At 43.5% G+C, this 288,358-nt stretch overlaps 1 protein-coding gene and 1 long non-coding RNA gene across 5 annotated transcripts; one reads left to right on the forward strand and one right to left on the reverse strand.

Moving 5' to 3' along the window:
• Positions 1 to 26,251: 26,251 nt before the first annotated feature.
• LOC122561341 (uncharacterized) lies at positions 26,252 to 95,931 on the reverse strand. 2 transcript variants are annotated; one of them, XR_015760868.1, is made up of 3 exons: positions 95,650 to 95,931; positions 93,013 to 93,067; positions 26,252 to 26,344 (listed from the first exon to the last, which is right to left on the reverse strand). It is a non-coding gene; the product is annotated as an uncharacterized LOC122561341 (long non-coding RNA). The 2 variants fall into 2 exon arrangements; XR_006314994.2 differs by lacking the exon at positions 26,252 to 26,344 and adding an exon at positions 90,935 to 91,682.
• Positions 93,759 to 195,324, forward strand: LOC122561339 (E3 ubiquitin-protein ligase TRIM8). Of its 3 annotated transcripts, none has more exons than XM_043713058.2 (7): positions 93,759 to 93,915; positions 95,760 to 96,425; positions 166,547 to 166,642; positions 174,354 to 174,587; positions 180,153 to 180,184; positions 182,375 to 182,490; positions 192,923 to 195,324. In XM_043713058.2, the coding sequence occupies exons 2-7, from the start codon at positions 95,760 to 95,762 to the stop codon at positions 193,591 to 193,593; spliced, it is 1,815 nt and encodes a 604-aa protein (XP_043568993.1). In that variant the 5' UTR covers positions 93,759 to 93,915; the 3' UTR covers positions 193,594 to 195,324. The 3 variants fall into 3 exon arrangements, with proteins under 3 accessions (XP_043568993.1, XP_043568994.1, XP_043568992.1); XM_043713059.2 differs by lacking the exon at positions 93,759 to 93,915 and adding an exon at positions 94,820 to 95,217; XM_043713057.2 differs by lacking the exon at positions 93,759 to 93,915 and having other exon boundaries at positions 95,292 to 96,425.
• The last annotated feature ends 93,034 nt before the right edge of the window (positions 195,325 to 288,358 follow it).

Genomic DNA, 288,358 nt, shown 5'->3' on the forward strand with positions numbered 1-288,358 from the left:
CATATAACCAGTTCACAGGGAAAAGAGGATGAACCTCAAATCCCACCTTACATCAATCAAGGAGGAACAATAAATACAATCACATACAGACAGTCCAATAAGCCGAACAATAAAACAGTGCACATATCATAGAAAGCCCTGGCAACCCAGCAACCCACTCATCCCTCCCACCTTCTGGCTACTCGAAGGCAGCCCGCCCCCTACACTCCTTCTGGCTTTCAGTCCACCCCTATGCCCCTTCCAGCTCTCTGTCTGCCCTGACATATCTTCTGGCCACCTCTAGGACAGCCCATCCTGTGTCCCCCATCCCCTCCAGGACAACAGCGATCAGGACGGCCTACCCACCTTCCTGTTTTCCTAACTGCCCTCTCACACCTCTAGGACAGCTCACCCTAGTACCTGCCTGGGGTGACAGCTCCGAGGAAGGTCTACCTGCCTTTCAGCTCTGTCTGCTCCTCCGTACCATCTGGTTCTTGCCCACCCCATGCACCATCCGGCCTATGGACTGCCCTGACACAACTTCCAGCCACCTCTAGGACAGCCCGCCCCTTCCCTGGGACGACGGCGCACAGGGCAGCCCACAACCCTTCCGGATCTCAGAATGCCCCTACGCACCTCATGGCTCTCAGCTGCTTTGGAGTTTGCACATTCTCCCCGTGTCTGCATGGGTTTCCTCCGGGTGCTCCGGTTTCCTCCCACAATCCAAAAGTGTGTAGGTTAGGTGAATTGGCCATGCTAAATTACCCGTGGTGTTAGGTGAATGGGTAAGTATAGGGGAATGGGCCCGGGTGGGTTGCGCTTCAGCAGATCGGTGTGGACTTGTTGGGCCAAAGGGCCTGTTTCCACACTGTAAGTAATCTAATCTAATCTAATCTTCCAACCACCTCTAGGATAGTCCACCCCGATTATCCCTTCTCGGGACGACAGCACTTAGAATGGCCTACCCACCTTCTGGCTCCCAGGGCGACAAGCATCAGGGTGGCCTACCCACACTCCGGCTTTCAGGACAGCCTACCAACCTTCAGGTTCACAGGACGGCCTACCATGGCTCTCGGGGTGACAGCTTTCAGAACGACCTATGAGCCTCCCAGCTCACAGTAAGGCCTGCCAGACCCAGGGACACAGAAGACAATGCAGGTGATAAACCCAACAAGACAGAATCAATTACCAACAAATAGAGTCCTTTCTGGTATACAAGGTCCAAAACCACTAGCAGTTCTCTTCAAAATCCAGAGTCCATTCCCAAGAACAGAGTCCACTCCAGTATGCAGAATGCATTGCCAGAGGTAGAGGTGGAGTCCACAACCAAAGACAGAGTCCACTCCTGAAGGCAGGAAATACACACCCCAAAGCACATATACAGGTGTTCAGTCTCCATAGAGGACTGGTTTATACACAGAGAACTAGGCCCACTCACAGGGACACAGTACATTGTGAAGGTGCAGTAACTCACAAGAGTTTGGTCCACTCCCGAACTCCAGGACACAGCAAATGCTCACCTCCCAGCGCACGCGCACACACGTTCAGTCTTTACAGAGGCCTGGTCCACCGACAAAGAGCCAGGCCTACCTACAGAAGCAGCTCATCTGGAAAGGTGCATTTTTCTCACCAGGGCTCAGTCCAAACACAAAAAAGTGAAAACATGTAATAAACAAAAAAAAGAGTGCAAGGGCTAAGCCCTGTCACAAAATCAACATTATCCTTTTCTCTAAGTAAAAGCGAAGAGTTAACACACAGGCTGTACCCAGCCAGTGAGACAACAGTTCCCTAATGAGGGCCGAATTACACCTGAAACACATTGACTGTGTAAATCAGGCAGTTTAGAAATCAGTCCTCAATAGAAAAGGAATATCAGTTAACAACACTGGCTTTGTAAACCAGCCAATTATTTCACATTAGCCCCAAGGTCCTGCACTTCCCGTGGGAGCCTGTGCCCCACAACCTGAGCCGCCTCCGAAATTTTAATTTTGTTTCTTTCAAGGAAGTGAAAAGGAAAGCCCTGTATAGACTGCTGCTGCACACCGTCCACCTCTTCTCCCTCATCCACCGTCCGGACACGCCTTGGCGTGCCCATTTGCCACCGGGCGGTGGGGATCCCCAGTGGAGGGCTCTCTACGTGGGAGTCCTCCCCCTTTCGGGGATCTGGGGTGGAGGGTGCTGCACGCAGCAGTCCCCTGCAACCGCAGATTGCGGTGGTTCACTGACTCCCAGCCCAACTGCTTGTTCTGTGGCGCTGTGGAGTCCGTGGACCATGTATATATTGGGTGTGGGCGTTTGCACTCCCTTTTTGATTTTCTGAAAAACCTTCTCCTCTGTTTTTGGCTGCACTTCAGTCCCACGCTCCTGATCTTTGGGCACCCGGTACAGAGGAAGGAGGGCAGGTCTGAAGACCTCCTCGTGGGTCTGCTCCTGGGCCTGGCCAAACTGGCCATCAACAGGTCCAGGCAGCGGGCCGTGGAGGGGGTCGTTAGGGCCGACTGCCTGCCCCTCTTCCGCGGTTACGTTAGAGCCTGGGTGTCCTTGGAGAAGGAGCACGCGGTTTCCACCAACACCCTGGAGTTGTTCAGGGAGAGGTGGGCGCCGCAGGGAGTGGAGTGCATCATTTCTCCCTCCAACTCTATTTTGATTTAGTCCCTACCCTCCCCTTCACTGTTTTTGATCACACAGCACTGCCCCTTGATGAGAAGGGCAGTGCTTGTCACTGGCCACCCTGGTGTATGCCTATTGTGAGTGCATGTGCAAAGACTCTCCTTGAAGGGGACTATCCCTAGACTAGCTGCCCTACAGAGAGAGGAAGGAAGAAAGATGAAGAAGGAGAAGGAGAAGGAGAAGAAGAGACCAGCACTCCCACTGCTGGTCTCTGGGACCCCGCCCAGACTTGCCTCAGCTGTTGCTGCTTGGGGCCTACCTCACTGCTGCTGCCTGGGACTTGCCTTGGGGCCCCTCACAGGACCTCCACCACTGCCACTGCTGAAGGCCCACCTCAACTGCTGCTGCCTGGGACTTGCCTTGGGGCCTCTCCCAGGACCTCCACCACTGCTGCTGTTACTAGAGGCCCACCTCCACTGCTGCTGCCTGGGACTCAATTTTGGGGCTGCCTGAGATTTGCCTTGGGGATCCTCCCCAACAGGTCTGCCCCCCACCACTGCGATCAAGGGCCTGCCCAGGACTTGCCAGAGGCCTGCCTCCACTGGTGCTGTTGTCTGAGGCCTGCCTCCACCACCGCTGCCTGGGACTCGCCTTGGGCCCCTCCCAGGACCTCCACTGCTGCCTGGGACTCAATTTTGGGGCTGCCTGGGACTTGCCTTGGGGACCCTCCCCAAACAGGTCTGCCCCCTCACCGCTGCGACCAAAGGCCTACCTAGGACTTGCCTGAGGCTTGCCTCCACTGCTGCCGCTGCCTGAGACTCGCCTTGGGCCCCTCTACCACTACTGTCTGGGACTCAATTTCGGGGCTGCCTGGGACCCTTGCCTTGGGGACTCTCCCCAACAGGTCTGCCCCCCCACTGCGACCGAAGGCCTACCGTGGACTGGCCTGAAGCCTACCTCCACCGCTGCTGTTGTCCGAGGCCTGCCTCCACCGTCGCTGCTGCTGCCTGGGGCCTAACATTCAGCAGCAGTGTATGTCAAGCCCGAAGGTCACGGGGCCCAGCCGCACCTACGCCGGGGTAACCGCTGCCTTGGGCTCAGCTGTCCCAACCCTGGCTGCGACGTCAACCCCCTTCAGGCACCTGACCAAACGCCTGGAGGTCAAGGCCTATCCCCACCCTAATATGTCCGAAGCCTGCAGCAAGGCCATGGCTAGTGTGGTCGGCCCACTGGCCATTGTCGCTGTGGCCCGGATGTACGGGAAGGCTGTCTTTTTCCTGAAGACCGAGCAGGCGGTCCACCTGGCCGTGGAGAGGGGGCTCACTGTGGGCGCCTTCTTCCCTACCTCACCACCCTGGGGGAGATCCGGTCAGGGGTCCAACCGCTCCTGCTCGGTCTGAAGGACCCTGCCCTAAGACACATCTACTCCTTCCAACGCCAGGTATTTATTTGCCTGGCCCGGGAGGAAGTCACCGACAGTAATTTACGGTCCTCCACGAGGGCGTGGCCTACCGCGCCTTCTGGACGGCGGACGGCGTGCGGTGCCACCTGTGCCACGAGGTGGGGCACATAAGGAAAAACTGCCCCACCCAGAAGGCTGCCCAGCCCGTGCCAACGGCTGATGGTGGTGCCGCCGCACACACTCCCCCTCCCCCGAAGTCAACACCTCCAGCCCCGGCACCGAAGCCAGAGGCTTCCAATACTTCAGCCTCTGGCAGGGAGGGGGGTGAGCGTCCGGCCGGCCAGAAGGCACAGAAAAAGACGCGGCGCGTCAAGCCTGCCCACGGGGAGACCACCCTATCCCCCTCCCCGACACCTAGCCCACGACCTGCCCTGCCTCGGCACAACAATGCCCCTGCGGCCGTGCCAGTGTTGCCCCGGCGCGGGAACCCTGACCCTCAAACCCCCGAACCCGTACCTGACCCTAACCCCACTGCACCCACACCCACTCCCCACCCCGATAGAGAAACCCCTCGGGATTCAATGCCTGCCCTTGGCACTGCAACGCCTCGCCCGGGGGCACCCGAGCCCTGCCCAACCCAGCCATGCCCTGGCACTAAGCTGGGGAGAACCACCGCTGGCCCACCTCCTGCAGCGACCGTGTCTCCGAGCCCCGGAGAGGGAACCGGATCCCTGCCCCGCCTGCCCTCACCTGATAAACCGGGGGCGGGGCAGGAAGTGACACGGCTGGCCCTCCCCACCCTGGCCACGCCCCCTGTCTTCCCTCAGCCATTCGTATTCCGGGAAAGGCTGGGGTGAGGGACCTCGGGCCCCATGACCACCGAGGCAGGTGGGGAGGAGAAGGCCTATAAATCCCCCCCCGGTGCTGCCCCTCTCCGGGGAACGAACCAACGATGCCCCACGACTGTCCCGCACGTGGCCCGACTCACTGGAACCCCCAGGGGCTACAGCAGGGCCTCCTGCTGCCTCGACCCCTCCGGCCCCTGGGGAGGACCTTAATAACCACGAGGGCTGTGGTGCGGGCGACGACGGAGGACCCTCTGCTGGGTCGTCGAGGGGTGGAGGGGAGGAGGGTGTTATCCTCGCTCCTCCCTCCCAGACTGTTTTTCCGGGGGCCTTGGCCCTGGGGGATGACCTTTTCCCCGAGGAGCCAGGCGTCCCGGTGTCGGGAGAGGAACGCGGCCCCGAGCCTCTGCTGCCCGACGACCCGAACCCGGGAAGGGGTGCGCTGAGGAAGGTACCGCCGGTGACCCTGGGGGTGGGGTCGCCGGGGGTTTGAGGCCGGTTGGCGGTGTCGGACCAGCCCCCATCCTCTCGGTGGGGGAGGGGTCGGTGACCGAGGGCGACCTCCCGGAGGAGGGTTCGGGATCGGTGGCGGACACCGGGGACGACGCGGACTCCGTCTGCAGTGACATTTTTGAGTCCCAGGTGCCCCCCACCGATCTCCCCCTCATCCCCCTCGGGGAACTCCGGGAATTTGTCGAGGAAACTCGGGCTCGCCGGGATAGAGCCCAACTGGTGCTCGACCGCTGGAGCTCCTTCGAAAAAGTTTACTGGTCGACCCTCGCTGCCCGCCAGGCGCCTGGGCTCGACATTAACGAGCGAAAGCGAGTCAGGAACTTCCTGGGGGCACTCCTGGTGAGGGCGAGGGACTTGAGTGCCCCTCCCTCGTCCTCCCTGTAAATATATAAACGGGCTTGTTAATTGTACTGGTGGTGGTTGCACAAAGCTTCAGACATGGAGACGACTGTAGCCAGCCTCAACATCAACGGCAGCAGGGAATCGCAGCGCAGATTCCAGACCCTCTCGGTCCTTCGTGACGGGAGGTATGCGGTGTGCTTCCTGCAAGAAACCCACACTACCCCGGGAGATGAAGCCACCTGGCTCCTGGAGTGGCGAGGGGGGGGGGGGGGTCTACATGAGTCACCTCACCCGCAGATCTGGCGGGGTGGCTATCCTGTTGGCCCCGCATTTTCAGCCGGAGATCTTGGGGGTCAGGGAGCCAGTGCCAGGCCGATTGCTTCACCTGACGGTTGGCTTGGGGGCGCGGTGCTTCACTTGGTGAACGTCTACGCTCCCCTGGCTGGGCCGAGGCAAGCGAGCTTCTTCGAAGAAGTGTCCGCTCATCTCGCTTCCATCGACGAGAACCAGTGCGTCGTCCTCGGGGGAGATTTTAACTGCGTCCTCGAGGGCAGGGACCACGGCGGTGCCCGCACTGGCTGGGCGTTGGGGAAGAGGTTGGGGGACTTGGTCAAGTCCTTCGACCTGGTGGACGTCTGGCGGAATCTCCATCCCGACTCCATCGCCTTCACCTTCGTGAGGCCTGGGGTCGGACCGTCCAGAATCGAGCGCCTGTACGTTTCGCGGGCGTACGCCTCCTGTTTTCCGAAGGCCTCCACGCGGCAGGTGTCGTGCACGGACCATCACCTGGTGTGGGCGGAACTCCTTCCGTTCGGCGCCAGGCTCGGCTCCGCGTACTGGCACTTTAACAACCTGCTGCTGGAGGATGAGCAGTTCCGGGACTCGTTTCGTCGTTTCTGGGCCGGCTGGAAAAGGAAGCGGGGAAGCTTCCCCTCCCTGAGGCTATGGTGGGACGTGGGCAAGGCTCACGTCCGCGTCTTCTGTCAGGAGTACGCGAGGGGGTCGACGAAGAGGCGGAAATCCAGGATCGGGGAGTTGGAGAGGGAGTTGCTCGACCTGGAGTCACGCCTCGGTCAGCCCGACGCGGACCCGGCTCTGCGCGGGGCGTATGAAGAGAAGAAGGCCGCGCTCCGGGACCTGCAGCTCATCGGGGCTCGGGGCGCGTACGTGAGGTCGCGGATCCAGCTCCTCCAGGACCTGGACCGCGGCTCCCCCTTCTACTCACTGGAAAAAAGGCGTGGCACCCGTCAGCAGCTCCTTGTGCTGCTGGTCGACGACGGGTCCCTCGTCTCGGATCTGGAGGGCATCAGGGCCCACGTCCGAAACTATTACACGGCTCTGTTCTCTCCGGATCCGTCCAGCGAGGATGCTCGCAGAGTTCTGTGGGAGGACCTGCCGCAGCTCAGCCCGGAGGACGCCGGAAGGCTCGACGCTCCCGTCACTTTGGAGGAGCTGACCGGCGCCCTCGACCGGCTCTCGAGGGGCAAAACCCCGGGGCTGGACGGGCTGACTGTGGAGTTCTTCAGGGCGTTCTGGGACGTCCTGGGGAGCGACTACGCACAGGTCCTGGGGGAGTGTCTAAATGCCGGACAGCTGCCCCTTTCTTGGCGCAGGGTGGTCATCGTCCTGCTGCCAAAGAAGGGGGACCTTCGTTCGCTAAAGAACTGGCGTCCGGTCTCCCTCCTCAGCACGGATTACAAAATCTTCGCCAGGGTGTTGTCTTCTCGCCTGGCCCCCGTGCTGGCCCACATGATTCACCCGGACCAGTCCTACACGGTACCGGGCCGGCGGATACACGATAACGTCCACCTGGTCCAGGACCTGATCCATTTCTGTCGACGGGCTGGTCTGCCGAGCGCCTTCCTGTCTCTCGACCAGGAGAAGGCGTTCGACAGGGTCGATCACGAGTACCTGCTCGGGACTCTGCGGGCATTCGGGTTCGGGACGCAGTCCGTCGCCCGGATCCGACTTTTGTACGCTGCCCTGGTTAAAGTTAACGGGTCCCTGATTGCGCCCCTTCGCTTCGGGAGAGGAGTGCGTCAAGGCTGCCCCCTGTCCGGCCAGCTGTATTCCCTGTGCGTGGAGCCTTTCCTGCGCCTCTTGCGGAGGAGGTTGTCGGGGCTGGTTCTGCGCGGCGTGGGCACGGGGGTGGTCCTCTCGGCCTACGCCGACGACGTGCTCCTCACTTTCACCGACCCGGCTGACCTGGGGAGGATGCGCGAGTGCCAGGCCGTGTACTCGGCGGCGTCTTCCGCCAGGATCAACTGGGCCAAATGTTCCGGACTACTGGTCGGCCCGTGGCGGGTGGACTCTCTGCCGGAGGGGTTACGAGGGTTCAGCTGGAGTACCACCCATCTCCTCTACCTGGGGGTCTACCTCAGCCCGGCTGAGGAATCCTGGCCGGCCAACTGGCAGGAGCTGGAGGCCAAAGTCTCGGCTCGCCTAGGCCGCTGGACAGGACTGCTCCGAGTGCTATCTTACAGGAGTCGAGTGCTGGTCATAAACCAGCTGGTGGCCGCCATGCTGTGGTACCGGCTGGTCACTTTGGTCCCTCCTCCTGGCTTTGTCGCTGACATCCAGAGAACGTTGGTCGACTTCTTCTGGGACAAAAAGATGCACTGGGTCGCCGCGCAGGTTCTGAATCACCCTATTGAGGAGGGCGGTCAGTCGCTGGTGTGCGTCCGCACCCAGGTCGCCACGTTCCGCCTTCAGACCTTGCGGTGATACCTTTACGTCGCGCCTCCTCCTAGGTGGTGTGCCCTGGCGACGTATTTTTTCCGCCAGGTGCGTAACCTCAACTACGACACGCAGCTCCTGTTCGTCGACCTCAAGACGCTGCCTGTCTTTTACCAGGACCTGATCACTGTCTGGAACATGGCCGAATCGCGTCACACCTACCCTCCGGCTGGAATAGCGACTGTCGTCAGGGAGCCGTTGCTCAGGCATCCGCACCTCCGTACTCGCGGGTTCGAGTGGCTGTCGGAGGGGAGGGCCGTGGCGGCGAGGGTGACCAGGGTCGGGGACGTGCTGGGTGCCGGGGGTCTGGGCTGGACGCTGCCGCAGGACATAGCGAGCAGGGCAGCGGTAGACGTCCAGTACGTGGCCACCGCCATCCGACGCCTTAAAACGGCGGTGCTCGGACCCGACGTAGTGCACCAGTTGGAGGACGCTCAGGTGTGCGGTGGGATCCCGTCCGCGCTCACCCCAGCCCGGACGGAATTTCACATTGGCCCCAAGGTCCCGTACTTCCCGCGGGAGCCTGTGCCCCACAACCTGGGCCGCCTCCGAAATTTTAACTTTGTTTCGTTTAGGGAAATAAAAAGAAGAGCCCTGTACAGACTGCTGCTGCACACCATCCACCTCTTCTCCCTCATCCACCGTCCGGACACGCCTTGGCGTGCCCATTTGCCACCGGGCGGTGGGGATCCCCAGTGGAGGGCTCTCTACGCGGGAGTCCTCCCCCTTTCTCTCGGGGATCTGGGGTGGAGGGTGCTGCACGCAGCAGTCCCCTGCAACCGCAGATTGCGGTGGTTCACGGACTCCCAGTCCAACTGCTTGTTCTGTGGTGCTGTGGAGTCCGTGGACCACGTATATATTGGGTGTGGGCGTTTGCACTCCCTTTTTTTGATTTTCTGAAAAACCTTCTCCTCTGTTTTTGGCTGCACTTCAGTCCCACGCTCCTGATCTTTGGGCACCCGGTACGGAGGAAGGAGGGCAGGTCTGAAGACCTCCTCGTGGGTCTGCTCCTGGGCCTGGCCAAACTGGCCATCAACAGGTCCAGGCAGCGGGCCGTGGAGGGGGTCGTTAGGGCCGACTGCCTGCCCCTCTTCCGCGGTTACATTAGAGCCCGGGTTTCCTTGGAGAAGGAGCACGCGGTGTCGACCAACACCCTGGAGTTGTTCAGGGAGAGGTGGGCGCCGCAGGGAGTGGAGTGCATCATTTCTCCCTCCAACTCTATTTTGATTTAGTCCCTACCCTCCCCTTCACTGTTTTGATCACACAGCACTGCCCCTTGATGTGAAGGGCAGTGTTTGTCACTGGCCACCCGGGTGTTTTCCTATCTTCCTGCTGGTGGAATTTGAATAAAGATTCATGCACTTTGTGTCTTTCACTGTGTCTCACACCTGCACACACCATGGGTGCTGGGGATAAAATAAGCACTACCGCACTTAGAGAAAAAAATAATCCAGCCAATTTAAGACTCAGACTCTCCAAAAAAAAAGCAGAAACTAACAGCAACAGTATACACCGACTGTGGCTCAGCCAGTTCCCTGACACAAATGGACAATTCTTGATGCTGATCCAGCTCCCTCAGAGCTAGCTAATGGAAGTCGATACCAGCACGTCTGTGTCAGTGAACAGAACCTCAGAAATTCCTGTTCTTTTTTGAACTGATCCAGCTCCCTCAGAACCAGCTCTCAGAGTAAACAGGATGTCTGACACTCCTGTTTTTTCCTTTCTTTTCTCTCAAACTTTTCCCCACACTACTGCCTAACAGCGGTAGTGTTTATTTTTCCCCAACACCCACATCATGTGTCTGCAGGTGTCAGACGCAGTAAAGAACAACAAGTGTGTAAATCTTTATCCATGTTCCATCAGGAAGAAAGGAAACACCGAAGTGGCCAGTGACAAGCAGTGCCCTTCTTGACAAAGGGCAACGCTCCTGTTCTTTTTCTTCACTGCCCTGTTTATGGCCAGTTTAACACTGCTGTTCCTTTTTTTCCCCCCCGACCTTTTCTTTAAATTTAACCCCCGCACTACCACCTAAGTGCGGTAGTGCTTATTTTATCCCCAGCACCCATGGTGTGTGTGTGTGCAGGTGTGAGACACAGTGGAAGACAAAGTGCACGAATCTTTATTCAATTTCCACCTCAGGTTGTGGGGCACAGGCTCCCGCGGGAAGTACGGGACCTTGGGGCCAATGTGAAATTCCGTCCGGGCTGGGGTGAGCGCGGACGGGATCCCACCGCACACCTGAGCGTCCTCCAACTGATGCACTACGTCGGGTCCGAGCACCGCCGTTTTAAGGCGTCGGATGGCGGTGGCCACGTACCGGACGTCTACCGCTGCCCTGCCTGCTATGTCCTGCGGCAGCGACCAGCCCAGGCCCCCGGCACCCAGCACGTCCCCGACCCTGGTCATCCTCGCCGCCGCGGCCCTCCCCTCCGACAGCCACTCGAACCCGCGAGTACGGAGGTGCGGATTCCTGAGCAATGGCTCCCTGATGACAGCCGCTACTCCAGCCGGAGGGTGGGCGCGACGCGATTCGACCATGTTCCAGACAGTGATCAGGTCCTGGTAAAAGACAGGCAGCGTCTTGAGGGCGACCTCCAAACCGTCACGGTCGACGAACAGGAGCTGCGTGTCGTAGTTGAGGTTACGCACCTGGCGGAAAAAATACGTCGCCAGGGCGCACCACCTAGGAGGAGGCTCGACGTAAAGGTATCGCCGCAAGGTCTGAAGGCGGAACGTCACGACCTGGGTGCGGACGCACACCAGCGACTGACCGCCCTCAATAGGGAGACTCAGAACCTGCGCGGCGACCCAGTGCATCTTTTTGTCCCAGAAGAAATCGACCAACGTTCTCTGGATGTCAGCGACAAAGCCAGGAGGAGGGACCAAAGTGACCAGCCGGTACCACAGCATGGCGGCCACCAGCTGGTTTATGACCAGCACTCGACTCCTGTAAGATAGCAGTCCTGTCCAGCGGCCTAGGCGAGCCGAGACTTTGGCCTCCAGCTCCTGCCAATTGGCCGGCCAGGATTCCTCAGCCGGGCCGAGGTAGACCCCCAGGTAGAGGAGATGGGTGGTACTCCAGCTGAACCCCCGTAACTCCTCCGGCAGAGAGTCCACCCGCCACGGGCCGACCAGTAGTCCGGAACATTTGGCCCAGTTGATCCTGGCGGAAGATGCCGCCGAGTACACGGCCTGGCACTCGCGCATCCTCCCCAGGTCAGCCGGGTCGGTGAAAGTGAGGAGCACGTCGTTGGCGTAGGCTGAGAGGACCACCCCCGTGCCCGCGCCGTGCAGAACCAGCCCCCACAATCTCCTCCGCAAGAGGCGCAGGAAAGGCTCCACGCACAGGGAATACAGCTGGCCGGACAGGGGGCAGCGTTGACGCACTCCTCTCCCGAAGTGAAGGGGCGCCGTCAGGGACCCGTTAACTTTAACCAGACACTCTGCGGCGGCGTATAAAAGTCGGATCCGGGCGACGAACTGCGTCCCGAACCCGAATGCCCGCAGAGTCCCGAGCAGGTACTCGTGATCGACCCTGTCGAACGCCTTCTCCTGGTCGAGAGACAGGAAGGCGCTCGGCAGACCAGCCCGTCGACAGAAATGGATCAGGTCCCGGACCAGGTGGACGTTATCGTGTATCCTCCGGCCCGGGACCGTGTAGGACTGGTCCGGGTGAATCATGTGGGCCAGCACGGAGGCCAGGCGAGAAGACAACACCCTGGCAAAGATTTTGTAATCCGTGCTGAGGAGGGAGACCGGACGCCAGTTCTTCAAAGAACGAAGGTCCCCCTTCTTTGGCAGCAGGACGATGACTGCCCTGCGCCAAGAAAGGGGCAGCAGTCCGGCATTTAGACGCTCCCCCAGGACCTGTGCGTAGTCGCTCCCCAGGACGTCCCAGAACGCCCTGAAGAACTCCACAGTCAGCCCGTCCAGCCCCGGGGTTTTGCCCCTCGAGAGCCGGTCGAGGGCGCCGGTCAGCTCCTCCAAAGTGACGGGAGCGTTGAGCCTTCCGGCGTCCTCCGGGCTGAGCTGCGGCAGGTCCTCCCACAGAACTCTGCGAGCATCCTCGCTGGACGGATCCGGAGAGAACAGAGCCGTGTAATAGTTCCGGACGTGGGCCCTGACGCCCTCCGGATCCGAGACGAGGGACCCGTCGTCGGCCAGCAGCACAAGGAGTTGCTGACGGGTGCCACGCCTTTTTTCCAGCGAGTAGAAGGGGGAGCCGCGGTCCAGGTCCTGGAGGAGCTGGATCCGCGACCTCACGTACGCGCCCCGAGCCCCGACGAGCTGCAGGTCCCGGAGCGCGGCCTTCTTCTCTTCGTACGCCCTGCGCAGGGCCGGGTCTGCGTCGGGCTGACCGAGGCGTGACTCCAGGTCGAGCAACTCCCTCTCCAACTCCCCGATCCTGGATTTCCGCCTCTTCGTCGACCCCCTCGCGTACTCCTGACAGAAGACGTGGACGTGAGCCTTGCCCACGTCCCTCCATAGCCTCAGGGAGGGGAAGCTTCCCTGCTTCCTTCTCCAACCGGCCCAGAAACGACGAAACGAGTCCCGGAACCGCTCGTCCTCCAGCAGCAGGTTGTTAAAGTGCCAGTACGCGGAGCCGAGCCTGGCGCCGAACGGAAGGAGTTCCGCCCACACCAGGTGATGGTCCGTGCACGACACCTGCCGCGTGGAGGCCTTCGGAAAACAGGAGGCGTACGCCCGCGAAACGTACAGGCGCTCGATTCTGGACGCTCCGACCCCAGGCCTCACGAAGGTGAAGGCGATGGAGTCGGGATGGAGATTCCGCCAGACGTCCACCAGGTCGAAGGACTTGACCAAGTCCCCCAACCTCTTCCCCGACGCGCAGCCAGTGCGGGCACCGCCGTGGTCCCTGCCCTCGAGGACGCAGTTAAAATCTCCCCCGAGGACGACGCACTGGTTCTCGTCGATGGAAGCGAGATGAGCGGACACTTCTTCGAAGAAGCTCGCTTGCCTCGGCCCGGCCAGGGGAGCGTAGACGTTCACCAAGTGAAGCACCGCGCCCCCCAGCCGAACCGTCAGGTGAAGCAAACGGCCTGGCACTGGCTCCCTGACCCCCAAGATCTCCGGCTGAAAATGTGGGGCCAACAGGATAGCCACCCCGCCAGATCTGCGGGTGAGGTGACTCATGTAGACCCCCCCCTCGCCACTCCAGGAGCCAGGTGGCTTCGTCTCCCGGGGTAGTGTGGGTTTCTTGCAGGAAGCACACCGCATACCTCCCGTCCCGAAGGACCGAGAGGGTCTGGAATCTGCACTGTGACTCCCTGCTGCCGTTGATGTTGAGGCTGGCTATAGTCGTCTCCATGTCGGAAGCTTTGTGCAACCACCACCGGTACAATTAACAAGCCCGTTTATATATTTACAGGGAGGACGAGGGAGGGGCACTGAAGTCCCTCGCCCTCACCAGGAGTGCCCCCAGGAAGTTCCTGACTTGGTTTCGCTCGTTAATGTCGAGCCCAGGCGCCTGGCGGGCAGCGAGGGTCGACCAGTAAACTCTTTCAAAGGAGCTCAGCGGTCGAGCGCCAGTTGGGCTCTATCCCGGCGACTCCGAGTTTCCTCGACAAATTCCCGGAGTTCCTCGAGGGGGATGAGGGGGAGATCGGTGGGGGGCACCCGGGATTCAAAAAAGTCACTGCAGACGGAGTCCGCGTCGTCCCCGGTGTCCGCCACCGATCCCGAACCCTCCTCCGGGTGGTCCCCCTCGGTCACCGACCCCTCCCCCACCGAGAGGATGGGGGCTGGTCCGGCGCCGCCAACCGGCCTCAAACCCCCGGCGACCCCACCCCCAGGGTCACCGGCGGTACCTTCCCGGAACGCCCCGAGTTCGGGTCGTCAGGCGGCCGAGGCTGGGGGCCCCGCTCCTCTCCCGACACCGGGACGCCTGGCTCCTCGGGGAAAAGGTCGTCCCCCAGGGCCAAGGCCCCCGGAAAAACAGTCCGGGAGGGAGGAGCGAGGATAACACCCTCCTCCCCTCCACCGCTCGACGACCCAGCAGAGGGTCCTCCGTCGTCGCCCGCACCACGGCCCTCGTGGTCATCGAGGTCCTCCCCAGGGGCCGGAGGAGTCGAGGCAGCAGGAGGCCCTGCTGTAGCCCCCGGGGGTTTGGGCGAGTCGGGCCGCGGTGCGGGACAGTCGAGGGGCACTGTTGGTTCGTCCCCCGGAGAGGGGCAGCACCGCCGGCGCGCTGCAGGAGAGTCCCTCCCCTCCGAGGGCCGGTGCCTCTTCCCCAGAGAGACCGGGGGGGATTTATGGGTCTTCCCCTCCCGCCTCGGTGGTCATGGGGCCCGGGGTCCCTCCCCCCAGCCTTTCCAGGAATACGAACGGCTGGGGGAAGACAGGGGGCGTGGCCAAGGTGGGGAGGGCCAGCCGTGTCACTTCCTGCCCCGCCCTGGGTTTATCAGGCGAGGGCGGGCGGGGCAGGGGTCCGGCTCCCTCTCCGGGGCCCAGCGACACGGTCGCTGCAGGAGGTGGGCCAACGGTGGTTCCCCCCGGGTTAGTGCCAGGGCGTGGCTGGGTTGGGCAGGGCTCGGGCTCAGGGGCCCCCGGGCCAGGTGTTAAAGCCAGAGGGGTTTCTCCATCGGGGTGGGGAGTGGGTGTGGTGTCAGTGGGGTCAGGGTCAGGTACAGGTTCGGGGGTTTGAGGGTCAGGGTTCCCGCGCCGGGGCGACGCTGGCACGGCCGCAGGGGCATTGTCGTGCCGGGGCAGGGCAGGTCGTGGGCTAGGTTCCGGGGAAGGGGATAGGGTGGTCTCCCCGTGGGCAGGCTTAACGCGCCGCGTCTTCTTCTGCGCCTTCTGGCCGGCCGGACGCTCACCCCCCTCCCTGCCAGAGGCTGGAGCATTGCAAGCCCCCGGCGCCGGGGCTGGAGTTGTTGACTTCGGGGGAGGGGGAGTGGGTGCGGCGGCACCACCGTCAGCCGTTGGTGTGGGCTGGGCGGCCTTCTGGGTGGGGCAGTTTTTTCTTATGTGCCCCACCTCGCGGCACAGGTGGCACCGCACGCCGTCCAGAAGGCGCGATATGCCGCGCCCTCATGGAGGAGGGTGAATGAGCCCTCGGTGACCTCCTCCCGGGCCAGGCAAATGAACACCTGGCGCCGGAAGGAGTATACGTGTCGGAGGGCAGGGTCCTTCAGACCGAGCAGGAGCGGCTGGACACCCGACCGGATCTCCCCCAGGGTGGTGAGGTGGGGGAGAAGGAGCTCGCTGGCAATGAAGGGCGGGACGTTAGAGATCACGACCCTCTGGGCCGTAACCTCCAGAGAGTCGACGGGCAAATGTGTCCCGCCCACAGCGAGCCCCCTCTCCACGGCCAGGTGGACCGCCTGCTCGGTCCTCAGGAAAAATACGGCCTTCCCGTACATGCGGGCCGCAGCGACGATGGCCAGTGGGCCGACCACACTAGCCATGGCCTTGCTGCAGGCCTCGATGGTCATGTTGGGATGGGGATAGGCCTTGACCCCCAGGCGTTTGGTCAGGTGCCTGAAGGGGGTCGACGTCGCAGCCGGGGTTGGGACAGCCGAGCCCAAGGCAGCGGCTACCCCGGCGTAGGTGCGGCTGGGCCCCGCGACCTTCGGGCTCGCCATACTCTGCTGCTGGACGTTGGCCGGCCCCAGGCAGCAGCGGCAGCGGTGGGCCTCCGGCAGCAGCAGTGGTGGTGGGGGTTGTAGGGAGAGGCCAAGGCGAGTCCCAGGCAGCAGTGGAGGAGGCAGGCCTCAGGCGATAACAGCAGGCCTCGGGCGAATCCTAGTTTGGCCCTCAGTCACGGCGGTGGGGGCAGACCTGTTGGGGAGGGTCCCAAAGGCAAGTCAAGTCCCAGGCAGCCCCAAGGCGAGTCCCAGGCAGCGGTGGCGGCGGAGGCAAGCCTCAGACGACAGCAGCAGCGGTGGAGGTCCCGCAAGGGGCCCAAGGCAAGTCCCAGGCTGCAGCGAGGCAGGCCCCAAGCAGCAACAGCCAAGGCAGGTCCGGGCAGGGCCCCAGAGACCAGCAGTGACGAGGCCTAGGCTGCAGCTCCAAAGGCAGGAGCCAGACCAAAAAGGCTCCTGCCTCTCCTTCTTCCTTCGTATGTGCGTAAGGCAGTAGCACAGGGGCAGTGCCCCTTAAGGGGGAGAGTCCCAGCACGTAAACTCACTCCCGCCGGCGCGCTGCAGGAGAGTCCCTCCTCTCCAAGGGCCGGTGCCTCTTCCCCAGAGAGACCGGGGGGGATTTATGGGCCTTCCCCTCCCCGCCCGCCTCGGTGGTCATGGGGTCCGGGGTCCCTCCCCCCAGCCTTTCCAGGAATACGAATGGCTGGGGGAAGACAGGGGGCGTGGCCAAGGTGGGGAGGGCCAGCCGTGTCACTTCCTGCCCCACCCTGGGTTTATCAGGTCAGGGCGGGCGGGGCAGGGGCCCGGTTCCCTCTCCGGGGCCCGGAGACACGGCCGTTGCAGGAGGCGGACCAGCGGTGGCCTCCCCCAGGTTAGTGCCAGGGCGTGGCTGGGTTGGGCAGGGCTCGGGCTCAGGGGCCCCCGGGCCAGGTGTCACGGCGCGAAGGTCGGGTGTTAAAGCCCGAGGGGTTTCTCTATCGGGGCGGGTGGTGGATGTGGGGTCAGCTGGGTTAGGATCAGGTAAGGGTTCGGGGGTTTGAGGGTCAGGGGTCCCGCGCCGGGGCGACGCTGGCACGGCCGCAGGGGCATTGTTGTGCCGGGGCGGGTAGGTCGTGGGCTAGGTTCCGGGGAAGGGGATAGGGTGGTCTCCCCGTGGGCGGGCTTGACGCGCCGCGTCTTTTTCTGCGCCTGCTGGACGCTCACCCCCCTCCCTGCCAGAGGCTGGAACAATGCCAGCCCCCGGCTTAGCCTCCGGTGCCGGGGCTGGAGTTGTTGGCTTCGAGGGAGGGGGAGTGGGTGCGGCGGCACCACCATCAGCCAACGGCGCGGGCTGGGCATCCTTCTGGGTGGGGCAGTTTTTCCGTATGTGCCCCACCTCACGGCACAGGTGGCACCGCACGCCGTCCAGAAGGCGCGATAGGCCGCGCCCTCATGGAGAAGGGTGAATGAGCCCTCGGTGACCTCCTGGGCCAGGCAAATGAACACCTGGCGCCGGAAGGAGTATACGTGTCGGAGGGCAGGGTCCTTCAGACCGAGCAGGAGCGGCTGGACACCCGGCCGGATCTCCCCCAGGGTGGTGAGGTGGGGGAGAAGGAGCTCGCTGGCAGTGAAGGGCGGGACGTTAGAGATCACGACTCTCTGGGCCGTAACCTCCAGAGGGTCGACGGGCAGATGTGTCCCGCCCACAGCGAGCCCCCTCTCCACGGCCAGGTGGACCGCCTGCTCGGTCCTCAGGAAAAATACGGCCTTCCCGTACATGCGGGCCGCAGCGACGATGGCCAGTGGGCCGACCACACTAGCCATGGCCTTGCTGCAGGCCTCGATGGTCATGTTGGGGTGGGGATAGGCCTTTACCCCCAGGCGTTTGGTGAGGTGCCTGAAGGGGCTCATGTTAGAGACCGGGGTTGTGGGAGCCGAGCCTAAGGCAGCGGCTACCCGGGCGTAGGTGCGGCTGGGCCCGGCGACTTTGGGGCTCGCCATATTCTGCCGCTTTGTATTTCTGCCCCAGGCAGCGTTGGAGGTGGGCCCCTGGTAGCAGCAGTGGTGGAGACTGTGAGGTGGGGCCCAAGGCGAGTCACCCAAGGCAAGTCCCAGGCAGCGACAGCGGAGACCTGTCTCAGGCAACAGCAATGGTGGAAGCAGACCTCGGGCGAGTCCAAGGTAAGCCCTCGGTCGCAGTGGTGGGGGCAGACCTGTTGGGGAGAGTCCCCGAGGCAAGTCCCAGGCAGCCCCAAAGTCGAGTCCCAGGCAGTAGTGGTGGAGATGGGCCCAAGGCGAGTCCCACGCAGCAGCAGTGGAGGCAGGCCTCTGGCAAGTCCTGGGAAGTTCCCTCCGTTGCAGTGGTGGGGGTCCCCAAGGCAAGTCCCAGGCAGCGGTGGCAGAGGCAGGCCTCAGACAACAGCAGTGGAGGTCCCGCGAGGGGCCCCAAGGCAAGTCCCAGGCTGTATCGAGGCAGGCCCCAAGCAGCAACAGCCGAGGCAGGTCCCCAGAGACCAACAGTGGCGAGGCCTAGGCCGCAGCTCCAAAAAGGCTCCCACCTCCTGCCTCTTCTTCCCTTCCTGCATAAGGCAATAGCAGGTGAGTGAGTGACCAAGACCGGCCGGCGCCTCTTCCCCAGAGATACCGGGGGGATTTATCGGCCTTCCCCTCCCCGCCCGCCTCGGTGGTCATGGGGCCCAGGGTCCCTCCCCCCAGCCTTTCCAGGAATACGAATGGCTGGGGGAAGACAGGGGGCGTGGCCAGGGTGGGGAGGGCCAGCCGTGTCACTTCCTGCCCTGCCCCCAGTTTATCAGGTGAGGGCGGTGAGGGTGGTGAGGGCGGTGGTCCGGTTCCCTCTCCGGGGCCCCGGAGACACGGTCGCTGCAGGAGGTGGGCTAGCAGTGGTTCCCCCCAGGTTAGTGCCAGGGTGTGGCTGGGTTGGGCAGGGGTCAGGCTCAGGCTCAGGCTCAGGGGCCCCTGGGCCATGTGTCACGGCGCCAGGGTCGGGCGTTAAAGCCCGAGGGGTTTCTCCATTGGGGTGGGGAGTGGGTGTGGGGTCAGTGGGGTTAGGGTCAGGTACGGGTTCGGGGGTTTGAGGGTCAGGGTTCCCGTGCCGGGGCGACGCTGGCACGGCCGCAGGGGCATTGTTCTGCCGGGCCAGGGCAGGTCGTGGGCTAGGTGTCGGGGAAGGGGATAGGGTGGTCTCCCCGTGGGCAGGCTTGACGCGCCGCGTCTTATTCTGTGCCTTCTGGCCGGCCGGACGCTCACCCCCCTCCCTGCCAGAGGCTGAAGTATTGGAAGCCTCTGGCTTCGGTGCCGGGGCTGGAGGTGTTGGCCTTGAGGGAGGGGGAGTGTGTGCGGCGGCACCACCACCATCAGCCATTGGCACGGGCTGGGCAGCCTTCTGGGTGGGGCAGTTTTTCCTTATGTGCCCCACCTCGTGGCACAGGTGGCACCGCATGCCGTCCAGAAGGTGCGGTAGGCCACGCCCTCGTGGAGGACGGTAAAATTACCCTCGGTGACGTAAAGGAGTAAATGTGTCTGAGGGCAGGGTCCTTCAGACCGAGCAGGACCGGATTTCCCCCAGGGTGGTGAGGTGGGGAAGAAGGAGCTCACTCGAAATGAAGGGCGGGACATTGGAGATCACGACCCTCTGGGCAAATGTGTCCCGCCCACAGTGAGCCCCCTCTCCACGGCCAGGTGGACCGCCTGCTCGGTCTTCAGGAAAAAGACAGCCTTCCTGTACATCTGGCCGCAGCAACGATGGCCAGTGGGCCGACCACACTAGCCATGGCCTTGCTGCAGGCCTCGATGGTCATGTTGGGGTGGGGATAGGCCTTTACCCCCAGGCGTTTGGTGAGATGCCTGAAAGGGGTTGACGTCGCAGCCGGGGTTGGGACAGCCGAGCCCAAGGCAGCGGCTACCCTGGCGTAGGTGCGGCTGGGCCCCGCGACCTTCGGGCTCGCCATACTCTGCCGCTGGACGTTGGCAGGCCCCAGGCAGCAGCGGCAGAGGTGGGCCTCCGGCAGCAGCAGTGGTGGTGGTTGTAGGGAGGGGCCAAGGCGAGTCCCAGGCGGCAGTGGAGGAGGCAGGCCTCAGGCGACAACAGCAGTGGAGGCAGGCCTCGGGCGAGTCCTAGGTTGGCCCTCAGTCACGGCGGTGGGGCAGACCTGTTGGGGAGGGTCCCCAAGGCAAGTCCCAGGCAGCAGCGGTGGAGGTCCTGGGGAGGGGCCCAAGGCGAGTCCCAGGCAGCGGTGGTGGAGGCAGGCCTTAGACAACAGCAGCAGTGGAGGCAGGCCTCTGGCAGGTCCTGGGCAGGCCCTTGGTCGCAGTGGTGGGGGCAGACCTGTTGGGGAGAGTCCCCGAGGCGAGTCCCAGGCAGCAGCAGTGGAGGTGAGCCTCTAGTAACAGCAGCAGGGGTGGAGGTCCTGGGAGGGGCCCCAAGGCAAGTCCCAGGCAGCAGCAGTGAGGTAGGCCCCAAGCAGCAACAGCTGAGGCAAGTCTGGGCGGGGTCCCAGAGACCAGCAGTGGGAGTGCTGGTCTCTTCTTCTTCTTCACCTTCTCCTTCTCTTTCTTCCTTCCTCTCTGTGTAGGGCAGCTGGTCTAGGGATAGTCACCTTCAAGGAGAGTCCTTGCACACACATACACTCAAATTAGGCAAACACCCGAGTGGCCAGTGACAAACACTGCCCTTCACATCAGAGGGCAGTGCTGTGTGATCAAAACAGTGAAGGGGAGGGTAGGGACTAAATCAAAATAGAGTTGGAGGGAGAAATGATGCACTCCACTCCGTGCGCCACTCCTGTTCATTTTTTTTATTTTCTTTTTTTTTATTTTTTTTTATTTTAACCCCCACACTACCACCTAAGTGTGGTAGTGCTTATTTTATCCCCAGCACCCATGGTGTGTGTGTGCAGGTGTGAGACACAAAGTGCACGAATCTTTATTCAATTTCCACCACCAGGAAGATAGGAAAACACCCGGGTGGCCAGTGACAAACACTGCCCTTCACATCAAAGGGCAGTGCTGTGTGATCAAAACAGTGAAGGGGAGGGTAGGAACTAAATTCCTCCTATTTATTTATTTTTTTTCTTTTTTTTAGGCTGTGTGATCAAAACAGTGAAGGGGAGGGTATTATCTTCTGTTTATTTTTTTTAAAACCCCCACACTACCGCCTAAGTGTGGTAGTGCTTATTTTTCCCCCAGCACCCATGGTGTGTGTGTGCAGGTGTGAGACAGTGAAAGACACAAAGTGCACGAATCTTTATTCATTTTCCACCACCAGGCAGATAGGAAAACACCCGGGTGGCCAGTGACAAACACTGCCCTTCACATTAAGGGACAGTGCTGTGATCAAAACAGTGAAGGGGAGGGTAGGGACTAAATCAAAATAGAGTTGGAGGGAGAAATGATGCACTCCACTCTGTGTGCCACTCCTGTTCTTTCTTTTTATCAAAGGGCAGTGCTGTGTGATCAAGACATTCCCCTTTTTTTTTTCTTTTCTTTTTTCAGTGAAAGACACAAAGTGCTCCCTCCCGTGTATTTTTTTTTTCCGTTTATTTTTTTTTCTTTTTTTCCCCCACACTACCACCTAATTGCGGTAGTGCTTATTTTTGCCCCAGCACCCATGGTGTGTGTGTGCAGGTGTGAGACACAGTGAAAGACACAAAGTGCACCAATCTTTATTCAAATTCCACCACCAGGAAGATAGGAAAACACCCGGGTGGCCAGTGACAAACACTGCCCTTCACATCAAGGGACAGTGCTGTGTGATCAAAACAGTGAGGGGGAGGGTAGGGACTAAATCAAAATAGAGTTGGAGGGAGAAATGATGCACTCCACTCCGTGTGCCACTCCTGTTCTTTTTTTTTCTTTCTCTTTTTTTTTTCTTTCTCTTTTTTCTTTTTTTTTTCTTTTTTAATCCCCACACTACCACCTAACTGCGGTAGTGCTTATTTTATCCCCAGCACCCATGGTGTGTGTGTGCAGGTGTGAGACACAGTGGAAGACACAAAGTGCACGAATCTTTATTCAATTTCCACCACCAGGAAGATAGGAAAACACCCGAGTGGCCAGTGACAAACACTGCCCTTCACATCAAAGGGCAGTGCTGTGTGATCAAAACAGTGAAGGGGAGGGTAGGGACTAAATCAAAATAGAGTTGGAGGGAGAAATGATGCACTCCACTCCGTGTGCCACTCATGTTCTTATCTACCAGCCAAGGCTCCCTGATTGAACCAGATCAACAGCCCCAATCAGGGAACTTTGACATTCAGAATCGAGCCTAACGTGGGAATAGCAAGTGGTCAGGGAGATTCCCCCAGTATCTGCAGTGGCAGCTTTGAGAACAAGCAGCCGAGGTGTCTCAGAGAGCAAGGCAAGCCAAAGAGATTGGGCTCCTTTCATGGCTAAGCACTCAAGCAAGTCTGTTGAACTTTAAACTTACTTCTCTATTCTTCTTGTTACTGTTAAGAAGTAGTTCAAATTTAAATATCTCCGTATTTCTTTATTTTTCTACTTATGCTTTGATGGTCTGTAATGCTTAACTTTAATTTTGTTTGTCTCTTGTTTTTCTCTTTCATTGTGTCGTACCTAAGCCTTTTGTACTGAGGTACCTTAGTACTTTAGATGGTGCTGTGTATGGCATCATTGTACACAGATGGCGTTTTATTCAGATAAATGCAAGGTGCTGCATTTTGGGAAAGCAAATCTTAGCAGGACTTATACACTTAATGGTAAGGTCCTAGGGAGTGTTGCTAAACAAAGAGACCTTGGAGTGCAGGTTCATAGCTCCTTGAAAGTGGAGCTGCAGGTAGATAGGATAGGATAGTGAAGAAGGCATTTGCTTTCCTTTATTGGTCAGAGTATTGAGTACAGAAGTTGGGAGGTCATGTTGCGGCTGTACAGGACATTGGTTAGGCCACTGTTGCTTGCAATTCTGGTCTTTCTATCAGAAAGATGTGAAACTTGAAAGGGTTCCGAAATGATTTACAAGGATGTTGCCAGGGTTGGAGGATTTGAGCTATAGGGAGAGGCTGAACAGGCTAGGGCTGTTTTCCCTGGAGCGACGGAGGCTGAAGGGTGACCTTATAGAGGTTTACAAAATTGAGGGGCTTGGATAGGGTAAATAGGCAAGATCTTTTCCCTGGGGTGGGGGAGACCAGATCTAGAGGGCATAGGTTTAGGGGGAGAGGGGAAAGATTTAAAAGAGACCTATGGGGCATCTTTTTCACACAGAGGGTGGTATGTGTATGGAATGAGCTGCCAGAGGAAGTGGTGGAGGCTGGTATAATTGCAACATTTAAGAGGCATTTGGATGGGTATATAAATAGGAAGGTTTTGGAGGGATATGGGCCAAGTACTGGCAGGTGGGACTAGATTGGGTTGGGATATCTGGTTGGCATGGACGGGTTGGACTGAAGGGTCTGTTTCCATGCTGCACATCTCTGTGACTTTCACTGTACTCCTGCACTTGAGTACACATGATGATAAAATCTAAATCTAAATCATATTCTATAAGGTCCCACTGGCTGACCTCAGTACAATCGCCACCCTCATGTTCCTACTCGCTTTTTAATCTTTAAACTTCATTGGACATTCAAAGTGCCACATCAACTACTGTCAGATCCCATTCACTCCATGTTGTTTCTATTCCATTCATTATGTGCTTATGACCCACAATTTGTAAGCCAATGTCCAAAAGATCTAAAACTGTTCAACGTCTTTACATTGAAATGCATCTTTTATTTTCTAAGGGTGAGCTCCTCCTCACCAATTATTGTCCCCTCCTTAGTTGCCCTTGAACATGCTAATGAGCTGTCTTCCTGAACTGTTAAGTAGGTACAGGATTTTGAATCAGTGACTACGACAGAACGGTAATATATTCCCAAGTGAGGATGGTGTGTGGTTTTGAAGGGGAGTTGATGGGTGATGGAATTTCAATGTTTTTGTTGAAATTTGAGTGATAGTGGTCTCAGGTTTGGAAGACGTGGGATGTAGTCTTGGCATTGTAGATGGCACCCCCCCACCCCCCCCCACCCCCACCCCCGTCACAGTGCTCTGCTTGTGGGGAAGGGGTTGGTGATTGAAGAGTCAATCAAACAGGCTGCTTAGTTTTATATGGTGCCAGGCTTTCTGGGTGTTGTTGGAGCTGCACTCATCCAGATATGTGGAGAACATTCCATCACACTCTTGACTTGCGCCTTGTAAAAGTCATCTACACTTTGCAAGCCTCTCACGTCCTGTGTTTTTACTGCCCTGGCTTTTTTACTGCCTTCAACAAAATGTCACCTCCCACTCTTGAAGTAAGTGAATTCTGCTGAAATGTTGCTCAGTAATGTCAGTAGCTGTTTGGTTCATCATCCGAGTAACTATTATTCATGTGTGGGTTTCTATTATTTCCAGACTTCTCTTGTGACAATGTTTGAAGTTTGTACGGGTAGGGAAGATCAGAGCTTTCTTTCTTCCCCTATGAAAAGCAGATGAACTTCCTTCATTAATGATTAACACGGTCTGGAAAGATCTCTAATGCTAAAATTGATGAGTAGAAACAAATACTTAATTCCGGACATTAAATTTGAATTCAATATCCCCTTCAGCGTAGTAACAGAGGAAGTCGATTAAGATGAGCCTCTCATATCTGAGAGGCTCATATCTTTCAGATAGCTCACGCACTCCCTCTGTCTCTGCCATGTCGCCCACCTCTATCCAAGGTTCACACTCCCCAATTCACTATTGCCTGCAACATCTTCCCTCTCTCGCTGGCACCCACCCCAAACCCCGACACACTAATCCTGCATGCCTTCTGCTATGAACTCACTCACTTCGGACACCTCTGTACCTGCACCAACAGTACCAGATGTGCCACTCACTTCCATCTCCCTTCATTATTCTCTTATCCCAGGAGAAAAACAGCCTAAAAAGGGCAGAAAGTGTCAAGGGGGGGTGGGTGGTGGGCTGCCTTACATTCAGCTCCGTGCCCCTTATGTAGAGAGGACCCTGATTCTGACCACCCTAAGCAGCTGACTGATTGTGTCCAAGCCTCTTGGACTGGTGTCTGTTGTTGACTTGCTATGCCAGGATCTGCTGGGCAAAGGCTATCTCCATTGAATTAACCCGAGGAGTGCTAATGCCAATGATGAGCTTCTTGGCAAAAAAAAAAACCCAAAGACCTGCAGAAGATGAAAATCAGAAACAAAATCAGAAATCGCTGGAGAAACAAAGCAGGTCTGGCAACGTGTGGAGAGAAAGCAGAGTTAATATTTCAGGTCCAGCGACCCTTCTTCAAAACATTGTTTTCTCAGCAATTTCTGTTGTGGCAATGCATGGGTGACATAATGTGAATGACCGCTATGACAGCAGACAACAGGCTGGAGATACGTCCTGGTTCAGGCAGCGAGCTTGGTGCATTTCCCTGAGTGCACAGTGTCCATGCTGAAGCATTACAGTGATGTTTGTTGTTGCAGCCTGAGTTCAGAAGCATGCTGCACTTGATTGGAGAGGTACCAAGAGGGTTCTTAAGGGCTGGCATGAGTTGGATGCCAACATCCATGCATGTGGCCAGTGCTCATGGGGTGTGTCCCTGGATGTTGGTGCCTAGTGTCCAACAGGGAGATCCATTGGAGCAAGCGTTGAGCTGAAATCTCCCGGCTTCTGATCTGGTTTCCATGTTGAGAGTTCACAGCCTCAAGTTTCCTCACTTGGAGGTAGGAGAGGAGACTGCACATGAGTGAGGTGAGAATGTGCCCTTCATGATGTTGTTGACAAGTAATAATCCCCCTCACCAGGTGACTCACTGCTGCCTCCTTGATGTTTGTCAGATCGGTCAGAAAATACCTTGCCTGAGTTCCCATGTGACTCTGCCCCAAATGTCCCCAAAGCCAACATCATTCATGCCCCTTTAAGATTCTACCCATTCTTCCTCATGGTAAAGATACATAAACTATCAAAAAAACTTTCAACTGGATTGAAATACTTCATGTTAAGGCATCAATGGCTGTGATTGTGCAAATCTCATTGTTCACTCACAGTCAAACTGCAACTCTGTTGCCATCATCATGAGGGTCTTGACGGGGCTGAACTGATGTTCAATACGAAAAGAATTTTGGATTGACAGGTGGGTAGAATTTGAAAATTGACATTTCAGGCAAAAGCCCTTCATCAGGAAATTCCTGATGAAGGGCTTTTGCCCGAAACGTCGATTTTCCTGCTCCTCGGATGCTGCCTGACCTGTTGTGCTTTTCCAGCACCACTCTAATCTTGAATCTAATCTCCAGCATTTGCAGTACCCACTTCTGCCTAAGTGGGTGGAATTGGCAATACTGATTATTTTCTCTCTAGAGAAAAAGAGACAAGTTAATGTTTATCATTATATTGAACCTAGATGTCATAAAGATGTGCAGTTGGAGCATGGAAAATTTTTAACTCTTACAGTCTGGAGTTGGTACCATTTCTACCTACAAATGATTTTTTAAATGCTGTACCCATTTAAAATCAGGCAGAAATACCAAGTGGATGATCTGTCACAACCTCCTCACGAGATTCCCAGCATCACAGATACCAGCCTTTAGCCAATTCATTTCATTCCACATGAATTAGAATTTATTTTATTGTCACATGAGCACAGTGAAATATATGCAAGTCGCCACTGATAGTGCCATCTTAGGTACAGATTCTTCAGTACAAATTCTTAGGGAAAAAAAGTTAGAAAAATAAAGAAATAGAAAGTCCAGTGTTACAGATCACAGTAATAAATTACAAAAATAAATAAATATAATGTTAAAAATAACAGTCCTTCCAACCCACGCAGAGCTTTGACTCCAGACAGTGCTGGGCTTTACCTCAAGGCTGGAAGACTGTTCTGGAATAACCTTAAGGTGAGCAGTCCAAGCTGAGGCCACTCCAGGCTGCTGAGAGACTGTGACACCAGGCCAAAAGACTGCAAGACTGTGTCTGTGCAGAGGCAAGGAGTCTGAGTCCATGCTGACACCAGGAAGTCAAGTACATGCTGAGGCTGAGTGTTCAGGACATCGCTGAGAAGAAAGAAGATCAAAAAGCACAGAAGGGAAAAAGAGAAAGTAAAGAAATGGACAGAGTGGACAAGCTCTAGCTGAAAGGTCCTACTCGGCGGCATCTTGGAAGAGCTCTTGAAATGTTGTAACTTTCAAGGCCACGAGCTGGAATGCGAGATGAGTGTAGGGAGGTTGGTGCAAATTCAATGGGCCTTATCTCTGTTGCATGACTCTGTGACTCTATGATAACTTTCTATTATCATGAATTCAGAATTTGCAGAACGGGGTTAGATGAAAGTCTCTACGCAAGGCGCCATACAGCTGTCTGAGTGCCAGATATTCCCTAACACTTCAAACAAGCTGAAGGTGGTGTTGAACTTCAGAGAAACTAAATGGTAGTGGGTTAATTGAAGCCGGAAGTCTAATAATGGGAGGATAGATATTTGTGTGCTGTTTGTTTTAGTGCCTTGTCCCACTAGGGTGGATGCTAGGGAGTCAAATCTGGAACCTCCTTGATCTTTATGGATCAGTTCCATACCTTCACCAAATGAAAGATGTGATGAGTTAAAGAGAAGTCTGAACATTCTCACAAGCAATTCAATTAAATCAGATTTCTTTTTCAAATTTGAAGAGTCCAGAACTAGAGGGCATAGATTTAGGGTGAGAGGGGAAAGATATAAAAAAGACCTAAGGGGCAACTTTTTCATGCAGAGGATTGTGCATGTATAGAATGAGCTGCCAGAGGAAGTAGTGGAGACTGGTACAATTGCAGCATTTATAAGGCATCTGGATGGGTATATGAATAGGAAGGGTTGAGAGGGATATGGGCCATGTGCTAGCAAATGGTACTCGATTAGGTTAGGCTATCTAGTCGGCATGGACGTGTTGGCCCGAACGATCTGTTTCCATGATGTGCATCTCTATGGCTCTAAGAGATGGCTGAAAGTGCTGGATACTACAAAGGCTTCAGCTCCTGACAACACTTCAACAACGTGACTGAGGATCTGTGCTCTAGAACTGGTTGTGTCTGTAGTCAAGCTGATCCAGTACAGCTATAGTACTTGCATTGATTTGGTAGTGTGGAAAATTGACCTCTACACACAAGAGCAGGACAAATTTAGCCTGTCTATTCATACCCCCATCTGCTATTACATTTATAAATTTTACTTATTCAGCAAGAATTCTGCTCAGTGATGCCCAGTTTGGGCTCTGCCAGGGTCACTCAGCTCCTGACCTCAATACAGCCTCAGTTCAAACATGGACAAAAGAGCTGAATTCCAGAGGTGATGTGAGAGTGACAGCCCTTGACATCAGGGCTGCATTTGACCAAGTGTGGCATCAAGGAGCCCTGGCAAAACTGCAATCAATGGGTACAGGGGAGCAAATTCTAGTTGGAGTCATACCTGGCACTTAAGAAGATGGTTATGGTTGTTGGAGGTCAGCCATCTCAGGTCCAGAACATCTTTGCAGGAGTTCCTCAAGGTAGTGTCCTAGGCCCAAGCATCTACAATTACTTCATCAATGACCTTCCCTCCATCATGAGGTCAGAAGTGGGAATGTTCACTGATGATTGCGCAATGTTCAGTACTATTTGCAACTGCTCAGGTACTGAAGCAGTCCATGTTGTTATGTAGCAAGATCCCAAATAATATCAAGTCTTAGGATGGTAAGTGGCAAACATCATTTGCAACCATAAGAGAAAGAATCAAACCATTGCTCCTTGACATTCAATGGCATCACAATCACTGAATCCCCCACTATCAACATCCTGAGAGGCATACAATTGAGGAGGAAATGAATTGGACTCACCACATAAATACCTTGACTATAAGAGTGGAACAGAGGGGAGGAATTCTGAAACATATAATGCACCTCCCAAACTCTAAGGCATTTCCAGTATCTTCGAGGCACAAGTCATGATGAAATATGCCCCACTTGCCTGGATGGGTGCAGCTCGAACAACACACTACCAGGATAAAGCAGCCATCTTGATTAGCACCACATCCACAAACATTCACTTCCTCCACCACCAACACTCAGTAACAGCAGTGTGTACTAGGTACAAGATCCACAGCAGAAATTCATCAAAGAACTTCAGACAGTACCTTCCAAACCCATGACCATTTCCATGTAGAAGGACAAAGGGAGCAGATACATCGGAACACCAGACCTGCAAGTTCCCCTTCAAGCCCCTCCTCTTAGATATGTATTCCTGCTTCACTGTGTTACGACATGAAGTCAGGCAGTTGAATCAAATCGGCCTTCCTACCTCTATATTCACAACATAGTAAAATTAATACCTTCAATGACCCACAAAGTTGACCCTAATGGCTTCTAACCATACTTCTTCAATAACTAATCACAGACTTTGTGAATAATAAATTCTAAACACCGAATTTGTAGCTTAAATAGTTGACTATTTATTAATAATGTTGTAACTTTAGCAGATCAAAATAAAACAACAAAGTAATCTAATTGATGTATATGATTTAGCCTTGGTTTTCAACGCCATTCACACAAAAGATAGGCGAACAAACAGAGGAAGGGATAAATCAAAGTGGCGGCACGGTGGGCACAGTGGTTAGCACTGCTGCCTCACAGCACCAGAGACCCGGGTTCAACTCCTCCCTCAGGCGACTGACTGTGTGGAGTTTGCACATTCTCCCCGTGTCTGCGTGGGTTTGCTCCGGTTTCCTCCCACAGTCCAAAAATGTACAGGTGAGGTGAATTGGCCATGCTAAATTGCCCGTAGTGTTAGATGAAGGGGTAAATGTAGGGGAATGGGTCTGGGTGGATTGTGCTTCGGTGGGTCGGTGTGGACTTGTTGGGCCGAAGGGCCTGTTTCCACACTGTAAAGTAATCTAATCTAACAAAACTGTTTGTTCCACAGGCACGTCTGATTGTTTCCTGGTTCATTGTGAAAAGAAGATTTGCTGCCAGACCTTCTAAGTTTCTCTGGCAATTTCTGTTTTTAGTTCAGATTTCCATCATCTGCAAAACTTTTCAGGTTTTTTTGAGTGCTTAACTCACTGTGACATCCCTTCCAAGTACACCCAGCTGGAAGAAATCCTGCTGAACAGTTGTCAAGGAGGGCTATTGGACTATCAAAGCATTAACTGTGTCTCTGTCTCTGTCTCTCTCTCTCTCGCTCTATAAAGGTGCTGCCAGACCTGCTGAGTTTCACCCAACAGATCCTGTTTTTGTTTGTGACTTTAGGATAATGATTGCTTCCCCCCCCTGTAGCATGTTACAAAGTTTGTGAGAGTTAATTACATTTAATTGGCATTTTCAACTGGTCCAGGCATTTTTCATTATATTAGAAGTTTATTGTTATTTCCAAAATTGAATTAACTCCTAAATCTCTGGATGGATAAAATCAAAATTCTGATTTTATCCATCCAGAGATGGATAAACTATCTGCAGTATGATTCCCATCAGTACTGGGCTGTGAGATGAGAGGTGATCTGCAGAACATTAGATATTATTCTGCTTATTTTGAGAACTTGAGTTCTAAAGTGGAGGAAAATTGATTTTGAAATTTTAGTTCTGTGAAAATGTGACCAGTTTTAAGGTCAGAAAGTCATTTTGAAAATTGAGTTCAATGTAGCTTTTACAAAAAGTCTTGTGATATCAACTAAATGACCAGCAAGTCAGCTAGAGAAATATTTGTGACCGTTTGCTGATTTGAGTTTTGTGATCTCTCTTGCAAGAGAGAGGGAGATGGAGCCAGAAGCAGGCTGGTGTGGGAGAAGAGGCCCACAGTGGTAGAGATGCTTTTAGTAGCAGTCTCCACACAGTCAGGGATGGGGAGAAGACCCAAGCTCCTTAGAGTACAGTGAGGAGAAAGCTCCAGAAGCAGAATGTCAGGAGGGTGTCAGTGAGGAAAGCATCCGACAAATCATTTGAAGATGTGCATATATCTAACCCCACTTACATCATAGTGAATTAATTGCTTGTTTTAAGTCTCTCAGGGAAGGATATTAACTGACAAAAATAGCATCTGGTGAATGCACAGAAATTTGCTTGAGGGAAATTGGTTATCGCTTGTCAGCAGAGTGAGAAAGTCTGGCACAGTGTTATGGGTGACTCGTCGCTGAGGGTTAAATGTCTGCAGGAGTACTGTCAGGGTAAAAGGAATAACTCTTTTTGATGTTTGCACAAAGGTTTTTAAAAATATATATAATCCTGTATGGGATGTGGACATCACTAGCACGGCCAGTATTTGTTGCCCATTCCTGGTTGGCTTCGAACTCTAGACCATTTCAGAGGGCAGTTAAGAGTCAACTGTATTGTTGTGGTGTGAAGTCACGTATAGGCCAGACCAGGTAAGGGTAGCAGATTCTTTTCCCTAAGAGGCATTAATGAACCTGATGGGGTTTTCAACAACTGACATTGACCTAACCCAAAGTACACCTGTGGTGGGCCTCCAAATCCTACCCTCCTTAATTGTGAGGTCATCCAATAACTCTTGCTTGTTTTCATACCAAGTCCTGTTTATCCATCAATATTGTCAGCCCCTTATAAACAAATCTTCAATCTTAAAATTCTCAATTCAGTTTCAAATTCCTTGCCACTCCACTCCCAATCGCTGACCTTACATGAAGTTTGGAATTCACTCCTTAACTCTCTTCCTGTCTTGCTGGCACTCTTAAGAAATTGATTTTGGTCATCTGCCATTACATCTCCTTTTGTTGCGTGGTGACAAATTATGGTTGATCATATTTTTGTGACGAATCTTCAAATATTTCAATAGACTAGGATATGTGACCAGTGGTGCGCCGCAAGGATTGGTGCTGGGTCCACTGCTATTCATTATTTATACAAACAATTCAGATAACTATATAGAAGGCATAGTTAGTAAGGTTGTGGATGACACCTAAATTGGTGATATCGTGTACAGTGAAGAAGGTTATCTAAGAGTACAGTGGGATCTTGATGAACTGGGCCAGTGGGCTTAGGAATGGCAGGTGGAGTTTAATTCAGATAAATTAGAGGTGTGCACTTTGGTAATACTTACACCTTTCCTGATGAAGGGCTCTGGCCCGAAACATCGATTTTCCTGCTCCTTGGATGCTGCTTGACCCTCTGTGCTTTTCCAGCAACATTCTCTCAACTCTGATCTCCAGCAACTGCAGACCTCACTGTCTCCTAATACTTACACAGTTAATGGTAGGGCCCTAAGGAGCATTGTCAAACAGAGAAACCTAGGGGTACAGGTAAATAGTTCCTTGAAAGTGGCATCACAGGTAGATAGGGTGGTGAAGAAAGTATTTGATACACCTGCCTTCATTGGTCAGAGCATTGAGTACAAGACTCAGGATGTCATATTACAGCTGTAATCAACATTGGTAAGGCCACATTTAGAGTATGGAGTACAATTCTGGGCACCCTGCTATAGAAAGGATGTAATTAAACTGGAAAGGGTGCAAAAACGATTTACCAGGATGCTACCAAAGCTGGATGGTTTGAGTTATAAGGATAGGCTGGGAACATTCCTTTCCTAGAGCAAAGGAGATTGATGGGTGACTTTATAGAGGGGCATAGATAAGGTAAACAGGCAAGGTCTCTCCCCAAGGTAGAGGAGTCCAAAACTGTAGGACATAGGTTTAAGGTGAGAGGAGGAAAATTTAAAAGGGTTCTCAAGGGCAACTTTTTCACACAGAGAGGGGTGCATATATGGAACAAGCTGCCAGAGGAAGTGGTCGAGGTGAGTATAATTACAACATTTAAAAGACATCTGGACAGGTACAGGTATAGGAAATGCTTAGAGGGATTAAGAACCAAATGCAGGGAAATGGGACTAGTTTTGTTCAGGAAACTTGGTCAGTATGGATGACTTGAGCCGAAGGGTCTATTGACTCTATATCTGCAATGTAAATGTATTTTATTGATATTATCATTGGATTCTTGTGTTTTATGAGAATTGGGGAGGCTTGACTCTCCAACTTGATTGCAGTGATGGCAGGAAGTGGGTTCAAATAGGGTTCAGTGGTATAGAGGTCAGATTTCTCTTAGTGTTGTTTCTCTGAGACCTCTTCTGACAACATAAACTGTTTTTGTGGCATGTAGCAAATTGTTTTCACACAGCAACTTGGAATCGTAAGGCCTGGCTGTTGTAGAAATTTCTATATTTATACATGGTAATCCTTTCCTATAAAACACTCTTGGTCTCTGATATAATGTGCAGTATTCTGGCTTCCTGTTTATTAAAGAATGTACACAAAGTCTTAATTTAGCTGTCTTTCCTTGAAAGTTGGTTTCAAGGTAAGTCCTGAATGAAATATTGGAATGAAGGGTTGTGGGTTTCGGTTTTAAACACACTTTTAAAAAATGGACTTCACTGATATTTGGAATCGTACAATCCCTACAGTGTGGAAACAAGCCTTTCGGCCCAACAAGTCCATACCAACCCTCTGAAGAGTAACCCACCCAGACTCATTCCCCTACCCTATTACTCTATATTTCCCCTAACTAATGCGCCTAACCTACATTCCTGAACACTATGGGCAATTTAGCTTGGCCAACCAACCTAACCTGCACATCTTTGGACTTGTGGGAGGAAACCAGAGCACCCAGAGGAAATCCACACAGATACAGGGAGGATGTGCAAACTCTACACACGGTCACCCGAGGCTGGAATTGAACCCAGGTCCCTGGTGCTATGAGGCAGCAGTGCTAACCACTGAGCCACCGTGTTGTCCCATTCACTTCCATGGAATCCTTGTCTTCTTAATTTAAAAAAGATACTACATTGCATGCAATTAGCCAAAACACATGTTGGCTTTTATCAAGTTCGCAAAAGGAGTGTGTTCCATGCTCGAAGGGATTTACAAGAGGAGAATTTGGTTTCTATTGCAAATGGAGATCTGTTTCACTACTTTCTGACTGCACCCTACACCCTTTGTCACTTCCTGTGTAGCATTTTGGAACGTTACCATTGGTGAGGAGGGTGAATCCATTCCTGTCTTCATTCCTCATTTGGCTGAAACGATATTGTGTTCTTTCTAGCACAAGGCTGTTTCTCTTGCTAATTAAAATGGAGTTACCTAATTTCCATTGTACCGCTAAGGACCAAAAGGTTTTCCATGAAAAAACAACTTTGTTCTTGGGATTTATAGATAGTAAATAATAAAGATGCAATGTCAAACTTACTCATACACAGATATTAAGTTAAAAAGGGGTAGTGTACAGAACAAAAATAATCATGAAAAGAGCATAGAGTTTAAGGTACTTAGGGTGCTTTTGTGGTGTAAGTTTTTAATGGGAGAGTACAGTTAGTTATTGGGGCCTGGAATCATGAGCAATGGTCTGATGTTTCTTATTCATCCCTGTTTTAACTGGGTATTTTTTCTTCTCGAGAGACAGAGAGTCTTGTCTAGCTGGTTTAAGTTCTGCAGGCAAAAGCCTTCTCACTCTCTCCCAAATGCAGCTGTTTGAAATATAAATAAAAACAGAAAGTGCTTGAGGTCTGATAGCATCTGTGGAGAGAGAAACATTTTGAGTCCAATATGACTTTTCTTCTGGATTTCTTGAAATGCAAGCTGGTCTGTGCGTTTCTGTGCTGGAGGTCAGTGTTTTCATCTCCAATGTGCAGGCATTCACATAAGGTGTAACATAAAAACAAGAGTTAAGTCTTTTCATGTCCCTGTCATTCACTCAGAGGAGTTGACTGGATTCTTTGTTTCGAATAAAATGTTCATTTCAATTCAGCTGTTATCTCCTCCACGTTGAAACTTGGCCAGTTGTGGTCAAGTGACATCTGTGACAATTTTAGGCCAGTTTTTTGGTTTCCTTTATAAAACTATTTCAGCTCATGAAAGTCCCGCTAATTAAATTGAATAATGAATTCAAAATTCAATTGTCTGCATTTTTACGTGATCAGGATAAGGAGGAGGAGGAAAGCTACAAGGCGGCAAATATTCTGTGCGCTCTGGAAGGTTTCCTTTAGAAAGGTTCGGCCTGACCAGTTGATCCGACACCAGGATTCCGAATTTACGGAACATTTGAGCAAGTGATGAGTTCATTCGTAGTCACACCCTTAAGATCTGGCTTTCTGTTGTAGCTGGGTCCTGAAGCATGGCTAAAGGGTCATTCAGCAAGTGAAGCGTTTTGGAGTACCTTTTAGGTACGACACAGTGTCAGGGGCTCGGAGGGTACAGTGGTAGTGTCCCTGCCTTTGTGCCAGGAGGTCTGCATTCAATGCTCCAGAGGTCTGTAGTAACATCCCTGAACAGGGTAATTTGAAGATAACTTTATAGGTCTGTAACAGACTTTGGGTTCCATGCTTTTGAGGATTTTTTTGCCAGTTTCTAAACACAATCCAGGAAGAGCTTTCGCTGAGACTGAGAATCAGCTGGACAGCATTGTTAGAGTTATTGATGTTTTCTGCCTCATTGCTGTTCAGCTTTTCAATGTTAACATGCCTTGACCAGGTTTCCCTGACTGTTAGAAAACCTAGGAGTTTTACTGAGGTGAGGACTTGGTCAATCCAGGAAAGGTGTGCCTTTGTGTTGTAAAGACTGTATTTTTTAATATACTTTTGATTGTGGACTGAATTTGGAAATGGGACTGAAATGTTTTCAACACCAATGATTGTTGAAGGATTTCCACCTTTTTAAAAACAAGTTACCTTCTGACACTCAATGTAATTGCTGTTTGCTCAGTGGTTTGTTCAAAGACTATGGTTTGGGTGTGGGGGGAGGGGGTCTAATTACAGGTGGACTGGAGCCAAGGATGTTTACGAAGGGAGTTTCACCTGGCAACAAGTAGCTGATTGGTCTGTGATATGGTGATCAGCTGTTAGTGACAAAGGCCTTTTGCCCACAGGCAGCTGACGAGGGAGAGGCAGTTTTTATGTGCAAGCAACCCAGAACCCCAAGTTCTGGAGACAAAGGTTCAAATCCCACCATTACAGATGACAAAATTTGAATTCAATAAAAATAAAGCTACCCTAATGCCAACTGTGTAACCAGGGACCATTGAACAGCCTTCCCAATCTTTCCCTCCACCCAGAACACACCTTTTTTTGTCTCTGGTTGTCAATTGTCATAAAAATCCATCTACTTCACTAATGTCCTTCAGAGAAGGAAATCTGCCATCCTAATCTGGTTTGTGTCTCCAGACCCACAGCAAAGTGGTTGATTTTTATCTACTCTCTGGATAATAATTGTAAGCCAAGCTAACAGTGCTTATATTCTGTGAATGATTTGCTTTTTTCGAAAAACGCATCTTGTGGACATGAATGTTTGAGGGAGAAGCCATCAGACCCCTAAAGGGAAGGAGCCGTCCCTTTTCTCCCCGGTAAAATCCACCTCAAGCCTGAAGAAAGCCAGTTTATTCTTCCCTCACCCGTTACTGAAAGCTGTGGTTCTTAACCAATAAGTCAGAAACATTAACAGTTGTGAACCAGTTACATCTGTCTCCTGCAAACAAGTGCAAGGACCTGAAAAAGGAGATTGAGGAGCAGCAAGTCGTGACAAGCTAAAACGATCATGGGACAGGAACCATTGAACAGCCTTCTGAGTCTTTCCCTCCGCCCAGAACACCCCCTTTTTTGTCTCTGTCTGTACGTATATCTGTGTGGGCGGTTTAGAAGGGAGTTAGAGTTATAACCAATAAGAGTTATCTGTCAACAGTTCATAATTATTTATCTGAGCTAGAATCTATTTGTTTTAAGTGAACAGAAATGCTTGTTAAATCCAGAAACTGGGCCTAATTCTCTAATATTCTGATAAAGAGTCATCTGGACTCGAAATATTTGCTTGCTGTCTCTCTCTCTCGCTCTCTCCTCATAGGTGCTGCCTGACCCACTATGATTTCCAGCATTTTTTTGTTTTCAGTTCAGATTCCAGCATCTGCAGTAATTCACTCTTTCTCTGATTAATGATCTGTGCTGACGTGCAGATAATCTCACAGAAGAACTAAATAGGGCTAGAATTGTTATTGGAGGTTTAGATGAAGCATGGTCAAACCATTTTCTTTCAAGAAGTGACATAAAATAACAAAGGTATTTCAACCAACCAGACAAGCCGAGGTCAGGAAGTAAGATTAACCGGTGATTCAGAGTGACAAAAACAGCCAACACAGTGAAGTATGTTATGTTTAAAAGGAGAGAGGTTGCTGTGAAAAAGGAGGGGGAGGGCATCAATTGCCCAAGCCTAACTATAATTATTGCAGGGATAATCCAGACATGATGTTTAAAAAATTATTCATTAACAGGATGTGGCCATTGCCAGCTAGGTCAATATTTCCCTCATTGCCTTGCTCAGTCATTGCAGAGGGCAGTTCAGAACCTTCTACATCACAGTTACTCTGCCAAAGAGGCTGAATGTCACTTTTAGAGATGAAGATTCTTTCCAAGCTATGTCAACATGAGGTTTCGAAATAATAAGGTCACAAGAGAAGCCCTAAAAAGATGCAAGATCCATGAAATCCATTCCCATATCAATGATGTGGGAATGTCTTTCTTTGACAAGACCAAGAAACCAAGTGAAAATTATGTAAGTTTAGATACACTGGTAGAAGGAAACAAAAGACATACTTTTACTTGGATAAAAATGCATCAGTTTTGGCTCTTTTCAATACTGAACTGTAGTCCAAAAAGAGTTCTCTTCAGCCATAATACATAAAACCACATAGGTCAAGAGGTATACAATTTAAGGTCATGGTCTGACTTCTATAGCTTCAGCAAGATGGCCTAGTCAATACTTTGGAGAATGGGTCCTGGATTGGGTCTCATCTGCAGTTTGCCATTTGTGACAACCCAGTAGAATTGAAACAGTGCCTCCAATGGCCCCTCTTTGAGGAAGATACAGGGAAATGCAGGGCTTGTTTTGCCCAATGCTGTGATTATTCAGATAGGATGTGAATACAAAATTCACATAATTCCCACGTGAATCTGAACAGATGTGGTCCGCTGTCAAATTCCTAGTCCTGAGTCTTCCATGCATTTTTAAAAAGGTATTCTTTAGTTCCTTGAATGCTTGTTTAGGGCAATTTATAGCATAGCACCTTACATGGTTTTTACAGAGTGTCAGTTCATTACGTGGGGAGCTAGTGATTTCAACAAGATAATACAATGGGAAGGAAGGAATAGAGATCCATTACACCACTCCCATGATGTATCTGGGAGTCTATGTGAAGGGCCTGAAAAGGGGTAAATGGTCTAGACAGGGGGGTGGTAAACTAAAAAAAAATCAACCTGAGCATTAGGGCAAAATAAATTTACAGAATGCAAATGCAATGACATCATGCTTCTGTGGCTTGACGTCAGCTAGATTATTATGCTGTCTGGCCACATGGGAGGTGCCTGAGGCTAGACGACAGTTAAAATGGTTCCATTTTTCCAGAAGGGTGGTTGAGATAACCGAGGGAATTATGGAGCAAAGAATCTCACATCACTGGTAGGAAAGTATTGGAGAAAATTCTGAAGGAGATAATTAATCTCCATTTGGAGAGACAAGGATTGATCAGGGACAGTCAGCATAGCTTTGTCAGAAGGACATGCTGGACAAATTTGATTGATGTTTTTGAGGGGTGACTTAAGTGTGTAGAGACAGCTGGTGGTGAGTTTATCCCAAGGGTCACCATGTCTCAGGTGTGGGGCAAGGTTGAAAGGCAGGATCTTCCTGGTGACTTCAGCTGGAGTGGGAATTGTAAATCTGATTCACTGATGCCATTTAGGGAAGGAAATCTGCCAGCCTTACTTGGTCTGGCCTACATGTGACTCCAAATCCATAGCAATTTGCTTTTGGGTGAGGCCACTTTTTGGAATACCTTGTTCAGTTCAGGTCTCTCTGCTATAGAAAAGGTGTTATTCAACTTGAAATGGTTCAGAAAGATTTATAAAGATGTTGCCAGGGTTGGAGGGTTTGAGCTATAGGGAGAGGCTGAATTGGCTGGGGCTATGTTCCCTGGAGCATCAGAGGCTGAGAGGTTTAGAAAATCATGAGGGGCAAGGATAGAGTAAATAGACAAGGCCAGGCGTCCTTTCAATATAAAGGAGAGAGCAACACAGAGACCGTTGCGGGACCGCGCAAGCTCAAGGTCCTCAAGGAAATTGAAAATTTCCAACCCAGTAACCGCAGCAGCGGCGAAGGGGAAATCGACCCAATGACCGCCATCCAAGACATCATGCCTGCACTCCAGGAGGCGAACGCGGGGCGACCAAAGCTACCCAATAGGTATGCTGGCTGGAGGGAATGGGAATTCGAAAAATGGCAAAAGCTGGAATGCCAAGGGGCAGGCATCCAGTACTTTAGAGATGACAAGATCTCTAATTCTTGGACAAAAGCTGGAGTACAACAAAAATCCTCTCGATTCATAAACAGCATGCTCTTGCGGTGTAACCTGTACCTGACAAGAACCACATTATCTAGAGGAAGGCCAAATCGAAACAAACTATGCCGAAGGTGTGAGATGGCAAACGAGACCTTATCACACATCTCAGGAAGCTGCCCATTCGTGAAAAATGCTCGCATAAAACGCCATATCGCTGACCAGTTGCAGAAACAAGTCAGTAAGTATGGCTGGACGTCGTATGTGGAGCCCAGGCTGTTTGCCAAAGACAGTTCTCTATGGAAGCCCGATCTCATATTTAGAAAAGACCAGAAGATCGCAGTTGTAGATGTCACAGTGCGATACAAAAATGATAGTAAAGCACTGAGAGGAGAAAGATTTAAAAGGGACCGAAGGGGCAACATTTTCATGCAAAGAGTGGTACGAGTATGGAATGAGCTGCCAGAGGAAGTGGTGGAGGCTGGTACAATTATAACATTTAAAAGACGTCTGGATGGGTATATGAAGAGGAAGGGTTTAGAGGGATATGGGCCAAGTGCTAGCAAATGGGACTAGATTAATTTAGGATATCTGGTCAGCAAGGACGAGTTGGACCGAAGGGTCTGTTTCTGTGCTGTACATCTTCATGACCCTATAATTAGGGACAGGCAATAAATGCTTGTCCAGATCTCATGAATTAATAGAAATAACTGCTACTTTGGTGTCAGGTTCAAGGTCTTTTGTAATGAAACACCTTGTTCCTCAGATAGTCAAAGGTTCTGACACTGTAGACTTTGTTGAATTTCATTTTGATTTCTGCCTTCCTTGACAGGAAATTCCGCAGCTAAGGGAAATGATTCACATTGTCCTGTGGTTCACTGTGAATCTCGATGTTCCACAGACAGCATTGTACATAGGGAGCAGATTGGTAAAGGACCTTTGTCTTTCAGCTGTTTAGTTGAAGGCCCATTCTCCTACATGTCTCTGTAAGTGTTTTGGAGATTGTCTTCTGTGCACAGACACTGTCATCTGCGCATGGCAGCTCAGACCACAGAGGGGTTGGAATAATCTTGGTTAATCGGTGGCCATTGGACAAAGACTTTGCTCCTTCAGGACCATGTTGTTGTGTAACAGCCACCCCACCTTGAAAGAGTCACACAAGCATCAAGATGACATTTGGTACCTGGAACATCAGGACTCTCATGGAGAACCCCAGCAATGAGAGGCCTGAACGTTGAGCCTCTCCCATAACCTGGAAATTCCGGCAGGACATCATTGCCATTATTGCCCTGAGTGAGATGCGACAGCAGGAGAAATTTGTTCAGTTTCAGTGAACGAGGTGGTGGCTACACCTTCTTCTGGAAGAGCACATCGGAGGAAGAATGCCAACTCCATGAGGCTGGGTTCACCAGAAATAATAAACTCAGTGACCATCTCAGTGGAGTATGTCACTCATACCAAGTATCAGGACTGTATGGTGATGACAGAAGTGGGGGAATCTGAGGCCAATCAAGTTTTCATCCTCACCAGAATGGGGTAGAACATTGTGCATCTTTCAACTGAGACAGAGAAAGATTTATTTTTTAAAAATAGCCACAAAATTACATTAAAACTGACCTCACTGCAAAGTATACTCTGTTGTCTGAATTGTGCTTCAGGACATCTTATGTTTATGAATGGTGTTATAACAATGTCAAAGCCAAGAAGGTAATGCCTTTGAGCTTGTATTAATGGCTTTCAAAATCTGAGGGTAGATTATAAAGTTAATATGTGATAATTAATTGACAGGAATAACCTATGAAAATACATTGTGCATTCTCTCTCTCACAGATTTTCACAGAATGTGGCCAGGCCACCTAACAACAGCTAACCAGTTCATTTACAGTCATCTGTAACTGAGCTGAGAGAGGGTTCAACAGGGGAGTTTGGGGAAGAACTGGAGAAGCAGGAATCAGGAACTTGCCCCACACTTTTTCTTTCTCTTTCTGTATTTTCTTTCTACATCATTGAAGTGTTTGGCTCTTTCTTAATGTTTTCCTTGCTTCCTGGTCAGGGTCAGGAATTGTCAGTTTGGAAACATATTGTCATTGACCAGTACCTTGCCAATCTGTGGGCCCAGAGTGAGGGTAGATCAATAACTCTCAATAACTTTTCTCACTCATGCAATTTGCTAAACCCTGCAGCATTGTCATCACATTGCAACAAGGGAGTGCCACATAAAGTATTCGGACTATTTTGAGCTGCTACATGTTGGCAGTGACTGGCTCAGCCACCCGTGCATTTATTAACTATCTCTCATGAATAAAAATAACTGGGTGAGGCCTTGGTAGAGGGCAAATTTCTCTTTGAGTTAATTTTTGTCCAAGCTCTTAAAATTGTTCCAAGCAGCAAAGAAGTATAACAGTTTCACACCAACAACTCGTATTTACACAGCACCTTTGGTGCAGTAAAAACAGCCCAGAGCACTTCACAGCAGGGGTAATGAGAAAGCAAGAAGCAGCAAGCCAAACAGACAGTGGCCGGATGTTCGTTCAAATAGCTTCTGGGTGGAGTCTTAAAAGCAGGTGAGAGAGGCAGAGGGTTGAGGAGAGAGTTTCAGAACTGACTTGACAGAATTATGGAGGGGATGAGGGATTTGAAGACATAGCTCTGTCCTCAAAGGTGGCTTTGCTTATTAAGGAGCTGTGAAAGACCTTGTATCTATAAAGCTACAATTTGGTGTTAAACAGAAAAGTTGCATAAAGAGCATAGCATCAAGAGTTGCTGCTAAAATAATCTAAGAAATGGGGGTGAGGGAGTGGAGAGCGCAATTAACATTAATTCAATAACCAAGATAAACGTGTGGGTTATCGGGAGGTAAACAGAAAGATCATAAAGCAGCACAAACCTACAGAAAACCCAGAAATGTTCAATTGCTGTATATGAACAATATCTCATGTGGAAACCTAAGACATGGGCTACCATTGATGTTAGAACCATTACTTATGTTGATATAATGTACTAAATTGGCATATGGAAAGGCAGAATAGAAATAAACTGTGTGACAAAGTTAATGTTGGATCCAATATTCCTCTATTCCTGATGAAGGGCTTTTGCCCGAAACGTCGATTTTCCTGCTCCTCGGATGCTGCCTGAACTGCTGTGTTTTTCCAGCACCACTCTAATCTAGACTCCGGTTTCCAGCATCTGCAGTCCTTGTTTTTACCTAGTTGGATCCAATAGTTGAGTACAGAGGTTTGGTAGAATATGGCTATGTTCACAGATTGAGAATTTGAATTTACTGATTTATTTCCAGATCGCCAAAGCTAAACATGACTGTAAAGATATTGGATTGTTGTAATTGGTTCATGAATGTCCTTAATGAGAGGATACCTGCAGCCTTCACCTGGTCTAGCCCACATGTGACTCCGGTCTCACATCAATATTGTTAACTGTGAAATGACTTGCAAAGATACTTAAATAAAACAAAGAACTGCAAATGCTGGAGATTGAAAACAAACAAAACTGCCGGAGGTGGAGGCAGATTCCATGAGAGATTTCAAAAGAGAACTTAGTACACATTTGAAAGGGCTATGGAGAGAGGGCTGGAGGATGGGACCAGTTGGGTTGCTCTTTCAGGAGCTGGTACAGACATAATGGGTTGAATGGCCTCCTTCAGTACTGTAAATTCTATGTATCTAAGATTGTTGAAATTAATGGAGCAACTTAGCAGGTCTGGCAGCATCTGTGGAGAGAAATTTGCCAAAGATCCTTAGACAGCACCTTCCAAACCCATGACCACTTCTATTTGGAATGACAGTGTAGTAGATACATGGGAACACTATCCCATGTAGATTCCACTCCAAGACACACACTATCCCAACTTGGAAATATATCTTCATTCCTTCACTGTTGCTGGGTCAAAATCCTGGAATTCCCTCCCTAGCAGCACTGAGAGTCTAAATACAGCACATGGACTGTACTGGTTCAAGGCAGCTCACTACAACTTCTTAAAGGCATGGTTTGGAGGTGCCGTTGTTGGACTGGACTGGATAAAGTTAAAAATCACACAACACCAGGTTATAGTCCAACAGGTTTATTTGCAGGCACTAGCTTTCAAAGCGCTGATGTCCAACCACCTGATGAAGAAGCAGTGGTTCAAAAGCTACTGCCTTCAAATAAACCTGTTAGACTATAACCTGGTGTTGTGTGATTTTTAACTTCTTAAGGGCAACTAGAGACATACAATAAATATTGGTCCAATCTGTGACACCTATGTCCCACATGTGAATAAAAAATACAGCGTTAATATTTCGAGTTCAGAATCATGAAGGGTCATTGGACCCATGTTGTTCACTCTGTTTCTCTCTCCACAGATCCTGTCAGACCTGCGGAGTTTCTCAGCAATCCCTGGTTGTGTTTATTATGAAGCCAATTATTTGCCCTATAAGGTGCCAAGGTTAGGGAGCCTTGGCACCTTATAGGACACATTAGGGAGATTTAAACAATCCTTGGATAAGCACATGGATGATGATGGGATAGTGTAGGGGGATGAGCTGAGAATAGTTCACAGGTCGACACAACATTGAGGGCTGAAGGGCCTGTTCTGTGCTGTATTGTTCTATGTTCTAAGGTAATTATGGATGGGCAGCAAATGCCAGATATGCTCAAGATAGAAAAATGTCTGTAAGTAGTCTCAGGTTTATGACATCAGTTGGCATTCTGCCTGTTGGCATATCACAACTGAATGTCACTTTTCTGAATAATACATTCATAAAATAATATATTCAAAGGTATTAGCCATTGTATCATATAAAACTGACTCACTTTCAACCAAGCCCTAAGTTCAGATGCACTTGAATTCTTTCACTTTTTCATTAAACTATCACGTAATTATTCAAAGGTGTGCCCCTTGGTTTTATTTAATTACATTTCCTGTGAGTATGTATCATTTTGTAGTAACAGGTCCCTTCTGTTGAGGCATGTTCTTTGATTTCATTATCATGGTTTAGTAAAATTTTAGAACTGTTTTATGAATCAATGTGCAAATATTTGGTGGATGATAATATCCAGATGGTAGGTGTCTTAGTGTGGGTTTGTTCATTCAGGTAAGGCCAGATCTCAACATGTTTCTTCAGTCTGTATTAACACTATATGCATGAGGACCTTACAGTTCACATCTCTATTTTAAGATCCTCTAGTTCCAGTCTCCCAGTAGAGTCTCTTGCAGGAATCATCAAGGCATATCTCACAGGCGCATGCAAACATAGAACATTACAGCGCAGTACAGGCCCTTCAGCCCTCAATGTTGTGCCAACCTGTGGAACCAATCTGAAGTTCATCTATCCGACAGTATTCCATTTTCATCTATATGTATGTCCAATGACCGTTTAAATGCCCATAAAGTTGGCGAATCTACTACTGTTGCAGGCATTGTGTTCCATGCCCCTACTACTCTCTGAGTAAAGAAACTACCTCTGACATCTGTCCTATGTCTATCACTCCTCAGTTTAAAGCTATGTCCCCTCGTGATAGCCATCACCATCCAAGGTAAAAGGCTCTCACTGTCCACCCTATCTAACCCTCTGATTATCCTGTATGTCTCAATTAAGTCACCTCTCAATCTTCCTCTCTCTAACAAAAACAGCCTCAAGTCCCTCAACCTTTCCTCATAAAATCTTCCCTCCATACCAGGCAGCATCCTAGTAAATCTCCTCTGAACCCTCTCCAAAGCTTCCACATCTTTCCTATAATGTGGTGACGAGAACTGTACACAATACTCCAAGTGCTGTTGCACCAGAACTTTGTACAGCCGCAGCATGACCTCATGGCTCTGAAACTCAGTCCCTCTACCAATAAAAGCCAACATACTGTATGCTTTCTTAACAACCTTATCAACCTGGGTGGCAACTTTCAGGAATCTATGTACATGGACACTGAGATCTCTCTATTCATCCACATTACCAAGAATCTAACTCTGTATTCCTGTTGTTCCTTCCAAAGTGAATCAGCTCACCCTTTTCGGCATTAAACACCATTTGCCACCTCTCAGCCCAGCTCTGCAGTTTATCTATGTCCCTCTGTAACCTGCAACATCTTTCTGCACTATCCACAACTCCACCGACCTTAGCGTCATCTGCAAATTTACTAACCCACCCTTCTACACCCTCATCCAGGTCAATTATAAAAATGACAAACTGCAGTGGCCCCAAAACAGATCCTTGCGGTACACCATTATTAACTGAACTCCAGGATGAACATTTCCAATCAACCACCACCCTCTGTCTTTTCTCAGCTAGCCAATTTCTGACCCAAACTAATAAATCACCCACAATCCCATGCCTCCGTATTTTGTGCAATAGCCTACTGTGGGGAACCTTATCAAATGCCTTACTGAAATCCATATACACCACATCAACTGCTTTACCCTCATCCACTGTTTGGTCACCAGCTCAAAGAACTCACTAAGGTTTGTGAAGCACAACCTACCGTTCACAAAACCATGTTGACTATTCCTAATCAGCTTATTCCTCTCCTGATGATTATACATCCTATCTCTTATAACCCTTTCCAACACTTTACCCACAACCGTCGGTATCTTAGTAACAAGAATATGGCCATTTGGCACTTGAACATGTTCCGTGATTCAATAATGTCATAACTGACAGAACCCCTGATAAGCAAGAGGCTGAAAGGTTATCAAGAATCTATCTACCTTTGCTTTAAAAATATTCAAAGACTCCAAGGCCCTATTCTCTCTCTAGTTACCCTTTTGTCCTTAATATATTTGTAAAAACCCTTTGGATTCTCCTTAATTCTATTTGCCAAAGCTATCTCATGTCCCCTTTTTGCCCTACTGATTTCCCTCTTAAATACACTCCTACTTCCTTTATACTCTTTTAAGGATTCACTCGATCTATCCTGTCTATACCTGACATATGCTTCCTTCTTTTTCTTAACCAAACCCTCAATTTCTTTAGTCATCCAGCATTCCCTATACCTACCAGCCTTCCCTTTCACCCTGACAGGAATATACTTTCTCTGGATTCTTGTTAACTCATTTCTGAAGGCTTCCCATTTTCCAGCTGTCCCTTTACCTGCGAACATCTGCCCCCAGTCAGCTTTCAAAAGTTCTTGCCTAATACCGTCAAAATTGGCCTTTCTCCAATTTAGAACTTCAACTTTTAGATCTGGTCTATCCTTTTCCATCACTATTTTAAAACGAATAGAATTATGGTCGCTGGCCCCAAAGTGCTCCCCCACTGACATCAGTCACCTTCCCTGCCTTATTTTCCAAGAGTAGGTCAAGTGTTGCACCTTCTCTAGTAGGTACATTCACATACTGAATCAGAAAATTGTCTTGTGCGCACTTAAGAAATTCCTCTCCATCTAAACCTTTAACACTATGGCAGTCCCAGTTGATGTTTGGAAAGTTAAAATCCCCTACCATAACTACCCTATTATTCTTACAGATAGCTGAGATCTCCTTTCAAGTTTGTTTCTCAATTTTCCTCTGACTATTAGGGGGTCTATAATACAATCCCAATAAGGTGATCATCCCTTTCTTATTTCTCAGTTCCACCTAAATAACTTCCCTGGATGTAATTCCGTGAATATCCACCCTCAGCCGACAAGGCTCCCCATGGGAGACTGATTAGCAAGGTTAAATCTCATGGAATACAGGGAGAACTAGCCATTTGGATACAGAACTTGCTCAAAGGTAGAAGATGGAGGGTGGTGGTGGAGGGTTGTTTTTCAGACTGGAAGCCTGTGACCAGTGGAGTTCCACAAGGATCGGTGCTGGGTCCTCTAATTTTTGTCATTTACATAAATGGTTTGGATGCAAGCATAAGAGGTACAGTTAGTAAGTTTGCAGATGGCACCAAAATTGGAGGTGTAGTGGACAGCGAAGAGGGTTACTTAAGATTACAACAGGACCTGGACCAGATGGGCCAATGGGCTGAGAAGTTGCAGATGGAGTTTAATTCAGATAAATGCAAGGTGCTGCATTTTGGGAAAGCAAATCTTAGCAGGACTTATACACTTAATGGTAAGGTCCTAGGGAGTGTTGCTGAACAAAAAGACCCTGGAGTGCTCCTTGAAAGTGGAGTCGCAGGTAGATAGGACAGTGAAGGCGGCGTTCGGTATGCTTTCCTTTATTGGCCAGAGTATTGAGTACAGGAGTTGGGAGGCAATGTTGCAGCTGTACAGGACATTGATTAGGCCACTGTTAGAATATTGCATGCAATTCTGGTCTCCTTCCTATCAGAAAGATGTTGTGAAACTTGAAAGGGTTCAGAAAAGATTTACAAGGATGTTGCCAGGGTTGGAGAATTTGAGCTATAGGGAGAGGCTGAACAGGCTGGGGCTGTTTTCCCTGGAGCATCAGAGGCTGAGGGGTGACCTTGTAGAGGTTTACAAAATTATGAGAGGCATGGATAGGGTAAATAGACAAAGTCTTTTCCCTGGGAGTCCAGAACTAGAGTGCATAGGTTTAGGGTGAGAGGGGAAAGATATAAAAGAGACCTAAGGGGCAACGTTTTCATGCAGAGGGTAGTACGTGTATGGAATGAGCTGCCAGAGGATGTGGTGGAGGCTGGTACAATTACAAAATTTAATAGGCATTAGGATGGATATATGAATAGGAAGGGTTTGGAGGGATATGGGCCGGGTGCTGCCAAGTGGAACTAGATTGGGTTGGGTTATCTGGTCGGCGTGGACAGGTTGGACTGAAACGTCTGTTTCCATGCTGTACATCTCTATGACTCAATGACTCTGCTTCCAGTTTGACTAATTGAATAGCTCTTTCAGAGTCAGCACAGACCTCATAGAGACTCCTGTGACTGTAACTAAAGGTGCCTTTAGCACTCACTCATTCAATATTGGTATTAAGTATTGGGTGGCACAATGGCTCAGTGGTTAGCATTGCTGCCTCACAGCACCAGAGACCTGGGTTCAATTCCCACCTCAGGCAACTGTCTGTGTGGTGTTTGCACATTATCCCTGTGTTTCCGTGGGTTTCCTCCAGATGCTCCAGTTTCATCCCACAGTTCAAAAATGTGCAGGTTAGGTGAATTGGCCATGTTAAATTGCCCGTAGTGTTAGATGGAGGGGTAAATGTGGGGGAATGGGTCTGGGTGGGTTGCTCTTCGGTGAGTCGGTGTGGACTTGTTGGGCCGAAGGGCCTGTTTCCACACTGTCAGTAATCTAATCTAAACTCATCCTCTCAGTGCATTTTAAGCAGGAAATTTTATTTTTCCCATCATTCCTCCTAGCACCTCAGATCAACAAATTGCCTTGGTTATTTTTCTCTTTTGACAATCTACAAACTTCTGAGGTACACATCAGTCTCATTTGATCCCTGTCTTTTGATTCACTTTGTGTTTCCTCCTTAAAGGCCTTAGCTTTGCAGATTTCTCAATAAGGTAAGCACAAATTTAAAATGTATCAAAAGTTATTTTAATTTGTACTTTTAATGTTATCAGTGTTCTGCGATAGAATATAGTTTGATTTTGTGTTTATGGTAGGAATAAGGAGGACAGTGATGTTTTTAAATCATTTTTCTGCAGTGATGAGATTTGAGCCAGTGTTGCTTGGTAGACAGAGTCTAGGGGGCATTGACAGGACAGTTTGATTTATCATGAGAATCTATCACCTCTATGTGCAGAAGCACTCCCTTCTCTTCACCACTGATGCAGCTGAGGTTATGAACATGCCATTTTATTTTCCTTTACTGTATGCACTATTTTTATCCATCCATTAACATAAATCCTCTCTGTACTACTTTAATATTGTTAACCCATTTAAATGTTATAAGAATACCTGTGTACACACGAACAGGCTCAGTAGGAGTACAGAGATGGGAATTGGCCACTTACCTTCTCGAGTTTTACTGCTAATTAAAGTTCACCAAGCCTTTTACCTTTAGTGCAAAGACAATGTGCTAAAGGTGCTCTTAGTCCCAATTTTTCACACAAGATAGTAAAAAGAGTTACGTTCTATAGAATATACATCAGAGAAACAGGCTATTAAACCTGAATAGTCTGTTCCAGTGTTTATACTTCACTCAAGCCTCATCCTTCATCAACAACTTCTATTTATAAATTATATTAGCATCATTAACGTGAGAAATCACCCCCAGCATTTCACAAGAGCATTGTAATGAGATTAGCCAGCTGGACCTTAAAGAATATGAGTTCCCTGATTTAGGCTGTTAAGCTAGTCCAATTAGGGAGCCCTGGTTGGCATATAAAAAGGGGAGTGTAAGACAGACTGACACTCTGGTGTCACAATACTAAAGTCACAAACTGTTCATGTGTAAATAAAGGATGACAATGATAGATAATGAGCCTCTATGGAGTTATTTCACACTCATCCAGACAAGTGGGGAGTATTCCATCACACTACTGGTTTGTGCCTTGTAGATAGTGGACAGGATTTGGGGAGTCAGGAGTTGATTATTCATTCTGGCCTCTGGCCTGGACTTGTAGCCATAGTTCTCATACAACTTGTTGGAGGTAGTCATTGATTAATGTGTATGGTACAAATGTAACTTGCTGCTGTTCAGCTTCAGGTTCTTCCTACTGTGTGTGTGTGTGTGTGTGTATTTGTTTGTGTGGGCATGTGGTGTTTGTGTGTCCAATTGCCAGCCAGGCCTATTTGGGATCCCAAATGATTTTCTACCTGTCCTATTGATACATCATAGTATTGGTAAAGTAAAGTAAAATAAAGCTCTCATGAATTTAATGGACATTAGGCCTTTGCCTGAAATCAATGTTCCACTATCTTTGCACCTATTTGGGTCGAAGTTGATTTTCTCAGCCTTGGGTTTTTAGCATTGTGCTTTTGTTTTGGATTTCTTGATGGTGTTATTTCGAGAATGTACAAAAGTCTGCAGCAAATTCAGGGAGGATGGAACTGACTTTTGATTGAAGAAATGTATCAATATATCTGTGCAAAAAGTCATCCTGGAGCCTGAGGCAGAGATTTCAAAGTACCATTCATTTCAATAGAATTTGACTGTGTTTTGCCAAATCCAATTGGAATAGTTGCAGCTTGACGTGAAGCCCACAGGAAAACGTCAAAGACATTAAGCAAACCTGACTCATTTCCTGTACACAACCTGTCTTACTTTCTGAACTTGAACTATCACAGAACTAGAAATGAAGCAAAGCAGAAGAAAAGACACAAATAATCCTTTGTCCTCCTTAGATATAAAATAGCCCAAAATTCATTTAAACAAAAGTGATCAGATCAACTGATACAAAGAAATACTTGAATAAACTGAGGACTTCAGCTCAGAAAGGACATAAAAGATTTCGCTAAGATCCTTCTGATACATGACAATAATTTTTCAACCACAAAGGGGTGAGATTTATCATTCCAGGGAACAGGCAGTAGCTCAGTTGGATTATCCAGTTTATGTTGAATTCATATGGACAAACAATTCATATGGAGTACAGCATATAGGCAGGCGATTCACCTCAATGTGTCTGTATTGCCAGTTAGTCCTGTTCACTCTTTCTTTCCATGTAACCCTGTTGCTTTTTTCTATTCCAAATATTATTCAATTCCTTGTCAAAAGCTATAATTGAGTCTGTTTCTGCCACCCCATCAGGCAGTGCATTCCAAATTCTAACCACTTTATGTGCAATAAAAATTGACCTCATGTTCCCTCAGGTTAATTTTTCAAGTACCTTTAATCTGTGGCCTCTGATTCTTGACTCTTCAACCATCATAAATAATTTCTTGTTATTTACTCTATCCAAATCCATCTTGACTTCAAACCTCTTTAATCCTCTTTGTCCTTTCTGCACTAAATACATCAAATCCCATATTCTCCGGTCAATTTATGGGCTCTCAGAATATATCGTACAAACTGAGATGGTTTCTGCTTAATTTCTAGATGAGCACTTAATTAACTCATCACCAAAGGCCACAGGAGTATCCAGTTAGGGACTGGGATGAGGGGAGAAAAATCATTGTTCTCACTAAGGTTTTTTAAGAAATCATTCATGAGATGTGGGCATCGCTGGGTGGGCCATCATGTATTGTTCATCCCTAGTTGACCTTGAGAAGGTGGAACTGCCTTCTTGAACAGCTGAAGTCCAGGTGGTTTAGGGACACCCATAATACTGACAGGGAGGGAGTTCCAAGATTTTGACTCAGTGACAGTAAAAAAAAAGTAATGTATGCCCAAGTCAGGATGGTGCATGGCTTGGAGAGGAACTTGCAATTGCTCAGCTTGATTGGCTGGTTTGCAATACAGAATGATGCTAACAGTGTGGGTTCAATTCCTGCACCGGCTGAGGTTAGCATGAAGGAATCTCCTTCCCAACTTCTTCCCTTACCTGAGATATGGCAACCTATTGCTTAAACCACCACCAGCCATCTCTCTCTCTTTAATGAGGGAGCAGCCCAGATCTACTTGCTTTATTTAATTCTTGTCCAGTAAAGCTTCCTGGTCAAAATGTGAAATCCTGTTGCATAATTTTTGAAATTGATAACTCGTATTTTGATTTTCTTTTCAAAAGTTACTGATCTCTACCAAGATCATAACAGTATCTAACCGCAATGTAGTGATGTTTGGGGCTCCCAACAATTGTAAGATATTCCATTGTCCTTTACTTACATCAAACACCTGGATGAACACTAAAGTGGTTTAAAGATTAAAGGAAATATTAGAATATAAAACTAGAATTAATTTTAAAACGTAAGTCACACAATTTGTTATTTATTTTGTGTTAAAAGCCCCTCATTTTAATAGCAACTTTCTCCAATACTCAAAGTTGAGTTACTTAACTTCCTCCATCATTTTGTTTTTGTGGGACAGAATATTGAAGCTTATCTGAAGCAATTCACTCAGCAAGTCATGAAAGAAAACCTAGAAACAGTTGCAATAGTGGAAAAAGGTGTGAGACCAAAGACAGATAAAGTTATATTGTTATAATAGTCATTGTAATGATCAGCAACCAAAAATTGGCAAGCACCAGGGCTGGAAACTTAAGCTTCTTTTCCTTTTGGTACTCCATGATGATCCAGCAGCACATCCAACATTTTTCTCCAAAACTGGAAAATTGTAGCTGTGATTTGCCACACAATGAATTTCCGGTCTCAACTGTGCTGCAATATTGAGAAATTAAATGAAGCTAATCTTTTTCTCAATAAATGAAAACATTCCTGCTATTATATAGTGACCTTGGGATGTCCCAAAGGGCTTTGCAGTCAATTAAGTACTTTAGTATAGTCACTTTAGAGTCATCTCGCACGAAAACAGACCCTTCCATCCAGCCTGTCTATGCTGACCATAATCCCAAACTAAACTAATCCCACTTGCCTGTGTTTGGCACATATCCCTCCAAACCTTTTTTATTCCTGTATTTATCCAAACACTTTTTAAACATTAATTGTAGCTGAAAATGTGTTGCTGGAACAGCGCAGCAGGTCAGGCAGCATCCAGGGAACAGGAGAATCGACGTTTCGGGCATAAGCCCTTCTTCAGGAATGAGGAAAGTGTGTCCAGCAGGCTAAGATAAAAGGTAGGGAGGAGGGACTTGGGGAAGGGGTGTTGGAAATGCGATAGGTGGAAAGAGGTCAAGGTGAGGGTGATAGGTCAGAGTGGGGTGGGGGCGGAGAGGTCAGGAAGAAGATTGCAGGTTAGGAAGGCGGTGCTGAGTTCGAGGGATTTGACTGAGACAAGGTGGGGGGAGGGGAAATGAGGAAACTGGTGAAATCCAAGTTCATCCCTTGTGGTTGGAGGGTTCCTAGGCGGAAGATGAGGCGCTCTTCCTCCAACCATCGTGTTGTTGTGGTCTGGCGATGGAGGAGTCCAAAGACCTGCATATCCTTGGTGGAGTGGGAGGGGGAGTTGAAGTGTTGAGCCACAGGATGGTTGGGTTGGTTGGTTGGTCCGGGTGTCCCAGAGGTGTTCTCTGAAACACTCCGCCAGCTCGCAGATACCTCCTCCTACTGCCCCCTTGACCATGATCCCACCCCCCACCACCAAACCATCATCTCCCAGACCATCCATAACCTCATCACCTCAGGGGATCTCCCATCCACCGCCTCCAACCTCATAGTCCCACAACCCCGCACCGCCCGCTTCTACCTCCTGCCCAAAATCCACAAACCTGACTGCCCCGGCCGACCCATTGTCTCAGCCTGCTCCTGCCCCACCGAACTCATCTCTGCATACCTCGACACGGTCCTGTCCCCCTTAGTCCAAGAACTCCCCACCTATGTTCAGGACACCACCCATGCCCTCCACCTCCTCCATGATTTTCGCTTCCCCGGTCCCCAACGCTTTATCTTCACCATGGACATCCAGTCCCTGTACACCTCCATCCCCCATCACGAAGGACTCAAAACCCTCCGCTTCTTCCTTTCCCGCCGTACCAACCAGTACCCTTCCACTGACACCCTCCTTCGACTGACTGAACTGGTCCTCACCCTGAACAACTTCTCTTTCCAATCCTCCCACTTCCTCCAAATGAAAGGAGTAGCCATGGACACCCGCATGGACCACAGCTATGCCTGCCTCTTCGTAGGATATGTGGAACAGTCCATCCTCAGCAACTACACTGGCCCCACCCCCCACCTTTTCCTCCGCTACATCGATGACTGTATCGGCGCTGCCCCCCGACCTCAAATTCACCTGGACAGTCTCAGATTCCTCCCTCCCCTTCCTCGACCTTTCTATTTCTATCTCAGGCGACCGAATCAACACGGACATCTACTACAAACCGACCGACTCCCACAGCTACCTGGACTACACCTCCTCCCATCCTGCCCCCTGTAAAAACGCCATCCTATTCTCCCAATTCCTTCGTCTCCGCCGCATCTGCTCCCAGGAGGACCAGTTCCAAAAACGTACAACCCAGAAGGCCTCCTTCTTCAAGGACCGCAATTTCCCCCCCGACGTGGTCGACTATGCCCTCCACCGCATCTCTTCCACTTCCTGCTCCTCCGCCCTTGAGCCCCGCCCCTCCAACCGCCACCAGGACAGAACCCCACTGGTCCTCACCTACCACCCCACCAATCTCCATGTACAGCGTATCATCCGCCGTCATTTCCGCCACCTCCAAACGTACCCCACCACCAAGGATATATTTCCCTCCCCTCCACTATCAGCGTTTTGTAAAGACCACTCCCTCCGTGACTCCCTCATCAGATCCACACACCCCACCAACCCAACCTCCACTCCCGGCACCTTCCCCTGCAACCGCAGGAGGTGCAAGACTTGCGCCCACACCTCCCCCCTCACTTTTCTCCAAGGCCCCAAAGGAAACTTCCATATCCGCCACAAATTCACCTGCACCTCCACACACATCATCTATTGCATCCGCTGCACCCGATATGGCCTCCTCTATATTGGGGAGACAGGCCGCCTACTTGCGGAGCGTTTCAGAGAACACCTCTGGGACACCCGGACCAACCAACCCAACCACCCTGTGGCTCAACACTTCAACTCCCCTTCCCACTCCACCAAGGATATGCAGGTCTTTGGACTCCTCCATCGCCAGACTACAACAACACGACGGTTGGAGGAAGAGCGCCTCATCTTCCGGCTAGGAACCCTCCAACCACAAGGGATGAACTTGGATTTCACCAGTTTCCTCATTTCCCCTCCCCCCACCTTGTCTCAGTCAAATCCCTCGAACTCAGCACCGCCTTCCTAACCTGCAATCTTCTTCCTGACCTCTCCGCCCCCACCCCACTCTGACCTATCACCCTCACCTTGACCTCTTTCCACCTATCGCATTTCCAACGCCCCTCCCCCAAGTCCCTCCTCCCTACCTTTTATCTTAGCCTGCTGGACACACTTTCCTCATTCCTGAAGAAGGGTTTATGCCCGAAACGTCGATTCTCCTGTTCCCTGGATGCTGCCTCACCTGCTGCGCTGTTCCAGCAACACATTTTCAGCTCTGATCTCCAGCACCTGCAGACTTCACTTTCTCCTCAAACATTAATTGTACCCACATCCATGACTGCCTTTGGAAGTTCATTCTACACGTGAACCACTCTCTGTGTAAAAATTTCCTTTCTAAATCTTTCTCCACTTACTTTAAAAATATGCCCCCCATCTTGAAATCCGCCATCCTAGGAAAAAGACACCTGCTATTCATCTTACCTATATCCCTCTTGATTTTATAAACCCTTATAAGGTCATCCCTCAAACTCATAAGGTCCAACGAAAAAGATCCCAGCCTCTCCTTATAACTCAAACACTCCATTTCCGGCAACATCCTGGTAAATCTTTTCTGAACCCTCTCCAGCTAAATATTATCCTTCCTACATCAGGGCAACAAGAACTGAACACAGTAGTCCAGAAAAGGCCTCACCAACATCTTGCACAACCTCAATATGTACTGAAAGGTCTGAGCAATGAAGTTGTATGTGGAATCCTTGGTTTAATGCTCAATCTGAAAAGTGACAATACCAACAGTACAGTAGTTCTGCTGAGTCAGAAGTGAGACTACTAGTCTGGACTGTGTGGTCAAAACTCTGGAATGGGGTTTGAACCCTATGCCCTTCTTCCTCAAGAATCAGGAGTGGTTTAACAAAACCTAGACTAACTCCTTAAAATAATTGGAATATAAAGGACAGCTGATTAATACATCGCAAAGCATTAAGATATTCAGCAGCATTAATTTTAGACCTATGGCAGGTCTCTCGTTATCTATTCAGCCACAGAAACTACATTATGCAAAGCAAAATGGGTCAAAGACTTGCTTGCAACCCTCAGAACAGTATGGCCAACATTAAATGCGTTTGTGCTATTGGACATCATTTATTTAATAATCCAGACTGTACCAAGTAGTACATTGGAAACCTATTTAAGACTTGCAATGTAACACATTTGTGTATGTTAACAGCTTCATGTTTTAATATATAAGACACTCTTTTACAAAGATAAAAATAATTTATATATACCATTACACCTTCTTCATTGAGAAAACTGGGGTCATAGAATCTGCCAATCTCTGCTGTATTCCCATGACAATAACCTGACCAATCAGATTCATCTTTCCTTTTCTGAGAACTAAGATTAACAGTTAACTATTCTTGCTGCACCTCCTTGCCAACAATGGCCTAACCAATCAGCACTGTCTTCTCATGCTGTATAAATTAGTGTTCCTTTTCTCAAGACTGTTTCTTACATCTTAATTCTGATGAGTGCACGATGTAATACTTTCAACTCCTATCTTCGTTTAACAAAGTTTAATGATGAATTATCTTCCCTCACAATTTAACCTTAAATACTGGGCCTGAAGCATTGCAGCTGGCTGTGGCAGGTAAGATCTATTGATCATGTATAAAATTATGGTAAAATTGTTTGTTTTTCATAGCACTCAATAGATGATAATAAATCCACAGCCTGTTTTACATCCTGCTTGATTTTCGAAAGGAAACTGGCTCTATGATGAAGAAATTATGCATATCAAGAATTATTGAGGCCACTATTTTTTATTCATTCATGGGATAATGGCATAGAAGGCTAGGCCAGCATTTATTGCCCATCCCTAATTTCTCCATGATCTGAGTGGCTTTCTAGGACCATTTCAGAGGGCAATTAAATCAACAACATTTCCTGTTAATCTGGAATAACAGACATTCGTGAACCAGATGGATTTTTATGACAACTAACCGAGCTTTTGTACTATTAGGCTTGCTTTCAATTCCAAATTTTTATTGAATTCAAATTTCACCATTTGCTGTGATATGATTCGAACTCACGTCCTCAGAGCATTAGCCTGGGGTTTTGGATTACTGGTCTAGTGGCAATACCACTATGCCACTGGCACACATGACTACTGCTCTAGATGACAATATCTAATCCAGAACAAGCTTTCAGTAGGACATGTGACCTTTCTGTACAGGTTTGTGGACTACAATGACTCATTAAGTTGAATGGAGGGAGTCTAGCTGTATAACAATCTGCTAACTACATCTTGAGTCGTAAGCAAGGTGACCAGAGTAGGTAGCTTCTCTCATTTAAGGAAATAGCAAGCCATGTTCTGCATTAAGGTCAAAAGGGGAATTGTTCTTAGATGATTATCTGCACTGGTCATCTTACAGCTCATAATCGCTCATACAGTATTTTCAGGAATCATGTTTTTCCCATCCTGTCTTTCAGGAAGGGAAAAAATAACGAGTTAGTTCATGCATGTCCATGTCCAATAGTTTAACAAGTCACGACTTACCCGGAAAGTTCACTGAGTAATTGTGGCTGCTTCCACAAACTTTAAATTCAAATTCATTTCAATTAGCATTGTATAAGAATGAATCAGGCCAGCAGTATGAAGTAAACCATTCCATAATATATCTGAGCAGAATAAGGACATTCAGCCCATCAAGGCTGCTACGCTTCAGTATCATTGAGGAGAAAGTGAGGTCTGCAGATGCTGAAGATCAGAGATGGAAATGTGTTGCTGGAAAAGCGCAGCAGGTCAGGCAGCATCTAGGGAACAGGAGAATCGACGTTTCGGGCATTAGCCCTTCCTGAAGAAGGGCTAATGCCCGAAACGTCGATTCTCCTGTTCCCTAGATGCTGCCTGACCTGCTGCGCTTTTCCAGCAACACATTTCCATCTCACGCTTCAGTATCATGGCTGATATATTTCTCAATACCATTTTCCCGCCTTCTCCCTGTAACCCTTGATCCCCTTACCAATCAAAAACCTATCTATCTCTGTCTTACAGATACTCAGTGATTTGGCTTTGATAGCTCTCTGCGACAATGAGTTCCACAGATTCACCACATTTTGGCTGTGGAAATTCCTTCTCTTTCAGTTCTAAAGGGTTGTTGCTTCACTCTGAGGGCTGTGCTATTAGCAGAAACATCTTCTCCACATCCACTCTGTCCAGGCCTCTCAATATTCTGTAAATGTCAATCAGATTCCCTCACATCCCTCTAAACTCTGATTACAGACCCAGAGTCCTCAATCACTCCTCAAATGACAAGCCCTTCATCCTCAAGATAATTTTTGTCAACCTCCTCTGGACTCAGTCCAATGCCAACACATCCTTTCTTAGGTACAGGGCCCAAAACTACTCTCAATGTTCCAACTGCGGTCTGACCAGAGCTTTATACATACTCAGCAGTTCATCTCTGCTTTTGGATTCCAGCCCTTTCAAATGAATGCTAACATTACATTTGCCTTCCTAACTGCCAACTGAACCTGCATATTAACCTTATGAGAATCCTAAATGAAGATTCCTAACTCTTGTTGAGCTTCAGATTTTCAAAGCCTTTCCCATTTAGAAAATTGTCTAAGCCTCCTATTCTTCTAACCTCACACGTTCCCACTTTGTTCCATCTGCTGCGCTTTCTCTGAGCATGTCCAAATCCTTCTGCAGCCTCCCTATTTCCTCAATACTATCTGTCTTCCACCTAATTTTGTGTCATCTGCAAACTTAGCAATAAAGCCCTCAGTTCTTTTGTCCAGATGGTTAATATGAATAGTTGGGGTCCCACCACTGACACCTGAAAACTGCACTAATCACTGCCCTGTGCCAGCCGGACAATTTTCTACCCATGCCTAGTACCTTTCCTCTACCACCATGGGCTGTTATCTTATTTAGCAGCCTCCTGTACAGCAACTTATCAAAGGCTTTCTGGAAATCCAAATAAATGACATTCACCTCCTCAAAGAATTCAAACAGATTTGTCTGACAAGACCTCCCCTTGATAAAGCCATGGTGACTCAGCCTTATTTTACCATGCACTTCCAAATACTCTGCAATTTCATTCTTAATAATGAACCTAAAATCTTACCAATGACCTAGGTCAGGCTAACTAGCCTATAGCTTCCTGTCTTCTGCCTCCCTCCGTTCTTAAATAACCATTTTCAAGTTCTCTAAGACCCTCCCTGACTCCAATGATTCCTAAAAGACCACCACCATTGCTTCCACTATTTCTTCAGCTGTCTCTTTGGGGGTAGTCCATCTGGTCCAGGTGAATTATTTACCTCCTCCTTAGTGATAGTCATTACACTCACCTCTGTCCTCTGACTCTCTTGAAGTTCTGGGAGAGGTGATGGCCAATTATCGCTGCACTGTTAATCCAGAGACCCAGTTAATGTTCTGGGGACCTGGGTTTGACTCCTGCCACGGCAGATGGTGGAATTTGAGTTCAGCAAAATCTGGAATTAAGGGTCTAATGATGACGATGAATCCATTGTCAATTGTTGGAAAAACACATCTGTGTTACTAATGTTCTTTAGGGAAGGAAACTGCCATCCTTACCTGGTCTGGCCATCATGTGACTCCAGTTCCACAGCAAAGTGGTTGACTCATAACTGCCCTCTGGGCAATTAGGGATGGGCAATAAATGCTGGCCTAGCCAGCGACATCCTCATCCCATGAATGAATTTTTTAAAATGTTGCTGGTGTACCCGTTGATGCAAAGTACCATTTATTTATTCCCATTACTACTTCTCTAGCCTCATTTTCCAAAGGTCTAAGCTTTTGCCTCTCTCTACCTTTTATTTATCTAAAAAAACTTTTTTAATTTTTTAAATATTTCTTGATAGCTTATACTCATATTTCATCTTCTCCCTCCTCATTGCTTTTTTAGTTGTCCTCTGCTGGTTTTTAAACCCTTACCAATCTTCTGGCTTCCCAATAATGTTCATCACATTGTATGTCCTTTCTTTTGCTTTTATGCTGTCCCTGACCTCCCTTGTCACCCACAGTTTCCTCATCCTCCCCTTAATATGTTTGTTCTGCCCTGGGATGAATTTCTATTCTGCCTCCCAAATTAGCCCGAGAAGCTTCTGCCATTGCTGCTCCACCATCTTCCCTGCTAGGCTACCCTTCCAATCAATTCTGACCAGCTCCTCCCTCACGTCTTTGTAGTCAGCTTTACTCAATTGTATTACCATTACATCTGATTCCAGCTTGTCCCTCTCAAACTAAAGGGTGAATTCTATTATATTGTGGTTACTGACTCCGAGGAGTTCCTTTAACTTAAGCTCCCTCACAAAATCTGCTTCATTACACATCACCAAATCTAGAAATGCACGTTGCCAAGTGGGCTCTACCACAAGCTACCTCAAAAAGCAACCTTGTAGACGTTACACAAAATCCTTTTCTTTGGACCCTCTACCAACCTGATTTTCCCAGGCCAGTCTGCATATTATAATAGTACCTTTCCTACGTGCCTTTTCTACCTCCTGATTTATTTTCTGCCCCACATCCCGGTTACTGCCAGGAGACCTGTACATAACTCCCATCAGGATCTTTTTCTCCTTTGTGCTTCCCCAACTCCACCCACACAGATTGTACACTGATTCTATTTCACTTCTTGCTATAATTTCATTTCACTACTTACTAACAGGAAACTCTGCCCGCATGGTCCATCTGCCCGTTTTTTTGATAGGATGTGAGTTCTTTGATATTTGTGGGGCGGCACAGTGGTTAGCACTGCTGCCTCATAGCGCCAGGGACCTGGGTTCAATTCCCACCTTAGGTGGGTGACTGTGTGGAGTTTGCACAGTGTCTGCATGGGTTTCCTCCAGGTGTTCCAGTTTCCTCCCACAGTCCAAAGATGTGCAGGCCAGGTGAATTGGCCGTGCTAAATTGCCCATAATGTTAGGTGCATTAGTCAGAGGGAGATGGGTCTAGGTGGGTTACTCTTCAGAGGGTCGGTGTGGATTTGTTGGGCTGAAGGGTCTGTTTCCACACTGTAGGGAATCTAATCTAATTTAGTTCTCAACATTGATCCTCTTGCACAAAAAAATGCAAAGATAGAATGGAAGGCATTTTTGCTTTGAATAAAATTTGATGGTAAGTCAGACAACACAACTGAAAAATATCACACTGAGGTGGATACATTTTCAACATTATTTCTAAAACACGTAATTTAGAGAATACACATTTTAAACCTGCGAAACCCATAGTCAAGAACAGAATCCGTTTGCAACCTTTCCCAAAGCATTTGATTAGACTGTTGGTACATGAAGTTGATACGGCACTGGGACTAGGATGCATCCAAGGATTTTGGAGAAAATGAGAGCGGTAATTGCAGTGACACACACCACAATTGTCCAATCTCCTTTGGACCCAGGGGACATGCCAGAAGACTGGAAAATTGCAAACATTACAGCCTTGTTCAAGAGATGTTAAGGATAGGGTGGCACAGTGGTTAGGATTGCCATTGTTCCATGCTATTCTGCGTTAATTTATGATTAGATGATAGGATTAGGGTGGCACAGTAGGGAGCACTGATGCCTTACAGTGCCAGAGACCTGGGTTTGACTTCAGCCTTGAGTGACAGTCTGTGTGGAGTCTGTATGTTCACCATGCATCCCCATGGGTTTCTGCCAAGTGTTCTAGTTTCCTCCCACTATCCAAAGATGTACAGGTTAGGTGAATTGGCTATGGTAAATTACCTAGTAGTGTGCAGGGATGTGCAAATTAGGTGATTTAGCCATGGTAAATATGGGTTTTCAAGGAAGGGGGTGGGTCTGGGTGGGATGTTCTTTGCAGGGTTAATGTAAAGCAAGCATATACTGTGGTGAAGGGCAGTGGGAAATTAGATGATTGGGAAGCCTACAAAGACCGACAGAGGACAACAAAGAAAGAAATAAGGAGGGAGAAGATTAAATATGAGGGTAAGCTAGCTGGTAATATTAGGAAAGATTGTAAGAGTTTCTTTAGATATATAAAGGGCAAAAGAGAGGCGAAAGTGGACATTGGGCTGGTGGAAAGTCTTGTTGGAGAAGTAGTAATGAAGAACAAAGAAATGGCTGAGGAACCGAATAAATACTTTGCATCAGTCTTCACAGTGGAAGACATGAGTAATATCCCAAACATTTAAGAGAGTCGGGGTGGGGGCAGAGATGAGTATGGTGGCCATCATCTGAAAGTGGATAAATTACCTGGACCAGATGGACTACACCATAGAGGTCTGAAAAACATACCTGAAGAGATAGTGAGGGCTTTGGTAGTGATCATTCAGATATCGCTGGAGTCAGGGAGGGTCCCAGTGGATTGGAAAATAACTAATGTAGTCCCCCTGTTTAAGAAGGGAGCAAGGCAAAAGTCAGGAAATTACAGGCTGATTAGCCTAACCTCAGTCATTGGAAAGATTTTGGAGTCTGTTATGAAGGATGAGATTTCTGAATACTTGGAAGTGCATGGTAAAATAGGGCAAAGTCAGCATGGTTTGATCAAGGGGGGTCATGCCTGACAAATCTGTTAGAATTCTTTGAAGAGGTAACAAGCAGGTTAGACCAAGGAGAGCCAATGGATGTTATCTATCTGGACTTCCAAAAGGCCTTTGATAAGGTGCTGCACAGGAGGCTGCTGAGTAAGATAAGGGCCCACGGTATTAGAGGCAAGGTACTAGCATGGATAGAAGCTGGGCTGTCTGGCAGAAAGCAGAGTGGGGACAAAAGGGTCCTTCTCAGGATGCTCCGTCCAACACCGCCCACGCCCACCTCCATCCAACATCGCCCCCCCCTCGCCCCCATCCAACACGGCCCCCCCCCTCGCCCCCATCCAACACCACCCACCTGCCCCCTGCCCAGTCCAACACCGCCCCCCACCCGCACCCCCAAACCTGTTCAACACCATCTGCCCTGTCCAACACTGCCCGTCCTGCCTAACACCACCCGCCTGCCCCCTGCCCCGTCCAACACCACCCCCCACCCACCCCTCCAAACCCATACAACACCGCCTGCTCCCCCACTCCATCCAACACCAACCCTGCCTGCACCCCGCCACTGTCCAACACTGACCCCCCACCCTGCCCAACACTGCCCCCCCCCACCTCCATCCAACACCCCCAGCCAACTCCGCTTCCCACCCGCCCCCCGGCCCCATCCAACCCAGTGTACACCCCTATCCACCCCCGCCCCCTCTCCAGGGCAGCTGGACTGGACAACAATAAGTCTGCTGCTGCTACTGCAGCTGCCTTTGTGGGGTAAGTCCTCGCGTGAGCGCGCGCGCGTGCGCACACACACACACACACACACACACACACACACACACACACACACACACACACACACACACACACACACACACACACACACACACCTTCTTACTGTAACTTTTTGACAGGTTCCACTTTTGCCCTGTACAGGACCATGTTGGATAGATTATCTGGGGTGGGGGGGGTGGTTTAGGGTACACCCCTCTGTAGAACTCCAGGGAAAAAGTGTGGGGAGAGAGAAAGGGTGGGAAGTCAGTGATTTGCAGACAATTCCTGTTTAATCACTCTAAACAAAAGACACGATCTCTGTTGGAAACAGTGTTTTGATGCAATGTTTCTAACGGGACCTCAAGATCTCCTTCGGATAATCCGACTTTTGGATAATTGATATTCAGATAATCGAGGTTCCTCTGTATTGGACCTGGAGTAGGTCCAGAGAAGTTGATAAGAATAATCCCAGGAATTAAAGGTTTAAAATAAGAGGAACGTTTGAGGATTCTGGAACTATACTCGATGGAGTTTAGAAGGATGAGGTGGTATCTTATGAAACTTTCAGGAAACTGAACAGCCTGGACAGAGTGGATGTTGAGAAGATGTTTCCAGTGACGGGAGAGACGAAGACCCGAGGTCTAACGGACTAAAGGAAGATAAGGAGAAACTTCTTTAGCCAGAGATTAGTGAATCTGTGGAATTCAGAAGGCTGTGGAGGTCATGTCATTGAGCATATTTAAACCAGAGATAGAGAAGTTCTTGATTGCCAAGGGGATCCAGGATTATGGGGAGAAAAATGGGTTTGGAAAATCTATCAGCTATGATTAAATAGTGTAGCAGACTTAAAGGGCTGATTGGCCTAATTTCTGCTCCTATGTCTTATGGTCTTAAAGACTTGATGGGCTGAAAGGCCTCTATCTGCACCATAGGAGTTCTGTGATGAGCCCAGCAATTGCAGACCAGTCAATTTAACTTCAATGTGAGGAAGCTTCTATAGTGAATTATTTGAGGTAGAATTAGTAATTACATTGAAAAGGGTGCGTCGATTAGGAAGACTCAGCATGCATTTCTGAAGGGGAAATCGTGTGTGTCTAACCTGCTGTAATTTTTCAAGAGGTAACAAAAGCTTGATGAAGCTAACACTGTCGATGCAGTGTATATGGACATTCAGAAGGTGTTAAGATACAGTGCCACTCAACAGACGTCTGAGGAAGGTTTCAGCTCATGGAATAAAAGGATAAGTTGCAACATGGATGCAAAATTGATTGAGTGATAGTAAGGAGAAAATGAGGACTGCAGATGCTGGAGATCAGAGTCATAAAGTGTAGTGCTGGAAAAGCACAGGCAGTCAGGCAGCATCCGAGAAGCAGGAGAGTTGACGTTTCGCGCACAAGTCCTTCATCAGGAATGTGGGGGAGGCCCAAGGGAGATGAGAGTTAAAGGGGGGGGGGGAGGAATTTGGCTGGGAATGCAATAGGTAGATGGAGGTGGGGCGTGATGGTGATAGGTCAGAGCGGAGGGTGGAGCAGATAGGTGAGAAAGAAGATGGACAGGTAGGACAGATCAAGAGGTCAATACCAAGTTGGAGGGTTGGATCTGGGATAAGGTGGGGGAAGGGGAGATGAGGAAACTGGTGAAATTAACATTGACCCCATGTGGTTGGAGGGTCCCAAGGCAGAAGATGAGGTGTTTTTCCTCCATGTGTCTGATGGATAATAAATAGACATTAATGCTGAATGGATATTTTCAAACTGGAGGAAGAATTGTAGCAGAGTTCTCCAGGGGTCAGCACTGAGACTTTGCTTTTTCTGACATTTATTAATGATCTGGATCTTGGCGTTTAGGATGCAATTTCAAAGTGTGCAAATGACAAAAAATTTAGAAGAATTGTAAACGGAGTATAGTGTAGCACTGTAGAAGGACAGACAGGTGGCAGATGAGTTACAATACAGACAAATGTTGGGTGATGAATTTTGACAAGAGGAACATTGAAAGACAATATAAAATAGAGGCTACAATTCTGGGGGTGGGGGGGCTGCTTATAGGAGCAGAGAGATATATATGTGCACAGGAAATGGCAGTACAAGTGGAGTGAGCAGTCAGTAAAGCTTACTGTATCCTCAGCTTTATTAATTGGGTCATGGAATACAAGAGCCATGAGGTAATGTTGAACTCATATCAAACACTTGTTAGACCTCAGCTGGAGTATAGTGTACTGTTCTGGAGAGAACATTAGATCTTTGACCTAAGCAGCTGAAGGCAATGTTGACAACAGTGGAATAATAAAATTAGGGATACTCAAGAAACAACAATCAGAAATGCACGTATGATTCAAAAGATTGAGGAGCTTGAAGAGATTAGAGACTTGGAAGAGGCCAAGGTCAGTGAGAAATTCAAAAACAAGAAAAAGAATTTTACAACAGGGGAGTTGCTTAACTAGGAGCCAAATAGATCCCCCGCACAGAGTGATGGATGAACAGGAATTGAGACAAGTTAGGATATGAGCAGCACGGTTTTGGATAAATTGAAGTCTATAGAATGTAGAATGTTGGAGGCCACACAGGATTGCAGTGAAAATAGTCGAATCTTGAGGTAACAAATGCATAGATGAGGGTTTCAGCAGATGAGTTAGGCAGCATGCTAATTTGTACGAGGCCAAATGACCACCATTGTGGTTCTTAGTCGGGAACGTATGCTGGCTGCTCCAAAGGTCAAAAGCATTTTTGCTGTAAATATTTTGGAGGGTAGAAGGAGCATTCCATAAAAGTATTGCGTCCTGCTTTTGTTCTGCTCTCATTGCCTGACACAACACTTGGTTTGTTGCTGAGGGAATATGGCCAAGCCAAAATCTGCCAATCAGCTCAGCCTGAAAGTGGGCTAACTTTTCCAGTCTCCCAGCGAGTTACAGTAGAGTCAACTACATTCAATTGATGCCTGTAAATGGTTTTGGACCTCCTGACACTGCTTTTGGTTGGGAATCATGACTGTTCTGCAATTTCAGGCTCTTTTATGGGTTGAAGTCAAGAATGTGCTCTGACCAGTTTTATAACACATCTCTAAATAGTCGATAGCCTAAACTCCACCTGCACAATCCATAATTACTGATTTTTTTTTAATGTGAGGCTTTTCCAAAATCTGTAACTCAAAGATTTTTAAATTATGTGTTGATTTGTTCCAAGGTACAAGATAGAAACAACTTCTAAAAAGATTAACTTTGCTTACTTTAATCGATGAGTCTCCTCGTCAGCTAATAGGAAGGAAACTTTATATTTCTGCCCACAAGCACCATTAGGTAGGTAGTATTAAACCATTCTACTTACAGTAGCAGGAAGTTTAAATCATGCAAAAATGAACTGTGCCCTTTTAAGGTTTCCTCTGGCAGATGCTTGTTTCATTTCCCCTTACGACTGACTATTAAAAGGCTTCCATTACCCAGGAGTTGATAGTACTCTGCTACATCATGCAGAGTAAAGGTATTTATCAAGTTAAATCTAACCTGCCAACCCGTAGTATAAGTGTAAGCATTGACATGAGCAATGGCCTAACCTAATCATAGCCAGGAATTTTTAAAACTCATAGAACTGTATCGGAATCACTAGCAAGGCCAGCAATTATTGCACCTCCCTATTTACCCATGTGTTGGTGATGCTGAGTTGCCTTCTTGAATACAACTGAACAGTTTGCAATGCCATTTCAGAGGAGAGTAGACCAGACCGGGTAAGGGCTGGTCTTTCCTTCCCTAAACAACATTAGTAAATGTTGCTTCATGGACACCAGCATTGATGTTAGATTTTTATTCCAGATAATATGGGACCTTTTGTGCTGTATGATCCAGCTATACATTGACCCAACATTTCATGAGGAGCCTTGCATTGATGAATCATGAGCTGTTTAGATTAGAGTGGTGCTGGAAAAGCACAGCAGGTCAGGCAGTATCCGAGGAGCAGGAAAATCGACATTTCGGCCAAAAGCCCTTCATCGGAGCTGTGTCTGTCAATATCCAATATCCACTAAAATTTTGAAGGCTCCTCGATCGTAAATCTATGGGAGGGTTGATTGCTTCTTTTCTTTTTAAAAACCATAGAGTTGAGGTGCCCCAAGATCAGAGTGCATTTTCTTAAGAAGCTAACTCTGACTCCAAATTGCAGCAACTGTAAGGAGGACCACATGGAACGTCCCAGTTTCAAGTTCTGACCTGTGCTGAGTCAGCTACTCCTAACTTGAATACAGATAACTGCTACAGTTGGCCCAAATTGGCACAACTAGGTTAGGAAGAAAAACAAAACTGCCAGAGTTTCTGCTCTTTATTTGTTTTGCAGTGAGTCCTGCAGAAGAGGAGGTATGTAGGAATGGTGGTGAATATGGATCAACATGTACCATTCTAGGTTTATGCATGGAGTGGCCTCATTGGTGCCACAGTGGATCATGTGTGGTTACAATGCATCCCAGAAACAACGGCACTATATTTGAGGGAAAGCATTTTTTAACATATTAATTGGGTTTGGTGCAGTGACAGGATAGTTATGTTATTGTGCTCGTAATCCAAAGGCATAGTCCATAGAGTCAGTGTCCATGAGTTCAATTACCACCACAGCAGCTGGGAATTTTAACTTTGGATTTCAAAATTCACTGTCAGCTCACTTCTCTAAGGCAGAATTGTCTAAAAATGAGAGCCAGAACTTTGAATGAAATTATGAAACGTCCACAAACAAAAAAGAATGGTAGATGTTTAGAATTCTCTTCTGCAAACAACAATTGATACTAGATCAGTTATTAGAGTTAAAGCACATCAGTAGATTGCAACCCAAATGTGTTAAAGGATATGTGGCAATGTTGGGTAAATGGAGTTCAATTGCAGATCAGTTATGATCTCATGAATGGCACAACATGTTTAAGTGGATAAATGAGCCACCCCCCCCTTCCTATGCATTGGATTATATGCTTTGGCACAATTAACAAGAATGTCTATTCAGTACAAAGGTATTGTTTGAACTCTTGCATCAATAAAGATGGGATTTTTAAACTTATCACTGGATCCACTGAGTGGTTACAATTGCACATGTTGCCTGGCCCTATCACTGCTTCAGGGAAAATCTGATATAGACAAACACAAAAAGGACCAGGTAGCACCTGTCAATTTAGTGTGCCTAACTTTTAAACCCTCTCTTGAGAAGACATAGCACAAGACATCGGAGAAAGATTTGAGTCCTGCTTTGGAGGAAAGCTCAAAAGAAATGATCTGCCTCATGGAAAGAAATGTCAATTGTGTAGAATACCAACTGTTTCATTCCCCACAGATCAAATGCCACAAGAAATTGAATGACCTGACAAGGCTGTGCCCTCTGGGATACATCTACCCCATTAATACATTGGAGCATCTTCAGAGCGAATCAAGTGCAGCAACATTAGCTGGAAATTTGTGTCTAGTTTCAGTAAATTTATTTTGCCACCCTGAGCACACTGGAGACAAGTAAACTATTCACCCCTTTAGAACTAACACAGAGGAAGGTTGGTAATCAGAGATCACAGATTTAAGGTAATTGGCAAAGTAACCAGAGGGGAAATTGGGATTGCTTTTACATGTAGTGCATTATGAGACAATAGTGGATGCTATATCAGAGGTAAGTGTCAAAAGAAATTGGATATATACTTGAAAGGGGAAAAGAAATACAGAGCTATGCAGAAAAAGGTGATAGCTCTTTTCCAGAACTGCCATAGGCACGATAGGCTGGATGGCATCCTTTTGTATTTTAAAGTTCTATGTTTTTATTATTCCTGAAAGAGCTATTTACCATGGTTACATATGCTGTCACTTCCACTCACCCTCAATTCATCTAGTTCATCAGATATATCTATTATTTAGGTTGCTGATATGGTTGAAGAAAAAAAAGTACTTGTATTTGTATGGAATGGTTTCATGTTTCCAGAAACATCTAAAAGTGTTCCACATACAATGAAGTGCAGTTATTGTTGAGTGCTGCTTGCTAATGCTAAATATATTTCATACACATTAGTCATATCTTGCTTTCAAAAATGAAGTTTCAGTAGGCCTCTGCTCACCATTAGTAAGGGTCTGGCTTCCATCCATTTTTTTTAAGCTTCCTGTATATCATTGCCTGTATTGTCAGTCTTGGCTCAGTGACAGAATCTTTTGCCTGAGTCAAGAATTTGTATGTTCAAGCCTCACACCAGAAAATGGAGTAGATCACTTAGGCCGGGAATGTCAGTTTATGTGGTTAGCTTGCTCCAACATCCTGATATTTAATCTCTAGGGGCCATGTCAAGCAAGTCTTATTTAGACACAATGGGGGAGGTATTAGTATGCAATTCGCTCATTTTCTTTGGCTGTAGCAGTCACAGTCTGTACCAATTTGTGTCTAATCTGTGCTAGCTGGTGGCAAGACTGTTGCTATTTTAGTCTTCATGTTTATAATGGTCCCTCATCCTTGCAATCAGCTTGGAATCAAATTGATCATGTAAGTAGGGTCCTATTTTTATTTCTATATCCTTCTACTAATTGCATGAAATTCTAAGACATAGCATTTGCTTGTAAGCTCCAACTAGTTATTCCAGTTCTACAGCTTAAGGATGCTGAAAAAAAATGATAGGGGAAGTTTTTAAAACAAAAAATCCCCTTCCTACTTACCAAACTGCCATTAAGCCTATTTTCTAATTCCTGGAAGTCCCTTGTAATAATTTCCCAGAAACAAGGAGAAGTGATTGATCAATGTTTTCATTCACCTAGCACTGTCACACTGGCTTGAGAGGAAACACAAGTTCTTTAGGTCGATGAAGCTTATGGAGAGGGAATGTTGGACACTGATGGCCTCCATTTGCACTTGGTCCACCCTGAAAAACTGTTTATTCTGGTCTCCACTGGCATTGAGAATTACTGCTCCTGACTTGGTGTTTGCTCTACGTTCTGGAAAATTTTTTTTTACTTCAGTAGATGTGTAATGTATCAGTAGAATTTAAAGTGGTTATAATTGTGCACAATGTAGATACTTTTAATCATCTTATTCAGACACATTTTTACACAACTTTGAAGCAGGTGGGACAACAGCCCTCACACTACATGCTGCGAAAAGTCTATTATTTTGCCATGATCTCTCTGCTTTATCTCCTCTCTTATGATGCTTCTTGGAGCTTCCTTCTTCAAATAAATTAGTGGTCACCTATCCTATTAACTCTCAATGTGACTCATTGTCAGCATTCATTTGAAAATTGTCCTGTTAAAAATATTGGAACGCTTTACTTCAATAAAAGTGCCAAATAAATGCATGTGTTTATATGAATGATTCTCTCCAAAAATAAAGATCAAACCAGTACTGCAGAGCTTTCAAAAATGAGGGTTGGATTCTGACTTCAAATGATTATGTAAAGTGAGTAATAGCACAATCAACAAGCAGTTTTACATCTCGTCCAATATTATTTATATGGACCTCCCAAACGTCAAGATCAAGAGATATATGAAAATGGCCTCTGTTTCTGTTTTGTTTGTCAGAATCAGGGACTATCATCCCTATTATGTAATTTATTGATCTGCTATCACCTATTTCACACTATCACACTGTCAGAATCTACCAAAATGAACTTACCCCCAAGGCTTTTTTTCTATCAACTCTCAATGATCTACAATTTCTTTCATCTAATTTCTACAAACCAGAGTTGTTTTATGGACTTGTTCATTACATAAGAATCACAAACTAACTTCAAATGAGGCAGACCATTTGATTCGTATTATTTCAACTATCTGCGAAAGATCTTAATGTTCTCCTTCCTACTTTTTAAGCTATTACTTGCTTCTTAAATGAGTCCAGTACTTTGTCTGGATGTCAACTCCACAAATTGATTTTTTTTTTCCCTCATTATTCACAGAATATGGGCATTGTTGTCAAGGCCACCATTTACTACCCATTACTAACTGTCCTTGAGAAGATGATGGTTTACCGTTTTCTTGACGACTGAGTGACTTGCTAGGTATTTCAAAGAGTAGTCAAAGGCAATTTTAAAACAAATCCATCTCTAGATACAGCCTTCATTTCCTGCAAGGAATGAATCAAAACATTGTATTCATTTGGGTAAAAAAAAATGTTTGCAAGCTTCAGTTTTTCTCTTGAATTGACATGGTGTCTGGAATTATATACAAGTCAGACTGGGAAGGATGGCAGGTTTGGTTTTTAAAAAGGACATTAGTAAATCAGATGGGGGTTTACAAAGAACTTCAACTGGTCAGCATTACTGATACTGTTTTTATGTGAATGCAAGATTAATTTAAACAATTGAATTTAAATCGGCTGCTACCAGTTGGATTTGAATTAATACTTCCAGTTGATTTGTTCAAGCCTCCGGAATGACAGTCCAGGAAGTAAAGGCCTGGAATTCTGAGGTAAAAAAGTCAGCAATATTCCTCCAGAATGGACAGCAACATCTGCAGTACACACATGTGGAAATTGTGAAGTTGCTGTCAGTTCTTCAAGCAGTCACCCAAATGTGTGGTACTGAGCATCTCAAAACGATAAATTAGAATTTTTGAAGAACTCACTCCAATTTCCTTAGAGCCCCTGTTAAATCCCTTAAAAATGTTATGCTTTATTGAATAAGATATAATTGGGTTTTAACAGCATACGAAGTTCTTACTTCTAAGAAGGGACAGGCTCTGAAAGAATAATTTCATATATGTTGTCCATCAAATGTCTTTCTGATTTAAAATTCCACATATTTTAAAATTGGATTCCATTTCTGATATTTTGCTTTTGCCTTAATCCCATGTATATTCCCCTAGAATTTATTTGGTGTTTGTAAAATTCAAAACTAAGCAAATAGCTCCAGTGAATTTTTTATTTTGATTTGCTGTCTGGGTGAATGTGATTAGTTGTTTACCTGTTTGAAGACATTGCACTTACTAGACACCTAGGAGGTACCCTCAATGGCACCAGAATCAAGCTGACATTGGAAAAAGGAAATTTACACCAGAGAGCAGTAGACCACTGTAGGTAGTTTCAAAGTCAGTGGTGACTTGTACCATTGCTGAATTGCACATTACTCTGCCAGTGAATACAGAATCTAGCCTGGAATTCTGAGGTAAAAAAGTCAGCAATATTCCTCCAGAATGGACAGCAACATCTGCAGTACACACATGTGGAAATTGTGAAGTTGCTGTCAGTAGCATTCTCAGCAGTGCTCACGATATCTCTATTCCAATCCTACTTGATATTCTCTAATAAGTCCTTATTTATCTGTATTCAGATGTATATCTAGATCCACCATAACTTGGAGACAAATCTGTCATACAAGAAAAATCAATTAATATTTATATGTCTTTCCAAACCATTTGCAGTAGATTATTTTCAAACCTAGACTATTTTCTGGACACCAAATTCATATGAAAAGGTCTGCTTCTGCTCTCAGCTGTCTGCCATGTTCCCTCCTTTAGAGTAAATAGATAGAAAACTATGGAATGGCATGTTCAGAAGCAGAAATGTTTATCTTATCTATTAAGTATATATTTGAAAATGGAAGTTCTTTACATTGTTCCCCAATGCACCAATAACGTAAAGTGGTTCTCTAATACTCACATTGAGCAGAAGAGTTTCACAATTTTCTCTTTCATTCCCATCTCATGATGGGAATCAAGAATGGCAAAAATTTTAACCAATACTTTGAGGCAAGAACCTTATCAACTACAAGATGTTCTGTATCATAATGTAGCAATTCTTTCCCACACTCTCCCATAACTCAGCCATAACTTCACATAGCTCAGCCACTACATTCTGCAAAGGCTTCTTTTTCACTCCACCCTCCACTGCCTCCAGCACATCCAAATGCATTGTTTTCACCCCTCTTCTGAAACCACTGATTAATTTTGGGTATAGTTATGTGAACAGCAATTTATATAGTTTTGTCAACAACAATTACTTCAGCACGTGATGCCATATCTTTGGGCAAGTTTATATCTATTCATGTCTTGGCATGTGTGTGTTTACCTTGTACCATTCAGAAATGAAATGCTGTATTTGGGGCCAAAGAAATCCTGATCCTTTGCTTTTGATAGAATCCTGGAGAGGTACAGGTCTTTGTGGTTTATATTCAAATATCTTGTCACTTGGAACTTTTCTTAAAGTGGGTGTTGTGGGAGCTCCTTTTACACAAACGTTTTACAGCTCTTCAGTTCTATGGAAATTTTGCAATATTTCAATTACTGGTCACTTCTGAGAAGTAGAAGATAATATGTGTTGGACTATTCTAGATTCCACATACACGATCAACTGTTCGAAGTCAAAAATTTTTTTAAAAAAAGCCATAAAGTTGACAAAATAAAGTTGTATAGCACCGAGAGAAGCCATTTGGCCCTTTGCTAGCTCTTTGAAAAAGCTAATTAGTTCACTTCATTGCTCTTTCCAATTACCCTGTAAATTTTTCTTTTTTCAATTATTTAGTTAATTCCCTTTGAAAGGTATATTTGAATCTGCTTGCACTACCTTTTCAGAAATGTATTCTAAGTTTTAACAATTCCTTTCATTAAAAAAAATCATTCCCTTCTGGTCCTTTTACCAATTATCTTAAAATCTCTGACTTCTGTTACAACCTAGGTGCGAGGAGAGTATTGACTTAGAACATAGAACAATACAGCGCAGAACAGGGCCTTCAACCCTCGATGTTGCGCCAACCTGTGAACTATTCTCAGCTCGTCCCCCTACACTATCCCATCATCATCCACGTGCTTATCTAAGGATTGTTTAAGTCTCCCTAATGTGGCTGAGTTGACTACATTGGCAGCTAGAGCATTCCACACCCTTACCACTCTGAGTAAAGAACCTGCCTCTGATATCTGTCTTAAATCTATCACCCCTGGTTCCACTAATCCCTGCTCAGAACAGACATTTTAATAAAAAAAGAGGAGGTTTTGCCTAGTTATGGATATGGTCAATTATATATATTTATCTATCAATTTCCCAAGAAAAAAATCTGACAATCAAGTTCTTTGCACTATTTATTATTATGAAATTATTCAATAAAGATTCAAAGTTCAATAAGAATTTGGAATAAGACAGTATAAATGCATACTTTAAATAACCTAAGGTGCACACACGCACATACACACTAGACGAAGTAAAATTAAGAAACTTCACTCTGCAGAGATCAGCTATACAAAAGAAATAGGCTAAATAATTTCAGTCTGGGCTTTTGGCACACAGACCAGTGCTATTAAACACATGCAGTTGTTTCTAGGATCGGAACAAACTGAAAAGAAGTTGAGAGGTGGTCCTGTTGAAGCTCCTCAGGAGGTAACTGTATAGTTTTCAGCTTGTGCATTGGAACCTCAGAAGTTTCATCAAGGTGGTTGGAAGAGATGAGTTACATCATTTCTCAGCAGTCAGCCATAAACTCAGACATATGATTTCCAATAAGCCTTTTAGAATTGTCCTCTTAAAGATCTTTTTAAAATAAGTTCATACCTTTCAAAATAATTTTCACAACCCTTTAAATGTGAGACCTCAAAAAAGTATTAATAATGGAAATGTCTTTTCAACACTTCTGGTTACTGACCTTCTCGTCTAGAAATAGGTTCTCCTTAACACTCTTATCAAACAATTTTGAACACTTATTAAAACTCAAATTAATATTCACTGTTCCAAAAAAAAAGACGAATCCCAGTTTGTCTAACCTTTCCACATAAACTTCTCAACCCAATCAGAATTCTATAAAATATGGTAGAAGCAAGCAAGGAGTCAAGCAGCATATGTGGAAAAATATACAAAATTTCAATTTCTTTTAAGAGCAGAAGAAATGTTATGCACATAACAGATTTTGAACATGTATGTGTACAGAGAAGGGGGATGGGGGAAGGAAGCCAAGAAGAAAAAGGGAAAGTCTGTAAGAGAATGGAAAGCAACAACTTTTATTTTTGAATCATAGAATCTCTGCAGTGTGGAAACAGGCCATTCGGCCCAACATGTCCACAGCGACCTTCCGAAGAGTGTCGCATCAATTCCCTTTTACTCTACATTTACCCCTGACTAATACATCTAACGTACACATCCTAAACACTATGGACAATTTAGCATGGCCAATTCACCTAACCTGCACATCTTTGGATTGTGGGAGGAAACCGGAGCATCCAGAGGAAACCCGCACAGACACTGGGAGAATTCAGAATTCTCCACACAGACAGTCGCCAGAGGCTGGACTCGAACCTGGGTCTCTGCACTGTGAGGCAGCAGTGCTAACTACTGAGCCACCGTGCCGCCCCATGTATCGCACTTTTAATAATATAAAACAAATTTTAAAGGAACACTTTAAAATAATGTCTGACTGTGAGCCATGTAAGGTGATACTCAATCATATGGCCAGAAGCTAGGCCAAGGAAGTAGGCTTTACACAGCATCTTAAAAAGGATAGAGAGAAAGTAGATTGGGAATTCCAGAAAAACATAGAAACAGAAGATAGGAGCAAGAGAAAAACATTCAACCTCTCGAGCCTTCTCCACCATTCAATACCTCAATCCCATCCTCTCCCCTGCCATATCCATTAATCCCTTTAGCCAGAAGAGCTAATCATAGAATTATATCAGATTATCCACCACCTTCTTGAAACTATATAATGTTTTGACCTTAACCAATTTCCGTGGAAGTGAATTCCACTGGCTTACCTTTAGATGTAGAAATTTCTCCTCCTTGAGCTAGTGAGGGTAGAAAGTGGTGGATAGAGCAGATGAACGCATGGCTGAGGAATGGCACATGGGAGAAAGATTCACATTTTTGGATCATTGGAATCTCTTCTGGGGTAGAAGTGACCTGTACAAGAAGGACGGATTGCATCTGAATTGGAAAGGGATTAATATACTGGCAGGGAGATTTGCTAGAGCTCGTAGGGTGCGTGGGCAGGACCAAGGGAGATAGTGAGGAAAGAGATCAATCTGAGACTGGTACAATTAAGAAGTGAATCGAACAGTCAGGGCAGGCAGGGACAACGCAGAGAGCAAGGTGGGACTGATAAACTGTAATTATTTCAAGGCAAGAGGCCTAACAGGGAAGGCAGAAGAACTCAGGGCATGGTTAGGAACATGGGACTGGGATATCACAGCAATTATAGAAACGTGGCTCAGGGATGGACAGGACTGGCAGCTTCATGTTCCAGGATACAAATGTTACAGGAAGGACAGAAAGGGAGGCAAGAAAGGAGGGGGAGTGGCATTTTTGATAAGGGATAGCATTCCAGCTGTACTGAGAGAGGATATTCCCGGAAATACATCCAGGGAAGTTATTTGGGTAGAACTGAGAAATAAAAAAGGGATGATCACCTTATTGGGATTGTATTATAGACCCCCCCAATAGTCAGAGGGAAATTGAGAAACAAACTTGTAAGGAGATCACAGATCTGTAAGAATAATAGGGTAGTTATGGTATGGGACTTCAATTTTCCAAACATAGACTGAGACTGTCATAGTGTTAAGGGTATAGACGGAGAGGAATTTGTTAAGTGTGTACAAGTGTGGATGTGCCTACTCGAGGAGGTGCAAAACTTGACCTACTCTTGGGAAATAAGGCAGGATAGGTTACTGAGGTGGCCAGCAATCATAATTTATTAGTTTTAACATAGTGATGGAAATGGATAGACCAGATCTAAAAGATGAAGTTCAAAATTGGAGGAAGGCTAATTTTGATGGTATTAGGCAAGAACTTTCAAAACCGGATTAGGGGTAGATGTTCACAGGTAAAGGGACGGCGAGAAAATGGGAAGCCTTCAGGAATAAGATAACGAGAGTCCAGAGACAATAATTCCTGTCAGGGTGAAAGGGAAGGCTGGTAGGTGTAGGGAATGCTGGATGCCTAGAGAAATTGAGGGTTTGGTTAAGAAAAAGAAGGAAGCATATGTTAGGTATAGACAGGATAGACTGACCATCTCTGACACCTCCCTCCCCTTCCTGGACCTCTCTATCTCCATCAACGATAACGGACTCAACATTGACATTTTTTACAAACCCACGGACTTCCACAGTTACCTGGATTACACCTCCTCTCACCCTACCTCCTGCAAAAATGCTATCCCGTATTCCCAATTCCTCCGCCTCTACCGTATCTGCTCCCAGGAGGACCAGTTCCACCACAGACCGTAACTTCCCCTCCCAAATGGTTGAAGATACCCTCCAATACATCTCATCCATGTCCTGCACCTCCACCCTCGAACCCCACCCCTCCAACAGCAACAAGGACAGAACCCTCCTAGTCCTCACCTTCCACCCACCAACCTCTGCATAATTCACATCATCCGCTGATATTTCTGCCATCTCCAAAAGGACCCTACCACGAGGGATATATTTCCCTCCCCACCCCATCCACTTTTTCAAAGACCCGTCCCTTCATGACTACCTAGTTGAGTACATGTGCCCCAACAACCCACCCTCCCTCCCCTCTTGGCACCTTCTGCTGCCACCACAGGAATTACAAAACCTGCACCCACACCTCCCCCCTCACCTCTGTCCAAGGCCCCAAAGGAGCCTTCCACATCCATCAAGGTTTCACCTGCACTTCCACACGTCATTTACTGTATCCGTTGCTCCCGATACAGTTTCCTCTACATTGGAGAGACCGGACGCCTTCTCACAGAGCGCTTCAGAGAACATCTCCGGGACACCTGCACCAATCAACCCCACCGCCCTGTGGCCAAACATTTCAATTCCTCCTCCCACTCTGGCAAGGACATGCAGGTCCTTGGCCTCCTCCACCACCACCCGACGCCTGGAGGAAGAATACCTCATCTTCCGCCTCAGGACCCTTCAACCCCAGAACATCTATGTGGACTTCACCAGTTTCCTCATTTCCCCTCCCCCCACCTTACCCCAGTTCCAACCTGCCAGCTCAGCACCATCCTCCTGACCTGTCCCACCTGTCAATCTTCCTTCCCACTTATCCACTCCACCCTATCACCTTCACCCCAAAACCATCCACCTATTCCACTCTCAGCTACTTTCTCCCCAGTCCCACCACCACCCCCACTTCCCATTTATATCTCCACCTCCGAGGCTTCCAGCCTCATTCCTGATGAAGGGCTTTGCCTGAAATGTCAATTTTTCCTGTTCCTCGGATGCTGCCTGACCTGCTGTGCTTTTCTATCACCACTCTAATCTAGACTCTGAACTCCAGCATCTGCAGTACCCACTTCCATCTATAGACAGGATAAATCAAGTGAATCCTTAGAAGAGTATAAAGGTTTGCAGCAGAGAGCGGCGGGAGCTGGGCAGAAGTGAAGGCAGAGCGCAAAGCTGGTCGGGAAGGTAAGTGATTGTTATTTGAGTGGGGGTGTTCTAGACCCTACAAAGTAGGGCCTCCCTCCCACCCTCCTCCTCTAACCTAAATTAAAAGTCCACAGACTTGCCCCAAAGAGAGAGTCCAAGGAAGTTCCTGTGGATTGAAGGGTAAGGCTTTAGCTCAGCAGTCTTTGACAAGGAGATTGAGTGAAGTGATTACGCCACAGTTGAAGAGGGTGAAGACAGGACTGCCAAGCTGGTTCAGTGCTACGTGCTTGATGTGGGAGGTCAACAACTCTGGTGTGTCTGGCTCATAGAAGTGTGGAAAGTGTGTGCACGTTCAGCTACTGACAGAGCATATTGCAGCACTGATTAAAGAACTCGAGGACCTTAGGCTCATCCAAGAGAACGAGATCTTTCTGTACAGCGAGGTTATTACACCAACCATACCAGAAGAGAGCAAACGATGAGGAAGGCAGAGAGGAGACAGGTGCAGGAGACACCGGGGGGAAAGTACCTGTCAGGAACAAGTTGAATCTTTTGGAAACAGGAGAGACAGATGACACTGCCAGTCCGTGAGGCGGCCACGTCGGTCAATCAAAAGCTGCAATTGGCCTGTCACAAAGATGTTACTACAGTTGTTATGGGGGATTTCAACATGCAGGTAAACTGGGAGAATCAGGATGGTATTGGACCTCAAGAAAGAGACTTTGTGGAGTGCCTCAGAGATGGATTCTTAGAACAGCTGGTGCTGGATCCTACCAGGGAGAAGGCAATTCTGGATCTGGTATTGTGCAATGAACCAGAATTAATCAGGGACCTCGAAGTGAAGGAGCCATTGGAAAGTAGTGACCATAATACAATAAGCTTCAATCCGCAATTTGAGAGGGAGAGGGTACAATCAGAAGTGACAATATTTCTGTTGAATAAAGGGAACTATGGAGCTATGAGGGAGGAGCTGGCCAAAGTTCAATGGTGCAATACCTTAGCAGGGATGACAGTGGAGGAACAAAGGCGGATATTTCCGTGTATAATGCAGAAGATGCAGGATCAGTTCATTCCAAAAAGGAAGATCAATCCTAGGAGGAGGCATGGGTGGCTGTGACTGACAAGGGAAGTTAAGAAACATATAAAGTTAAAAGAGAAAAAGTATAACATAGCAAAGATAAGTGGGAAAACGGAGGGCTGGGAAGCTTTTAAAGAACAACAGAGGATTACTAAGAAGGAAATATGTAGAGAAAAAATGAGGTACGAAGGTAAACTGGCCAAAAATATAAAGGAAGATAGTAAAATCTTTTATAGGTATGTGACAGGCAAAAAAATGGTGAAGACTAAAATTGGGCCCTTGAAGGCAGAAACAGGAGAATATATTACCGGGAACAAGGAAATGGCAGAAGAATAGAATTGTTACTTCAGATCTGTGTTCACTGGGGAAGACACAAGCAATCTCCCTGAGGTAACAGCAGCTGAAGGACCTGAACTTAAGGGAATTTATATTTGCCAGGAATTGGTGTTGGAGAGACTGTTAGGTCTGAAGGTTGATAAGACCCGGGGGCCTGATGGTCGACATCCCAGGTGAAGGAGGTGGCTCGAGAAATCGTGGATGCGTTGGTGATTATTTTCCAGAGTTCGATATATTCGGGATCAGTTCCTGTGGATTGGAGGGTGGCTAATGTTATACCACTTTTTAAGAAAGATGGGAGAGAGAAAGCAGGAAATTATAGATCAGTTAGTCGGACCTCAGTGGTGGGAAAGATGCTGGAGTCTATTATAAAGGATGAAATTACGACACATCTAGATAGTAGTAACAGGATAGGTCAGAGTCAGCATGGATTTATGAAGGGGAAATCATGCTTGACTAATCTTCTGGAATCTTTTGAGGATGTAACTCTGAAGATGGACAAGGGAGATCCAGTAGATGTAGTGTACCTGGACTTTCAGAAAGCTTTTGATAAAGTCCCACATAGGAGGTTAGTGTGCAAAATTAGGGCACATGGTATTGGGGGCAAAGTACTAACTTGGATTGAAAGTTGGTTGGCTGATAGGAAACAAAGAGTAGTGATAAATGGCTCATTTCGGAATGGCAGGCAGTGACCTGGGGGTGTACCGCAGGGATCAGTGCTGGGACCGCAGCTTTTTACAATATAATGTTAATGATATAGAAGATGGTATTAGTAATAACATTGGCAAATTTGCTGATGATACTAAGCTGGGTGGCAAGGTGAAATGTGAGGAGGATGTTAGGAAATTACAGGGTGACCTGGACAGGTTAGGGGAGTGGTCAGATGCAGTTTAATGTGGATAAATGTATGGTTATCCACTTTGGTGGCAAGAACAGGAAGGCAGATTTCTACCTAAATGGAATCAATTTAGGTAAAGGGGTAGTACAAAGAGATCTGGGTGTTCTTGTACACCAGTCAATGAAGGTAAGCATGCAGGTACAGCAGGTAATGAAGAAGGCTAATAGCATGCTAGCCTTCATAACAAGAGGGATTGAGTATAGAAGCAAAGAGATTCTTCTGTAGCTGTACAGGGCCCTGGTGAGACCACACCTGGAGTACTCTGTGCAGTTCTGATCTCCAAATTTGAGGAAAGACATTCTGGCTATTGAGGGAGTGCAGCGTAGGTTCACGATGTCAATTCCTGAAATGGCGGTACTACCTTACGCTGAAAGACTGGAGCGACTGGGCTTGTATACCCTTGAGTTTAGAAGACTGAGAGGGGATCTGATGGAGACACAAGATTATTAAAGGATTGGACACTCTGGTAGCAGGAAACACGTTTCCGCTGATGGGTGAGTGCCGAACCAGAGGACAGCTTACAAATACGGGGTAGACCATTTAGGACAGAGATGAGGAGAAACCTCTTCACCCAGAGAGTGGTGGCTGTGTGGAATGCTCTGCCCCAGAGGGCAGTGGAGGCCCACTCTCTGGATTCATTTAAGAAAGAGTTGGATAGAGCTCTCAAGGATAGTGGAATCAAGGGTTATGGAGATAAGGGAGGAACAGGATACTGATTAAGGATGATCAGCCATGATCATATTGAATGGTGGTGCAGGCTGGAAGGGCAGAATGGCCTACTCCTGCACCTATTGTCTATACTTAAGAGGGAAATCAGGAGGGCAAAAAGGGGACATGAGATAGCTTTGGCAAATAGGGTTAACGAGAATCCAAAGGGATTTTACAAATACATTAAGAACAAAAGGGCAATTGGGAAATAATAGGGCCCCTACACAAAGTATTCTTTGTGTGGAGCCACAGGAGTTGGGGGAGATACTAAATGAGTATTTTGCATTAGTGTTTACTGTGGAGAAGGACATGGAAGATAGAGTGTAGGGAAATAGATGGTGACATCTTGAAAAATGCCCAATTACAGAGGAGGAAGTGCTGGAGGTCTTGAGATGCATAAACATGGATAAATCCCCAGACCTGATCAGGTGTACCCTAGAACTCTGTGGGAAGCTAGGGAAGTGGTTGCTGGGCCCCTTGCTGAGATATTGGTGTCATTCATAGTCATGGGAGAGGTGTCAGAAGACTGGAAGTTGGCTAACGTGGTGCCACTATTTAACAAAGGTGGTAAGGACAAGCCAGGAAACTATAGACCGGTGAGCCTGACATCGGTGGTGGGCTGGAGGATAGGATGTACATATATTTGGGAATGCAAGGATTGATTAGGGATAGTCAACATGGCTTTGTGCATGGGAAATCATGTCTCACAAACCTGATTGAGTTTTTTGAAGAAGTAACAAAGAGGTTTGATGAGGGCAGAGCGGTAGATGTAATCTATATGGACTTCATCAAGGTATTCGACATGGATCCTCATGGGACACTGGTTAGCAAGGTTAGATCTCATGGAATACAGGGAGAACTCGCCATTTGGATACAGAACTGGCTCAAAGTTAGAAGACAGAGGGTGGTGGATGGTTGTTTTTCAGTCAGGAGGCCTGTGACCAGTGGAGTGCCACAAGGATTGGTGCTGGGTCCACTACTTTTCATCATGTATATGAATGATTTGGATGGGAGCACGAGGTATAGTTAGCAAGTTTGCAGATGATACCAAAATTGCGGGTGTCGTGAACAGCAAAGAAGATTACCTCAGATTACAATGGGATCTCGTTCAGATGGGCCAATGGGCTGAGGAGTGGCAGATGGAGTTTAATTTAGATAAATGTGAAGTGCTGCATTTTGGGAAAACAAATCTTAGCAGGACTTATACACTTAATGGTAAGGTCAGAGGGAGTGTATAAAGAGCAAAGAGACCTTGGAGTGGAGGTTCAGAGCTCCTTGAAAGTAGAGTCACAGATAGATAGGATAGTGAAGGCAGCATTTGGTATTCTTTCCTTTATTGGTCAGATTATTGAGTAGCGAAGTTAGGATTTCCTGTTGCTGCTGCACAGGACATGGTTAAGCACTTTTGGAATATTGCATGCAATTCTGGTCTCCTTCTGAAAGGGTTCAGAAAACATTTACAAGTATGTTGCCAGGATTGGAGGATTTTAGCTATAGGGAGAGGCTGAACAGGCTGGGGCTGTTTTCATGGACCGTTGGAGGCTGAGGGCTGACCTTATAAAGGTTAATAAAATCATGAGGGGCAATGGATCGGATAAATAAACAAAGTCTTTTCCCTGGGTGGGGGGAGTTCAGAACTAGACAGCATAGGGTGAGAGGGGAAAGATATAAAAGAGACCTAAGGGGCAACTTTTTCATGCAGAGGATGGTACGTGTATGGAATGAGCTGCCACAGGAAGTGGTGGAAGCTAGTACAATTGTAACATTTAAAAGGCATCTGGATGGGTATATAAATAGAAAGGGTTTGGAGGGATATGAGGCGGGTGCTGGCAGGTGGAACTAGATTAGGTTGGGATAACCCCCATCCCCTCTCCGGCCTATCACCCTCACCTTAACCTCCTTCCACCTATCACATTCCCAATGCCCCTCCCTCAAGCCCCTCCTCCCTACCTTTTATCTTAGCCTGCATGGCACACCTTCCTCACTCTTGAAGGGCTTATGCCCGAAACATCGATTCTCCTGCTCCTTGGATGCTGCCTGACCTGCTATGCTTTTCCAGCAACACATTTTTCAGCTCTGATCTCCAGCATCTGCAGTCCTCACTTTCTCCAACATTTATAGACTCCCTAATTGCCTTTGTGAAGGTGGTGGCAAGAGGTCTTCTTGAACCACTGCAGTCTACCTTATATTTGAACACTCAAAATGTGGTTAGGAAGCTCTTAGATTTTCATTCAGTGACAATGATAGAGTGGCAACTTGGATCCAAATCAGAATGTGTGGTTTGAAGGAGAACATGCAGGTGGTAGTGTTCCCAGGAAGCTTTGTCCTTCTATGTAGTAATGATCATGGAATTGGAAGATATTTTCAAAGGGCCTTGGTGAATTTCTGTAGGTGACACACACTGCTGCATCTATGGGGGGGGGGGGGGGGGAAAACAAATGTTAAAAAGGTGTTAGATGGGATGCCAAATAAAAGAGTCAACTTGTCAAGCTAGAGTTTTGTTTGCGATGTATTGATTCAGGCAAGGACTCTTTACTTATATGCGGTCGATGCTGGATAAGCTTTGATAAGTCAGAAGGTGATTTACTTGCTGCAGAATTCTCAGCCTCTGTCCTGTTCTTGTAGCCAAAATATTTACATGGCTGGTTATGGTCAAAGGTAACTCCCAAAACATTGATAGTGGGGGATTCAGCAATTGCAATCCCATTGAATGTCAAAAGAACAATGGTTAGATTCTCTCTTGTTGCCAGATGATTGTTGCCAAGCACTAATATAGTATGAATGTTACTTGATATATTTCAGTTCAAGTCAGAATGTTTTGCTGCATTTTGGCACGGACTGCTACAGTATCTGAAGAGAGACAAGTGGGACTGAATGTTGTGCAATCATTGACAAAAATCCCATTTCTGTCCTTCAGATGGAGTGATGTTCGTTGATGAAGCAGCTGAAGATGGTTGGACCTTGGTCACTGCCCTTAGGAACACTTACAATGATGCCTATTAGCTGAGAGGTTGACAACTTCAATCTTTTCCCTTTGTGCTAGGGAGGACCCCAACCAGTGGACACTTTTCCTCCCGATTCCTATCCAATTTTGCAGCATTGGGTCAAATATTGCTTTGAAGTCTGAGGTAGTCAATCTCATTTCCCCTCTTTTGTCAACATTTGGCCCAAGGTTGTAATGAGGTCAGGAGCTGAGTGGCCTGGTAGTACACGAACAGAGTGTCAGTAAACAAGTTATTATTGAATAAGTGCTGCTTGATAAAACTGTTGATCACTGTTTCCATCACTTTGCTAACAGTAGAGAGTTGACTTATGGGAATTAACAAAGTTGTCCTGCTTTTAGAGGACAAAAAAAGAGAAAGTGAGGACTACAGATGCTGGAGATCAGAGCTGAAAAATGTGTTGCTGGAAAAGTGCAGGTCAGGCAGCATCCAAGGAGCAGGAGAATCGATGTTTCAGGCATAAGCCCTTCCTCAGGATTGAGGAGGGTGTGCCAAGCAGGCTAAGATAAAAGGTAGGGAGGAGGGACTTGGGAGAGGGGCGTTGGGAATGCGATAGGTGGGAGGAGGTTAAGGTGAGGGCGATAGGCCGGAGAGGGGGTGGGGGCGGAGAGGTCGGGAAGAAGATTGCAGATCAAGAAGGCGGTGCTGAGTCCGATGGTTGGGACGGAGATAAGGTGGGCGGAGGGGAAATGAGAAAGCTGGAGAAATCTGCATTCATCCCTTGTGGTTGGAGGGTTCCGAGGCGGAAGAGGAGGCGCTCTTCCTCCAGGCGTTGTGTTGCCATGGTCTGGCGATGGTTGAGGCCAAGGACCTGCATGTCCTTGGCAGAGTGGGAGGGGGAGTTAAAGTGTTCCACCACGGGGCGGTTAGGTTGGTTGGTGCGGGTGTCCCAGAGGTGTTCTCTGAAATGTTCCGCAAGTAGGTGGCCTGTCTCCCCAATGTAGAGGAGGCCACATCGGGTGGTGGGGTCCTTTTGGAGGTGGCGGAAATCTTCCGCAGCTACACTGGCACCACCCCCCACCTTTTCCTCCACTACATCGATGATTGTATTGGCGCTGCCTCGTGCTCCCACGAGGAGGTTGAACAGTTCATCCACTTTACTAACACCTTCCACCCTGACCTCAAAATTTACCTGGACCGTCTCAGACTCCTCCCTCCCCTTCCTAGACCTCTCCATTTCTATCTCGGGTGACCAAATCAACAGACATTTACTATAAACCGACAGACTCCCACAGCTACCTAGACTACACCTCCTCCCACCCTGCCCCCTGTAAAAACACCATCCCATATTCCCAATTCCTTCGTCTCCGCCGCATCTGCTCCCAGGAGGACCAATTCCAATACCAACAACCCAGATGGCCTCCTTCTTCAAAGACCGCAATTTCCCCCCAGACGTGATCGACGATGCTCTCCACCGCATCTCCTCCACTTCCCGCTCCTCTGCCCTTGAGCCCCACCCCTCCAATCGCCACCAGGACAGAACCCCACTGGTCCTCACTTACTACCCCACCAACCTCATATACATCATATCATCCGTCGTCATTTCCGCCACCTCCAAACGGACCCCACCACCAGGGATATATTTCCCTCCCCTCCCCTTTCAGCGTTCCAAAAAAAAAAAAAACACTCCCTCTGTGACTCCCTTGTCAGGTCCACACCCCTCACCAACCCAACCTCCCCTCCCGGCACCTTCCCCTGCAACCACAAGAAATGCAAAACTTGCGCCAACACCTCCCCCCTTCCCTCCAAGTACCCAAGGGTTCCTTCCATATCTGCCACAAATTCACCTGCACCTCCACACACATCATTTACTGCATCCGCTGCACCCAATGTGGCCTCCTCTATATTGGGGAGACAGGCCGCCTACTTGCGGAACGTTTCAGAGATCACCTCTGGGACACCCGAACCAAACAACCCAACCGCCCTGTGGCTCAACACTTCAACTCCCCCTCCACCAAGGACATGCAGGTCCTTGGACTCCTCCCTCGCCAGACCATAGCAACACGACGGCTGGAAGAAGAGTGCCTCATCTTCAGCCTAGGAACCCTCCAACCACAAGGGATGAACTCAGATTTCTCCAGTTTCCTCATTTCCCCTCCCCCCCACCTTGTCTCAGTCCCAACCCTCGAACTCAGCACCACCTTCCTAACCTGCAATCTTCTTCCTGACCTCTCTGCCCCCACTCCCACTCTGACCTACCACCCTCACCTTAACCTCCTGCCACCTATCGCATTTCCAACACCCCTCCCCCAAGTCCCTCCTCCCTACCTTTTATCTTAGCCTGCTTGGCACACTCTCCTCATTCCTGAAGAAGGGTTCATGCCCGAAATGTCGATTCTCCTGCTCCTTGGATATTGCCTGACTTGCTGCGCTTTTCCAGCAACACATTTTCAGCCATGTTTTGTACCTTCAACAGGTTGATACATTATCTCATTTTTCCTAGGTTTTCTGCTTATCCTGGAATACCCTCTTGCACCATTAATTGATTCCATGGCAAGGTGGTAATAGAGTAATGGGAGAATATGCCAGGCTGTGAGGTTACAGATTATGTTAGAATACAATGCTACTGTTGTTGATGGTCCACTGTACCTCATGGATCTCCAGTGTTGAGATGCTAGATCTGCTCAAAATCAATCCCATTCAGCATATTAACAGTGCCACACAACACAATGAAAGGTATTCTAATACAAAGGCAGTACTTTGTCTCCACAAGGATTATGCGATTATCAAGCTTACTGATACTGTCATAGACAGATGCATCTGCTGCAGTTAAATTGGTGAGATAAAGTTAGTCTTTTTCCTTCTCAATGATTCCTTTACTGCCTGAGAATGTCCTATCTCGCAGCAATGTACTTTAGACTTCAACCAGATCAGTCTGTAGTGGTGCTGCCCAACTATTCTTGTTGAAATACAATGAAATTGTAAAGTCTTCCATGTGGGTTTCAAATGATGTGATTAAAAAGGGGCAGAGTTGGTAGTTATCAGCAGGAGGTTTCCTTGCCTAATGTTTGACTTGGCACCATGACATTTCATGGTACCCTGAGTCAATGCCAAAGACTCCTAGGGAAACTCCCTGTATACCACTGCCTTCATCTCTGATGGACATACCAAGGGTTGGGGATTGTGATGTCTAAGACATTGTTTGGTATGTCAGACTGTTACTTGATTCCTCTGTAGAGCAGCAACCCAATTTGACTTAGATGTTACCAAAAGAGAAAATCTCAGCAGGTCTGGCAGCATCTGTAAGGAGAGCAAAGAGCTGATATTTCGAGTCTAACTGACCCTTTGTCAAAGCTCTTTTGGTTTCAGATTCCAGCATCCGCAGTAATTTGCTTTTATCCTTGACTTAGATGTTAGTGGGTTGACGAGTTGTGTGGCATTTCTATTTCTGGTGCTTTGGTTAAGGTTGGTGGTCCATCTATTTTAATGCCTTTCCATCAGACTTGTAGTGGGTTCCAACTCTTTAGGCCATTTCAAAGAGGATTTGAGAGCTAAGATGTGAATGTATCACACATAAGCAAGATCAGGTGAGGATGACAAAGTTTCCTTCTTTAAAAAGGGCATTATTGAATCAGATTGTCAATTGTCAAATAGCCTATGCCAGCACTATTTGCAACTTTTTGGTTCCAGATTTATGAATTTAATTCAAATTTTCAACATCTCCATTCTGGGTTCCCAGATGTTTAGAGTTGGTGTCCAGATTACTCATCCGGTGACAATACCGCCATCTCCTCCAGATAAGCTATGGGTCTTGTGGAGGTTGCAGAGATTGGTGTGTGGGGGAGGGTTAGGGGATGGAAAGTCTATGGAGGGATTTGAAAATATTGATATAAGTGTTTAAAAATTAAATGGTGACTTCAACAGGAGCCTATGTTGGTGAGTGAGCATTGGGATGATAATGGGATGGGATTGTTGCAAGTTAAGACATAGGCAGTAGCTTTGTAAAAACAATGACTGCAGATGCTGGAAACCAGATTCTGGATTAGTGGTGCTGGAAAAGCACAGCAATCCAGGCAGCATCCGAGGAGCTGTAAAATCGACGTTTCGGGCAAAAGCCCTTCATCAGGAATACAGACAGAGTGCCTGAAGGGTGGAAAGATAAATGAGAGGAGGGTGGGGGTGGGGAGAAAATAGCATAGAGTACAATAGGTGAGTGGGGGAGGGGATGAAGGTGATAGGTCAGGGACAGGGGGGAGTGGATAGGTGGAAAAGGAGTTAGGCAGGTAGGACAAGTCATGGGGACAGTGCTGAGCTGGAAGTTTGGAACTGGGGTGAGGTGAGGGAAGGGGAAATGAGGAAACTGTTGAAGTCCACATTGATGCCCTGAGGTTGAAGTGTTCCGAAGCGGATGATGAGGCGTTCTTCCTCCAGGCGTCGGGTGGTGAGGGAGCGGCGGTGAAGGAGGCCCAGGACCTCCATGTCCTCGGCAGAGTGGGAGGGGGAGTTGAAATATTGGGCCACAGGGCAGTGTGGTTTATTGGTGCGGGTGTTCAAGAGATGTTCCCTAAAGCGCTCTGCTAGGAGGCGTCCAGTCGCCCCAATATAGCGGAGACTGCATCGGGAGCAACGGATACAATAAATGACATTGGTGGATGTGCAGGTAAAACTTTGATGGATGTGGAAGGCTCCTTTGGGGCGTTGGATGGAGGCGAGGGCGCAGATTTTGCAATTCCCCTGCAGTGGCAGGGGAAGGTGCCAGGACGGGAGAGTGGGTTGTAGGGGGGGCGTGGACCTGACCAGGTAGTCATGGAGGGAACGGTCTTTGTGGAAGGTGAAAAGGGGTGGGGAGGGAAATATATCCCTGGTGGTGTGGTCCGTTTGGAGGTGGCAGAAATGTCAGCGGATGATTTGGTTTATGCGAAGGTTGGTAGGGTGGAAGGTGAGCACCAGGGGCATTCTGTCCTTGTTACGGTTGGAGGGGTGGGGTCTGAGGGCGGAGGTGCGGATGTGGACAAGATGCGTTGGAGGGCATCTTTAACTACATGGGACGGGAAATTGCGGTCTCTAAAAGGTGGAGGCCATCTGGTGTGTTCTGTGGTGGAACTGGTCCTCCTGGGAGCAGATATGGCGGAGGCAGAGGAATTGGGAATACGGGATGGCATTTTTGCAAGAGGTAGGGTGGGAAGTGGTGTAATTCAGGTAGCTGTGGGAGTCGGTGGGTTTGTAAAAAATGTCGGTGTCAAGTCGGTCGTCATTAATGAAGATGGAGAGGTCCAAGAAGGGGAGGGAATTGTCAGAGATGGTCCAGGTAAATTTAAAGGTCAGGGTGGAATGTGTTGGTGAAGTTGATGAATTGCTCAACCACCTCGTGGGAGCACGAGGTGGCACCAATGCAGTCATCAATGTAGCGGAGGAAGAGATGGGGAGTGGTGCCGGTGCAACTATGGAAGATGGACTGTTCTACGAAGCCAAAGAGACAGGCAACTGTCCACCCTCCCAACCTTCGCATACATCCCGCACCTCTGCCCTCAGACTCCAACCCTCCAACTGAATCAAGGACAGAATACCCCTGGTGCTCACCTTCCACCCTCCCTTCGCATATTCCACCCTGACCTTGCTTTGGATAGTCTCAGGTTTAGGGAGGGAACAACATGTGAGACTAGCTGAGAATGATTAAAACTATTTTTCTAATCAACGTGTTCAGAAATGTTATTACACACCTCTGGGAGCAGGTGAGACTTGATCACAGGCCTCCCAGGCAGAGACATTACAACAGTGCCACAAAGGACCCTCATGGATGAGTAAGTGACCCAAAATTATTAATGGCATCTGTTTTTGGAAAATAAAAGAGAGCGGTGCTGATGCTCTGAAAAGTTTGAACTCTAGCTGAAGTGTAGATAGCTGTAAAGTGTCTGACTGAAAGAGTGAGGCATTTTTCAGCAAGCTATATAGAAATTGTGTAAGATACCAAGAAGAAAGCATTACATTTATATTGTAACTTGCACAGTTTCAGATTATCTCAAAGCACTTTACAACAGTGACTACACTTCTAAGCTGTGGCATAAAAGCTACAGCCACCAATTTGTGCACAAATACTCAAACAGCAATGCAGTATTGACCAGATCATCTGTTTCTAGTGACTGAGTTATTAAATATTGGTCAGGACACCAGGGTATAATTTCCCTTTTCTTTGGAGGGAAGACATTAACAGAGAGCAGACAGGGCCAGCCAGAAGTTTGGCATCTTTAACAGTGCAGCACTCCCCTCATTTTGGCCTGGAATATCAGCCCAAATTTTTGTGCTTAGGTTTGAATGGAACTTGAATCCACAATTTTCTGATTCAAAGATAAATGACTAGCTTTCAGAGTGCTGCTCCTTCAGCAGGTTGTTGTGGAGAATAAGATTGTAAGACACAGAATTTATAGCAAACGTTTACCATGTGATGTAACTGAAGTTATACTGTATATTTAAAAAGACCATGATTGTTTGTTAAGTCTCTCATCTGTTAGAATGACCATGTTGGTTTTACTTCTTTCATATGTAAATCGCAAAACTTTTATTTGGGTTACATTCTCAATTGAATTTTAACAAATGGTGTCTGTCAGTCCAGATAATGTATTGAAGGTGTGGGTTCCCCTGTGTGATACAGTCTGTGCTACAATGTTTAGACGGATTCTAATCTAAAAAAAAATAAATTTAGAAAATCTTATATTGATTCATGCAGTTTGAGTGAAATGTAAATCTGCAAGTACAAATTCACCCCACAAACTTATAGATGTGTGCGCGCATGTGGGACTATAACCTGGTGTTGTGTGATTTTTAACTTTGTACACCCCAGTCTAACACTGGCATCTCTAAAATCAAAGATAAAGGATCCTACCAATTAAGCCATTGTGGACAGATAGGGAGTGGAACAGCGAACAAAATGACAAGCAACCAAAAGCTCAGTCAGCTTTCGAGACTGAGCAAAAGTCACCAATGATCAATTGGTTTATTAAAATTTAGAAGAGACTGCATCATGAGCAGCGACTATACTAAATACTAATTTGAATCATTGTTTCATTTGAACAGAGTTTGGAACCTCGGATGTTGAGAAGGGAGGAAGAAAAACAGGTTTTTCTCTCATCTATTCACAAGATGTGGCTATTGTTGGCATTTATTGCCCATCTCCAACCATCCTCAGAAAAGATAGCAGTCAGTTGCCTTCTCAAACTGCTGCAATCCACATTTAAGCACACCCACCATGCTGGTGAAGGAGCGAGTTTCAGGATTTTGAACTAGAGAAAGTGAAGAAACAGTACCTCTCAGAATTAACAGGATAGAAGAGTACAAGCACAGGAACACGCCCTTTAGCCCACCACATCTGTGACAACTCAAACCATTCTAAACTAATCCCATTTGCCTGCACATGATTTGTTCTCTCTATTCCCTGCCTGTTCATGTGTCTATCTAAATACCTCTTAAACATCATATATGTTTCTCCCTCCCCTGGCAACACATTCCAGACAACTACCACCTTGAGTATAAAATCTGCCTCATTTCTATAAAAAAAAAACTTTCCCTTCTCGCCTTAAACCTTTGGCCCCAAGTCTTTTTCTTTCTCAGTTTAAACCTATGCGCCTACTATTTGACATTTGCACACTGGGAATGTTACAAAGTACTTTACAATGCACTGACTATTGCAATACAGGCAGCCATTGGGCTCAGTAAGTTCTCTTAAAGTAATGTGAGAAGAAACAAAAAAAAGTGTTTGTCATGCCAGTTTAGGTATAAATATTGACCAAGACACCATGACATCTTCCTCATTCATTGAAGATCTTATGGCACTATTATATCCACCAAAAGAGGGAAAGGTAGGACCTCAGCTTCATTTTTGAAAGACATCATCCAACAATGGAACACTTTCTGTACTGTACTAAAATGTCAGCCTTGATTGAGTGTTTAAATTCTGGAATCAGACTTGAACCCACAATTTTTTGATAAAGCCTCAGATTACCACAACAGCCTCACCAATTAATCTTGCACTTGTGTATGAACCCCAGGTCTGTTTGTGCACTCCCATTAAACATCAACACTAAAACAGAACATTAAAATGCTTCACCCTTTTTACTGTGCATTTGGTGTATACCTACAAGTACAATTGGAGGTGAAATGAGTAACCAACGTGTACCACCTTAGATAGGAAAACAAAAGCACCCTGATACATTTGTATGTTTTATTCCAATTAAACTTCTGAAATTAGGTGGAAGCCACCTTATGCCAACTAGAATATTGCACACAGACAAAACCAGTACAGACCTGATTGTAAATATATGTGTATAACTCTTTGTTGCATAACACCCTATTCCACTCTAAACCATGGTGACCCAGGAAAAACCCTACAGAAACACGACTGGTAGAAATCAGATGACACTTTTGGGCACCCCCCCCCCTACCCCTCCCCCTCCGCAAACACACACCATTTACCAGCTGTGCTGAGAAGCTTCCCCTCAAAAGATCCCAAAACCCCATTCAAACCTCTGTGCTCCTCCTAAAATTCCAACTAAAACTCTTCCACTACTGGTCTAAAATCAATTCAATTGTATAAAAACAAGTAACTGCACAGACCTGAAACAAAAAGATCATATTTTCTTCAGCAATTTATGTAGATTCAATGGAGCATCTTAAGGGAGAAAAGCAAAAGAGAGAGAGAAGTATAAGAAAAACATCTTAAGACCCAAACCATTGGGGGCATAACAGCAAACTATCAATGGGGGGTGGGCAAGACGTCAGAATTCGAGGCACAAATATCTACAAAGAGTGGCGTGTAAGAAGGAAGATATAGAAAGAAAGAGAGGAGTAAAGCCATGGAGTGATTTTAAATTAAGAATTTTGAAAATCACATTACTTGACTAGAAATCAGGAATTAACTCTGGGGATGTGCCTGATGAATTCAAAAAGTCGAGTTGTGAAGACAGTAGGAACCCAAGACGGAGAATTAAAAAAACGACAATGCAGGGAAGTGATGTCGATTTATAGGAAAAAGGTGACCAAATGTTTCCGATAAGAAATGAGAGCAGCGGTGTGTCACTGACTATTTTAACAGCATAGTCCGCCTGGAATTGCACAGTAGGCTGGATGAAATTTTGCAACAAACTTCAGTGAGCTTTGGGTTCGATAGAGTTAGATTTAAAAAAAGTTCACTTATTCTGACAAATCTTTTGAAAATTGCCAAGGAGAGGAAAAAACAGATGAGAACTTCATGATCCTCCCAATAAAACTTGTCAGGCGAAAACTGGCGTTTCTGAACAGGAAATGAGTCACAATCTTTTTCTCTGTGTGTGCGTTTGCTAATATCCGCCTCGTCATTTTCACGAGCGATTGGAAGCAGCCGGTCCCCTCAGCCCGAAATAGAGAAATGATCAATTCTGTATATAGCAAGGAGAGATTGCCTAATTTCTCACTGACTTAAAAGTATTTTCTTTTACAGTTACGTACTCTGCAATTTGATCGCACGGCTGTTTCTGAAGGGTCAGTGAATTGCGTCCATTATTTCGTATCAGTCTTAATGTAACTGCTACAAATGTTAAGTGGAGGGCTTTTAGTGGACGAACACTGAGCCTTATGTCCATCTCAATAACCACGACCTAGATAAAACAAGAGCAGCTTAAACTGCCATACATAAGGACATGTCAGTTACCAATTTAATGTCGGGGGATGGGTCAAATAAATCTGCGAACAGCGGAGAATGATAATTTTTTTTAAAAATGGGGAAAATGAGATTGGGATTTTGAATCATAGGGGCAGTAATAGGGAATGGCGAGATGCCCATCATACTGGATGTGATGGGTCCCTTAAATATCAGTCTTTGCGGCAGACTCGTTAAATACATTTACACTTTTAAGATTATAGCTCCATTTTATTTTGAAAAGATCTTTATTTTTTAAAATGGTTAGCAACTAGTGAATATTTTTAAATTCGATTTTAAAATTTCCTGGGTTTCCTAGTGCCAAATTTATGACAAAATGTAAGCAGCATGTAAATTTTAAGTTTTCATTCTCGTGGGGACCACTAAAATGTGCAAAAATAAATGCACACTAGTTGTAGTAAGGTGCAATAATAAAAAGGAATAGTTTGATTTTGGGGAATAAATAATTATAAAACGCAATTTATACATTTCATTAGACATTTAAATTGAATGTTATTAGATAATTTTATTTATAATTGACTTACTTCAAATTTGGTTTGAGAAATGTAATTTTAAAAACAACTTTAGGCAGGCATTTCCTATTTAATTATATATGGCTCTTCCTACTATATAAAAAAAGTGAATTATCACATGATGAACAGAACAGGGGGGGGAGCTAAACTCGATTTGGGCAGTACGTTGTATATTTATTCTAATGATAAGGCCAGACCATTTTTTCCATATCCTCCTCCTTTTTAGCTCCCCCTCCCTACACCTTTGCCTGCGTATGTTTGAGGAAGCTTGTGGTCCATTACTGAAGGATCAATGCCATATTTCTGATTGTGCATGTTTTTAAAAAGAATTAGATATGTACATATAAGGAAACCTTTAACATAAATGCACACTTTTCAAAATACGAAGGTGGAGAGGAAAAAAAAGACGAAGAAAGCAAGATGGCTGCAAACTGATTTGTGTGTGTTAGATTTGGATTTAATGGTGATGAAAGCGAGCAGCAGATTGGATTTTCGCCTCTTCTAAGCCTTTTTAGATTTATCTAAAGATTTGGGGAGGAGTGTCGAATCGTTTGGAGTTGACAGAAGAGGGTGGTGTTCGGCTGCGGGAAAAAAAAGCTGAAGAGGAAGAAGGTGGGGGAAGAGAAGAAAAAAAATGTGCCATAAATATAAATGATTTAAAATTCTTGGAGGAGGAGGAGGAGGAGGAGGGGAGAAGGGGAAAAATAAAACAAGCACCTAGTTTAAACGAGACTCACTGAAGATGGCTGTAAATGAGCGGCTTTGAAACCCCAAAGAGCATTTTTTTTGAAGTTCTGCTTCTTCGCAACCAACCCTTAAAAGCATTTTGCAATCAAAGGATGCCAAGACAACGGGAATTTCCCTTTTAAATCTCTTTTGGAAGAGAGCGAGAGAGAAAGAAGCGAGAGGCTTTTTTTGAGCTGGATGGCAGTGAGGAAGTCAGACAGTTGAGGCTGTGAAGAAGAAAGGGACAGAGAGGGGAAGGGTCGATTGGTTAAAGCTTTTTTTTGGAGGATTTAGTCTTTCAAATGGGGGAAATCTTACCTGATATTTGTTGAAAAGGGTGGAAGAAGCTGGGAGTTTGGCCGTTGGCGGCGGCGGTCGGGGTCTTTTTTTTTGAATTTTTGAAAATAACGACTTTTTTCCAATCCAAGATGGCTGAAAACTGGAAGAGCTGCTTCGAGGAGGAACTTCTGTGCCCCATCTGCCTGCAGGTCTTCGTGGAGCCGGTGCAGCTGCCGTGCAAGCACAACTTCTGCCGGGCTTGCATCGGCGAGGCCTGGGGCAAGGAGTCGGTGAGCCGTTGCCCCGAGTGTAACAACGTCTACCCGCAGAAACCGGCGCTGGAGAAGAACCTCAAGCTCAGCAACATCGTGGAAAAATTCAACTCCTTCACGGCCGATGCCGCCGCCGTGGCCGCTGCCGCTTCGTCCTCCGGCGGCGGCGGCGGCAGCAGCAGCGGCAGCAACAACAACGTCGCCACCACCACCGCCACCAACCCAGCGGCCTCGTCCGCCGCCTACAGCCCGCTCTGCTGCCGCTATTGCCGCAACTCGCCCGCTCAGAAGGTCTGCCTCCGCTGCGACACCGGCTGCTGCCAGGCCCATGTCGGCGCGCACCTGCAGGCCGCCTCGGTCAGCGGCAGCCACTTGCTAATCGAGGCCGGGGATGCGCGGGCCTGGAGCTGCGCTCAGCACGACGCCTACCGGCTGCTCCACTGCGAGACGGACCAGGTGGCCGTGTGCCGCTACTGTTACTACATGGGCAGCCACCATGGCCACAGCATCTGCGACCTGGAGGTCAGGAGGAATGAGATTCGGGTAAGACCCCCATCGCGATAGGACGTGTTCATCTTTATTTGCTTATGTCTTTTAATGTTAGCCCACCCCCCCTCATTTCCCCCACTATCCGCCCCCAACACCCTCCCATTACTTCAAACACCTTCCCCACAACCATCACCCCCAATTCCCCCACCTCTGACCCCAATTTGCCATTTCCTATCCCAATCTCCCCCTCTTCCACTCTCACCCCACCACGCCCTTTTCTTCCCTTACCACGACTCCTCACTACATCACCATTTCATACCCATCGCTAACTATCTTCCTCTCCTCTCCCATCCCCTCCTTCCTCACAGCACTTTGCCGTCTCACTCACCCTCCATTCTCCCACCCCCTCTTCAACCTACACCCCTTCTCTCCATTCCCCACATCCTTCTCCTGCCCACGCCCCTTCCTCTCCACTCCCCCCCCCCCTTTTCCATCCCTCTCCTCAGCTTCCTCCCACAACCTGCATAACACCCCTTTCTCGTCAACCCCCTTCTTCCTGCTCCCATTAACTCCCAACACAAACTTCAGTTGTTCTGAAGAATACACATTCCTTCAAATTTCAAAATTTTCCTTTTCCCAGAAAAGGGTATAGAAGCTAAGATATGTACACTTTTATGTCCAATATTTCTAATTGGATTTGATGTACAGATCTCCCATTGATTCTAATTGAACATTCCCCATCATTCCATGTTTCTGTCTTAAATGCTAGTTGACTTATATAGTTTCAGAATTTTCTTCCCTCTTGATAGCTTTAAATTATAATTTTCTCCATATTTGTATTTGCACATCTAATTTATTTAATGATTTTCTATTTTTTAACTCAAAAAAAACATAGTTTTTCAGGATATAAAGTTGATTTATACACAAGATATGCTATTTGTAAAACGAACTTCAGTACCTTTGCAGGAAAGTGAGTTTGGGGTCTTAAAACTAGATTAATACAATGGTAGATTCTTGGCTTCTTTATTGGTTCTTTCCTCTGTTATAAAATTGAGGTCTAAAGCTAAGATGGGCTATAGTGTGAGGGAATAGGTGATGCATTTGGCTATAAAGCTGAAAAATGTTGAGTTGTCATCAGCAGATGTATTCTTCAGACTTTGCCTCAACTCAAGTTCCATGGATTAGGATTTAGGGGCTACATCTCCCATAAGAACAGCTGACCTTTTCCCTTGCAAATACCGTATCTTTGGTTGGACAAAGGGAATGGTAATATAAGCTTTTGTTACAGCAGAGTTAAATTTGGGCATGTCCGAGGATGTCTGGCATTAATTGAGGATTCCCACATCTGGAATGAGCCAGGTTTGTGTTTTTCTGTAGGGTGGGGGGGCATTAGTGAAGGAGATTGCTGGTTATCCACATGGGTACACCATTTGTGTGTTTTCTCTACAGTATCTTCATTCCTGACACTCTTTTCTTACAAAATAGGACATTAAGAGCACTTTACAGTGGACTTTTTTTCTATAGATGAATTATATATCCATTTTATTAGTGGTCAGATTGTAAGTAAAATATTAGCATGATTGTGAAAACTATCTTTCGGCAGCTGTGTGTCTGACTGACCAACACCCAAATATACTGAGACTTTTTTATTTCAGGCACTGGAATGTTTTAAAGGCAGATTCAGTATGAACAAGATATGTTTCTTGTGGTATGTATATGCTTTGACAGGAAAGCCTTGGTTAGCTGAACTTTTTTTGTAACTAAGGTTTTTTTTCTATATGACTTTGAATTACTGGATTAAGTATAATTACAAACCGCTTAAGTGGGATTCTTACTTTTTATTTTAGTTTTGTCACTAAATTCAACATTTTCATTATTTTTGTAAATATTCATTCTTCCTGCCTTCACTGCCTACAATAAATATTCTCAAAAGTTTGACAATTGATTCTGGAGAAGTGAGTTTCAAATCCAGAAGCTCAAAATGAGTATTGTTTTGCCTGTGGTTTCATCTGCCATGCCTGTCTGTTGTAATCTCAGCAACTGTTTGAGAGCCAGCTTTTCCTGCAAGCATTAAAGTGAAGTTAGGAATGACATTTAAGGTTTTGGGGCCTGTACTTATGTTCATCAGTATTAATTTGTTAGACAGCTTAGTTTGGAGGTCACAAAATGTGCTACAAAAGCAAATGTTTCCAATTTTCAAAATGAGCTACTTACCATTGCCTGAATTTTGGGCAGATAGAGTGCAGGTGTAGAAGGGAGGAGAGGTCAAGTTAAGTTCACATGCAGAATTACTCTGCAGATTTCATGAATTTAAGCCAGCAACACATCAAAAGCTTACTGGTGGAAGTCATGAGAATAGTTTGAGAAGTGACTTTATTCTCATTCAACTTGTGCTTTGTGGGATTACATAACTAGTTAAATACTTTTAAGGGGACAGGGTCTTTTGAACTTGATTGCGAGTTCCTTTTTTTAAAATTTGCAATTGGAAATGCTTTTATATTTAAATAATATAGTTACTTTGCAATAATCATGAATTTATTTTCAATTGCTTTAAAGGGCCCACCCTTGAGATCTGTAGGTGGTGAGGGTTTGGGAGGTATGTCTTCTGTTTGTCCTTATGCTGTGGAGGCTCTTTGCAGGCATTTCACAATTGTGATGGATTGAATTTCCATGATTTCTCTAACTGTAAATAAGGTCAGGTGGCCATTTTGAAGACAAACTGAGTTTGTTGCTCCAAGGAGCCACAAAGAGTACAATGATCAAATTAAGAAGCCTACATGCAAACAAGCTTAAGTTATTGAATGAAGACTTTATTCTGTAGCCAACTTCTATTAGAAGCAAATGTAAGATGGCCATAGCTACATTGTTGATCTCATGATTTCCTATGTTTCCTCAAATTGTTCTGTCAGGAACCAGTGTAACTTGTTTATTTTTAGGCACATCAATTATGTGTGTCCCTGGACCAAACAATTTAAGGAAACTAGGCTGAATTACCTATCCCAATCTTGAGTCAGACTGGTTCTACATCCAAACTGGAATTTATAAAATGTCACAAGGATGATAAAAATATTGACTGCTGACAGATTGTGTGCTTTTTGAACAAAATAGAATGCAAATCTGCAAATGCATATTCGCCCCATAGACATATATGTATGTGTGTGTGTGTGTGTGTGTGTGTGGGCACACATAGAGTCATAGAGATGTACGGCATGGAAACAGACCCTTCGGTCCAACCTGTCCATGCCGACCAGATATCCCAACCCAACCCAATCCTAAAAGTTTGTTGACCTAAATTTCCAATATCTTGGATAGGAAGGCCAAGAGAGAAAGTGATAGGAAATTTATTCACCAAATAGCAATTTTTTTAGTACTTTTCATAAGTGGCTTTAAGCATTCCTAGCTTTACACAAGCTGGGTTAGTCATTGCCTTAAATTCTTTTAATCATTTGTCAAATTTGAAGTGACTGGAATACAAATGATTAATCTTAGACCTCGTCACTGTAGCCTATGATTCTCTCGGCATGGTTTGATGTGATCATTCAGCTCCTATGCTGCAGAGTAGCAGAGCCTTTGTTGCTATAATGAATATCATTCTTTTTGAGCAAGATGGGCTGCCAGAATTCAAACTGTCTAGAGCTGCAGCTTGGCTGGGCTTGGCTTTGCAAGATGTGTTGTTAACCAGGTAACTGCTACCAAGGCCTGTGCAGACATGCTTCTGTAAATGGCTCTAGTTTTTATCTGGCTTTTGTCTTGAATTGACACTGGAATCCACCTGTATCTCTTGGCCAAGTGAGATTTGGTGAAGTGCATAAAATAGAAATAAGAGGCAACTTGTTCACTTGTGGAAACTTCTAACAAAGTAAATCTTTCGTTTTGGGTTTCTTTCATTCACCTCCAGTCTGACAGCCTGAGGTCCTTGCCACACCCATGTGATTAAAGGAATGCCTCACTGTGAAGGTTATTCTTTGGACTGTATCAACTTTGTTATCTCAACAAATAAAACATGGATCAGGCCTGCAGAGTCAAATATTTCAGAAATAAATTCAGAACTGTGCATCCAGTTTTTAGGGAAGAGGTCCATGTTTCATTTTATTGGTGCTGACAGCTCTAAACAACTAGCACAATCTATTCACACTGAATAGGGGTTCATGACCAAGGCCAAGTTAATCTTCTCTTCGCAATCATACTTTTCACTGAAGCTTACGGAATATCAAAGGGAACAGGTATTTTGACTTCTTTCCTCTTATTGCAGCTGAGGTTGCTTGGTGATTCCCACTATCCCTCTGTAAAGGCCAGGATTTTAAATCAAGATTTTGATCTTTTTGCTTCATTCAAGATCTGTGGGACTTTGCTGGCTAAGCCAGTATTTATAACCCATCTTTAATCAAGAAGATGATGGTAGTGAGTTGCTTTCTTGAACTGCTGGAACCTTTTTTGTTTATGTACATGAACTGCAGTGAGCATTCCAGGGTTTACAATGAAAGAAATATATTGGTGTTCCAATTCAGGATGGTCAGTGCCTTGGATAGGTACTTGCAGTTGGTGGTGTTTCCATGTTTCTACAGCTCATGTGTTCCTTCACTGCATTTCTGCTACAGTCCATTCTGTTAAGCTCTAATTTCTCTGTTTTGGAGAGAGAAGGGCCAGGGTTGGAGAAATGGAACTCAGAACTTGTTTTCAAAAGCATTATTTTTCTATTTTATTGTATCTCCAAGTGAGTTTCCGGAAAGGACTTGTTTAATTATCTCTGCTCTGCAGCATGTAGTTATGACTGATCTCTCCTGGATTAGACAGCATCCCACTAAAACATCAGTCCCGGGTGCCTTGGCTGCTTTGAACTGCTTTCATTTGAATAAATATAAAGGCTATCGGAAGTGGTATAGCAGCTGATGATTAGAGTGCTTTGCTATCTGAATTCGACTGCAGTGCCAACAAAAATGCATCAAAAATGAAGGATGACTACTTGCACCCATCTGACTAATGGATTAAGGTTGCTTGGCTAGAAGATCAAGAGAAGTGTAAGCCAACCCGCAATATTGTCCATATTTTGTTTAATTGGTTAGTGGAAAGGAGCCAGCCTGAAACTGCTTGCAGTGCCAAAGTCAATACTTCCCAATCCAATTAGTTACCAATGGGAGGGTCTCGAAGTTTGCCATCTGTGACCACGGCAGTGATTTTCAGCTGTGCTCATGCATCTCTGTTATTCTTTATGACTGTGATATATTGCTTAACCAGGTAAAAGAAAGTCCGAGCTTGTAGTGCTGTTTTCTCTTGAAGGTATAGGGTTTATCCATGATTACATGGAAAGTTGGATATTTGGGAGAGAAATTGTATCTTTTACTCCCACAATCCTGTTTTTATTTTTCTTTCCAGTTCCTTTTAATTTTGTCCACAAGAGGTGGGCATCACTGGCAAGGCCAACATTCATTACCATTTCTAATTACCCTTTGGGTATGTGGTGGTAGCTACTGATTTGAAGATACATGTACAATGCTGTTGGTTTTGGAGTTTGAGGATATTGTATCAGAGATAAAGAAAGAGTAATTTATGTTTGAAAATGAAGATAGTGTGTCATTTCCAGGTGAATGTTTTGCCATACTTGTTCTTCCAGTGGTGGTAGAGTTTGTAGGTTTGAAAGGTTGCTGCTGTGCATTTTGCTCCCACTGTCCCTTTGTATTGCATGGAATGAATGATAAGATGGTGGATGGGGTGCTGATGAAATGGCTACTTTTTGTCCTGGATGATGTCAGACCTTGACTCTTGTCAAAGCTGCACTTGTTCAGGTAAGTGGAGCATGACCTTGCACTATTGATGTATCTTGTGGATGGCAGATTAGTTTTGGGGAGTCTGGAGGTCACTTGCTACAGAGTACCAAATCTCTGACCTGCTCAGTGGTTAGCACTGCTGCCTCACAGGACCAGGGAACAGTGTTCGATTCCACCCTCGGGTGACTATCTGTGTGGAGTTAGCATATTCTCCCTGTGACTCAGTGGGTTTCCTCCAGGTGCTCTGGTTTCCTTCCACAGTCCAAACATGTGCAGTTATGTGGATTGGGCTATGCTAAATTGCCCCATAGTGCAGAGATGTATAGGTGGATCAGCCATGGCAAATGCAGAGTTACAGGGATAGTGTGGTGGAGGAAGAGTGTCTGGGTTTGGGTGGGATCCTCGTCAGAGAGTGGGTGTGGACTTGATGGGCTGAATGGCCTGCTTTCACACTTTGGGATTCTTTGTAAAGCTGCTCCAGTTAATAAATAAAGCAAAAAACTGAATGTTGGAGATCTGAAACAGCAGAAATTACTGAGAAACTCAGCAGGTCTGGCAGTATCTGGGAAGAAAACAGAATTAATGTTTTCAGTCTGGTAACTCATCAGGTTCAGTTAAGTCCCTAAGCCATTGGTAGAAGATTCAATGATAGTAATACCATTATTTGAATGGCAAGGTAGTAAGATTCTCTTAGTGGTGATCGTGGATTTGAGCTTTTCTGTAGAACCTAGCTTATACAGCAATTTACCATTTTCTCACTCACCTTTTCTCATTTGCATTAATTGAGAGTTTCCATCTCAAGATGGGGTAAGATGGATTGCAACAGCACTTATAAACATTTCTGGTGCACTTAAACATTGAGTATGTTATTTTCTGCACTCTTAGCAATATCTCACTATTTGTCTGTTTGTGGGCTCCCAGGAATAGAAGGCTAATGTTCCCTCCTGTCTCGATGGTTTGTTTATGATTTATTCTAACTATTTGTTGATGGAAGAAATAGCAAGCTAACATGTTAAAACACATAGCTATGTTGAATTAAGAGTTTGCTTTATATTTATCTGGTAATATTGCAAGGAAACAGAAATTCGTTTTAACTTTCTGTTCTGTATGTTCCTCTGGGACAAATTCTAGGTGTTCCCATTCACCTTGTTTGGGACTAAAGCAGACAATGTCACTGAATCTGTTTTGAAGAAGGAGAATGGCCTTGTTGCTATTTTGCTTTGCTGTGTAAATATTAGTTTCTCATTTCTTGGTTATCTCTTCTTTTTTATCTGAGTTTACACCTAAGAGAAAACTGGTTTAAAATCAGGAATTTCCAGCTTTGATTACAAGCCTTTGTCTACGTTGCACATTTCCCTCCCTGCATTCTTTATCATTAGGTAAAGGTTGAGGAAGGGAGAAAAGTTTGTTTTTTTTAAATCAAAACTGGATTAGTGCTAGGCCATGTTGTGGGTTTTGTGATAGTGCTGTGGGCAGCCCTCAACTTTACAGGTTATGTGTGTGCCTTGTACTTGTGCAAACACCCTACCCAGTTGATTGTTTCCATTGTGTAAATTTTACTTTCAGCATTGTTGTTGCTAGAATGATATATTAGGAATCATTGCTTTTAATTCCTTCCCACTGCCTCCTGATTCTGAATATTTGATTAGTTTATTAACAGACAAGACCTTTTAACTGATCAATTACAATGTAAAGAAAGACCTGCATTTACATAGTGCATTTGGTAATTGCTAAATATCATCTTGGGAAGCTTTTTAGCCTTTTGTTTTACTTTGAGTATTTCATTGTAGGCAACCAATTTTCACATAAGTTCCCTTAAATAACCATATGACAATGACCAAAAGAATCTGTTTTTGTGATGTTGATTGGAAGGCCGATATTGGCCCGGACAATGGGATAATTCTGGTCAAATTGGAGCACCATGGGATCTTTTTCTTACATTTGAGAAGGCAGGCCGGGCCTTGCTTTAATTTTTCAGTCAGAAGACAGCACCTCCAATATTGCAGTGCTCTGTTCCACACTGGAGTGCCTTTTATGTTCCAGCCTTTGGCATGACTTGGAGTGATCTTGGACACCTCACTGAGCCATGTGATGGTTGTCATTCAACCTTTGTTTTCGAAAATAATTTGAGTGAGTTGATTTTAAAGTTCTGATTTTTGTCGATTGGAAAGAAATTTGTATATTTTTGTGAAATCTACTCTATCCCTCATTTTCTGTGAGTTTGACAGCTTAATTTCTATTTCCCACATGATAGCAGTTTTCCTGTTTTTTGATCAATGACATTGACAAAAACTGCATCTTCCTTGTGCTTGCTCTCTTTCTTTGTCATGATTTGGAGATGTCGGTGATGGACTGGTGTGGACAAAATTAAAAATCACACAACACCAGGTTATAGTCAAACAGGTTTATTTGGAAGCACTAGCTTTCAGAGCGCTGCTCCTTCATCAGCTTGTGAACCAGCTGATGAAGGAGCAGCACTCCAAAAGCTAGTGTTTCCAAATAAACCTGTTAGACTATAACCTGGTGTTGTGATTTTTTTTAAACTCTTTGTTTGTCGTTCCTATATCGAGAATACATTGTCTTGGATGAAATGAATCATCTGGTCAAGATACTGAAGTACAAAATAAACTGTCTCCTTAAAAATGTTGACAGATTCAAGTTTATAAACTTGGAGATTAATTAAATTTTTGGACTAAAAATACTAAAGAAAATCTGAAAATCGAACCCATTCATGTATTCCCCCAGCAGAGGATGTTAGTTTATAGCAAAATAGTGATAGAGATGGCTAGGGGCCATACTGACCTGTATAGCTGGGAACAGTATCCAATTATAATTCTGAACAGCAATGGCCTAATCAAATCACATACCACAAGAGTGAAAAGCTAAAGCTGCTTATCTGGACATTGGATGTCCAAAATTGAATTGTAGCCTTATAATTCTCTCCTGGCACATATAGTTTCCTCAATGTTTGCAATAAGTTTAAATTAAAATGAAGTGCTCTCTGATCTTTTGTGGCAGGTTTCTTCCAGCTAGTTTTACCAGTGGTGTCAAAGGTCATAGTGCCTAGTGACACGAGTGCAAGGATTCCACAAAATGTAGGGGTATTTTCCCTCTGGGATAATCCTGATCACGTGGAAGGTGCTGCAGTCTAAGTCACTTTTTTTAACAGCAGTTTACTGCTTTATTTCTCTGCACTATGTATTGAACGATAATGTTTAAGACTGGTGATTGTTGCACCACTAGTAAATGAATGGCTATTTACTTGTGATTAGGTATTGATGATTGATATCTAATAGTTTGTCACAAAAATGTAATAGTGCGATTTTGAAGTTCTTAACGAGAGGAATAAAGTGATTAAAGGTTGAGTGTTGGAACCTCACTCAACTTACCCCCTTCCAAAACTATTTCAAAAAGTAGGACTTTGGCATCCAATATTCCTAACTTCCATGTCAATCCAGTCAGAAATAATTTTCTACCCTCTTGCTTGTGGGAAGTGATTGCTGGGCCCCTTGCTGAGATTCTTTATTGTATCATCAATAGTCACAGGTGAGGTGCCGAAAGACTGGAGGTTGGCTTATGTGGTGCCACTATTTAAGAAAGGTGGTAAGGACAAGCCAGGAATTATAGACTGGTGAGCCTGATGTTGGCGGTGGGCAAGCTGTTGGAGGGAATCCTGAGGGACAGGATGTACATGTATTTGGAAAGGCAAGGACTGATTAGTTATAGTCAACATGGCTTTGTGCGTGGGAAATCATGTCTCTCAAACTTGATTGAGTATTTTGAAGTAACAAGAAGGATTGATGAGGGCAGAGCGGTAGACTTGATCTATATGGACTTCAATAAGGCATGTGACAAGGTTTCCCCACAGGAGATTGGTTAGCAAGGTTAGATCTCATGGAATACAGGGAGTACTAGCCATTTGGATACAGAACTGGCTCAAAGATGGGTGACAGAGGGTGGTGGTGGGGGGTTGTTTTTCAGACTGGAGGCCTGTGACCAGTGGAGTGCCACAAGGATTGGTGCTGGGTCCACTGCTTTTCATCATTTATATAAATGGTTTGGATGTGAGCATAATAGGTAGACTTAGTAAGTTTGCAGATGACACCAAAATTGGAGGTGTAGTGGACAGTGAAGAAAGTTACCTCAGATTACAACAGGATCTTGATCAGATGGGCCAATGGGCTGAGAAGTGGCAGATGGAGATAGCGTAGATAATGTGGGGTGTTGAATTTTGGGAAAGCAAATCTTAGCAAGACTTATACACTTAATGGTCAGGCTTAATGGGAGTGCTGCTGAACAAAGAGACCTTGGAGTGCAGGTTCATAGCTCCTTTGAAAGTAGAGTCACAGGTAGATAGGATAGGGAAGAAGGCATTTGGTATGCTTTCCTTTATTGGTCAGAGTATTGAGTATCGGAGTTGGGAGGTCATGTTGCGACTGTACAAGACATTGGTGAGGCCACTTTTGGAATATTGCATGCAATTCTAGTCTCCTTCTTATCAGAAGGATGTTGTGAAACTTGAAAGGGCTCAGAAACTATTTACAAATATATTGCCAGGGTTGGAGGATTTGAGCAATAGGGAGAGGTTGAATAGGCTAGGGTTTTTTCCCTGGAGTGTCGGAGGCTAAGGGGTGACTTTATAGAGGTTTATAAAATCATGAGGTGCACGGATAGGATAAATAGACCAAGTATTTTAGTTGTGTGGGGGAAAGTCCAGAATTAGAGGGCATAGGTTTAGGGTGAGAGGGGGAAAATATAAGAGACCTAAGGGGCAACTTATTCATGCAGAGTGGTGCATGTATGGAATGAGCTGCCAGAGAAAGTGGTGGAGGCTGGTACAGTTACAACATTTAAAAGGCATCTGGATGGGTATATGAATCGGAAGGGTTTGGAGAGATGTGGGACTAGATTAGGTTAGGATATCTGGTCAGCATGGACGGGTTTGACCGAAGGGTCTGTTTCCATGCCGTACATCTCTCTGACTCTTAAGGACCTTGGGTACATGAGGCAAAATTAAAAACAGGAAATACTGGGAGCCTTCAGTGAGTCTGATGAACAGTCATCAATCTGAAACATTAACACTGTTTCCCTCTCCTCAGATGCAGTGTGACCTGCGAAATATTTCCATTATTTTCTTCTTTTACCACAGACCAAAACATTGGTGTATAGATTTTTTTCTTTTCTTTCTTCGTGTATTCTCACCACTGTACAGAGGATTATATTCTAACAATTATTCCAGGAATAATTAGGCCTGTGGTCCATGATGGCTATCAAATTTAATTTTTATTTTGTAGAATTAGTTCTGAATTGAATTTTGAAAATTGGTGATTTCTATCTTTTTTTGAGAGAAACACAATTCACTGGCTTTGACTAAAGTGTGATGCTTTGATTTTTTTAAAATGCAAATTGAGTTCTGCTTTGCATCTTATTTGCACATTGAAAACTACAATGCAGGTAGCCGAATAGTCTTATAAATATACCAGAATGTTCATTCAATTAAAACTGTCAAGCTCTTGAGTGGAAGGGAACAGCAAACACTGGGAATACACAACTGATTGGCTTGTATCAGTAAAGAGAAAAATCTAGTTTTTAGGCTGAAGGTATGAATTTAAAAAAAAAACATGGCGAGAACCAGTGAATGCAGCAATTATAATGATTAGATCAGATTAGATTCCCTACAGTGTGGAAACAGGCCCTTCAGCCCAACAAGTCCACAGTGACCCTCCTGGATAATGGAATTTATCCATTGCAATTTATTCTTTCCCTCTGTAGTGATTGGAGTAAGGGCCAGATGGATCTCATGGATATGATGCAGTTGCTGTTTGAAATAACTTTCAAACTTCTTAAAGAGAGGAAAACAGACTTCTAAGAAAAAAATGAAAAATTTCAGATGTTTAGAGAATAGGTAAATAGTGGCGGGGAAGGATAATATGTAATATAAATATAAAGAAAGAAACCAGAAAGTAGAAATGCTGGTAATGCAGTAATGAAAGTAAAACAGAAAACGTAAAATTCACCCTGATGAAAGGAACATATCACAACCTCTTTAAGTCTCTTTAACTGATGCTGACCAATCAGGTGTAGGCAGATCTCAACCAGATCTGAATCTTAACCAAGGATTCTTGGCCCAAAAATGATGCAGTTTTCCCTTCCCTGGGCATCAAACTAACCTTCTCCACATCCTCGCACTCTTTTGCTATAAAGCATGTTATGAATTCCAGTGGCTCTGGCTAACCATTTATGTGATCAGCTAAGGCTAATCTTTGCAAGGAGAAAGTGAGGACTGCCGATGCTGAGTTCAGAGTTGAGAGTGTGGTGCTAGAAAAGCACAGTAGGTCAGGCAGGCAGCATCCGAGGAGCAGGAGAATCAACGTTGAGCATAAGCTCTTCATCGGGAATTCCAGCACCTCACTCCTGACGCTTATCTTTGAAAGTCAGCTATTCCTAATAAGGTGTGTATTTAATGCTTTTAAATCAGCTAGAGTTGTTTGTTTTAGTGCAAAAACACTCCTCAAACAATCATGTTGCTGATTTCATGAAAATAGTGATTTTTGCATATAAAGTAAATTAGTTCATTTACTAAAAGATTTAATCAAATTTTATTAGCTTTTTCAATAAGTCAGAAATGCAGCTGCAAAGAACTTCGTGCTTTTTAACCTGCCCGCCCATCTCTTAGAAAGAAGCCAGTTGTGATGTAGCATTGTGGGAGTTACTGGCACTCAAATGCTGTTTGTTTTATTTTCATCCTAAAACTTTTTTAAACAAGTAAAATGATGAGCACTGTACTTTCCGAGTGTCAAAAGAAGTTTTGGTCCTTATGATACAATGGTTAAGTTAATCCTTGGTTCTTAGGTGCTTTGGACCCTCAGTTTGCATTCTGTCTCCAACATGATTGTTTCATGCTTTCCAGTACATGAAATAAATGCTGCTTTGATTCTTACTATTTCATCTGTAGGTTCTGTGGTTCATCTATGACTAGTTATTCAATGGTCGAGAGGTTTTACTCCATCTGATATAGAATAATTATTCTATTCTCTTTCATGGATTATTGGTAACCCTGGAAGAAGATTGTAGATTGGAGATATAATAGTTTTGAAATTGTTTCCCAGCAATGAATAGAGATTAGTTGATATTGAACATTCATAATCAAAACTGAAATATCATATGCTTGCCTTTTTATAAACACTCAATGTCTCATCACAATTTGTTCCATTTGGGACAATCAAGAATATAAAAGTGGTGCTACAAGTGCATTTGTATAAGTGTGCATGCCATGATCATCAGTTAGGATTACAGTAATCAGTTACTTCATCTATAAGGTCAAGGGCTTTTTAATTCTTCAATTTCAATCTTGCAACATGCATGTTACACACAGTATTTTGAACTTGTACTTGGCACCATGGATTTCCTAGCTAAGATTCCTAAATAGAAAATAATGTACGTGTTGGCTCAATGTGTTCCATGACTAATGCAGTGTGTTGCAGAAAAGAGAAAATCTAATTGAGGATTAAACTAAACTTGACTATTCATGAACACTACATCCCAACAAATATTTGGAGATTAGCAAGGACTTGTGAATGGGTTGTCTGTTTTTATCATAAGGGTGGAAAGAGAGTTAACATATTATGAGAATAAGATCACTTCTTAATCTTAAAATCTGTATAGTGTGGAAAGCGGCCATTTGGCACATCAAGTCTGCACTGACCCTCCAAAGACCATCCCAAACTGACCCAGCCCTTCACCCTATCCCTGTAACCCTGCATTTACCATGGCTAACCCATTTAGCCTGCACCTCACTTAACAGTGCGGGGCAATTTAGCGTGGCCTATCACCCTAACCTGAGCATCTTTGGATGGAGGGGGGGAAACTAGATCACTCAGCAGAAATGGGAAGAACACGCAAACTCCAGACAGTTACCCAAGGCTGGAATGGAACCTGAGTCCCTGGCACTATGAGGCAGCAGCGCTGACCACTGAGCCACCGTACTGCCCCCAGTAGCTGGTGACATTGTAGCCCATTATTTTCCTTGCAGTGTTAATGTAGCCACAAAATATATGTAAGTATTGCAACCTCCTTATTTTTAGTAGAACTAATATTTTAAATTACTAGGTGCTAGCCTGGCTTTATCACAATCCACATAAGGAATTGGAGTTGCGACACCTGGTTGGAGGAACCATTTTCCATCCAGCTGTGGATTTATTGCAGTTTATGCGGGCGGCACGGTGGTTCAGTGGTTAGCATTGCTGCCTCACAGCAACAGGGTCCCAGGTTCAATTCCAGCCTTGGGTGACTGTGTGGAGTTTGCATATTCTCCCCGTGTCTGTGTGGGTTTCCTCTGTGTGCTCCGGTTTTCTCCCACAGACCAAAGATGTGCAGGGCAAGTGAATTGGCCATGTTAAATTGCCCAAGGTGTTAGGTGCATTAGTCAGAGAGGGGTGGGTTGCTCTTTGGAGGGTCGGTGTGAACTTGATGGGCTGAAGGCCCTCTTTCCACACTAGGGAATCTAATCTTGAATTGTTGAGACGGTAGAATTTTAATAAACTGTTACGTTGTTATAGACTTCAAGTGTACTCGAAGTGAATACTGGAATTTACTTTCAATATGTGGTTAATTTTGTGGAATTCATGCTAACACAACTTAAAAGTGTAACTACTGAAACTTGAAGCATTGTCTCTTAATTGAAACAGGCTAATTATTTCAGCTACAAGTTTTTCAGATGTATGGTCAAACTTAAACCCCAAAACTTGCCTCACATTGAAGCCTGTAGTGACCTGTGTTAGAGTAGCCAGCGTAAGCTTCTATTGGAAGATCTAGTTAAGGAAAAAGCACTCTGATAGACGTCCTAGCAGTAAATTCCTTCAGTGTAGGCTGCTTTTTTTTTTAAAATGGCTTTTGTTTTGCTCGACTGTATAGACTGGAATAAGTATCAACCTCATGTCTTATGCACTGTATTTCTTTCTGCTACTTTAGAACCAGCTGCTGTGCTGAGAGCATTTTGTGATTCAGTTTTTGTTTTTGTTTGTTTGTCCTTGATGTTCCTTCAGGAGAGAACCTGACCCCTGCTCTGTGCCCTTAGAAGTGCAGAGCTGAAGTTGGAAAACAGACTACTTGAGTAACTGTGGCCTCAAACTTTGTGCTTGGCACAGTGCAAAATTCAAATAAGTAGCGCTGTGAAGGGTTTGTTTAAACATTTAGTCATGTTAGGTACGTTTGTACATTTCTATCTTTTAGGAAAGAGTATAAGATAAGATAAGTCAAAGTTGTCACAGGATGATGCCAATCTTTAGTATTAAAAGACTCCAGAGATTGTAAGGAAGAGTGAAATCTGTGGGAGATAAGGAGCTGTGCTCTGTTCTGATATCGTGGGAAAGGACAAGAAACAGAGGAGGCCATCAATCAGGCTTGATTTCAGCATTGGAAATGTAGGGAGGAGAACGGACATGTTGGACAGTGTATTTATGTATAGTTGGAAGAAGATAGGAAAATAAGGTGTTTAGCACTGGCTTTAAAAGAAAGAATTACAGAAAGCGGTTTTGAGAGAGAACTTGCTTTCTGGAAGTGTGTCACTAATTCAGCATCCAGTAGCATTTATGTGTAATCAGATTTTGGCCAGAACAGCACTGAAGTCATGGCTGTTTGTGTATTAATTTATATTTAAATTGATGCAGGTGAAGGGCTTTAATTGGATTTTCACTTGAGCACATTTAAAGACAATGGTATGATTGAGTTAGGTAGTGTAGATTTATAATGCTTCAATCTAAATAAATATAATGCTGGCTTCGGTTTCATCTTTTACCCGCTGGCTTTCTGGATTAGAAGAATGGACAGAATTTTTGAGATTTGAGAGGAGAATAGGGTACATTGGTCATGAGAAAGGAAATTGAACACTTTTTTTTGAGGCAGTTTATCTGACAGGAATTATGCATTGGCCAGAAGGAGATGGAGGCCATGGAATCTTTTTCAGTTTAAAAATGGCAAGAGGTGGATGTAATGGAAGTCAGAGGTGGTAATTTTGATTAAAACTAACTTCAAAATACAGGAGCAAACTTCAGATTTCAGATTTGGAAAAGAGCTGGATAGATACTTGAGGAATTTATGGGGTTATGGATTTTTTAAAAATGGAGAGTACGGGCAAAGCATTTTGAAAGAGTACGCTCTTTTAAAAGGTAATTGCAGAAGCAAATGGCTACCTGTGCTGTACACACAAAGCTCGCACCAGGGTGCAGCAGATGGAATGTTGGTCTTTATTTCAAAGGAGTTGGATCGTAAGAGTAAGGAAGTCCTACTGCAACTGATCAAGGTGCTGGTGAGACCACGTGGAGTACTGTGAGCAGTTCTGGTCCCTTATTTAATGAAAGATATGGCTAACTCTTTAACTTTGTTTCTGTCTCTTACTAATTTGTATCTAAGTACCTTTGCACTTCAGATGGCGCTGTGTGTGGTGACATTGCATGCTTTTCACTGTACTTCTGTATTCCTGTACTTGAATACACGGAATAGTAAAATCTGAAGCTAAAATTCATTGGAGACAGTTCAGAGAAGGTTCAGTAAGATGATCCCCAGTTCAGAAGAATTATCTTAAGAGTAAAGATTAAACAGGTTGGGACTCACTGGAGTTTAGAGGAATGAGAGGTGATCTCATTGAGTCATAAAGAATTTTTCAGGGGCTTAACAGGATAAATATTGAGAGGATGTTTCCCCTCATTGGATGACAGGGTACAGTCTCAGAATGTAAGTCTGATCATTTCTTCTCTGAAGGTTGAGAGTCTTTGGAACTCCTTGTCACAGAAAGCTGTGAGGGCAGAATCCTTGTGTCTATTTAAGGCTAAGACTGACTTTCAATCAGTAGGAGAATCAGAGGTTCTGAGGAAAGGGCAGGAAAGTGAATGTGAGGAACATGCGATCAGCCATGGTCCAATTGAATGGTGAAATAGGCTCGAGGAGCTGAAGGGCCTATGGTAATGGAAAGTATACTTCAATTGCACTGTATAAAACCAGAGGGTCAGTGTGGTGAGCAAATGGGATCTTGGATATAGAATCGAAATATCAGCAAAACAATGAATATAGAGTTATGATGGGTGAAGGTTTAAATGTGAAACAGAAACCAACACTATGGAGGTGGTTGGGGGTGGCGGGGGGAGGGTTGGAGGGGGAGAGTGTTTGGTTAATAGACAAGTCAGAGTATGAATTATTTAAATAAAGGGCAGCACTTTGCAAAATCAGGTATATTTAATCAGAGCTTTGTTGTAGGTACTTTAACAAATACCAGATTTTGTCTAAGGACTTAGATGTCTAGGGAAGTGAGACCAAATGATTGTAAATTTATTGCTTCCAAGTGCATGGTACCAGATTCTGTCAAAGGCATTGATTATCTCTCAAGATAAAACTTGATTAACAGTGGTAAGTGGTTTGTCTATATTATAGTCAGCAAGACTTCAAACTGAGCCAAAGTGTCAGGTGTGAAGGTAAAAATATTTAAAAGCTGGTAGAATGCAACCATCATTGAACTGAGCTGTAGTGCCAGATCTGACACTGACAGCTGATTTAACATGACCTGTGCCACTGAAGTAATCAAACAGTACAAAAGAATGAAATCAATAGTTGAACCCAATAATAAAATCCAGATTTTGATTGCTTCATTTTGCTGACTTCAAACCAAGCAAGTTCTCACAATTACTGGAGGCTGCTATGAGGTGATTTTTGTTAAAACAAAAAGGAGACAGGTACAGGATTCAGTTGCTGCAAAATAATACTATATTCAGGCAGTCAAGCCTTTTAATTGTTTTCTGTTTATCCCCTACCTGACTGCAGTCCTTCATTTTCAAGCAGACTGTTATGAGAATAATCCCAAGACAATTCTTAGTGAGCAGTCTGGGAATGTACAGATGTTTATTCTAGCAGTGGCATGATATATTGAACCCAAACAGAAATGTTTCTGTAATATCACAGAACCTCCCTTACTTTCCTCCTTTACTTTCCCTCCATTCCTTCATCTCCATCTACTTTTATTGATTTCCACTCTCTCCCTTCTCCTTTGCTTCCTGCCTGTCCAACACCTCCTCTTCCCTCTCTTCCATTCCCTCTGAAAGAGTGCTGCACTGTTTTGTAAGATACAACCTTAAATTGAACCCTTGTTAACACAGGATAGTGAAGAAGGCATTTGGTATGCTTACCTTTGTTGTTCAGTGTGTTGAGTGCAGGAATTGGGATGTCATGTTGTGGCTGTACAGGACATTGGGGATAGGCCACTTTTGAAATACTGATTTCAGTTCTGGTCTCCCTGCTTTAGGAAAGATCTTGTTAAACTTGTAATTCTTTTCTGGACCCTTTCAAGGATGTTACCGGGTTTGGAGGGTTTGAGCTATAGGGGGAGTCATAGAAATGTACAGCATGGAAACACACCCTTTGGTCCAACTCGTCCATATCAACCACATATCCCAAATTAATCTAGCCCCACTTGTCAGCATTTGATCCATATCCCTCTAAACCCTTCCTATTCATATACAATTACAACATTTAAAAGGCATTTGGATGGGTATCAGCCTCCACCACTTCCTCTGGCAGCTCATTCCATGCACGTACCACCCTCTGCGTGAAAAAGTTGCCCCTTAGGTTCCTTTTAAATCTTTCCCCTCTCACCTTAAACCTATGCCCTCTAGTTCTGTATTCCACCAGCTCAGGGAAAAGACCTTGTCTGTTTACCCTATCCAGCCCCTCCTGAGTTTATAAACCTCTATAAGGTCACCCCTCAGCTTACAGTTCTCGAGGGAAAACAACCCCAGCATATTCAGCCTTTCCCTATAGCTCAAATCATCCAACCCTGGCAACATCCTTGTAAATTTTTTCTGAATCCTTTAAAGTTTTACAACATCCTCCCTATAGGAGGGAGACCAGAATTGCGCACAGTATTCCAAAAGTGGCCTAATCAATATCATATACAGCCACAACATTACCTCCCAACTCTTATATTCAGTGCTCTGACCAATAAAGGAAAGCATACTAAACAGGAGGGGAAAGATTTAAGAGACCTGAGGGGCAACCTTTTCACGCAGAAGATGGTGCATGTACGGAAGAAACTGACAGAGCAAATGGTGAAAGCTGGTACAGTTACAACATTTAAAAGGCATCTGGATGGCTCCATGAATGGGAAGGGTTTAGAAGGATATGAGCCAAGTGCTGGCAAATATGACTAGATTAATTCAGAATAGCTGGTCGACATGGACGTGTTGGACGAAAGGGCCTGTTTCATTGCTGTACAACTCCTGTGACTATAAAATCATACCACTCAGCTTCATGTTTTGTCCTCCCCAACATTCCCTAAATATAACAGAATGGCATCAAATATATTTAGGTAGTTTCTTAGAACAGAATGCTCTGAAACTGACCAGTGAGTAGGCGATACTAGACCTGGTATTGTGCAATACGATGAGATAAATTACTGATCTCCTAATGAAGGTGCTCCTGGGTAGCAGCAACAATAATATGATAAAATTTTACTTTTGAGGAATAGGGAAGTAGACCTGAAATTATTCATAAAGTATTAAACAAGGACTATTGTGAGGTCATGAAAATAACTGGCTAAAGTGAATTGGCAAATTAGATTGAAGGATAGGTCAATAGAGATGTAGAAGGAGACATTTTAAATTATTCCAGAAAATGTACAAGATATATTCTAATGAGTGGGAAAAAAAAGTTGCAAGGCATACTACCTGGTCAACCAGAAATGTGAGATAGGAAAAGCATTTGATTGTGTAAAGACAGGTGGTAGGTCAGAGATTGGACGGAACGTAGAACATACCCGCACAGTAAATGTCCTTTTGGTGCTTGATGTTGTGCTGACCTTTTATCCTACCCCAAGATCAAACTAACCTACATACCCTTCATTTTACTACATGTATAAAAAAAACCAAAGTATGATGAAAAATTTAATGATGAGAGAAAAATTAAGGCAAAAGAGATGGCTAGCCAAAACAATTTCTTTCTATAAATATTTTAAAACTAAAAGTGTTAATGTGAGAATTAGTCCTATGGAAAGTAAATTTGCGGAATGAATTTCCATACAAAAAATGGCAGGTGACTTGAACAGGTATTTATTATGGAGGATAGAAGTACCCTCCCAAAAACAGCAATAAATTGGGAAATGAAAGGAAGGGAGAAAGGAACTCTGGAGAAATTGGAAACACCAGAGAAGTGGTGTTGAGAAAAATGTTGGAACAATGGGCTGCCAAGTTCCCAGATAATGGATTTCACCATATGGTCTTAAAAAGCATACTAATGAGATTGTTGATTCATTGGTTTTAATTTACCAAAGTTGCCTAGAATTGGGGATATCTTTGAGGAGAAAGTGAGGTCTGCAGATGCTGGAGATCAGAGCTGGAAATGTGTTGCTGGAAAAGCGCAGCAGGTCAGGCAGCATCCAGGGAACAGGAGAATCGACGTTTCGGGCATAAGCCCTTCTTCAGGAAGAAGGGCTTACGCCTGAAACGTCGATTCTCCTGTTCCCTGGATGCTGCCTGACCTGCTGCGCTTTTCCAGCAACACATTTCCAGCTAGAATTAGGGATAGTTTGGTTAAATTGGAAGGTAGCGAATTTAACTCCTTTATTCAAATGGAAATGAGATGGGAAAATCAGACACTACAGGCCAGCTAGCCCAACATCTGTCATAGGAAATATTTGGAAACTATTCTTCAAGTAATGGGGCCACTTATCTAATCAGGCAACATCACGATTTGGTGAAAGGGAAATCCTGTTTAACCAATCTGTCGGAGTTTTTAAGGAAATAATATGGACTATGGGTAAAGGGGAATATACTGTACTTTTATCTCCAGAAAGCATTCAATGATTGTTGAGGAAAATAAGGATTTATGATGTGGAATGACTTATTGGGCTGGCTAGAAGATTGGCTGGCTAAAAGGAAGTATAGACGTATGTATATCTTTTTCAGATTAGCAAGAAGTAATGAGGGATGAGCCATAAGGACGAGTGCTGGGACCTCAACGGTTTCATATTATAGAGATGACATGGATGTAGGGAACAGAAGATTTGATTGCCAAATTTGGCAATGAGTAGGAAAGTAAGTTGTGAAGATAACCTAAGGAACTTGCAAAAATATTTAGACAATTTAAGTGAATGTATGAATATCTGGCTAATGGATTATAACGTGAGAAGTTGGTAATTTTGGTATGAAGAATAAGAAAGGACCACTGTATAAATTCGAAATCTGAGATGTAGAGGCTTATAGGTTCCCTAAGCAGGACTAACAGGTACAATATTGATTAGGAAAACCAGTAGAATGTTAACACTCATTAAAACTTGTAATACATTCATGTTTTACTTCAAATCGTAGAGATGTATAACACAGAAACCGACTCTTTGGTCCATCTCGTCCATGCCAATCCTAAAGTAATCCAGTCCCATTTGCCAGCACTTGGCCCATATCCCTCTAAACCCTTCCCATTCATATACCTATCCAGATGCCTTTTAAATATTGTAATTGTACCAGCCTCCACCACTTCCTCTGGCAGCTCATTCCAAACAAACATCACTCCCTGCGTGAAAAAGTTGCCCCTTAAGTCCCTTTTAAATTTTTTCCCTCTCACCCTAAACCTATGCCCTCTAGTTCTGGGCTTCCCCACCCCAGGGAAAAGACTTTGTCTATTTATCCTATCCATGCTCCTCATGATTTTATAAACCTCTGTAAGGTCACCCCTCAACCTCCGACGCTCAAGGAAAACAGCCCCAGCCAATTCAGCCTGTCTCTTTGGTTCCAACCCTGGCAACATCCCTGAAAATCAGTAAGACCACATCTGGAGTGCAATGTGTAGTATTGGTCATCTTATCATAGGGGTGATGTAAATGCATTGGATCGAATATGGAGAAGTCTTACCAGTCTAATATAGTAGGTTCTGCTGTAACGTGGTAGGTTCGTTCTTGTGAAACCTCGTTATAAGAAAATTGCATAAACAAACACCATTCAAACTAATGGGCCAGAATTGCGTTATAACAAATACATACTTTAAAAGTTTGTGCTATTAAAACTGGTCCCCTATTCATCAGTCATGCTATAGCAAATTCCCATTAACGAAACGCGTGTTATAGCAGAACGTCTTGCCCCTGTAATGGGCAGGTTGCTTCTAAGGAAAGGTGGGATAGGCTAGGCCTTTATCTGTTGGAGCTTAGAAGAGAAAGGGGCAACTTGATTGAAACAAAAGTCCTCAGTAGAGAGGATGTTTCCACTTGTGGAAGATTCAAGAACCTTTGTTTTTAAAAAAAATCCGAGTCACCCATTTAGAATAGAGATGAGGCAAAAATCTTTGAGGGTCATGAGACTTTGGAACTCTGCTTTCTTTTCAGGAAGAGGGTGTAGAGCAGACATGGATTAGCAAAGGGCTGAAAAGTCATCAGAGAAGCAGAAAGGAATGAATATTTGAGGTAACAGTCAGATCAGCTAGAGTCTTATTGAATGACAGAGTAAGTTCGAGAGGATGAATGGCCTATTCCTGTTTTATGTCCTTATGTAGATTTTTCTTGTTTGATTTTGTAATAGTTTGTATTTTTTACTCTGTGTTGTGATTAAAGTACTCTGATTAAGCTCGAGCATTATTATTAAAATGTGTATAAGCAGTGTATGTGAAATTTGAAATGATCTAGCTAAAAGTAGGCAAGATAAGCCTGAAGAATGGGATCTTTGTAAACCGGTAAGAATTTTTATAGATCTTTATGATCTTAACTTTAGCTGTTTCAAATTGTTGACATTTAAAGGGTAATTATGTCAATCAAATTTGGCATTTGATTTGAAATTCTCCCTGGCTTTTTCTTAAATTCTTGTTATTTTACAAAATATATAGTTCTGTTTAAATGAGGTTTGGTGGTGAGAGGCTCATCAGAAGCTTAAACTCCAGCGTTGATCAGTTGGGCCAGAAGGCCAGTTTCTACACTGTAATCTTTTTTTAAAAAGTCTCTAAAGTAGAAGTGAAATTCTGCTTGGGGAATCAAATGCACTGCCTTGTATTTTCACATTATATTTGAAAAACTGATCAGATTTGATGGGATTGGAAGGTAGATGAAGAGATGCTTCACTGGTTCAGTGATTTAAAAGTCAAAGACATTTAATGTTGCTTAAAATCCATTTCTGCTTTTACCCCATTGTATTTGTGCTGTGGTTATTTTTCCGGTTCTTTTGTTTGGTGCTTGACTTTCAGCTCTTTCTCTATTTTGCAATTTCTTTTTAATCTGTAGTTTGGTTTGGAAATTTTCCTCATTACAGTTAATGGTTATAAATTAGGCTTTAATAATTCTTAACTTCATTAACAATCCTGATGTGCATTTACTTTAAAAGAAACCAGTTTCAAAAATAACTTTTCTGTAAAGTTTTTAACTCTTCAACCAGGTGTTGAAGAATAGAAGGTGCAGATTCAAAGGGAAACCTCTCCGCTTGTAAATTAATAGGATACCCGTATTCTGTTCAATAGCAAACTAAAGTTACTGAAATAATTTTCTAAAATGCTGGGGTGAAGAGTAATTTTATTAGCTTGGTTAGTGGATTGGCTAACCAGCAGAAGCAGAGAGGTGGGATAAATTGATATTTTTCTTATGGGCAAGCTGTAACTCGTGGAGGCTGTTGGGTGACCATATAAGAGGTTTATAAAATCATGAGTGGCATGGCTAGGATAAATAGACAAGGTCTTTTCCCTGGGTTGGGAGAGTCCAGAACTAGAGGGCACAGGTTTAGGGTGAGAGGGGAAAGATTTAAAATGAAAATACTTGGCAACGTTTTCATGCAAAAGGTGGTGCATGTATGAAATGAGCTACCAGAGGAAATGGTGGAGACTGGTACAACTACAACATTTAAAAGGCAGCTGGATTGGTACATGAACAGGAAGGGTTTAGAGGGACGTGGGCCAAATGCTGGCAAATGGGACTAGATTACTTTAGGATATCTGGTCGACATGGACAAATTGGCCCAAAGAGTCTGTTTCCATGCTGTACATCACTATGACTCTGACTCGGGGCCCAAACTATTTGCAATCTATATTAATGACTTTGCAGGAATAGAAAGTACTATAATCCAGTGTGCAGGTAGCACCACGATAGGTGGGAAAGTAAGTTCAAATAAAGCAATTTACAAATGGATAAGTGAAGAGAATAGGCTGAAATTTGGCAGATGGAGTTTAATATGGGTAAGTGTGAGATTATCTGTTTTGGTCAGAAGAATAAAAAGACAACTTATTATCGAAATGGAGAGAAAATTCAAAGTGCTTCAATGCAGAGGGATCTAGGTGTCCTCATGCATTAGTTGTAGCAAGTTGGTATGCAGGTGCAGCAGGTAATAGGAGGCATATTGAATTTTGGCACTTATTGTGAAAGAAATGGAGTATAAAAGCAGAAAAGTGTTTGATGCATTTATACAAGACAGTGGGGAAACTGCACTGGAGTACTGCTTACAGTTCTCGTCCCCTTGAAGGATATTGTGCATTGGAGGCAGTTTAGTGAAGGTTCATTAGGTTATTTCCAGAAATGAGAGGCTTAAGAGGAGAGTTTGAGCAGTATAGGCTTACACTCACTAGGTTTTAGAAGGATGATAAGAGATCAAAATACTAAAGGGGATTGATGAAGCAGCTATAGAGCAGATGTTTCCTTTGTAAGGCAACCTAGAATTAGAAGTCACATTTTTAGGGCAAGGGGGGCAGATTTCAAATCAAGAGAAGGAGGAATCACTGTGCTGGTGAATTTATGGAGTCCACTCCCACATTGTGGTTGATACTGGGAGACTGCATTTTAAGGAGATGGACAGATTTTGAGGTTACTGAGGTTGACGTTTAGGTTTTCCACTTAATATTTTGTGTACTTTGTTTTTCCTTTAATTGCCTTCCTCATTAGACTGCTAAGCTACATTTTTTTTCTTAGTAATCATATGCTATGTAGAATATTTCTTAGGATTTGTTTCATTCATTTTTTGTACTTTTTAAACATCTGTTAAAATGTAGTCAGTGAATGCTAATGCTAGTGACCAGAAATGAGTTTCCAATAGTTTTTTAGTCTCCTGGAAGAACTGAGTGTAAAAACGTCATTGGAACATGATGCATGGTACAATGAGACATACCAACACCCAGTTGAATTGCTTTCATTCTGTGCTGCTGACTGCCAAGAGAAATTTTCAGATGTTTGGCCCAGCTTTTCAGATGTGCAAGACAGCCCAAGTGGGAGATTCAGTAAAATGTAGAGAGAGAGATAAATGTAAAATCCAGCCTTTGTTTTATTGTGACATTCTATATCCTTGCATTAATAAATTCTTGCATTCATATTGCTGACTTTTATTTACAGCCATATTTTATATTGCTATAGTGTCACTGGCTCCAGTCATGCCAGTAATCCTAACATAAGCATGTTGGATTTTGCTGCAGCCAGAAAGACCCAGTTTTATTTAAAAATAACACACGCAAAAACTGCATGTCAGTGGATTAAATGTCAAAGCAGCTTCTGGGGATGGTTTAGTTTTGTTCAATGATAAAGCAAAGATCCCTGGCTGGCATACACGAGATTATTTTGTGTGGCCCACATAACTGCCATAAAGAAGGCAAAGTGACTTTCACTTAAAGCTGAAGTGACTTCATTTGTAGTGTTTTGTTTTTCCACTGCAGTGTTTTTGACAATAAAATCTTGGTGAGATCTCCCACTCCCGCCTACCAATATTTGATCTATAGCTAAGATACCAAACACTGTGACGATAGATGACCTATTCCCAGGCCTTTGACGATGTCTTTCTTGCACCAGATGCTAGGAGGTGAGTGAGAGCATTCTGGGTGACTTGCTAGCTTTTGTCCTTCTATCATGACAGCATGGGAACTAGTGACTGAGACTCCATCTCCATGGCCAAGAGCCACCCACCAACCTTTTTGTTTTGTTGTTTTAAAGTCAGCAGTCCATTCAAAACTGGAATGACCTTAAAACTATCTGTAGCCCACCTTTCAAACATTTCCTTTCAACTGTGCAGTTGAGCATGGGGAGAATGCAAGAATGACAGTAGATCTATTTCTGATTAAATGTCCACATTTGTGCATGGTTTAGTCCTTTTTTATGTGCTCCTGTTTAGAGTTCCAAATCTACATTGCAAGAATTACTTATCACTTCTGGTTTTTGCTTCAAGCTGCTCCAATTACCCTTGAGTGGAGGGGGAGGGGTGGAGCAACAGGCCACAGATGTCTGTGACCACCATCAGTGTTGCTTTGTGATATGCGTGCAAAGCTGGAATGAGAAACAGCAATACCAAGCCGAAAGCACACTCTTTCTTTCTCTTGATATCTAAAAAGAAATACATTTTTACAGCTAACAGCTAACCTCCATAACTTTGGGATTATGTGAAAAACTAATAATTTTTGTCAAAACTGGGCGAATAAAATTGCAAGTGCATTTTTTAATTTTACAGGGTTATAGTCTGGCACCTCCAAAGCGCTTTTTTTATTTTCCGTATGACATATATTGGGTTAATTAGAAATCAGTCACCTCATAACAATAGTGATTAGACTTCTGTCAAATCATGACAGGCACATTTTCAGTAACCATGCTACTGTGCCTTGCTTACTGTTGTAGGCCTATTAAATGAAGCCAAGTTATCGCCTTCTTGGAGTTCATGATCCCTACAAATGGTTCTGCCAGTTAATACAGGAAATTGAAGAGTTTTTATCGTCTTGACCGGTCACACCTGCCCATCTTTATTCCAATCTGCTCTACCTTCCCCACCTACTTATCACAATTAATGCCCACCTGCATCCACCTATTGCCTTCCCAGCTACCTTTCCCCCCCCCTCCCCTCCCAGTTCTCTCTCACCCCCCATTCCGACTCCTGATGAAAGGCTTATGTCTGAAACGTCGACTCTCCTGCTCGGATGTTGCCTGACCTGCTGTGCTTTTTCCAGCGCCATCCTTTTCGACTTCTTTTTCATTGTAGTTAGCCTCAGCCTGTATTTCTGGGTAGTTGCTTGCACAATGGTGTTGTAAAGCTCTTGTACTTCAGCCTGCAGTAATGCTGTTCCACAATATTTAAGCTCCTGACATGTGGAACGCTGAGAATTCGGTTATGTATAATTCCATTTGATTAATTGATTAGATTCTCTACAGTGTGGAAACAGGCCCTTTGGCTCAACAAGTCCACACTGACCCTCAGAAGAGTAACCCAACCAGACCCATTTCCCTCTGACTAATGACAGTTTAGCATGGCCAATTCGCTTGACCTGCACATGTTTGGACTGTGGAAGGAAACCAGAGGAAACCCATGCAGACACATGGAAAATGTGCAAACTCCACACAGTCGGCCGAGGCTGGAATCGAACCTGGAACCCTGGTACTTAGGCGGCAGTGCTAACCACTGAGCCACTGTGCCGCCCTATTAATTTGGGGAATGTGATTATGATATTCAGTGTTGCATATTTAACACCCTATGCTTCTGTGTATAATATGGAAATACAGAATGTAGAGTGGGCAACTGTTTTTTACATTTGAATGCTTTACTTCCGTGGTTACTGAAATGTGGTGGATGTTGAATAACTACACACACTTGCAATACATTTAGCTACATTATGTTAAGTACAGTCATTTGCACTAAAAGTCTCAGTACAGTGTTCCCATAGACATATAAAGCTGGCTAGTCAGCATTATCTCTTTATGGCACAATGCTAAGCCTGTCTATATGCCAGTTATGGAGTTGATACTGGCAACAAAAGGTATCAACTTACAGGTAACATTTGCTGATTCTGATTCTGAACCTGTTGTGGCCTATAAAATGTTGAAGATGAAACACGGTTCATTCATGTCTCTGTTCTTTCTGTCTTATTGTTTTTAAACAATTCTCTTACGTAGGTAATACTTATTGATCCAATGCTTTTGCTTTACATTTTTAATCTATTTAATTTAAATCTGAACCCTCTGACTCCAAATTAAATCTAGTTTGAATTGAATATCTGCAGTTACATCATTCTCCCCTCAATTTAGGTAATACTGTTTTAGGTACTAATATGATAGATGGCAGATTGGTCAAATATGATCTGTGTGGTGAAGCATTTTATTTTGCAGTTTACTTGCAAAATATTGCCTTAAGACTACAAGTTGAGGCTTGTGGTTCTACTTTGCAGCTGAAAAGCCATTTAGTTTGGAAACTGGCCAGCAACCCTCATGACTTCACTGGCAAATCTGATGTTGAATATTTTTAAACGTGGAAGTACTATATTTGGTCCTGAGTTTGTGTTGAGTTACCAGATTTTTCACCAGGGTGGTGAGCATATAGAATCCAAATTTGCTCCAGTTGTGATGCACCTGATGGAGGAACTAGTGTCTCTGTCTTGAGGAACAAATGTTCATCTTGGTATCAAGACCATCATGATTATTGATTAAACTATAGCTGTGACCTTTACTGGAACATGGTTTGTTTTCTCAGCTTACTTTAGATGACTGTTTGCCATTAAACATTTTCAGCCTGCCTTTCTTTCATTCTTTTTGACATGAAGTCAAACCTGCACCCTGATTAGTTGTTTCCCAGTGATTTCTTGATAATGGGTTAACTGCCAAAAAAAAAACTAATCGAGCTATTACTGCTAAGAATAGTTTTGCAATGTGGCAGCTTGATGCTTTGCGAACATTGACTCATGTATAGAGAGACAAGCCAGTTCAAAAATGATGATTGTAATGGTCAGGCTGAGTTTTAGGACAGATTCTGTTGAATTGTGGATGTTGGCATGATTTGAAAGGTGCATTACAATTGCTGCAGTATAATCTTTATCCATAACACCTTTTTCAAAAAGTAACTCTCCTGTATGAAATGATAGGAAAATGAAAAGGTTATATATAGTTTGCAAACTCCATATAACTGCTACAGTGAAACAGGCTTCGCCCAATGTTCACTTTATTGGGTAATGAATGAAAAAAAAAACTAGCTATTGGATGACAGGGACTTCTACTTCTTTTTGGCAGCAAAGTTCTTCTCAGAAGCCGGTCATTATTTATCTCTCAAACAACATAATTAAAACATTATCTGGTCATTATCACATTGTGGGACACGTACTGTGCAAGTTTGCTACTCTTTTTCCTATGCTGCAAAATACTGTATTTGCTGTAAAGCGCCTCAGGACTTCCTCAGCTCATGAAATACGGAAGAGAGATGCAAGCCTGCCGTATGCCTCGATGGCCAGTCAGCAATTAACCCCAGAGTGATTTTTTTTCATTGTGTTCGCCCTCCTTTTTGACCTTTATTTTTATCCTACTTCTCCCCACTTACCCCCTTCACCCCCACCCAAGTCAAAAAGATGCGCAACTGACCCCTTAAAGGTGTTTAGTGTTTGAATTACATTTCTATCGATTTTAATTTTTTAAAATTTTATGTCCATCCACAAATAATGAGAGTACTTCTCAATGTTTTTAAGAAAATTCTATAAAGGGTTTGGAAAATCATGTCAATCATTAGTTTTGTTCAGTATTTCATGCTCATAGGTTTATGCACAAGAAAAGTTATAACGTGCGCATTTGCGACAAAAGCAAAATGGAGCATTTGTTTTGAGTGTTGCGCAGTGTTTGCTGGGAGAGGTAACATGAATTAAAAGATATTTCAAAGAATGCCATAATAGCAGAAAACACAGGGTTTTATTTGGATTATTTTGCTTTGTATAATTGCAGGACTCTTGCAATGTACATTTAAATGTTGAATAATCTCTCAATTGCATATTTATACTGTCATTTCCCTTAAAGGTACACATGCAAGCTTTAGTGAACTACTTTAATCTTGTATTTTAAATGGTTGACATTTTAAAATATTTCCATTCTTTGCATTTCTTTATTCAAATGATGTATGAGAGTGTCAAGGTGGATTGAGGGAAAAACACAGGTTTAACTCTTAACTCCTCTGGAGTACTGTGTCCAGTTCTGGCCTCCCGTTATAGGAAGGACATTGTTAAACTTTGTAGAAGAGATTTATCAGGATGTTGCTGGAAATGGAGAGTTTGAATTATAAGGGCAAGCTGGATAGGTTGGGACTTTTTTTCAATAGAACGTCAGAGGTTTGTAAAATCATGAGGGATATAGATAAAGTGAGTGGCAGATGTCTTTTCCCCAGGGTGGGGGATTTTAAGGCTAGGAAGCATATTTATGAGGTGAGAGGAGAAAGATTTAAAAAAGACATGAGGATCAATTTCTTATTACACAGTGATTCATGTGTGGAGCTTCCAGAGGAGATGGTGGATATGTTTACAGTGACAACGTTTAAAAGATGTTTAGGTAAGTACAGGAATGAGAAATGTTTGAAAGGATATGGGTCAAGCGCAGGCAGGTGGAACTAGTTTAGTGTGGGATTGTGGTCAGTATAAACTGTTGGACTGAAGGGTCTGTTTCTGTGCTGTATGACTCCGACAACATTACATTTTTGTAGTAGCTATTTTTAAATGCCTAGATGATAAAATATATTTTCTTTTAAAGGCATAGTTTTTGTAATTTTTGCAGGACTCCCATCTACAGTTTTTCTTCTCCAATTGTACTTGGACGACTAAAGGCCATTGATCTGGATCAATGTAACTTGACCTCTATCTGTGGCACTTGCTGAAGGAGGCATACGGTTTCATCCTGGATAGTTAATTGTAAGGAGAAGTGACTTAATGCTACTGTTATGCCTGAAAAGTTAAACAGGTTCTATAATTTGAGATGCAGTAATATGGAGAGTTGTAGGTGGAGTATTTTGTATTATATAATTTTCCACACACCTTCTTCCCCCCCCCCCGCCCCCCCACTACACCATCTTCACTGACACCTTGTACCTACTCTGATTGTTTTGTCTTATATAATTGCAGATCCTTGAAATGTATGTATGAATCTTGAATAATCTCATCTTATTTGCTTACTTATATTGGCAGTTCCCTTAAAGGTACACAGGCAAGCTTTCTTCTCACTTATTTTGCTGACTTGGCAGTTTCCCCTTGACAAGTCTCCTTATTAGATCTGTAACAGCAGTCTTTCCTCTGAGTCACTTTGCTGTGTAATTGGGAAGGTGTTGGCCTAATGTTATTATCACTAAACTATTCATCCAGAGACCCAGGTAATGTTCTTGGGGCTAGTTTTGCATCCTATCATTGCAGGTGATGGAATTCCAGAAAAAAAATGATGACCATGAAACAGATTGAACTAGATGGGCTTTTCCAACACTCATGTCCTTTAGGGATGGAAACTGCTGTCTTTACCTGGTCTGGTTTAGGTGTAACTCTCAATCCACAGCAATGTGGTTAACTGCCTTCTGGGAAATTAGAGATAGGTAATTGCCACCCAATTCTTGAGTGAATAAATAAAAAAAGTGATTTTCTTTTACCTTTTTTGTTTTTGAAAAATAATGCCCTGCATTTCAGAAATTAATTTTCGCTTTACATTTTCTATTTTAAACTGGAGTTCTTGCCATTCAATACTCCAAGTATTTTTAAAACATATATATTCTTTTCAAATTTGATCTGTTGCAATCCACTTCAGAGGTTTGCTTTGGCACAGTGGTTTCAGAGTCAGGTTCTGGGGCTACTCAACAAGTTCACCTGTTCCACCTAAGGTTTGCCAACTTTTAATGGGACTCACTATGTGGAAATTGTGCCAAGGCGAAAGGAGAATGACTGACTGCATATGCAGTAGACTGAAGAACCAAGTAATAAAAGCCACATGATGATTGAAGCTGCTTCACTTTCCCCTGAAGCTGAGTGTATGGACAGAGACAGGAGAAAATTTGCATGACAGGGAAGTTTTTGAATGTAAATTTTAAAACACAAAGGCTATTTTTTTTTCAGTAAGACCAGTGTATTGGGAAATGCAAGCCCTCTTGTGGAAAGCCCAGCATGGAGCATCTGCAGACCCCTGGCTAAAGAAGGACTGTAATGCTGAACTTTTAACTTATTTATTTTTCTACTTTGTACCTAAGCTAGCCTCTGAGTATCTGAGATGGCACTGTGAATGCTGACTTTGTACATTTTTCACTGTAATCCTGGTTTCCTGTATTTGAGTACACATGTTGATAAAACCTTATTCTAATTTGTATAAAACAGCTTTTTTTTTATACTCAGTAACCAGGGAAATTATACTTGAGGGTTAGTATTTAGAAAGAGGCATTTAAAATGTAAAGTTGAGCATGCACAATTCTTAGATCTTCACTTTTTCAAATTTAAATGGAAAATAAAGCGGTTTTCTTTTTTTTAGAAAAGGTACCAAATGGACTCTCACCCAGTATACTGCCAGTTGATGAATTGGAAATCCAGCCATTTTTATTCACTGATTAATATACTTAGATGTATTATCTCTCTCTTATCCACAGAACTATAATAGGTGATTTTTTTCACCAGGCCGCTTCTAGTTAGACATTACAATATTTGTGTCTGATTTGTATCCAAACTTGTTGCTTCAATGGCTTAATGATTTGTAGAATTTTTCATCAGATTTAATAAACGATTCTCTTACCAGACTTTGGTTCTTCTGAAATTGGTGAATGAGGAAAGGGGGTGCTTGGGAAGTATCCATCTGTGAACATGAGCTGGAAGTCTCATTATATTGCACAGTTGCTAAATGATTTCCTTTGATCAAGCCCTGGGATTTCTAAAGAAATGCTAGTCCTTCTCTGTTTTTCTTAGTAACATTAGGAATTTCCAAAATAGTGCCGTACATTTCTTAAATCGTATGACAACTTTTATTTCATGTCTTTGTCATGTTTCTCATGTTTTTGTCCATTGCACTCTTTTCGGTCCACGTGTTTTTTATTTCCTCAGCCTCCTGATTAAAGCAAACCTTGTCACCCGAGGGCTTTGCTTTCTTAAGGGGTTGGTGCTTTGAGCAGTTAAACACTGCTTCCCCTTTGTGACCCAGGCAACTTAGTGCCATCTCTTTGTCTTGTTATGGGAAGCCTATCGGGCAAGCTCAGTCCTGCAATATATATCTGCATAAACACAGTTTTTTTCAAAATAGAATTTGCTTGACATTGATCAGAAACACAAATTCAGCCAGCCGACACTCCCTTAATCTAGAGCACAGCTAACAAAAGCATTCAGGCTGAGTTCAGAATTTTCTGCTTGCTTCTCCATTTTTTTAAATGGCTCAGCTCAGCTACAGCCTTCAGTTTCACTTATTTGGTTTTGCACTTTTATAGAATGTGAGGGTTGATAATAGTTTTGCAATATGTACTGTTTTAAGGTAAAAGTACCTTGCTATCTGCCACTTTGATTCTAGCACTAGCTTAGAATCCTAAAACATGTATCTGCATGTCCATGAATCCAACTGGTGTACCAGTGATATTTAACTAGAGATATAATTCCGAAGTAGACAAGCAAGATGCTGGAAGAACACAGCAAGCCAGGCAGCATCAGGAGGTTTAGAAGTTATGTTTCGGATTTAACCCTTCTTCAGGACTGTAGGTGGGTGTAGGGGAAGCTGCAGATAAAGGGGGTATCAAGGACAGGGTGGTGAAGTGGGGATAGGTGAAGACAGGTAGAGGGTACAACCTGGTTGGTCAATGGGAGGAATGAATCTGGTTGATGGGAAGGAGTAGTGGAAGGGAGGGGCTGGGAAGGGTCAGTGGATGGAAGGGAAGGTTATTTGAAATTGGAGAACTCATTGTTGAATCCTACGGGCTGTAGGCTGCCTAGGTGGAAGATGAGGTGTTATTCCTCCAATTTGCAGTTTGGTTCATTGTAGCAATGGAGAAGGCCAAGCATGGTCATGCTGGAAAGGGAGTGGGAAGGGGAACTAAAATGATTGGACTGGGAGGTCCAGTTGGCCACACCAGGCCCAGCTGAGATGCTCGGTGAACTGTTTCCATTTGGTCTCCCTGATGTAGAGAAGACCACATCAGGAGCATCTGATGCAGTAAACTACATTGGAAGAGAGGCAGGTGAACTTTTCTGTCTCACCTGGAAGGACTGTTTGGTGCCCTTGTGGTGCAGTGGCAGACTCTCTCCCTTTGAACCATAAGACCTGGGTTCAGGTCTCAGTATCTCCAGAGGTGTCTAATAACATCTCTGAGCAGGTTGATTAAGAGAGATAATTCCTAAAACAGCCAACAGGAAAGGTGTGTGTTTTTGTTTTTAAACAACATTTATATGTCAGGATGTAAGCTGCATCTGCTCTTGCTCCAAAAAGCAACAAGCTTGCTTACATCACCACCACATTTTCAGGTTACTAAATTGCAATTTCAGCTGTTCTTATTGGAATAAAATCACCAATTTTCAGGAATGCGTTCAAGGTTCTAATGCTCATGGTGTTGACATCATTAGAACTCTGATGCTGGGACCTTGTAACACAATGGTTCTTGCATCTATGTGATATACACTTCCTGCTTTTGAGTGTTTTCCAACACCACATCAGTTGGCCTTTTTTAATTTTTCCACTTGTCTTCTGTATTGGATAATGTTATACAGTCAGCAAAATCCATCACTTCTAATAACTTCACAAAAAATTGGATCATAAAAACTCGTGGAACATTTTGCATTTTAAATACGGTGTAGAATAAAATTTATTGTTTACAAGTATATTGTAGAATTCAGTGGGCACGGTGGCTCAGTGGCGAGTATTGTTGCCTCACAGCGCCAGGGATCCAGGTTTGATTCCTGCCTCGGCGACTGTCTGTGTGGAGTTTGCACATTCTCCCAGTGTCTGCGTGGGTTTCCTCCAGGTGCTCCGGTTTCCTCCCACAGTCCAAAGATGTGCTGGTCAGGTGAATTGGCCATGCTAAATTGCCCGTAGTGTTAGATGCATTAGTCAGGGGTAAATATAGGGTAGAGGAATGGGCCTGGGTGGGTTACTCTTCTGAGGGTCGGTGTGGACTTGTTGGGTTGAAGGGTCTGTTTCTGTACTGTAGGGAATCTAGTATTAAAAAAAATTGTATAAAGTGAATATTATTTTTGAAACTGACGCTGTCACTACAATTTTAAACGTAGTTCTTCTTCCCTTGCCCAAGAATTTTACACACGTGAAAGTTGCCTGTGGACTTACTTTCTTTCTTGACTGCACAAATGCTTTTTAGTTGGGAGGCTTTGGTGGATTTGTAGTTGAGACTTCAAACCTTGCTCAAATCCTTGCCCAGGTTTGACTGTGCCTCTTGAGAAGTTTATCTGTATATGAAAATGCAGTAGCTGGGTGGTGCATATTTGTGGGATGTGAACAGTGCTTATGCTTGCTCTTGATAGTACTGGATGAGCCACACTTTGGACTGTGTAGCAGAGTTTCTTCCTATGGAAGACAATAATGGGCTGGATGGGTTTTTTCCAACAGCCTGGTAGTTTTGTGGTAGCAATGACTGATATTAGCACGTTTTTGAAATTCCATTTTTATATAAATTAATTTAAATTCCACAGACTATCATGATGTGATTTGAACTCCATTCTCTGGATGTTTGGTCCAGACCTCTGGATTGATAGACCAGGACTGTAGCTAACCACTACATTATTGTACCTCAAATTGGTGCTTTCGCAAAGCAATGATATCATGTAAATTAAATAAATGTGAAATCTTCTATAGAGTAAAAAGTTAGCTTAGTCTTCAAAGAGTGAACATATCCTGGTGTTCCTGTTTCTGAAATGGGCTTTGCTGGCTACATGAATGCAGGAAGTTAAAGAAAGCATTTCTAAATTTTGTTATTACAATCCTGACTCAGACAATTGCATGTGTTCCTAGGTTACCTTCCAAGTTTGCTCCGTTTGAGCACCAAATGCATCCCCAATTCAGATTGTTAATGGGTGCTGGATAAGATAAGAAGCAAAGTTGGAGTGTTCAATGTACTTTAAAACACTCAAACTTTCCCTGTGAAAGGGTTACCACTTGAATAATCTTGCACTAGGCAGCCTGAAACCTTTCTTAAAAGCATGTAGATTGGATTTTTGAGATGGTTTTAAAATAGGTTCTGCCACCTACTTCATTGGCTTACAGAATGTATACCTTTTAAAGTTTTTCTTAGCTATAAAGATTAGTTTTTTTTTGCCAATCTGAACACTAGAAATATGAAACCATACTGCTTTGCATTAGGATGTGATTTATTTGATGTTTGGAATCAAGCATAAAGACCCATCACCTTTTATTATGAGTTTTACATTTGATGGAGATAGGAATTTTACTATTGTGATCAAAGTTGGGTTATCCCTGTGCTTGAGGTCAAATATCCAGTTCAGTGATGTTTAACTTTTGAATTGTAAATGCACCAAGCCTAGGTTTACTGGAGAGAAGAAAGGGAACATATGGGTCCTTACAGTTAATGGAGTCATTGTGGCATAGAATGAGGTCATTTAGTCCATCAAGTCCTTGGCAGCTCTTTGGGAACAATCCAGTTAGTCCCATTTGCTAGAGCTGTGCTACAGCTCTCAGTTGGAATTTGAGTTGTGTTGAATACTCACTTCACAAAGTTGATGCGGAATGTGGGTGGCTCAGTGGTTAGCACTGCTGCCTCACAGTGCCAGAGCTCCGGGTTCAATTCCCACCTCAGGCGACTGACTGTGTGGAGTTTGCACATTCTCCCCGTGTCTGCGTGGGTTTCCTCCGGGTGCTCCGATTTCCTCCCACTGTCCAAAAAAAATGTGCAGGTTAGGTGAATTGGCCATGCTAAATTGCCCGTAATGTTAGGTGAAGGGGTAAATGTAGGGGAATGGGTCTGGGTGGGTTGCGCTTCGGTGGGTCGGTGTGGACTTGTTGGGCTGAAGGGCCTGTTTCAACACTAAGTAATCTAAAAAAAAATGTGGGCTTCTTGAGAAGTGCAAGAATTTCCAAAAGCTGAATTTACTTCTGCTAGTGATATTTCACAATTACGTTGCTGCAGGGCTGTCTGTAGTAGCATACTGAGAATCTGAGAAATCTGTCCTTTTTTTAAATTAGTGATGGGATGTTGGGAAGCAAGCAGTCCAATAATGAATAGAAGTCTAGATATTGAATCATAATGGCACATAGTGTTTTAAACGTGGTGCATTTTTAATATACTGCTTCATGAAATGGTCCTTATTGAATGGTATATGCAAGTCTTTGTGAAATTGTTAAAGGTAAGCTGAAAATCTAAAAATTGCTTTTTGGCTGCACAACAGTAGTGTGGACAAAATAAAATCACTGCTTCCTTCTTTAAAAAAGGTAGATTCACTAAATCTTGTCATTTTTCAGCTGTTGGATTTTATGCATTATTTAATTAACCATATTATCCAGAAGTTTAAATTAATGTACAATAAATTATTGTTTTATATTTGACATCTAAATTGGAATTTCACTGAAAACATTTAAGTCCAGATATATTTGTTTTCTTCTTGAATATTTCAGGTTTTCATCCATTCTTGCTGAAGCCATTTGGCATTCCTCAAACTTAAAAGGATGAGTCTTCCAGTGCATTGCTTGCAGTAGGATGCCATGCCATTTTATAATGGCAGTTATGGGGAGAAGAATTGGAAGTGACTATGATACAGGCAGGAAGTGAGCTTACATGCAACATTATAAAATGAATCTTTCATCTGGCTTAGACTTCCTTTGAATGCCACACTACTATAATCATCTGTTGGTCTTGACCTTTATTTTTTGTCTGTGGGAATCACTGGCCACTTATTGGCTGTCCCTATGCAACTTGAAAAGGTGGTAATTATAACTAAGTGGTTTACCACGTCATTTCTGAGGGTGGTTTTGCCAAGTTTTTATGAGACTGGTGTTGCACATGCATTAGGTAAGGAAAATTGTATCTTAGATGTGTTTGGTGTTTTATTCATAAAGTTGGCAAAACATCTAGTTTCTGGAAGAAGAATACATGGAATATATGCTGTGGGATTTGCCCACCAGTTCAGCTTTTATTTTGGTGAAAGCTTGCATGTATACTTGCCTCTCAATTTATAGTCGTCTTAAATATTTTTATGGGTCACTTTGAGCAATATCCATTTGATAACATTTCTTGTAGATGATTGATATCACATTCTTATCAAAACCACATTTGCGACTGTTTTGCAATCTGTGGAACCTTTTTTGAGAAGAGCAAAACTGTGAAAACCTGCGAAACATTTTTTTTGCATTTCTATCTCAACACCTTTTAAAGTTTTGTGTTAAATTGAGTTAGTGGTTTATGCAAATTCAAAAATTTATCACACCGTACATTCCATGACCCATACAATTTTGTGGCTATGTTTTAATGTTACTTTATCCTTTTTGTGTATACCTGTCCTCTTCTTGCTGGAGGAAGACTGCCTTTTGTACAAAAAATGGCAAATTAATTTTTTGGGAGCTTGTAGATTTAAGGTTTGTTCTTTGAAACTGCTTATTTATGAGCAATTCAATTCTAAAAGCTCCATCATTCAGATTTTTACCCATTTAAACAATGCAACTCGGTTTCATTTTGCTTAAGTCCCAATTGTTGAAGGTTCATTCCCAATTAATAGTTCTAAAAATAGAAGTAGGAACTTTATTCATGTGTGGCTTCCTTCAAGCTCAGGTGACCTTTGTCTCATTCCCTCAGAGTGGAATAGATCATTATTTTCTTTTTTGACATGAAGCACACTGTCGCACAAATTTCTCATTTCTAATCTTCAATTTAGTCAATTCAGTACATCCTTCACATTGACAGACTGCAAATCTACTTGAGTAGACAACACTGCTAGAGTATCCTATAATCTTGCTTTTGAAAATTTAAAAAACAAGGATAGTAAGTTTTTTTTCAAATTGTTTCTCCATTCGTATGCTGAATTGCGCCAGGTTTGTCAATTAATCAAGAAAAGTCATCTTGCATTTATGTGCTGCTTTTCATTTACTCAGAACAACTCAAAGTGCTTCAGCATCAATAATTTGTGTTAAAATGCTATATAAACAATAAGTTCAAAGGCTCTTAGAGTTATAAAACAAAATTTAGCACCAAGTTACATCAAGCAATATTGGGGTAGATGGACAGTGTGGTATTAAGAGGAGATATTAAGGAAGAAAAATCTAAAGGAGCAACTTAGGTGTTGGATTTGGAATGTATGGCCCAGGCAACTCAATGCACAGCTATGGTGGAGCCATTAAGATTAGATGCTCGAGTTCAGAGTCAGAAGGCTGCAGATATCTCTGAGGGTTGTGCAGCTTGAGGAGATTTGAGACAGCAAATAAGTTACTCTTTGAAGTCTAGCCACTGTTGCTTGCTAATGTACCTACATAACAAATTTCTATTGAAAGTGAGAGCATTTTCCATTCTCCTGTTTTACATTAACTGAGGGCATATGTTAGCCAAGATGCTGGCAAACACTGCCTGTTTTTGTTGATGGCATCCCCTGTATATCTCTTGTCTTTGCCCCTTGCAGAAGTAGCTGTTGGTCATGGGGAAAGCTCTGCCATGCATCCCCAGTGGAAAAATACACAAAAATAATTTGTGAAATTGGAAGGAACATCATTGATTTTTGGCTTGTATAAGTATTGTTGCCAGAGTTAAATTAGCATAAGCACTGTTGCACATTTCCTTAACGGAGAGTTCCTGTAGTTCACTATTGCTTGGGTTGCTGTGGAAGCAGCTTTAGTGGATTAGACAAGATTATTGTAAAAGTGATTTATATTTGCAGTTCTTTGTGACTTGGAACAGGCTGTTTTGTGTGAAATGGGCGGAGGCTTCAGTTTTGCGTGCTTACGTATTAATATCAAAAGTATTGTGAGATTCTAGTGCCTCAGCTACCAAACCTTAAGAACTGGCAAAAAAAGCCTCCTTTCTGCATCTTTTTCAAAACATTTCTTTGAGAGATCATTTTAGCTGATCTGTTGGTATTATTTCCTACTTTTCTCCTGATGACCTAACAGATGGGAATTATGTATACACTCAATGTTGTCTTTTAGCCATCAAATCCTTTTCAGTGGAGCTAATTTTATGTTATCCAATTTTTTTTTTGTTCAGCATAACATAAATTTCATTGAAAAGGAGATAATTTGACATGTTGCTGAAGTCTTTATTTTGTGGTTTTCTAGTTTATAATGGCTATATTCGGTTTTAACGAGATCAAGGAAAGAAGATCAAGTAATTGATTTTAAGAGCCCCTTTAAAGATTTAATCCAAAAGGGTAAGTAATGGCAGGAGAGCTCAAAGTCTTGTTTGCTTCTCCTGCCTGGGGCCAGCATGTTTGCAAGGAAGTGTCTCCAGCTGCAGTTCTTGGAATCTCCTGAGTTTTGGAGCTGGAGCAATGACTAGGAACACTGTGGAGCATCTGCGAAGCTGAGTGTATCATGGATAGTACATACCAAAGAAGTGGTTATGCTGCAGGCTAAGGTTTCATAGGCAGAAAGGCAATGGGTGACCATCAGGCAGAGTAGGAGGACTAGGAAGGCAGTGTAGGAAGCCCCTGTGGCTATTCTGCTAACAGATATGCTAGTTTGAATACTGTTAAGGGGGGAATGACCTCTCCAGAAACCACTAACAGCTAGGTTCGTTGCACCACTGTTGGCTGTGCTGCGTGATGGAAGAGGAGAACATGTGGGAATGAAGTAGTTATAGGGGATTCTGTGGAAAGGGGAGATAGATGTTTCTGTGGCTGCAAATGTGAATGGTATGTTGCCTCTCTGCTGCTAGAATCAAGGATGTTTCAGAGCAGCTACAGGACATTCTGGAGGGGGAGATGAACAGTCAATGGCTGTTGTACACATTGGTACCAATGACACAGGTTTTTGAAAACCAAGGTCCTAAAAGCTGAGTTGGGAGTTAGGAAGTAAAAAGTAGAGTCTCAAAGGTAATGATCTCAGGGTTACTCCAACTCCACACTTGATCAACTCTTGACTTGCCAGCATCTGCAGTCCTCACTATCTCCATCCTCCCCAAATGTTACATCCAGCGCAATTTTGTGTCCCCCATAATTTGCAGCCATCCAAAATATCTTGCAAACCTCCCCTTTAATCATATCCTAAATTTTGCACCTCCCCAAACGTCCTCCCCACAGATTTGGCACTCATCACCCCCCTCCAAATGTTTGACTTTCCTCCCAACTTCCTCGCTATTCCCCCAAACAAGTTTCCGTGCCAATATATGTGCCCATTCCCAATTAATACCCACCCCACGTTGTGTGCTGCTACTCTCTCCATTGCATACCCTCTCATTTTTGTCCTATTCTAATCACACACCATCCCCCGCAAATTACACACCTCAAGTTTGCACCCAATTTTTAAATGACCCAAACCCTTCAGTTAGATTCCAGTCTTTAACTTACTCCAGATTATCTGTTGTTCCACATTAAAAACCACCTCAATAAGATTCCAATCCGTAACCCGCTCCTGTGTACCTGTGATTCTGTACAGAAACCACGCTGAGCTCTTCAATTAGATTCCAGCCTTTAACTCACTACTGGGTATCTGTTATTCCATATAACAACTATCCTGAACCTCTTGATTGGTTTCTAGCTCTATAGCTCACTCATGTTTCGGTTGTTTATTAATCACCCTGAATCCCTCAATTAGATTTCAGTCCGTTTATCACTCCTGTGTATCTGGTATTCTATGACTCTACTACCGGTGCCACATGTTGGTCAGAGTAGAAATAGAAGGATCTATCTATTGAATATGTATCTGGAAAGGAAAGGGTTTCATATTTACAGAATACAAGGACTGGTTCTCAGGGTGGTGGGTCCAGTTCAAACTGGAAGCAAGACATCTGGGCACGGCCAGGATTGATGTCCTAGGGCAAGAATTTGCTCGTGCGGCTGCGGTGGGTTTAAAGTAGAATGCCAGAGGATGAGAACTTAAGCAGGGTGACTAGGGAATGAGAAACAAGGACAGTAATAAAAGAAAGAACAGTAAAATACAAAAAGGTAGTCAGAGGAATCAAGAGCAAGAGGCAAGTACGACTACAGTACAAGGAAAAAGTTAGGATAATTTAAAATGGTAAGAAGGCAAGCCTAAAGCCTTTGTACCTCAGTGCATGAAGCGTTTGGAATAAGGTAGGTGAACTGAGGGTGCAACTTGAGATAAATGGGTATGGTCTTGTATTCAGTGCAGAGACATGGTTGCAGGGAAATCAGAACAGCAAACTTAACATAGAGAGATAATTGACTTTTCACAAATACAGGAGGAAAGGTAAAGGTGGGGGAGAGCACTGTTAATAAGAGATAAAATAGGGACAGTTGAGAAATGACCTCTGCTCAGATGATAGAGTCCATTTGGTTGGAAGTAAATTCCAGCAAGGGAAAAAAGACACTGGTAGGAGTAGGGTGTCCACCTCCAGACAGTTGCCACACTGTAGGAAAGGGTATAAATCAACAAGTAATAGGAGCTTGAAAAAAAGGATAGAGCAATAATTGAGCTTGAAGATTAATCAAGTTGGAAAGGGTAGCTAAAACAATGAATTAATAGAGTGCATGAGGGACAGTTTTCTAGAGCAGTATGTCATGGAGTCCACCAGGGAAAGCTATCCTGGATCTGGTAATGGGTAATGAGGTAGGTTTAATAAATGACCTCAGAGTAAAACATCCCCTCGGAAGTAATGACCTTAACATGATAGAGTTTAATATTCAGTTTGTGTGAGAAACTTGTGTCAGAAACAACTGTATTTAACTTAAAGGGAATTGCAATGAAATAAGGATAGAGTTAGCTAAAGAGGACTAGGCAGATAGATTGCAAGAAAGACAGTAAGCAGTCCGTGATGAATGTTTGAAGAAGGTAATTCATGACTCTCAGCAAAAATATGTCTCCGTAAGGAGGGAAGATTGAGAGGAATAAATCAACTATTGTGCACCAGGGAAGTTTAAAGAGAGTGATAGAAGTTGAAAGCAAAACCATGCATGGATTCTAAGTCTGTGATAGCCCCAACTACTAGGATAAGTTCAGAATCAACAAAGGAGGACGAGAAAGATAATAAAGAGAGGAAAAAAAAACAAACTGCAAGGGCAAACTACCAAAAAACAAAAAAGTGGCCCACAGAGTTTCTTTAAATAAATAAATAAATAAAAGGAAGGTGAGAGGTCACAGTGAATATAGGCCCCTTTAAAAAATGAAACTGGGGAAATAATTATGGAAAACAAGATAGCAGAGGAGGTAAACAGAAATCTTTTGCATCAATCTCTTGACAATGGAAGTTAGAGTGACCATCCCATTAATACGAAAGTACATGAAGGGGGAATTAAGGACCACCATCACTAGAGAAGTAACAGTAAACCAACTAATGGAACCAAAGGCAGCAAAGTACCTTGGCCCTGATGGCTTGCATCCCAAAAGAAATAGCTGCAGTGTAAATGGATGCATTGTTCATTATTTTCCAAACATTCTTGAATTCTGAAGTAGAACTGGAGAATTGGAAAGGGAGGGAGGAAAGTAAACAGCAGGTTACTATAGACCAATTAGTCCAAACACTTTTGGTGGAAAAATGTTCGAATCTATCGTTAAGGAAGTCCTAGCAAGTTTGGAAAATCTAAATCTAATCAAGCAGTCAGCATAGCTTCATGAAAGAGAAATTGACTAAATTAGAGTTTTTCGAGGGCCTTAACCAAAGTCGAATCAGTAGATGTGTTGTATTTAGACTTCAAGAAGATGTTCATCAAGGTAATATATAAAAGGCCAAGTAATAAGCTAAGAATCCATGGTGTTAGAAGTAGTACATTGGCATGGATAGAGAATTAGCTCATTGGTAGGGGGGAAACAGTGAGTAGGGATAAGAAGTTCTTTTTCAGGCTGGTAATTCATGACTAGTGGGGTTCCACAGGGATTAGAGCTGGGACTGCAACTGTTTACAATATATATTAATCACTTGGAGGAAGGAAGTGACTGTATTGCAGCCAAATTTTCAGGCGACTTTAAATAGGTGGCAAGGCAGATTGTGAGAGGGATGTAAACAGTTTACAGAGTTTATTAATAGGTTCAATAAGTGGGCAAGAAGTTGGCAAATAGAGTATAATGTGGGAAAATGTGAACTTGTTCCTTTTCTAAAGGGCATTTATTGAATCAGATGGATTTTTAAGACAGTGCATGATAGACTTGTGGCCTAGATTTCAACACTAGATTTTTTTAAAACTGAATCTAAATTCTATCAGTTGTCATGATGGAATTTTTAACCCCTTGTCCACAGAACATTAATATGGGGTTCTGGACATCATCTCCCCCTTGTTTTAAATTTTGGTTTCTGCTTCATTAGACTTGTAAAGTAAAATATTCCATATTTTATAACCCTCTGGGTCACAGAAAATTATTCTTCAGATATCCTTCTATGTTAATCAGAATCTGTGACATCTTGATGTTGGCAACCAATAGAAATGGCTTTAACTAATTATTTTTAAATTAATCATTTTAAGATCTCTCTTGCATCCTCCTTTTAATCTACATGCCATCTTAAAGCTCCAATGTTTGAGCCTTTTTTTGTAGTTAGGGCCTGTTGTTCCTCACATCAAATGATTATCACTTTTCCAGAAATATATCCTAGTGAAGACTTCAATTTTCAGGAAGGAAGTGGAGAAAGCCTCAAAATAGAGTGTTTGGTTGCAGACTGATCCATTGAGTTCAATTTGACAATCTGAAGTGAACAATTAAAAAGAACTTTCAGATTAGGCAGGAACTAGAGATTCTGCAAGACCAATACTTCCACAAAACACTTGGCTGCAATTATCCCAAAACAAAACTGGGGGAAATGGACAGGAGGTACATTTGTCTGAGCAGACTGGAATCTGTGATGGAATTTAACTTGATTGTAAAAGGTGATGCAACTACAAGCATCCCTACCTCTGTGGGTTTCAAAATTGCTGTAGAATACCAGCTTAAAAACATTCACTGCCAGTTAGTAAATATAGCCATTGTCTTAAAATAAATGATTGGCAAGGAGCTTTATACAGCTATTGTTAAACACCAACCTCTACCACCAACTGAAGACCTTTGCAATCTGTAATTCACCACGGAGTTGCAAACTTCAAAGATCACATTGTCATAGCAGTTCCAGAAAATTTCTGTAAAAATTAATGCCTTACAAATGTACAATGCAACTAAATGCTGACGTTTGCTTAAGGGTCAGTAATTTTTTGGTAATGATTCACGGATTCTCGTTATGAGCATTCACTTCTATTGAAAGTCTCAGGGTATCTGGAGAATGTTTTAAGATCTGAACAAAAGAGCCATTGGTTTATTCTGATGTAAATACAATCACTAATCTCCGTGCTTTGAGAAAATGTGCAAAAGAGAAAAGAATATTGCCATCTTACATACATGTCTTAAAAACATATATGATTCAGCCTAAATGCCCTGTTAAAGAGCACCCTTTTGGACAAAGTACAGCTGCAGAAGGCAAGTGGGCAGAACATTTCAGTGGGGAGTGGGTGAACAAAAGAATGACTGATTTGTCATTTTTGGTCCAAAATTACATAGCAGCGAACAATAGCTATACATTTTTAATTAAAGTAATCAAATTGATGTCTGATTTCAGTTTGATATTTGGCATGCTGTTATGAAATTTCATTGCTGAAACAGTTCCCATAATTGCAAACATGGATTTTCTAAAACTTCGATCATATGAACATGTGCTTAAATAGCTGTATCAAATCTGTTGCGAGCATAAGGACCTCAGCTGGTACGTCTTGCATCTATATGCACAGCACAGTCTCCATTTTGGTCTTGAGTTGTGCATTAATTATGTATGTTCTAGTTAATGATTCTTTTGGTCGAAATTTGTTTGAGGATTTGTGCAAAATTCTACTAAATGGCAGTAATTTTATATACCAAAGGTTAGCAGGAAAGAGTGTTCTGCTGATAATAGTTGCAAGCTTTCAAGCAAATAGAATCTGCATCAGAAATGGATTAGAGACACTTGGACTAAACAGCTGTTGTGCTTACAATATACATGCTGTCAGTAGATAACATGTTTGGAACATGAAGTAAAAGGTGCAGTCCAAGTTGTTGCATTGCAGTCAATATTAAGACTTCTGCAGGGCCATTGTAAGCTAATTACTCATCGTGCTGTGGGTGCTGTTATTGTGGGCGGGCTGATTCTGCTATGTTATAGCATGCAGTCTATCATGCTTTTATGCAGTAAGACTAACAAAATTGCTTTGTTTTGGGGAAATTCCAAAATTTGCCATGATTTGACGCACAAATTTGACTTGTTAATTCATCAAATCTTTATATTCTGGGCAGTAGAAAAGTGCATGTATATTTTTATGCAAAATTTCACAAATAGTGGAGATGCAGAATGTTCTGTAAATGTGTGTAGTACAGGAGATGGTGTCAAACGCGCGATGGTTCTGAAAGTCATCCTTGCATAATGATGAGCAAGCCAGATACTGAAAACTCAGAATCCCATTTTTAGCAACATTCTGCGGATGGCAAGAATATTGAAATAATGTATTCCTCTTTGAGTACTGAATCTATTCAAGAACAGTAAAATGAAAATCAGCCTCTTTCTCTCTTCCATTTGGATAGGAGTCTCTGTGCAAGACTGTTAGAAATTTTGGCACCCACAACAGTGCATTTGGAGATGTCATACTGCTGCAGTAGAATATGTTTGAGGTGACCAGAATGATTTATTAGGATACGTCAGTACTGTGAAGGCAGTTTATCTTTCATTAATCCAAATTTAGTTTCTGGCTTAGAAGTAATAGATATTAGCATAAATATGTGAAAATGAACCCTTTCCATATTTCCACTAATGATTATAAACATCCACTGTAACATTTGGAAAACAAAACTGTGGGGAGAAAGATACTATAATTGAAACAAAATATGACTACAAATAGTTAGGACAACATGCCAATTTAAGGTCAAAAGGCAGGTTTTAACACATTTAGCAGCAGTAGCCTGGTATATAGAAAGTTAGACATTTTAAAAGCACTGACTGCAAGGTACAACTCTTTACCATTGTTTATCTTTTTTTTAATATAGTAACTCACTGTAGATTATTTAACTGAAACCAGTTCCCTACAGAAACCGTGGTGGCTTGTGCACTCCTTTTTCCAAAACCTCACATTTCAACACTGCCTGGATTGTACTAGGCGATGCAAAAACAGCTACAAAATATTAAGATTGGATTGCACAATGCTATTTAAAGAGGAACCTTGTTTCTTTTTGGACAAGGGTATTTCTGTGCTCTACTCCCATAGGTTCTATGTCAAGTGTAAGCTTATCTAGATATGATGATGTCCATTAGGGTTTTTTTAAATACTTGTCAAGAGAGCTGCCATTAACTATTAACTTCTTTATGCAGTTTTTTTTTCATGTCAGGTAGCTGCACAGTAAAGCTTTTTTTCGGATGAAGCATGTGTTCAGCAAGGCAATTTATTGCCTGGGCTGAGAATAGAGCAATTTTCCTATGTAACACCTACTCCCACCCTGGAGCAGAATAGATTGCAGAGCAAAGCTTCATGTGTTCTGTTCTGGTAGTTGGTCGATTCTCATGTTGTATTCTGGGACTTTTCTGCATCCTTTTTTTGTTTCTTTCTCATGTACATTCCCATGCCATTATTGCTTTTGAATTATTTGAATGCTTGGGCACCATTAAACCAATGTTCCTTCAGAACTTAGGTGGACTTGAACAAATCTTATTGCATCTAACAGAGGGGACATATACACTTCTGATCTCAATGCCCAGAAATTGTTTTTCTTTTGAGTCTGAGAAATGCTCTTCATCTGTTTCTTCCTCCTTCAATTAGTTGTTTTGTTAGCATGAGTAAAAGCATACTTTCCTGGTCTAGTTTTTCAGTTGACAGCATTGTCAGTAGGAAATCCACAAGTCTCTTGCTATTCTGTGTTGGAAATGTGTTGCTGGAGAAGCGCAGCAGGTCAGGCAGCATCTAGGGAACAGGAGAATCGATGTTTCGGGCATTAGCCCTTCTTCAGGAATGAGGAAAGTTTGTCCAGCAGGCTAAGATAAAAGATAGGGAGGAGGGACTTGGGGGAGGAGTGTCGGAAATGTGATAGGTGGAAAAAGGTCAAGGTGAGGGTGATAGGACAGATTGGGGTGGGGGCGGAGAGGTCGGGAAGAAGATTGCAGGTTAGGGAGGCGGTGCTGAATTTGATGGATTTGACTGAAACAGGCTGGGGGGAGGGGAAATGAGGAAACTGGTGAAATCCGAGTTCATCCCTTGTGGTTGGAGGGTTCCTAGCCGGAAGATGAGGCGTTCTTCCTCCAACCGTCGTTTCGCTGTGGTCTGACGATGGAGGAGTCCAAAGACCTGCATATCCTTGGTGGAGTGGGAGGGGGAATTGAAATGTTGAGCTACAGGGTGGTTGGGTTGGTTGGTCCGGGTGTCCCAGAGGTGTTCTCTGAAACGCTCCGCAAGTAGGCGGCCTGTCTCCCCAATATAGAGGAGGCCACATCGGGTACAGAGGATGCAATAGATGATATGTGTGGAGGTACAGGTGAATCTGTGGCGGATATGGAAGTTTCCTTTGGGGCCTTGGAGGGAGGTGAGAGGGGAGGTGTGGGCGCAAGTCTTGCACCACCTGCGGTTGCAGGGGAAGGTGCCGGGAGTGGAGGTTGGGTTGGTGGGGGGTGTGGATCTGACGAGGGAGTCACGGAGGGAGTGGTCTTTACGGAATGCTGATAGGGGAGGGGAGGGAAATATATCCTTGGTGGTGGGGTCCGTTTGGAGGTGGCGGAAATGACGGCGGATGATGCGCTGTACATGGAGGTTAGTGGGGTGGTAGGTGAGGACCAGTGGGGTTCTGTCCTGGTGGAGGTGCAAGACTTGCGCCCTCACCTCCCCTCTCACCTCCCTCCAAGGCCCCAAAGGACAGGAGGTGCAAGACTTGCGCCCACACCTCCCCTCTCACCTCCCTCCAAGGCCCCAAAGGACCCCCACCAACCCAACCTCCACTCCCAGCACCTTCCCCTGCAACCGCAGGAGGTGCAAGACTTGCGCCCACACCTCCCCTCTCACCTCCCTCCAAGGCCCCAAAGGACCCCCACCAACCCAACCTCCACTCCCGGCACCTTCCCCTGCAACCGCAGGAGGTGCAAGACTTGCGCCCACACCTCCCCTCTCACCTCCCTCCAAGGCCCCAAAGGACCACCAGGACAGAACCCCACTGGTCCTCACCTACCACCCCACTAACCTCCATGTACAGCGCATCATCCGCTGTCATTTCCGCCACCTCCTGTTCCCTAGATGCTGCCTGACCTGCTGCGCTTCTCCAGCAACACATTTCCATCTCTGATCTCCAGCATCTGCAGACCTCATTTTCTCTTGCTATTCTGTGTTCTGTAAATAAGTTGCAGAGAGTGACAGTTCTTGTAGTGCGCTGCATTTGCAGTGAAATTTGGAAACATCTGTTATATTGGTGATTTAAAGGATATTGGAAAGGATACTTGCAAGTTGGCAAAATAGGTGCCATGGTTGGGTGTAGCAGTATCTTAGGCATGCACTCTGCTTTGCCCCAAAGAATACCCAGCCATATCTCCAACTATAGTGTCGCTCTCTCTCCGGTCTCTTGGATAAACCATGGGTGGATTTCTTCTGGTCATCCTAGTTTTATAAGGTTAAGTGTAGGTACATGTATTGCTTTGTGTAACTAGTAAATCTGTATGTCGGTGTGAATCCTTCTATTATTAATGAGGTTGACCGCTCCATTGTTTTTGAGTGAATGTGTGCATTTTCACCTGTGCCTGGGAGGAAGATGGGCCAGCATGCTGTCATTCAGCAGGAACCCAGCTTTCTGGCAAATTGATAAATATTTGAAAACTGCTTATCCTCTAAGATGCATTACTTCTATGAATTGAATTACAAATATTAAACAGAAATAGTATGAAGAGAGTCTTCTAAATTTTGATGTTCAGTGGTTTAATTTTGACCATGAAGAGAGAGAGGTTTGCATTCTAGCTTTCTGTAGCTTATGCAAAAATATTTTAAAGAAGTTTAAAATGTTTGTTAAAGTCTCTGCTAGTTGGAACTTTTTTTTGAAATGTAGTATCCTGACAAGTCTTAAAAAGATTACATACATAGTTAGCCTTTTTTTACATCTCCATGTTGATTCGAATCTCCATTTCATATATCACGTATGATTTTTTTTAAGATTAACTTATCAAGCTTTCAACTTGATCAAAAATCCGAATAGAGAGGCCCAATGCCTGTCTCAAGTTTTTTTTTGTTTTAACAATAGTTTTCTGAATCCTATATTGGTTAGTGAGGGTCAGGCACCTAGCAATGAGGTCTAGATTTCCTAGAAGACCTTTACATTAGGAAGATACTATGCCACAGATTACCAAATGCATTCAACTGACTCAAACCCGCTTTTCAACAACCTAGGGTTGTTTTTTTGATTTTTAGAAAAATTTATATCTTAGAAAATCTTTTGCTTCTCATTATCAAAATTAGTATTAAGTAAAAGCAGTTCCAATTATCTCTATCATTGGAGAGTTGCAGGAGGTAAACTTTCATCAGACATGAGCTAAACTCATAAATGTTCTTTAATGTCTTTTTATCTCTTGCCCCCTCCTGCCAAAAAATAGTTTGAGTTGTAAATGCACCTTGTGCTGGAGTCAAATTTAGTTCAGAGTTAAACGCTCTAAATTCGTCCTGGAATAATCCATAAACTGGAATCTTTGAGCTGTTTAATAAAATGAGAGCCTGATTTATTCCTGATCTGAATTAAGTACGTGACTAATACTGTTTTACATTGCAGTGTTGTTTCCTGAGCCAGCATTTCAATACAAACATCAGTGTTTGTGAGAGTCCCGAAGCACAGAGCACCATCTTGTGAAGCAGTTGAGCTTTTTGTCTTCAGAGGTGAAACGGAAGCCAGTAGTTTAAGTAATTGGTTTGGTGTTGGTTGCTGCAGCTGCCATTTTATTGTAGCCTCTGCAGACTGAGCTGTTAGCTAGTCAATGCATGTAGTTTTCACACTACTGGTCTACTTAACCTTCAAAATATTTATAGATTGTCTACATCTGGAAATATTACACACTTGCTTTGATTCCATCCTCAGCCATCAAATTGTTTGATCAAATTCAGGAACTGCTTTCATAATAAAAATGGAATATCAGCTGCCATTTAGTATTGGCATCTGGGTTAGAATCTAGTATTTCATCTTTAGTTCTCAATATAAAATCATTTTTTGCTTAATAGATCAACCTTTCCATCTATACATCCATTCTTCTCATTTGGAGATGCTGCAGAAGATCCACATTGTATAATGACTGTTTGCTTCATAAATGGACTAAACAAAATTAAATCCATTGAGATGAATTAAGTATTGGTTAATGGAAAGAAAACAGTGGGAATAAATGGTTAATTCTCAGGTTGGCAGATTGTGTTGGGACACCACAACAATTAGAGCTTGGGGCCCAGCTATTTCACAATATATACCAATGGCTTGGTTGTGGTGACCAAATGATATAGTTACAGTATTAGAAATAAGAAGGTGCTAAACACTTGATTTCTCACTGAACTCATGGAAGACCCTAAGGATCCTTGGTCCGGTAAAGTGTGCCCAGTTTACTTCAGGTTGCTGCTATTGTAGTAGCAACATAAGCGGTCTTGGTGACTAACAGGATGCCACTATCGAGCAAAAAAGATGTTATGACTATCATACAAAGTAGTAATATGGCATAGGAATTTTAATATTGGTGTGATAACAGCACATCCCTTTGGCTGTTTGCAAATAAACAAGGTAGTGACCAGCAAAGGACTCCGCTTTATACTCTTACATCCCCACCTCAATGAATTCCGGGCTTGACATGATGCTGAGCTCTTCTTCCGTCGCCTTCGCCTTCATGCTCACTTCTTTGGGCAAGAGTCCTTCCCCCCCACTCCACATCCCTCCAACATTCCACCTCTAATTGGACACCCCCGCCAGGACAATTTCCTGCCCTCGATCTTTTCTGGATGCCTCCCCCCAGCTTGCAACCTCAGTCTCCCAATCCCGGACAGTCCATTTCTACCTACTCCCCAAAATCCACAAGAAGGACTGTCCCGGCAGGCCCTTTGTGTCAGCATGCTCCTGCCCCACTGAACTTATTTCTTCCTACCTTGACTCCATCCTTACTCCTCTGGTTCACTCCCTCCCCACCTACATCTGGGATTCCTCTAATGCCCTGCGACACACTGACAGCTTTCAATTCGCAGGCCCTAACCACCTTCTATTCACCATGGATGTGCAATCTCTTTACACCTCCATCCCACTCCAAGAAGGCTTGAAAGCTCTTCGCTTCTTTCTCAAAACGAGGCCCAACTAATCTCCATCCACCACCACTCTCCTCCGCCTGGCTGAACTTGTTCTCTCTCTCAACAACTTCTCCTTCAACTCATCCCATTTTCTCCAAATCAAAGGTGTAGCAATGGGTACCAGCATGGGTCCTAGCTATGCCTGCCTTTTCATGGGGTATGTGGAACATTTCTTGTTCCAGGCCTACCCCGGTCCCCTCCCACAACTGCTTTATCGGTACATCAATGACTATTTCGGTGCGGTTTCATGCTCTCGTCCTGACCTGGAAAAATTCATAAACTTCACTTCCAGTTTCCATCCCTCCATCACCTTCACCTGGTCCATCTCCGACACTTGCCTTCCTTTCCTTGACCTTTCTGTCTCCATTTCCGGCAATAGTCTATACACTAATATATCATCACAAGTCCACTGACTCCCACAGCTATCTGGACTACAGCTGACCTCACTCTATCCCTTTCTCTCAGCTCCTTCCCCTCCTCCGTATTTGTTCCGATGAGGCCACTTTCCAAAGTGGTGCTCTTAATACGTGCTCCTTCTTCTCCAACCGTGGCTTCCCGCCTACAGTTGTTGACAGGACTCTCGACAGCGTGCGGTTCATCTCCCGCGCCACAACGCTCACTCCCTCCCTCCCCTTCCAGAACAAGGATAGGGTCCCTCTTGTTCTCACCTTTCACCCCACCAGCCTTCACATGCAAAGAATAATCCTCCGCCATTTTCGCCAACTCCAACACAACGCCACCACTAAACACATCTTCCCTTCCCTCCTCCTGTCTGCATTCCGCAGAGATCGTTCCCTCCGGGACAACCTAGTCCACTCCTCCATCACACCTAACACCTCTCCCATCACACATGGCACCTTCCCATCACACCTAACACCTCTCCCATCACACATGGCACCTTCCCATCACACCTAACACCTCTCCCATCACACACAGCACCTTCCCATGCAATTGCAGAAGCTGCAACGCCTGCCCCTTTACCTCTTCCATGCTCACCATCCAAGGCCCCAGACACTCATTTCAGATTAAACAGCATTTCACTTGTACCTTTTTCAATTTGGTCTATTGCACTCGTTGCTCCCAATGTGGTCTCCTCTATATCGGAGAGACAAAATGCCGACTGGGTGATCGCTTTACTGAGCGTCTTCGGTCTGTACGCAGTCATGTCCCAGACCTTCCCGTGGCTTGCCACTTCAACACACAATCCTGCTCCCATACCCACATGTCTGTCCTTGGCCTGCTGCAATGTTCCAGTGAAGCTCAACGCAAACTGGAGGAACAGCATCTCATCTTCCAACTGGGCACGTTACAGCCGGTCGGTCTCAACATTGAATTCAACAACTTCAGATGATTATCCCATCTCGACCCCTGTGTTTTCATTCTGCTCTGTAATTTTATTTCATTTATTTTATTTACCTTTTTTAATTTTTTTTCACTGTTCTGTACCTCATATTTCTTGATTGTCTCTCTTTCTCTCCCTCCCCACTCCCATCACCTTTTTCCTCTCCTCTTCCCCCTTTGCTACCCTTCTCCCCTGTTTTCTATTTTGTCTCTGCTTCACCCATCCCCACCATCCCCCACATATTTTGTCACATAGCACTGGCTTCAGCCTTGGTCATTCACAGCTCCTAATCTTCCTATAATCTCTATGCACTGTCACTATCACCTCTTTATTGCTACCTTTGCTTCTGGAGCCATGACTCACCTTCTCTCAGCCTCGTATAAATACCTCCCTATTTCTCCCTTTTTTTTTAGCTTTGACAAAGGGTCAGTTAGACTTGAAACGTCAGCTCTTTTCTCTCCTTACAGTTACTGCCAGACCTGCTGAGATTTTCCAGCATTTTCTCTTGGTTTCAGATTCCAGCATCTGCAGTAATTTGCTTTTATAAGGTAGTGACCATGCCCAACAAGTTGTTGTTTGTAAAATCTCAATACAGTATCTAACATTTAGTTATGGTTCTGCTTTTGGATAACGTTTTGCTGGATAATCCTGAAATTGTAAAGAATTGTGCTGACAACCAATTTACAATCAATTCAGGTTCACGGTGGAATTTGTAGGCAATTAAGTATTGAAGTGTAGTCAGTTTGTTTTGATGAAGGAAACAAACAGAACAAACCTGTGTAGATGGTGCCTTTCACATCTTGACCAAATGCCCCAAAACATTCAATGGTCGATTGTTTTGCAGTAATAAGATAAACGACACCACAGCTGCTTCAGTGGCATTGGTCAAAACTAACAAAAGCCTGCAATACAAAAAAGTGACAAAAACAAAGTGCTGGGGAAACTCAGCAGATCAGGGAGCATCTGCAGTGACAAAAAACAAGTTAACGCTTTGACTCCACACTGGACTCAAAACATCAACTCTTTTTTCCCACCTCATAAATGCCATCAGACTTGCTGAGTTTCTCCAACACTTTGTTTCAGATCTCAAGCATTCACAGTTCTTGGTTTTATTTTAATAAAATATGTACGTACCAACCCCAAATATTGGAATATTGTATCATGAATGGCACTAAGCAATGTCTGTTTTTGAAAGTAGCTTAATGGATATGGCAGTTACTCAGAAAAAAATATATTTGAAATGACCAGGCAAAGTCACTTTGGGGAAACAAGTGAGTTCAGTCAGTAGCACATAAAGCAGTCAGATTGTACTCAATGGCTTCTGTCTTCCTAATTTTCCTAAGCTTCTCTCGCATATCGTAGTCTCAAGGTTCAGAACTCTTGGAACCAGTGAGAAAGCACTAGAGAAAACAGATTCATTATTCCACTCACTGAAATGGAATATTTTACATCCCTCTAAATAGATATGCACCTGACAGCTTAAGAATTCATCTAAAAGCAGCAGCATCGACAATTCAGCATTCTCTTAGTACCATATTGAAGGCAGATATAGATTTTAATAATTCCTTGTTTTCCAAGCTGAGTATGGAAAGTATAATTGATTACCTGAATGAGAGAAAGGTTTCAATGATGTGGAAGTCCTCCAAACAATGAACGCTCTACAGCACAAATGCTGACTACAGAATGGGACATAGGTCAAATACAGATTCTCACTTTCATAGCCCAAGTAGATGACAGCCAAATATTTCACAAGTAAACAGAGTTTCTGAATAATTCAACAGAGCGAGATGATCAAAAGAAATAGTTACCGAGATACACTTAAATTTCTACATGCCTCAGGCAATGTTTAAAAAACCAAGATATTTCACTTCTCTTTTTCCACAGAATGCACAGATTCTGGAGTGTCATTGTTTTTCAATTCCAAAGTTTTGTTTGTACTTAGTGGCCCACTTTCATGGATAATTAAATATCAAGTTTTAAAGCAAGGCAGTGGACCCCTCTTGGAGTTTAGAAGAATGAGAGGTGCTCGTGGAAGCATACAAAATTCTTACATAACTGGACAGGACAGTTGCAAGAATGAGATTTCCCAGAACAACAATTCCAGAACCAAGGAGGACAGTCTCATAATAAGAGGTATGCCTATTAGGGCTGAGATAAGGATAGATATCTTCACTCTTCACAATTCTCTACCCAGAGTAATGTAGAAGTTCAGTCATTAAAAGATTGATTGATAGATTTCTAGATATTAAGGATACCAAGAACTATGGAGATGATGGGAAATTACATTGCATTACACTCCACCCGACGCCTGGAGGAAGAACGCCTCATCTTCCGCTCTGAACACTTCAAACCCCAGGGCATCAATATGAACTTCACCAGTTTCCTCATTTCCCCTCTCCCCACCTTACCCCAGTTCCAACCTTCCAGCTCTGCACCATCCTAATGACCTGTCCCACTTGCCAATCTTCCTTCCCACCTATCCGCTCCACCCTCTCTCTGACCTATTTCCTTCATCCCCACCCCCATTCACCTATTGTACTCTTTGCTACCTTCTCCCCAGCCCCACCTTTCGCCTCTCCTCTTCCCCCACCCCCACCAAATTTATCTGTCTGCCCTGGAGGCTCCCTGCCTCCACTCCTGATGAAGGGCTTTTGCCCAAAATGTTGATTTTCCTGCTCCTCGGATGCTGCCTGACCTGCTGTGCTTTTCCAGCACCACTCTAAACAGAAACTCAACTGGACTCTCCATAAAAATACAGTACTACAAGAGCAGGTCAGAGGCTAGGTAATAGTCAGGCAGGTAACTGACTTCCTGACTCTCCAAAGCCTGTCCACCATTTACAAGGCACTAGTCAAAAGTGTGATGGAATACATGGCATTTGCCTGGATGACTGTAGCTTCAATAACACTTCGAGAAGTGTGACACCATTCAGGACAAAGCAGCCCATTTGATTTGCACCATTTCCACAAGTATCCACTCCCTTAACCACCAATGCTCAATAGCAACAGTGGATACTATCTACAGGATGCACTGCAGAAATTCAACTGTCCTTATAAGCACCTAACAAGCCCTTGACCACTTTCATCTCGAAGGATAAGGGCAGCAGATACATGGGAAACCACCACCTCCAAGCTACTCACCATTCTGCCTTGGAGATATATCTCAGTTTCTTCAGTGTCATTGGGTCAGAATCCTGGAATTCCCTCACTAACAGCATTGTGGGTCAACCTGCAGCAGTTCAAGGCGACCGTTCACTATCACCTTTTTGAGGGAAAGTAGAGCGTGGAGAATAAATGCTGGCCAGTCAGCGACATCCTCATACCACAAGCAAAGGATGGTTAGAATCTGTCTTGTTGAAAGTTTTCATTGTATGACATGCATGTGTGGCTATCCATCTTGAAGATCAGCTGCTCTCTGAGAGTATTAAATATTGGCAAGATGGAAAATACTTTAACTTCAATTGGCAGCTTGTGAGAACTGAACTGACCACCATTGACGTTTTTGTTCTACAGTTTATGGGTAACTGCAGCGTGCCTTGCCACTCTGCACTGTATTTGTAAGCCATTCTCTCAGTCTCTTCAATTTTGCTTACATGAAATTTAGCCTGTCCTTGAATGTTCACAGAAAAATGCACATATCAGGCAAATATGCCACCCCCCAAAGAAAACCCTGGTATACTTTTGAACACTTTCCATACCTTGAAGCCGCCTCGCTCTCAAAAGGATCGCAAAGAAATCCAACACCAGATCAGCTGTGTCAGTTCAACCTTGTACAAAATATATCAGTACATGTTTGGTAAAAGTCTTTGTGTATGTAGAGCGGTTGTTGTCACCAAACCTGGACTATTTTCAGTGACCCAAAAAAGCATTAGAGAAATTCATCAACACTGCCTTCACCACATCCTCTGTATTCAGTAGGAGGACTGTTGAATGCTGGTGTTCTTCCTGAAGCTGAGCAAAATACCTACAAAATCAACTTAAGTGAACTGCAAGTTATGTCAAGATGGCTAAAAACTGCCTCCTCTACAAGATCCTGTTTTCTCAACTTCCTAATGGTCATTGTTCCAGGAGGACAAAAAAAATCCAAAGGCATTCTATCTTTCCTCAGTGTGTCAACCTTGGCATTTAATGGTGATTAGGAGCTTGCTACCATTTGTTCAAAATGGCGACAACTTGTTCATCATGCTGTATCGTGCTTTGAGTCACAATATCTTAATGATGATGTAGAGCAGTGGCAGACAGAGGAAGGAAACAAAACAGATTCTGTACTCTGAAGACTACTACTTTGTGGGAAATCCTGCCACATTTGCCCAAAGAAATGTGGTTGAAAATCAGCCTATTCAGTCACTTAGAAACCCCAAACTGAAATATACACCCCCAGGCTCTTAAGGTACAAACTTGATCATGCACTCATCAGCAGACATCCCCATTTTTGACCTTTTCATCAATGACTTGTTTTCCAACATAAAGTAGACTCTACGCTTAGGTCGAGGCCTGAGGAAATCCTGCAGTCTCTTTGTGGAAGAGGTACTTAGCCTTTACATGATCACAATCATCATCCTTTTGAATGAAGCATGGCTCCAACCATTTAGTGTTCCTGGTATAAACTTAAATGGAAACTAAAATAACTTCCTTAATGCCAAATATACCTCAAAGCTTGTGATTTTCTCTGTGCCAAATGCTACTTTTCTCTGAACTTTTCACCTCCCACAGGCTAAATCAGTCAGTACATAAATATTATTCCAATTACCGGTGATGGCCTAGTGGTATTATTAATAGATTATTAATCCAGCAACTCAGGTAATATCTGAGGAACCCTGGTTCAAATTCTGCAGATGGTTGAATTTGAATTCATTAATAATTTGGAGTTAAGAATCTAATGTTGATCATGAATTGTTGGGGAAGCCCATATGAATCACTTTTTTTTTAGGGAAGGTTCAGCCTACATGTGACTCCAGATCCACAGTAATGTGGTTGACTGTTACATTAACAAATGGCCAACAAATTCTGGGTAATCCAAGATGGAGGATGGGAAAAATTTCTGGCTGTAAGAGGTGCTCCTTTTTTTTTTGAGGTATTTTAGGTGTTGAGGTGTTTTCCTCGAATTCCAGGAGCAGCAATTACTGTTTTATATGCTGTTGCATTGTTTTGGAACTTTGGAAAGTAAAAGTCAAAACAACAGCAGTTTAAAAGGGAGAAGAGCAGACAAAGGAAGCACATGGTGAGGACAGTGCAGGAGAGAGAGAGAGAACCTGCACAGTTACTGCCTTTGCTGATTGAATTCATGTATCGCTGGACATCGGAGTGCAGCTGGGAAAATTAACAAACAGTGAAATTCACAACTAATCTTGGAGGAACTGTTGGGTGAAGTTCACAGCACAGAATCAGATAAGTTAATTGTTGTTTTAAGTCTGAAAAGAGAAAGACTGCAGTAGTGAGTATAGTGGATTCTTTCTTGATTATATGTTTTTGGAGATAAGTCTCTTGACTAAACTAGTCCACATTGATGCCCTGGGGTTGAAGTGTTCCGAGGCGGAAGATGAGACGTTCTTCCTCCAGGCGTCTGGTGGTGAGGGAGCGGTGGTGAAGGAGGCCCAGGACCTCTATGTCCTTGGCAGAGTGGGAGGGGGGGTTGAAATGTTGGGCCACAGGGCGGTGTGGTTGATTGGTGCACGTGTCCTGGAAATGTTCCCTAAAGCGCTCTACTAGGAGGCGTCCAGTCTCCCCAATGTAGAGGAGACCGCATCGGGAGCAACGGATACAATAAATGATATTGGTGGGTGTGCAGGTAAAACTTTGATGGATGTGGAAGGCTCCTTTAGGGCGTTGGATGGAGGTGAGGGAGGAGGTGTGGGCGCAGGTTTTGCAATTCCTGCGGTGGCAGGGGAAGGTGCCAGGATGGGAGGGTGGGTTGTAGGGGGGCGTGGACCTGACCAGTTAGTCACGGAGGGGACGGTCTTTGCGGAAGGCGGAAAGCGGTGGGGAGGGAAATATATCCCTCGTGATGGGGTCTTTTTGGAGGTGGTGGAAATGTCGGCGGATGATTTGGTTTATGCGAAGGTTGGTAGGGTGGAAGGTGAGCACCAGGGGCGTTCTGTCCTTGTTACGATTGGAGGTGTGGGGTCTCAGGCCGGAGGTGCGGGATGTGGATGAGATGCATTGAAGGGCATCTTCAACCACGTGGGAAGGGAAATTGCGGTCTCTAAAGAAGGAGGCCATCTGGTGTGTTCTGTGGTGGAACTGGTCCCCCTGGGAGCAGATATGGCGGAGGCGGAGGAATTGGGAATACGGGATGGCATTTTTGCAAGAGGTAGGGTGGGAAGAGGTGTAATCCAGGTAGTTGTGGGAGTCGGTGGGTTTGTAAAAAATGTCAGTGTCAAGTCGGTCGTCATTAATGGAGATGGAGAGGTCCAGGAAAGGGAGGGAGGTGTCAGAGATGGTCTAGGTAAATTTAAGGTCAGTGTGGGATGTGTTGGTGAAGTTGATGAATTGCTCAACCTCCTCGCAGGAGCACAAGGTGGCACCAATGTAGCGGAGGAAGAGGTGGGAAGTGGTGCCGGTGTAATTACGGAAGATCGACTGTTCTACGTAGCCAACAAAGAGACAGGCAAAGCTGGGGCCCATACGTGTGCCCATGGCTACCCCTTTGGTCTGTAGGAAGTGGGAGGATTCGAAGGAGAAATTGTTAACGGTGAGGACCAGTTCGGCCAAACGAATGAGAATGTCGGTGGAAGGGTACTGTTGGGATGTCGGGAGAAGAAAAAACGGAGGGCTTGGAGGCCCTGGTACTGTTGGGGACGTCGGGAGAGGAAAAAAACGGAGGGCTTGGAGGCCCTGGTACTGTTGGGGATGTCGGGAGAGGAAACAACGGAGGGCTTGGAGGCCCTGGTATTGTTGGGGAGTTAGGCAGAAATTTTAAAAGAAGGTCCTCAAGGGTAGTAATTTCTGGATTACTCCCAGTGCTACGAGCTAGTGAGGGCAGGAATAGGAGGATAGAGCAGATGAATGCATGGCTGAGGAGCTGGTGTATGGGAGTAGGATTATAGAACATAGAACAATACAGCACAGAACAGGCCCTTCGGCCCACGATGTTGTGCCGAACATTTGTCCTAGCTTAAGCACCCATCCATGTACCTATCCAATTGCCATTTAAAGTTTGCCAATGATTCTGACTCTGCCACTCCCACAGGCAGTGCATTCCATGCCCCCACCACTCTCTGGGTAAAGAACCTACCCCTGACATCTCCCCTATACCTTCCACCCTTCACCTTAAATTTATGTCCCCTTGTAACACTGTTGTACCCGGGGAAAAAGTTTCTGATTGTCTACTCTATCTATTCCCCTGATCATCTTATACACCTCTATCAAGTCACCCCTCATCCTTCTCCGTTCCAATGAGAAAAGGCCTAGCACGCTCAACCTATCCTCGTACGACCTATTCTCCATTCCAGGCAACATCCTGGTAAATCTTCTCCGCACCCTCTCCAAAGCTTCCACATCTTTCCTAAAGTGAGGCGACCAGAACTGCACACAGTACTCCAAATGTGGCCTTACCAAGGTCCTGTACAGCTGTAACATCACTTCACGACTCTTGAATTCAATCCCTCTGCTAATGACCGCTAATACACCATAGGCCTTCTTACAAGCTCTATCCACCTGAGTGGCAACTTTCAAAGATCTATGAACATAGACCCCAAGATCCCTCTGCTCCTCCACCTCACTAAGAACCCTACCGTTAACCCTGTATTCCGCATTCTTGGATTCACATTTTTGGATCATTGGAATCTCTTTTGGGATAGAAGTGACCTGTACAAGAAGGACGGATTGCACATAAATTGGAAGGGGACTAATATACTGGCAGGGAAATCTGCTAGAACTGCTTGGGAGGATTTAAACTGGTAAGGTGGGGGGGAGGACCCAGGGAGATAGTGAGGAAAGAGATCGATCTGAGACGGGTACAGCTGAGAACAGAAGTGAGTCAAACAGGCAGGGACAAGGTAGGACTAATAAATTAAACTGCATTTATTTCAATGCAAGGGGCCTAACAGGGAAGGCAGATGAACTCAGGGCATGGTTAGGGACATGGGACTGGGATATTATAGCAATTACAGAAACATGGCTCAGGGATGGGCAGGACTGGCAACTTAATGTTCCAACATACAAATGCTACAGGAAGGATAGAAAGGGAGGCAAGAGAGGAGGGGGGGTGGGAAATTTGATAAGGGATAGCATTACAGCTGTGCTGAGGGAGGATATTCCCAGGAATACATCAGGGAAGTTATTTGGGTAGAACTGAGAAATAAGAAGGGGACGATCACCTTATTAAGATTGTATTATAGACCCCCCCCCAATAATCAGAGGGAATTTGAGAAACAAACTTGTAAGGAGATCTCAGCTATCTGTAAGAATAATAGGGTAGTTATGGTAGGGGATTGTAACTTTCCAAACATCGACTGGGACTGCCATAGCGTTAAAGGTTTAGATGGAGAGAAATTTCTTAAGTGTGTACAAGACAATTTTCTGATTCAGTGTGTGGGTATACCTACTCTTGGGAAATAAGGCAGGGCAAGTGACTGAGGTGTCAGTGGGGGAGCACTTTGGGGCCAGCGACCATAATTCTATTCGTTTTAAAATAGTGATGGAAAAGGATAGACCAGATCTAAAAGTTGAAGTTCTAAATTGGAGAAAGGCCAATTTTGACGGTATTGGGCAAGACCTTTCGAAAGCTGATTGTAATCAAATGTTCGCAGGTAAAGGGACGGCTGGAAAATGGGAAGCCTTCAGAAATGAGGTAACAAGAATCCAGAGAAAGTATATTCCTGTCAGGGTGAAAGGAAAGGCTGGTAGGTATGGGGAATGCTGGATGACTAAAGAAATTGAGCATTTGATTAAGAAAAAGAAGGAAGCATATGTCAGGTATAGAAGGATAGATCAAGTGAATCCTTAGAGTATAAAGAAAGTAGGAGTATACTGAAGAGGGAAATCAGGAGGCCAAAACAGGGACATGAAATAGCTTTGGCAAATAAAATTAAGGAGAATCCAAATATATTAAGGATAAAAGGATAACTAGGGAGAGAAAAGGCCCCTCAAAGATCAGCAAGGCGGCCTTTGTGTGGAGCCACAGAAAATGAGGAACATGCTAAATAAATATTTTGCATCATTATTTACTGTGGAAAAGGATATGGAAGATATAGACTGTAGGGAAATAGATGGTGACATCTTGCAAAATGTCCAGATTTCGGAGGAGGAAGTGCTGGATGTCTTGAAACACATAAAGGTGGATAAATCCCCAGGACCTGCTCAGGTGTACCCAAGAACTCTGTGGGAATCTAGAGAAGTGATTGTTGGGCCTCTTGCTGAGATATTTGTATCATCGATAGTCACAGGTGAGGTGCCGGAAGACTGGAGGTTGCAAACGTGGTGCCACTGTTTAAGAAGGGCGGTAAAGACAAGCCAGGGAACTATAGACCGGTGAGCCTGACCTCGGTGGTTGGCAAGTTGTTGGAGGGAATCCTGAGGGACAGGATGTACATGTATTTGGAAAGGCAAGGACTAATTCGGGATAGTCAACATGGCTTTGTGCGTGGGAAATCATGTCTCACAAACTTGATTGAGTTTTTTTAAGAAGTAACAAAGAAGATTGATGAGGGCAGAGCAGTAGATGTGATCTATATGGACTTCAATAAGGTGTTCGACAAGGTTACCCATGGGAGACTGACTAGCAAGGTTAGATCTCACGGAATACAGGGAGAACTAGCCATTTGGATGCAGAACTGGCTCAAAGGTAGAAGACAGAGGGTGGTGTGGAGAGTTGTTTTTCAAACTGGAGGCCTGTGACCGGTGGAGTGCCCAAGGATCGGTGCTGGGTCCTCTACTTTTTGTCATTTACATAAATGGTTTGGATGCGAGCATAAGAGGTACAGTTAGTAAGTTTGCAGATGGCACCAAAATTGGAGGTGTAGTGGACAGCGATGAGGGTTACCTCAGATTACAACAGGATTTTGACCAGATGGGCCAATGGGCTGTGAAGTGGCAGATGGAGTTTAATTCAGATAAATGCGAGGTGCTGCATTTTGGGAAAGCAAATCTTCGCAGGACTTATACACTTAATGGTAAGGTCCTAGGAAGTGTTGCTGAACAAAGAGACCTTGGAGTGCAGGTTCATAGCTTCTTGAAAGTGGAGTCGCAGGTAGATAGGATAGTGAAGAAGGTGTTTGGTATGCTTTCCTTTATTGGTCAGAGTATTGAGTACAGGAGTTGGGAAGTCATGTTGCGGCTGTACAGGACATTGGTTAGGCCACTGTTGGAATATTGCATGCAATTCTGGTCTCCTTCCTATCAAAAAGATGTTGTGAAACTTGAAAGGGTTCAGCAAAGATTTACAAGGATGTTGGCAGGGTTGGAGGATCTGAGCTATAGGGAGAAGCTGAACAGGCTGGGGCTGTTTTCCCTGGAGCGTCGGAGCCTGAGGGGTGACCTTCTAGAGATTTACAAAATTATGAGAGGCATGGATGGGATAAATAGACAAAGTCTTTTCCCTGGGCCATGGTGTCCAGAACTAGAGTGCATAGGTTTAGGGTGAGAGGGGAAAGATATAAAAGAGGCCTAAGGGGCAACGTTTTCACACAGAGGGTGGTATGTGTGTGGAATGAGCTGCCAGAGGATGTGGTGGAGGCTGGTACAATTGCAACATTTAAGAGGCATTTGGATGGGTATATGAATAGGAAGGGTTTGGGGGGATATGGGCCGGGTGCTGGCAGGGGGACTAGATTGGGTTGGGATATCTGGCCGGCATGGACGGGTTAGACCGAAGGGTCTGTTTCCATGCTGTACATCTCTATGACTCTAAATGCTGGCATGTTTTTCATCAATACACAAAGATCATTGCCTCCACTTCAATTCCAGTTTCCAGTGCGCTTTTCCTTTTTTTATTGCTTTTATCAATGCAACTGTTGTTACTATTCCTCCTGAAATCCAAATTCTCTCATGTTCTTTTCTGTTTATCACTTCTTCTGTTCTCCCCCAGCCTCGTCTCATTTGGTGTGGAGTTGGAACCTCCTGTTTAAAACTGTAAACATTTATAACTCATTGCTTTCTTCTGTTCCTTGCTCTGATAATCTTCAGATTTGAAAATTTCCTTCATGATAAAAAGACTTTTTGCTTCTTAATTAATTATGCTTTACTTAATGCTTTGTGATGTTTTGAACCATTAAGAACGTTGTTGTAGGTTTTCTGCAGAACATTATTTGCTACATTTCTGGATGTATCTGTAAAATTGAGTAATGGAGGTGATGAGTTAATCCAAGGTATAATTATAATGATCATCTAAATCTCAATATTGGGATCTTTTCTAGTATGTGATAACTTAAAAAGTCTGCAATATAGATAATGTACTGATCCTGACCTAATGAGCCATTAATTGTGCCCAATACATGATGAATCGTTCTGTGTACACTATTATGAAATTTCATTGGCTGTGCTGACTTTGTGTATCACTGTTTTATCTCTTGGATATGGATTTGAAATCAGCACGACTACCACTCAATGTTTCTATAGATTAAGGCGAAGAGAGTCTAGTTTGTGTATGTGTATTCACAGCATAAAACTGCCTGTATTGGCCTTAGTGTTACAATGTAACTAGAGGAATGCACTGATAATTGAGTCAAACACTTCACTGTTTGCACCATTCATATTAATGTGTAGATTCAAATACCAAAATGGTCAATTTTTTTTTATTAGAACTACTATCCAGAATTAAGCATGCATTCACCAGGATCTTTCATTAATTCAAAATAAAATGTTTATTGGAACACAAATCTTATTCCTAAAAGCAAATTCAAACAGCTGATTAACATTTAAGATATAATCAGGAAATAAAACGGTATCCATTTAATCCCAAACAGACACACTTGCACAACAGACAAGGATGGCAAAATGATTCTTTTCTTTAAAAAACGGGAATACAAGCCTAATGACAGAGAATCTGGAAACAAAAGTTAGTATGTGGTGATTCCTCATCCACTGGTTTCCTGTTGACAAAATCAAATTGCTGACAACTGTTGAGTGATGGAAGATGTTCAGTTCTGATTGCAATCATCTGGATTAGAGTATTTGGAAATTGGTCACAGCCCAACTTTCCAGATTTTGAAAGAAAGATTTTTTAAAAAGACATAAGTGGCATTTTTTTTCTTACACAGAGTGGTTTGTGTGTGGAATGAATTTTCAGAGGAAGTGGTCGAGGCGGGTATAGTTATAATGTTTAAAAGATACTTAGATAAATACATGAACAAGAAATGTTTGGAGGAATTTGGGCCAAGTTTAGGCAAGTGGAACTAGTTTAGGTTGGAATTATGGTCAGCATAGACTAGTTGTACCAAAGGATCTGTTTCTGTGCTGTATGATTTTGCAAGGTAGTTAGAAATACTGACATTTGGAAACTTTATCAATTTCCTAGGAGCTTCTCAGAAGTTAATTTCAGGAGAGAGACTTTCAGAACCTGGGATATCTTCGTTGCTGGCTCTTGGGTTTGCAAGAACAGAAAACAAAGACAAGAAATGGGTGTTAACCAACAATTAACACGCTCTTCTTTTCCCAAAAATCGGGTCTTCCAGTAGTTTACAGCCATAAATCTCTTATTCATTTGAAAGTCTCTGACTGTCCTGTTGTAGCATGCATTAAGCTGTTGACTTCATTCCTTGCTTTAAAAAAGTCAGGGTTCTGGTAAAATTAACATTTAGGTTCAGTTGGCTGTTAAGAAGGCAAATGCAATGTTAGCAATCATTTTCAATAGATCTAGAATTCAAGAGCAGGGGTGTATTGCTGAGGTTGTGTAAATGCTCTGATCAGTCCACATTTGGAATATTGTAAGCTGTTTTGGATCCCATATCTAGGGAAGGATTTGCCAGCCTTGGAGGGATTCCAAAGGAGGTTTACCAAAATGATCCCAGGGATTCTGGGTCTGTACTCTAGAGTTTAGAAGAATGGGGTGGTGGGGAATCTCATTGAACCTTATGCAGTACTGAGAGGCCTGGATAGAGTGAATGTGGAGAAGATACTTCCACTAGTAGGAGAGACTACGACCTGAGGACACTGTCTTAGTGAAGAGGTAGGTCCTTGTAACTGAGATGAGGCATTTCTTCACCTAGAGTGTGATGAATCTGTGGAATTCATTACCAACGAGGACTGTGGAGGCCAAGTCATTGAGTGTATTTAAGACAGAGATAGGTTTTTGATTAGTAAGGGGATCAAGAGTTATGGGGAGAAGGCAGGAGAATGGAGTTGAAACATATTAGTCATGATTGAATGGCAGAGCAGACTTGATGGGCCGAATGGCCTGATTCTGCTGTTATATCTTATGCCCTTATCTCTATAATTTGGTATCTTTTACATTTGTTTATATTCTTTGGTCTAACAGAAAGCACCCTTCTCTCCTTGTATTGCTTTATTTGGAGGGTTCAAATGTACCCACGCTTATAGTTCAAAGTTTGTCTGCTTCATCTACATTCTTTACGCATGCAAGATATTTTGTGAATAAGTCAAGGTAGTTGTTTTTTAATGTGAAATTCAATTTTTAGTTCTGCCTTTTCAAGTGCCTAGCAAAACCAGGACTTAAAAATGTGCATACAGGCAAAAAGTAAAATCTGGACCAAATTACAATTCCCTGCAGTTGCAAATATAAATTGACGTGTGCTATCTGTTGATCAATTGCCTTGTAATTACACTTCTATATTAGAAAAAAAGGACCTTTTGGTCTCTCAACTTAAAGCCCCAGCACACATTATGTGAAGTCATTGCATGGTGTTTATAAAAGGAGAGCATTCGTACAACCACGTTACTTAGAAAGTATGCAACATGGGCCAGAGTCGATATTGTTTATTTCGGCCTTGGTTTCTGGGGATCTGTAAGAGTTCTGTGGCCAGGTCTATTATTGACATGCCCTTCATGGTCAGTGGATAAGTTACAGTGCAAAGTAAACCATTATCAACAGTTCTCAGCTTAAGTAGTAATGTGGAGACTGACCATTTCTTGGTGTGATTGGGTTTGCTGCAAACTTCCAGCAATGCTGCAAAAATTAAATTTGGATATATTGGCATTCAATATCGATGCTAATCGCAAAATGTAGAAAACATTGACCTAATTTGTTCTATGCCATTCATAAACGTAATCAGAAAATATATTTCTCATAATGGCACATATTTTTCGAGTTAGAGCATGTTGCAAGGTTCTGATAAATGCTGCATCTCACTAAAGTCAATACAACAGAGTTTGTTTTCAGCATTTGCAGAAGTATTACGCTCTAGTTTATTTTATATTGGGACTTTCTCAGAAAATGTTTTTCTGGCTGAATACATGCTCCAAATTGAAGCTTGAGTTGTTTGTACAAAAGGCTTGTCACACATCCACAGGCCTTATCTCCTACTAAAGGTTTTCCAGTGCCATTACTTCTCCTGTGCTGGGTTCCTCACCCATGACTCTGACTCCATTCTTTGGTGTACTGCATTCCAGACACATTTTGTTGACCTGCCTTTTTGTTAAGAAAAGCCAGCCTGAATTTGGAGCCCTGAGAAGAGATTATTCTTTGGTACATCCAAAAACAGTAAGGAATTCTTACCAAATTAAAGGGTCATCAGTTTTCAGAGAGATGTATTCTGTTTAATTTGCATAGACTCGAGAAGAATTTGTCCATGCCCTAAATCTTGTATTTTTCCCCAAAGCCTCTTAACTTTTTTCCTGTAATCTGTTTGTTACATTCAGTTACTTGTGATCAAACAACTAGAAATTGAAGATTCCATACTTGTTCAGTTTACTTGTTGTCTCCTCTGGTTACCTCTGGATTTTGTTTACAGCATTACGCTAAGGGTGGGATTTGTCCTCACCATCAACCTCACTCCGTTGTAAAGAGAAACCTTTATTGTAGTGATCATTGCAAATCTACCATAAGTCTGGCACTACGGTTCTTCAGTTTGCTTTCAAGAGTTTTTCTTTTTCTGTGTTTTCTGTATTGAATAGTGATTTGTATTTCATATCTGTGAAGGTTCAACTAAGGTCCGGATAAAATCTACGCCTAGTGAGATTTGCTGGCTAACATGGATGTAAACATGTAGGCTCAGAGAGGCATGGTTCCACTCCAAATAAGAGCTACGTATTTGAAAATGTCCATTATTGGTGAATTTAGTCACTATTAAGGCATCTGGATGGTCAAGAAATAATTCTGGTCATGTGCAGAGACCTGTGGTGAATTTTGAGGTATTGCTGTTTGTAGATTCATAATCTAAAAATAATGTTCTGTTATGGAAGTACAGCTGGTGCATTCGCCTGCCTTGGGAAGTTTGAAAGGCCATTTCCTGTGAAGAAATATATCTTACTTCCTCCATCAGATTGTCTCTCTGTGTTCATTGTCCTGGTCTTTTTGGCTGTTTTCTGATTTTTTTTTTTAACAAATTCACAAGCATATGAACAAACTTTAGAGGAAAAAGGTCAACTTGGACTGAGGACTGCAAAGTAACTTGAGGACAGTGAGAGAGAAATAGAGAAAATAAATCAAACCGAGATTGAATTGTTTGTCCATTGAATGTTTGTTTTTTTTCTAAATTCCCAATGCTGTGTACCATTCATGACCAAGTTTAGTTATTGTAGTTGCCAGCTTCAGCCACTCTTGAACTTGATATGTTGTGCCACCAATTTCTATTTTTTTGTTCTCTCATACCAGAGATCAGGCGCTCTGCTGGTGAGGATTTGGGAACTTCAATCTGAAACTAATATTGAGAAATCCAGTGAAAGGTCAAAGCCTTTCATGTTAGGCACCTTCTCCAAAGAGAGAATCTAACTATTGTCACTTGTCATTCAATGACATGATCGTTACTGAATCCCCACTAAAAATATCCTGAGGGTTACCATTAATCAGAAACTCAGCTGGATTCACCATATAAATATAGTAGCTACAAGATCTGTTCAGAGGCTAGGAATGCTGCCGTGAGTAACTTACCTCCTGACTCCTCAAAGCCTGAACACTATCTACAAGGCACAGTAGGAGGAATGTGTCGGAATACTCCCCACTTTATTGGATGAGAGTAAATCTAACAATTAAGAAACTTGATACTATTTGGGACATATGGTGTGTGTACCATATACAGAAAACACTAAAAAAAAATTCAGTAAGGCTCCTTAGACAGCACTTTCCAAATGGGCAACTGCTAATATCTCAAATAACAAGGACAGCAGATAATTGGGAACACACCATCTGCAAGTTCCCTCCAAGCCACTCACCATCCTGACTTGGAAATATATCATTGTTCCTTCAATATCACAGTCAAATTCTTGGCACTCCCTTCCTTACACTATTGTGGGCTTACTTATACCATATGGATTGCAGTTCAAGGAGGGCAACCCGTCACCATCTTCTCAAGGGCAAGTAGGCATAGGCAGCAAATGCTGGCCCAATCAGTGATGCCCATATCCAATAAATAAATTTTTAAAATGACAAGCAGATTTTAGTCAGATTAGGGGTATGGAAATCAAATAGTGACTTGGAAATATCAGGTTGCTGATGTCAGGTCGAAAAGGTGATAAATATTTCTCTAGTTATGATGTACACTTAACATTTGCAAAATTACTCCTACTGGTCCATTCAAACCTGTAGGTCATTTTTGTATTGGATAATGTGCATTTGGCTCCCAATGTGAAAACTAGCAGTGATCCTTGTCCACTTGCTAGGCTATTGAAGCTAGTGGAGAAAACTGATTTTTGTTTAAAACAGGATCTTCCGCGTAGCTAGAATTAGTAAATGCACAAGTTTCTTTGAGGTTGCAGCTGTAGTATGAGATTGCTACGATTCATGTTGTAGTGTTGTTGTGGTTCTTGTGCAATATGGAGTGGCTAGTAAAATTCTTGATGTGGCGTGAAACAAATTTGCTGTTAGAAGCAATTTATTTTTCTGTTATGATGTGTTTTCTTTGAATTTAGTGAGCATTTTTAACAGTAATTCTTTTTCTTTTAAAGCAAATCTTGATGAAACAACAAGAGAGACTGTCAGAAAGAGAACAGGATATTGAAGAACAAATCTACAAACTGAAAACTGATAAAAGTGTAATTGAGGTGAGTAGAATCAATGTTTCAACCTGAGTCGTGTGACTCAATTCCTTTGTGGTCGCATCAATATTAAATGGAGACAGTTTAATGTAGTTTGTTGAAACCTTGACATTTACTCTTGGACTTAATTTGGAGGATTGTTGTCATCAAGCTGATGAATGATGCCATTAAGGAAGCAGGTCGTTGTTTGCCATTATCAGTTAGGTATAATGTTGGAATTCTCCTGTTTTAAATTCACCTCTACACCTCCAGATTCTATTGCCTGTCAAATTCTGTACACACTTTGTATCCTAATGTAACCAGTGGTACCACAAGGATCTCTTAGGTCCTCAGTTAGTCACATGATTATTAACAGCTTGGATAATAGAACGGTAAATTGTAATCCATTGTATGGGCATTGTAGATGATAGCATAAAATTACAAAGGGATTTTGATAGACTCAGTGAATAGGCAAAAAGTGTGGCAGTTGGAGTACAAGTAAGTATGACATTATCCATTTTGGACTGAGAAAGAATAGATCAGGTTACTTTCTAGATAGTTAAATACAATGGATGCCCAAAGGAACTGGGTGGGAGTTCAGGGGCATTGATCTTTAAAATATCTCAAATGGATTCAGAAGATAAGAAATACAAGGATGCAGAAATTATGCTGTAGTTTTACAAAACCTTGGTTAGACCCCACTTGGAATACCGTGAACAGATCTGTGAACCACACCATAGGAATATATATTGGCCTTTGAGATAGGTTAGCTAGGATGTTACCTGGACTTCAGGAATTAAATTATGAGGAGAGATTAAAAAATTATGCATATTTTCTTTAGTGTTGAGATGGTTAAGGGCTAATCTGACAAAAAGTTTCAAGATATCAACAGGAAAAGACAGGAGGTAAATTAGTTTCACTGGATGGGGATTCTACCTGTTGTGATTCTGTTCGCCGAGCTGGGAATTTGTGTTGCAGACATTTCGTCCCCTGTCTAGGTGACATCCTCAGTGCTTGGGAGCCTCCTGTGAAGCGCTTCGGTGATCTTTCCTCCGGCATTTGTAGTGGTTTGAATCTGTCGCTTCCGGTTGTCAGTTCCAGCTGACCACTTCAAACCACTACAAATGCTGGAGGAAAGATCACCGAAGCGCTTCACAGGAGGCTCCCAAGCACTGAGGATGTCACCTAGACAGGGGACGAAACGTCTGCAACACAAATTCCCAGCTCGGCGAACAGAACCACAACAACGGACACCCGAGCTACAAATCTTCTCACGAACTTTGGGCATTCTACCACTAGGGGGCGTGTGCAAGAAGCCGTACAAAAATTCAGCGAGGCTCCTTAGTGCTTCCAAATACACAACCACTAACATCTCGAAGAATAAAGGCAGCAAATACATGGGAGTACCACCACCTGCAAGTTCCCTTCAAGCTGCTCACCATCCTGACTTGGAAATATATCGCTGTTCCTTTAGTGTCACTGAAAATTGGGTCCAGACCATTCAGGAAAGATGTTAGGAGCATTTCTGCACACAAAGGGTGGTAGAGGTTTGGAACTCTTCCGCAAACAGAATGGATGCATGATCAGTTGTTAATTTTAAATCTGAGATAGATAAATGTTTATTAAGGGATATGGACCAAAGGCAGGTGCATGCAGTTAGGCCACAGATCAGCCATGATTTCACTGAATGACAGAACAGGCTTGAGCGGCTGAATAGCCTGCTCCTGTTCCTGTGTTCCTAATTTACTGATTTTTGGGAGGGGGTGTCAAACTGGGTGCTACCTTTCCCTCAACTACTATTTAAATCAAATTATTGATTCATGCTCCATTTCGATATTTAACATCAGTACTGCACAAATGTCAGAGTAGATGAAGGAGTGCTTTAATCTTGGGTATATCCATTTGGATAAGACATAAAACCAAGCTGTGAGCATAAAAGGTCACAATAGTACAAAAATTTGTGAGGATACTCTGGTACTTAAAACAAACTTCCCCTAACTCAACATCACTAAAACTGATTGACCAATGTTTGTTTTGGTACATTGCGTGAAATAAGTAAATAAGAGGAAACAGGCGGAGAAAAGTAGGCAGAAAGTTTGATATGGGGATGGTTGGGAAATGAGGGAAGGCGCAACTACGTGTGGACCTGCATGATGAGATGATGATGGAGGAATATAGGATACCAGAGAGGGTGTGTGCTTTCTCATAGTAATTCAGCTTTTAGTAGGTACTTAAGTTCTGTACGTTCCACTATTTGTGACTGTTGATGTTCAGTCATGTCCTCCTGTCGGAAGTATGTCTGTTATCTAATGTGGAAGAGATGTTAGTAATGTTACAATTGATAGATATTCAGTCTATTTACCTCCTTCAGCAAAGAATAGCAAACTGAAGTGCATATCTGTAATTGTTAGCTGTGACCACCTTGTAGCAAATCATACGTACAAATTATTACAGTGTTCTGTTGGTAACCTTAATGCATTATTGTGAAACTAAATTTTCAATTTATTATCTGGGGAGTGTGGATAGGAGAGAGAGGGGGTAGAAATTGTATAATTATGGATGAGGAAGGTCATATAGTCAATTTGACCTTCTTCCAGGTTGTGAAGTCTTCAGCCTATATAACCTTCCCTTGCAATTCATTCTCTGACTGAGAATTAGCCCTGAAGTTGTTAGTTGTCCTGCCTCCAGTGCTTGAAATACTTAGAATCTCTCTCTTGTGCAGTCTGAATACAATGTGATAAGGTGTAGGTTTGATATCCAGATGTTTCATTACCTGGCTAGGTAACATAATCAGTGGCAACCTCCAAGTGAAGCGAAGCGAAGCTGTTGTCTCCTGCTTTCTATTTATATGTTTGCCCTGGATGGGGTACCTGGGGTTTGTGGTGATGTCATTTCCTATTCGTTTTCTGAGGGGTTGATAGATGGTATCTAGATCTATGTGTTTGTTTATGGCATTGTGGTTGGAGTGCCAGGCCTCTAGGAATTCTCTGGCATGTCTTTGCTTAGCCTGTCCCAGGATAGATGTGTTGTCCCAGTCGAAATGGTGGTTTTTTTCCTCCGTGTGTGGGGCTACGAGGGAGAGAGGGTCGTGTCTTTTTGTGGCTAGCTGGTGTTCATGTATCATGGTGGCTAACTTTCATCCTGTTTGTCCTACGTAGTGTTTGTGGCAGTCCTTGCATGGAATTTTGTAGACGATGTTGGTTTTGTCCATGGGTTGTACTAGGTCTTTTAAATTTTAGTTTTTGTTTGAGAGTGTTGGTGGGTTTGTGTGCTACTAGGATTCCAAGGGGTCTTAGTAGTCTGGCTGTCATTTCTGAAACTTCTTTGGTGTATGGTAAGGTGTTTAGGGTTTCTGGCTGTGTTTGGTCTGCTTGTCGTGGTTTGTTCTTGCGGAATCTGCGGACTGTATTTTTTGAGTATCCGTTCTTCTTGAGGACGTTTTAATAGGTGGTTCTCCTCTGTTTTCCGAAGTTCGTCTGTGCTGCAGTGTGAGGTGGCTCGTTGGAATAGTGTTCTGATACAGCTTTGTTTGTGTGTGTAGGGATTGTTGCTGGTGTAGTTAAGTATTTGCCTGTGAGGGTGTTGTTGATGATGTTAAATGTTTCAAAAATTACTCAAAAAATACAGTCCGCAGATTCCGCAAGAACAAACCACGACAAGCAGACCAGACACAGCCAGAAACCCTAACCACCTTACCATACATAAGTTTCAGAAATGACAGCCAGACTACTACGACCCCTTGGAATCCTAGTAGCACACAAACCCACCAACACTCTCAAACAAAAACTAACAAACTTAAAAGACCCAGTACAACCCATGGACAAAACCAACGTCATCTGCAAAATTCCATGCAAAGACTGCCACAAACACTACGTAGGACAAACAGGAAGAAAGTTAGCCACCAGGATACACGAACACCAGCTAGCCACAAAAAGACACGACCCTCTCTCCCTCGTAGCCCTATACACGGAGGGAAAAATCCACCATTTCGACTGGGACAGGCTAAGCAAAGACATGCCAGAGAATTCCTAGAGACCTGGCACTCCAACAACAATGCCATAAACAAACACACAGATCTAGATACCATCTATCAACCCCTCAGAAAACGAACAGGAAATGACATCACCACAAATCCCAGGAACCCCATCCAGGACAAAGATATAAATCGAAAGCAGGAGACAACAGCTTTGCTTCGCTTGGAGGTTGCCACTGTTGATGTTACCTAGCCAGGTAATGAAATGTCTGGATATCAAACCTACAGCTCAGCGAGCAAACCTACACACTAAACCTCAACCTGAGCTACAAACCTTGCACAATGTGATAAGTTTTCAGCATTGCTTCTGATTTACAATACAATATTTAACAAGACAGTTGTGGTATAACTTTTTTTGTACATTGTATTTAACAGAATCTTCAAAGACTCTTGGTCGTGTTTGGAATTATCCCTAGTTTCCTTTCTTAAAAAAAGCTATTACAATGCCTTTGGGAGTGCATGGGGCATCTTTTATTTCCTGTGCATTCTTGATGCCCTCAGAAATGGTGTCTGTCAGATTTCTAAAAGTTTAAAAGAATGTTCCAATGTTTCTTTAATTGCTTATATTCTTTTGTTTATACCCACGGGAAGTTTTCCCATTGTAAATATTATGAATTGACTTGACTAAAGTTCAGTGGCCTTCAAGTATTGATAAATGCACTTACATTAGGACTTCAAAACCTGACATTAGGAAGGGAAAACATCTGATATTGGCTGCTGTTTAAACATTTATAAGAAGTGCTTTGTACACAATAATTCATAACAATCCAACAATGCTATGTCCAAGGTGGCTGCAGTCATGGTTACACATCAAGCAAAGGCAAAAACATATAGCTGGGCCCAAATGTAAGTTTGGTCAATGAGAAATGTGTAGTGCACACATTGCTGAGACCAAGAATATTGTAAAGATTCGTGTTCGCTCTTTCCGATGAAAGAAGGAAACTATTTGACATGTTGTGGGTCTTCAATTTTTTTCAATTCTGTCTGCATTTAGTGAATTGGGACATCCAGTAGATTGACAGAAGGCTAAGGTGTGGTATTTCCATATTAAAAAGAAAAGGTTCTGAACTGCCCTCCTATGACATAGGTAGGAGGAGGGCTGAGGATGTTAGGCAGGTTTTCAGGGAGCTCGGTTGGAAGCTCAGAGTTAGAACAAGCAGAGTTGTTGTCTCTGGTTTGTTACCAGTGCCACGTGATAGAGAGTCGAGGAATAGGGAGAGAGAACAGTTAAATGCGTGGCTACATGGCTGGTGCAGGAGGGAGGGATTCCGGTATCTGGATAACTGGGGTTCTTTCTGGGGAAGGTGGGACCTCTATAAACAGGATGGTCTACACCTGAACCTGAGGGGCACCAGTATCCTTGGGGGAAGGTTTGCCTAGTGCTCTTGGGGGGGCGGTGGGTTTAAACTAACTCTGCAGGGGCATGGGAACCTAGACTGTAGCTTTAGGGTGCAGGACCTGGAGTGTAGGGAGGTTAGGAACATGGCATCAATCTCAAAGGAGGGTGCCTGTAAATAGGAAAGTGGCTTGAAGTGTGTATACTTCAATGCAAGAAGTATACGAAATAAGGTAGGTGAACTTGCAGCGTGGGTTGGTAGCTGGGATTTCGATGTTGTGGCTATTATGGAGACATGGGTAGAACAGGGACAGGAATGGCTGTTGCAGGTTCCAGGGTTTAAATGTTTTAGTAGGGTCAGAGGTGGGGGTAAAAGAGGGGGAGGTGTGGCATTGCTTGTCAAAGATAGTATTACAGTGGTGGAAAGGACGATGGATGAAGACTCGCCATCTGAGGTAGTTTGGGCTGAGGTTAGCAATAGGAAAGGTGAGCTCACCCTGTTGGGGGTCTTCTACAGGCCTCCTAATAGTCCTAGAGACGTAGAAGAAAGGTTTGCGAGGATGATTCAGGAGAAGAGTGAAAGTAATAGGATGGTTGTTATGGGGGACTTTAACTTTCCTGATATTGACTGGGAAAGCTATAGCTCGAGTTCGTTAGATGGGTCGGTGTTTGTCCAATGTGTGCAGGAGGGTTTCCTGACACAATATGTAGACAGGCCAACAAGAGGTGAGGCTACTGCAAAAAATACGGAGGTATGGCATTGAGGGTGAGTTGGAGGTTTGGATTAGGAATTGGCTGGCTGGAAGAAGACAGAGGGTAGTAGTTGATGGTAAAGGTCCATCTTGGAGTGCAGTTACTAGCGGTGTTCCGCAAGGATCTGTTTTGGGACCATTGCTGTTTGTCATTTTTATAAATGACCTGGAGGAGGGGCTAGAAGGTTGGGTGAGCAAGTTTGCGGATGATACGAAAGTCGGTGGAGTTGTTGACAGTGAGGAAGGATGTGTCAGGTTACAGCGGGATATAGATAAGTTGCAGAGCTGGGCAGAAAGGTGGCAAATGGAGTTCAATGTAGGTAAGTGTGAGGTGATTCACTTTGGTAAGAGTAACAAAAAGACGGGGTACTGGGCTAATGGTCGGATACTTGGTAGTGTGGATGAGCAGAGGGATCTTGGTGTCCATGTACACAGATCTCTGAAAGTTGCCACCTAGGTAAATAGTGCGGTGAAGAAGGCATATGGCGTACTGGCTTTTATTGGTAGAGGATTTGAGTTCCGGAGCCCTGAGGTCATGTTGCAGTTGTATAAGACTCTGGTGCGGCCGCATCTGGAGTATTGTGTGCAGTTTTGGTCGCCATACTATAGGAAGGATGTGGAGGCACTGGAACGGGTGCAGAGGAGGTTTACCAGGATGTTGCCTGGTATGGTAGGAAAATCGTATGAGGAAAGGCTGAGGCTCTTGGGGTTGTTTTCATTGGAGAAAAGAAGGTTTAGGGGTGACTTGATAGAGGTGTACAAGATGATTAGGGGTTTAGATAGGGTCAACAGTGAGAATCTTTTTCCACGTATGGAGTCAGCTATTACGAGGGAACATAGCTTTAAATTAAGGGGTGGTAGGTATAGGACAGATGTTAGGGGTAGATTCTTTACTCAGCGAGTCGTGAGTTCATGGAATGCCCTGTCAGTAGCAGTGGTGGGCTCTCCCTCTTTATGGGCATTTAAGCGGGCATTGGATAGGTATATGGAGAATAGTGGGCTAATGTAGGTTAGGTGGGCTTGGATCGGCGCAACATCGAGGGCCAAAGGGCCTGTACTGCGCTGTATTTTTCTATATTCTATACTGGCAATGACATGAGAGTGTGTGCGAACTGCAAGACTTAACACAATTTCTAGGATAGCTATATTTATAGGTAAGACTAAATGGCATTGGTTTCAGACAGTGAGGCCTGCTGAGAGAGAAGTTGGGCTAGATTTAATTTAGGCTTTTATGATTTTTCTTTCTAATCATTTTCCTAGAATAATCTCTAAATTCTCTCCTCCACTTCTCCTGCTTTCACCCCCTTTCCCCTCCACTCTCCGTCTCCAATAGCTAATTGCTGTTCTCCAGCTGGATAATTTTCTGCCACTGCCTCAGGCAACTGACTGTGTGGAGTTTGCATGTTCTCCCCGTGTCTGCGTGGGTTTCCTCCCACAGTCCAAAGGTGTGCAGGTCAGGTGAATTGGCCATGCTAAATTGCCCGTAGTGTTAGGTAAGGGGTAAATGTAGGGTATGGGTGGGTTGCGCTTCAGCGGGTTGGTGTGAACTTGTTGGGCCGAAGGGCCTGTTTCCACTCTGTAATGTAATCTAATCTAATCTAATTGCCTTCTTTTTAGGAAAAAGTCCAGCAATTAAAAGAGGAAGTACGCCTGCAGTATGAGAAAATGCGTCAGATCTTGGAAGAGGATCTGGGGAAGACTTTGGAACTCATTGATAAAACACGAACAAAATTCTGTGACGAAAATGCATCACAAGTACATCAGCTAAATGAGCGACTAGAGGAGGCTAAAAAATTACTCAACTCTGTCCAAAAAATGTGGGACAGAACAGAGGATATTTCCTTTATGAAGGTAAGTTTTAAATGTTAATGTTCAGTGATGTTGTCAATTAAACTCTAGATCAGCTATTAAAATGAAGTGCAGTTAGAGAGTGGTAGATTATTGGACTAGGGCATACAGGCATAATTTAATATCCATGTTGAAATCCTGCAGTCAGTCTTTTATTTTAATAGCACTTTGATTTAAATAACTTTATAATTAAATAACAAAAATGTTTTGGCAAGTTTTGAAGCAAGAAACTTTTCCCTGCAACATAGGCTAAAGAGTTGTGGGACAAGCCAAGCTGAGGAGCTGTAATAGCACTTCCTGTGGGATGTGTTCGTTATTCTGTGACTCATTTACAATGATGTTTTCCAATATAAATATGGACATAGAAGTTCATAATGGTAAGAGCTAGCGAGATGGTTTTAAATATTACATTGCACATCTTTCCACTTGACAGTGTTTGAAGGTGTTTATCTAGGCAAGACCATATCAATCTGTGGCTGAAACAAACATTGAGAAGTATGCCACAGTGGATGTGCATATGTCTTCCCCTCCCTTTGCTTTATTTCTGCCAGGCCACTGGGCTGATATCAATGAGTTGACTATATGAACACATCCCTTGGTGTCTTTGGGTATACCAAATGTATAAGATGATGCCAGTGTCATGCTACATCCAAAGCTGTCACCTTTGAATATAATTGGTGTCTTTATTGAAACTATTTTAGCGAACACACTTTCTGCTTTAAAAGGAGAATTGCGGGTTACTGAAAGATATAATAGCAAAGATATGTGTGCACCCTATAATATATTGTATAAGCTGTTAGGCTGTTTGAGAGCTCTGGAGAACAGATGTGTGAAATGAAAAGGAAGATTTAAACAAGTATGTTTACTCATAAATTCATTCTATGCTAATAGTTCCTTTTTTCAAAATGCTGTTCAGCCAAACAACACATTGATTTGTAACTCTGTATCTTTAACTGAAAGAGTACCTAAAATGAGCATTGGTCATCCAGAAAGAAAGTCTGGAAAATTAATGGTAAATGAAGAAACAGTCCATGTGTGTGCACTGTAAAGACAGATAACTTGCAAAGATAATGGTACATCAAGAGGTAAAAAGGAAGAAGTAGGGAAAAGTTACTGAAAGTATTATTAAATCTAAATGCTCATAAGTCCCCTGGTCCTGATAGACTTAATTCTAGGGTCTTGAAAGAAGTGGTTGTTAAAACAGCAGATGCATTAGTTTTAATTTTCTAAAATGATTTGGCTTCTGGAAAGGTCCCATCAGATTGGAAAATAGTGAACATGCAATTTGAGAAAGGAGGAACTAGACAGCCGAACATCTGTCATAAGGAAAATCTATTAGAATCTATTAACATGGATGCTACAGCAGGCAGTTAGAAAATCTTAATGCAGTTGGGCAAAGTCAGTGTGGTTTTGGGATGGGGAAATAGTGTTTACCTAATTTATTACAGTTCTTTGAGGAGGGGATGTTTCTATCAGAAGGGTGTTGTGAAGCTTGGAGAGGTTCAGAAAAAATTTACAAGGATGTTGCCAGGGTTGAAGGAGTTGAGCTATAGGGCGAGGTCGAATAGGTTGGGGCTGTTTTCCCTGGAGCAGCAAAGGAGGCTGAGGGATGATCTTTTATCAGAAGTTTATAAAATCATGAGGCGTGGTTAGGATAAATAGACAAGGTCTTTTCCCTGGAGTGGGGGAGTCCAGAACTAGAGGGAATAGGTTTAGGGTGAGAGGGGAAAGATATAAAAGAGACCCAATGGGCAACTTTTTCATGCAGAGGGTGGTGCATGAGTGAAATGAGCTGCCAGAGGAAGTGGTGGAGGCTGGTACAATTGCAACATTTGAAAGGTACCTGGATAGGTACATGAATAGGAAGGGTTTGGAGGGATATGGGCTGGGTGCTGGCAGTTGGGACTAGATTGGTTTGGGATATCTGGTCGGTATGGTCGAGTTAGACCAAAGGGTCTGTTTCCATGCTGTACATCTCTATGACTGTAAAACCTTTCAGCCAGAAGTGCACAGTAGATGTTTTGTCTCTGCCTGTTTCAGAATTCCCAGCATCACTGATGCCTGTCTTCTGCCAATTTAATTTTTTCCACATCATATCAAGCAACTCCTGAAAGCACTGGATACTCCAAAGGCAATACTCCACTGGATACTCCTGACCAGACTTGAGCTTCAAAACTTGCTGCACTCCTCACCAAGCTATTTCCAGGCAGCTTCATCTCTCCAAAAATGTAGGTCCTCTTTATGCAAAGCAGGACAAATCTGGCCCATTAAGTGCCTTCACATCAGTCTGGTCTCGATCATCAACACTACTATCAAGCAGCACTTACTTTGCATTCACCTGCTCAATGACGCTCTGTTTGGGTTCTGCTAGGGCCACTTGGCTCCTGTCTTCATTTAAAGCCTTGATGCAAACATGGACAAACCAATGAATTTCACAGGGGAGGTGAGAAAACCTGCCCTTGGCTTCAAGGCTGCATTTGACCAAGTATAGCATCAACGAGCTCCACATCATCTCTCCAGAAGTTCCTCAGGGTGGTATCCTTAGCCCAACCATCTTCAGCTGCTTCGTCAATGGCCTTGTGTCCGTCATGTAGTCAAGGAGCGAGAATGTGCAATCATCATCAAACAATTAGAGTGTTCAGCATCTTTTGTGGCACCTCCGTGTCCAAATCTACCAAGAAGTCAACAATATCTGTCTTGGGGTGACTAGTGGAAAGTAATACTTGTGCTGGCAATGACTATCTCCAACAAATGAGGGTCTAACCATTGCCCTTTGATATTCAATGGCATTACCAATACTGAATCCTTTGCAGTCAACATTTTAGGTGTTGCTGTTGACCTGAAATTGAACTGGGCTAGCCATATAAATACTGTTTTAATTATGAGCCAGTCAGAGGCTAAGAATCTTGTGGTAAATAATCCACCTCCTGTCTCCCCAACCTGCCTCCTGACTGCTCCCGTAGCCTGTCTGCCACCTACAAGGCACAATTCAAGAGTGTGATGGAATTCACCCCACTTAGTTGGACGAGTGCAGCTCCAACAAAACATAAGCTTGTTACTATCCAAGACAAAGCAGCCGACTTGGTTGTCATTACATTCTCAACGATTCACTCCCTCCACCACTGGTGCAAGTAGCCAGCAGTGTGCATTATTTACAAATTGCACTGCAGACGTTCAATGAGATTCCTTAGACAGCACCTTTTGAAATGCACAAGCACCACCATCTACATGGACAAAGGCAACAGATACGTGGGAACGCTACTTGCTGCCAGTTCCCCTCCAGGCCATTTACCATCCTGACATGGAAATATTTCACCCTTCTTTCACTGTCACTCAAAATCCTGGAACTCCCTCTCTAACAGCACTTTGAGTGCACCTACACCGAATGGACTTCAGTAGTTCAAGAAGGCAGCTCACCACCATTTTCTCAAGGGCATTCAGTGATTGGCATCAAATGCTGGCCACATGGTAAAAGGAGACCTGTAGATGTAGTTTAATTGATTTTAAAAGGCATTTGACCAGGTGTTGCTACAGTTTTTATTTGCATAGTAATAGGTTATAGTGTCATAGCAACATATAGTCATTAAGTGAGTGGGCAAAAAAATTGCAAGTGGAATAGAATGTAGGAAAATGTTAACTTGTCCCCTTGGCAAGAAGAATAGTAAAACAGCATAGGTGAAGAGAGCTTGTAGAATGCTGCATTACAGATGGATCTTTTTTTTTAGATTAGATTACATTACAGTGTGGAAACAGGCCCTTCGGCCCAACAAGTCCACATCGACCCGCCGAAGCGCAACCCACCCATACCCCTACATTTACCCCTTACCTAACACTACGGGCAATTTAGCATGGCCAATTCACCTGACCTGCACATCTTTGGACTGTGGGAGGAAACCGGAGCACCTGGAGGAAACCCACGCAGACACGGGGAGAATGTGCAAACTCCACACAGTCAGTCGCCTGAGGCGGGAATTGAACCCGGGTCTCTGGCGCTGTGAGGCAGCAGTGCTAACCACTGTGCCACCGTGCCACCCACTTTGATTCCTGATACATGGATCACAAAAAGTTAGGATGTAGATAGAGCAAGGGATCAGGAAGGGAAATCAATTGTTGTGTATTGCAAGAGTTGGAATGGAACTCATCTCCATTTTTCCAGTTGTGCACTTTTTATCCAAGGTCAGTTGTCATGTGAATTGTTATTGTTTGATGGGATTTCATTCCAATAGAAGGGTCGTTCTTGTCTGCATCAGTGGTGTTGAGGTGGAGGTGGTTGAGAGCTTCAAGGTCCTGGGAGTGATGATCACCACTCATCTGTTCCGGTTTACCCAAGTTGGCGCAACAGTCAAGAAAGTACAACATAAAGACACTTACCAATTTTTACAGATGCACCATAGAAAGCATCCTATTTAGATGCATGGCAATATGGTTTGGCAACTGCTCTTCCCAAGAAACTATAGTGAGTTGTGACTCCATCTATACTTCCCACTGCCTCAGGAAATAAATAACATAATCAAAGACCCCTCTCACCCTGATTATACTCTCTTCCAACCATTTTCATCGGGCAGAACATAAAGTTTGAATATGCATACAATTAGATTCAAGAACAGCTTCTTCCCCACTGTTATCAGACTTTTGTACGGATCTCTCAAATGTTAATGTTGATTGCTTTCATTCTCCCCATCTGTATTCTCGTATTCTGCACTGTGTTCTGTGATCCTGATATGGTGGTATGATCTGTCTATATAGCTCGCAAAACAACACTTTTCACTATCTTGGTACATGTGATAACAAAACAAACTCTAAAACTCAAGATTAAAATTATGCATTTTTCAATTTGTGACTTTCAAATGGTAATGCTTTGACTGCTTCTGAAACACTTAATTTAGATGTTTCTATTCCCAGTTTCACATATGCAGTAGCAATTGCTGAGCTCTCTTCCCTGGTAACAATAATCCATTATCATAATTATCTGAGGATACTTGCAACATCTTAAAGCAGGAGTTGAACCTGCAAAATGGATAATCTATTTGAAAGGACTGAAAAAAAATCAACGACAATGACTTCAGACCACTCTATCACAATTAGTTCTGGATAATGAATTAGTTGACCGAAAAAACCCAATATGTGCTCTGTTCTGAAAATTGCAGATAATGCATTACTCAGTTGTGATTACTGTCATGTGATTCCTGTGAAAAGTGCCCATGTTGAAATGTTGGCCAAGGGCATGAGAGACTCGATTTGAGCTTCATTTGCAAAGTTTTCTCCTCATCTGTCTAAGTTTTTGCATTATTTAATGGCATCTTGTATACATTACCAGAAAACTGTTAGTAAACTATCAAGACTGAGCATGTAGAATTATTTGAGAAGAATCTATTGATCACAGAACTTTCAGTTATATTCATTCAATTTTAACTGTGGTGTGTTAATATTTTTAAGATTTTACCAGTAAATATTCAAATTCTCACCTTGCTTCTCTCATTTTAAACATAATTGTTTAATGTGAAAAATGACTAAAAAGACTACTTAATGTGTCGTTTAATTATAACTTTACATTTTGTTTTTCCCCAGAATACCAAATCTGTAAAGATTTTACTGGAAAGGTAAGCATCAATATTTTGCTAGATTTTCTGGTCATCTACATGTGAAATAAAATGTTGAAAGCAGCCCTAATGTGTCTTTTTGTGGGATGCTATACATGCTGGAACTAGTTGAACTGTGAATCCACTTGGATTATTACTGATAGCAGCAGTAAATCTATGAATTGATTTGGATTACAAGTTGTATTGCAGTATAGGCTTGCCCTACAAGTCAGACCATCTGTCTTAGCACCAAATTTTGATTATATAAATAAAGCCACTACAGATTCTGTAGTTTCTGCATGGTCTGTTCAGACTTCATATGTTGGCCCTGTAAAATACTGTCATCATCTTCCATTGTGTTACACACAGGAAGTGACCAAGACCAAGTCTTCAGGTGAGATTGGAGGCAGGGAATAATTGGAGTTGACTACCATAGAATATGGTGGGTGATGGGGCACAATAAATTTGAGGAGTAGACAGACAGATTTTTAATTGGTAATGGTTGAAGGTGATGGAGAGCGGGCAAGAAATTGGAGTTGAGGCTGGGATGAAATTAGCCATGATCATATCAAATGACGGAGCAGGCTCGAGGGGTTCACCTTCTCCACCTAGTTTTTACATTGTTAAGTCAGTATTTTAAAATATTGTTGTTGGTTTTATATTACTTGAAAAATCTGTCAAATCGCAAATTTTCGAATATTTTGGGAGGTAGAGATGTTTAGTTGCTCAGCAAAGCTCCTGTAAACTATCGATGATGAACTGGGAGCCTTGTAAAATAGTTGTGCTACATTGCTAGTGGGAGGATGCAATTACACTGTGGATTGTCATTAGTGTGAAGGCAATAAATGCAAAAGTGTGACACTGACTGGAGGTAGTAAGATTCTACACTATCTATTGTTTAGTAGAAAGTGTGTATTTGCACAGAATTTTTAATGGTATGCATAAGTTCTGATTTTGACCAACCTCCCATTCATTGCTTCACATCCATCATAAAGGAATTGAAACTATATAAAAGACCAGATAAAAGGCTGTGACAACTATCTAGTGACAATGAATTTTCCCAAACTATATGGGGAACTAAACATTCTGTCTTCCATTCTTGTGATAAAACAAGCTAATTCCATTTAACAACAAAGTACTCAGCAGTCAGCCAGCACCTGTAACAAAAGAAAATGAGTTGGTATTTCAGGTTGATGACCTTTCACCGGAGCCTTAAATTTTATTTATGTAAAAGAAAATCTTGCAAGTGCCAGCCTCATTTAAAAATGCTCATTTGTGTGAAGTGTTGATTCTGCTATGAACATTCCAGGAGAATTGGGCTGATTTTAAAGTACTGTAATTTTGTTTCCTGTAGTTTTTGCATTGTGTTGTAGCTACTGCCTTGATTATCTCTAATCTGTTTCTTTACATGGCAATCCTACAGTTTATGTCCATGGTACTAGATCATTGATTATAACTGCAGCAAATGAGTGATTACATGTGTGTGGAGACCACCCAATAACTATTTGTTGTCTCTGATCATCTTGGAGCTGTGAGTTTTAGCTGGTTGATTCCATTTTGCACCATTTGAGTTTAAAATTAGATTGTTCTAAATAGTATTTTGTGCTCGTTATGTCTGATTTGACAAGCTGAACATATTTCCTCTACAATATTGTAAATATTCTTCATTCTCAATCACAATAGCTAATTCTGAGATTTGAGAGAGAGGAAAGTATATAGTACCAGATCAGAGAATTCTGACTTTTAGAATTAATTACTTGTGTAGTATTCACTGTAGTCGAGAATGCAAATGCCACAATCTTAAAACCGACTTCTACGAATGCTTTTTTTTTTGCAAAGAATCTCCATATAATTGAAACTTGCTTTTCAGTAGCAATATGATTGTGTTTAACAGTTTGCAGCTTTTTGGGTGGTAAGCAAACATTTCTGCAGGTAATCATTGTATTAATTTTCAGTATGTTCTTCATAAGATTTTTTTAAACCTAATTGGTGAAAATATTACTAGAGTTAAACTAACAATTTACTTGCAGGAATATTTTTGTCTTTTTACATTGTAGTACAATGCTGGGTTATGACATTATCATTGCAATTGTGTATAATGCACGTATTGCCTATAAGCTGTACGATGCATAGGAGATTGCCACAAAATTATGTCATAAAACTGGATTTGCATATTACAAACTGGAAAATGTTTTATTTCTTTTTATTAAGGACTCAAGCTTGTACTGGAAATGGATTGCCACCTCCCAAGTTTGGTCACCTCCAGCCAAAACCTTTCTTGAGTGAGATTGGGAAAAAGGAAAAACACATCAGAAAGTTGCTTGAAGGTAAAGCATCCATTTTGTTTTAAAAAGTACTCTCACGGACACAAAAGCTAGCATCTTCTTCAGTTGAAGTGGAGTTAGAGGGTGCAGTATAATGAAATCTAAAATAACTAGTCTTGTAGCTATATATTAATCTTAGTTTTAGAATATCTAGAATTTGTACTAATTTTTGTACTGAGTGGAAACTGGGGGAGTTTTGGAGCAGCAGAGTTGGATGGAGGGTAGGAATTTCTCTGCAGGCACAGGCTGGAGAATTGGAAGCTGCATAAATGCTGTAAGGACAGAATGGTACATTTGCAGTGGGTTTGTTTATTACTGGCATTGTAATTTATTATGGGAAAGGATGACAGGAATTGTGTGTATATGTCTCCAGATTTTAATGTCTCTCTCTCCCTCTCTCTGTGTGTCTCTCTTTCTCTCTCTCTCTCTCTCTCCCCTCCTTATATACGTCTACCCAAAACTGTGTGTCACCATATAATCAGTGTATGTCTCCATCTGTACTTGAAGCAGGACTATACCATTCATCTCTCAGCTCAGTTATGCTTCAGAGGTTATTCAGTGAGATGAATACAGAACTGTATCCTGACTCCATATCTGTTAATCTCCCAGCATAGAGCTATTAATCAAGCTAGCATTTAGGGAAGGTCCTGGGTGCAATGGACAAATCAGACAGGGAGTTCCACACATCTCACCGTTCTGTTTGTGTGAAGAAGTGTTTCCTACCACTTTCTCCTGAGTTGGGCAGCTCTGATTTTAAGAATATATTCTGTTCTTTTACACTTTATTTCATAAGTGGGAAGAAGACTTCCCAGCCCATTCCAAATCCTGAAACTTCAAACAACTTGCCCATTCACCTTGTAAGATTTAAAATCTCCCCAAAACCTAACTCTTGCAATTCTGATAATATTGCATTTCTCTCAAGACTCAAATAATAATTCACATTGTTGTCAAGTTAAATCTGGAACAAAGCTCCTTCCCCTCTTTATGTTCTGCCTCTCTTTTTGATTATCTTTTGAGCCTGTCCTCTATATTTAAGTGGTTGTGTAAGTGGACCCTTTAAACTGTTCCTAGCTTTCCATTGTCTTAAAAATAATACAACCCTTTTCTTTTTGATCCAGAAAGAATGACTTCGACCTTAACCTTTACTGAAATCTATCTGCTGCTATTTTGCTTTTATTTAAATTATTGATATCTCTTATACTTTGACACTCCCAGCTACACTTCTCACCAACATCGATTTTTTTTGTGTCCTTGGTAAATCTGGAAATATTTTCTATTGCGTTACTTAAGTGACGGATAAAGATTAGTGAATATTTGAAGCTGCACATATCCTTGTGGGGACAGTCGTGTTTTCCTTCCAAATTGAGTATACGCCTCTTCATCCCCCCCCCCACACACACACACACTTCTCATCTTTCCCATCTTCCTCCGCCCCATCTTCCTCCGCCCCCATTTCACTCTCTCCATTTATATATATTTGTGTGTTATATAGATTTTTAAAATACAGGTCAATAATCTGTCTGCATGTCGTGAGCTTTAATTTTAACTAACAACCTCTTCTGTGGAACCTGATCAGAATACTTCTAAAAGTCCATTTGAACCATATCTGTAGGCATTTTTTTGTCTGCTCCTTTTAGTTATTTTCCCTCAAAATTGAATTAATTTTGTTTAAAATGAGGCTCCCTTTATCATTCCATCTGGACACTCTAATGGTCTCAATTTTTTTCTAAATGCTTTATTATGGATTCCAATAACTTCGCCAAATCAAATGTTAGATTAGCAGGTTTATAATTTCCTGCTTTCTTTATGAACATTTCCAAAGAACAGAGAGATTTTTGCAATTTTGTCGCCTAAAGGAAAGGGGCTCTTGTGGTGCAAAAGATCTGGCTTCAAGTTCCACCTGCCCTGAGGTGCATTACAATGTGGCCAATCTAAAGGGAACGTTGGATGAATTAGTGTTTAGCTTTGTAAAACTGTGCTAAAACTTCTGCAATTTCCTCACGCACTTACATAATTTTAATCAGGTTCTGAGTATTTATCCGACATTGGTGTCATTTTCTTTTCTAATATTGGCTTCATGACTTTGTTCGTTTCAGAGGTTGCCGATCTTTGATTTGCTTAGTTTATCGGGAGTATTAGACATATTTGTAGACAAAGGCTCTTTTATTATTTGGTTGTAGCCTTTTCCCCTGAATCAACCTTTTGAGCTATTATTACATGCATGGGTCTTGAATCTGGATCTCTTGGATAGAGATAGGGACACTTACACTGTGCCACAAGAGACCCTATATTGTTTTTTTAATAGATATTTTTATTAGAAATTTAACATTTTTACAAGTTTACAAAAATAAACAAAACTCTCAGATATAAACATTGATATACAATTAGCTCAAATATACAATAGCCAAAATTTAACAAAAAAAACACAAAAGAAAACCGAAAAAAGAAAAAAAAAACCAAACAAAACTCAACTGTCTACTAATCTAACCTACAACTAACCAGAGTGTATATTTAAGTCTCTTACATGCTCGGAATGTGTTAACATCAGATGTAATAAAACCCGTATTCGTGCGGGATTCCTCCCCGAGGGGCCCCGGACCAGCCAGGTCTGTAGTCTCAATTAAATAAAAGCCCTTGTTAGGATAGCCGAAATATCTGTATTTATGTAATTCAAGAAGGGCTGCCATATTTTATAAAATAATTCGGTCTTTCGGTGCACCATATTTGTAAGGAAGTCAAGGGGAATACATTCCATAATTAGTCTGTGCCAATTTGAAAGGGGGGCCCTCAGCCACCCAGTTCACCAAAATATTTTTCCTTGCACAGAAAGAAAGAATAGAAAATAGTCCCTCTTCCTGTACGTGTCCAGGGAGGGAAAGTTCGAAAAGCCCAAGAGGAGAGATACAGGGTCCACTTTAATTTCCGTTCCTAAAATTTCTGTCAGGGTACTTGCTACTTTAGTCCAATATCTACGGATCTTATGACAGGTCCATAAGCAATGTAAAAGAGTGCCCACCTCTATTTTGCATTTAGGACACATTGGAAATGCTCCTGCCTTAAATTTTGCCAATCGAACCGGTGCTATATGGGCCCTATGAAGTATCTTCAGCTGGATAGCCTGGGTTCTGTTACAGATAGTAATTCTTCTAGCATTTTCCCAAATATCATTCCACGTTACTATAGAGATTTCTAGTCCCAAATCCTGATCCCATGTTTTAAGCAGATTATCCATATCTCCCGATACTTCATCATGTAGTAAATGATAAATAGTACTGACGGAAGATACCCCCACTGGTCGTAGGACACTACATTCTCTATCGGATTTATAAAGACTATCTAATAACGTAGTCTTCTTCTGTATATAATCACGAATTTGGAAGTATCGAAAGAGGTCTCCATTGGGTAATCCGAATTTCTGACGCAGCTGTTCAAAAGACATCAGGACCCCGTCTTTAAATAGATCCCCTAACCATGAGATACCCCCGGATCTCCAGAGTTTAAAAGTGGCATCTGTTAACCCTGGTTGGAATCCCCATGCTCCCACTATCGGTGCATAGGGGGATGTTTTATGTGAATTGCCCTCATTTTGCCACATTATATTCCAAGCCTTGATTGTATTTAGTATTATAGGGTTTCTACAGTGATCTGTAATGATTTTCCTCTTGTCTGAGAATAAAAGGTTAATAAGTGGGTATTTTACTTGAAAGGCGGGAGACAGCCCTGACTATATGCATAGTTATACATGTCCATAAGTGGACCAGCCAGTATTTCTGTAAATTCTTTATAGAATTCAGCTTGAAAACCATCTGGGCCCGGCGCCTTACCATTCTGAAGTTGCCTAATTGCATCAAGTATTTCTTGGAGTGTAAGAGGAGCATTTAGGACCGATACTTGTTCCGGAGTTAGGCCTGGAAAAGTCAAATTTTTAAAAAATGACTGCATCCTCTTCGTCCTATCTTCACAATCCTGTGATTTATATAACTCAGAATAAAATTCTCTAAAGATCGCATTAATCTTTTTGTGATCATGAGTCAAAATACCCGTACTTTCCTTGATAGATGTAATAGTCTGAGGGGCCTTTTTTTTTCTTTGCAAGAAATGCTAAGTATCTACCCGGTTTGTTGCCATATTCATATAACCTTTCCTTTGCAAATAATAGCCGTTTGAGTAAGCGTAGTGTTTAGAGCTGTCCTAAGAGCTGTAATCCTTTGCAATTTAATAATAGAAGGTCTATCAGTGTTTGCTGTTTCAGCCGCTTTTAAGCGGGCTTCAAGCAGATGCTGTTGTTCTCCCTTTAATTTCTTCTGGGTCGCTGAGTAGGAGATGATCAAGCCTTGCGTGTAAGCTTTGATGGTCTCCCACATCATTGACGGGTTGCTAGCTGTACCTGAATTAATTTCTAAAAAAGTTTTAAATTCTTGAGAGAAGTACTTTACAAATTTACTATCTTTCATTAGGAAGGGGTCCATACGCCAATGCCGAGGGGATGTCCCATTGTTCCTCGCCTTAGTTTCCATATATACAGCAGCGTGGTCGGAAATTGCTATACTACCTATTTTACAGGATGATATGGAATTTTAAAAAATCAAGGGGGCAAAAAACATATCAATTCTGGTATGACATTTATGTGGATTAGAGTAGAAAGAAAAATCTCTGCCCTGTGGATGAAGACATCTCCATACATCTACTAATCCTAATTCTTTGTTCAGATCCATCAATTGTCTAGATCTGGGAGATGCTCCTGCAGTACTCTTGGGAATCCTATCTATTTCCGGATCCATAATACAATTAAAGTCTCCCCCTATAATTATATGACGGGCATCAAAAGCCATCAATTTTGAAAAGGCTTCCATTATAAATTTAAGGGGGTGTGCCGGGGGGCAGTACAAATTTAAAATCCCATATTCCTCTCCATTTATGAGGGCTTTAATCAAGATATATCGTCCAGATTCGTCTTTTATCTGCCTTAGGATTTTGAAAGGGAAATTCTTCCGAACAAGAATAACAACTCCCCTGCTTTTTGAGCTAAAAGAAGAAAAAAAGGCCTGATCAAATCCGCCCTGTCGTAATTTCAAGTGTTCTTTATCTGACAGGTGTGTCTCCTGTAGGAGAGCTATATCAACTCTTTCCTTAAGATTTGATAATATTTTCTTCCTCTTGACTGGCGAATTACTCCCCTTGACATTCCAGGTGCACCACTTGACCGACTGATTAACCATAATCCTCTGGGCCAATCCGAGACCCCTCGGGAGGGGGAACCCTATCCAGAACATCCCGAGCGTAGAACATATAAAATTTACAAAAATAAAACCTCTTTAATACACCCACAACAATACAATAAAAAACTATTTCTAAATAAAAAAAATATAAAACGTATCTAAGTGGAGATTTTCCCCCTTGTTCCCAGGGGGTGTCACTTCCTCTCCAAAAGTCCATCCTATCCTCTCCCAACCAATGCCCCACCCTTGACCCAGGCACTCCTCAATAAAATGAGGAGAATTCAAATATAATACAAAGCTAGAGTTAACAGTGAGCACCCTACCCCCACCCATACCAACACGTGGGTATATTTGGTAATGTTAATACCATATATAAACATATAACTATAAAATTATCACCTCAACAAATAATAATTAAATATAATAATACAAAATAACAAGGGGAAAACAACCCCGCTCCTAGAGACAGAGATAAAATTGAATAAGGTAACCACCTCCCCCCACCAACATTAACCAAACCCCCCAGCTTTTATATATATATACACACACATATATATACATCCCTCATAAATACATAAAATAATAACAGAAAACAACCCCAAGGGGGAGGAGAAAATCAAATCGCTCTCCCCACCCCCCATGATAATATTAAACAGTAAGGTAAGAGAAAAAAAAAGGTGGGGGGATATAAACCAAAGCGGGGGGGAAAGGCAGACCAACATCCATTATCTCTTACAGTTTATCTAAGAGAGTCCAAGAATTCCTTAGCCTTTTCTGGTGATCCAAAATTATATACGGATCCTTCATGGTTAAAGCGTAACATCGCTGGGTAGCGTAAGGAGTACTGAATATTTAAGTCCCTTAAACGCTTCTTCGCCTGGTCGAATGCCTTCCTCTTTCGAACCAGAGCTGGGGAAAAGTCCTGAAATAGCATGATCTTGGATCCTTTATAGATCATAGCTTGGGGGTCTTTTCCGAGATTTCTAGAGGCTTCTAGAAGTATCTGCCTCTCCTTGTAGCTCTGCAGCCGAAACAGGACCAGGCGGGCACGCTGGTTCGAGCCGGGCCCGCGTATTGCGACCCGGTAGGCCCATTCCACCCTTACCTGGCCTGATCCAGCTTGCAGATTTAAAAGCTGTGGCAGCCACTGCTCCAGGAATGCTGTAAGCTGGCCTTCCTCTTCCCGTTCGGGAAGGCCCAGCAAACGAATATTTTTTCGACGACCTCGATTATCGGAGGTCGCGGCCTTTAACTCCGCCCCTCCGACTCGGCGTTTAATTTCTTGGATTTCTCGGTCATGCTTCTGCAGCGCGGCCGAGAGCGAGTCCCAACGATTTCTGGATTCTGCAATAAAGGAATCGATCTTCGAATCCAGCTTGGAAATCATTTCTGCAAGGCTTGTCACTGTAGATAAGTCCCCCGGGGCGGCTGTGGACGCCTCTGCTGCAGCTGGAGAGGGTGGAGGAGGGGTTCCTGCTTGCTGAGAGCTGCGGGCTCCCTTCCCTTTAGTCATTTTTACTTAGGATTAAATTGTTTAAATGTAATATTACACAACTAATTAAATTACACAACTATTATAAATGATTTGGTGAGCGTGGTAGGGAGTGGGTGACCCACTGTACTCAAGTCTTGGGAGGAGCACTATAGACTCAGTGCTGGGTCGCCGCCATCTTGGATCCCCCCCCCGACCCTATATTGTTAATCAACGTGCTTTGTTATAACACATTCGAGGTGGGTCTTGAATCTGGGTCTTTCGGCTCCAGAGCTGCACCATCTCTTTAAAGATGCCCTGAATGGTATACACTACTACTAAACTACATTCTCTTTTGAACACTCACTGTTCATATGTAGTTTCCATAGACCATAGAACAATTCGGCGCAGAACAGGCCCTTCAGCCCTCGACGTTGCACCGAACTGTGAACTAATCTAAGCCCATCCCCCTACAATATTCCATCATCCATATTCTTATCCAAGGACTGTTTAAATGCCCCTAATGTGGCTGAGTTAACTACATGAGCAGGCAGAGCATTCCATTCCCTTGCCACTTTGAGTAAAGAACCTGCCTCTGACACTTGTCTTAAATCTATCACCCCTCAATTTGCAACTATGCTCCCTCATACAAACCGACATCATCATCCTAGGAAAAAGACTCTCACTGTCCCGCCTATGTAATCCTCTGATCGTCTTGTATGTCGCAATTAAATCCCCTGATAGCCGCCTTCTCTCCAATGAGAGCAGACCCAAGTCCCTCAGCCTTTCCTCCAGACCAGGCAACATCCTGGCAAATCTCCTCTGCACCTTTTCCAATGCTTCCACATCCTTCCTGTAATGGGGTGACCAGAACTGTACACAATATTCCAAGTGAGGCCGCACTAGTGTTTTGTACAGTTGCAGCATGACATCACGGCTCCGGAACTCCATCCCTCTACCGATAAAACCTAAAATAATGTATTGCCTTCTTAACAGCACTATCAACCTGGGTGGCAACTTTCAGGGATCTATGTACATGGACACCAAGATCTCTCTGCACATCCACACTACCAAGAACCTTTTCATTGACCCAGTATTTTGTTTTCCTGTTATTCTTCCCAAAGTGAATCACCTCACATTTATCTGCATTGAACTCCATTTGCCACCTCTCAGCCCAATTCTGCAGTTTATCCAAGGCAACCTGCAACATTCTTCCACACTGTCCACTACTCCATCGACTTTAGATTAGATTACTTACAGTGTGGAAACAGGCCCTTCAGCCCAACAAGTCCACACCGACCCGCCAAAGCGCAACCCACCCAGACCCATTCCCCTTCACCTAACACTACGGGCAATTTAGCATGGCCTAACCTGCACGTTTTTGGACTGTGGGAGGAAACCGGAGCACCCGGAGGAAACCCACGCAGACACGGGGGAGAATGTGCAAACTCCACACAGTCAGTCGCCTGAGGTGGGAATTGAACCCGGGTCTCTGCGCAGTGAGGTGGCAGTGCTAACCACTGTGCCACCGTGCCCCCCACAAATGTCATCTGCAAACTCACTAACCCATCCACCTATGCCTGCGTCGAAGTCATTTATAAAACTGGCAAACAGCTGTGATCCCAAAACAGATCCTTGTGGCACACCACTAGTAACCGGACTTTAGGCTGAATCTTTTCCATCAACCACCACTCGCTGCCTTCTTACAGAAAGCCAGTTTCTAATCCAAACTGCTAAATCACCCTCAATCCATGCCTCCACATCTTCTCCAAAGGCCTACCATGTAGAGCCTTATCAAAGGCTTTACTGAAGTCCATGTACACCAGGTCAACTGCCCTATGCTCATGCTCATGCACATGCTTGGGTCACCTTCTCAAAAAACTCAACGAGGTTTGTGAAACACGACCTGCCCTTGATGAAACCATGTTGACTATCTCCAATCAAATTCTTGCTTGCTAGATGATTACAAATCCTATCTCTTATAATCCTTTCCGAAACTTTTCCTACAACAGACATAAGGCTGACTGGTCTATAATTACCTGGGTCATCTCTGCTGCCCTTTCCTCCAAGAAGGGTTTTGACCCAGTTTACTACATTGATTTTGGTCATGTTATGGCCACTATTCAATTATTAACCAACAGTAAGGGAACATTTATCCAAGTTTGGCTCATTGAAAGAAGAAAGCAAGCCAAATTGAGTTTAGTAGAGTATAGGGCCTCAAAAAAAAAGTCTTAAGTACACTCATGAAATTCATTAGTTTTCTGATTTGAGTTTCTCAGCTCTTGCTAATTGTGAATATTGTTACTGAAGAGAAGATACAATATTATAATCCTATATTTAAATACTAACGATCTGCCAAAATTAGCATTGTCACTACCCAATTATATTGAACCAGCATTGACCAAATGCTCTAGTTAAAGAGAACCTTCATGAAAGGACGGTTCCTTTTCTACGGTCCCTCTTCTACAGTCTTTGAAAGGAAGGTGAAGTATAAAAGGGACAATCACCAGGGTATTTTTCAATCCCATTCAAGTGCAAAAGCAGCAACTTTGTGATCATTGTTAAAGGTAGCTATTTTGCGCTGGTATGTATATTAATATCCTTTGGGCTTGTATTTTTTTATTAGCCTTTTTAATGTTTTCACTTGTATCCCATTGTTATCAATATGATGTAGTTAACATAATAATGGGCTAACAACCTACTGGGGTGTGAGTTCAGGTCTCCCCATGACAAATTGTATCATTTGATTTTCATGTTAATTTCTGATATCATACCAGGAAACCTGAGCATAAAAGTTGTTAGACTGTAAAATTTAAAATCCAGCTGATTCACTAATGTTTTTCAACTTCCTTGTCTGACCCACATGCTGACCCAGCCCTAATTACGCATATTAGGGCAAGTAGGGATAAGTATTCAATGATAAGTTGTTCGTATTGTGACAGGGAACAAACAAACACAAAAAAAAAGCTGTAAAATGTGTCATAAAGGGTGTTAGTTTGTCATATGGTTTTCTTCCCGTGAAATCAATGTGGTATTATGGTGAGTGCTGCATGTAAAGATTTTATTAACAGTGAAATGCTCATCTGACTGAAATGCAAGATGAGTTTTTGGTAGACTCATACTTTAGTAACTGCCTGTGCCTTGATTCTGATCCTAGAGACTTCCTCATTCAGTTTCTTTACTTGCTGAACTTTTTAAAAGCGTCATTCCTCTGACACCATCTCCACATGCTGAATGGTGATCCTACGGTTTGCATGTGCTCATTGCACACACCTGCCCCATTTAAAATTGAAATCAAATCCAAATGTAGTTGAGTCAGGCAAGTGCTTATTGTAAGCCCGGCTGGTCACTGCTATCTTGCTTCATTTTCAGCCAGAGCTTAAATATTAATGGAAGTGCTGGCAAGTGAAGAAACTGGAAAGTTCCAATGAGCAGTAACATTAGATGTTCAATAGGTTTCAGTAAATGTAGAGCTTGATAGAATAAGGTCCCAACATGCCTGCAAAGTCCAAACTCTTGTCCTGCAAAATTTCTGCGATTGTAAATTTATGTGAGCAAGAGCTTGTATAATTTGGACAAAAAACTGTGACTCGCTTTGAAAGGGTTTTGAAGGGAAAGTGCAGGTTTAAACAAACAGTGTTACAATGTTGTAAAACCAGCCACTGAATAACGAGCAACATTACTTGTATGCATGTTTTTGCAGTCATTGTAGTAACCATTTTTTCTTTGTGCTGTACTTCAACAGGGACAATAAGCACTCCTGTTCCGTTTCTGCAGAGCGTTCCTGCTTACACCTGCAACGTTTCCAATGCTGCTGGAGAAAAACGCAAGCACTCCACTGCTTTCCCTATGCCCACAACATCTGCTGTGGATAATGGTTTCCTGGAAGTAACGGCTGGGAATGTTTCCAGCCAGTTCATGAGCCAAAGCGGGTCTGTCGTGGAGGGCCAGTCAGCACAGTCCCTTGTGCCCTGCAGCTCTTCCCCACACATTGTGGGACTGACGAGCGGTCCACAGCCCGTCCACACAGGTCCAGTCTTCAATACAACTCACTATCCCAATGGCACACCACCTCAGCAGTCTGTACTTTCCCAGTCAGTTGGTTATGGTGGGCGCAAAATCCTCGTCTGCTCGGTGGATAACTGTTACTGTTCTGGTGTGCCTTCTGTTTCGAACCACAATGGACACCAGCCGTACAGCAGATCAGGCACTTTCCCATGGTCTGTGACATCGCAGGAATACGCACATGCTCTTCCACCTGCTCCCTCGGTACCTCAGTCCCTCATATCGTATGGAATGGGGTCGGCATCTCACAACAATACTGCAGGCAAGATAACTGCAGGCTATATGGCCAATCCTTCACTGAACACTACACCGCAAACTAATCTTCTAAATTCTGTCTACCATACATTTTGAACAGTGTGTGCATTTTCTCATGTTTTATTTTTAATTTTTCTTCTTTCTGTAAATGTTAATTTCAAATCATTTGCTTAAAAAGAAGTTAGAAAATACATTCCGCACATGATGTAACCTTTTTGTGCAATTGAATTCCAGTGCTGGTTTAGTAATCCATTCACAGATGGAGTCATGTCTGTATTAAATGACTTCCTTTGGTTGTTTCTGCCATGAGTGCCACAACCATAACAGAATTTTTATATGAAAACTCTTAGCACTTTTTGCAGAGGCATTTAATATTAGTTAATCATAATAGTGCTCTGGTATAATAATAACAGCAATAAACAGAGGTACCATTTGACAGTGAAGCACAAATTACGCTGATGTGCGTTGACACTATTTGTCTGACCTGTTAAATAGGCGGACCTGAGAGGGGAAATGATACCCTAACACTGGAAGTTGTCACAAGGTAATGCAACGCTGAATGGAAGATTGTCTCTGGCAAGTTGTCAGGCAGGACATTCAATCATTGATTGTCATTGTTACCCAATGGTCCTTTACAATAAACCCTTTGAGTATGGACTCCCTTGTGGAACAAAGAATCCAAGAAGAAAATCAATTTGTTTTTGTTTTAAACATTCAAGGTGGGACTCTGGCTTCCTGGAGATGGAAACTGCACCCTAATTGAGCATGGCAGATTTGGCCTGTCACTTTAATCATGTAATTTTTTAAAAAAATAAATCACAGTGGGACTACTATGATGCAAAGTGGAAAAACTGGTCAGGCTGGGTTCCTGGCTAGCTAGAAGAAAGACAGATTATTTTAGGTTTGGCAAATGCTGTCCTGTAAACTATATATTGATAAATAATTGGGAATATGCTTAATGCATAAGATGAACATTTCTTAATCAGTATTCTGTAGAAAAACTGGAGTATTTGGGAATTCTGTTTTTATTTGGTGGGGGGGGGGGGCATCATGTTACAATAATGCTCAAAGGGTTGAAGATCTGTTTGTCGAACAAACATCTTTTCAGGCCTATTGTGATAAATGGGCTATTACAGTGGAACCTCATTATTACTAACCCGTGGTGGTTTTGTCAGTGGGGTGGGGTGGGGTGGGGGCTTCACCTTGCCAAGGTTTGAGCTCTTCAGTTCTGACTTAATTCCTTCACCACCAACTGCTGGAAAAAATGCTTCACCAATTTATTTTCTTTTGTTTTCAGTTCTGCATCCGAGCAATGAGTGTGGCACTAGGATATTCTCTGAATGGTAAAAGCAATTACCACAGTGCAGTTTGTTAACACTGGGCAAAAGAATGAAAGATAATTCATTACAAATGGTGCCGATGGATCTGCTGGTCTGCATGTTATAACAAAGTTTGTTTCATCAAGGAATTGAATTCCTTGGACTTTTATTTTAAATTAAAACTGAAATGGAGCTTCAGTTGGGGACCTGGGGAAAGATTGATGTAACAGAAGGTTGTTGTAACAAGGTTTGGCTGTATTTTAACTGTGTGGTGACGGTCCATAGGCATTTGACCACAGGAGCTCTGTTTTGCTTTGTCCCTGCAGAAAAGGGTGAATGTCAGTGTTTGGAAAAACTATTGTAATCAGTAAAATCAAGAACTGTTGGTATTTTGTCTTTCTCAAATACTTATAGTTACCAGGTTATGCAGGGTTTATCTTAACCTCCTATTTCATGTCACTTTATCAATATCTTCTTTTAAGACATTGAATAAACATGTATACATGCAGTATTGAGGATTGTCTTTTTTTGTATAAAAGGACTAATTTAATTTATGGTACTTAAGTCACATGATAAGATCGAACTGTGATTTAGAGGCACACAGCATGGCAACAGACTATTGGGCCCATATTCCTCTAAACCCTTCCTACTCCTGTATCTATCCAGATGTTTTTTTAAATATTGTAATCGTTCCTGCCTCCATTACTTCCTCTGGTGGCTCGTTCCATAGATGCACCACTCTCTGTGAAAAAGTTACCCCGAGGATCTTTTTTTAAATATTACCCTTCTCAACTTAAACCTATGCTGTCTAGTTTTGGACTCTCCCACTCTAGGAAAAGGACCTTGGCTATTCACCCTATCAATGTCCCAATCCAACCTACTCAGCCTCTCCAATCTCACACTGTAGAAAATTGCTATACCTGTTCAGTAAAAGATTTGCATTATCCAAACAGCATTCGCAATTCGTCAATTGTGTTATAGCCAATGCACATTATACCTGAACGACCTGTAAATCAAACCCTCCAGTCCGAGAAACATCCTTTGTAAATCTTTTCTGCACCCTCTCAAGTTTAACAACACCCTTCCAAAGGTGGGTGCTAGCATTGTACACAGTATTCTAAAAAGTGATCTTTCCAATATCCTGTGTAACCACAACATAACATCTCAATTCCTATGCAGATATTTCTGGTATAACATGTTTTGACAATGCAAATTGGCTATAACATGATTGATAACTAGTGGGAGCTATAGGGATAGCACAAACTTTCTACTGCACAGGTAATAGTGATCTTCTACAGTGTGATTTTCTATAGCATGAGGTTGCACAGGAATGCAACCAGAAATGCCTGTACTCACTCCTGACCAATGAAGGCAAGTATACTAATCTCCTTCCTCACCACCTTGTCTATCTGCAACTCCACTTTCAAAGAACTGTGCCCATGCACCCCTAGTTCTCTTTGGCAACTTTCCTCAGGACCCTACAATTAACTTGATTTGCATTTCTAAAATGCAACACCTAGTATTTATCTAAATTAAACTCTATCTAATCAAGGCCCCGTTATACTGTGAGGTAACCTTCTTCACTGTCCACTACACCACCTATTTTGACGTCCTTTACAAACTTACTAAGCATGCCTCCTATATATAAATGACAAAAAGCAGGGAACCCAACACTGATCCTGTGGCACAACACTGGTCACAGGCTTCCAGTCTGAAAACAATCTTATGCTACCACCCTCTGTCTCCTATCTTCAAGCCAATTTTGTATCCAATTGGTTAACTCCCCATGGATCCCATGTGATCTAACTTACTAACCAGTCTATGATATGGAAAGTTATTGAATGCTTTAAAGTCCATTGGACAATGTCTACTGCTCTGTCGTCTTTAATCGTCTTTGTCGCCTCTTCAAAAAAGCTCAATGAGACACTATTTCCTATGCTCAAAGCCATTTTGACTATCTCTGATCAGTCCTTACCTTATCAAATGCACGTTAATCCTGTCCCTCAGAATCCCTCCAACAACATCCACCATTGATGTCAGGCTCATCAGTGTATGATTTTCTGGCTTTTCCTTACAGCATTTCTTAAATAATGGCACCATATTAGCCCCAACCCTCCAGTCTTCCAGCATTTCACCTTTGGATTTCAATGATGCAAATATCTCAGCAATGGGTCCAGCAATTTCTTCCTTAGCCTCTCACAAAGTTCTGGGAAACATACGATCAAGTCCTGAGGATTTATCTATCTTTGTATTTTGAGACCTCCAGCACCAACTCTTCTGTAACATGAACTCTTTTCAAGACATCATTGTTTATTTCCCCACGTTTCCTAGCTTCCATGACTTCTCCATACTAAATACTGACATGTAATATTTGTTTAGTATTTCACCCATCTCCTGTGGTTCCACACATAGAGTCCCTTAAAAATCAACATGACTGTCTATTCTCTTCCTAGTTACTGTTTAATGTACTTATTAAGAGAATCTTTGGATTCTCCTCTAACGCTATTTGCCAAAACTTTTTGATGACCTGATTTCACTGTTAAATTTGCTCCTACTGCCCTTGTTCTTTAAGGATTGACTCAATCCAGCTGTCTATACCTGACACTTTTTTAAGCTTTGACCAGAGCCTCAATTTTTGTAGGCATCCAGCATCCCCCTACACCTACCAGCCTTGCCCTTCACACTAACAGGAACATTCTGTCTTTGAATCCTGTTAGCAGCAAGCTGCGTTTACATGATTAAGTCACTCTGGTACAGCGATTGAAGGAAGAGGAGAGTAAAATCAGAAGTCTATTTCTGCCTGCTGTCCATTAATGTCTGCACAATTGTGTGACCACGAGTTCAAACAAGGATCAGATTCGACAGGAAGCCTCACTTAGTCAAATAGCTGGACAAAGTTCACATCCTAGGTTGGTATATGACTAAATGAAGAATTGAGTAGGATTCTTTTATGCTGTCAAGCCTGGCATAAGTCATTTTTACAGGAGAGGGGGAAAAGTGTGTGAAGCAAGTGACGGACAAAAGAGGATTGGTGAAATCTGCTGTACAGTCCTTGCACAACAGAAGCAGAAATTTGAATCAAAGATGACAATGTGAAATTCAATCCAAGAGTTTTGTAATTTCTGCTTTTAGAAGCTTTGATCCAGTTTTTCAAGATTTTGACGACGGCACGATTAGCCACTAACTAGCATATGCTCATAATGTGATTTTCACAAATGTAATTCCTGTTGGTGCAGACAGTTTTTTTCCTACATATTTGAGGCTTAAGATATGTGGGTATTTCTGAAAGTTTTACCTATAAACATAATCTTTGCTACACCTGGTATGGAAGTGCTTGATGCTTTCTTCAATCATCTAGATGATCTTGAAATCAGTCATCTGGAGTGCAAATGTTATTTTTAATAGTAGTCACCTGTTTGTGATGTTCATAATGATTGTCTAATTTTGGCTTACACTGGTCGAGTCGAATTTCCATGTGAACAGGTAGCATACCACAGAGCAAAATATAGAAGCTCTTTCTCACAAATGAATTATTGACCAGGTTTGATTACTTACCATAAAATGGCATTTTCTTAGAAAAAATGCTCAGAAATTATGTTGTAGAGTGTGAACATGCAACATTGATTTCTGGGACTCTGTGGCTATGGAAGTGTTGTGAATAACTTTTAGGGCTACTGAATTATATTCCCAACGGAGATAAGTTTGATTTTCTTATTTTGGTTTCCTCCATTTTTGTCCCTCCACTCCTCTGCATTTAAAAAACTCTGTGGCCATGAGGGCTGGAGAAACTGTCCATATAACTTTATAACCTCTGTCCAAAATATTATGCAAAGTACAATTTATTTGGTAAATGCTTAATTATTTAGAAAACCTGACTAAAAGCTGGACAGCATCATGCAAGGAAAGAAAGGTGAGGTTTGTTTCTTAAATGAGAATCCATGTTAAAATTGTGAGTGTCATGCGACCAGGTAGTGTTTTTTTAAAGGCATCTATGCCTGGGATGAGAGCATTGCTGCCAAAGCTCATATTTGTTGTCAGTCTTCAATGCCTTACTCAATCGCTCGTGAGCCCCATTCGGAGGACAAGTGAGAGTCAGTCTGTCGGGGGTCTAAGGTTGCTTTTAGACTAGACCAGGTAAGCCCAACAGAATTCTTTCCTGCAGATGTATTAGTGAACCAGATGGGTTGTTCATGACAATCAGGTAGTTACACCGCCATCATTAACTGATTATTAGTATTTTAAATTCAAGATTTATTTATTAACTGAATTTAAATTTCCCACTGGCCACAGTGGGATTTGAACCAATATCACTGGACTAGATCTGTCCTCTAATAATTACAATGTTACCATTCCTTTAAATGGAATCTGATGTATCTGTGCTTTTTCTTTTTCAAACATTTTCAGCAGCTTGTTATTTTGTTAGTATTTTTAAAACACACTGGTATCAATCATTTCTTAAGGAATCAAAGATTATACTTGCAATATTTAATAATTTTCATTTGGATAGGGATAGTGAACTTGTGATTAGTGATGTAATGAAGTCATATTTCAGCTTCTCCTAGTCTATACTTTGCAGTTATGTTGAATAGCTTATCTTCCCTCCAATGCCCAGTCCACAAAATGTTTAACCATACATCACACTAGCACTGCCAATCTGACCAATGAAGTGTAGGGTTGATCTATGGACTGTGAAAGGTCAAGAAAGCTTGCCTATAACAGTTATGAAGGAGTCTGATTTGTCCCTGTATCCATCACCCCCAGACAAGGGAGAAAATTAAATTGCAGATCTCATTCCTGATACTGATTCAGGGATTTTTGTTTGAAGTAGGTATATAATCCATATAGTATAGGGGTTACTGTGGCACCTCATGGTGATGTTGTTACTGATTTTGCTATTCTGATTCCTTCCAGTGATGTTTTTTTTTAAACTAGTACCTCTGCATTAGTCAACATATTTAAAACACAAAATTAGAAGGGAGAGCGAAGGGGGTTTCATTAAACCAGGTTCCTACATCTGGAAGCCATGTAAATGAAGGAACATGGGACTCATCCAAGTGGACTCTCTGGTTTGGGGAATTTCCAATCTCTTCCCTTCACCAGAATTGTAAGTGGTTTGCTTGAGCTCAATTATGTCAACATCAAATGGTCTTGTAAATTATTCCATGTGTATTATTTATGAGAGAGGAAACTAAAGGCTCGTCTTATAGTTGGATTTGGATGAGTCAGCACTTAGACAGTACTGTTCACTGAAGAGGTTTTTGATGTGTTTGTGATATCACTTGAGGGTGCAGAAAAATTTGCAGTTGATTCTGAAAATGCAGGTCTTTGATCCAGGCATCTAAAAGATTGCAAAGCCAAATTTTCAGAATCTGAAGAAAATCGTTCGGGAAAAACATTTTACCTCTAGATGCCTAATGTGCTTTATACATTCTGAACAACTCTGAACGTAGCTAATTGTAGAAAAACGGACACGATCCAGAATTTTAGTTCATGTTCATTGAATGGGCATAGACTTTAAAAGTAAATCTTGATCCACCCTAGGCAGCTTACAAAGTTATACAGCCTGAACCATAAGCGGTCACTGGACTCCGATTTAATCCTTGAATATCCCAAGTACATAAAAGCAGCTTTTAAAAGATGGCATCCATTCAGTGCAGAAAAAATTAAGTGAGAAACGCTGACTAAATCCATTGAACTGTGTGACTTTTTTGTTATTTAAAGCAGAATAGTTTCTAAAATTGTTAAAACAGTGCTTAGTAGATTCAAGAACTTTTTACAGTATCCTTTTGATGCACTTATAAGTTTAGTTCTGATTTATATCTCCAAACTTTTTTCTCAAAAAGATTGAAAGGCTGGTGTGGAAGTATTTTCATAGCTTTAATTTAATGTTCTTGTTCATGAAATCATCATGTGTCTTTGGAATCTTATTGGCATTCCCTTTTTTGGTTGGAATGATGTGCTCTCTTCATGCACCATTCCCATTCTTGAAACTAGAATCACAGTTTCCCATTTAATGAGACTAATAATATGAAATTTAAACCAAATCATGGAATGTTTAAGTGTCTTCTTTCAGAATCTTACACCCACCCCCAAAGAAACGCTGGCACACGTGCACACACACGCAATGTGCGCTCACCCAACCTTTCCTTCCACTGTGCATTATAGTGCTTTAAAAGGAATGACAGCAATTCCTAGCATTTGCCTGAGTCCATTCATGATGTGGTTGGATGTAATGGCTTTTGCAGGAATGTGAGCAATATCTTACACTGTTCCTATGCCTCCAAACACATGGCTTCTTTCAGAACATACCATGAGAGACATTCAATGGCATCAACTCAAATGTTTTGATTCAGTAAGTGTATTATTAGTTATTTGGTACTGTGAGATTTGAGTACTGCTGAAAAACACATTTTGTTGAAGCTTTTCATTTTGCACTCACCAGGATGTTCGTAAGAATACCAGTATAAGCAGAAAACCTTTTTTACTATACAAAACCAGTGCTGACTCATTGACAAGTGGATTCCTATTGGTCGAGGTGTTGTCATGCAGAATATACAAGTTAGATGACTGCCAAGTTTTGTGTTTTAATACCAACACGAGTTGCAAACCTGTGAGGTATTCCATGACAATTCAACAAAACATCTTTCCTTTTCTCTAAAGGCACTTATTGAACACTTGGAAATGAAATCATGACAATTGTTGACAGATTCTGATAAATAGTATACAAATAACAGAAATAACTCAAAGGAAAATGATGCAGTTACAAGCTTGTTAAGTCCTATAATTAAATGGACAATATTTGTCTTTTCCCAGTTTGAAATTGTCTTAGACATTTGGTTTTCTTTATAACTGCAAGAACTGGTTCTTGTGATACAATGGGTAGCATACCTACCTCTCAGCTATAAGCTTCAGGCTGGAGTCCCACCTCCGATTTTGATGGCCATGTGTTGATAAGACTGTTAAACAGATTGAGTATCAACATCGTATATCCTTCAATTAAATGCTAATGGTAGGCAGTGGAGTGGGAGTGATCTTTGTTCAGTCACACAAGAGAAAGAAAGTTGGAGCTATCACCATCACTGCTCATATCGTGAGAAGTATATAAAAATGCATGTTGCTACAGTAATGACATGCCACATTATAGCTGTGTGTTGGTTGTCTCTTAATGCACTAGCCATCACTGTTGAATAGTGCTCCAATTATCTAATTGGGACTAGGCAGCTGAAGTGCAACCTGGAAAGGACGGGATTGAAAACTAAGTGGATTTGGTTGATTCATTAATATATTTTGAACATTTCACCTGCAGTGCCATAGTTTGAGATGCATTGTTCATCAAATCAGCTATCTCATTTATATCATAAACAATAATGAGGTCATCCCTCCTAAACATTAAAGGAGGAACATTGGCTCTGTGAACTTGTGGTTATTAAGGCTGGAGAATGTGTCTGTTCCCATTTTTAGAGCTAGTATCCAGTAATGCCAAATTCCTTAATAAAATTCCTTCACTCTGGCCCAAACAATGTGCCTCAGTCCTAAGCTCCAGAAGGGCTCTCCTGCCTGTACTTGTGGATTTTTTAAAAATTAAAAATCAGTGACCAGATAGGGATATTTTTGATACTACTTATCCATCTTATTCACCCTGAAAGGATAATGGGCCATTTTCAACTGCTGCATTCTATGTTTCATAGATATTGTTGTAATGTAATTAGGTTATCCCTATCAAGGATCTTAACAAAGCAACAATGCAGGAATGCTGATAGATGCCCAAGTGAACCTGCTACAAGATCGGATTGAAACTTTGGAGAGAATGGTGTTCCCATGCACCTCCTGTCTTTTCATTCTTCTGGATGACAGTAGTTGGGGCCTTTGATTCATCATCCATTAAGCCTCTGCTTTGTCCTGGATTTCACTTTCTTGAACATTTTTGGCAAGTAGAGAATATTCCATCAACTTCCTGACTTGGACCTTGGAGGTGGGAAACAAATGCTTTGAGGCATATGGTGGTGAGTCTCCCATTGTAGAATACATGGAATGGTGCAGCACAGGAACAGAATCTTCAGTTGACCATATCGGTGATGCCATTCTGAACTAATCCCATCTGTGTGCATATGGTCTGTATCCCTCTATCTCCTGCCTGTTCATATCTGTCTAAATGCTTCTTAAACATTGCTGTCGTATCTGCTTCTGTCACCTCCCCGGCAGCATGTTCCAGGCACCTATCACCCTTTGTGTTTTTACAAAAAGGCTTGCTTCACATTAAGTTCGATGGGGTCATAGAGATATACAGTATGGAAACAGATCCTTTGGTTCAACTTGTCCATGCTGACCAGATATTCTAAGCTAATCTAAGTCATTTGCCAACATTGGGGCCACATGCCTCCAAACACCACCTATTCAACTTTTAAACGCTGTAATTGTACCAGCCTCCACCACTTCCTCTGGCAGTTCATTTCACACACTCATCACCCTCTGTATGAAAAATTGCCCCTTAGGTCCCTTTTAAGCCTTTCCCCTCTCACCTTAAATCTATACGCTCTAGTTTTGGACTCCCCCAACCTGGGGAAAAGACCTTGTCTTTTTATCCTTTTCAAGTCCCTCTTATTTTGTAAACCTCTATAAGGTCACCCCTCAGTCTCCAACACTCCCGGGAAAATAGCCCCAACCTATTCAGCTTCTCCCTATAGCTCAAACCCTCCAACCCTGGCAACGTACTTGTCAATCTTTTCTGAACCCTTTCACGTTTCACAAAATGTTTCCTATAGAAGGGAGATCAGAATTGCATGCAGTTTTCCAAAAGTGCTCTAAACAATGTCCTCTACAGTTGCAACTCCCATACCTCCCAAATACTATACTCAATGCACTGACCAATAAAGGCAAGCTTACCAAATGTTCCTTTAAACTTTCCCCCTCTCACCTTCAACCTATGCCCTCTAGTTGTTGACATTTTCATCCTGAGAAGAAGACTCTCTATCCTCCCTATTCATGTCCAAATTATAATTTTATGTACTTCTCTCAGGTCGTCCCTCAGTCTCCGATGTTTTAGCAAAACAAACCAAATTTGTCCAACCTCACCCTATAGCTAATACACTCCAATTCAGGCAACACCCTAATAAACTTCTTTTGTACCATCTCCAAATCCTCCACATTGGTTCCTATAGTGCAGCAATCTGAACTGCGCACAATACTCCAAATGTGACTGAACTGAAGTCCTATACAGCTGCAACATGACTTGCTAACTTTTATACTCAGTGCCCTGACTGAAGGCAAGCATGCCGTATGCCTTCTTTACCACTTTATCCACTTGTGTTGCCACTTTCAGGGAGCTATAGACTTGCACCCCCCTCTGCTTATCAATGCTCCAAAGGGTCTTGCCATTTACTGTATACTTTTGCATTTGATCTACTACAAATCCATCACCTCACATTGTCCAGATTAAACTCTATCTGCCATTTCACCACCCAACTTTCCAACTGATTGATATCCTGCTGTATCTTTTGACAACCTTCCTCACTATCCACAACTCCACAAATTTTCATACTACCTGCAAACTTACTAATCAGACCACCTAGGTTCTCATCCAAATACTTTATTGTTTGTAATATATATATAGAGGTCCCAGCCCTGATCCTTGCAGAACACCACTGGGCACAGACCTCCAGTCAGAAAAACTCCCTTCCACATCTGCTCTCTATCTTCTACCACCAAGCTAATTTTGCATTCAACTTACCAACTCACCATGGATTCCACATGACTTAATCTTCTGGACCAGTCTATTATAAGGGAGTGTGTCAAATGCTTTACATGTCAAATGCTTTACTAAAAGTCCACTGCCCTACTCTCATCAATCAGCTTTGTCACTTCCTCAAAGTATTCAATCAAATTTGTGAGATAAGACCTCTCCTGCATATTGATAATCCCACATAAACCTATTGTTTTCCAAAGGTGTCCCTGAGGACATTCTCCAATAATTTCCCTACTATTGATGTAAGGCTCGCCAGCTTATAATTTCCTGGATTATCTCTGTTGCCCTTCTTAGACATAGGAACAACATTTAACAATTATCCCAATTTAGCACTTCCACCTGAAGACTAGTCTTATCCTTATCCATACTGATCTTAAAAATGTAATGAAATTAAGATCACTTTTTCCAAATGGCTCTGGTCATTTCTGTTTGTCTTTTATAAATGAAATGGATGAGAATATGGAAGGCATGGTTAGTAGGTTTGCGGATGACACCAAAATTGGTGGCATAGTAGACAGAGAAGAAGGTTTTCTAAGATTGCAAAGGAATCTTGATGAAATGGGTTAATGGGGTGAGAACTGACAGATGGAGTTCAATCTGGACAAATGTGAGGCATTGTATTTTGGTACAACAAACAATGGAAGGGCTTTTACAATTAATGGTAGGGCCTTGGGTAGTGTGTAGAACGGAGGGACCCAAGGGTTCAGGCACATAATTCTTTGAAGTTTGTGTCACAGATAAAAAGGGGTTTGACACATTTCTCTTCATTGCTTAGTCCTTTGAGTTTCGGAGTTGGAATGCCATGTTGAGGTTGTACAGGACGTTGGTGAGATCCTTTCTGGAGTACTGTGTCCAGTTCTGGTCACCCAGTTACAGGAAGGATATTATTAAGCTGGAGAGGGTTCAAGTGAGATTTTCCAGGATGTTGCCAGATATGTTGAGTTATAAATAAAGGCTGGGACTTAGGTGACCTTATAGAAATTTATAAAATAATGAGGGCTATTGATAGAGTTAATGGTAGTTGCCATTTCCCTAGGATGGAGGATTTCGAGAGTAGGAGGCACATTTTTAAGGGGAGAGGAGAAAGGTTTTAAAAAGACATGAGGAGCAAATGTTTTAACACAGAGTGGTTCATGTGTGGAATGAACTTCTAGAGGAAGTGATGAATGCGAGCACAATTACAACATTTAAAAAGACGTCTGAATAAGTACATGAATAGGAAAGGTTTGGAGTGACATGGGCCAGGAGCAGGCATGGATTAGAAACTAGTATAATTTGGGATTGTGGTCGGCATGGACTGGTTGGACCGAAGGGTCTGTTTCTGTGCTGTATGACTCTGTTCCCCCACTGAAACTTTATCTTTAAGTTGTTATTATGGCCAAAGCATTTATTCCTTCGGGTGAGCGCTAAATTCCAGGGTCAGGGATAGGGAACTTGTCAATTGTAGTGTTGTTAAATACTAAAATGGGGTGTTTGAGCGATCTATCAAGGTGATCATTACCATACACTTATATGACATGAGTGTTACTTATTGCAAGTCAACGTAAGCCCCTTAAGGGTGCTAAATGTGGGAGTAGACTGCTTCATTATCTGAGGAATTGCAGAGGGAGCTAAAGATTGCAGTTAACAGGGAATAGCCCCACTTTTGACTCTGTGATGTGAAAACTAATATAACTTTATAAGATGTAGGTGCAGAAATAAGCCATTTGGCCAGTCAAATCTATTCATGATTTTGTGACATCATGGCTGCTCTGATAGTCCTGAATTCCACTTCCCTGCCTTTACTCCATAACACTTCATTCCCTTATTCAGTAAAAATCTGTCTGTCTCAGCCTTGAATATACTTTATGATCCAGCCTCTGCAGTAAAAGAATTCCACAGACTCTACCCTCAGAAAAACATTTTAGTCATTCGTGTCTTATTTACTATATGGCTAGTCTAGATCAGTTCCTGGTCAATGGTAACCCTGAAGGATGTTGCTAGTGTGGGATTCAGTGATGGTGGTGCTTTAAATGGATGACTCCTTATTCTGAGACAATTCCATCAGTTCTTCACCCATTGACAAAGGGAAAGCGACTGTTCCACATCTACCCTGACAAGCCCTCTCAGAATCTTACATTTCAATAAAGTAGCCTCTCACTCTTCTAATCTCCAAAAGGTACAGGCACATTCTACTGAATCATTCCTCACAAGAAATCATTCCATACCCAGGTTCAATCAAGTGAACCTTCTTTGGACTTGCCCCAATGCCATTACATCTTTCTTGAAATAAGGGGAACAAAATGCTTCAGCATATTCCTGGTGAGTATTGAAACAAGGTAAAAACAATGACTGCAGATGCTGGAAACCAGATTCTGGATCAGTGGTGCTGGAAGAGCACAGCAATTCAGGCAGCATCCGAAAAGCTTTTGCCCGAAACGTCGATTTTGAAGCTTTTCGGATGCTGCCTGAATTGCTGTGCTCTTCCAGCACCACTGATCCAGAGTATTGAAACAGTCCATTTCAAAATGAAGCAAGATGTGGAAATTTTCCAGGTTTGGACTGATGAGGGAGAGGCAAGTAACATTGATGCTGGACAAATGCCAGGCAATGACCATTTCCAACAAAAAATAATCTAACTATTGCCCATTGACACTCACTGGCATCATCATTACTGAATTCCTCCACTATCAACATCCTTGGGGGTTAACTGAGCTAGCCATATAATGGCTACAAGAGCAGATTAAAGGCTAGGAATCTTGCGGCATATTATTTCCTGACCCTTCAAAGCCTGTTTGCCTGGATGGATGCAGCTCCACCAAGATTCTAGAAGCTTGATGCCATCCAGGACAAAGCAATCCATATGATTGGTGGCACATTCGCAAATAACCATAACTGATCCTCTGTAGTTGGAATGTGTACCATCTGCAAGATGCACTACAGAACTTCACCAAGGCTCCTAAGACAGCAGCGTCCAAACCCATGACTACTTCCATCTAGGATGTTCAAGACACTTGAAATACCACTGCCTGCAAGTTCCCTTCCAATCTACATTCTGTCCTGACGTGAAAATATATTACTGTTGGAAGCATTGGGGGTCTACCTATACCAAATGGACTGTGGCAGTTCAAAAAGACACCTTCCCACCATCTACTCAAGAACAATAAATACGGGTCCAACTAGAGATGCCAATATCCCATGAATAAATAAAACAAAGATGTGGTTTAACCAGTGCCTTGTATGGTTTTAGCAAGAATTCTCTATACTTAATTCCTTTCGAAATAAGATCCAATATTGTTTTCCCTAATGCCTGCTCAATTTGGATGTTAGTTTTTGTGATTTATGCATAAGGACTCCACAACCTTGTGTGCTGCTGCTTTCTGCAGTCATTTTCCATTTAAGTAATATTCCATTCCTCTATTCTTCCTGTAAAAGTGTATCACCTCACTTCAATTACAGCACCAAATGTAATTCCTGTGGCATTCCATGAGTTACAGATTGCCATTCTGAAAATGCGCCTTCACAACTCTGTCATCTTTTAGTGAGCCAATCTTCTATCCATGCTAAATCACTATCCCCAACACTACCCTACTATGGGTTCTTATTAAGTAGTCTCATGTATGGTACCTTAATTAATGCCTTTTAGAAATCCAAATATATTACATCTACCAGTTCTTTATCAATCCTGCTTGTTACCACCTCAAAGAATTCTAATAAACTTACTGGACATGATGTATGCTTCATGCATCCATACTGACTCTGTTAATATTATGTACTTTTAATGCACTGCTTTTTCATCCTTTATAGTAGAAACTGTAACATTTAAGGATTCTTGGAAGATTACTAACAGTGCATTCACTATCTCAGCAACTTTAGTATCCTCGGATCCAGAGGCCTTTTGGATTTTAGTCCCATTCATTTTCTCTGTAGTTCTTCTCTAGTGATAATTGTGTTTGTTCCTTCTCTCTCCCACTTACCCCTTGATTATTTAGTAATTTTGGAATGCTGTCAGTGTCTCCCATCTATGATGCGAAATATTTTGTCAACTCATCTGGCATTTCATGGCTCCCCATTATTATTTCCTCAGTTTCATTTTGAAAGTGGCTTATGTCAATTTACCCCTTCCTAAAATTTTTCTTTCTCAGAAGCATGAACTGCCTTGCAGACTCCTCTTCCATTTTTGCCAAATCAGGATTTCATCCAAAAAAACAAAACTATACTTCTAACTAACCCATATAGACCTGACACAGAGAAGAGGGTGCTTAGTGCTAAGAACACACTCTCTGTCGGCACCCTTTATCACCTGTTGGGAGGAGGCCCCTCAGATGAGACCGAGCAGCTTTGTAAAGTCTGGGAGAGAGAGCTGCGAGTTGAGATCTCTTCTCGGACATGGGAGGATGTTCGGGAAAACGCAAGAAAAGTTTTGTATTGTAACAGGACCCATGCTCTACAGCTAAAGATTCTCCACAGGGTGCATTTGGCCCCAGATTGCCTTTCAAAATTCAAAGTGGGGAGCGTCCTCAACATGTCCCAAATGCAAAATGAGTATGGGTACTCTCACTTATTGCCTTTGGCCCTGCCACGGACTCCAGACGTACTGGAGCACTGTGGTGGGTGAAATAGAGAGGATCTTGGGAACAGACTTGGAGCTGGACGTGGTCTCTCTTCTCCTAGGTCTGCCCAGTGTACTTTCTTTTAGATGCGCATAGGAAAAAACGTTTCAATATCCTTATTTTCTGCGCAAGGAAAATCATTTTGCTATGTTGGGTGTCTGAAACCACTCCCCCCGGGTTTGTCAGGTTGGCGTTTGTTAGTCATGGAGCATATTCCTCTGGATTTTCTTACAAGTATGGTCCACCGAAAAACTGAGAACTTTATATAAGACACGACAGCCCTTTTTGGATTACCTGGACACAGACTCATCAACCAGACTAATATATAGCCATGACGGTCAGGTTTAATGAATCTATAACCCTGAGAGGAAGAATTACGAACAGATAAATATGGGCAAGTTAACACTTTTGATGATCAAGTTATTGTTTTGTCACACTGAGCCATATTATTTATTTATGTGTACATGAGTGTAGTTTTTTTGGTATTGTTTTGATTTGTATTGTCTTTGGTTTAATGTAATTCTAAAATTTCCTTTCTCAATATAAATATCTTTAAAAAAAATTCTTCTTTCTGGATGAAGATTTGTTCGCTGAGCTGGAAGGTTCGTTTTCAGACATTTCATTACCATACTAGGTAACATCATCAGTGAGCCTCCAGATAGCACTGGTGGCATGGCCCACTTTCTGTTTATGTGTTTAGGTTTCCTTGGGTTGGTGATGTAATTTCCTGTGGTAACATCATTTCCAGTGGTGATGCCATTTCCTGTTCTTTTTCTCAGGGGGTGGTAAATGGGATTCGAGTCAATATGTTTGTTGATAGAGTTCCAGTTGGAATGCCATGCTTCTAGGAATTCTCATGCGTGTCTCTGTTTGACGTGTCCTAGGATGGATGTGGTTGTCCCAGTCGAAGTGGTGTCCTTCCTCATCTATATGTAAGGATACTAATGAGGGTGGGTCACATCTTTTTGTGGCTACTTGATATTCATGTATCCTGGTGGCTAGTTTTCTGCCTGTTTGTCCAATGTAGTGTTTGTTACAGTTCTTGCAAGGTATTTTTTAAATGACATTAGTTTTGCTTGTTGTCTGTATAAGGTCTTTCAAGTTTATTAGCTGCTGCTTTAGTGTGTTGGTAAGTTTGTTGGCTACCATGATGCCAAGATTGAACCAAACCCACCAACACACTAAAACAGCAGCTGATAAACTTGAAAAACCCAATGCAGACAACAAGCAAAACTAATGTCATTTACAAAATACCTTGCAAGAACTGCAACAAAAACTACATTGGACAGTCAGAAAACTAGCCACCAGGATACATGAACGTCAACTAGCACCCACCCCCCCCCCTCCTCAAAAAAACCCCTCTCTTAATAGTATCCTTACATACAGATAAGGAAGGACACCACTTCGACTGGGACAACACATCCATCCTAGGACAAGCCAAACAGAGACACGCATGAGAATTCCTAGAAGCATGGCATTCCAACTGGAACTCTATCAACAAACATATTGACTTGAATCCCATTTACCACCTCCTGAGAAAAAGAACAGGAAATGGCATCACCACAGGAAATGACATCACCAATCCAAGGAAACCTAACCACGCACATAGAAAGTGGGCCATGCTGTCAGTGCTTCATCCGGAGGCTCACTGATGATGTTACCTAGTATGGTGATGAAACTTCTGAAAACAAATTTTCCAGCTCAGCGAGCAAACCTACATTCCTCAATCTGAGCTACAAATCTTCTCAAAATTCTTCTTTCTCACTAGGATATATGTTTGTTCTAAGTCATGTGCTACTTTCTTCATTGTCTATCTTTGTTCCTCATCTGGCTTTTCTGTCAAACCCCTTTCCCTGGCCACTCAAGCCACCTTTGCTCTTGTTCCTTTGCAATTGCTGTTGTTTAAGTTTTGCACTGTCATTTCCAACCCAGGTTTCTCACACTCAAACAGAGTGCTAAATTCTACCATGCTAGTGTCACTGTTTACCGGGAAGCTTTTACTCTAAGGTCATCCTACCCAGACACATTCTTGTAACCAGGTCCCTGTGCTGAGAACATTGGTCTCTGACAACAATAACCATTGTCTTTTGTGCTGGGTTTAACTCCAACAATTCTCCCTGATTCTGGTAGGGTTCCTTCATGCTGCACTTGGACAAATACTGCCCTAATGTCAAGATGCCATTTTCACCTCACCTCTGGTCTTCAGCTCCAGTGCCTTTACTGAGCAAAGGCTCAGTAACTTCATGGTCTTCAAACTGAGCATCATGAGCAGTTCATTATATTTGACTGTGACTCAATCACTTTGATTATTGGGAGCAGGCCGATTTACCAGGTTGGATTTATCCTGCTTTTCCCAGACAGGATGGCTTTTGGTAACTTTCCACATTATCAAGTTAGATACCAGTACTGCAGCTGTACTGAACTAATTCGATAGTGAGGGTACGGGAGTCAAGATTTTCATCTTGAAAAATATGTAAAAGACTTATCCAACAAAGTGACACAAAGCAGTCCAAGTGCTCAGCACACAAAATGACTTTGCATGCAGGATCCACCTCAGAAGAGAAATGTTTCCTTGAACCATAAGATTATTTTAACTAAAAGTGAATGGTAAAAGGAGTGAACCTTCAGTTAAATTAATCCAAAAGCAATTTGATACACAAACCATAATTTGCCAGTTTTACTGGTTTTGTTCCTTTCAGCTGAATGGTGGGAATACCAATGATAATTTCTGCCTCATGGTTATGAGGTAAAATGTTGTCAAGGTACAGTTTGTGTTTAATGTATCCTGGGCTCTGAGATTACGGTCAGTAATCTGTGCACTAAGGTTCGCTGTGATGGTAGCAGCCTGTTTTATTTCCCCGAGTGTTTTGACAGCTTTTCTGCCAATTGTGTTGTTTTCTGGCAACTCCTTCCAAGTATATAATGTTTCCATTTGTCTCACCTCCTCCACTAGGCAAAAGTTCATTGGTTAGGATTGTAGTCGGTGCCTGAGAGATTTTTGTTGTTATGCATATCAGAAAGGGACAGCATATTGACCACACCCCTATTAATTACTATCAGCTGTGTAATTCCATCCAATTTTAGTTAAAAGCAGTTTGTTTGAATTGAAACAACAAAAAAAAAAGGTGGATTTTAAAGCTTGGCTCATAACCACATCAAATAAAGAATTCTGGGAATTTCTATTAATATTCAGTGAAGGCAAATGTCCAAATAGTCCCCATTGCTATACGTTAGTTTGAGCACAGAGAAGTGACTTTACTACATGGCCAATATCACCACATTTGTAATAGAAAGAGGGGCCATAACACAAGTCAGATTGCCACGTCCAAAAGCATAGAATGAGTTTCTTTTTCATAAACACAGTCTCTGAGCGACAGAGGGATTTGTTTACTGAATAAATCTGGAATGTGTCCATTATTTCTTTCTCGTTTGAAATCCTTTCAAAAGCAAAATCCTTTATAGTGTCTCTCAAGCTGTAAGGAAAGTTATTCATGTTTGTTTTAATAGTGACAACTTTTAAAAGTACTGTTGAAAACCTATTAATGCCTTAGTGAATTTTTCTGGATTGCTCATTGTTTTATGTGGGCAGTGTTGGTTTTCCAACAGCTGTTTTCAAATAGAGAAGGACATGGTACCAGTATTTCAATATTAATTTCAGATGGTGATAGGCTTGAGGTTCCACTTTTGTAATTAATTAACTCTGTAAGTAGTGTGACAAAACTCCCCATCCTCCTACTTCCCTCCCGCCAGCAACAGAGTGAACAGAGAAGCACCCTAACATGCTGGATTTCTTTATAGATGTAGCTGCTTGTACAGGTTCTGTCCCAGGAAAGACTAGTTTCCTTGAGCTGATGTAAGTGGCATTGCCACTCAATTCTAGCAAATGGACAATGCTCAAAGTCAGGACTCCATAGGGTAGAGCCAAACTTTAGCACAGTGGATGCTGGAAATCTGGACTGCAAAAAGCAAATGCTCTATAGATATAACAGCATCTGATGAGGGAGAAACTGAGTTTAACAATTTAGCTTGATGAGATGTTAGAACTGGAAAATGTTAGGTGTAACAGGTTTTCAGTCAGTGTAGACACAAGGTGGTGGAGTAAGAAAGATAGATTATAATGTGTCTCTCTTTCACAGCTTTGTCATCCCATGAGAGAAGTGAAGCACACTGAGTTAAGGTATTGCAAGTGTCAGGATAGGAGAAAACACACCGGGGCATGGAATAGGATAGAGGGGTACACATCACCAGAAAGAAAATTGGGACAAGTTTGGAAGCTAGGTTGGAACTAGGTTATGTGGAGCATGTGTCAAATGCTGGACTTTATGTACATAAGATGCTGTGTTCTAGAGCATATGTTGAACTGTGACTTCTGGTGTCTGTGTTAGAATACACATATCTATGTTAATATCCTACATCTCTGCACTAGACCCTTCTGCATGCTATTGTTAATACAACTTAATATGTAGTTAACAATGTGTAATTACTAAAGTAAAACAAACAACTGAAAATGCTGACAATTTGAAACAAAAGCAGACATTGTTGGAGAAATTCAGCAGATCTGGCAGTATCTGTGGAGAGAAAACAGAGTTAACATTTCAAGTCCAGTGACCAATTCTGAAGAACTTTAACTCTGTTTTCTCTCCACAGATGCTGCCAGATCTGTCAAGTTTCTCCAGCAATTTCTGTTTTTCCTTAAATGTGCTTGTAGTTCATTTGAGAAGGTTTGGGTTTGTGATTTGAAAAGCTTTAGATATGTCCATGATATGATCTGCTTCCATTTCACACAGATGAGGTCCTTCCACTGTCTCAAGGTGCAGCCACCATCATTCCCATGTCAGAGAAATGTTGGACCACAGCTTAACAGTCTGCTTATTCCTCCAGGAGCCTTTCAACACACAGCCTTAATTGATGATTACCAGAATGCCTAAGTGACGTAAATTGCCTGTAATTTCTAACCATTAATTCCTCACATTGTGCAATTAAATCTGTCCAGTAAGCCACTTGGTAATTTTTAAGTAGTTCATTGGCTCTGAAATGTCAGTCCTTTTCTATAAACAAAAGTTGGAGCACCCTCACTGACTGTGATTCTGATGCAACTCTCAGTCTTCCAAGCACATTTGTGACATTATTTCAGAAACAGAAACAGAAATTGTTGGAAAAGCTCAGCGGGTCTGGCAGCATCTGGGAAGAGAAATCAGAATCTGGTGACCCTTCTGAAATTCTGAGGAAGGTCACTGGACCCGACACATTAACTGTGATTTCTCTTCACAAATGCTGCCAGACCTGCTGAGCTTTTCCAGCAATTTCTGTTCTTGTTTCTTATTTACAGCAATCGCAGTTCTTTCTGTTTCTAATGTGACATTTAATTGTTTTGATTTCAGGTTTTTTGTTTCTAAATCACTAGTAATTCAACCAATGGACAGACTTTATAACTTGTAATTGTGTGCATTGTCACATCAATCTTGTATACACACATCCTTAATGAGCCAGGGGCTAGCTACGATTGTAGTCACGATATGCTTTAGCCTAAGGCTGCTGTGCTCCAGTGATAATATCCCTAACTCTAGGCCAGAAGGTTTGGGTTCACTTGGTCCCCGTTGTCCTAACATGTCTGAATAGGGTGATTAAAAGTATCTCTACTTCAGGCTGTCTAACCCTTGCAACACAAAGGCTAAAAAGTCTGGTCATTGAGGAACTGGTTTGTATCAACCCAAGAAATGTTGATGTCAAAGGACAGCTTTGAAAACATGCTGCCTAAATCCCCCCAAGGCAACAAGAAAGGGAGATGTTCAAGAAAGAAAGAAGAATCTGCTTATACCTGTATTAAGTGATGAACCAGCTTCTCCCTGATGTCTCCAATACTACAACACCATGAGCATCACGTCTTGCTCTCACAATCTCTCTGTTCAAGAGCTTCGCATTTCTGATATTTTTCTCTTTGCCCCGTTTCCCCAGGAATGTGTCAGTTTCTGAGTCAAAGAGTGTGGTGCTAGAAAAGCACAGTCAGTCAGGCAGCATCTGAGGAGAAGGAGAGTCGACGTTTCATATATCAGCTTATGTTCGAAATGTCGACTCTCCTTCTCCTCGGATGCTGCCTGACCGACTGTGCTTTTCCAGTACCACACACATCGACTCTGATCTCCAGCATCTGCAGTCCTCATTTTCTCCTATGTCAGTTCCTGAGCTATCCCCGCTGCCATGTGCTTGTAGTTGCTTAGACAGCTTAGCAAGCATGAAACACAGTGACCCAGTGCAGCAGTTCCAAGTGAAGTTCCCCAATGTACTGAAAAAGCACAAACAATGACTATAAAACATTGACCAGTAATTGCCTCAATTTTCTGAAGGGTTAGAGTCATAGAGATGTATAGAATGGAAACAGTCGCTTTCGTCCAACTCGTCCATGCCGACCAGATATCCTAAATTAATCCAGTCTCATTTGCCAGCACTTGGCCCATATCACTCTAAACTCTCCCTATTCATATACCCATCATTATCCTTTTAAATGCTGTAATTGTACCAGCCACCACCACTGCCTCTACAGCTCATGCTACACACACACACACACACCACCCTCTGCGTAACCATTGCCCCTTAGGTCCTTCTTAAATCTTTCGCCTCTCGCCCTAAACCTAAGCCTTCTCATTCTGGACTCCCCCAACCCTGGGAAAAGACCTTGTCTATTTACCCTATCCATGCCCCTCATGATTTTATAAACCTCTTTAAGGTCACCCCTAAGCCTATTAAGATGGTGAATGTGGGCAAATTACTTTCCCAAGGGTTGAAAGAATCACTTATCTTGATGTTCCTTTTCACCTTTCAGGTCAAAGGTTTTTATTAGATTACTTACAGTGTGGAAACAGGCCCTTCGGCCCAACAAGTCCACACCGACCCGCCAAAGCGCAACCCACCCATACCCCTACATTTACCCCTTTTAACGTAACACTACGGGCAATTTAGCATGGCCAAATCACCTGACCTGCACATCTTTGTGACTGTGGGAGGAAACCGGAGCACCCGGAGGAAACCCACGCACACACGGGGAGAATGTGCAAACTCCACACAGTCAGTCGCCTGAGTCGGGAATTGAACCCGGGTCGCTGGCGCTGTGAGGCAGCAGTGCTAACCACTGGGCCACCATGCCGCCCAGTATGTTAAATGTTTAGATCTAGATTTCAAAATAGAGGTAGATGGACAGCCAACAATCTGTGAAAGTAATTAATTTAAACAGATCAGAGAGTCATTTGTACAGTACCAAGCGTATCAATTCCAAAAAAAAGGTCATAGAATCATAGAGTCATAGAGATGTACAGCACGGAAACAGACCCTTCAGTCCAACCTGTCCATGCCGACCTGATTGCAATTGGGACCCAGGAGACTCCTGTTGTGTTAATAGGTAAAATATTTATATTGTTGGATTTGTGACAGGCACAGTAAAAATATTGAGACAATTAGTTTTACCTTCCAAAGTCAAAACTAAAGTATTTCAAGTCAGTTCAGGGGAACCAGTCACCTCGGAGAAATTGATTTCTAGTCTGTGGATCTTCAAGCCAAGAGACGTAGGATAGAAATATTCCAAGTTATTAGAACTGAGGAAGCTGAGGCTATCAGAACTTAGTGTGGACATAAAATCAAGAAATCTGTATGGGGTCCCAGCAGATCTCCATAGACTTTCCCCATTGAGATTTGAGAGCGTTTACAGCCATGCTGAATAATTTAAACTTCCTTTGGGTCCCCATCCTATTAGTTAATAGTATGGATTTATAGGCCTCTACCAAGTGAGAAATCTGGATTAACATCAACAATGTTCTTTTACCAGTGTGTGTTCTACATAAGTCCATGTTCATAATACAGACATAAGATCAACAATTTCCACACAATCTCCACACAGCCTCTTCAGCATCTTATTTGCCCCTGGGGTTCCTGTACTTTAGTTAAGAATGTCTCAACCTGAGTTTTTTCTAAATTGTCTGTTACAGCTGCTGAAAGCAGGAAATGTGCTTATAAAATCATGGAATGTTGGAGCACAGAAGGAGGCCATTCAAGCTTTGGTATAGCTGTTCAATTAATCCCATGCACAGTTCCTTTCTCTGAAGCACTGTAATCCTTTCCTCGTGTAACCATTTATCAATTCCCCACTGTTGTAATGTCAGGTCCCTGTGCTGCCAATGCATGTGGTAGATTCTCTATCACCAATCCTCTTTATTAGGATCACTCGAGCTACTCATACTATAGAGAGAAGAATCTTCACACTGTATTAATCAGAAAATGGCTCATCCTGATTAAATAGTGAAAGTTTATTACATTTTACTTAGTAGCTAGTTGCATATCATCTAAGATACACAGTTGTCTCTTGTCAGACATCAGGCTCAAATTTAAGAATAAATACACATTTCTACTTAGCTACGCACTGTTTAATATTAAGCAATCACTAAAACACTGACTACACAACCTTCATGACTATGTACCACACTGGTTAGCTCTTCCCAGGAATAATCCTTGTTATCCTGGTGGGTGGAGTTTATCTTGCAATGTCCATTAACCCTTTCATGTACTAATTGACTTTTACAACATGCACCAATAATTGAAGTGGGATTTATGAAAGAAGTCGCATCTCAGAAACCTTCCCCATTCATATGATCTTTTGAACTTGCGCTTTACAATTCTTGTATTTTCACCCAGGCCAAATTTGACCATAAGATCAAGAAATGGGAACAGGAGTAAGCCATTTAGTTCCTTGAGCCTGTTCTGCCATTCAAGAAGATCGTCACTGATTCCACCTCTTCACATCCACTTTCCTGACCTTTCCCTGTAGCCCTTGGCTCCCCCACTCATCAAGAATCTATTTCAGCCTTAAATATACACAAGGACTCTGCCCCCACAGCTCTCTCTCTATGGCAAGGAGTTCCAAAGACACTCAACTCTATGAGAGAAGAAATTCCTCCTCATCTCAGTCTTAAATTGGTGTCCCTTTATTCTGAGACTCTGCCACCTGGTCCTAGACCCTCCCATGAGGGGAAACCATCTTCTCAGTATTTACCCTGTCAAGCCCCTATATGTTTCAAAGAGATCACCTCTCACTCTTTGAAAGTCCAGTGTGTAAAGTCCAAACCTGTTTAAGCTTTGCTTTTAACACAAACCCTCCATACCAAGGATCATTCTAGTGAACCTTCTCTGAAATGCATGCTATGAAATAATACCTTTCTTTAAATAAGGGACCAAGATGTGCTCACAGTCCTCCAGATGTGATCTCACCAGCATCTTGTACTGTTGCATTTAGACCTTCCTACTCTGATACTCCAATTTCTTTGAAATAAAGACCACCATTAGCCTTCCTGATTACTTGTCGCACCTGTGTGCTAGCTTTCTGAGTTTTGTGTATAAGTCCCTTTGCGTTGAAGCTTTCTGCAGTTTCTCCCATGTAAATAATACTGTTTATTTTATGTTCCCTTCCAAAGTGATCAACTTCATATCTTTCGCATTATATTCATATTTAATTTTCTGTTCACTTACGTAACTCCTCATTATCTCTCAAACTGTACGTATCCACTTTGACACGTCCTCTCCATGTATTTTGGTGTCATCTGCAAATTAGGCTGCAGTACATTCACTTCCTTCCTCCAGGTCATTTAATATATATTGTAAGCAGTTGCAGTCCCAGCTCTAATCCCTGTGGAGCCCCACTGGTCACGAGTTAACCAATTTGAAAAAGAACTTCTCACAGTCTCATTCACTGTTTCCTGTCCATGAGCCAATTCTCTATCCATGCCAATGTACTACGTCAAACACCATGGGTTCTTATTAACCTTTCACGAGGCACGGTGTTGAATGCCTTCTGGAAGTCTAAATACAATACATCTACTGTTTCCCCTTTATCCAGTCTGGTTGAGACTTCCTCAAAAGACTCTAACATTAGTCAGACAATTTCATGAAGTCATGCTGACTGTTTGATTGAATTGTGATTATGACTTCCTTAGTGTGAAGGAGCCGGTGTTGGACTGGAAGGGGGAACAAAGGTCACACAACACCAGGTTATAGTCCAACAGTTTATTTGAAATCAGAGCAGTGCTCCAAAAGCTTGTGATTTCAACCACACCCATTGGACTATAACCTGGTGTTGTGTGACTTCTGACCATGATAATTGATCCCAATTAATAATTGATTCCAATACTTATCTAACAAATTTGACTTTGGAGTTACTGCCGTAAACTTCATTATGGTGTTATTTTTATCTCTTAGGAAAATTCTTAGCAAAACTGGAATGACTGAAAAAAGCCAAGGTAGGGACCAGATAGTTTGAGAAGGATGAAGGGCTGCCCGATAATGGAGATAGGGTCTCTTTAATATTCCATCGTTATAGGATCAGTGCAACTCTGTTTTCAGAGTCCCTTTTTTTAAAGCCTTGTCTGATGATTCAGTCTCTCTGGCCAGGCACCTGTCTCTCAGCTGTTCTTGCTGCTGAACTATACTTTAATTGCCTTCTCTCTACCACTTCCATCAAAGCACAGGATCACAGCTCTGTACTTGCTTGTAGCTCTCTGTCAATTAATGCCTTCTTTCTCTGTTACTCGTGCATTCTCTGCCCCTCATTTTACCGGCTCTCCAAACACATTCCCACTCCGCCCTCCAATACCAGCCTCTTTCAGTCACTCACTCTCTGTCCCCTTTTCAATCCGTCCCCTCCCCCACCCCGTTTTATTTGTGCTCTCTTCAGTCCACTGCATTCTTGAAGTCATTAGATATTCTTTCTCTCCACTCACAAACTGATCGTAGTTTCTCTAGTTCCGCTATTTGCAATGCAGCTGCTTCCATTTGATGCTATTAATTCTGAAGCTGCTTTTCCACATCCTTCGGAGATCCTCGGTTCTCTGGCCCAGTTTGAAAACTGCGTGCTGGGGAAAATCAGAATGCTTTAGATACAGTGAGGCTTGGTGACTGTTGTTTGTCGACACAGATGACAGCTATTTCACGCACAGTAAGTTTCCCCGCAGCACAATGGGATGAAAGTACGTTCAGTCTGTGCTTTTGCAGCTGCTGGGACAACTCTGTGCTATCCTTCTAAATAACGCCAGGAGATTTTCAACATCCACTCCATCAACTAGCCTCAGCCTTGGTTTAATGTTTCACCAAATGCATCTCTAGCAACACAGCATAGCCACCTGACTCAGAAGGATGTTGTGAAACTTGAAAGGGTTCAGAAAAGATTTACAAGGATGGTGCCAGGGTTGGAGGGTTTGAGTTATAGGGAGAAGCTGAAAAGGCTGGAGCTGTTTTCCCTGGAGCGTCGGAGGCTGAGGGGTGACCTTATAGAGGTTTACAAAATTATGAGGGGCATGGATAGGATAAATAGACAAAGTCTTTTCCCTGGGGTGGGGAAGTCCAGAACTAGAGGGCATAGGTTATGGGTGAGAGGGGAAAGATATAAAAGAGACCTAAGGGGCAACAGTTTCACACAGAAAGTGGTGTGTGTATGGAATGAGCTGCCAGAGGAAGTGGTGGAGGCTGGTACAATTCCAACATTTAAAAGGCACCTGGAAGGGTTTATGAATAGGAAGGGTTTGGAGGGATATGGGCCGGGTGCTGGCAGGTGGGACTAGATTGGGTTGGGATAGCTGGTCGGCATGGATGGGTTGGACAGAAGAGTCTGTTTCTGTGCTGTACATTTCTATGACTCTGAGTGACTTTGGGTTAGCCTCAGATCACCAACTTCTGTGCTCAGCTCAAATTCATCGCTGAGTGGGTTTGTACTCTCCATATCCTACAGCCCCACTCCCCCTCAAATCATCTTATTAGGACTGTTGATCTGCTTTACAGAATCTCCAAAGGATGAAAGGATAGCATTTAAGTAGCACCTTCCATAAGCCACCCACCACAGCACAGTGCTTAATCACCAATGAAAGACTTTCACAGTGTAGTCACTGATATAACGCAGAAAAAGCGTCAGCCAATTTGGCTATTGTACGTTTCCCAAAAAAACAAATGTGCTAATAACCTTCAAGCAGGTGATGTTGATTATTGGTCCGATGCCAGGGAGTTTTGAAGAAGGGTCACCGGACCTGAAATGTTAGCTCTGATTTCTTAAATTAGATTAGATTACAGTGTGGAAACAGGCCCTTCGGCCCAACAAGTCCACACCACCCCACCAAAGCGCAACCCACCCATACCCCTGCATTTACCCCTTACCTAACACTACAGGCAATTTAGCATGGCCAATTCACCTGACCCTGCACATCTTTGGACTGTGGGAGGAAACCGGAGCACCCGGAGGAAACCCACGCAGACACGGGGAGAATGTGCAAACTCCACACAGTCAGTTGCCTGAGGCAGGAATTGAACCCGGGTCTCTGGTGCTGTGAGGCAGCAGTGCTAACCACTGTGCCACCATGCCGCCCACATTTCTCTCCACAGATGCTGCCACATCTGCTGATCTTTTCCAGCAATTTCAGTTTTTGTGTCACTGAGACCTTTCCTGTTCCTCAAAACATTGCTGTAACATTGGAGAAGCACGTTCACCTGAGGGGACAGACAGGTCCTCAGTTTGCATGTTTCATCCAAAAGATGGCACCTCTGACAGTGCAGCTCTCTCTCGGTACCTCCTTGGATTCTAGCACGGGCCCCTCGACTGGATTTATCCCCGGACTTGGGAGCAACTGACTCCACTTTCAGAGAACTCTGCATTTCCTATTCCTACATTCCAGTCCCTCTCTGAGCTCTCTCTCGAGTCTGGGTGGTGGACCACAAAGGATTTCCCACCTCCCCCACACCTCCCTCTTTCCCTTTCTGCAATGATCCCTCTGACACAGGCTGGTTAACCTACTAACTGTGCGGAATTAAATAGCAATCTGCCAGCACAATATTTTTTCAATCCTTAACTTGTGAATTCATTCAACTTTAAATTCTAACTAATCTGCGCATTTTTTTTTGCTGATGAAGGTGTTTGAAGGATTCAGCTTGATTGGTTGGGGCTGTTTTCGCATTGATAGAATATAATGTATGGAGGGAGGAATTCTTGGAAGATAGCAATTAACCTTTTTAAACTTGATCTAAACACAACTTATAATGACATATGATTGATACACAGGACAACTTGTTCCTGAACTCCATAATAGCTGTGCAGGATTAATTTTCTGCCTTTATTTAATTCTTATTGCAGCACTGTGTGTGAGAGGAGGTTAAGAAAGAAAAAGCCTAAAGCTGATTTTGCCTTGATCATAGTTAAACCTGAGGTGATGACAGTGTAGACACTTGTCAAAGCGCATGCATATTTAATATTGTGGCAGAGCTATCAACAAACTGATCAGAGTGTAAAATTGCAAAGAGTTTCAAACAGAGACATGTCAGTAAGTGAGGTGTGTGTGTGTTTTTGAGGTTTGTACAGCTGGCTGACTGTGGCTAGCATTTTATAATTCTGCACTGTTGAATTCTTCCACCTCCTGTGAAGCACAGGTCGTTGCCTGCAAGAATAATTTGCCTGGGAGCCTTTCACATCTCAGAATTTCCCAAAGTCTTTTGAGAAAGTGAAAGTTGAGTGGATGGTAAGCAGGTAGCGATTTAGGAGGGGGGAGTGCCATTGAACAGAGGGTGAGGCTTTGGCAAGAAAGAACTTGTATTTACTCCGTGTCTCAAAGCATTTATGGACGTCGTGAAACTTGAAAGGGTTCAGAAAAGATTTACAAGGATGTTGCCAGGGTGGAGGATCTGAGCTATAGGGAGAGGCTGAACAGGCTGGGGCTGTTTTCCTTGGAGCGTCAGAGGCTGAGGAGTGACCTTATAGAGGTTTATAAAATTATGAGGGACATGGATAGGATAAATAGACAAAGTCTTTTCCTTGGGGTCGGGGAGTCCAGAACTAGAGGGCATTAGATTAGATTAGATTAGATTAGATTACTTACAGTGTGGAAACAGGCCCTTCGGCCCAACAAGTCCACACCGCCCTGCCGAAGCGCAACCCACCCATACCCCTACATTTACCTCTTACCTAACACTACGGGCAATTTAGCATGGCCAATTCACCTGACCTGCACATCTTTGGCATAAGTAGGGTGAGAGGGGAAAGATATAAAAGAGACCTAAGGGGCAACTTTTTCATGCAGAGGGCGGTGCGCGTATGGAATGAGCAGTCAGAGGATGCGGTGGAGGCAATTGCAACATTTAAGAGACAGTTGGATGGGTATATGAATAGGAAGGGTTTGGAGGGATATGGGCCGGGTGCTGGCAGGTGGGACTAGATTAGGTTGGGATATCTGGTCGGCGTGGAAGGGTTGGACCGAAGGGTATATTTCAATGCTGCACATCTCTATGACTCTATGAGGGGCATGAATAGGGTGAATAGACAAGGTCTTTTCCCTGGGATGGGGAAGTCCAGATCTAGAGGTTTAGAGTGAGAGGGAAAAGATATAAAAGGGACCTAAGGGGCAATGTTTTCACTCGGAGGGTGGTGCGTGTATGGAATGAGCTGCCAGAGGAAGTGGTGGAGGCTGGTACAATTTCAGCATTTAAAAGGCATCTGGTTGGTTACATGAATAGGGAGGCTTTAGAGGGATATGAGCCTAGTACTGGCAAATGGGATTAGATTAGGTTCGGATATGTGTTCGGCATGGACGAGTTGGACCAAATGGTCTGTTTCCGTGCTGTACATCTCTATGACTCCAATAATAGGAAAAGACTTGCATCTAAACAGCATTTTCCTAATGAAGTATAGCCACTGTTGTAAATGATATAACATGGCAGCCAATTTGCACACGACAATTTGCCATAAACAGCAATGTAACATTGGCCCAATTAATCTGTTTGTGTGGTGTTGAATAGATTATGATATCTTGAAAATTGTCCATATTAAAGAGGAAGAGGAGGTGCTGGACATCTTAAGGTGAATAGAGGTGGATAAATCCCCAGGATCTGATCAGGTGTACCCTAGAATTTTGTGAGAAGCTAGGGAAGTGATTACTGGGCCCCTTGAGATATTTGGATCATTGGTAGTCACAGGTGAGGTGCCGGAAGACTGGAAGTTGGCTAACGTGGTGCCACTGTTTAAGAAAGATGGTAAGGACAAGCCAGGGAACTATAGACCAGTGAGCCTGATGTCGGTGGTGGAGGGAATCCTGAGGGATAGGATTTACATGCATTTAGAAAGGCAAGGATTAATTAGTTATAGTCAACATGGCTTTGTGCATGGGAAATCATGTCTCACTAACTTGATTGAGTTTTTTGAAGAAATAACAAAGAGGATTGATGAGGGCAGAACGGGGGACGTGATCTAAATGGATTTCAGTAAGGCTTTCGACAAGGTTCCTCATGGAATACAGGGAGAAATAGCCATTTGGATACAGAACTAGCTTGAAGGTAGAAGACAAAGGGTGGTGGTGGAGGCCTGTGACCAGTGGAGTGCCACAAGGATCGGTACTGGGTCCATTACATTTTTTCATTTATATAAATGATTTGGGTATGAACATAGGAGGTATAGTTAGTAAGTTTGCAAATGACATCAAAATTGGAGGTGTAGTGGACAGCGGAGAAGGTTACCTCAGATTACAAGGGGATCTTGATCAGATGGGCCAATGGGCTGAGGAGTGGCGGATGGAGTTTAATGTGAAGTGCTGCATTTTGGAAAAGCAAATCAGGGCAGGACTTATACATTTAATGGGCTGATGGTTGAATATTGTCCAATTCACCAAGAATAAAATCCCTCTACTCTTCCTTAACATGGTCTCGGGGTTCTTTTTACATCCACCTTATGGGTTTACATCTCACCTAATACATAGTGTCTCTGACACTGTCGTACTCCCTCAGCGCTACGCTGGAGCAGCTGGCAAAATGTTAGTGCTCAAGCCTGGGAGTGGGGACTGAACTCTCAACCTTGTGACTTAGTTTGTTTCCTGATCAACCTGTTTAGAGATTGTATTACACGACCCCTTGGAGCAGGTGGGACTTGAACCCCAGAGGGGTTCTTCTCCAGAGGTAGGGACACTGCCACTATGCCCCAAGTGTCTAAGTATGCCCATGTTCCAGGCACAGTCAGCACCCTCACTGTCACCGAAATACACGACCCACTGCCACATCAATGCCTTATTGGCAGCAGTGAACTCTCGCTTGCTCCTGGCATTCACACCAAGACCATGTTTATCATAAGTTAGGGTCTCCCAGTGAACACCACATATGTTTCCAACCCTTCGAGTCAAGAACCTGGGCCTGGGATCAGAGTGATAATCAGACTCTCCTCTCCGGCCCTTCCTGTCGCCATCTATCCAATTGTTGGGGAAATCTGTCCCGGGGAAAGAGGAAAGCTTTCATCCTCCGGGCTCTTGCACCCCACCCTGTGGATTGTCAAAACACTCAAACACTTTCGACAAAGGAAAGTATAGTCTCAATTTTAAACAGGATGAAGCCTGCTCATGATAAGTGTTCATATTCTCTAGCTGGTGAGAAGCAAAACTGGGTAAAATGAAAGCCTTTTGTGAAATGCATATTTCAATGCCGATGGCTTTGCGCAGACAGTGGGAAAGATCGCCAAATACTTCTGATTGATGGTGCAAGTCCTGGCAGGTAGTGACAAGTCTAGATGCAAGCACAGTTTTCCCCAAAGCCTGTCCAATTTGCACTCGCACTTGACTCATTTGTATGCAAGTTACATTTCTGCGGATTCAGGCTGTGCACAAATCAGCTTTGCTCTTGTATAACCACCAGTGAAAACCTGTTATGTAATCCTTTTAAAATTTTACCCACCAGCAAATGTAAAGCATCCCACGCTCCCACTGCTCAAAGAGGAAGGTCACTTTGTTATTCTGAGACTCTGTATCTGACTGGCTTCAATCATAAGAGATAAAGAACAGGCACAACTGCAGCAGAGAGGCTGCAGTAACAAATTTCAGATTTAGGGCACATTTTTAATTCATTCAATGGATGTGAGCTCCTCCAGAAAACCCTGTATTTATTATCCAGTATTTGTTGTCCAGTATTTGTTGTCCAGTATTTATTACCCAGTATTTAATACCCTGTATTTATTATCCAGTATTTTTTATTCAGTATTTAATACCATTATTTATTATCCAGTATTTATACCCAGTATTTATTGTCTAGTATTTATTACCATGTATTTATTATCCAGTATTTGCTATCCAGTATTTATTGCCCAGTATTTATTATCCAGTATTTGTTATCCAGTAATTATTAGGCAGTATTTATTGAGGTGAAAGTGAGGACTGCAGATGCTGGAGATCAGAGCTGAAAATGTATTCCTGAATACATTTTCAGGATTCCTGAAGAAGGGCTCATGCCCGAAACGTCGATTCTCCTGCTCCTTGGATGCTACTCAGTATTTTTTGCCTAATTGCTCTTTAGACTGGGGGAGTCCATTGGTATAGCAGCTGAGTAGATAACTAGATTATTTCAGATGGTTTAATAGCCAGCCACATTGCTGTGTGTCAGGAGTCACATCTAGACCAGACAGGGTAAGGATAACCGATTCCCTCTTCAAAGGACAGTCTTGAACCAGATGGGAATTTTACTAGAAGCTAATGGCTGTGCCTTTTAGTTCAGATTTCCATTTTTATTCAATTTACTAAGTTTGGATTTGTTCACTGCCACAAGGTGTGTGCAGTTAGATTAGAATCCTACAGTGTGGAAACAGGCCATTCGACCCATCAGGTCCACACTGACTGTGCCCCTATGCTAGTCCTTTAAACCTGCATTTCCCATGGAAAATCCACCCAACCTATACATCCCTGGACACAATAGGCAATTTTCCATTGCCAATCTAACTAACCTGCATATCTTTGCACTGTGGGAGGAAACCGGAGCACTCGGAGGAAACCCACGCAGACACAGGTAAATGTGCAAACTTCACACAGTCTGAGGGTAAAATCGAACCCAGATCCCTAGAGCTGTGAGGCAGCAGTGCTAACCACTGAGTCCCAGTGCTCAGAAAACTTGTCTGTTCAGCAATAGGCAGGTCCCAGGTTGATGCAATATTAATTCTGAAAGGTGTCAGGCAACGCAATCTGTACAGACTAACAAAACAAGGAATTATTCATTGAATGGTAGAACCCCAGGGAGTACAGGGGATCACTGGGACCTGGATGTGCCTAGCCATTATGTTGCTATGTAGACATATAGGATACTTGATTTTTGATTCCTAAAGAAGGGTTTATGCCTGAAACGTCGATTCTCCTTCTCCTTTGATGCTGCCTGACCTGCTGCGCTTTTCCAGCAACACATTTTTAAGTACTTGATTTTATTACTCAGGGCATTCAGTACGAGAGTGGGAAGGTTATGCTGAAACTGTATATAATTCTAGTTGGGCCACAGCCAGAGAACTATGTGCAGTTCTGGTCCCCACACGTGATTACACCAGAGGGGGTGCTAAGGAGATTCACCAGGATGGAGTGATTCAGCAATGATGAGAGACAGGATAGGTTAGGGTTAGCTCCTTAGAGCAGGAAAGGCTGAGGGAAGATCTGATTGAGGTGTACAAACCAATGAGGGGCGTAGATAGGGAGAAAGCTATCCCCTTCGAGGTATCAATAACCCCTGTTTTGAGTTAAGGAGCAGGATGGTTTGGGGGCAATTTGAGGTTAAAAAATCTTTCACCAAGGAGTGTTGGATCTGGAACTCACTGCCTGAAAGGGTGCTAGAGGGATGACCCCTTGCGACATTTAGGAACTATTTTGGTGAGCGCTTGAAATGCTGTAACACACAAGACTATGGGCCAAGTGCTGGAAAATGGGATTAGATTAGATGGATGTTTGGTGGCCGGTATGGACATGATGGGTTGAAGGGCCTCTTTGAGTGCTGCAGAAACTCTCTGACTGTATCTAGAGGCACTATTCGGTTAATAAACCCATGATGTAGGAGTGTGGAGGTGAAATCTGTCAGTCCTCCCTTTCCCAAAAACTATCTAGTGATCCATGTAAAGACCAGATCAGTTTCCGATGTGAGGTCCAACCTGCCCCTCCACACTCCAAGCCACAACTACATCAATCAATGTGCCCTGCCAAGGGAATCTTGAATAGCTGTTTTTCGGAGAGTCCACTGGGATGGTGCAACTCCTAGTACACTGCAAGCATGAAACATCTAATTGTCAGCATCAAAGGCTGTGTGGTTATATTCTCTGGTCAGACTCAAATGGTCATCATGCCCCACATTCTGACCAGAAATGGTTGTAAACATGTGGTATAAATTGAAGTGACCGCTGAGTGCAGCAAAAAAAACAGCTTTGGCATTGATTACCCATTTCTAACTTTCAAGCAACCTTCCTTGTATGAACTGGCTTATTCCGGTTTGTTTTTCCCACAGTCCACTAGTACTTCGCCCGAGCAGTTATTATATGTTCAGGACCAGTGATTATTGGCAGGGTCTTCTGATGGCCATGCTCACTCCAGGTTTTGAGCATTATATTCACTGAAACACTTCAGTGCAGTGCTGCAGGGCGACTGCACTGTCACAGGCATCTTTTAAGGGATGGGCTATCAGAACCAATTTCTCATCGACCCTCTCAGCTAAAGTAAAAAAAATCCCAAGGCTGTGTTTGAGGACATTTTAAATGCAAGTCCCTTCCCCTCTGCATACCAGTCCAATCTTTGCCTTCGAATGTGAGCAAAGTCTCTCTTGAGTGCTTGAGTTGGCTTTTAGCCTAGTTTAGTTCAAGCAATAAAATCAGAACAGACCAGAGAGTAAATGGGCACTCCCATTTGCCCAGCACCAAATTTAACCATCAAACAGCCAACAAACAAACTATTTATTACTCATTAATAAAACTAACTCATCTATCGAGATCAGAATTAAGGACCTTCAGCTCAAAATCGTCGGGTTTGTGTGTCAGACGAGTTCGTTGAAGCACCACTTCTGTAATGCTAATTAAAAAGTCTTTGCTTCCAAACCAAGGACTGAAATGTCATAAATTTGAATGTCAAAAGTATTCCGACAGAAGCCTTATTCCCTTTGAGGATTGCACTTCTCTCTGCTTCCATTTCCATCTGATGTTCCACTCACAATACCCGCCCTTCTTCAAGAATGAAGATCCAACACCAATTATTCTTTTGAAATTTTCTTTTAAGTTGGGCGTTTGATGAGAGAACCCACCGCAGAACTTAAAGGAACTGAACATAGCAGACAAATAGCCCAGTGGATTAGGTACTGACCATTTAGATTCATGGGATGAACATTCTCATTGTAATATGTTAAAATAGTTTGAACCATCTTAATACACTTCCTGTAGGCACAAACCCACAATACAAAATCAAGGCCAAGAATGACTCAAGTGGAAAATTGTCACAATGACACAGAATGGTGTGGTTCATGAGACTCGAGGTGAAAGCACAGTGCTGGGGCAGAAAAGAGGAAGATTTACTTTGCATTTAACTGTGCTAACCTAACGTGGGAGTGTTTGATGCTGACAAGAGGAGCTCAACACAGAAAGTGTTCCATTTTGCTGTGACTTGCATACAGATTTCTCACAAAGGGATAAGACTGCAGTCTTGTTCTGAGCAAAACAAAACCTTGGATGCAACACTTTGCAAGCAAGCCCTCACCCACGCTACTAATCGCACATGGTAAGGAGACAGAGAAAAGGTGACAGGGAACTCCGAATGAAGGTCAATTGTCTAGCTACACACTGTCCCAAATCCTCTTTCTATGCACATCTATAGAGTCATAGAGATGTACAGCACAAAAAAAGATCCTGTCCAACCCGTCCATGCCGACCAGATACCCTAAATTAATCTAGTTCCATTTGCCAGCATTTAGCCCATATCTCTCTCAACCCTTCCTACACAAATACCCATCCGGAATTCTTTTAAATGTTGTAATTGTACCAGCCTCCACCACTTCCTCTGGCAGTTCATTCCATACACGCACCACCCTCTACGTGAAAATGTTTCCTCTTATGTCCCTTTTAAATCTATAGCAGTTAAATGGTTGAACAGTTCTCAGTATCCAATACACCAAAGCCTAATCAGTGGACAAGGAATGGAACTCAGCAAAGGATTTGCCACTTTTCCGGAGAACAGGGCAGTTCAAAACAACTGCTGCTTGAATGTAAGAATTAGCAGAGATCAAAGGAACTGTCTGGGAATAGTTGGGAATAGTTGCTGGCTATGTTCAAAAGGAGACAAGCAGGAGGCTGGAAGGACACAGCAAGCCAGGCAGCATCAGGAGGTGGTGAAGTCAATGTTTCAGGTGTAACCCTTCTTCAGGACTGTTTAAAAGGAGTCAGGTCCACGTGATAGCAGATGACATGGAATGGGAGCCTGGGTCTATAGGACTCCAAATAAGATGTCTATTCTTTCATGTTCTTTTGTATATGGTTCTATTCAATAAGATCTGTTGCTGTTTATTCACAAGGATGTAGATTGCAAACATTACTGCAGTGAATGTGTGCAAACACGTGGCTATACACAATGATTGGGCCACAGCAAGGTGGACATGCTGCATATGGTTTTGGGGTCCCGCAGCATGATGGGAGGATTCCAAGTGGAAGGTCAAGGCTGAAACCTTGGGACAGTGGGAAGACACAAACGCAAAAGTGAAAATCAGTGGTTTGCAATAACAATGATTAGAATCCTGTAGTTTGGAAGCCAAAACTGAACTTTCACTATTTAGTCATTCTTCACATCCATCAAGATCTGACTTGTTTGAAGAAGGGATTGCCAATGAACTTTTACTGAAGCATTTTCTCTTCAAATTGCTGTACTTCTAAACAAAATTCAGTGCTAACGTTTAATGAAAATAACAACAGTTGCATTGATCAGTCTAATATCATCACCAAAACCATTCTAACATAATATGTTAGCTTGGATTACAACAGTTTTAATCATTCATTTTATTTTTATTTTCTTTATTCTTCTCACACCAGAGTCCTAGCAAATGTCACATCTGTAAAAGATTGAAGACGAAACCATCTGCCAATTCTCACGCAGGTTGGCTGTGTCCTTGGCCTCAGAGACAGGCTTCTCAGTCTGATTGCTCCGACAATCTGTGCTAAGGGACAACACTGCATGTGGTAGCTGCTAGAAGACCATTAATCTTCAAGCAAGCATGATTCCACTGGTTTCAGTCTTGCTCAAATCCTATCCCTGTGCATTGGCAGAGCACTTCGATTTGGAAAATTGGGGAGACCGTGAGAAAGAAATCATCAGAAAATTTGAAATTCACTAAATTCACAAAAAATATTGAATCCTGCTAGTATTTGTATATCTATTTTATTCATTTGTAGGATTTTATTCCTATTTTATTCACTTGTAGGATGTGGGCATTGCTGGCTGGTCCAGCATTTATTGACTGTCCCTAGTTGGCCCCTGAGGAAGGTGAGGGTGAGCTGCTTTCTTGAACCGCTGCAATCCATGACCCACAATGCTATTGAGGGGGACATTTATTTTAAATTCATTCATGGGATGAGGGCGCCGCTGGCTGAGTCAGCATTTCTTGCCTGCCCCTAATTACCCAGAGAGCTGTTAAGAGTCAGTCACATTGCTGTGGGTCTGGAGTCATATGTAGACCAGACCAGGTAAGGATGGCAGTTTCCTTCCCTGAAGGCAATGGATGCGGTTTGTTTCATGACAATCAGCAATGGTTTTATGATCAACATCACTAAATTATTTCTCTTTGTTAAACTTACATTTTCATTCAAAGCAGATGTTTTTCCATTAGCCATTACCTCCGGGAAAGCCGACAACTGCTGATGACAATGTCAATAATATTTTAGTCTCACTCACATCTTCATAAAGTGACACATCTTCCTGCAAATGCCAATGTAGCTCTAATGAGGCTGAACAGAAATGAAACTATGTGAAGTTCACTACAGAGAATTGTAGAGTTGTCACAGCACGGAGGGAGGTCATTTGGCCCATCTTGTCTGTGTTGGCTCTCTTGATGGAACCATTAGTGCCACACCCCCATCCTCTCACTGTAACCTGCCATGTTCTTCCTTCTCAGACAGTAATCCAATTCCCTGTTGAATATCTCGATTGAACTTGCTCCCATGAAACCCTCAGGCAGATCTTTCCAGGCTCCAACATGATCACTGCATGAAGAATGTTTCTTCACGTGTCATCTTTGCTCCTTTACAATGCCTGTCCTCTTCTCCTCAATCCTTCCACCAATTGAGACAGTCTCTCCTTGGCTTGATCACTCCATCACTTGATTTTGAACACTCAAATCAACCCTCTCTCCAAAGGAAACAATCAAATTCTATACACACAGCTGAAGTTCCTCATGCATGGAACCAGTCTCAGGAATATTTTCTGCATCCCTTCCAAAGCCTTCACATCTTTCCTAAATAAAGTGCCCAGATTTGGATACAATACTGCAGTTGATGCTGAGCAAGTGTTATAGATATTTTCTAGCCATCTGTTATGACCCATCTCTGGGACAGGTGAGATCTTATCCCAGGTATATGGGCTCAGAGGTAGGGACACTACCACTGCACCACATGAGGTTCATGAACCAGTTATATTTTTATACTTGGTTATTAAGTTGGATGACCTATTGATAAATCCCAGGATGCAGTATGCTTTGTTAAATGATGTCTCAGTCTATCCTCCAACCTTCAATGATTAATATACATGTACACTGTCACAACAGTGCAAATTACCATTACACAAATATCAAGTTTTGAATCCGATCAGCTGATGTAATGCTGCATCTTTTATGGACTGAAATGATTTATAAAAAGGGACAAAACCACAAACTTAAAGTGGGCACAGAGAATATCTGACCTATATACTTTGGTCTTTGTAAAATTGACATGGATTAAACAAAGGACTGTCTGAGTTTAAATTAATATTTTCCTAAAGACAAGTAAACCCTCCCACAGGCATAACACTGTCCCCAGTTCCTATTTCATTTACACCATCATGAGATTCTTCCCACGTGGGAGATGGAGCACCACATGCAATTACTAATCCTGGAAAACAGGTGGGACATACAAACATGTGTGTGTGTGTGTGTGTGTGTGTGTGTTCACTTTACGTTTCTCTGTGGTCAATTCCATCTGCCACTTGTCCACCCATTCGTTCCACCAACCTGTCCATATTCTTTTGAAGTTTTGCACTTTCCTCTTTCTGAATGACAGTACATCCAAGTTTTGCATCATTGATAAAGTATACTTTGTACACCAAGGTCTAAGTCATCACGATATTTCAGAAAAAGCAAGGCCCAACACCAATCGAAGGAGACTCCATGGTAAATCTTTGTTTGGTTCAAAGAAGCCACATTCCCTACTCCTCTCTACTTCCTGTTTCTCAACCAAACTCCTGCCCAATCTCAGTGCAATCCGTGAACTCTAATTTTGTCATGTGACATTTTATCAACGTGTATGAAACAGTGTTAATTCAATGTGATGTGTCACAGGCCAGGTTAGTATTTATCATTTGCGAGAAAAACTTTCTCAAATCACTGGAAGAGTTAGCCACCCTGGTACATCTCAGAGGGCAGTTAGGACTTAACCACAAAACTGCGACTCCCTAGACCAGAAAAAGACAGCAGATTTCCCTCCTTCAATTATGTTAGTGAATCCGATACATTTTTGCAATAAAGAGTAATTTCATGGTCACCATTGTAAAATGTTATTTCATGTTTAACTCGAATGTGAATTCCCAAGCTGGTTTTGTTGGATTTGAGATGAGGTCCTGGATCATTAGCTCAGATGTTGCATATTACTAGGCCACCCATACAAACCCTGTATCCCATAGTTACTGAGAAATTTCTCCAGTTATGTCTCTGGTATTTCCCTTTGCCAATATTAATCCAACTGTAGCTGGTAATTTTGACGTTCGTACTGACCTAACTTTGTTCTGGGCTGGTTTGTGCCTTTAAAATCCCTGTCTTGTTGACTCCAGATCACAATCGATTCATCTTCTTTCCAACTCTCAGCAGGTTTGGCAGTACATTTTCACAGTTGACAGTGTGTTGCTGGAAAAACACAGCAGGTCAGGCAGAATCCGAGGAGCAGGAGAACTGATGTTTCAGGCCGGAGCGCTTCATCACGCACCAGACTGTTCACATGCTGTGTGGTCCTTTACCCGGATTTCTCTCATCTCTAAATCAGAAGATTGAGAGTTCAAGACCCGTCCCGGAGACTTCACCGCTGTCTCTGAGCTGACCTTCCTGATGCAGTACTGAGGGAGTGCTGTGTTGTTGGAGGTTCTGTTTTTTTTTGGAGAGGCCGTTAAACCAAGGGGTGGAAGTGGAAGATCCCCTGGCACATGATTTTCTTGTATTCATTCATGGGACACAGGCATCGCTGGCAGCATTTATTGCCCGTCCCTAGTTGCCCTTGAGAAGTGGTGGTGAGCTGTCTTCTTGAACATGGCTTCCCTTTAATTCCAGGATTTTGACCGAGCGACACTGTAGAAATAGTGGTTTATTTCCAAATCAGGACGAGTTGAGGAAGTGCAGGGGAGCTCTCCCCGATATTCTGGATGACATTTATCTGTCAAGTGATACCATTAAAATAACAAATTTTCTGGCCACTGTCATATTGCACTCAGATTGGCTACCACTTTTCTTAACAATAATGACTACACTTCAAAACCCTGTGAAGCATTTTAAAAAGGCCTAGGGTTGTGAAAGGCACTATTTAAATGAATGTCTCTCAAGTAATAAGCATCCTAAAATAAAACTGCTACGGATGCTGAAAATCTTAAACGAACACAGAAATGGCTGGAGAATCTCAGCTGGTCTGGCAATATCTGTGGAGAGAGGAACAATGTTAACGTTTTGAGTCCAGTTACCCTTTGTCAGAGCTGATGTAAGGCCACTGGATTCAAACTGCTAATTGCACTTACAGTCCACAGATGCTGTTAAGCTTCCTGTTAGATTAACTCATCCTCCTCACATGCCCCATACGTTTAAGTGAGCTGTAGTTTGATTCAGACAACAGATGTATATATTCCTCTAAGCTTTTGAACTTTGTGCAATTCTTGGTTAAACAGGTGTTCCTTTAAAAGACATTAACTTGTGAACATATGTCTGAGTTCAGGACTCTGAGTGTACCAAGATTCAAACTATTTCAGGGACTGAGTGGTAATTAGAAAAGTTGCCTCTGACAAGATTCATTTCTATTGGGAGCAAGGGCTGAACTCAGAATGCTTTACCTTTTGGTTTCCCGAGCGTGTTAGAAGCTGGCAGAGGTTAGATTGTGAAGCAGATTGTTCCCTTCTCAGAGAAGCAAACCCAATCGCATTGGAGTGACACTTTGTCAAGGGTCAGGATGGGCAAATGGAGGAAAGGTCGAAGGTTAGCCCAGGGTTTATTGTATTGTGAAGAAGCCTCAAGAAGATTAATGACCTCTTGATTCCACCTCTTCGGCTTATCCTTCTTATATAATATATTTAATAATATATTATAAATTATATGTAATATATGATATATGATACAATATATTTAATAATATTATAAAATACATGTAAATATAAATGATATTATCCATAAATGATTTCATATTTTATGAATTTATATCATCAATACAGTATCATGACAATGTGATAATATTATATTGTTAAAATGCAATTAACATTATCCGTCATAGTCAGAGAGGTTTACAGCATGGAAACAGGCCCTACAGCCCAACTTTTCCATGCTGCCAAGTTTTCACAATTAAACGAGTCCCATTTGCCTGTATTCAGTCCAATTCTCTCCATCCCTATCCTATCCATGTCCCTGTCCAAATGTTTCTTAAATGATGAGATTGTACTTGCCTCCACTACAACCTCTGGTAACCCATTCCAAACACTTGACACCCTCTGTGTAAAACAATTGCCCCTCCGGACTCTTTCATATCTCTCTCCCTCTCATCTTGAACCTATGCCCTCTATCTTTAGATTCTCCAATGGTGAGAAACGCAGTTGGCTACCTGCGTTATCTATGTCTCTCCTCTATCTCTGACACTGTTATTAGTATTAATATCATAGTATTTATTTATTTGTAGTTTAACGTCAGATATTAACCGAGAACCAAATTGTTATTCTAGAAGGATGCTTACAACCCACAGAGAGAAGAAGTTGTCATAACTATCATCAGCATTCCATCCAGTAAGGTGTATTGAATCAATCTGTTGGTCAAGACCATCCTACTCAGGACAAAGGCGAAAACTGCAGATGCTGGGAATCTGAAAGAAAAACAGAAAGTGCTGGAGAAACTCAGCAAATCTGTGGAGAAAGTCACAGAGAGAGAGAGAGACAGACAGACAGAGACAGAGAGAGAGAGACAGACAGACAGAGACAGAGAGAGAGAGACAGACAGACAGAGAGAGACAGAAAGAGAGAGAGAGACAGAGAGAGATAATGTTTGGGTCCAACTCTTGGAAAACCTGGACCCTCAATACAACGGCCGTCCAAGGGATTGAACAGAATGTTCAAACATTCAACAAGGATGGAAATGCCAAATATCTGGAGTTTCCGGGTTAAAAAAAAGGAACTCCTGTTTGGACAGTACTTTCACAACCTTATGACATTCCAAATTGCTTTGTCACGACTAGTTGATGGGAGGTCAGGGTTGGATTAAGAACAGAAGCTAGCTTGGGTTTCCTGTACCTTTGAGCCCTCTCCACCATGCCAATATGACAATGACTGATCATCTACTTCAATTCCACCTTCTCTTCCCATGTCCCTTAACTCATTTAGACTCACAGAAAATAGGAGCAGGGATAGGCCATTCAGCCCATCAAGCCTGCTCCACCATTCAATACGACAGTGGCTGATCATCCAACTCAGTCCCCTATTCCCATTGTCTCCCCTTTCATCTCTTTAGCCATAAGAACTACATCTAACACTTTCTTAAACACATTCATTGTTTTGGTCTCAACTACTTTGTGTGGCAGAGACTTCCACCAATCTCTAAGTGAAGAAATTTCTCTTCACCTCTGTCTTAAATGTGAGTCTATCCTTAGACCGTGGTGCCTGGTTGTGAATCCCCCCATCATTGGGAAAATCCTTCATCTTCTTAATTTAGCAGCAAAAAAATGGATTAATATGTATCTGAAATATATTCAGTAATGGATCATCTGCAAACTCTAGCTCTGGAGAGTTCCAAAGATTCAAAGTCTTTGATAGAAGAAATGTTTCCCCATTTCCATCCTAAATGGATGACTTGGGACTATGATCCTCAGTTTTGGATTCCCCAGGCCAAGGAAAACAGTGCTGCAGCAATTATTCTGCCCAGTCCCTAAAGAATTTGATATGGTTCATAACGGGAAACAGTGCAGCTGATCCGAGTGTAACAAGGTTACAAAAAGCAGCAAAGTGATCATCTATTTTCCTGATATTTGTGGAAAGGCAAACATTGGTCAGGGAATAACTGTCCTGCTCTTATTCAGAATAATGCTGAGAGTGTGCTGCTGGAAATGCACAGCAGGTCAGGCAGCATCCGAGGAGCAGGAGAGTCGGTGTTTCAGGTTAAACCCAAAACCCTGATGAAGGGCTTTCGCCCAAAATGTCAATTCTCTGGATCCTCAGATGCTGCCTGACCTGCTGTGCTTTCCCAGCACCGCACTCTCGACTCTGACCTCCAGCATCTGCAGTCCCCACTTTCCCCATCAGAATTATGCCATTGGATCTTTTATGACTAAATGAGAGGGTCAAAAGGACATTCCCAGTTTGATATGAAGGTGAAAGGTGAACCCACTGACAATGCAGCACCCACTCAATCCTACTTTGGGATGGTGAGGCCACATTATGTGCTCGTTATGTCCATGCTGTTTGGTAATCAATTCCTTTTACATCCCATTTTAAACTTATAGAACATAGAACAGTACAGCACCTTCGGCCCTCAATATTGTGCCGATCTTTTATCCTACTCTAAGATTAAACTAACCTACATACCCTTTATTTTACTATCATCCATGTGCCTATCCAAGAGTCGCTTAAATGTCCCGAATATATCTAACTCTACTACCACTGCTGGCAGTGCATTCCATGCACCCACCACAGTCTGTGTAAAAACCGACCTCTGACATCTTTCCTAAACCTTCCTCCAATCACCTTAAAATCATGCCCCCTTGTGATAGCCATTTCTGCCCTGGGAAAAAAGTCTCTGACTAGTTACTCTACCTATACCTCTCATCATCTTGTACATCTGTACCAAATTGTCTCTTACCCTTCTTCACTCCAATAAGAAAAGCCTTAGCTCCCTCAACCTTTCTTCATAAGACATGCCCTCCAGTCCAGGCAGTTTCTGGGTAAATCTCCTCTGCACCCTCTCTAAAGCTTCCACATCCTTCCTATAATGAGGCAACCAGAACTGAACTCAATATTCCAAGTCTGGACTAATCAGGGCTTTATAGAGCTGCAGCATAACATTACAGCTCTTAAACTCAATCCCCCTGCTATTAAAAGCCAACACACCATATGCCTTCTTAACATCCCTATCAACTTGGGTGGCAACTTTGAGGGATCTACGGACGTGGATGCAAAGATCCCTCTGTTCCTCCACACTGCCAAGAATCCTGCCTTTAACCCTATATTCTGCATTCAAAATCGACCTTCCAAAGTGAATCACTTCACACCTTTCCAGGTTAAACTCCATTTGTCACTTATCAGCCCAGCTCTGCATCCTGCCATTGGCCCGTTACAACCTACAACAGCTCTTCACACTATCCACCACTCCACCAACCTTCGTGTCATTGGAAACTTTCCTTACCCACCCTTCCACTTCCTCATCCAAATCACTTACAGAAATGTCACAGAGCAAAGATCCCAGAACAGATCTTGAAGTACAGTCTAAACTCTGTGTCACCCCTTACACCTTCTGAATTTCTTCCCCTTATTCTCTGATTAACTGAAGTGTTAATGATACCAAGCCCCAACACAAACCCTTTGTCTGATCTCTAGTTAACACTTTGATGTGATTTGTCCTTGTTCACCAACTTCCTCAGAAATAGCCCAGTACACAGTCTCCTTACTGGGGATTTCCTGCCACCTGCAACACTAACCTGTTTCTGTCAACATTGATATATTTTCTTCTCTAACCTGAATTATTGTACTTGACCTGGAAGGCAGCCTTCTGAGTTACTCCAATCTCTAAGAAGAGAAGAACATAAAGAACAAGGAACAGGAGGAGGCCATTCAGCCCCTCGAACCTGCTCCATCATTTACTACAATCATAGCTGAAGTCATCTTAATCTCAATTCCCAATTTCCTGCCGGCTCTTCACTACTCTCCCAACAATTGCAGATTAAAAATCTGTCTATCTCCTCCTTAATTACTTATAAAAATCTGATTAAAGCATTTGCTAGAAACTTTGTTACCCAGAGCGCGAGCAGAATGTGCTGCTCACCACTAAATGCAGTGGTTGAGGTGAAAATCAAAATTGATTTTGATGAGGGTTGATAAACACATGAGGGAGAGAAAGGAGAAAGCTATGGTTCTAGGGTAAGATGGAAAGGGATGGAAAGCAATTGGTTTGGAGCAGAAACACCGTGAGGAGGATGTAGGCAGTTTCCATGCTGTAAATATTGTGTGTAATTTTACATACCCTCATCTCTCAGTGAGTAATTGTTATTCCTGCTGTTGTGGTGTACTAATCAAAGTGAAACAGGACTGTTAGAAGCTGCAAGTTTCACGTTCTACCTCTGTTCTGAGTCAATTGATCATAGACGTGATCGTGGTTGAAATGCCACACTGTACCTCTACCCCTGAGCTGAATGTTCAACCAGGATTGCTGCTTCTGTGTGTTAGACAGGCAGGAGGCTGGAAGACACAGCAAGCCAGGCAGCATCAGGAGGTGGAGAAGTCGACATTTTCGGGTGTAACCCTACTTCAGGATTAGGGATGGGTGTGGGGGGATCTGCAGATAAAGGGGGTGTCCGGGGCAGGGTGGTGAAGTGGGCACAGATGAAGACAGGCAGAGGGTACGACCTGGTTGGTCAATGGGAGGAATGAATCCAATTGGTGGCAAGGAGCAGTGAAAGGGAGGGGGAGGGGCTGGAAAGGGAATGGGGGAGGGGGAGAGAGATTATTTGAAATTAGAGAACTCAATATTAGAGTGGTGCTGGATAAGCACAGCAGGTCAGGCAGCATCTGAGGAGCAGGAGAATCGACGTTTTGGGCAGGAGCCCTTCATCAGGATGAAAGGCTCCTGCCAAAATGTTGATTCTCCTGCTCTTTGGATGCTGCCTGACCTGCTGTGCTTTTCCAGCACCACTCTAATATTGACTCTAATCTCCAGCATCTGCAGTACCCACTTTCACCTTGTTGAGTCCTCCGGGCAGTAGGCTGCCCAGGTGGAAGATGAGGTGTTGCTCTCCAAGTTGTGATGTGGTTCATTGTGGCAATGGAGGACGCCAAGCATGGTCATGTCGAAGAGGGAGCGGGAAAGGGTTAAGCCGGAAACTCTATGTATCTGGATACCCGGGAAAGGTAGAATTAAGCTCAGCTTCAATAACTGCATGTTGGATTTGTCTTTGAGCTCCCTTTGCTTTCTGCATTTCTTAAAGAGGAAACCTTTCATCTCATGGCCAACATGTCCAGGTCCTCTGATGTCAGGGTTTGACTGTATTGGTCCTTGTTCTCACTGGAGAGACCCAGCGCTCCACTTCAAAGTCCTGTATCTAAACATTTCAGTCAATAAAGCAGCTGACTGCAATTCGAGTATTTGGAAAATAAAGTCAACTTAATCAGTAACTGTTAAACATAACAATAACAAATGGATTTTCATTAACCAGGATTTGATAATACTCAAAGTGCACTGAGCAATGAAGGAATATTAGCCATTATTTTACAACAACTGGTGTTTATGTAGCACCTTTCATGTTAAAGAGATAAGGCACATAACGGGCACTTATAGGCAATATTTAAAGCCAAGAAAATATAGGTCAGATGCCAAAAGCTTGGTCAAGCATGTGCATGTACATGAGAAAAAGTTAGGGTTTCAGGCTACGTTCTTCACATATTGGGAGGGCATCTGATCTGGTCCATATCAAGGATCGAGAGTTTAAGGAGCTTCCTAAAGGTGAAGTGAAGAGTGGAGATGTTTAGCGAGGGAATTGTAGGCAGATGGATTAATACATGAGGTCCAATGGTGGAGAGTTTGGAATTAGGAATGTTCAAAAGGTCAGAATTGAGGAAGTGGATATAACAACAGGTTTAGAGCTTGGAGGATATTCTAGAGATGGGGAGAGGCGAAGTCATTGAGGCATTTGAGAGCAAAGACGAGAGGTTTACTGAAAGGTTGTGTTTACACAGGAGGTGGCGTCTTAGTGGTTATATCACTGGATAATTAATCCCGAGACTTCATTCTAGGACCTGGATTGGAATCCTGCCAAGACAGGTGGTGAAATTTGAAATCAAAAAGAAAATTTGGTATTAAGATTCTAATGATGACCATTGTTGATTATTGGCAAAACCCATTTGGTTCATTTTAGGGAAGGAAATCTGTAGTCCTTATGTACATGGGACTCATAGCTGCACATTGGTCAAATCGGGATGAGCAGTAAATGATGGCCTAGCCAGTAATGCCCACATCCCATGAAGGAATAAAATAAAGGTTACATTGAAGCAACAGTAGGAACCCAAGAATTGGGTCCAAAGCTCAGGGAAGGTGTCTTGGTTCCTGCCTGTGACTGGTCCAACCCTGGCTGTGACTGGATTGGACATTGATGTGTCAGCGATGTGTTACCCAGAAGAAGAATGAGCTCCTGGGTGAGTTACTGGAAAGACGTCAGCGCTTTCAGCAGCCGAGAGGGAGAAGGTATTCCTGTTTCAGGAATTACCCGAATGCTCTGCTCCCCATTCCCCGATCATCATTCCCATGTGTGCAAGCTACTGCTCAAAACACTCTGCTCCTTAACAACAGAAATTCACAGTAACACAGGGCGGAACTTTCTGGGGGGGTGGGGGGGCAAGGGACATGGGCTTTGGTGAGAGACGCGACAGAATCAGGAAAGAAGTCCACCAAGTTCCATCTCAATGTCGGGAGCAGCTTGCTGCATCTTCTGGAGGTTTGTTGGGCGGTGAGCTGCCAATTAATGGGGGATTGTAGCTTGTTAAATGTCTTAATGAACAAAACGCACAATGCTCCTCTTCAATATCCACAGGCACTAAGTCAGAATGGAAGTCAGACTAGGTACCTGGTGACTCCAGCTCACTGCTGGCTATGAGCAACACCATTCAGGGAACGAGCCACACAGACTCCCTCATCGATAGGCATTGGCATTGGATACTTTGTGGCACCTTTCCAACCCACTCGGAAGATGCCTAGGAACCGTGGAGCTGTATTGCAGGGTGCTCTGGTAACTGACACTGAAAGGGCTGCTTCAAGGTCATTCCACACAGGGACATGCCCCCAGTTCATGGACTGGACCAGGCTGCAGCTCAGGACTGCTTGCTGACTCTCTCTGTGACGATGCTGCTCCTCTAACAAGGTTATTCTGTCCTCGGTTTCTAAGGAGAGGAGTCATAAAGGTAGAGGTTCCAACCCATCTGGAAATATCCACTTGAAAAGGCTTTTTAAGGTTTTTAAAAAACGGTTGCACAATGAAAGGGGAGTGGCCGGTTCTCCCAGTTCAGGGTGTTTTTTCTGGTTTGGTGTTTTTGTTTTAGCAAGCAGTCTATTTAAAGCTGCTGGTCATGTTTTTAGTTGGGGACTCAAAGAGTCAGCTCCATTCTGATCCTCTCTCTCTCTCACTCCCCCCCCCCCTCCCCCCCCCCCACCCAACCCTCTCCCTCTATCTCTCTCTCTCTCTCTCTTTCTCTCTCTCTCTCTATCTCTCCTGTAAGAATCTGGGTTTTTTGAATTTACCTTTTTGCCGTGGGGTGTGTTTATGGGGTTGTTGCAGGAAATTGGAGCAGCTCTTTGTTAAGTTGCGTATGGTGCCGATTGGGTTTTCAAATACTTATTATTCTAAATTTGATTTTCTTTCGCTCGTGTGTAAATAAATTCTGTTTTGTTTAAAACTGACTAGCTTAACCAGCTACATCGCTCCCGGAATATCCACTTACATCTGCCTAAAACAACTAGAAAAGCCAGGTTCTGAGCTACCTTCTTAAAGTATTTTGAGGGTGTCGGGCCTGGTCATTCATTTAACTCCTACCTGCCATCTGGAAGTATCCTTGCTTTGCCAATGCTGTGCCATGCCTCAGTGCATTGGCACTTCAGCCAGTACCAAAGGATATCATGAGGACTCTCCTTCTCAACCTTTCCCATCTCTGAAGGTGTGGTGACCCCAGGTTAAACCACTGCCAGTCGTCTCTCTCTGTTATGTGAGCAGCCTTGTGTTGGTAAGATTATTGGAGACTTTAATGATGTACTCTTTGGCACAGACACACAGAAAAACATACAAGATCCAGCCCAAAGACACGATGTGGAGATTGCGATCTGAGAAAGACTGTCTTAAATGTGCTGCAAAAGCTTGCCCTGCTGCAGGGGATATAATAACGCCAATATTTCATCTCCACTGAGAGCAGCTGAAGACAGGCAGCAACTTCATAGGTGTTTCTTTGCCCGTCATTCACAACAGCTGGCACACAAGTGGCCAGGGTCACATACTCAGCCAAGCAAGTGCCCACTCCCTTAATGGTGTTTCCCAGAGGCTTCCTGTTGTTTTTTTAAATTGTTTCGCCCATTAGTTTTTTCAACTTTCTGGAATTGTGATGCTGAGTTTCTTTGGTGGTTATTGAAACTCAGCATTCAGGGAATGTTTATGGTCTTGACGGTAATGGACAGTAGTCCTGAGGTAAACAGAGGCATTATTGGAAGAGTAGCTCAGCTATAGCACATCACTGTGCTGTCTGTGACAGCTGACCAGAGAGAGACCCTATTTCTCATACAACGGATGGTGTCACTGTTGCTGTCTATCCATTCATTAACCCAGATCCAGGACAGAAATTGTGTACAAAGTATAAATGTTACGATCTAAACTGGATCAGGTCAGTGTTTCTTTTAAACTTTGACATTTTTATTCTGAAATCTCCTCAGATTAACTAAATGGCATAGCTGCATACAATCTATACATGATTCCCATATCAGGAAACTCCATCTACATGTAAAGATTGAAACTAAACTACATTCTTCTGCATAACTTTTATAAAACTGGTTCCAAATATCTGAAAGAGGAAATCATCGTTTCAGGTATCACTATGAATATTGAACATGGCCCCAAGTCTGGGAACTTCCTGCAGCAGCTGAGAGACCAATTTGTCCCAGTTATCAAAGGCAGTCAAGTTAATCATGCAAAAAAAAAAGAGAACTTGCATTTACATAGAACCCTTCATATCCCCAGGACTCTACTAACTGCTTCCTTGCCAATTATGTACTTACTGAGGCATAGTTAAGTTTGCAGCATTTTGCTTTTTGTTATATTTATTCACGGGATGTGGGGGTGACTGACAAAATCAGCTTTGATTGCCTATGAGACGCTGGTGCAGGGCTGTGTGAGTAACTTGCTCGTCCATTTCAGAGGACAGTTTAGAATCATCCACTTTGCTTTGGTTTTGGATTCACACAGAGGCTGCAGAGGTGATGGAGGCAGATTATACTTTTCCCTAAAGGACACAGATTGATGTTTTGCACCAATCTGGTAACTTAATGACTACTGTTACTGATACTGGCTTTTTAATTCTAAATTTATCTACTTAATTGAAATTTAAATTCCTCACCTGCTATGGTGGATGTGAAATCACTTCTCAGGCCTGTCTGTCATGACATCTGGACTAGACTAATAATAAAACCACAGCGTTGTTATTACTAAAGTTAAGTGTCTGCGATGGTCAAATGAAACTGATGTTCTCTTCCCTTCTCTTCTTATATTTCCTCTCTTCTCTCCCCCTCTTTCACTCTGTCTCATGTGTGAAATTTGTTCAACAAAAACACACTGAAGGAACAACAGAAGGCCATTTGGCCCTTCGATAAGATCATGGCTGGTCTGATTTTAACCTGAACTCTACATTCCTGCATATCTCCCGATAATCTTCCATTCCCCCTTGGTCATCAAGAACCTATCTCCCTGTGCCTTAGAAATATTTCAAGATTCTGCATTCACTCTTTTGAGGAAGAGTATTCCAAAGACTCACAACCCGCTGAGAGAAAATAATGTGTCCTCATTTCTGTTTTAAATGGATGCTCCTGTAGTGATTGTAGTCAGGTCAGCCAGAGGCACCTCATAGAACATGAGTTCCTTGACTGGGGCTGTTAACCTGGTCCTACCTGGGAGCCTTGGCTGACATAAAAAGATGAATGTCAGAGGAATTGGACTGACTTCCTTTCTTTCACTTTCTTCATGCAAACCTACCAATTGGGCTCAGGACTAATATCTCAGCTCCTCGATCCTGCTCACCATTCAGTAAGATCGTTGCTGCTCTGATTACTCTACATTCCCCGATCATCCGTCACATCTCGGCATCCCTGTCTCAACGTTCGGAGAGAAAAGGTTTCTCTTTGTCTCTGTCCTAAATGGGCAGCCCATTATTTTTAAACAATGACCTCCAGTTTCCCCACAGGAGGAAATGCTTTCGCTGCACCTACCCTGTCAACGCTCCCCCTCCCTCAGGATCTTGGATGTTTCAATCACTCGCTTTGTACTCCTCGAAACAAGCCCAGGTTGTCCAACCTTTTCTCAGAAGGCAACCTACCCATACCAGGTGTTAGTCTAGTTATAAGATAATCAGAGGGTTAGATAGGGTGGACAGTGAGAGCCTTTTTCCTCAGATGGTGATGGCTAGCACGAGGGGACATAGCTTTAAATTGAGGGGTGTTAGATATGGGACAGATGTCAGAGGTAGTTTCGTTACTCAGAGAGTAGTAGGGAAGTAGAGCGCACTGCCTGCAATAATAGTAGACTCACCGATGTTAAGGGCATTTAAATGGTCATTGGATAGACATATGGCTGAAAATGGAATAGTGTAGGTTACATTCGGATTGGTTTCACAGGTCAGCGCAACATCGAGGGCTGAAGGGCCTCTATTGCGCTGTAATGTTCTATGTTCTAAACCTTCTCTGAACTGTTTCTAACACACTAATGTTCTCCCTTAACAATAAAGTATGCAGTACTCCATCTGAAGTACTCCTTCCCAACATGTCATACCGCAATATAGTCCAACCAGGGCCTTATCAGTGATTTATGAAGGTTTAACATCACTCTCTTTGCTCTAGTATACTATACATCAAGCCATGAGCCTCAGAATCTCATATGCCTTTGCAGCAGATTTATCTCATCCTGCCAACCTCAAAGAATGGGAGCCCCCAGATTTTCTGCATTTCTGTACTCCATTCCAAACAGTACCACTGCCTCTTCCCATCCCTCCTTCCAAACTGTGACAAGTCTTGATGGCTTTTGTTCTCACTTTCCCTGGTCCATTGGTTTTACGCTGGATGTCAATAATCTGAGGCAGTTTTAACAAGGGAATGTACCCCACGCTCTTTGTTAAAGCAAAGTAGTGCAAGAAATACTGCAAAACTCTTACCCATCCAACGTTTACAATCACAATTACAATCCTTGATGTGGACTTGTCTGAAAATCAACCCACTCTGTCAAAACTTCTAGGCATTGATCAGGAATCCTCTTCTCTGAGCTAGCTAACTGTGCTGGAAGGCAAGGGTTTCCACCTACTCTTTCCATTCAAAGCAACTGTTCATGAAAGTCTTGACACTACCAGTCTCACCAAATGATCAGTTTGATCACTGGCAAACTTGTGATGTTCTCCATGCCAGTTTGATCAAAGAACTCCTTAAAATTTATTTGTATTTGCTTGGAATGAGGTTTATCTCTTGCTTCTGATGAACTCTGACCCCTCTTGTCTGTGCTGGCCATTCACCACTTCTTTGTCTAATCAATTGCACAATATTTTCAAAGCATAGTTACATGATAATCACAAATTCGGCCATATTTATGTTGCATTATCCCGTCTGACTTGCTGCATCTGTTTTAAACAAAACTTCAACTTTCCCAGAGGTATTGTGACAGGTCAGTCCATTACTGCTGAGTTACAACACTCAATCTAAACACACACATTCCCTCACCAAAACACAGAAACATTTTGAAACCAATGACCTTTCCAATCATTAGATCATCACAGGATTTTATACATTTTCTCCTCATTTCATTTAATTTCATTTCAGCTAACCCAGAAAATTTTAGATTAACATCAACACGTCGATGACACAGCTCATTGCAAATGACAAGGAACTGGAGAATCACTTGTAACAGGTTATTACAAGATTTAAGGGTTTTCGTAAGATAGTTTCACAATTTATCCAGGAATGATTTATTTTGTTTCATGTGGTCCTCAGTGTTTTAGCTTAAAAATTTAATGTGCTCCTACAGCTTGTCGACAACAGATTATTCAATTCATAAAAGCAATGGGAAATAAATATTATATATAGATGTAGGCACAACAGGAGCAATTCATAGAATCCTTGCAGTATGGAAGCAGGCCATTCGACCTACTGAGTTTACACCCACCTCTAACCCTATAGGTGCATTTCCCATGGCTAACCCACCTAGTCTACACATTCCTGGATACAATGGGCAATTTAGCATGGCCAACTCACTCTAACCTGTACATCTTTGGACTGGGGGAGGAAACCCATGCAGGCACCAGGAGAACATGCAATCTCCACACAGTCAGTCACCCGAGGCTGGAATTGAACCCAGATCCCCAGCACTGTGAGCCACTATGCCACCCCTTCGCCATTAAAGATATATAAATTATAACACAGATTTAGGACCTGATCAAGCGTTGTTGGTTAAACTTGGCAAATGCAGTATAATGTGAGAAAATGTGAAGTTGTTCATTTTGGAATCCTGATGAAGGGCTTATGCCCGAAATGTCAATTCTCCTGCTCCTCAGATGCTGCCTGACCTGCTGTGCTTTTTCACTGTCAACTCTAATCTCCAGTATCTGTTGCCCTCACTTTCTCCTAGTCTTTAATGATGGCAATTGTGACCTTTCCACCAAATGGGCAAATTGTGTTTAGAATCCTCCAATCTCTCATGTTGCTCACCCCACTTTTCAATCAGAATTCAAATAAAAGCAAAATTCTGAGGATGCTGGAAATCTGAAATAAAAACAGGAATAGCTGGCGAAACACAGCAGGTCTGGCAGGATCTGTGAGAAGAAAGCAGAGTTAACATTTCAAATCCAGTCAGTCTTCATCAGAACTGTTAGCAGCTAGGAAAATCTGGTACTTATATCATTGGGAGTGGGTGAGGTAGGAGAAGAAGAGAGGTGAGTGAGTAGGTGGAGACAGAACCCAGAAAGAGAGAGAGAGAGAGAGATAAAAGGGGTAGGTGAATAAGGCGATAATGGACAGCAAGAAAGCTGAACAATTGATAATAAGAGCTGAGAATGAGAAAATGGGTTAGCTGTGCTGAATGCAACCGATATAAAGTGATAATGGGCCTAAGGTTTGAAATAGCCACTCTGCTTTCTTCCCACAAATGCTACCAGACCTGCTGAGTTTCTCCAGCAACATCTATTTTTATTTCAGATCTGCAGCATCCGCAGTTCTTTGTTGTATCTTAGCAAAATACGAACTGTTCATTCATAGGATGTGGGAGTCACTGGCTAAGCCAGCAATTATTGCCCATCCCTAATTGCCCAGAGGGCAGTTAAGAGTTAACCACATTGCTGTGGGACTGGAATCACATGTAGGCCAGACCAGTTAAGGATGGCAGTTTCCTTCACTAAAGGGCGTTAGTGAAGCAGGTGGGTTTTCCTCAATTATTGATTTACAATCATCATTAAAGTGCTAGCATCAAATTGCTTATTGAATTCAAATTCCACCGTTTACCATGGTCTCTAGTCTACGGCCTCCCCTTTCTCCCTGGCTGCTCCCAGTCCTACTGACTTCCTCTAACTCTTTCTGTTTTTAGTTCAATGGAATTCTAAGCCCAGGCTCTTATACGTGAAACCTTTTCCCATCTCCGTCCCCCTGTGCTGCGCAGAGCTCGGAATGACCTGTTCAGAACAACGGTTGTCTTTGTTGCCTGCATTGACCTGACCTACATCTAGAAGAGTCCTGGATCTGCTCCAGGATATTGTTTTTAAAAGCCTCCTGTGCATAAAGACACATGGAACTGGGGAGGGAATAACGTTGAGTGAATTAGTGATGAGTGAATTAGTTAAGCCGAACCTTGAGGAATAAAAAGGCTCTTGGTAATCTGAATGTTCAGGTTGGAGACAGAACGAACCTCATTGTGGCCATTCTTCAGAAACACAAACGGAAATTGCTGGAGAAACTCAGCAGATCTGGCAGCATCCGTGGAGAGAGAAAGCAGTGTTAACTTTTCGGGTCCAGTGACCCTTCTTCAGATTGGTTTCACAGGTTGATGCAACACCAAGGGCTGAGGGGCCTGTACTGTGCTGTAAAGTTCTACGTTCTAGGAATTTTTTTTCTGATTTCCAGCATCCACAGTTTTTTCAGGTTTGTTGTTCAGCGTTTTTCTCATACCTTCAGACCAATCAGTAATGGAGTTTAGAAGATTGAGTATTGGGGGTCCTCTGGCTGTTTCCTTTTGTGTTTAGCTTTCAACGGGGATAAAATCGACAAATACGCCAACTTAGCAGTTGAGCACTCCTACTCTCCTTCACTTTGAAAATCTCAAATCCTAACTCTTCTGATACATTTCCTATCCATTCTCATCCTCAGACTCATTTTCCAATTGCCGTCACATCTTTAAGACACGCAGCAATTCACCAAAGATCCTCAGGCAGCATCTTCCAAATACATGCCCACTTCCATCCAGAAGGACAAGGGCAGCTGATACATGGGAACACCACCCCCTACAAGTTCCCCTGCAAGCCTCTCACCATCCTGACTTGGAAATATATTGCCAATCCTTCACTGTCATTGTGTCAAAATCCTGGAATTCCCTCCTTGCCAGCATTGTGGACCTACCTGCACCAATTTGACTGCTGTCCACCTCAAGTTAAATGGGAAATGAATATTTTATGTCATCTGTCAGTGTATTGAGGACTGTACAATTTGCAGCAGTGTAGGAAAGGTTTTTTGTTTGCACTGATTCCTGCAGTGAGAGGATCACTTTAAAAGGAAAAGTGAACAGGCCGAGCCTGTATCCATTGGAGTTTAGAAAAATGAGGGGTGATGCCAGGGAGTCCAGAACCAGAGGGCATAGGCTTAAAGTGAGACCGGAAAGATTTAAAAGGGACCTAAGGGGCAACTTTTTCACACAGAGGGTGGTGAGTGTATGGGATGAGCTGCCAGAGGAAGTGGTGGAGGTTGGCACATTTACAGCATTTAAAAGGCATCTGGATGGGTATATGAATAGGAAGGGTTAAGAAAGATATGGGTCAAGTGCTGGCAAATGGGGCTAGATTAATTTAGGATATCTGGTCGGCATGGACAAGTTGGACCAAAGGATCTGTTTCTGTGCTGTACAGCTTTCTGACTCTATGACTGTACGTTATTGAAATATGTAAATTCTAAGGGGACATAACATGGTGGACACTAACAGGAAGATTGACCTTTTGGAAGAGAGTAGAGCGAGGGGACATGGTTAAAAAAAAGGGTTCCCTATTTAAGACAGAGTCATAGAGATGTACAGCACAGAAACAGACCCTTTGGCCCAACCCATTCATGCCAACCTGATATCCCAACCCAATCTAGTCCCACCTGCCAGCACCCGGCCCATATCCCTCCAAACTCTTCCTATTCATATACCCATCCAAATGCCTCTTAAATGTTGCAATTGTACCAGCCTCCACCACTTCCTCTGGCAGCTCATTCCATACACGTACCACCCTCTGTGTGAAAAAGTTGCCCCTTAGGTCTCTTTTATATCTTTCCCCTCTCACACTAAACTTATGCCCTCTAGTTCTGGACTCCCTGACCCCAGGGAAAAGACTTTGTCTATTTACCCTAGCCATGCCCCTCATGATTTTATAAACCTCTATAAGGTCACCCCTCAGCCTCTGACGCTCCAGGGAAAACAGCCCCAGCCTGTTCAGTCTCTCCCTGTAGCTCAAATCCTCCAACCTGGCAACATTCTTGTAAATCTTTTCTGAACCCTTTCAAGTTTCACAACATCTTTCCGATAGGAAGGAGACCAGAATTGCGCAAAATATTCCAACAGTGGCCTAACCAACGTCCTCAAGGAGAAATATTTTCTCTCAGAGTGTCATGAGTCTGAGGAATTCTCTTTGATGAAATGGTGGAAGTGATGTCATTGAATGTCTTTAAGGCAGTGACTAACAGAAGGGTCAAAGATTATCGGGCAAGTTGGGGGAAGTGGCAGGAATGTGGGTTTGAGACCACAAACAGATCTCACATGATCGTGTTGGATGACAGAGCAGGCTCAAGGGGCTGAATGGTCTCCTCCTGTTCCTAGTTTGTGTACAATTAAAGCCAGAGATCACTAGATTTTCTATGAATGTGAAAGTCTCTCATCATGTGTGCAATATAGACCTGTTAAAAGAGGATTTTACATCAGCACCATTGCAGCCTCAGTGTGTGTCGGTGAGATCTCTTGTTTGTAAAGGGCCCAGAGTAAACAATTCACTCCCTCGAGCCTGCTCCACCACATAACACAATCATGATTCATCTCCTAGTCACACAGCACAGATGACACCCTTTGGCCCACTGAATCACCACTGACCTATATACTCTAACCTCACTTTCCAGAACTTGCCCTCAGCTTTGAACATTATGACATTTCAATTGCTCATCCAAGTATTTTTTAAATGTTGTGAGGTTTCCCATGATGAAATTGTCATCAGTTGTTGTAAAATCTCATCTGGTTCACTGATGGAAATCCCTCCTCCTTGTCTGGCCTACATGTGATTCCAGTGGTTGACTCTTTTAGTTCAAGTGGCAATTACAGATGGACAAGACACACTGGTCTTTCCAACCTCTTCCATATTCCATGAAAGAATGACTGATGCTGAACTTCAGCCAATTTGATTCGTTCCACGCGATATCAAGATGTTGCAAGACATTCTGGTAACTGTGCTGAACAGGTGATCCAGAATGAGACCTGGTTAGGTAGATGTACCAACCACAGGTTGCGCTGCAGGCACTCATGAAGTATTCTCCAATAACATCGGGTTTATTGTCAGAAGTGAGCAGTATTGACCCTGCCTGACCTAACTAAAGGAGTGAGTATCCCTGATTCTAGCTGAAGGTGGAGTTGACAGGAGCAGCACATGGTGAGAGATTTTCTCTTTCAACCTCACATCTGCATTATAGAAACAATTTATAATCTTTCTGCAAGCACGCCAAAGCTGCAATATCTACCAAATTAAAGGACAAGAGCAGCAGATACATGGGAACATCACCAGTTTAAAGTGCGTCTCCAAATCATTCACATCCTGACTTGTTGAGAGTGTGTTGCCAGGAAAGCACAGCAGGTCAGGCAGCATCCGAGGAGCAGGAGAATCGACATTTCAGGCAGTAGCTCTTCATCAGTTTCTCCACTCAGCGAGTCGTGAGTTCATGGAATGCCCTGCCAGTAGCAGTGGTGGACTCTCCCTCTTTATGGGCATTTAAACGGGCATTGGATACGCATATGGAGGATAGTGGGCTAGTGTAGGTTAGATGGGCTTGGATCGAGGGCCAAAGGGCCTGTACTGCGCTGTATTTTTCTATGTTCTATGTTCTATGACTGCAGCTGTTTAGGAAAGCATCTCGCCAGCAACTTCTCAAGGATAGTTCAGGACAGACAGTAAATACTCACATCCCACAAGTGCTGTTGTTTTAAAATGAAGGCTGCGTCAATTTGCATTGGATTAATGAGCCATTCAGCTGATTTGATCAGTGTTAGCTTCCATGCTCCACATCAGACACTGCTGTTCATCAGACTGTATCGAAATATACCTCTGTTCGTTTGTCTTCCAGGTGTTTATCTTGATTTCCCTTAAATACGTTTCTGTTCTTTGCCTCAACTGCACTTTATGGTCCACATTCAAATTATTATCTGGAGAAAGAATTCTCATCCGTTTTCCCTATTGAATTTGTTTGGGATTATCTTGCATTCATAAGCTTTTGTTCTGATCTCCTCCACAAGTGGAAACATTATCTCCATGTCTAACCTGTCAAACACTTCTATTTTCTTCAGGCCACCTCTCAACCTTCATTTTTCTGGAGTAAACGGCCAGCTCTGGTCATATAGGTTTGCTCGCTGAGCTGGAAGGTTCATTTCCAGACGTTTCGTCATCCTACTAGGTAACATCTTCAATGGGCCTCAGGTGAAGCCTCACTTGAGGTCCACTGAAGATGTTGCCTAGTATGGTGATGAAACGTCTGGAAATGAACCTTCCAGCTCAGCGAGCAAACCTACATCTAGAACCTCAACCTGAGCTACAAATCTTCTCAAAACTCGCTAAGCTCCTGGTCAATCTTTCCAGAGAGGATTAGATTTCTCTCCTGATCCCCTCCCCTTGCATCCTTGATATACTCTCTCTAATGCCTCGAAATCTTTTTTATAACAGGAATATGTACCAGATATCCAGTTGAGTCATGGGTACACCTTGGTGGCACTAATCCCTCAGCATGCGTTTGGACCTGGATTGGATTTATTGTCAGAAGTCAACAGTACTGTCCCTGCCTGACCTAACTAAAGCAGTGAGTATCCCTGATTCTAGCTGAAGGTGGAGTTGACAGACATAATATACATTGTGAGAGATTTTCTGCTTCAATCTCACATCTGCAATGTAGAAATGTACTGCAATATAGAAATGTACTGCACTCCAAGAAATGCATTGAACTAAGTTCCTACATCCCACACTGTAACAATGCAGTAAACAATGAGCAGGTTCAGTTCTTGCTATCAGCCCCATAAGCATTCAGATGTTTTCCTAATCAATACGTTCAAAGATCTTATTTACACACTGCAGGAGCAGGGTGGGACCTGAACCCAGGAATCCTGGCCCAGAGATAGTGACACTACGCCACACAAGCGCTGAGGATAAGTGCCTAACCCATCTTCAATGATGACGGTCAAGCAGAAAGCAGTTCCGATTCTCTGAAAATTCATGAAAGAATGCACATAATTTGATGAATTGGGACCCCGGGTGCTTTAGCGATGATGGATAGTGCGTGTGTGTGTGTGTGTGAGATAACACTTCCAGCTATCTTTAAAAAACCCCAGGGAAGGGATGGGTTCTGTGGTGCAGTGGTAATGCCCCTACCTCTAAGTCGAAAGACCCAGACTCAAGCCCTACTGCTCCAGTGGTGTGTGATAACATCTCTGAAAAAGTTGGTTTTAAAATACCAAAAACTCTTGGAAGGTCCAATGAAGTTTCAATTTATTCCCCACACTATCTCTCTACATTCCTTCACTTTTGGTGTCATTGCGTTACCCCTGACTGGCATTGTATATAACTCGGTAATTTCATTAGAAATATGGACAGAAAAAAGAAAACCATTCAGTGACGCATAAAAGCACTTCTAGATAGAGAATGAAAATTTGTGGGATGTCTCAGTAGTTAGCACTGCTGCGTCACAGTGCTAAGGGCCTGGGTTCAATTCCAGCCTCGGTATGACTGTGTGGAGTTTGCACATTGTCCTGCGTCTGTGTGGGTTTGGTCTGTTTTCGTTCCATAATCCAAAGATGTGCAGGTTAGGGTGTGCTAAATTGCCCATAGTGTCCAGGTGTGTGCAGGTTAGGTAGATTGGCCATGGGAAATTCAAGGTTACAGGGAAAACTTAGTGGGTTGGGGTGTGGTTGGGATCAATCAGTTAGAGAAAGGGTGTGGGGTGGATAGAGGTGGCCCTGTCATCACATGGGCTGCTTTCATCACAGCTGACCTATTTTCAAACCCTAATGGTTCTATGTTATCAACTTTTCTTTCTGCCCAGTTTAACATTATCCATCCCTTTGCCTGCCTAACTGTTGTACTCTCTCTCTCTCTCTCTGGGCTCCATCTCCACTTATTGTGTACTCTCTTCCTCCAATCCCTATTCCTCTGGCATCAGCATTTTCACCATATTTTCCTCACTGCTACTAACTCTGATGAAGGGTTACTGGACTCAAAACATTACCTCTGTTTCTCTTTCCAAAGAGAGAGTTTCTCCAGACCCGCAGAGTTTCTCCAGCAATTTCTGTTTTTGTTTCAGATTTCTAGCATCTGCAGTTCTTTGTTTTAATTTTTTTTGAATATGGAATAGTTGTTAATTTTAAGAAAACAGTTGGTGTCCTAATGTCCTTAAATCACACCATTGAAGGAAAGTGTGCTGCCATCATCAAGTCTGGCCTATTAGTGACTCCAGACCCGCTGTAACAGGGTAACTCCTGTCTGCCCTCTGAAATGGTTCAGCAAGCCACTCAAGTTCAAGGGCAATTAAGGATGGTCAACATACTAATCAGTGTCACCCACACCTCATAAAAGGTTTCCTTCAGCCCTATCTCATCTTCCTGCTGTAGGTCTGTAACCCAGTACAGGTTGCACTGTCCAATCCCATTGCTTTTAAATTGTGATTCGGGCAATGGGGAGGTTGAGAGGTGACCTTAAAGAGATTTGCAGAAGTCGTGAGGGGCATTGATCAGGTGAATAGCCAGGGTCTTTTCCCTTGGGTTGGGGAGTTCAAAACGAGAGGACATAATTTTATGTTGCGAGGAGTAAGATTTAAAAAGGACATAAGGGTCAACTTTTTTACACAGAGGGTGGTTTCCTACGTGGAATGAACTGCCGGAGAAAGTGGTAGATGCAGGTACAGTTACAACATTTAAAAAAATTTGGATAGATACACGCATTGGAAAGGTTGAGAGGGATATGGGCCAAACACAGGCAAATGGGACTAGTTAAGTTTGAGAAATTTGGTTGGCATGGACGAGTTGGACCGAAGGGTCTGGTTCCATGCTATATAACTATATGACTACCTAGAGGAGGAAAAATGTTTCCTCATCTCCCCTCTAACCCAGCCATCAATTACGTTAAATCAATTGATTTTAGACCCCTCGGCTAGACAGTATCAATTCTCTTAATCAGTTCAGCTCCTCAATTAAGTCTCCTCCATCCTGCATCTCTCCTATAAAAAGAGAACCCCAAATCTTTCAGCTCAACTTAGTAATAGTTAACAGGCTGGGAGTTATTCTAATTGCCTGTCTCTAAGGGACTTGGTCTTTGTCAGAGTTTACGTTGTACAGGAGGGTAAATGGTTGAAAGGCTGACAGAAGTATGGTCAATATCATCTCCTGGTTTCAATTCCCTAGTGGGTTCAAGAGGAATTCTCTGGATTTTTTGTGGGGGTGTTGGTTGTGGTGGAGCTCACTGACTCTGGTCAGGATGCAATGGTTTGTTTGATGGATCAGCTGAACTTTACCTGACTGTCAGTTTCTCCAGGCCTGCTCCATTTCACATCCCTGAACAGAGAGAATTCTCAAGGATGGATATCTTTCTGATAATATGTCATCCCCGGGTAGGATTTACCTTTTGTATTATGCACAGGGCATACCTGGGTCATCTTCCACATTGTCTGGTGATGTAGCTGTACTGGAAGAGCTTGGGTAGGGAAACGGCAAGTTCTGGAACACAGGTCTTGAATACTATGCTGGACTGTCATCAAGGTCCATAGCCTTTGCAGTATCTCCAAGTTATTCATCAATGGAAAGAGGGAGCAGTCACAAACTACACTCACACGGTGATGAAAGGTTGTTGGGCACGTGCAGATTGAGGTTCAAATCAGATCAGCCATAATCTTATTGAATGGTGGAGCTGAGGGGCCCAGTCTTGTTCCTCGTTTGTATGTCTGTAATACTTGGTTTAGCCTGAATGGCCACATTTAAATGAATTATTGTTATTAAAAAAGACTAAGCATTACGTAAGAGCATACAAAGGTTCTGAATTGTACATTTTGTTGCCATGGAAACAAATGGACAGGGAACAATGAATTTCTTATTTTGTTTATTCACAGGCTGAGGGCATCACTGGGTGGGCCAGCATTTATTGCCCATCCCTAATTTGCCTAAGAATCAACCACATTGCTGTGGGTCTGGAGTCACAGGTAAAGATGGCTGATCCCTTTCCTAAAATACATCAGTGATACCAGATGGGTTTCCCCCAACAGTTGGCAATGCTTTCATGGTCATTATTACACTCTTAATTCAAGACTTTTATTCCCCGTCACCATCTGTTCCAGCAGGTTTTGAACCCCAGAATAGGCCTCTGGATTAACTGCCACATGGTAATAACACAGACCATCACCTGGTCGGGATTTTCACCCTGACAGGAACGTTTGGCTGAAGTGACAGTGAGGGGAGTGGGAGGTTCAGATCATCTGAATTACAGGGTGGGAGAGGGGGAAGAATGTGACTCCATTATCACGCTAGTGGTCAGCTGTAGCTGAGTGGGTAGTGCCTCTGACCATTGGCAGGACAGGATGGGTGGACAACCCACTGTTGAGGGCTTGGATGAGAATCCACATTTGCTGCCAATCCCAATGCAGGATTGAGGGAGAGCAGCATTGCCAGAGATACTGGCATTCAGATGAGGAAATCGCACTGTCATGCTCTGTTTACTCTCGCAGGTGGACTTTTAAGGTCCAAACACATTACTTGGAAGAAAGGTGAGGGGTTACTCCAAATGTAATAAAACAAAGAACTTCAGATTCTATAGATCTGAAATTAAAAAACAGGCAGCGCTGGGACATCTGTGGAAAGAGGACCTCATAGAGTCATAGAGATGTACAGCACGGAAACAGACCCTTCGGTCCAACCCGTCCATGCCGACCAGATATCCCAACCCAATCTAGTCCCACCTGCCAGACGCCGGCCCATATCCCTCTAAACCCTTCCTATTCATATACCCATCCAAATGCCTTTTAAATATTGCAATTGTACCAGCCTCCACCACTTCCTCTGGCAGCTCATTCCATACACGTACCACCCTCTGTGTGAAAAAGTTGCCCCGAGATCTCTTATATATTTTTCCCCTCTTGCCCTAAACCTATGCCCTCTAGTTCTGGACTCCCCGACCCCAGGGAAAAGACTTTGTCTATTTACCCTATACATGCCCCTCATAATTTTGTAAACCTCTATAAGGTCACCCCTCAGCCTCCGACGCTCCAGGGAAAACAGCCCCAGCCTGTTCAGCCTCTCCCTATAGCTCAAATCCTCCAACCCTGGCAACATCCTTGTAAATCTTTTCCGAACTCTTTCAAATTTCACAACATCTTTCCGATAGGAGGGAGACCAGAATTACACGCAATATTCCAACTGTGGCCTGACCAATGTCCTGCACTGCCACAACATGACCTCCCAACTCCTGTACTCAATACTGACCAATAAAGGAAAGCATACCAAACGCCTTCTTCACTATCCTATCCACCTGCGACTCCACTTTCAAGGAGATATGAACCTGCATTCCAAGGTCTCTTTGTTCAGCAACACTCCCTAGGACTTACCCTTAAGTGTATAAGTCCTGCTAAGATTTGCTTTCCAAAAATGCGGCACCTTGCATTTATCTGAATTAAACTCCATCTGCCACTTCTCAGCCCATTGGACCATCTGATCAAGATCCTGTTGTAATCTGAGGTAACCCTCTTCGCTGTCCACTACACCTCCTATTTTGGTGTCATCTGCAAACTTACTAACTGTACCTCTTATACTCGCATCCAAATCATTTGTGTAAATGACAAAAAGTAGAGGACCCAGCACCGATCCTTGTGGCACTCCACTGGTCACAGGCCTCCAGTCTGAAAAACAACCCTCCACCACCACCCTCTGTCTTCTAGCTTTGAGCCAGTTCTGTATCCAAATGGCTAGTTCTCCCTGTATTCCATGAGATCTAACCTTGGTAACCAGTCTCCCATGGGGAACCTTGTCGAGCGCCTTACTGAAGTCCATATAGATCACATCTACTGAGTTACTGAGATGGGGCGGCACGGTGTCTCAGTGGTTAGCACTGCAGCCTCACAGCACCAGGGACCCACGTTTGATTCTAGCCTCAGGCGACTGTCTGTGTGGGGTTTGCACATTCTCCCCGTGTCTGCGTGGGTTTCTTCCGGGTGCTCCGGTTTCCTCACACAGTCCAAAGATGTGCAGGTTAGGTGAATTGGCCATGCTAAATTGCCCATAGTGTTAGGTGCATTAGTCAGAGGGAAAGGGGTCTGGGTGGGTTACTCTTTGGAGGGGCAGTGTGGACGTGTTTGGCCGAAGGGCATGTTTCTACACTGTAGGTAATCTAATCTAATCTTAACGTTATTAGTCTGCCAAGCCACTGTGTTGCTCCAACATGGCACAGTGGCAGTGGTTAGTGCTGCTATCCCACAATGCCAGGGGCCCAGGTACAATTCCAGCCTTGGGTGGCTAGAGGGTTGGTGTGGTATTGATGGGTCCAATGGCTTGTGAGGGTTTTATGAACACTATCTGTCCTTATTCCATATTTGTTGTTCCCAGTATTCTCTCTGGATTTATTCCCCAATCATTATCGCAGACGAAAAACTTCTCCTGTCATTATCACATTGTGGGAGCTTGCTGCATTTCCCACAATGCATCAGTGACCACAATTCGAAAAGACTGGCTGTGGCTTTGGCCCATATCGAAGTCAGAAAAGACCAAGTAAATACAACTTTTGTTTTTGTTTGGAAAAATTCAAGTTCCCAGTTGGTTACAGCATCACAACCAAGGGCACTGTGACTTTGTGAGGAGACAGCCTCAAAATAAAATGTAGCTTGTTGTGCTCCCTCAAAGGAACTGAATGTATTTGATCAAATTGAAAAATTTTTTTTCACAGGTGACCAGCAATTTTGAAACTGGATATTTAATCAGTGAGAGAATCGAGGGTGATAGGGAAAAGGCAGGAAAGTGGAGTTTAGGATTATAAGATCAGTGATGATGTCATTGAGTGGCAGAGGAGAGTTGATGGGACTGAATTTCTGCTCCAAAGCTCTCATCTTGAGCCAGGGCTAACCTCAGGTTGAGATTGAGTTGGATGCAGAGTCTGATGTTGCTCTTGGAGTGAAATAAAATGCAAAATATTTTGGAACAATAGGGGCTGTTTGAAAGTGGTTTTTGTCCTGTTACTGCTGGATGGGTAGTATACACTATTCAGATGTCTTTTCAAGTACATAGTTGCCATGCTAGCTGCTTGGCATCGCTTTAATGTCCCAGGAACATACAGCCAAGTGCTGGGCAGAACAAACTATACTAAGAGCTGCGAAGCCTAATGATTAGGTGAGTAAGTTCTGACTCTTTCCTCATTCTTGATGAAAGGCTTTTGCCCAAAATATCGTTTTTTTGCTCCTCGGATGCTGCCTGACCTGCTGTGCTTTTCCAGCAACACTCTAATCTAGAGCATCTGCAGTTCTCACTTTCGCCAAGTTCTGACTCTTGTCAGACTGCAATATTATTCTTCATGTGTTAGTTTAACAGTGACCGAAGTAGGACAACCACAGTCTCTGCTCAAAGAAATAAAGGTTGCAAAATTCCTCTGCCCCCACAAACCCACAGTAAGTTCTTAGTATAATAAGGCTCCTGACTGAATGGGACTTAACTGAAGAAACAGGACAAGAGAAACAAATGAAGTATTTGGAGGAGGCTGACCTGCAGATAGCAGTTTCCATCAGGTCAGCATCACTGTATGTGTGTATGAGATTACTCCCTGTTTCCATTATCAAACAGATAGGACATGCTACAAAAGCTATGGGCCCTGACAACATTCCAGCAATAGCACTGAAGACTTGTGCTCCAGAACTTTGCTGCTACCCTAGCCAAGCTGTTCCAGTACACTGACAACACTAGCATCTACCCAACAGTGTGGAAAATTGCCCAGGTATGTCCTGTGTACAAAAAGCAGGACAAATCCAACCCGGCCAATTCCTGTCCCATCAGTCTACTCCTGATCATCAGTAAAGTGATGGAAGGTGTCATCAACAGTACTATCAAGCAGCACCTGCTCAGCAATAACCTGCTGAGTTCCACCAGGGCCACTCAGCTCCTGACCTCATGGTTCAAACATGGTCACTGCAGTTGGAAGCCAGAGGTTAGCCGAGAATGACTGCCTTTGACAACGGGGATGCATTTGACTACATGTTGAATTAAGGAGCCTGAGCAAAACTGGGATCATTGGGAATCTGGGAGGAAACTCTTTGCTGGTTGGGGTCAAAACTGGCACAAAGGAAAATAGTTGTAGCCAGTGGAGATCAATCATCTTAATTCCAGGACATCTCTGCAGGATGTAATGTCCGAGGTATCTTCAGCAGCTTCAATGACTGTCCCTACATCATAAAATCAGAAGTGTATCTGGCATACAGCTGAGTCAGCATCTGTTTTCAGATTTGGACAGAAGAGATAAAACTCTATCCAGTGTGACTTTTCTTGGTTAAAAAAAAATCACCCACTCTTTAACAGTTATCCTTGAAAGGTGTTGTTAATCTTGACTGAGTTCAGAAAACATTTACAAGAATGTTACCAGGGTTGGAGGATTTGAACTATAGGGAGAGGCTGAACAGGAGCGCTCCAGCCCCAGCTTATTCAGCCTTTCCCTATAGCTCAAATCCTGCAACCCCTTTATAAGGGTGACCTTATCGAGGTTTATAAAATCATGAGGGGCATGGATATGGTGAGTAGACAAGGTTTTTTTCCATGGGGTCGGATAGTCCAAAACTTGAGGGCATAGGTTTAAAATGAAAGAGGAAAGATTTAAAAGGGACCTGAGGAGCAACTTTTTCACCCAGAGGGTGGTATGTGTATGGAATGAGCTGCCAGAGGAAGTGGTGGAGGCTGGTACAATTACAACATTTAAAAGGCATCTGGATGGGTATATGAATAGGAAGGGTTTGGAGGGATATGGATTGGGTGCTGGCAGGTGGGACTAGATTTGGTTGGGATATCTGGTCGGCATGGACGGGTTGGACCGAGGGTCTGTTTCCATGCTGTACATCTCTATGACTCTATGACTCTATAATTGGAAATGTTCACTGATGGTTTCAAAATGTTCAGCACCATTTGCAACCTCTCAGACACGGAAGTAGGCAGCGTTTACATGTAGCAAGACCTGGACAATATCCAGGCTTAATAAGTATGAATTAACATTGTGGACAAATGTGCTGTGATGTTCATGGTTTTGAGAACAGACGTTAAACACACGCGCAGCTCTGGTAAGAAAGGGTAAAGGTACTCTCTCACTTTGACTGCTGCTGGTCACTGTCAAAGGAATCAGGACAAAAGAATTTCAATTAAACTTGCAAAGCAGAATCTCAAACTTCAGCTGCATAAATGATACAGAGACTGAGTGTATTTATTTTTTAAATGTTTCCTTTTCCTATTCTGTGTACACGTGTGTTGCTTTAATATTTCTTCTTATATCTAGCTAATAAACTTACTGTTTTGTTACCTCAAGTGAGCCTGGTTAAATTGGTTCCTTTTAAAATATAACTTCACACAGTCTGGGAGAAAGTGAAGGAATTTTTTTCAAAATAACCTAGTTTTGACCAGCCAGGGGAATGGGTGAAACAGAATGAGAGCCAGAGAATCACTCCTCACCATGAGTTTGGTGGAGTATTCCATTTAGAACTGTAACAAATTGGGGAATCTTCCATGGGGCTGGTGACATTAAAATTAACTGGCCTCCTGTCACCCCAAGCACATATTCACCATCTACAAGGCACAAGTCAGGAGTGTGATGAAATGTTCTGCAGTTGCCTGGATGGGTGCAGCTCCAACAATACTCAAGAACAAGATGATTAGGGGGTTAGATAGGGTTGACAGTGTGAACCTTTTCCCGCGTATGGAGTCGGGTATTACAAGGAGGCATAGCTTTAAATTAAGGGGGGGTAGATATAGGACTGAAGTTAGGGGTAGGTTCTTCACTCAGCGAGTCGTAAGTTCATGGAATGCCCTGCCAGTAGCAGTGGTGGACTCTCCCTCTTTATGGGCATTTAAGCGGGCATTGGATAGGTATATGGAGGATAGTGGGTTAGTATAGGTCAGGTGGGCTTGGATCGGCGCAACATCGAGGGCCAAAGGGCCTGTACTGCGCTGTATTCTTCTATGTTCTATGTTCTATGTTCTAACCTCAACACCATCCAGGACACAGCAGCCTGTTTGATTGTTAACCCATTTACCACCTTCAACATCCACTCACTCCAACATCATTGCACAGTAGCAGCGGTGTGTAAAAGTGCCTTTGGATTAACATGCCAATGATAAGACCACTAGGCCATTGCCCCACCTAAGAATCCAAATAATTATCTAATGTCCGCATGGATGGCTCAAGTGAACCTACTTCACCATATTTTCAGGTGGTGAGCCGAACCACTCATTCAGTGAAAATGTTCTTCCTCTCTTCGCCCTTGGATCACCGTCTCGGGGGGATTGTAAGACCCTACAATGGATAGTGAGGACAGCTGATCAAGGTCTGTGTGATCTTTAACTTTGTACAACCCAGTCCAACACCGGCATCTCCAAATCATCTCTTCCCTCCATTACAGACATTTACACCACACATTGCATCCGAAAGGCTAACAGTATTGTGGAAGACCCCACATACCCCTCACTCAAACTCTTCTCCCCGCTGCCGTCTGGCAGAAGATACCAGAGCATTCGGTCACTCACGGCTAGACTGTGCAACAGTTTCTTCCCCCACGCCATCAGGCTTCTTAACACAGTATAATTGGACTCTTTCCCATCTGAAATTCTTTTGCATTGCTGCTAGAAAAATGTATATTATTTCAACGTTCTTCTGTTCCACTGTAACCTGAGTGTTTTGCACTTGTTATGTACTTTCTGCCGTGTACGAGTGTGTAGTTTGTGCTGTTCGTGTAGCACCCTCGGTCCTGGAGGAACGCTGTCTCGTTTTTACTGTATCAGTTGCATATGAAAGAAATGACAAATAAAAAAGCTATTACTACTACCCTGCTTTGCTTTCCCTCCACTTTAAATACACACCTTCTCATTCTCGTTCCTTTTACAAGAGGGAACAGCTTCTCCCTAACTACTGTATGCAGCCTGCTTATCAATTTGAAAACCTTGATCAGATCTCCTCCCAGCCTTCATCTCTCTGAAGAGAACAATCCCAACTTCTTCAATCTATCCTCATCACTGGAGTTGCTCATTCCTGGAACCATTCTTGTAAACTGCTTCTGCACTCTCTCCAATGTGTTCACTTCCTTCCTATAATGTGTGGCCGGAGAAAGTGAGGACTGCAGATGCTGGAGATCAGAGCTGAAAATGTATTGCTGGAAAAGCGCAGCAGGTCAGGCAGCATCCAAGGAGCAGGAGATTCTCCTGCTCCTTGGATGCTGCCTGACCTGCTGCGCTTTTCCAGCAACACATTTTCAGCTATAATGTGTGGCCAACAACTGTACGCAGTATACTCCAGCTGCGGTCTGACAAATACCTTCTACCTCAGGGAAATGTTAAATAATGAGGGAAGGCAGTGGTGTGGTGGCAATGCCGCTGGGCTAATGCACTCCAATCTCACCAGGCAGCTTGTGAAATTTAAACTTCAATCAATAAATAAGTCTGATTTCGCAATTAGCTGATGATCATGAAAAAACTCTGTATTCCTTCAGGGAAGGAAATGTGCCATCCTTACCTGGTCTGGCCTGAATGTGACTCCTGACTCACAACAAAGTGGTTGACTCTTAACTGCCCTCTGGAATAGCCCTAGCAAGAGCAAAGGCAATTAGGGATGGTCCAATGCTGGCCCATTTCCCAAGGAAGAATTTACTTTTTAAGTGTGCAGCCCATTGTCTGAAAGGCTTGAAAGAGTTATGTGATACCAAACCCAAGCAAAAAATCATTATAATCAGGTTTACTTTCATAGTTTCACAATATTCAAGAGTCAATGAAGTACTTTATAAATGCTATGATTATGGTAATGTAAGAATCACAGCGTTCAGCTTGTGGAAGATTTTATCTCTCCACTCTGCAGGCACCCTGCGTCTATTCCTGATGAAGGGCTTTTGCCCAAAACGTCGATTTTCCTGCTCCTCAGATGCTGCCTGACCTGCTGTGCTTTTCCAGCACCACTCTCATCTAGACTCTGGTTTCCAGCATCTGCAGTCCTTGTTTTTACCTTGTGGAAGGTTAAAGTAAAGTCTCACCAGACCATGGGCTGCTCTCTTATTACAGAGAGAGAGAGAGAGAGAGAGAGACACGTGGTGGTGGTCTAAGCAGAGGGTCACCATGCCTCAAGTCAGTTGAGAGAAAATCATTCCTTCGTGGTAACTTGAGTCAGAAGGGGAACAGAAATTGTGCTGTTGGTCTAATGCTGCATTGGCAAACCAGTTGTCCAGTCAACTGAGCTAACCAGCACCCCCCTCCCTCACCTCCCATCAAGGCCAGTGTGTGTACAGCAAGGCCGGACAGTTGGATAATTAGTCAGAGTGTATTTTTCAGAAAGCCAAACTCTGCAAAGAGCGTGTGGGAGTTTTTTTGGGGAGGTAGAGGATAAAATATTCATGTTTCTGTATTAATGACTGTATGTTTACAATTGCTGCATTTTTATTGAATATTTTTCTTCGATTATAAATATGTTTACTAAGAAGGCTGGCTGAGAGATCTGTTTACTTAAAAATGTGACACCGATAAACAATTTAACTGGAACATAGAAACATAGGAGTTAGGAGTAGGAGTGGGCAATTCAGCCCTTTGAGCCCTCTCCACCATTTAACATGATCATGGCTGATCTTATCCTGGTCTCAACCCCGCTCTCCTACCTGCTCCCCATAGCTCCTTATCCTGCTTTTCATTAAAATGGGTTTTTAATCCAAAAAGACAGCACCCCAAACAGTGCAGCGCCACTTCAATATTGTAGCAATGTTCAAATATACAGACAACAAGCAAAACTAATGTCATTTACAAAATATCTGGCAAGAACTGTAATAAACACTACATTGGACAAACAGGCAGAAAACTAGCCACCAGGATACATGAACATCAACTAGCCACAAAATGACATGATCCTCTCTCACTAGTATCTTTACACATGGATGAGGAAGGACACCACTTTGACTAGGACAACACATTCTATCTTAGGACAAGACAAACAGAGAATGCATGAGAATTCCTAGAAGCATGGCATTCCAACCAGAACTCTATCAGCAAACATGTTGACTTGGATCCCATTTATCACCCGCTGAGAAATAGAACAGGAAATGACATCACCACAGGAAATGACACCATCACAGGAAATGACATAATCAACCCTAGGAAACTCAAACATATAAATAGACAGTGGGCTACACCACCAGTGCTTCATTTAGTGGATCACTTAAAATGTTACCTAGTTTGGTGACGAAATATCTGAAAATGAACCCTCCAGCTCAGCGAGCAAACCTACATCAACAACCTCAACCTGATCTACAAATCTTCTCAAAGCAGGCTAGGAAGAAAAAAAAAATCAGAGTTCTAAATAAGATCAGAGAAATAAGACTAAATGGAAAAGTATTTCAAAGTTATGGCACAGGAACAATGGGCCGAATGGCCTAACTTTCCACTTTAGGATTCTATGTTTGATGATCAGAGGGACACAAAGTATATGGTATACCTAGAATCATAGAATCCCTACAGTGTGGAAACAAGCCGTTTAGTATATTGAGTACAATAAACCCTCCAATGAGCACTCCATTCAGACCCAAAATTCCTACCCTACCCCAACATTTCCCATGGCAAATCCATCTAGCCTGGACATCCCTGGACACTGTAGCATGGCCAATCCACCCTAACCTGCACATCTTTGGACTGTGGGAGGAAACCGGAGCGCCCAGAGAAAACCCATGCAGACACAGGGAGAATGTGCAAACTCATACACACAGTCACCTGAGGATGGAATTGGACCCAGGTCCTTAGCACTGTGAGGCAGCAGTACTCGCCACCAAACCACCGTGCCAACCTCAACGCAAACTTCAAGATTGTACTATATAAAAATTTACTGAGCAATGTAGCAAGGCATAGAATAAGGGAAAAGCTGTTAAAGTAGATAAAGAGTTGGAATTGCAATGGAAATATTAACATGGAAGAAGGAACCTAGCAGATTTTACAGTGTTAGGTTCATCATTCTGATAATTTCAATATTTCTGACTGATCTGGAGGAAGGAGCAGAGAAAGAAAGTTCACAGAGTGGAATATTGGAGAACAATTACAGAAGGACTTTGGATTGAAGAGTGTGAGGGGTTGTTTATTGTAAAGCAATGTCAAGTCATGGAACTTTAGAAAGGAAATAAACAGTGAGAACAGAAAACAATCCACAGGAAATGACACAGGAGAGGAATGTTATGGTTTAAGTAGAAAACACCCTTAATTAGTTAGCAAAACAGGCAACAATGGTGAAAAAGGAAATCAAAACCTTACTTTTTATAATCATTAGTGGAGCATGAGCATCATTGGCTGGACCAAAGTTTATTGTCCATCCTGGTTGCCCTTGAGAAGGTTTTGGTGAGCTGCTTCTCAAATCCTTAAGGAGGGAATTCCAGGATTTTGACCCAGCGACAAGAATGATGATATATTTCCAAGTCAGGATGGTGAGTGGCTTGGAGGGGAACTTGCAGGGGGTGGTGTTCCCATACATCTGCTGCCCTTGTCCTTCTAGATGGAAGTGGTTGTGGATTTGAAAGGTGCAGTCTGTGGATCTTTGGTGAATTTCCACAGTGCATCTTGTATATGGTGCACGCTGCTGCTACTGGGTGTCTATGGTGATTGTGGAAGTAGTGAATACGTGCTGATGTGATGCCAATCAAGAGGGCAAGTATGAGGAAATGATAGAGTACTTACACAAATCAATGGATTATCTCCATCTTGAGCAGTACATACACAGATCTGAACATCGTATCATCCTGGCTTTGAAAAGTGTCCAAGAGCAACAGCTCATAAATGGAAGATAAATGTTTTTATAGGATTGAGTAATTGCCCATTTCTCAATGCCATGAAATATTAGCAGTGAAGCCTTTTGAACCACTTCTTTAATTGACTAAGCCTGAATCCTCTTCCATTGGAGACCTTGTTAAAACTTTACTTTAAACTGGGAATGTTATAAATTAAACTGTGGGCTTTGTAGAGTCATAGAGATGTAAAGCATGGAAACAGACCCTTTGATCCAACTCATTCATGCTGACCAGATATCCTAAACTAATCTAGTTCCATTTGCCAACATTTGACCTATATCCCTCCAAACCCTTCCTATTCATATACCCTTCCAGGTGCCTTTTAAATGCTGTAATTGTACCAGCCTCCACCACTTCCTCTGGCAGCTCATTCCATACATGCACCACCCTCTGCGTGAAAATGTTGCCCCTTAGGTCCCTTTTAAATCCTTCCCCTCTCACCTTAAACCTTTGCCTTCTAGTTTTAGACACACCCTGCCCTGGGATAAGACCTTGTCTATTTACCCTATCCATGCCCCTCATGATTTTATAAACTTCACCCCTCAGCCTCCGATGCTCCAGGGAAAACAGCCCCAGCCTGTTCACCCTCTCAAACCTTTCAACCCCAAAACTACATGAAACAAAAAAACAACTCATTTACCCTCCAGCTGCCAACACTCAATTGCAAGGAAATCCAAATCTCAACGCCTCCACCAATTAGAGTCCACTTGCCAACCAATCAGCAGCCTCTTGTCATGCAGTAGAAATTGGTGTTCCCGTTGAGATTTTTGCATTTTTGTAATTCTGTCCTGATGAGTGCAAGACAAAAATATTCCGCAGAATGTCTTATTTTCTCAGCAACAGTAAAGATTTGTATTAACCAAGTGACCACCAGCATGGGGGCAGTACGTAAATGTTTGCTGAACAAGCTATTAAACAGTATTGGAAATAACGTGTGGTAAGAAGTCTTTGGGATTAGGCGGACAGATGGAGATGGTTGTTTCCTTTTCTGGTAAAATCCTACATTCTTGAGACCAACCACCATCTACACACCAACCACCATCAATCACATTACCAACGAATCATGAAGCTAGTGGACCTGTGCCTCACCACCCACTTCACCTTCAACAACATAATCTACAAACAAACCAACGGCACACCCATGGGATCTCCGCTATCAGGATTCATAGCAGACAAACCTGCGTATACAGAAAACCGACAAACACTGACCAAATACCTAACTACACCAGCAACCATCCCAACACACACAAATAAAGCTGTATCAGAACACTATTACAACGAGCCACCACACACTGCAGCACAGACGAACTTCGGAAAACAGAGGAGAACCACCTGTAAAACGTATTCAAGAAGAACAGATACTCAAAAAACACAGTGCGCAGATTCCTCAAGAACAAACCACGACAAGCAGACCAAACACAGCCTGAAACCCTAACCACCTTACCATACATCAAAGAAGTTTCAGAAATGACAGCCAGACTACTAAGACCCCTCGGAATCCTAGTAGCACACAAACCCACCAACACTCTCAAACAAAAACTAACAAACTTAAAAGACCCAGTACAACCCATGGACAAAACCAACATCATCTACAAAATTCCATGCAAAGACTACCACAAACACTACATAGGACAAACAGGAAGAAAGTTAGCCACCAGGATACACAAACACCAGCTAGTCACAAAAAGACACGACCCTCTCTCCCTCGTAGCCCTACACACGGATGAAAAAACCCACCATTTCGACTGGAACAACACATCTATCCTGGGACAGGCTAAGCAAAGACATGCCAGAGAATTCCTAGAGGCCTGGCACTCCAACCACAATGCCATAAACAAACATGGATCTAGATGCCATCTATCAACCCCTCAGAAAGCGAACAGGAAATGACATCACCACAAACCCCAGGAACCCCATCCAGGAGAAAGATATAAATAGAAAGCAGGAGATAACAGCTTCGCTTCACTTGGAGGTCGCCACTGATGATGTTACCTAGCCAGGTAACGAAACGTCTGGATATCAAACCTACAGCTCAGCGAGCAAACCTACACCCTAAACCTCAACCTGAGCTACAAACCTTCACAAACCTTGCAGTCAAGGTTTTGTGAAATTAACCAAGTTTTCTCTTCCTCTCGTATACATGTGTCTCCTCTCCACTCAATCTCATCAAGGGCCAGTTAGCAACTGGAGAACGAGGTGGGTCTTTGTAAATCCAATGGAAACGAAGGACTTCAAATCTCCCTCATCTCAGCATTTACTTGACCACAATTGGCAAGGGCGGCAAGGATATTGTTTAAAATTCACTAATGGGATGTGGGCATCTCTGACTAGGCCAGCATTCATTGCCCATTCCTAATTGCCCACATTGTCAACCACATTGCTGTGGGTCTATAGTGACATGTGGGCCAGATTGGGTAAAAATGGCAGATTTCCTTCCATAAAGTACCAAATGGGTTTTGCCCAACAATGGTTTCATGGTCATCATTAATTCAAGATTCTTTATTGAGTTCTACTTCCACCATCTGCCATGGTGGGATTTGAACCCAGGTCCCTGGAATCTTAGCTGAGTTTCTGGAATAATATTCCAACGATCATACCACGAGGCAATTGGCTCTCCCATGAAACAGGAGTTGCTAATTGCCCACCTTTGCACCTTCCTCTGTCGCTGACTCCAAGAGGAGATGGGACAGGACCTCAAAACAAGTAAACTATGAGATGTCTCGTGATGAAATGTCCTTTCTCACATGAACATTATCAAATGAATATTGATACTGAGCCACATAAGGGGATATTAGATTCCCTACAACATGGAAACAAGCTAATTGGCCCACCAAGTCTACACCGAGCCTCCAAAGAGCAACCCACTCAGATCCATTCCCCTGAATGATGCACCTAACACTCTGGGCAATTTAGCATGGTCAATTCACCTGACCTGCACATCTTTGGATTGTGGGAGGAAACCAATGCAGACACAGGGGAGAATGTGCAAACTCCACAAAGACAGTCGCCCGAGGCTGGGATTGAACCTGGGACCCTGGTGTGTGAGGCAGCAGCACTGAGCTACCGTGCTGCCCGATATTGTGTTGATGCAATGCATTGCTGTATTATGTGGGTGAAGAGAATTAACATTCATACCATCTTTGTGAGCTGGTTCACTCTGTATTTGCAGCACCTAGGGCTTACACAGCTGCGGAACAGTGGCGTAAAATATCAGCTGAATGTGAGTCCCTCCCTGTCAGTACAAAGCCTCTCTCCATAGACCAGTTCTCAGCTGGACTCCTTCCTGGTGACACAGAAACTGGGTTCCATTTTCCAGACATGAAACATTCAGGCCCCAGTGACTTGTGTTTTATATTAAAACAAAGGACTGCAGATGTTGGAAATCTGAAACACAGACAGAGAGTGCTGGCTTGGCAGGGTGTGTAGGGAGAGAAGCTGAGTTAATATTTGGAGTCCAGTGACCCTTCATCAGAAGGTCAAATCCAACCCACCTCTGACCTTTGACCTCTTGGCTCAGTTGTGAGGTAAGTTTTCTTGCAATGGGACAGAAGGACAGACTGCCTGTGGTGAAAATTGCTGGGAGAGCTATGTTTGGAGATGTGCGACAGGTAGCGAGATATCCCCCATGAGTGAGTAATAAGCACAGATAGAAGGCACAGTCAGTAGTTTGGAAAATTAAGATGGATGAGATCCACAGAATTTGACCAAGTGTAAAGCGATGGAGAGAGGGGAGGTGATGGCTTAGTGGCATTATCACTGGACTGTTAATCCAGGGGTCCAGGCAAGGTTCTAGGGATCCAGGGTCAAGTCCCAGCATGACAGATGGTGGAATCTGAATTCAATAAAAAAAATCTGGAATTAAGAGTCTAATGATGACCATGAATCCACTGTTGATTGTTGGAAAATCCCGTCTGGGTCACTAATGTGTTTTAGGGAAGGAAACTGCCATCCTTACCTGGTCTGGTCTACACGTGACTCCAGACCCAGAGCAATGTGGTTGACTCTTAATTGCCCTATTGGGCAAAAAATGCTGGCCCAGGCAGTGAGACCAGCATCACTGTGAGTAAATAAACAAGAAGGGGAGGGTGATACAGCCTTGCGGAGCACCAATGGTCATTGTCCATCTTGCTGCACTGCTGGGCATTACATTTCACTTGGGCCTCAGTAATGGCCAGGACCACTACCTGAGTCCAGGGTGGCTGCATCTTGTGGTGTTCCCTCATCTGGGGCTCAGCAGGAATGATCATGGTATCCTTTTCACCATCGGCACCTCCAGGGCTGTGTTGCACTAAGCTGCCTTTCTGGGCCATTTCCTGGGGGAAGGCAGCAGCTACACAGGACCACAGTGTGCAGGCTGCTTCCTGGCCTGCAGACTCTGATGCAATGCCTACTATTGTTGAAATAAGAAGGGTCACTGGATCCAAAACATTAACTCTGTTTCTCTCTCCACTGACGCTGCCAGACCTGCTGAGTTTCTCCAACAATCTCTGTGTTTGTTTCAGGACTCCTGAATCCACAGGATTTTGCATTCGTTGAGAGAAACTGGTTATCTCTGAATCTGCAAGTTGACAAAGAGGCAATTTGTCGCAGAATATGAGAGGCTGTGTGCAGCAGTCAGGGATCCAGTCTGACAGATAAAGTTTGTTAGTGATGCATACTTTACACAAATGAATTAAAAACACAGACAGCAGCTGCTAAACAGCTGCAAGCCAAGATGACCAAGCCTTGCACAGAGGAGTTCTCAGCTTGTCAACACTGAACAGTATTTCATGAGGAACATTCAGCTGACAAGCCTGTCAACACAATTTACATCTTGTCTGAAATCACACCCTTTGTCTGAAATTTTCTTCCCTGAAATAACATGGAATAGGATCCCTGTAAGAGTTTCAAAAACTAAAGACAGATTTGTACATTCTGCATGTGATTGTATGTCGCGAGGAGGTAATTTCCTGTCTGAACAGAGTTTTCTTTCTCTACCATCAGTGTGATTTTCTTGGCTGTTGACCTCCTGCAGAGCCCATATTGACACAGGACACAGGAAAGTTTTCTAATCCACCTGTTCAGAGATGTTATTACACACCTCTAGTGTAGGTGGTACTTGAATATGGTCCTCTCAGTCCAGGTATAGGGACACTACAGCTGTGCCACATGAAAGACCCCAGAGAGAGCCTACTGAATTACATATACACTCGACTCTTCTCTGATGACAGCCCTGATCTTTAAGCTTTCTCTGGATGTGAGAATCACTGGTGGGGATTTGTAGCCAGCCCTAACTGCCCTTGAGAGGAAACGGGGGGGTCAGCTGTCTTCTTGAGCCACAGAATGTGTGCAGCATAGGGGCTCCCAGACATTGTTAAGTTGCAGGATATTGATCTCGCAACAGTGACGGGGTGGCTCAGTGGTTAGCACTGCTGCCTCACAGTGCCAGGGACCTGGGTTTGATTCCACCCTCAGGCCTGTGTGGAGTTTGCACATTCTCCCCGTATCTGCGTGGGTTTCCTCCAGGTGCTCCAGTTTCCTCCCACAGTCCAAAGATGTGCAGGTTATGGTGGATTGGTCAGGCTAAATTGCTCATAGTGTCCAGGGATGAGTAAATTAGGTGGATTTGCCATGGGAAATGCAGTGACGAGATAGGTAGTGGGATGCTCTTCGGAGAGTTGGTGTGGACTTGTTGGGTTAAATGGCCTGTTTCCACTCTATGGGGATTCAGCAAACGTGGGCAGTGGTAGATGTCTGGTTCATGGCCACTGCCATTCAACACCTTAAAATGGCAGTGCTCAGTTCCAGTATTATGCACCAGTTGGATGATGTGCAGGCATGCGGTCAAATCCTGTCAGCATGTACCCTTGCCTGGACGAAATTTTACATTGGCCCCAGGGTCCCGTTCTTCCTGCAGAAGCCTGTGCCCCACAACCTGAGCCACCTCCGGGGTTTTAGTTTTGCCCCCTCTAGGCACATTAAACAGTGGGCCCTATACAGACGGCTGCTGCACACTGTCCACTGCCCAGACATGCTCTGGCATGCCCATTTGCCACCGGGCGGTGGGGATCTCCAGTGGAGGGCTCTCTGCACAGGAGTCCTCCCCCTTTCTCTCGGGGATCTGGGGTGGAGGGTGCTGCAACCGCAGATTGCGGTGGGTCACGGACTCCCAGCCCAACTGCTTGTCCTGTGGTGCTGTGGAGTCCGTGGACCATATGTACATGGGGTGTGGTCATCTGTACTCCCTTTCTGGTTTCCTCAGCAACCTTCTTTAATGGTTTTGGCTGCACTTCAGTCGCACGCTCCTGATCTTCAGGCACCCGCTGCGGAGGAGGGAGGGCAGGTCTGAAGACCTCCTCGTGAGGCTGCTCCTGGGCCTGGCCAAACAGGCCATAAACAGGTCAAGGCAGCGGGCCGTGGAGGGGGTCGTTAGGGCCGACTGCCTGCCCCTCTTCCGCGGTTACGTTAGAGCCCGGGTGTCCTTGGAGAAGGAGCACGCGGTGTCGACCAACACCCTGGAGTTGTTCAGGGAGAGGTAGGCGCCGCAGGGAGTGGAGTGTTTTATTTCCCACTCTGACTCTATTTTGATTTAATCCCTGCCCTCCCCTTGACTGTTTGATCACTCAGTGTTGCCCTTTGATGAGAGGGCACGGCTTGTCACTGGCCACGTGGGTATTTCCTTCCTTCCTGATGGTGGAAAATGAATAAAGATTTATACACTCGTTCATTCCCTATGTCCTACACCTGAACACACACAGCATGGATACTGGAGAATAAATAAGCATTATCACTGTTTGGTGGTAGCGTGGGGGTTTATATTAAAAAAACATATAAACACAGCTTCCGAATAAAAAGAAAAAAAAACACCAAGCATTATGTTAACTGGCACCTTAATCAACCAGCACTCTTTTTAGATCAGTAAATGGTATATCCCAAATACCATGATCCACCACAATGTCTGAGTATTTATCCATAAATAATTTATAACAGCCATGTGTATCCCTACTGAATTATATTTTATTACTTACTGTGAGTTTTTATATTGGTTTTAGGAGGTGTGTCGATGTTTCTAACGTTGAATTTTTTTGTGAAATGTTGATGTCTCGAAACTTTGGGGTTGACTGTGGTTATACGGATCTCTTGATTATCCGGAATGTTGGATCCCAACTGGCATACACCCATTCCCATAAGTGGCGGTTAATAAAACAGTTATTGTATTTCCAAGTCAGGACAGCGTGTGGCTCGGAGGGCAACTTGCAGTTAGTGGTAATCTCATGCCCTTCTTGCTGGGTTGTTGGTGTTGTTGAAGGAAGCTTGCTGATTCTGTTTTTCATTTTTAGGAATATATCCAGTTCCCTCATATTTCCATCTCAGGCAGGGTGAACTGCACACCTCCTGGTTGTAGAGGTGGATTTCCCAGCTCTGTGCTGCGAAAAGGGAGTCCCATCCTGTGGGAGGGTTCGTGGCAATTTTGGAAATTGCACATGGAACATGTTATTGTGAATGAACTCAACAAAGCAAATTTGGAAAATTGCCCTCTTTTCATCCAGAAATTTCTAGAATGTAAGCTGGATGGCAAAAGGGTAGGTGGTGACCTAGTGGTATGATCTCTGGTCTGTTAATTCAGAGACCCAGGCAATGTTCCGGGAACTTGGGTTCAAATCCTGCTCTAGCATATGGTGGAATTTGAGTCTGATGAAAAAAAAATTGGAATTAAGAGTCTAATAATGACCATGAATCAATTGGTCAGGAAGAACCGATCTGTTTCACTAATGTCTTTTAGGGAAGAAAACTGCCATCCTTATCTGGTCTGGCCTCCATGTGACTCCAGACCCACAGCAATGTGGTTGACTCTTAACTGCCCTCTGGGCAATTAGGGATGGGCAATAAATACTGGTCTAGCCAGCAATGCACTCATCTTGTGAATGAATCTTGAGAAATTAATTTTATCACTTATCATTCTTATGATGTAAGGGTGTTTGTGATGAAGGTCTTCAAATTTTTTTTATGGTAATAAAGGGCAAGAGGTAGGGGCAGGAAGTTTGCAGGATAGATAATGCTCTGAGAGATCAGAATCTAGGCTCAGTTCTGTATTTTCCTTTTCTTGCCTTTACCAACTTTGGACTAACCATAAGGTGAACGAAGATTAATTTATGCAGTGTTAGTATCAGATTCATTGAGATGAGGCATTGGGTCGAACAAATACACAGCACAACTCAACTCTACACAACTCATGGTCAAGAGAAATTCTGATAAATCTTCTTTTGATTTGATTTAATTTATTATTGTCACATGTACTGAGACACAGTCTTGGTATACCATCTGCCCAACAGAAGAGGGTGGAAGAGAGTATTATGGAGAATGTGAAATTTGTTACCATGTGGTGTGCTTGAGGAAAATGCATAAATGCATTTATGGAGAAACTCGACAAGCAGTTGGGGGAGAAGGGAATCAAGTGTCATGTGACGGAGTTAGCTGAGGGAGGATGGGGTATAACTCAAATGGGATATAGACTGGTTGGACAGCTCTCTCTTTCTTGGATGTATATTCCATATACATTTAACTCAAACATCATACATCCACAGTTTATGACACATTTCTTGCCCTTGAGGCTTTTCTGAGGAATATTACCAATTTCATTCATGCTAGACAGCAGTGGCTTTTGCCCACAGCCAGAACTGAGCTGAGAATGTTGAAAATTAAGTGATTGATTTATTGTCACCTGCACTGAAGTACAGTGAAAAGCTTTGTTTCCCAGCAGTACAGGCAGATCATAATAAGCAAGGGTGTATAGATCAAAAAGAGTTGGACAGAGGCACACAGGTTACATTGCACAGGGCGTGCACTAGGTGAGATCAACATTAGCAAGATCAGCATTACTTGAGGCTAGAGAGTCCATTCATCAGTCTATTAATGACTGGTAAGAAGCTGTTCCTGAATCTGCTGGTGCATGTGTTCAGGCTTCTGTATCTTCTGCTTGATGGAAAAGGTTGCAGGAGATTATTACCGCTGTGGGATGAGTCTTTGATGATGTTGGTGGCCTTTTCATGGCAGTGAGCCACGTCAGTGAAGTCCATGGATGGAAGGTGGCTTCTATGATGGTCTGGACTGTGCACACCACCCTCTGTAGTTTCTTATGGTCCTGGGCAGAGCAGTTGCTGTACCAGGCCATTATGAATCTGGATAGAATGCTCTCAATGGGGCATCTATAGAGGTTGGTGAGGGTCCTTATGGATATGTCAAATTTCCTGAGCCACCTGAGAAAGAAGAGGCATGGTTGTGCCTTCTTGTCCGTCACTTCTATGTGGGAAGTCTAGGACAGATTGTCGGTTATTGTCACTCTGAGGAACTTGACACTCTCCACCCTCGCTTCAGTGGAGTTAAAGAGAAAGAAAATTCTCCTCCTATCAGCATGAGCTGAATTCAAAGCAACATAAGCTTGCATCTAAGTAGCACCTTTAACATTGCAAAACATCCCAAGGCATTTGGAAGGTGCAAAGATCACTCAAAAGGTGGAAACAAAATGAGACATACAGGGGATATTGGGGGAGGTGATCTAAAAAACTTGGTTAAAGAGATACATTCTAAGCAGCATTGTAAAGGGAGGGAAAAAGGTGGCGAGGCACAGAGGTTGGACGGAGGGAATGGAATTCTGATGTACAGAACAACCTCGATTATCCAAACAAGATGGTTGGGGACTATTTTGTTTGGATAACTAATTGTTTGGACAACGATAACATTTTTATGGGACCTTGAGATCTTGTTTGGATAATCCGAAATCTGAATAATTGACGTTCAGATAACCAAGATTGTTCTGGATAGGGTTCAAGAAGCTTAAAGCACACCCTGGTTAAAAATGATTAAAAGAAGGAAGTTGAAGATGTACAGGAGGCCAGAATTGCAAGAGTGCAGAGACCCCCAAAGGTTACAGAGATTGGGAGGGATGGAGGTACTAACCAGACCAACATTCTAATGCAAAAAATAAAGAACTGTGGATGCTGGAAATCTGAAACAAAAACAGAAATTGCAGGAGAAACTCAGCAGGTTTGGCAGCATCTGTGGGGAAGAAAGTAGAATTAACGTTTCAGGTCCAGTGACCCTTCTTCAGAACTGATAGTAGCTAGGGAAAGTTGAGGGTATTTATGCCGAAGACAGGGTAGGCAGGGAGGGAGAAGGGTAGGGAGTGAATGATAGGTGGAGATCAAGCCTGGATAGAGAGAGAGAGAGAGAGAGAGAGAGAGAGAAAGAGAGAGAGAGAGAGAGAGAGAGAGAGAAAGAGAGAGAGAGAGAGAGAGAAAGCAGTAGTTAGGCAGACAAAGGAATCAATAATGCTGAGCTGAGGAGATAGAAAAACTGTAATAGGGACTATCCATGCTGCAAATATGATTAAAGCCAATGGGCTGCTTACAGAATACTGAGAGGTCTGGATAAAGTGGACGTGTGGAAGATGTTTCCACTAACAGGAGAGACTAGGACCCAAGGGCACAACTTCAGAGCGAAGGGTCGACCCTTGAGAACTGAGATGAGGAGGAATTTCTTCAGCGTGATTAATCTGTGGAGCTCATTGCCACAGAGGGTTGTGGAGATCAAATCATTGAGTGCATGTAAGTCAGAGATAGACGCATTCTTGATTAGTAAGAGGATCGAGGGTTACAGAGGGAAGGCAGGAGGATGGTGTCGAGAGCATATTGGTTATGATTGAATGGTGGAGCAGGCTCGATGGGCTGAATGGCCTAACTCTACTCTTATATCTTATGGTCTTATGGTTTTCTCTCCACAGATGTTGCCAGACTGCTCCCCTTCTCCAGCATTTTCTGATTTTGTTTCAAACGCAGTAACCAACTTTGCCAGCCCTCTGTGGGTTGCTGGAGCAGTAGCAGGTAATGTGAAGAAATGATAGAAGCTGTGTTTCGATTCTCAGTCAGTAACGCTGAATGGAAATACTGCTCTTGTGCGCTGTGTGGTTGCTGTTACTGAAGGCCTGGGAGTGGGTTTCTCTCAGTAACAGTGACACCTCCACAGTTGCTCACAACCAACAGCTGCTGTATTTCTCATGTGCACTCTAGTTGTTGGCTGAACTCTGCAGACAGCAACAGAAGTGACTTGCCAAACACTGAGGGTTTCAGAACTATAGATACGCACGTGAATTATCACGTATTTTGGCACAAGGAAGGAATTTTCTCTGAATATTTCAAATAAGGCACAGATTCCCAAACTGGGCTTGGGGATTCGAGGGGCTTGGTGAGGGAATCCCAAAAATTCTGCAGGGGACCTTATATTTTTGTCCACCTGTCAACAGCTGCCTTTTCTATATTTACCGTGTAGCAAGCATAATATTGCTGCTGGTACGTGCACAACTATCCAAACATTTCTTGCAAAGCTAAACCTTTTGGTTTTGGACACTTTACTTTTAGGAAAGATGTCAAAACCACAGAGAGGATACTGAAACGATTTATGAAGAGCATACAAGGAATCAGATGGTGGATATGGGTACAGTTACAACATTAAAGATCATGAGAGGCGTGGATAGGGTGAATGCACTCAGTCTTTTTCCCAGGGTTGGGGAATCGAGGACTAGAGGGCATCAGTTTAAGGTTAGAGGGGAAAGAATGAAAGGGAACCTGACGGGCACCTTTTGTACACAGAGGGTGGTACGCATATGGAATGAGCTGCCAGTGGAAATGGTTGAGGGGTACTTTAACAACATTTAAAAGGCATTTGGACAAATACATGGATATGAAAGTGTTAAGAGGATATAGGCCAAGTGCAGGGAAATGGGGTCAGCGTGGATGGACATTTTGGTCAGCATGGACCAGTTTGGGCCAAAGGGCTTGTCTCCGTGCTGTAGGGCTCTATGACTCTATCTGAGAGACATTTAGATAAGAGCATGAATAAGAAATGATGGGAGGGATATGGGCCAAGCGCAGGCAGAAGGGACTAGTTTAGTTTGGGATTATGGTTGACATGGAGTGGTTGGACCGAAGGGTCTGTTTCTGTGCTGTATAACTCTCTGAGTTTAGATCCAAGTACAGGCGCAAAGACCAAAGAGAAGGTTGAGACGTACTTCAGTAAGAGATGTTAAAAATGACTGCCGTTTTGATAGGAAGAACAAAGAGGAGTCTTCACTGCACAGGAGATTGCTATTGTTGTAGAATTTAATTTCTCAAGCATTCTCAACGACACCATGAGAGCAGACAGGGAGACTGGGCGGGCAGTTCCAGGATTTTGGTCCACTCACTATGCAGCATCCGAGGAGCAGGAGAGTCTACATTTCGGGCATAAACTCTTTCTCAGGAATGTAGGTACTGAAGATCACAGGGTTGGGAGATGCTGTAGTGATGGGGAGGGGATGGTGCAGTGATAATGAGCTAAGCTAATGTTCAGATCAAATTCCATCGCAGTATAATTTGAATTTAGTTTGAGAAAACTGGAATTAAAAGCTAGTATAAAAGCATCCATGTAATCAGTGTTGATTGATGTGAAAACCCATCATATTCACTCATGTCATGGAATCACACAGCACAGAATCATACAGGCCCTTTGGCCCATCGGCTCTGCAACAACCTATCTACACTAATCCCACTTTCCAGTACTTGGCCTATAGTCTTGAACGTTATGACATTTCATCCAAGCACTTTTAAAAATAAGTTTCCAGCCTCTATTTCTGTCCCTGGCAGTGCATTCCTATCTCCCAACTGGTGACTTCCTTCAGAGAAAGAATCTGTCATCCTTACCTGGTCTGGCCTACATGTGACTCCAGGCCCACAGCAATGGGATTGACTCTTAACTGCCCTCTGGATAATTAGGGATGGGTAATAAATGCTGGTCTCCTCAGCAACACCTTCACTGCCTTAACAAATACTTTGAAAGATTGGCTGTAACGATTCATAAACCAAGCTGTGAGAATTATTTGGATTTAATAGTTCAAGGGCAAAATAATGGGGAAAAAATATCACTTAAAGTTTACTTCCAGTTGCCTGGATGGGGGCAGCTCCAACAACACTCAAGAAGCTCAACACCATCCAAGGCCTCTTTGATTAGTATCCCTGCCCATTGCTTTCAGCACTTACTCCTTCACCACCATTACATAGGGGCAGCAGTGAACCATTGCCATCCTTGAGATATAGGGAACACCCATAGTACCCAGCAGTATGGAAGAAATGGCAATATAGTTCGGAGTCAGGATGGTGTGTGACTTAGAGGGGAGTTTTGAGTTATAATACTGCCATTCTTGTCCTCAGGAGGGGCTGTCAAAGGAACCTTAGTGAGGTACTGCAGTACATCTAGCATATGTACACCCTGCTGTGTCAATGGTGAAGGAAGTGAATTTTGAAGGTTACTAATGGGATGACAGTCAACTGGACTGCTTTGTTGTGGATGGTGTCAAATTTCTTGAGGGCAGTTGGAACCGCCCTCAGGTAAATAAAGTTAAAAATCCCACACAATACCAGGTTATAGTCCAACAGGTTTATTGGGAAGCACTAGCTTTCGGAGCGCTGCTCCTTCATCAGGTGGAACAGCACTCTGAAAGCTAGTGCTTCCAAATAAACCTGTTGGACTATAACCTGGTGTTGTGTGATTTTTTTAACTTTGTACACCTCAGTCCAACACTGGCATCTCCAAATCATGACTACCTAAGGTAAATAGAGAGCATTCCGTCTCACTGCTAACTTGTACCTTATAGAGTCACAGAGTCATAGGGATGTACAGCACAGAAACAGATCCTTTGATCCAACTTGTCCATGCCGACCAGATATCCCAACCCAATCTAGTCTTGGGAACTGGAGGAGTTATTCTCCATAGGATTCCTTGCCTTTGACCTGCTTTTGTTGCCATTGTATTTATATGACTGGTCCCATTTGGTTGATGTGGAATGGTAACCTCCAGGCTGCTGATAATGGGAATTTCAATGATAATGCGTGATGGCTAGATTCTGTCTCGTTGGTGATGGTCATTACATGTGGCACAAACGATGCTTGCAAATACAAAGACAAAAACAGAAATTGTTGGAAAAGCTCAGCAGGTCTGGCAGCATCTGTGGACAGAAATCAGAGTTAACATTTCGGCTTCCTTAGAACTTGCGAATTCTCATTCAGCTTTACCAATGTTAGTAGAAAAATTCCACTTTTGTTTCATATAGCCTTTCATTTATCCCGGTACTGAAAGAAGGAAATTTACGGCCACTGTATCTTATCTACAGTTACTTTGTGTTCCTTTTCTGTGGCTTCCTGTGGTTTTTAGCAGCTTTCAGGATCCCTGAGCATTCATAGAACATAGAACTTAGAACATAGAACAGTACAGCACAGAACAGGCCCTTCAGCCCACGATGTTGTGCCAATCATTGATCCTCATGTAAGGTAAACCTAATGTACAAACCCTCAAATTTCTGTGACCATATGCATGTCCAGCAGTCTCTTAAATATTCCCAATGACCTCGCTTCCACAACTGCTGCTAGCAACACAGTCCATGCTCTCACAACTCTCTGCGTAAAGAACCCGCCTCTGTCATCCCCTCTATACTTTCCGCCAAACAGCTTAAAACTTTGACCTCTTGTGTTAACAATTTCTGCCCTGGGAAAAGGTCTCTGGCTATCAACTCTATCTATGCCTCACATTATCATGTACACCTCAGTTAGGTCTCCTCTCTTCCTTCTTTTTTCCAATGAAAAAAGTCAGAGCTCAGTCAACCTCTCTTCGTCAGATAAGCCCTGCATTCCAGGCAGCATCCTGGTAAACCTCCTCTGAACCTTTTCCAAAGCATCCACATCTTTCCTATAATAGGATAACCAGAACTGGACACAGTATTCCAAGTGCGGTCTAACCAAAGTTTTATAGAGCTGCAACAAGATCTCACGACTCTTAAACTCAATCCCCCTGTTAATGAAAGCCAAAACACCATATGCTTTCTTAACAACCCTGTCCACTTGGGTGGCAATTTTAAGGGATCTATGTATCTGCACACCAAGATCCCTCTGTTCCTCCACACTGCCAAGAATCCTGTCTTTAATCCTGTACTCAACTTTCAAATTCGACCTTCCAAAATGCATCACTTTGCATTTATCCAGGTTGAACTCCATTTGCCACCTCTCAGCCCATCTCTGCATCCTGTCAATATCACGCTGCAGCCTACAACAGTCCTCTATACTGTCAATGATACCTCCAACCTTTGTGTTGAGTGCAAACTTGCTAACCCATCCTTCAACCTCCTCATCCAAATCATTAATAAAAATTACAAAGAGTAGAGACCCAAGAACAGAGCCCTGTGGAACACCACTCACCACTGACTTCCAGGCGGAATACTTTCTTTCCACTACCACTCGCTGTCTTCTGTCGACCAGCCAATTCTGTATCCAGACAGCTAAATTTCCCTGTATCCCATTCCTCCTGACCTTCTGAACGAGCCTACCATGGGGAACCTTATCAAATGCCTTGCTGAAGTCCATATACACCACATCCACCGCTTGACCCTCATCAACTTATCTAGTAACATCCTCAAAGAACTCAATAAGATTTTTGAGGCATGACCTGCCCCTCACAAAGCCATGCTGACTGCATTTAATCAAGCCATGCTCTTCCAGATGGTCATAAATCCTATCCCTCAGAATCCTCTCTAACATCTTGCAGATGACAGACGTGAGACTGACTGGTCTGTAATTGCTGTGGATTTCCCTAATTCCTTTCTTGAAGAGAGGAATTACATTTGCCTCTCTCCAGTCCTCAGGTACGACTCCGGTGGAGAGCGAGGATGCAAAGATCTTCGCAAGCAGCGAAGCAATCACACTTCTCGCTTCCCAAAGCAGCCGAGGACAAATCTGGTCTGGCCCTGGAGACTTGTCAATCTTAATGTTTGTCAAAATTTTCAGCACATCAACTTCCTCAATCTCTATCTGTTCCAGCATGCTTACCTGCTCCTCAATGGTTTCATTCACTACAAGGTCCTTTTCTTTAGTAAAGACAGAAGCAAAAAACTCATTTAGGGCTTCCCCTACCTCCTCAGACTCTATACACAAGTTCCCTATGCTATCCCTGATCGGCCCTACTCTTTCTTTGTTCATTCTCTTATTCCTCACATACGTGTAAAATGCCTTTGGATTCTCCCTAATCCTTCCTGCCAAGCCTTTTTCGTGCCCCCTCCTGGCTCTCCTCAGACCCTTTTTGAGCTCCTTCCTCGCCTACCTGTAACCCTCTAGAGCTGAGCAAGACCCTTGCTTCCTCCACCTTACGTAAGCTACCTTCTTCCTTTTGACGAGAAGCTCCTCTGCTCTCATCATCCAAGGTTCCTTTATCTTACCCCTTCTTGCCTGTCTCAGAGGAACACATTTATGCATCACTCACAACAACTGTTCCTTAAACAATCTCCACATGTCTATAGTGCCCTTTCCATGGAACAATTGCTCCCAGTCCATGCTTTCCAACGCACGTCTGATAGTATCATAGTTTCCTTTTCCCCAATTAAATATCCTCCCAATGTGCCTGCTTCTCTCCTTTTCCATAGCTATGTAGAATGTGAGGCAGTTGTGGTCACTATCACCAAAATGCTCTCCCACTGCAAGATCTGATACCTGTCCTGGCTCATTGCCGAGCACCAAATCCAAAATGGCCTCTCCCCTCGTCAGCCAATCAATGTACTGAGTTAGGAAACCCTCCTGAATACACCTTACAAAAACAGCTCCTTCCAAACCATCTGCTCGAAAGAGGTTCCAATCACTATTGGGAAAGTTAAAGTCACCCATTGCAACAACCCTACTACATTCACACTTTTCCAAAATCTGCCAACCTATGCTTTCTTCAATCTCCCTGCTGCTATTGGGGAGCCTGTAGTAAACCCCTAATGAGGTGACTGCTCCCTTACTGTTCCTAATTTCCACCCATACTGACTCAGTAGGCAGACCCTCCTTGACAATGGTAACTTCTGTAGCTGTGATGCCCTCTCTGATTAGCAGTGCTACACCCCTCCTCCTTCCCCCTCTCCCCACCCCCCCACCCCCCTCCCAATTCATTTTAAATGTTCTAAACCCTGGAACATCCAGCAACCGTTCCTGCCCCTGAGAAACCCACGTCTCTGTTATGGCCACAACATCATAGCACCAGGTACTGATCCATGCTCTAAGCTCATCACTTTTATTCCTGATACTCCTTGCATTAAAGCAAACACACTTTAACCGATCCCTTGGTTCTTTCCCAGGAAATTCCTTCCCACTGGCTGCGCTACCTCTTGCTATTGCCTCATCTCCATCAACTCTCACCAACGGTGTATAGCTCAGGTTCCCAACCCCTCCTGCCATACTAGTTTAAACCCTCCTGAACCACTCGAGCAAACCTTCCACCCAGGACATTGGTCCCCTTCAGGTTCAGGTGCAACCCGTCCTTCTTGTACAGGTCCCACCTTCCCCAGAAGGCATCCCAATTATCTACATATCTGAAGCCCTCCCCTCCTACACCAGCTGCGCAGCCACATGTTAAGCTGCACCCGCTTCCTGTTCCTCGCCTCGCTATCTCATGGCACCGGTAGTAAACCCGAGAATGTTACTCTTTTCGTTCTGCTTTGCAGCTTCCACCCTAACTCCCTGAAATCACTTCTTATATCCTCGATCCTTTTCCTGGCTATATCATTGGTGCCAATATGTAACACGATTTCTGGCTATTCGTCCTCCCCTTTCAGAATCTTATATACCCGATCAGAAACGTCCCGGACCCTGGCACTAGGGAGGCAACAAACCTTCCGGGAATCCCGATCCTGACCACAAAATCTCCTGTCAATTTTCCTAACAATCAAGTCTTCTACCACTAGCGCTTTTCTATTCTTCCCCTTCCCTTCTGAGCCACAGCGTCAGGCTCAGTGCCAGAGAGCTGACCATTATGGCTTTCCTCTGGTCGGTCATCCCTCCCCAGCAGTATCCAAAACGATATACTTATTGCTGAGGGGAATGTCCACAGGGGATCTCTGCACTGTCTGTCTGTCCCCTTTCCTCCCCCTGACTGTAACCCATCTATCCTTATCCTGAGCCTCAGGAGTGACTAACTGCTGGTAACTCCTCTCAATTACCCCCTCAGCCTCCCGAATGATCCGCGGTTCATCCAGCTCCAGCTCAAATTCCCTAACACGGTTTTCAAGGAGCTGGAGTTGGGTGCACTTCCCGCAGATGTAGCCAGCGGAGACGTGTCATGTCTCTCACCTGCTACATTCTGCAGGAGGAGCAAGCAACTGCCCTAACATCCATACCCCACTTATCTGAGTGCCCACACAATACTAAAACAAGAAAGCTTAATTCAATTGCTATAAAAGCCGCCTTGCTAATATATATGATCACTTACTTTCCTTCCCGGCAGCCCCTCTGGTCCGCGTCACTTCTGCCGTTGCTCCCACTCCTACTGTGGAGGAAAAACACCGCTGGCCACTACCGGCAAGTAATTTTAAAAATCTCCCTTACCTTAGCTGTAGCCTTCCTGGATTTGCCTTACCTCCGCTGCTGCTCCCTTGTTCCTGTGTTCCTCTTTTAGTAGCTGTGCTTCTATAAAGCTTTTCACCATCCAATCTCAAATCCTACTCCTAACAACATGTTACAAACTTGCAGGATAACAGTCTAACTTGTCCTGGGTCTTTATTGGATTGGCTGTAAGATGCCTGTAGCTGGACACAGGTGGGGTTGGTTCCAGCCAACTAGGAGGTACAGTGTTACATTTCTACGCTGAACACTGTCAGACCCTTTCAGTACGGTATATGGTTCAATGTGACGATGAAATATTTTGTTAATCTCGTCTGCTCTCCACCCCATGATAGAATTTCTTTCTCTTTTCTTCCCTCTGGCCCTCTCTTTTCACTTGTTGGGGGTGACCATTAGATTCTCTCTTGCTGGAGATGGCCATTTCCTGGCACATGTGTAAACTGTTACCCATCAGACCTTTCTCAGTTTGACGTTAGGTCACAGACCTGAGGCGTTAACTGTGTTTCTCTCTCCACAGCAGATGTCAGACCTTGTGTTGGTCCACAGGACTCAGAAAGGACTGCGTACCTCACTGATTTTCTTATGAATGTACCAACATGAAAAATGTTTGCTCCCCAAAGGCAAGTATGTTCTGTTAACTTTGCAGTAACCTTTCAGTAAGAATATTGGCTGCAGTATATAAAATAATAAACAAAAACAGAAATTGCTGGGAAAGCTCAGCAGGTCTGGCAGCATCTGTGGAGAGAAATCAGTGTTAACGCTTCGGGTCCAGTGACCCTTGCTCAGAACTCACAGCAAAATTAATGGATAACAGAAAAGATTGGAACAGAAATCCCATCAGAGAGAGGAGCAGACCTCCTTCAAGGTGGGCAAGCCTGGAAGAGATGTGGCAGTGAGTTAAATACTAAATAAAAACTGAAAGAACTGCAGATGCTGGAAATCAGAACAAAAGCAGAAATTGCTGGAGAAGCTCAGCAGGTCTGGCAGCATCTGTGGAGAGAAATCAGAGTTACCATTTCAGGTCCAGTGACCCTTGGTCAGAACTCTATAATTGAAATTATTAAATAAATTAAAATGGTACGCCTGGTCTGAAATCTCTTGTCTTCATTGCCCTCAATACTCTAGCTCCAGTCAACTAATGTCTTGAAATCATGAGTCAGCATCAGATACACCCAAAAGAAGACACATGTCAACACAACCATGCCAACCGAGAAGGAAAATAGAGGTCCCTTGGCTCTGTTTAGCTGGAGTACTCTGTCTGAGACAAGGATGTTTTGCCTCAGTTTAATGATGTGAATTAGCCCAGGGATTAGATGACTGCTTAAGGTATATGCTCATGTGACCCTTGAGAGTGAGAACTTGCCATCTCCCAGATGACAGTTACCCAAGAGCTGGTGCACCTCCATTTTCTTATTGTCGAGTGTTCAAAGCCCCCTATTACCTCATTCCTCTCAAACTCCGTACCCTCTTGCAGATTTGAGCTCCTCCAATTCCTGCCTCTTATACTTTCAGATTTTCATTGTTCTGTCACTCAAAACCATCTTTTCAATGTCTAGATGCTGATTTCAGAAATTCACACCCCTCCCCCATTTCTCTTTAGTTTTTCTGGATGGGTCCAACAGACTGACTGTGGCCCACCCCTTCATGTGACCCAACCGGGCAGTCCTGCCCAGAACCTTGCCATCTCTGTTAGCCTTTACCCTCCCCAAGACTGGCTGCTATGAAGCCACAGGAGTGACCATGGCCCACTCCCCAGATGGAAGAAGCATGGACACTTCCAACTGAGATCACTCTGAATGGATAGCTGACCATGCCCAAACCCTGGAGTGGTATCGGAGACTGCCCTTGATGTTCTGCCCACAAAACTCCTGACTGACGGGTACCTCCATGGACATAGGCTTCCCAAAGACTTTGGGAGGTAGCTGGCTGTTTGCTGTATGTGTAGTATGGTTGTTCCACAGGCTGCTGACACATGGGGCAGTGTCACTGCTGTGCAACAAGATGGCCACTCTCTCTGACAGGGTACTGCTGAGCAGCAAGGCAGGCTACCTGGTTATATGACTGTGGCTAATTGAATTGGGG

This window comes from Chiloscyllium plagiosum, unplaced genomic scaffold (genome assembly GCF_037043375.1).
Source record: "Chiloscyllium plagiosum isolate Xiang-an unplaced genomic scaffold, Cpla_swu_hap1 HiC_scaffold_22, whole genome shotgun sequence".
Classification (NCBI taxonomy): domain Eukaryota; kingdom Metazoa; phylum Chordata; class Chondrichthyes; order Orectolobiformes; family Hemiscylliidae; genus Chiloscyllium; species Chiloscyllium plagiosum.

Coding starts and splice junctions, on each gene's coding strand:
- LOC122561339 (XM_043713058.2), top strand. CDS start 95,760: ATGGCTGAAAACTGGAAGAGCTGCTTCGAGGAGGAACTTCTGTGCCCC. Junction 96,426..166,546: donor TCAGGAGGAATGAGATTCGG/GTAAGACCCCCA, acceptor TTTCTTTTAAAG/CAAATCTTGATGAAACAACA. Junction 174,588..180,152: donor AGGATATTTCCTTTATGAAG/GTAAGTTTTAAA, acceptor GTTTTTCCCCAG/AATACCAAATCTGTAAAGAT.